The sequence below is a fragment of the Schistocerca americana genome, chromosome 2, assembly GCF_021461395.2.
Source record: "Schistocerca americana isolate TAMUIC-IGC-003095 chromosome 2, iqSchAmer2.1, whole genome shotgun sequence".
Lineage (NCBI taxonomy): Eukaryota > Metazoa > Arthropoda > Insecta > Orthoptera > Acrididae > Schistocerca > Schistocerca americana.
In genome coordinates, this window is record NC_060120.1 from 787,823,676 (window position 1) to 788,112,033 (window position 288,358).

Sequence of the window (288,358 nt, forward strand, 5' to 3'; positions counted from 1 at the left end):
GTGTAAAAAATAGGGACAAGCATATTCCAGTAAACATGGACATGCGAACAAAACTTTTGCGTGATAACTGATAATGGATAATTATGAGTCGCCATTGATTTCAGTATGTAATATTGCCGTAGCTAGTACAAATCTATTTGGAGTGTAAAGTTTTCAGTGAAGTTCCCATATGACTGGGCTCAAATTTCACCCATGGACTACCTTTTATTATTTATTTATTGACTTTTGATTTCATAATCGTACAACCAACCATAGTTTAAGCGTAACGGTGATCGATCACTGTTACCCCTGTTACAAAGACAAATTTTACACTTTCCTCAAACTAGAAGAGCAGGTTACCGATAATGTTATCCAATGGAAGGAATTTAATGTGACCGTGACTGTGTACGGAAGAATAGAAGTGTCGGGCTGTTTTTCGCTATCCAAAAGATTATGATCAATAGGTGGCCGTAGCTAAACTAGGGGGAATCGAATCAAGGTTCTTGTGGTCATCAAGAACATTATTTATGTAATGGGAAACGGTCGCCAGACTAATTATACAAAGTGACGCCAAGTGTTTATACTAATCCTTAAGAAGGTTAACTGTTATGTGTGGCTTTACTTGGAACTCAATTCTGTTTTGTGAATAGGACGCGAAACAGTAGCATAATCTATCAAGCACTGGAATTTTTCCCCAAGTAACACAGGTAGAATCTTAAAATGTTCTGAGAACAAATTGTGTCTCACTAACATATACTTTCTGTATTCAATGTTAGAAAGCTAATGTGCTTTACACAGTGTCACTACGTAATGGAGGGCATAACTAATTCGGCCATGACAAGCTTTTAAATATTAATTAAAGAAAAAACTGACATACAACTGATTTTTAAATGGTTATGTTAACTGGTCAGATTACTACCTGGTTTCTTTGGTAGTATTACTGCTTTGCATTAAGTAGAGCGTATATCAAACATTGTGTCCTTGAATCTGTTACAACCTGAACAGTTGGAGCCAGTTAAGCTTCAAAGGACACAAAAGCTATACAAATAATTTCTGCGGTTTTAAGCACTTTTGCTGTAATATTGTTTGTAGTACTGGCTCGACATTTAGTATGGAGACTCAGAAACTATTCCAACAGCTGACTGAGCTCATAACTCAGTACTTCTGGTAAGACACAAGAGGAAATCCTTCTAAACACGAATACGTGAATATGAACACTTTAACAATCCTGTGAGGCAGGTATTTATTCGGCGTGCCCTTCAGATTTATTGGCCAGTAACTACTCTGAATGATCACTGTTTTATGCAGTGACTTTCAATAACAAATTTAGATTTTGACAAGAAAGATTTCTGTGTAAAGCAAAATAGTGCTTTTCGTTGCAACTACACTTTGGTAAAACTAACTATCCTCCTATGAAACCAACGTGGAATATCTCAGAAACAAGACTAACTGAATACTAAAAAATCTACTATTACACAAAAGTTAAACACTGTTGTAGTAGAAAATTATTTTAGAAGCCAATAGATTAAGATATTTAGAAATACTATCTGTGTAAAATGATTAACGGTTAATATAAGGTTCTCAACACAAACTTTATGAAACACGTATGTACAAAGCAAATAACTGGTCCATGTAAGATTACAGGAATCAGTTTGTGACTCTAGATGAAGGTGGCGTCTGTGGGGATAGTCTGTGGCTAAAATAAAGGTGGCAAACCTCCTCATGATTCTTGATGTGTAAAAGGTTCTGAAAACTATCTCCTTGGGGGCGGATTTTTGTAATTCAGAGCCAACCAATATATGCCACGAATAAGTAGCAAGTAATGTTCCACCTTCGAGACATTATCGTTCAATATAGCTGCTTTTCTTGCCTCATTCAGCACACTCGATACGAACAGTCTGCTTGCTAGCTACCAACTCTCTGTGCCACAAAGGCTCCTTGCATTTCCACCGTCAAATCCACTTTTGCAATTCCCGCCATGCGGTTTCGTAACAGAGTGACTTCCCTTCAGGTTTTATGTAATTAAAAACCTATTGTCCTACGCATGGATCAGTCCTACAAATACTACGAGTATTTTACATAATAGCATTTAAACATAACATAGGTTTGGAAATTACATGCGCAGATTAGTTACAGTGATATAAATTGACAGGAAATATGAATAAAACTTTACATACACGTCACCCAAAGAACAAGGTGACACACATGTCACATTAAGCATAGATAAAGAATTTACGATATTCGTATGGTGGATACTGTACAATTGTGTTACATGTCTCTGCACAAATTTAATTCCACTAATAGCAAAAGAAGTATAATTTTTATAAACTTGGTATGTAGACGCTACGCTTATCTATATACAAAATCTAAATTAAAGTCAATTACAACGAAAGATATATTATTTTTAACTAAATAAGTTTGTGCAAATACACTTCAGTGAATCAGTTCGATGTCTCTTCTGATGTACTGGGTTTCATCCAGGCGATGCAACTCTTCCGAGCTGTTGGCAAGCTGCCGAGAGCTGTTGGCAAGCAGGATGAACTAATAGCTTCTGAGGTCAATTGAGGAGCTACTTGATTGAGAAGTAGCGGCACCGGTCACGAAAACTGAAAACGGCCGGGAGAGAGGTATGTTGACCGCATGCTTGTAACGTTACGAGCAGGTTGGCGAGTAATTCATCCACCTAGGCCTGGTACTGAAGAGAGATGAATTTCTTGCACTCCCGAACGCTAGCGGGCCCACGGCATAGGGCGCACCGCGGCCAGCCGAGCAGTTGACGGTTTCCGCCTCAGGGGAGCGTAGGTGCAGTGACAATGGGCGCCTCGCTGGAAACGGATAAATCCCATGGTTTGGAATTTGAATGGCTGAAGCTCGCATTGACTTTGTGCAGAATATGAGCTAGGAAATGGTGGAGTGTCAGACACTCTTAAGGATGGCTAAGTTACAGCTCTTTGAGATTCGACAATAATTCACGTCAAATATGAATGCAAATTTTAATACTCTTACAATGCGCATCCAGTGACAACTATATTTACATATCTTTAGAGCTACAGAAGTTATTATCTCACAGCCAATAAACGTTTTCACAATAACCTTCTGAATTATCGAGTTTCAATCGCTTCATGCAATTTCAACAAACTTTATTTCAGACGATCGCATTGCGGTATAGATATCATACCAGAAACAATGTATCAGTATCTATTTCATTTACTGATTTACAATGTCTTACACATGTTTTTCATTATTCAACTGATTGTCAGAACATACCGGGTGGTCAAAAAGTGAGTATAAATTTGAAAATTTAATAAACCACGGAAAAATGTAGATAGAGAGGTAAAAATTGACACACATGCTTGGAATGATATGGGGTTTTATTAGTACGATGTTTATGCAGGATAGCCCTCCACCCCATATTGCCAGATGCGTGAAAGATCTCTTGCGAGCGTCGTTTGTTGATGACCGTGTGCTCAGCAGTCACTTTCGTCATGCTTGGCGTCCCAGGTCCCCAGACACCAGTCAGTGCGATTATTGGCTTTGGGGTTACCTGAAGTCGCAAGTGTATCGTGATCGACATCTCTAGGGATGCTGAAAGATAACATGCGACGCCAATGCCTCACCATAACTCCGGACATGCTTTACATTGCTGTTCACAACATTATTCCTCGACTACAGCTATTGTTGAGGAATGATGGTGGACATATTGAGTATTACCTGTAAAGAACATCATCTTTGCTTTGACTTACTTTATTATGCTAATTATTGCTATTCTGATCAGATGAAGCGCCATCTGTCGGACATTTTTTGAACTTCTGTATTTTTTTTTAGTTCTAATAAAACACGATGTCATTCCAAGCATGTGTGTCAATTTGTACCTCTCTATCTACATTATTCCGTGATTTATTCAGTTTCCAAATTTATACTGACTTTTTGATCACCTTGTAGTATTCCCCACATTTACACTGCAAATGAAAGCAGCATGAGTACCTCATATTTTGTCATACGTGTGTCTTTATTTAATGAATAGTTTACCATTTTTGCCAGTAACTTTTTTTAATGTTTATCGCGAGTGCTATTAAAAACTGTGCTAATTTAAGAGTTGCCAATCGCACGTGTTAGCAAACAATCATTGTAAAAGAATGGCGAAAGAGAATTCTGACAAACAAACCTAAACAATTTTTTAAACTATATTTAATGACAATTTGTTGTCATTTAACGTGAACGCACTTCCTCAAGAATGCTGGTTTGTTTAAGAACCAACTATTCAAAAAAATGGCTCTGAGCACTATGGGACTTAACTTATGTGGTCATCAGTCCCCTAGAACTTAGAACTACTTAAACCTAACTAACCTAAGGACATCACACACATCCACGTCCGAGGCAGGATTCGAACCTGCGACCGTAGCGGTCACGCGGTTCCAGACTGAAGCGCCTAGAACCGCACGGCCACACCAGCCGGCAACCAACTATTACTTATGTTTATTGTAAGTGGTTCTGAATGTAGCCGAATGTTTTTAAAATTTCTTTTATTTAAATATTATTATAATAGTTTAGTGCGGGAAAGTGGTGAAGTGAGTTAACTCACATCTGTTGAGCTTGAGAATGTATTTTTTAGCGTGCAAGGTGGGGGGGGGGGGGGGGGGGGGCGCTTAGCCAATGAGTGTTGGACAGTGGCAGAATACTGCTGGAGTCAAGTGGAGATTGGGACACACGAAGTGAAAAGCTTAAGGGAGCGATTCTGCACTTTATGTCAAGTTCTTGAAGAAGGCAGATCTGCGTGCAGTAACGTGCATGATTCAGTCGTAGACGTGACCGATTATGAGCGGTGAACGGGCGCTACCATGCTTTCACTTTTGAAGGGATGTTATATTTCGAGAGGTCTGAATGCACTCCTGAGTAGGATCCTGCCTACTGCCGCTTGATTTACGGACAGAGTATAAGTTAATATTCTTTATATAGCTTATGTCATTTAGTGAATCACCATGTTAAACTCTGAACTGTGAATATTGCGTGTATTGTGATCACAAAATGGACTGAGTTTTCGCGAGTCTTTGATGACTATACAGGGTGATTCAAAAATGCATGTAAATATTTCAAGGGTGTATTTGTGAGGTAAATATAAGACAAAAATGTTCTATACAATTTTTTCCATACTTGGCTTATTACAGAGTTATGAACAAAACAGGATAATACATTCAATACAACGTAAGGTAGTTAATTCCCAGAGTTCACAGTTTAATTACAGTGCATTTGGACTAACAACGCAAACTGATAAATAAACGTGACGTAACAAACTGAAACAATTCCTCGCGAACACTGTATTAATTTAGGTCCTGTTGATTGAACTACAGCAATGCACAATAACTAAGGAAAATTGAAGCATTTTACAGACTGTACTGTACTGTACTGTATTTGCACAAATCTTAATGCAATGCATGTTCAAAATGCTGTCCCTGAACTTGCAGACAGACCCGTGCTCGTCGCATCAATGATCTCTGCACATTACACAGTCCGTTCAACTCTCCACGAATAATTTCACAACCACCTTCAATTCTTTGTTGTAGCACTTCTCTGTTCGGTACTGCAGAAGAATACACCAATGTCTTTAGTCGGCCCCATAAATAAAAGTCTAAAGGGTTCAGGTCAGGTGATCTGGCTGGCCAAGCAATTGGTCCTCCGCGACCTATCCATCGATGTGGATACGCAGAATTGAGGTACGCCCTTACGTTGCGGCTGTAATGGGCGGGAGCACCATCGTGCATAAACCACATGGTGGCTCGTGTTGCAAGAGGGACATCCTGTAACAATCCAGGCAATTCTCCCTCCAAAAATTCGCAGTACGCGTGCCCATTCAGCCTTGGAGGCAGAACATGAGGTCCGAGTAAGTAATTCCCCACAATACCACACCAAATGTTTATGGAGAATTGATGTTGATATCCACGCACAATTCTCGCGCCAGGATTCTCGACAGCCCACTGGTGCATATTATGCGAATTGATTACACCCGCACGAGTAAACACGGCCTCATCTGTGAATAATATCCGCCGAATGAACATTGGATCATTCAAATGACGCTCTTGTAACCACTGGCAGAATTGCTGACGGCGAGGATAGTCTTCAGGTGTCAATTCGTGCACTTTTTGCAGGTGAAATGGATGCAACTGTTGTCTCCGAAGCAGCCGCCATACAGTAGATTGTGGAAGTCGTACAGCTGCACTAATTTGTCTCGTACTGATAGATGGATCTTGGTCTACCAGGTCCAAAACATGTTCCTCGACGTTCACTGCATGCTCAAGTGGTCGACCTGAATGTGGCCCAGGACGAATGCCATACTCCCGCATACGTCTGTCCACAGATAAAAACGTCTGATGACTTGGTAACCGTCTTCCTGGAAACAGCTCACTGTACCTTCGTCTTGCTGCAAGTGCATTTCCATCTGCTGCACCATACACAAGGTGCATATCAGCATACTCCCTGTTTGAGTACATCATGTGCACGAAACCTTTAGCCTTCCGACGATGAATGAACGACAGGACGTACTTTTCCGTTACCAACAACATCAGCGCCATCTTCCGTACAGTAGGAGTAAACATCACGTGCAAACAAAAACAAACACTATTCATGCAGTTTCGAATCAACTGTTGGGAGATACGTATGTGAATTACGTACCAGAATATGGCATCCTGCTGCTTGCACTGCCGTCGTTTTGATACGGACATGACTTTCTTATTTAACGATAACTCTGGAATTAAACGTTTATGGAAAAACATTTATAGAACATTTTTGTCTTATATTTACCTCACAAATACACCCTTAAAATATTTACATGCATTTTTGAATCACCCTGTATAGTTTGGGGATTTCGCTACCATTCTCGTATCGCTCTCAACATGACTTTACTGTATTTGATAAGTATATTTTCTGTCTGCATTTTAACTGAATATCGTAGGACCACTTCCCGTTTATTTGAGATGTTCTTTCTTGAATAAAAATTATTCAACATAATTCTCTGTGTCTAAATCAATTGCAGACGTTAGAATAGAACACTCGTTTTAAATTAATCATTTATTTTTTGTTTTTCTGTGTAATGTATTAAATCGCAATTCTAGCCACTGCATAGACTGACTGCAGGATAGCAGCTACAAGTTATTATTTGGAGCAAATTAGCCGCGGGGCATAAAAGCAGATGTGCACGGCTCGACCCTGTGACTACATCAAGCTGTTCTTTTTAAGCATAGCCGTGCGTAGCCGAAGCACCTAGAGTACGAGTAACCATAGGTAAAGACCCAACTGGTTTGCACTTATGGATTGCTGATTCGAAGAGCAACTGCACTCAGCATCGCTAACCGTTATGTGAGGTCGCTCGCCCCTTCAATCCCCATACAGTTACACCTATCAGTGGAGGATGCCTCGGCGGTCGGTCAATAGCGTTGGGCCTACCGAGGTCTATTCAGACGGAGAGTTTATCCCGTCGGGACAGCCTAATACAATATGGTTGATGTCTTCTCCTGCTCTCATATATACAGAAAGGTTAACACGAAATAAATACACTACTGGCCATTAAAATTGCTACACCAAGAAGAACTGCAAATGATAATCAGGTATTCATTGGACAAGTATATTATACTAGAACTGACATGTGATTACATTTTCACGCAATTTGGGTGCATAGATCCTGAGAAATCAGTACCCAGAACAACCACATCTGGCCGTAATAACGGCCTTGATAAGCCTGGGCATTGAGTCAAACAGAGCTTGTATGGCGTGTACAGATACAGCTGCCCATGCAGCGTCAACACGATACCACAGTTCATCAAGAATAGTGACTGGCGTATTGTGACGAGCCAGTTTCTGGGCCACCATTGATCAGACGTTTTCAGTTGGTGAGAGATCTGGAGAATGTGCTGGCCAGGGCAGCAGTCGAACATTTTCCGTGCCCAGAAAGGCCCGTACAGAACCTGCAACATGCAGTCGTGCATTATCCTGCTGAAATGTAGGGTTTCGCAGGGATCGAATGAAGGGTAGAGGCACGGCTAGTAACACATCTTAAATGTAACGCCCACTGTTCAAAGTGCCGTCAATACGAACAAGAGGGGACCGAGACGTGTAACCAATGACACCCCATCCCGTCACGCCGGGTGATACGCCATTATGGCGATGACGAATACACGCTTCCAGTGTGCGTTCACCGCGATGTCGCCAAACACGGATGCGACCATCATGATGCTGTAAACAGAACCTGGATTCATCCGAAAAAAATGACTTTTGCTATTCGCGCACCCAGGTTCGTCGTTGAGTACACCATCGCAGGCGCTCCTGTCTGTGATGCAGCGTCAAGGGTAACCGCAGCCATGGTCTCCGAGCTGATAGTCCATGCTGCTGCAAACGTTGACCAACTGTTCGTGCAGATTGTTGTTGTCTTGCAAACGTCCCCATCTCTTGACTCAGGGATCGAGTCGTGGCTGCACGATCTGTTACAGCCATGCGGATAAGATGCCTGTCATGTCGACTGATAGTGATACGAGGCCGTTGGGTTCCAGCACGGCGCTCCGTATTACCCTCCTGAACCCACCGATTCCATATTCTGGTAACAGTCTTTGGACTCGACCAACGCGAGCAGCAGTGTCTCGATACGATAAACCGCAATCGCGATAGGCTACAATCCGACATTTATCAAAGTCGGCAACGTGATGGTACGCATTTCTCCTCCTTACACGAGGCATCACAACAACTTTTCACCAGACAACGCCGGTCAACTGCTGTTTGTGTATGAGAAATCGGTTGGAAACTTTCCTCATGTCAGCACGTTGTAGGTGTCGCCACCGGCGCCAACCTTGTGTGAATGCTCTAAAAAGCTAATCATTTGCATATCACAGCATCTTCTTGCTGTCGGTTAAATTTCGCGTCTGTAACACGTCATCTTCGTGGTGTAGCAATTTTGATGGCCAGTAGTGTAGTAGCTCAGCAACATGCATGTTTAAATGTACCGTACGCCTGTACCATACTCACATTTGTACACTGTACTGCCCTCATCTCTGCAATGACTTAGGAATTCTTTCAAACGCTCACTGGATTATCTTGTAAATTTTTACAAAATGTACACTTTCCTGCTCCCGTTTTTCAACGATATCAGCGGAGGTGCTGTACACTTTATTTCTGAGATGATACCCACACAAAAAAAATCCAGAGGTCAATGTACAGGCATCGCTGGCTCTGTCTGTCTTTGATCATACTGGCGCGATATTTACCAGCAAATTGCCGGTGGCCTATCATTGATGCATCACATTCCTCAACGGAGCACCGTGAATGAAATTTCAGCCCAACTTAGTCAGAAAGGTTACATCTCAAATAAGTTTGTACTAACTACGACAATATTTCGTACTGAAGTTCGTGACGACTGGTAAACGAACATGTGCAGTGGTCTAGTCCGTTTGTGTCACCGTTAGCCGCACTCGGGGCGGGACGGGATACTAAATGTTTAAACATTTTCGTAAAATAAAGTAACACCAGAAAAACCAACTCTATGTTATATGTTTTCTAAAGTTTTTGAAATAAAAGGTTGTGGGTATCCCGTTCTGCTCCAACCACGAGGCAGAATGTGATAAGGTATTTTTTTGTGAAATCATTGCATGGACGTTGTGTAAGTAGGCTGTTTAGGTTCTTATATTGGTAACGCCACCGCCACCTAGCGCTCTGTATGAAAATCACAGTTGGAGGTGAGCCGCCAGCAGTGGTGGATGTGGGGAGAGAGATGGCAGAGTTTTGAGAGTGGATGATCTGGACAGAGACAGTAAATTTGTAATATTGGATATCATGGACTGATACAGATATTATGACTTTTGAACACTATTAAGGTAAATACATTGTTTGTTCTCTATCAAAATCTTTCATTTGCTAACTATGCCTATCAGTAGTTAGTGCCTTCAGTAGTTTGAATCTTTTATTTAGCTGGCAGTATTGGCACTCGCTGTATTGCAGTAATTTGAGTAACGAAGATTTTTGTGAGGTAAGTGATTTGTGAAAGGTATAGGTTATTGTTAGTCAGGGCCATTCTTTTGTAGGGATTATTAAAAGTCAGATTGCGTTGCGCTAAAAATATTGTGTGTCAGTTTAGTGTTGATCAGAATAGGGAAAGAGCGAAATGTCTGAGTACGTTCAGTTCTGCTCAGCTGTTTGAAAATCAAATAATGTAAGAGGTTTATCAGCACATTAATTCATTAATTTTTCTAAGGGGACGTTTCAGTTGGAATTTTGAGGAATATCGACATAAAACTATGTCATACAGTTGTTTAATAAACAATTTAGACTAAATAATATGGAATCATCAAAAAGTCACTAACAGTAAGAAAATATTGTAATGTCATTCTGAAAAATGTACAACTATTTTTAATGTTTAACACTAAGTTACTGTTACTGTTACTCTTACTTCTTTGAATCCCATCGCTCGTGCACCAAATGTATTTCCTGACTTGCAAAAAGATAATGTAAGATGCCTGCTAATAAGTCCTACAACACAGTGCTGCCCAACTACAACAGCTTTGTTTTTTTCTTTTGTCAAATCTGGGTGGTAACCTATTTCTTTCTGCTAGTTGATAGGCTAATGATCCGACAAAGACAAGTTTCGTCCTTAAACCAAAAAGTCTACTCTCCATTGCTACGAACTCGTCATCTTGTTCTGAAGTGAACACATTTTTTAAATTTTCCATCTGTTTTGTTAAATCTGTAGTTGAGACTATTCTTGGCTTTACGAACGTATCTTTCTAACCTTCATTTGCCTACGTTCAACTACTTACATGTTTTTTTTTAGTTTGAAATCTTCTTGCATCAGAAAATAATTGGGCAGAACAGGACACTATCCCATGTGTAACGCCGCTACCCTTTGGACGCAAAAATGAAAAATGTAAATTTCGTCCTCACACTCCAATACAAGCCCAAGATCCGAATTTCATAAAAAGAAAAACAAAATGCCTCTGACCTAACATTGCATGACTAGTAGTAAGCAGACTGAAAGGAAAGTAATATAAAAAGAAATACAAAGGAATCTTGGTAGCAAAGTAACTTAATGTTTTGAAAAAGAATAAAAAAGAAATAGAATCCATTAGTTTCAAGATAAAATAATAGTAGTTTGCAAGGTAGTAGATTTGTAGGTCACGAAGTATAACAAGTGACCTCAAGGAATACTCCTTTTGAGTACTCTTTGAAGACACTGCGAAATTCAGAAGCTGAAGGTGTACATTGTTAATGTGCTTCTGGCGCTTGCGTTGTCCTGTCGTAATTGAACTTGTGCGCTCGTACGATATATTGGTAGGCGATACGAAGTGGTTTGTTACATTTTGAAGATTTGCGATCTGCTAGAAATGATTAAAAACTGAAAGAGGTAAATCAGTAACTTTGAAAATATCTTTGAAGTAATTCAAGCTAGGAAAATAACCGAATATATTGTCTTAATTTGATTATTATCAACGAAAGACCGGACTTAGACCCAATGCGATTTGACAATTATATTTCAACTGATAGGAAGTGATGAATAATGTAAACTGTGAGGAATATATCTAAACTGCGTTAAAGTAAACAGCGTAATCTGGATCTTGCTGTAAACTCTTTGGCTGAATTTACGTAACTAATTCCACCCATCTGACAGAAAGGTTACTTCTTTAAAACAATGATACGATGTGCTTAGACTAGGATAAACCAACATAAAGTGAATTTACGGTGTTTGACATTTCTTTCAACCCATTTAATATTACGTGCTGATGGAACATTAATCTGTGCGACAACATATATTATGAACAGAGCGCAGCATTCATAGATATTCTTTGGCGCTCTAGAAAGTTATCGTACTGATTCAGACTATTCAGCTCACGGGAAATGTAAACTTTCATAGATAAACTCTGGATGTAGATAGACTGTAATCTTGATTAGGCCAATAATCTCAGTTTGTATGCATTTACGTGTAGCTAGGCTCGTACACTTCGAGGAGCAAATATTCATCTGAGTAAGCCGGTGCAATTAACACGCACTCGGCGTAAATACAGTGCAGCAAGACAATTCTTTTTTTGTGGCTTCCCTCGCAAATATTCTACCGCGAGCTAGCCGGAGCCTGAGTATCATTCATTAACGATCAATCAATATATAAGGGGAATTTAGACATGCTGCCCTACCCCATTCCGCCCCAAGACCACATTTCAGGTTGTAATGTAGCAACTGACGTATTTTGTAACTAACTTGCCATTTAACGGCGTGAAATTAATCGTTAACTGCTTACCTATCCTTGAAATTCACCAAAAGGTATAAAAACGCAACTGGAATCGTAAATGACTATCGTTGACCTACAAGTCGCATTCCAAGTCGACATGACTGTCACGTCTACACACCTACTCTTCTATTCGTAATTACATGTCACTGCAATAGGTTGCAGCACTCTCCAGTTTAAAAACGCAGCACAATCCAGTTGTGCCCTCTGTCCCGTTCTGCCCCAAGTTCCTCTACATCCTGTACATAATTTGTCCTTGCCACCTGTGTGTGTGTGTGTGTGTGTGTGTGTGTGTGTGTGTGTGTGTCACTCCACACCATCCATCAATTATCGCATGGGGATAATATAATACACCGCAGTTCTGTTGAAAGATCGCCTTTGTTTCCCTTAAATAAGGCCTATTGTGATTAGCGTCCATCCCTCTAGCATCCAGAATTAAAAATATTGCCTCGTTTCTTTTGATTATGGCCAGCCGCTTTAAAAATAAAACAAAGAAAGCCTTTGATCACATTCCTCTTACCCCCTCCGAGCAACAAACGAGGCGTGAAATCTACTTGGAAGGATTTCTGTATTAAGTTAATGAATGGCCTCAAGGAGCAAAATATAAAGAAAAGTTGAAGCGAAAGATGAACGCAGCTCTTGGCATTCATCTTCAAATGTTCAGAACAGAGTGGAAGAACTTATCAACGAATCTATGCGTAATAATTTCTGGCATGCGTTTGAAAAATAAACAAAACAGTAACATTGTTTACTTCTGATGTTTTTTTATACGATTATACATTAAGAAAGCCGGCCGGTGTGGCCAAGCGGTTAAAGGCGCTACAGTCTGGAACCGCGTGGCCGCTACGGTCGCAGGTTCGAATCCTGCCTCGGGCATGGATGTGTGTGATGTCCTTAGGTTAGTTAGGTTTAAGTAGTTCTAAGTTCTAGGGGACTGATGACCTTAGCAGTTAAGTCCCATAGTGCTCAGAGCCATTTTTACATTAAGAAAACTTATCGTAGAATGTGTACGTAATGGAATGGACGTTTGTGGCTAAAAGATCTCCAATAACACGCATACCAGCACGATGACCTTACAATCGTACACAACAGAAAATGTATAAACCTTGAGGGCAACGGATAAAAACATCAAAGTCCGAATATCTGATAGCAACGGCAAATATGTTATGCAACCGATCACACCATTAATGGCGATGCAACATGAAAGAGTGGACTGCCTAGCCAAGTTAACATGTTGACGATATAATTTATATTACGGTGTGGCAACAGTGACAAATTCGTGGATTTGTTACCACATGTCGATGATTTTATATTCGCCTAATATGACACTGTAAATGCTTTTAAGAAGCTGATGATGGCCAGTCGACCGAAACCAGGTTTATCATACAGATTTTATCAGAAAGGACAGTTTGGTAACACATCTGCTAAGACATTCAGAAGCATATAATTGGCGAAGGAAGGTTAACATTGTAAGAGACAAAAAAAATTGTAATATATTTCACACATTATTGAAACATCACCTGTAAGGAGTGTGCCAAAGTAGAAAAACGGAGAGAGATGAATAGATCGTAAAGAAATGTAAGAATGAGACTTGAGTAAAGAAACTAACGATTCAAAACCAATCGGAAGACTAAGACCATTGTCTTGTCTAAGCAGAAAAATCCTGCAAAATCGATACAACAGGAAATAATCATCAGGATGATTCAATGAATTGGAACTTCATTCAATAAGAGAAAACAGTCGGGCTCAAATAAAAACTCAGATTAAGAACTTAGTTCCCGGCACTGGATGTTTAGAGCACATCACCTAACGGAAGCTAAAAGACGGATGCTGGAGAAAAAGGAAAAGAAAATGTAGGATGCAATTGCGCTTTGATGATGCAAAACCATATAAAAATAAAATTATTGAAACAGCATTAAGAACCATCAAAAGAACTAACAAATGTTGATGTCTGTGGCAAAATGCTACAAAATCAATGGCAGTTCGGTAGGGTACTCTTTAGGCAACCAGAATTAGTTAATTTTACAATCAACGGAGCTACGGTGGATAGCGTTATAAAGTAAGTCAAGTACAGATAAACACAGGTTAGAAAATTTGAAGCTGTGTTCAGTCGGCTGGACAAGTAGTGAGGTTCAAGTAGTGACATTTTAAAAGATTTTCCGTCTCTGAATGAATTTATTGCCTTAGTAGCGATGTATCGTCACATAGTTAACATATTTATAGATCTCAATTGGCCATAGTTTCTAGATTACATGCAATAAAGAGAAAACATTTTTCTCAGTAAGGAATTTTAGGACACTAATTGTTTATTCTTGTATCCACTGCCATGAAATATCGATTAAAGGAATTTACGGTTACGCTGCTCGCTGTGCGTTGTTTGAATAAGATTCTTTCATTCACGAATACTGGCTCAATTCAAACCTAGTGGTGATTTTCAAATGTATTGTGCGTATGACCACACTTATGGTATGAGCTCATCGTGCATAGAGTGAAAAATAAAGAGAATAGGCATGTACCATAGTCGGTCCAACTGATTATAAATCAAATGACAGAACATACTTTAGTCACACCTACCACCAAATGAACAACACAGCACAAATACGGTATCGCGTACGCGTATGATTCCAGAATGTCAATCTTGACTCAGATGGATACAGAATAATCTCATTCAAACAATATACAACCTCAGTGTAACAATGTCTTTTTCAATACAATCAAAAATTATCTCCCAAATATGTGATGATATTCCATATTTTAAATCCGAGCGATACTGCCAACGACAAACCTTAGTGACATTATGTGTTAATCTAGCCCGCTCGGTTGGCCGTGCGGTCTAACGCACGGCTATCCGGGCGGGAAGGAGCGCCTGGGCCCCACCACGAATCCGCCCGGCGGACTTGTGTCGTTGTCTGGTGAGCCGGCCAGTCTGTGGATGGTTTTTAGACGGTTTTTCATCTGCCTCGACGAATGCGGGCTGGTTTCCCTTATTCCGCCTCAGCTACATTATGTCGGGGGGGGGCACCGGGGACCGCACCGCACAATAACCCTGAAAGAGTGGTTCGGTGTGGGGTGGTAGAGGGGTGAAATGGACTGCGGTAGTCGTCGTGGGGTTATGGACTACTGCGGCTGCGACGGGGGCGGAGCCTCTCCCTCGTTTCTAGGCCCCCGGTTAACATACAATACAATACAAATGTTTTAATCTTATGCTCTTATTCCTTCACATCCTACTGTGCCTTATCGGCCGTGAGTGTACTTCAGCAGATTCAAGATGTTCCGTTTAGCAAGTCTTAGAATCTACATAATGAGTGCAAATGCAGAAACAGAAAAGATAAAAACAGCAGCTCTAGGCAAAGCTCAATTTTTCCTCTATAATCACAGTTAAATTACCTTGTTTGGATCTCAAGAGAAAGTACATACCATTATGAACTGATATAGAGCCGCGACCACCTTTCACACAATAAAATAGAACATTCCCTTGTCCTCTGCCCTTCGGGATGGTTTCATACGTTTTATTGAACCAATAACATTAGTTGCTAGATAATGGCCGAGAGCAAGACGAAACAAAACTATTGACGTGCAGGCGCAGGAGAAAACGCAATGCATTTTTTTTGTCGGAAATCATACCAATCTATTGCTGCCGCTAGTGCTAAGGAGTTTATTCCCTCGTGTCTGGGCTTGTGTCCTACAATCCAGTCCTCTCTTCTAGCATTTCCATATATTCCTCGTGATTTATCTTATCAGTTCACTTAATTTTCAAGATACTTCTGTAACACCATCTTTCAAGCACTTCAATTCAAGTCTTTCCAGAATTCCCACAGTCCTCGATTCGCTCCCATAAATTGCTCTGTTTAAGATGTACAAACTACTACTGTGGTTATAAGTAATGACGCTGATAATTGGGAGTTCCATACTCCTAAACATTGCTTTTACGAAACAATTTACGCTATTCATCCGTGTTTAATGTAGATTAGTTCTAACAAATACAAAACATTAACTGTGTTAGATGCAAAATATTAGCTCGTAACAGAAATGTATTCGTAAATACACTAAAGCGCCAGTGATATGTAAACTGGCAGAGTACGGCGCTGCGGTCACAACGCCTATGTAAGACCAGTGTCTGGCGCAGTTGTTGGATCGGTTACTGCTGCTACAATGACAGGTTATCAACATTTAAGTTAATTTGAACGTGATGTTATAGTTGGCCCACGAGCGATGGGACACAGCATCTCCGAGGTAGCGATAAAGTGGCGACTTTCCCGTACGACCATTTCATTTCATGAGTGTATTTTCAATATCATGGATCCGGTAAAACATCAAATCTCCGACATCCCTGCGGCCGGAAAAAGATCCTGCAAGAACAGGACCAACGAAGACTGAAAAGAATCGTTCAACATGACAGAAGTGCCACCTTTCAACAAACTGCTGCAGATTTCAGTCTTGGGCCATCAACATGTGTCAGCGTGCGAACCGTTCAACGAAATGTCATCGACACTAGTTTCCGGAGCCCAAGGTCCACTCATGTAATGTTTATGACTGCATGACAAAGCTTAACGCCTCGCCTGGGCCAGTCAACATCGACATTGGACAAATACTGGAAAAATGTTGCCTGATGGCGAGTCTCGTTTCGTATTGTATCGATCGGATGGACGTGTACGGGTATGGAGACAACCTCATGAATCCATGGACCCTGCATGTCAGCAGGAAACTGTTCAAGCTGGTGTAGGCTCTGTAATGGTGTGGGGCATGTGCAGTTGGAATGATATGGGACCCCTGATAGTCTAGATACGCCTCTGACAGATGACATGCACGTAAGCATTGTGTCTGGTTACCTGCTTCCACTCACCATTGTGCATTCCGAAGGACTTGGGCACTGTCAGCAAGACAATGCGACACCCTACACGTTCAAATTGCTATAGAGTGTCTCCATGAACACTCTACTGAGTTTAAACACTTCCGCTGGCCACCAAACTTCCCAGACATGAACATCTTGAGCATACCTGGGATGCCTTACAACGTGTTGTTCAGAAGAGTTCTCCACGCCTCGTGCGCTTCGGATTTATGGACAGCCGTGAAGAATTCGTGGTGTCTGTTCCCTCCAGCACTACTTCAGCCACTAGTCAAGTTCATGCCAGGTCGTGTTGCGGCACTCGTGCGTGCTCGCAGGGGTCCTACAAGATATTAGGTAGGTGTACAAGTATCTTTGACTCTTCAGTGTAACACAACTTGTGTTAGGCGCCACGTGGCAGTTTATTTGTGAAGAATTGTGAATAAACTAAGTGATTAATGGATAACATTATATATTATCTAGCAAATTTAGTCATCAGACCTCTACAAAAATGAATGGATTTAACGTATGAAATTTAAAACAAATGTTGATAGTTGTTATCAGAAATTAAAAAAAAAATCCTGGTGTTCAGTTTCATATTTTTGTAATATACTTATTGTGAAACTACTGTGCTTGTAAGTAATGATGCTGGTAACTGGGAGTTCGATATTCCTAAATATTGCTTTTACAAAACAGTTCACGCTATTCATCCGTGTTTAATGTAGATCAGTTCTAACAAATACAAAACATTAACTGCGTTACTGAAAGCCACCCACTATCTTGTACGTCTTAGATGTCATACGACGGCGATCTAAATTTCTAATTTGGTCAGGTGTCATTCACGATTTGTGTTGACTATCCTGCCATGGTGTTCCTGGTAGAACATTTTGAGATATTCAGCACATACTCTATAAGGCAAGATCAAGGTCATGTGCACCTACAAGACGAGTGTGATCGGTCGGGATTTCCTATGTTCACCTTGATCCTTCTGCGATGTTAGGATAACTGATAATTTCTCTTGTTTGCTCTTGGACCCTAACACTTGCCTAACGAAATATTAAGTTGGAGGTCACTCATCACACAATTTAAAGAATGAATTCAATAATTTTCAGTCAGATTCATTCTGTAGCCTCGCCGTTGTTACTGTGGTTCATACGCCTGCTCCCTCGCGTTACCGCAACCCAACACACTGCACTGCTTTGCCGTATCACCGGCGTAAGGCGTACTGTTCTAACGGGCTGTTACAAAGCACTACACCGTTTCTTCTTATGTTTTTCTTTGTCTGAACAGTCCACAGCTCGTGGTCTTGCGGTAGCGTTCTCGCTTCCCGCGCGCGGGATCCCGGGTTCGATTCCCGGCGGGGTTAGGGATTTTCTCTGCCTCGTGATGACTGGGTGTTGTGTGTCTTTCATCATCATTTCATCATCATTGACTCGCAAGTCGCCGAAGTGGCGTCAATTAAAAAGGACTTGCAATACGGCGGCCGAACTTCCCCGAATGGGGCCTCCCGGCCAACAATTCTTACGATCATTTCATTCTCTGAACAGTCATGGCATCAACCTGCCCAATTACGCAGTCATTCTTAAAGACGAAAAGGCTGGTCGCCGGAATTCTGAAATAATTTTGTATGCATATTCAGCAATTAAACCAACAAGATTTCCACGTGAACCACTGATTCCAAATTATTATCGATTTTTGTAGTTTTCAGTATACTGAAGGACAGGTCAGAAACATTTTAACATGAAACTTTAAATGTATTTTTCCCCGTTCCTGTTGTTACTTCGTTATTTCATCGTTACATAGTTTGACATTTTTATTAAAACCTTTCCATTCGCTCAGACTTCTTAAATGGAAGAGAAATAAAAGAGAAAGCACACATTTCTATATTTTCGGGAATTGGACATACGTTATAATCTCCTCTATCCATTTCATTGTCCATCTTCTCCTCCTGCCCACTCTGTCTGTCACCTCCTCCCACCCCTTCTCTGCATCTCCTCCTCCCCCCTTTCTGTCCATCTCCTCCTGCCCCCCACCCCAGCTCTAACTCCTCCTACCCACTCATCTGTCCATCTCCTCCTTCCCGTTTTCTACTACCCTTCTGTCAATCTCCTCTCCCCCCCCCCCCCCTCTGACCTTGAGATTCTGTAGTAGTGGTAGTAGTAGTAGTAGTAGTAGTAGTAGTAGTAAGCTAAAGATAAAGAGATAGAGAAAATATAGGAGGACATTGAACGAGTAATTCAGTACGCAAATGGAGATCAAAACCTAATAATCATGGGCGACTGGAACGCAGTTGCAGGGAATTGGCTCTGAGCACTATGGGACTCAACTGCTGAGGTCATTAGTCCCCTAGAACTTAGAACTAGTTAAACCTAACTAACCTAAGGACATCACAAACATCCATGCCCGAGGCAGGATTCGAACCTGCGACCGTAGCGGTCTTGCGGTTCCAGACTACAGCGCCTTTAACCGCACGGCCACTTCGGCCGGCTGCAGGGAATTGCAGGAAAGGAGTAGAATAAAGAAATACTGGAGAACATGGGTTGGTACTAAGTATGAGGGAGGAGAGAGAGTGATTGAGTTCTGTAATAAATTTCAGCTGGTGATAGCGAATACTCTGTTCAAGAATCACAGGATGAGGAAGTATTCTTGGAAAACGCCGGCAGATACGGGAAGATTTCAGTTAGATTAAATTATGGTCAGACAGAGATCCGAAATCAGATACCGGGTTGTAAGGCGTAGCCAGCAGCAGATATAGACTCAGATTACAATGTAGTAGGGATGAAGAATAGATTGAAGTTCAGGGGATCAGTAAGGAAGAATCAACACGCAAAGAAGTGGATACGGAAGAACTAAGGGATGAAGAGACACGCTTGAAGTCTCTAAGGCTATAGGTACAGCAGTAGGGAATAGCTAAGTAGACAGAACAGTTGAGGAGCAATGAACATCTCTAAAAAGGACCATCACAGAAGTTGGAATGAAAAACATAGGTACAAAGAAGGTAACTGCAAAGAAACCATGGGTAACAGAAGAAAGACATCAGTAGATCGATGAAAGAAGGAAGTAAAAAAATGTTCAGGGAAATTCAAGCATACAGAAGTAAGAAGTAGGGAAACTAAGACAAAATGGCTGCATGAAAATGTGAAGAATTCGAAAAAGAAATGATTCTCGAAGAGACTGACACAGCAAATAGGAAAGTCAAAACAACCTTCGGTGAAATTAAAAAAATGGTTCAAATGGCTATGAGCACTATGGGACTTAACTACTGTGGTCATCAATCCCCTAGAACTTAGAACTACTTAAACCTAACTAACCTAAGGACATCACACACATCCATGCCCGAGGCAGGATTCGAACCTGCGACCGTAGCAGTCGCGCGGTGCCGGACTGAGCGCCTTAACCGCGAAACCACCGCGGCCGGCTCGGTGAAATTAAAAGCAAGGGCGGTAACATTAAGAGTGTAATGGATACTCTACTGTTAAATACAGAGGAGGGAGCGGATAGGTGGAAAGAGTACATTGGGGGCCCCTGTGAGGGGGAGCACGTACCTGGTGACATGATAGAAGAAGAAATAAGCGTCGATAGGGGAGAAATAGGGGATCCAGTATTGGAATCGGAATTTAAAATACCTTTAGAAGACTTACAATTAAATAAGGCCAGAGGGAAAGATAACATTTCATTAGGGTAAATGGCAAAGACACGATTACTTACATTGGTGTGTAGAATGTATGAGTCTGGCGATATACCATACGAATTAGGGAAAAACATAATCCACACGATTCGGAAGAGTGCAAGAGCTTACAAGTGCTTGAATTATCGCACAGTCAGATTAACAGCTCTTGCATACAAGTTGCTGACGAGAACAGTGTACCAAATAATGGGAAAGGGAATTGAGAGTCTGTTAAATGACGGTCAGTTTGGCTTTAGGAAAGATAAAGCCACGAGAGAGACAGTTCTGACGTTGTGGTTGATAATGGAAGCAAGACTAAAGAAAAACCAAAACACGTTCATATTATTTGTCGACCTGGAAAAAGCGTTCGACAATATCAAATAGCGGAAGTTGTTTGAAATCCTGAGAAAAATAGGGGTAATATGCAACATGTACAAGAGCCAAGAAGGAAAAATGAGAGTGGAAGAACAAGAACGAAGTGTTCGGATTAAAAAAGGTGTAAGATAGTGATTTAGTCTTTCGCTATTACTTTTCGGTATGTACATCGAAGAAGCAATGAGGGAAATAAAATAAAGGTTTAAGAGTAAAAGTGAGATTCGAGGCGAAAGGATATCAGTGGTAAGACTGGCTGATGATATTGCTGTCATCAATGAAAGTGGAAAAGAATCAAAGGCTGATCTGTTGAATGGAATGAATAGTCTAATGAATACATAATACGGATTGGGAGTAAATCGAAGGGAATGTGTCGGAAGACTATTAGGAAAAAAAAAAAAAAAGTGAGAGAGAAAGAGAGAGAGAGCAATATCACCAACGAATCTTATCACTGATCTCATTCCACCCTGAATTTTAATGCCTTCTAGAACCTACGACAATAGCTTGATCAAAACAGCCAAGTGATTGACAGCTGTGTATTGAAGAGGCCGATGTCGTCGGCTCACGTTTGTCTGTGACTACAAGAGCTTGGCGATTCTGTTCTGTATACATTCACATGCTGATCGTTAAATTTCAGTATTGGGTTTGGCTCGTAGGGCGACAATAATTTTATCACTTTTTCTGCGCACTTCCGCAACCAGTATAACAATCTGTAGCGTAAAGGGAAACAAACACGACGCATAGATAAACAATGTAAATAATGAAGCGTCCTCTTGAGCGCTCTATGGGAGCCGACACTTACGGTGACAGAGTATCAAAAGAGTGAACAGAAGACGCGACCAAGCTACTACTCTTTTGGTTGTTGCTATGGCAGCTGTTGTTATTCCGATTTGGATATAACTCACTCCGTGATGTCTGGCCTGTTAAGCCAGGTATCTGTCATCGAAAAGAAAGGAGAGAAGTTGTCCGAAATATAGCAAGGAATTTGCAAAGCAATTTACAATCGAATCTTCCGCTATGGTATCTGATGTGTCAACCATACGTGTAGCGACCCGTCATCAGAAAGATGGAAAATATGCAATCGAAAATGCAGAAAGAAACGTGAGGGGAAACCTATTGCCGAGTCGTGATCTATGGTATCGGGCGTTTTAACGATGGCTCTTGCATATTGGTTGTTTGGTATGTTCAAAATCCGCACCAATATCCTTTAAAAGAATGTATAAATCCTTGGTCAGATTGTATAAGATTTCGAACAGAGCTCAGATAAGGCACTGCAGAGGTATTATCACAGCGTGTTACGTTTGTACGGGGCACAGCAATGAAGACTTTTTTCTTCCACATATAGTCCATTGAGCCAGCTTCCTCAACATGAAAAACTAAAGCAGCGTATTAAAGTAATTAAACTGTAATGTAATTGCTATATCTGCTCACAGGTATGCTCATGGATGAACGCGCGCTCGTGGGCATCAGATGATGCAGTTTGCGTCCTCCGCTAGCAAAAAGGTGATATACTTTAGTAGTACTGTGTAGCACATAAAGATGTTGTTCAAACTGTGCCGTGACTAAAGCGGAGGCAGAACTCTGCCACGAGAAAGTTCTTATGCTAGAAGTCCGAGTGTATCTTGTTCGCGATTTACTGTCCTGGAGTATTTCTGCACATTGCTGTCCCTTATACTGGCATTAGTCGTGGAGTTCTCTGGTGCTAATTTGCAGTCTGACATGCTGGGTTAAGTCTGCATGTGAAACGTCGCTGTAATGCACTGGTTGTTCTACTGTTGTTATACCAGGTAGTTGCTGGTGTTACTGGATACATGGACCTGCAATAGCATCAACGCTGAGTGCTTGTCTGACAAAATTATAATTGTGCCGTCATCAATGTTTTCAACGTATTTAAGTCCTTCTAGCGTAGTCGAATTCCACAGTTGAATACATTCGTAGGCCTGTACACCATTACAGTTGGACATACCCCTTTCTCTAAGCCTTTTTCACTACATCCGCAACACCATCTTGTGGAAGAGCAATGGAATCCAATGAAAATGTTACAGAGAAATTTCCTTATACGTATTTCTTTTATACCTGTTCTGAAACGCAAGCATGTGTACAACAGTGTGACCGCTGTATTTCTTGTCTGCAAAGAAACTTGTTCCATTTCCTCCCTGATAGTATGTTGAGTGGCAGTCTGCGACTGTTTGCTGATGACGCTATAGCATTCGGGAAAGTATCGTCACTGTGTGACTAGATTGATATAAAATTTCTATTTGGTGTGATGAATTACAAAGGAGACCGCGTATAGAGCACTTGTGTCCGGCCCTGGTAGCTGAGTGATAGCCGGCACGGTAGCTCAGCGTGCTCAGTCAGAGGGTTAGCAGCCCTCCATAATAAAAAAAAAACTGAGTTAATGGCTCAATAATGAACTTCAACGGGCGTCGGGAGACGTCCGCCGCGAACAATTGCAACGAAGTATAACGAACAAAATGAGATTTTTTTAAAAAAAAAAAAAAAAGTGGTCAGCGCGGCAGACTGTCAATCCTAAGGGCCCGGGTTCGATTCCCGGGTGGGTCGGAGATTTTTCTCCGCTCAGGGACCGGGTGTTGTGTTGTTCTAATCATCATCATTTCATCCCCATCGACGCGCAACTCGCCCAAGTGGCTTCAAATCGAAAGGCTTGCACCAGGCGAGCGGTCTACCCGACGGGAGGCCCTCGTCACACGACATTATTATAATAGAGCACTTGTGCAGCCCATTCTTGAGTACAGCTCCGAGTATTTGGGATCCCCAGCAGATCGGATTCTGCTAGATTTCTTACCAGTAGGTTAGATCGACGCGCGAGTGTTACGGAGATGCTTCGTGAACTCAGTTCTACTGTCACCAATATTCATTTTGCGTAAGGATCTAGAAGACAAGATAAGAGAAATTAAGACGTAGAAAGTCGTTTTACCCCGGTCTGTTGCGAGTGGAATAGGAAAGGAAATGAATAGTAACACCATACGGTACTGTGGAGTATGTATCTAGGTGCAGATGTAGACTTGCTGTTGTAACAGTAATGCCAAGTTTAATGTTCGCCCTCAAGGTTACATTCAGCACCGTTCAGCACTGTCTTAGTTTTGTTTTTCCTGAAGTGTGGAGAGTTGGCCAATGTGCACTTCGTGAACAGCTTCACTGAATGCAATGACAGAGAGGTACCTCGACGATATGCTGAGCTGTCCCCGCATCGACTGTAACTGCATTCCAGTATTTTCACATCTGCCTGAGGGTGGTGGCATTATACTACGTTTATTGTGGCACGTTTTTGTGATTCATGTTAACGGCTTCTTCACTACTGTTAACGTACTTTCATAGGAAGAATGGTAACTGGAGCAAAAGAGAAGGAGTTGATCATATTTACATTATTGTTGCGTATCGAGACACCGATCCCTTGTATCAAAATACTCAGAAAATATCCCTGAACGAACAACAAACTCCAAAAATTTGTCGGTTGAGTTCGTGTTCACTCTGTATTTATTATAGTTTTCTTTCTGAAGAGAGGTGATATTTCGATTGCCTAACATAACCTGGACGTAAGACAGAAACATTGCACTTATGGCTAGTGCGTGTTACACAAAACAATGTGACTATAACATCCGAGTTGTAAAGACATTGCTTTCCCCGAAAGTCGATAATATTTTTTTTCTTTTGTGCATTACCTTGTCATAGTACGTATGTATCATTTATTTCAACTATTCTTTATTTGTTAATACGTCACATTGTTTCTTCATTCATTTTATATTTTATATTGTACGAATATGAATGTTCTGGTTCTATACGCTTTGTAAATCTTTGGTGAGGCTCGGAGAGGTATTGTGTCAGAGAGAGAGCGAACGACTATCGATAGAGAATGTGCGAGTTGTTGTGGTATCGTGGTCGGTTCGCGGGTGTAAAACGTTGCTAATTTCGGCGTGAAAGACGGTGATACGCGGAGGAACAATTAATTACATTGCGTCCGCTGTGTTAATAGGACATTGTGCATTATTAAGTGAACAGTAAAACCTGAAAAGTATATCGAGTGTTTGCGGTGACGACTTTACAAACTGTGTGAACTTGTGACAATTAACCATGAACGAGACATCATTGTCGTGTGGAGATACTAACTTTTAGAATTGCGTGAAAGTGGACCAAACCAAAATGTTAAGTGAAAGAACAGTTCTGTGGTTTGATCAAGAAACATTTATTATATCGTCCAAACTGTCTTAAAAACGACGACGTAATTGAACTGATGTTTAACAGACTGTTATAGTGAAAAGCACATGTGACTGTTTTCCTGTGGCAACACGGTGAAAGAAGTGTACGAAGTATTGGCATTAACCGGATATATATCTTAAATGCTAAAGACGTTGCATAATTCCGACCTACCCGCACCGCGTGATTAATAAACTTTTAATAATAAAACGTCGCGCGCGTAACGATAACGCGCATACTGGAACTATTATTATCGCGCCAATGCTGCCAGCTGATTCGACTACAACGGAGACGTGGACCATCACCGTAACTGGAATATTAATGAAACAGGAGGATCCATCATTATCTTCACGCCACGAACCAGGATTCACTTCACACATCGTCCGCGCGGACCACAGCTGACGTCATCGCACTGCCTGCAGCAACAGTTAAGACATTAAAAGAAAATTATTACGCTCTCTCTCATTTCAAAATTAAAGACAATTGCAGTTAAAGTAACTATTTTAAAATACTGTCACCACATTTCAATTTTGTTTAGTTACAATAAATATTCTTTCCATCATTTCGTCTTGTTGCAGTGTTGAAAACCCGCCAAATTAAAGTTCAATTAATAATTTCCTTTCAAAATTCTTCTCAGACATGATTTTATTTTCATGTTTGTTTGTAACTTCTCTTGGAGGTAGTACATATTTTAATTTTGTGTAGTAAAATTAGCTACCATAAAATTACGTATATTACCAACTGATGCTGTCCGCCATTACTGCTTGAAAACTGCACCTATTTTCTCATTGGCTGTCAGCTTCGAAACAAAATTACGTATTTCGTGGGCATCTAGCAGATGCGCGATGTCTATGTAGTCCCCTACAATAATTAGTTTTTACTTTTGCAGGTTTACTGGAATTATATTGACTTTGATTGTTCATTTGGCGCCGTTAAAGTGATTTATCGCATCTATATAATAATTGTACTGAATTACCTTTTTTTTTATTATGTAAACCTTGGCATACCATATTTAGATTAAAATTCACGTCTTATTGGTCTCACATAAGATTCTGCACACTCTGACAAAGAGTATTCCAAAGTTTTTTTTTTTTTTCGTCCATGACTAACAAGGGTAATCTGATTCCTCGTATAGGTCATGTTTTATTATTTAAAAGGTTTTTTTTTTTAAGAAGAGAACCAGTTTCTTTATAGAGTCCAGACGAAGACAAAACTACTAATTTAAATAAAAAATTGTTGTAGCAGGAGACGTGTGAATTTTTTAACTGTCTCAGTATTCGCCGGAAGTTATTTGGGAAACAACGGAAAATCTTAAGACAGCCAGATGTCCAACTGCCTCAGCCACTGCAAGATCTCTCTCGCGTGTAACGGGGGAAATACGCACTGCAGGTATGCTGCAAGCTAAGTAACTACCTCAGATAACGAATAGAGCGAGTCAGTGCGAAGTGCGCCGGCAGATGGGTTATCACCACTCTACATTTCCCCCACGCACGTGCTGACCATTCCGACGGCTGACGGAGCGATAAGCTCGCGCGTCATCAACTAGCGGCTATCACTGCCTCGCGTCTGCGCTGTTCCACTTCCTCCGCCGTAACGGTGTTCCCGGAAACGCTGTTCTAGCAAACCAGTGTCTAATTACGTAGAGTGCTTTTACGGAGGTTAGAGAGCATTTTTATTGAAGCTCTACCGTTTACAACACAGGTTCTGGCCACACTAGTTTTTGTTATTTTCATTTTCGATTTCGTATCAATAATTTTAATCATTCTTAAGATGTAGCTCGGTAACACTGGGCTTGCTGGCATCGGAAGTTCTAGAGAGGACAGTTACTGACATGTGAACAGCTGCACGGGGGCTGTGCTGGCTAGGGAAGACGCTGCAGTTCAGTTGCATGCTCCTCATACCACGATAGTTCTGTCCTCCTGTGTGAATGCGTGCATTGTCGTCCCGAAATATTGCATCATTGTTATGGAACAACATTTGAATCATGGGATGCACCTGATCACCTAAAATGTTCACATAATCGTTTGGCTGTAACACGGCCTTTGAGAGTAATAATGAGACCAGCAAAATACCATGATTTGGTAGACCACACCATGACACTTCCACCTCCATACTTAACCGTTGGAATCAAGGAATCAGGATTGTAGTCTTCTTTTGGCGTTCTCCAGATGTAATCAGCCCGCATCTCGTGGTCGTGCGGTAGCGTTCTCGCTTCCCACGCCCGGGTTCCCGGGTTCGATTCCCGGCGGGGTCAGGGATTTTCTCTACCTCGTGATGGCTGGGTGTTGTGTGCTGTCCTTAGGTTAGTTAGGTTTAAGTAGTTCTAAGTTCTAGGGGACTTATGACCACAGCAGTTGAGTCCCATAGTGCTCAGAGCCAACCAGATGTAATCCCAGCCCCACATTGGAAATAACGAAAATGTTGACTCGTCAGACCATATGACGTGTTTCCACTGATCAGCCTTCCAGGATCTATGCTCCTGACACCATATATCACGCTTATTTGCACTGGCTATTGTCACTAATGGCTTCGGAACCGGCCGATGTGGCGCTTCAATCTGTAACCGCGCGACCGCTACGGTAGTAGGTTCGAATCCTGCCTCGAGCATGGATGTGTGTGACGTCCTTAGGTTAGTAAGGTTTAAGTAGTTCTAAGTTCTGGGGGACTGATGACCTCAGATGTTAAGTCCCATAGTGCTCAGAGCTCTTTGAACCATTTGGTTTCGGTATAGTTGCTCGTCCATCAATATTCGCTTTATGGAGTTCTCGGCAGAGGGTATCAATAGATATGGGGTCTCGAAGATGGATACTGACCTCTGCAATCACTTTAGCAGCTGTAGTTTTGTTTTGACACAATTCGTGTTAGCGTACGACGATCTCTGTCATTTAGTTTTGATTTGCGCCCACTTCTACGTTTACACAATGATGTCTTTCCATGTTGCCGGCCGATGTGGCCGAGAGGTTCTAGGCGCTTCAGTCTGGAACCGCGCAACCGCTACGGTCGCAGGTTCGAATCCTGCCTCGAGCATGGATGTGTGTGATGTCCTTAGGTTAGTTAGGTTTAAGTAGTTCTAAGTTCTAGGGGACTGATGACCTCAGATATTAAGTCCCGTCGTGCTCAGAGCCATTTGAACCTTTCCTAGTTCTGTGTAGGCTGTCATGACTGTTGAAATAGTCACTCTTGAAACAATAAGTTGGCTGTCTTGGTTACTGATACTCCAGCTAATCGGTACCCCTTAAACTACCCTCTTTGGGACTCTGTTATGTCTTTCATTGCACGTCAACCTCGGCCTCTGAATGCAAATATGGAGTGTGCACTACTCGTAAACAACCTGCAGTGATCCCTAGTCCGTACTGAACACACACAGTCCAGCGCTACACGTGCCTTAGCTGCGTTGTTGACCATCAAACACAACTAACCCATTGCTAGCACTGCTCATATTATTTTGCCTATCCTCTGTATTTATGAAACCAGTCATACCTAGTCTTGGTCGCTCATTTTGAGGCACTATATACAACTCTCAAGAGTCACCAAAATACTAGTAGTAAGTTTATTCACTAATGTGCATCAGTGCTCATACAGTTATATTTTTTAGATTTATTGGACATATTCTTTATAATTTTTTAATTCCTTTGAATTACATTTTAGAAACGCCTCGTACTTCAATCAACAACAAAAACAAATTGGCTTTAATAAATGTTTCTTTCTGTTCTGGTTTTCTTCTGTAACAGAACAGCGTCATAAACAGACAGAAACTTTCAAGAACTCCTCCCATCAGAGTGTCGGAATCTTCGGTACAATGAAATATAGAAAAAAAATATCTAAGCGCTTCCAGAATCGAAAATCATAGTAGATGGATTTTTTTTCACAGTCACCTAAATTGTCTACTTTCGTTATATTAATGAATTAGGTACTTCAGAGAGTAAATTACACATTACAAGGCCTGGACAAGTACATTTTATTGAATGCTGCACTATATTTCAAATCGCCGCAGATACATTACACTGTTTCTGAACGAAGTCACAGAGACTCTAAACAATGGTCGGAACGTTCTGAGAACTGTTCAGTCCGTCGACGGTAGAAATCCGCACCGTTGTCACAGAGCCATTCAAGAACCGCTGCGTGAACGTCTTCATGATCATAAAATCTGTGACTGATTCCTTAAGCATTGTCATCCGTTTTCGATGTCACTGGCCTTCCTTTCTGATCAGCCTCACCCACATCTCTGCGGCCTTGTTGGCTCCATTTCTCTGTGGCTCGCTACTACTACAGTACATTTGGTCCATATAGGCTACACTAGAATTTCACAGTGACTGTGTCCAATTTTGACGATTTATCTCCGCGTGCTTCAACCTTGAACTACGTTTCCAGTTGCCGCACCATTTCATTCCCACGCTTTGATGCATCTGTTAATCGTACCGTAACAGAACTTCGTCTTCAGAAAGTACTGAACTTGTACTCTCTCCTGACAATGTGCCAGTCTTATTTGGCAATGGTCTTAGCGACATGTGCAACTTACTTTCGAAGTTTTCACGTAACGCCGTTTGTGATGTTAGTAAACGAACTGTGACGATTAAAGTAATTTCAGATAAACTGAGTGTACGACCAAGACTTTGACGCAGTTATTTAACTGCTAAGACATGGAAACAGAAACTAGCATCTTAAGTATACGCTTGAAACAGTAGAGCCTCATTGGTATAAAATACACAATCTTACGAAAAATGTCTTGGAATCTTACGCCTCGTCTTGGAATCTTACGCCTCGAATACGAGCAAACACAGAGGTGAAAAGCGTAAGATGATAAAATCGAAACAGAGCATTGAAATTTGGGGTTAATTCATGTGACGCCTCGAGTTTTTCGCCCTACTTTACATGTTTCTCGCCTTTAGAGTTTCTTCCACAATGTTTCGCGCTGGTCTGGTATATAAAGACGTTGTAAGTTGCGTTTGTGTGTGTGTGTGTGTGTGTGTGTGTGTGTGTGTGTGTGTGTGTGTGTAACGAAATATCGACTACTCTCATCTGTAGTGATAAAGTAAGGCCCAATGCTTTAATGATGTGTAGAGGAGATATACGTAGTGCTCATGAGAACAAAGTAACGCGATGTGACTCGAATACACAAAAATAATATTCACACACAACACACATGCATGGCCGCACTTCCTTGGAATACTCCTTGAGTTATGTGAGAAATCCTGGGTCCACAATTACAAATCTGGACTGACTTACGGTAAGCTCGTATTTTGTTCATTAATGATAATGTAGAACAATATTGGATGCCTTTCTGAAGTGAAGAAACACGGCATCAACCCGGGCGTCGATATCTACGATCTCTGGACGTCATGAACAAATAGGGAGAGTTGAGTTTTGCAAGATCCCTGTTTACGGAATCTATGTCGATTTTCATAGAGGAGATTTTCGTTCTCAAAAACCGTCACTGTACGTGGGCATCAAACCTTCACACAGCGTATAGTGGCTTGCGATGAACGAATGTACACAGTCTGATCAAAAGTATCTATACTCCTATTAGTGTAGATTAATAATGAATGAGTCCGCCTTTCGCCTTTATAGCGGTTTGAACATTGAACACTTTCAATTAAGTGTCTGAATGTTTGTAGAGGAATAGCAGCGGAAAACAGAGAAAGTAGCAATGTTCGACGCTGGGGTCTGAAGCGAAGTCGACGTTCTAACTGACCTCCAAACTGTTTCATTGGGTTCAGTTCGGGTCTCTGGCCAGGGCAGTCCATTTCAGGAATGTTAGTGTCCACACTTGCTGCCGTATCAGTCACGCTGACACAATCATCTCCTCTGAAGAGTTCCTCTACTGAACTCAGTACACAGTACTGTAAGATGTGTTCGTATCCTTCCGCATTTACCGTTTTCTTAAAGGATAAAGGAACTGTTCCCTAACCATACCACCCATAGCGCAACGCCACCTCCGCCATACTTAACGGTTGGTACTGTTCAACAGTAGCTAGCGTTCTCCAGCAACTTGCCAAACTAAACATTTCCGCCGTATTGCCACAGAATACAGCGTGATTCAGCACATCAAATCACTCGCGTTCAGTCATCCACAATCTAGTGCAATCATTTTTTACACCACTCGGCCATTGTACCCGATTCTTTCAAAGCTCTTACGCACAATCACTAGGCTGCTGGTAGCACTTGGCAACTCAAGAGATTTTTCCGCTAATTCCAAGTGACTTTTTATAATCACACTCCGAAATGCTCGACGATCGCTGCCGTCAACATTTGAGGTCTGCCTGGTTTTGGTTAGGTGTGTTTGTTCCTTCGCTTTCCCACTTCACAACCATATCACCAACAGTCGACTTGGGCAGCTTTAGAAAGGTTGAACATCCATGATGGATTTGTTACTCAGATGACATCGAGCAACTAGTCCGGGTTCGAAGTCACTGAGCTCTTCTGAGCGACCCGTTCTGCTTCTCTATCTTCTGCTCCTCTCTATTCCGCCTCATTTTATACTGGCCGGTCCGCCTCTCGTGACATCTGGTGGTCAATTCTGCATTACATAGGGACGTCCGGATAGTTCTGATCGGGTAGTGTAGACGTCTTAGTCACAATTATGTTGGCATTCTACATTTACATCTACATGGATACTCTGCAAATCACATTCAAGTGCCTGGCAGAGGGCTCATCGAACCATCTTCGCAATTCTCTGTTATTCCAATCACGTATAGCGCGCGGAAAGAATGAACACCTATATCTTTCCGTACGAGCTTCATGAAACTATCGGGGCTGAAGTGGGAAAATTCCATAGCAAATTCCACATTTTTTTCAACCCAAAATGGCCGAGAATAAAAGGTGTTGTCCCTAGCAATAATCTCTCACCTCAATGCAATGGCTTGAGCCCGACACCGAGGTTATTAGTTTCCTACGTTCTAAATAAGATTGCAGCTGAAAGCGGTAGCAAAACAGGCGAAGGAAGCCTTCAGTGCGAAGTGGGCTGTTCTAGGGTGAGCGGAGGGAAGTGAGAGCTCCGGAGCAGGGGGTGAGGAGCAAGGCGCGGCTGATGGAACCATTCCCGGGGCCGCCGCTGGCTGAATATTCATCGGGGCCGGATGCGTCTCCAGGCCAGGTGATGCGGCGTCGATGGAGAGCAGTGGTGCCAATCTCTTCCCTACCTCTTCCCAACCCACACCCAGGGGAAGCAATATAAATCCTCGGGGAGCAGTACGTGATGTATCATAACTAGAAAACCGTATGCTGGGTTACTGCTTAAAAAACGAGGGAGATTCATCCGAACCGATTCAGTCTCACTTCTCAGTGGAGGGCACACTGCAAATAGACTTCCTGAGAGATCAAGAATGATTTTTCTCTCTACGGCGAACCGTGCGCTAATCAGATTAACCTTAGCAGTACCATGCTATTATCCATACCGTCTAAACTCAGGGGGGAGGGGGAGGGGGGTCATGGCGACTGGAGGGAGGCGTACTGTATGCCAAACTCAAAAATTTTAAAAAATACAAATTTCGTTAACTGTTATTAACTTTTATTAATAATACGCTTTCTAAATAGATAGGTAGTGATGTGTAAGTAAATCTTCTAGAACATTCTTAGCAATACCAATGCTTTTTCAATAACCAAGGGACGATACTTCACAACCATCACAAAAAATTAAAAGAAATACAAATTTCTTTAACTGTCTTTGACCTTTATTCACAACATACTTTTTAAGTACATGCTGATGCGTAAGTAGGGTCCTGAACCTGAAAATATGGATATGATATTTCTATTGAAGTCACATCCACTGCTAAGGTTTAAATTTTTGTTATAAAAGTTCAGTGAAACATTTAGAACAGCTATTGAATCTGGGCAAGATACCATTATAAACGATAATTTTTTTTTCAAAATTTTAAAATAAAAGACGCATGACTAGATAACAGTATTTTCGAAAGGTGAGCATGAAGTACCCATCCCTCTCCCCCCTCCCCATCCCCCCCCCCCCCCAATGGTAATGCGGGGGTTAAAACTGATGCTGCACCGGCATTCAAACCTGAGAGCTGATTCATGAGCATGTGTTCCGTCGACTGAGCTATCCAAGCACAACTCACAATCCGCCCCCGCAGGTTCTCTTCTGCATCAACATCTTCATGACTATTCTCCAATTCACAATTAAGTGTTCGCCACAGGCTCTTAAAAGCAGTTTCAGATTATGTTTCAACCTTCTATAGTGATGTCGTATGATAAGTTGAGATTAGGAAAAATTTGCCTCTGACTGTAAAAACAATCTTTTCAATGATCTTCAGTTTCTTTTCATTATTTCATGATCGAGTTTGCGGCAAGAAGCCCCATCCTGAATTGCACCTAGTATATACGCCGTCTGTCCAAAAAGGTCAGGGACAGGTTTCATTCGTGGTGTATAATCGACGTATGCGCGGCAGTTACAGTGGCAGCATGAACTAACAACTGTAAATAACAGATGTGCATTAGATCAGATAGTAGCGAACAGGCAGCGTTAAGTGATGGACGTCCAGTCGTAGTTTTTCAACCTTATTATGTCACAAGTCGGAGTGGAGCAACATTTCTAAATCACGTGCTCAAGGAATTGCCCAGAACGTTCTGAAGAAAAGAAAACTGTGTACAAAGTTTGAGCCACACAGTTTGTCTCCCAAACGAAAACAGCGAAGCGTAGACACATACCGCGACTTGATCGAAATGCAAAACGTGGACGTTTCTTTTCTGGAAAAAATCGTAACGAGAGATGAACCTTCCACTAAACGACGAAGTGCAGTAACTCACTTGAACATAACAACAGAGTCGACATTACAGCCGATGTGACGCGTAAGCTTAACAACATTCCAAAGTACGACTTCCCCGACAGTTTCAGAACGTCGATCGAACGTTCTGTGCGTTAAGTGGAGGGAGAGGTGCGTTCTACTCAAGTGGAGGGAGAGGGGTAGAGAGAAAGGGTTGGGGGCTGGGAGACTATCTAGAACACCTGAAGCACTGAATCCAACATCTAAACTTTTCTCCATCTTTTATTAATCTAGTCTTGATACTTTTTGGATTGACGGAGTATCCATTTAAATGATAAGATCTACGTTTTTCCTAGGAAAAATATACCTCATATATTCGATGGACGTGGGCGTGCTAAAAATGTCTCCGAATTCTTTATTTTATTCTCCTTATTGAGTTATGACATGTCATGTATATTACTCGGTCGACTTTCCAGCTTCGATGACGCAAGTTCCGACCGTCAGTCACTAGAGGGCTCCGAATAGTAGCATGTAACATCGTGGTACCTAACGTACCTACGTCCGTGTGTGAGAAATAGCGTGCTGTAATCGAGTTTCGAATTCGAAGAGTTCGTCCACACACCCTCTTCTTCAGCATAACAATGCCAGACCACATACATGTGCTGTGACATCTGCAATAATACGACGCCTTGGGTTCACTGTCATCGATCATCCTCCATACACTCCCGACTTGGCCCCATCCTATATTCAACTGTTTCCAAAACTAAAAGAACACTCTCCGGAACTTACTTTGATAATAAAGAAGCCGTGCAAGCGAAGGTGAGGTTGTGCTTCTGCCAACGAACATTCTACAGTGACGGGATCAGCAAAAGGGTTCTCTCGTTGGCAGAAATGTGTTCGTCACCAGGGTAACTATGTTGAGAAATAAATATGTAGACATGAAGAATAAAAATGTAGTATGTTATAACGTTTGTTTTATTTAAAAAGCTTTAAGGGTTTTCACATTAAAAATTTGGAGGCATTAGTTTTCAACACGACCTCATACACACTAGGTGCATCTTATGGCGGAGCTGGTATCCCCGATCGTGACACAATAAAAGGAAATTGAATATCGTTCGATCCACTTCCCGGCTATTTCACTGCCGTCCCGCCCTGTCAGTTTTGTCTCGGCCAGTAGCTCTTTTGATCATTACAGAAGTTCTGAAGGTACCAAAGAAGTACTGGCGGATTTAGGAACATACAGGGTGTATCAAAAAGAATCACCCGATTAAAAAAAAAACACAACTATTATGTTATTTGAGATAGGTGCGTGAACAACGTACTGTTGGAAATTGCAAATTCTCGAGTTTTGCGTGGCTCCCGCTAGGTAGCAGCGGTGGCGTCTGGACAACAGAAAGCGTTTTGTGTTCTACATTTTGCGCAGTCACTAATAACTGGTCAGTGTGACTTTCGTACTAGATATGGTATGGATCCACCTGCAGCACAGAGCATTAGACGATGGCATCGACAGTTCCGAGAAACAGGTTATTTGTGTAAAGGCTGTAACCTCCCCACAAAAATTTTAAAAGGTGATATTATATAGAAATAATAAATGAATGGGAGCCAAACGTAACCTCCCTGCAATTAAATTTAATGACAATAAAAGTGAGAATCGCGATCTGACTCAAGTATAAGTTCTTCATAAAAAAATTAAAGTCCATTCAGTGATAAGAAAATCTCAGTGATAATAATGATTCAATTAAACCGAAATATCGGTCTTTGGCCCTGTGCAAAAAATCAAAATTAAAATTCTTACCTCATTACAACACCTAATCAAATTTCTGCTCTTGTTCTTGCGCACCGCTTGGAGGAACTGCATTGCAAATAATAATATTTCCTTTTTTTTTGTAATCTAATTGAAAACTAAAACTTTTGTTTAAGGGAAGTGGAACGAAATAGTTACTTCAATAAAATGAAAATTTTATGTAAAATTGCTTTTGAAATCAAAGTTATTATTGGGGGCACTTGTTGAAAATTAGTTACAATAGTTAAACTTTACATTATCCGATGATTATCTTAATTAACAGTATACCTCGTTCAGCATCTTGACCAGTGTTGTCGCCAGACCACATCACGCAACCCCACTGGGCTGCTACCACTGACCGACCGCTCTGCATGACGACTACTAGCGTACTGCACGCGACGACTACTGACAGAGTACTGCCCTCAACTAGACAGAGCTACAGACTCGCAACGACTGACCGACAGACTGAGAACCACTCGCAACACTCGCGCGGTCAAGCGCATACTCTCTGGTCACAGATGCTACAATGCCTCGCCATCGCTGCTATGTTACATACGTGTTTCATAACCCTCCACTGGGGGGGCAAAAATTTGGCAGCGATGGTGAGTCATTTGGACTTGCCAAGCGTGGCAAAATTTTTCTTTAACTAACAAAATTCTACAACTTACAGAATATTTAAATGTTGTGCACACGCACTAAGTACAAAATATATCAGACAAAGACAAAATGTGAGTACAAAACATAGTAGCAAATCAGAAAAATGTATATACAAATTATTTGACAGATAACAAAGTGCACAGGCACTGAAAAAAAAATTCTTTAGCATATTCAGAACAAATAAACAGACTGGCAAAAAATATTATGTTGACAAGTGACATGAGTGCACATGCACTGCAGTTAAGAACATATCAGTAATTGATGAAATGTATGTACAATTAGTAACAAATGACATAAGTGCATTCGCATTAAAGTATTGAATATACAGAATAGTAGAAATCATATTGAAAAATGAGAAAAGTGTACAGGCACTGAAGTTCAGTAGAAAACATATTAACACCTAACAGAAGTGCTCATGCACTGTAGTTCAGAAAATAAAAAATGTATATACCATATAAAAGACAAAAGTGCACATATACTGTACTTCAGAACAAATCAAAAAAATGTCTTTAGCATTTTGGCAATAAATAAACATAATAGCAAAAAAAAATCATGTCGACCAGTGACATAAGTGTACTCGCACTGGAGTTTAGCGAATTGAAAAAATGTATAGCCATGAACATAAATAATGTTAGCAAAAATGATTTTCGCTATGTGACAAGAATTAGGATAGGAAAGGGAAGGATTGCATCATGGTTGTAGCACTTTAGATTGCACACATCTGTTTTGAAAGTCCATATCTTTCCACAGAAGTACAACACCAAGTGACACAACTTGAAGTTCTTTTCCCCTCAGAATTTATCAGTGTAGCCAAGACACTGAACTGTCGTATTAATGTTTCATGTTTTCATTTTGGCAGTACATTAGGTACACCAAACAGTGGGACCATAATAACGTCTTCATCGCTCACGGTGGTGGACGGCATGTCGTGTCAACACCACGCTCTTACAAGGCACGCCAACGTAGAATTAGTGCAAAACCAAAGATAGTGCTCCATGATCACTAGGATAAACAGGACAATGGACATCGCAGTAATTCAGGGTAGTTAGCTCATAAGGTGAAGGACATTAAGTCACATAATATTGTCAATTACAGTAGTAGTTTGCGGCATTCATAGCCCAGTTATTGAACATTTCTGTACCATGTATGTAGTATTACAGAAAAATGTTCATTAATTGTTTTACATAGAATCAGTAATCTTCTTTTCCTAGTTACAAAGCATTATTAAATAATCGCATTCTTTTTCAGTTACAAAGTATAGCATAATTAATTAATCATTTGTCATTTCAATAGTAATAATCATTAGCTTTTTCCTAATTACAAAGCATTATTAAACAGTCACATTCATTTCCAATTATAAAGCATAATTAATTAATCATTTGTCATTTCAATAGTAAGAATCATTAGCCTTCTAATTACAAAGCATTATGAAACAATCGCATTCATTTCCAGTTATAAAGTATACTTTCAATAGTAATAATCATTATCTTTTTCCTAATCACAAAGCATTATGAAACAATAGCATAGTTAATTAATTATGTGTCATTCCAATCTAGTAAGAATCATTAGCCTTCTTCTAATTACAAAGCATTATTAAACAGTCACATTCATTTCCAATTACAAAGTATGAACATTGAAAACAAGAGCTAATTAATGGCATAATTAATAACAATTCATTAAGTGACACTAATTATTGGCACTCAGTGGCCATCAGGTGTCGAATAGTATAAAGCATTGTTCCTCATTCAGTATTATTCAGATCATTACGAAGTCATTATTAAAAATCAGTTAATTATAGTCATAGCATTAATAATCATGGGGATTACAAGTAGTCTCATTACAATAACAGTGGCAATTACTAGCCAGTTACTAAGCATTATTTTATATATATGTGTATTTTTGTTGTCTCATTAAGAAGTCATTACTCAAGTGACATACTATTCAGAGCTAATCAGTATTATTCAGAATTTTCTCAAACTGGTATCACTATTTGGGACTGTTAATACATTTTTTTTTTGTTAGCAATGCATTGCGTTGGGATCGATAATTAATTGTTGAGGCATAACACTTTTTGCTTTTGACCTATTGCTGCAAATGAGGATAGGTAACGTCATTCGTCATGAGTTAGCTGTAGCAAGGTTATGTAACAAGGCAGTATATGTGATTACATTTATAAATGGTAAACACAAATGGGTAAAAAAAAAAATGCAAGTACTAGAACAGGTATAATAAGTAACAGTTTTAGTAAGTATCATGACAAGCATCTCCTGGAAAAAATACAAAATGGATTATTGACCTGAAAGAAGAAACGCACACTATGCTGAAAAGTAGTGAACTTCGAATTAACAAGTAGTGAAATGTGTATAAAATGTGTTCCATAGCTGTCCTTTCCAAAACTTTCCGTCATCCTACTATGCAATATAACACCTGCTGTCAAAACAAACTGCAACAAATACTTAAATAACTACATAGCATAAATATAAAACTCCAACATTATCCTCATCTGTAAAGAAAAAACTTCATTATCAATCACTTCATTATCCATATTATCATAACTTCACTATTATCATCACCTGTAAATAAAAACTTCATTATTCATAATACCATATCCTTCATCATTATTCATCAGTATTCATTATCATCTGCAAAAAATCACTTCATTACTCATTATACAACTATTCCTTATCTCTAGCATATTTCATCACTAAAACTAAGATGTGTAGTTCAGTCTGACAGCCTGCATCAATCACCTTGTATTCTGAAAGAAAAAATTAGTTAAGACTGCTATTCTACGATGAGTATAGTATATTCTTGTTAATGCTTGTTAATCCTGATCCATTTACTCTTCCTCATAAAGTTATTGCATCTTCTTTCGTTTATTCCGTAGGTGAAATTCCCATTTCTGTTGAATTTATTTCTTACACGCATCATTTCTTTCTGAAATTGATGAACAGAGATTAATGTCTTGCATTTAAATCATATACCCACTAGATAATGACTGGTTTATGGTGACATAATTAACCATACAGCATAACATGACAGAAAACGTAATATGTCAAAGACATTGACAGTGTTCAGATGCAAAAATGTACACAGAATAATACAATGCAGCAGCAAAATGTAAAACAGTCACGATGTTGAGATGTCATAAGGCAAAAAAAAATGTCAAAGTCAACTGGTGTGTGTTATATCTTAACTATTTCACAGTGCATACAAACAAAACTGGAGTACAATCATATACACAAAAAAAGTGGAAAATGTGCACGGTCTGATGTGTAACGACAAGAAAAGCGACCTGCTAACCTTACCTTGCCGGGCACTTGCCAAGAAAAAATGCGATAATCATCAGTAATTAGTCAAGTGAAATAATTGCATTAATAAATGACATCATAGTGTGTTGAATCATAAAGTGTCTTCATTCAATAAACGGTTTAATGTTTGAGATATGGTGGTTGCCTTTCGATTTTCTAGTTCTCAAAGTTTCGACGTGTACAACATTGGGGTGAGGGATGCTGCGAATCCGATATGGACCTGCGTATAGAAGTTCAAATTTACTGCACTTACTTTTTAATTTGCTGGATAAATAGTGTGTACGTACTAATATCTTCTGTCCAATGTGAAAGTCGCGGCGTCTACAAACCTGTTTTTGCCGTCTTCTCCGGCGCTCTGCGGCACGTTTGATGTTGTTCAGCGCAATGTCAATTATTTCGTGGTGTCTTAGTCGACGACATTTAGGGAAGTTTACTAATTCTTTAATTTTGTTTGGTGGTTCAACGTTTTTCAGTATAATAGACGGAGATAGCATAGTGGATTCATTTGGAATGGAATTAATTACGTCTTGGAATGAGAGTATGTGTGTATCCCAATCAATATGTCTTTTGTGGCAGTATATTCGGCACAGTTTACCAATTTCTTTCATTAATCTTTCACAGGGGTTCGAAGAAGCGTGGTACTTGGATATATAAATCGGAGAAATGTTTCTAGCTCGTAACATGCGTGTCCATACGCTACTACGAAATTGAGATCCATTGTCAGAAATTACTTTCATCACATGCCCTACATGAAATAGAAAATGTTTTACAAATGCTTTCGAAACAGTTTTAGCAGTAGCTTTACGTAACGGAGTGAAAGTAACAAATTTTGAAGTGAGCTCAACAGCGACAAAGATGTAGCAAAAACCTCTGTTAGTTCTCGGAATCGGACCAAAAATATCTACAGCGGCCATGTGTCTTAATTTAACAGGTATAATGGGATATAATGGAGGAATATGTGAAGTGGTGTCTGATTTAGCTTTCTGGCAAATTTTACAAGACGCTAAAACTCGTCGTATACGTTTCTCCATGTTAGTAAAATAAGAGTTCTGTCTCAGTATAAGAAAACATTTTCGTGCTCCGTAATGTGCGTAACTTAAATGAGTGTACCAAATTAATTTGTTAACCAGTTCGTCAGGAATGCATAATAACCAATTGTTGCTGTCAGGATGAGAGCGGCGAAACAGAATGTCATTGCGTACAGTGTAGTGGTTCCTAATCGTAACATTTTTCCTATCTTGCCAAAGGTGTTTAATTTCTTTCCACACAATGTCCTTATTTTGCTCTTGCGCTATGTCCTGTAGTGACGATGAAATAAAGTTTTCAAATGCGACTCGCTGAATGTACATGACACTGAAATTTGTTTTGCAGAAGTTGGTTGCTACGTCTTGCTGATTGTTGCCGAGAGAACGCGATAGTGCGTCTGCTATAACATTTTGTGTGCCGGGAATGTGAACAATCGTAAAATTAAATTCTTGCAAATAAAGTTTCCATCTGCTTAATCTGTCGTGAGTAAATTTAGCTGAAAGCAAAAATTGTATTGCTCTGTGGTCTGTGTAGACAGTGGTATGTCTGCCATAAAGAAAGTGCCTAAATCTCGTAAAAGCCCATACAACACATAATGTTTCCAATTCTGTAACGGAATAATTTCGTTCAGCAGGTGACAGAATGCGGCTTGCAAATGCGATGTTTTTAATAACTGTTGAACCATCTTCTTCAATTTCCTGGAAAATATGTACGCCTAAAGCGGTGTTAGAACTGTCGGTGGCAATGGAAAAATTTCTAGTAAGATCGGGGTGCGATAAAACTGGAGCATTCAACAAAGCATGTTTCAGGTTCACAAATTCAGAATGTGCTTGCTTATCCCAAGACCAAATAGTGTTTTTACCTGTTAATTGGCATAATCTGGGTGTGTCTAAAGCAGAGTGATGAATAAATTTACGAAAAAAGTTAATTAAGCCCAAAAAACTGCGTAATTGCTTCTTCGTCGTAGGAACAGTAATGTCACGTAGAGCCTGAAGTTTTTCCGGATCAGGTGCAATGCCTTCTGCTGAAATCACGTGTCCAAGAAATTTTATAGAAGTTTTACCAAAGTGCGATTTACTGAGGTTAACTGTAAGTCCTTGTGCATGGAAAGTTTGTAACAGTTGTTCGAGAATCATATTGTGTTCAGACCAGTTAGTTTTTGCAATAAGAATGTCGTCTACGTACGTCGTGATTCTGTCTTTAATGCAAACGTGTGTCGGATGGCGTCAAAATTAATAACATTTTCGTGAACAAGATTCTGCGTGCCTAAATTATTGCTTACGTTATTGGAATATGCAATCTGTACTGTGTCTGGTCGAATTCTATCGTACGTGCTGTTATTTACGGGAGAATATTGTGGCATAACCACTATATGAACTGCTTTGTTATTTCTTACTGACGTGTTACGCTATGGATGACACCTATTGTCTGTTTCATTCATGATTATTTGTTGTTGCCGATGTTGTTGCTGCTCATAAGATCGACTGTTATTAAATGTACGCCGAGAATTGTGCTCATTATTTTTACGTCTGTCGTGATAGTCATTCCTATACGGTGTATTGCGATACGAGTTGAAATAGAGTGTTGTCTGTACGTTGTTATTTCTTTGCTGCCATGCGTTACCATTTGTTGGAGCTGGGACTATACGTGCACGCGGCGAAACATTAAAGCCTGGTTGACCTTGTAGACTGCATTGTTGGTTAGGTATGCTAAGCGGTTGACTTTCATGCTATTGTGGTGAAAAACATCTATTGTTACAAAAAATGTGGTTCCTGTTACTAATAATTTTACACATACTGATGATTACGATTTTATCTGTAATTAAAATTACGGCGGTAGTTGTCATTACGGGAGTGCTTAATAAAATTGTCACATTCGGTAAAGGTTTGTCATATCCGGTTTTCATTACATATTCTTAATCCTAAATAGAGCAATAGTTAAAGAGCAGTTTTGATAGATATAAAGGATAGTAGAAGAAAAGGCAGCAGTGCAGAAAACTAAAGATGAAATAGCACTACTACAGCTCGGGGCCCTATGCTCGCTACTGCACATATTCATTAAAGCGTAATGAATCCCCTGAGGTCAATTACGCACTGCAAATACATTTCAGCTTTTGCGTTGCAGGCAATGCCGGTAAAATTCCAAAGGCAAATTGTTGTATCCGTGCTAATTCTAGTTTCTTCATTATAGGCAATGCTGATGAAAATACAAAAATAAATTGTCGTATCTGGTTCAAAGCTAGCTTTTGCATTACAGGTAATAGCGGTGAATGTACAAAGATAAATTGTCGTATACAGTGCAAAGCGTGTACCTGTACGCTGTCATTATTAAGTTCTTTACATTTTCTTACAAATGCAAATTGCTCGAAATCTACGTACTCGTCATTGAATTTAAAAACACGTTCGGGTTTGTGTGTGAATCTGTTTGTCTGTGTCATTTCGTACTTCAAGTTACGTAACTTTTCAGATTTTAAGTCGCGTAGCTTTTCAGATTTTAATTCGCGTAGTCTCGGTAAATTGTTCACATTATACACGCTGCGTGACTCTGACAAATGCTCATAACGTGGCGGATTCTGTGACGTATTGGTGACTGAAATAGTTTTTAATTCTGTTACTTGAAAATTTGCGACATTTTGGTTGTTCTGTCGTTCACTTTTATTATTGACTTCCGTATTCGGAGTGTGTGAAACTTCCACTGACTCTAAATTAACTTCGTCGCGAATCTGTACTGCGTTTTTAGGGCATTGTTCAGTGATTGCATTAATTTCGTGTATCTGTGTTTCGTTTGCTGAACATTGTTCGGTGACTGCAATCATCCCGTCTTTATGTGATTCTGTTGTGTCTACACGTGTGCTACTTAATTCTTGTGCAACAGTGCCAACTTCTTCATTACTGTTATTAGCACAAGTCTTAGTATCTACACGTAAATGTACTTTATTGTCCCGACATTGCACGGTAACAGCTGTAATCTGCTCACTAACTTGTTTGTTCTGTTCTTTAAGATCGTCTTGTTTTTCGTTTGTGAGTTCGAAACTTTTATCAATTGTTTCGCTAAGTTGTTTGTAATGGTTGTCGAAACTTTCACTCTGTTGTCCGATCCGTTCAATAAATTTGTCTAGTTTCTTGTTCTGTTCACTAAATAGTTGTTGTAGCAATCTTGCCATAATTTGTTCAAAGCCAAAGTTAGCGTTTATACTCTCTGTGCTGTTTAGTGGTGGATCTGGAACTTTCTCGCTTACTGTAACCATTTGGTTATTCTGAGATTTAGAAAAAGGTTTGCCAGTTAGACATACACTGTCAGTCCCTATTTCGGAATTAAATAAATCCGTCGTACTTTCACTACACTGACCATTTTCATTCGAAAAATTTGTCTGTACATTACTTGGATTTTCTAAATCGGGTGTGTTAAGCTCGGCAGCGCTCATTACTATAGAGCGTTCTGCGTCATCAATTGTCGTCAAATTAACAGACGAGACAATTGAGTTCGTTTGTTCATTATCAGGGTAAAAGTCATCACTAGTGGTTGGAATGCACTGATTGTTAGTGAACGCAGGATTGTCATCATTACACTGCGTGTCACATGTCCTATCGATAAAGTTGTTTAAATCGGTAGTTTCGTTCGTAATACCTCGCGATACACTATTCACAGTCTTTCGCGGCATTTTTACAGTAGTCACAATTATTCAAAAACAAATAAGCACAAATGCAAAGGCAACACACAAATACAATAGAGCAACAAATTGCCGTTGACCTGTAGAAAGAAAGTCACAAGTTAATAAAAGCGTTGCGCCAAATCCTAATTATATCTAAGCAAATAAGAGCAGATATCTGACTGTCGCTCAAAAGACTCTCAACGAAATTCGATCCTGGACTGGGTGTCGCCAAGTGTAACTTCCCCACAAAAATTTTAAAAGGTGATATTATATAGAAATAATAAATGAATGGGAGCCAAACGTAACCTCCCTGCAATTAAATTTAATGACAATAAAAGTGAGAATCGCGATCTGACTCAAGTATAAGTTCTTCATAAAAAAATTAAAGTCCATTCAGTGATAAGAAAATCTCAGTGATAATAATGATTCAATTAAACCGAAATATCGGTCTTTGGCCCTGTGCAAAAAATCAAAATTAAAATTCTTACCTCATTACAACACCTAATCAAATTTCTGCTCTTGTTCTTGCGCACCGCTTGGAGGAACCGCATTGCAAATAATAATATTTCCTTTTTTTTTTGTAATCTAATTGAAAACTAAAACTTTTGTTTAAGGGAAGTGGAACGAAATAGTTACTTCAATAAAATGAAAATTTTATGTAAAATTGCTTTTGAAATCAAAGTTATTATTGGGGGCACTTGTTGAAAATTAGTTACAATAGTTAAACTTTACATTATCCGATGATTATCTTAATTAACAGTATACCTCGTTCAGCATCTTGACCAGTGTTGTCGCCAGACCACATCACGCAACCCCACTGGGCTGCTACCACTGACCGACCGCTCTGCATGACGACTACTAGCGTACTGCACGCGACGACTACTGACAGAGTACTGCCCTCAACTAGACAGAGCTACAGACTCGCAACGACTGACCGACAGACTGAGAACCGCTCGCAACACTCGCGCGGTCAAGCGCATACTCTCTGGTCACAGATGCTACAATGCCTCGCCATCGCTGCTATGTTACATACGTGTTTCAAGGCAAATGGTTCAAATGGCTCTGAGCACTATGGGACTTAACTTCTGAGGTCATCAGTCCCCTAGAACTTAGAACTACTTAAACCTAACTAACCTAAGGACATCACACACATCCATGCCCGAGGCAGGATTCGAACCTGCGACCGTAGCGGTCTCGCGGTTCCAGACTGAAGCGCCTAGAACCGCTCGGCCACATCGGCCGGCGTGTAAAGGCAAATAGTAAGGCCGTCCCCGAGTGCCTGAAAGACGTCGAATGTATTCGCCATAGTTTTACAATGAGTCCGCAGAAATCCGTTCGCCATGCAGCTCGACAACTCACCATGCCCCCAGTGTCCGTCTGGTGTATGTCGCGTCGACTTTTATACATGAAACCATACAAAACCCAGCTACTGCAAGCCCTTTGTGAAGGTGACAAAAACAATGTGTGGGATCTGTAATTTCGTTCTCGGCAAGATGGAGGATTACAGTTTTCTTCCACGCTTAGTGTTTAATGACGAGGCAACATTCCATTTAAATGGAAAGGTCAAACGTCATAATGTGAGAATATGCTGTACAGAACAAACATATGAAGTTTTACAACATGACAGGAACTCTTGAAAATTCAATGTGTTCTGTGCAGTTTCATGGGAGAATGTGTATAGTCCATTTTTCTTTGCCGAGAACACTGTTACAGGATGGACATATCTCGGTATTTCCACAGTTGGAGACTTACTAAAACAACTTCATTTAACAACAGTATGGAGCACCGCCACCCTGGCATCTGGAATTGTGGGAATTTTTAAATCAAAGGATTACTGAGCGATTGATCGGTCACACTGGACCAGATGATTCAGCCTTACATTACTGGCCTCCAAGATCACCAGACTTGACTGTATACGATTATTTCTTGTGGGTGTTTATAAAAGACTCTGTTTATGTGCCTCCATTACCAATAACGATAAATGAACTAAGACATCGCATAACAGCAGCTGTGGAAGCTGTAACTCAAGACATGCCCTCTGCAGTGTGGAAACAATTTGCATACCATATTGACCCCCCCCCCCCCCCCCCCATGAACCATGTACCTTGCCGTTGGTGGGGAGGCTTGCGTGCCTCAGCGATACAGATAGCCGTACCGTAGGTGCAACCACAACGGAGGGGTATCTGTTGAGAGGCCAGACAAACGTGTGGTTCCTGAAGAGGGGCAGCAGCCTTTTCAGTAGTTGCAAGGGCAACAGTCTGGATGATTGACTGATCTGGCCTTGTAACAATAACCAAAACGGCCTTGCTGTGCTGGTACTGCGAACGGCTGAAAGCAAGGGGAAACTACAGCCGTAATTTTTCCCGAGGGCATGCAACTTTACTGTATGATTACATGATGATGGCGTCCTCTTGGGTAAAATATTCCGGAGGTAAAATAGTCCCCCATTCGGATCTCCGGGCGGGGACTACTCAAGAGGACGTTGTTATCAGGAGAAAGAAAACTGGCGTTCTACGGATCGGAGCGTGGAATGTCAGATCCCTTAATCGGGCAGGTAGGTTAGAAAATTTAAAAAGGGAAATGGATAGGTTGAAGTTAGATATAGTGGGAATTAGTGAAGTTCGGTGGCAGGAGGAACAAGACTTCTGGTCAGGTGACTACAGGGTTATAAACACAAAATCAAATAGGGGTAATGCAGGAGTAGGTTTAATAATGAATAGGAAAATAGGAATGCGGGTAAGCTACTACAAACAGCATAGTGAACGCATTATTGTGGCCAAGATAGATACGAAGCCCACACCTACTACAGTAGTACAAGTTTATATGCCAACTAGCTCTGCAGATGACGAAGAAATTGAAGAAATGTATGATGAAATAAAAGAAATTATTCAGATTGTGAAGGGAGACGAAAATTTAATAGTCATGGGTGACTGGAATTCGAGTGTAGGAAAAGGGTGAGAAGGAAACATAGTAGGTGAATATGGATTGGGGGACAGAAATGAAAGAGGAAGCCGCCTGGTAGAATTTTGCACAGAGCACAACATAATCATAACTATAGAGTTACTTTAAATCCGTCTTGATTGCAAATTTTTTTTATTATTCATATGACCGGTTTCGGTTCATGCAGAACCATCTTCAGATCTGTAAAAATAATTATACTAATTTACTATTTCACGAAAGCAAATCTTTTTCATCCTATCTTATCAACATCAAATGTACCAGAACGTACCTGATATTTAAGTTACAGGAGTAACTCGTCCAATTCAGCAACTTTCACATGCTACGTCACATGAAATTGGTTGGCAGAGTGCACGTCGTTTATATTAATTATAACACTATTACCGACAGGTGGCGTCTGGTACATTTGTTACATTCCATTTACACATACTTTATTCAGTAGATCTTTTTTATATTAAAAATATTTAATTAAAATATGTAGATGTCAAAGCTAAAATCTGTACTTGTCAGGATTAAAAAACAGTAAAATTATCATTTTTATGCGATCTAACAGGCATAGGGCGATTTATATATCTATGGTGCTGGTGTGAACTTGTTTTCTTCTACGGTCTGCTTCCGTGGTTCCCGCCACTTTGGTGTTGTGCCGCGGTCCGCTCAGTCGTCTGCTGTCCATCGCCGCGGGCAAGAGGGCCGCACAGGAGGGCCCCGTCAACGACGCCAGGCGTTGCACGCGTCTTCCGGCTTCTCCACCGCGCACCATCTCTCATCCCTCGGCCTGGATCTCCATACGCAACAGTTGTCATCTTAGTAGGTCGTCATAAATGCTAAAATAGGCGTTATGATTGAATTCGCTTTGTTCGTTGAGGATTAAATCCGGATCCTTATTTTTATGGGTGTATATTTCGATCTCTTCTAAAATGTTAAGGAACCGTCCCTTGTGAGCTCTATGCAGGATGTCTAAGTTGTTTTCAATATTCGTGACTGAGTGCTTTGTCGCAGCCATATGCGCCCCAAAAGCTGTTTTGTTTTGAGAGTAGGTGTGCTCCCTGAATCTGGTTTCAAAGTTCCTACCAGTCTGCCCTATATATTGTTTACAGCAGTCATTACATTTGATTTTATATACACCTGAATCCTGAAATTTATTCCTACTATTACATATTCTTTGCCGGAGCTTCAATTTTAACGTGTTATTTGTTCGGAACCCTATTTTAACGTCGGATTTACGAAAGCATCTTTCAATTTTGTCTGCAATTCTTCCATTGTAAGTGAGAGCTACATATTTTTTCTTGTTGTTCCTCTTAACTGCTACTTGCCTTCCTTCTGTTTGTTCCATTTGCCTCTTCTTTATCTTCCTATAAATATTCATCACCTGCTTACACGTATATCCGTTCGCTACGGCCACTTGTTTTAAAATACTTAACTCCTTTTCTACTTCGTGTTGGCTTAGTGGCAATCTTAGTAGCCTGTATACCATCGAAGTAAAATATGCCCATTTGTATCGCGGTGGGTGACAAGAGCGCTCGTTGATAACTAGATCTGTACACGTAGGTTTTCTGAATATGCTAAATTCATGCTTCCCATTTTTCTTTATTAGTGTTAAATCTAAGTAATCTATACGGTTGTTTTCTTCAAATTCCATGGTGAATTTAATTTTCGGGTGTTGAGAGCTCATTTTTTGTGCTAAGTTTTCGATATCGTTTTTATCTCCTTTGTATAATAAAATGGAGTCGTCCACATATCTCCTGTAATATATAATTTTCTCAGCGATATTAGGATTTTCATCAAAGAATTTGTTTTCTAAGTGATTTACAAAAATGTCAGCCAGCGTCCCAGCTAAACTGTTCCCCATTGCCAGCCCGTCTTTCTGTTGATAAATTTTACCATTGAAAGTAAAGTAATTGAACGACAAAACATGTTCCAACATTTCCACTAGTTCAATCACTTCCCCCAGTGCCAATTTACCATGAGTGAGGAGATTGTTCTTAATGATCTCAATCGTTTCTTTTACGGGAATGTTTGTGTACAGATTGGTGACATCCAATGAAGCTAGTGACGCATTCTGAGGTATAAGTACGTCTTTAATTTGCTCGGCAAATTCGTAGCTGTTGCTAATGTTGAAAGTCCGACGATATGTATATGCCGCCTTCAATCTGTTATTTAGCTCTTTATTTAATTTATAACTTGGGCTGCTGGTGTTATTAACGATTGGGCGAATAGATTTTTCAACTTTATGGAGCTTTATTTGTGATCGTAATTCGGGGATTCGCGGATTCATTACTTTCAGTTTAAGCTTTTCTTCCTCTGTGAATAGAAACACACTGTTATCTATTTGTTTCCTTATTTCTGTTTGAAATTTCTTGGTTGGATCTTTCTTGACTTCTACTATTCCGTTTTCCATAAAGAACTTTTCAGTTTTCTCTATATAGTCTGTATCGTGTATTAAAACCATAGTGCCGCCCTTATCTGCCTTTGTGACGATAGCCTTACGTGATTCTAACTTCTTATTCAAGCCCTTAAGAGTTAGTAGTTCGTTTCTGTTCTTGTGAGCAGAGTGCATTTCATCTATAATCGACTTCTTTACTTTAATTGCCGTGTTTGTCTGTTCGTATCTATTCATATTTGCGATATCACATGCAATTTTCACTTCTGCGACAGTCTTTTTTATTGTATTTGAGTTAATTGCGGGATTTAGGTTGTATTGCAGGCCTTTATTTAAAAGATTCTGCTCATCTTTTGTTAATTCAATCTCAGTTAAGTTTACGACCCTCTCACAAAAAGTATGCAACTTTTTATACGCCGTTTCGTTATCAGTATTAAAATCTACACCTAGGTTAAAAAGCTTCTTCTGATGTCTGTTTAGAGTTAATTCTCGCTCCCTGCCAATTCTATTTTCAATCTCTCTGCTTACGTATGTGAACTGTAATGGAGATAAAATGTCACCTAAAATCAAGTGAAGATTAAAAGCTTCTCTATTTAACTTGTCTTTCATTTTATATGCTTCTCGAATTTGAGTTTTAATCCACAATACTTCACTTTTACGTTTTACTATTTGTGCTATGTTTGACATATTCCTGATTTTTACTTTTGCGTAGTTAGGAGTAATCCCTGCGTCTAAGCATATTTTGTTAAATTTTATTTTCAAGTTTTCTTTCATTATCTTTGTCCTAATACGTAAGAACTTCGTAATGTATCCCGAAGCCTGACGTGGCACAAACTTTGCAAAAACAGACATAATGTCTTATGGGATAACAGCAATCAGTGATTTTATAGAGTTACTTTAAATCCGTCTTGATTGCAAATTTTTTTTTATTATTCATATGACCGGTTTCGGTTCATGCAGAACCATCTTCAGATCTGTAAAAATAATTATACTAATTTACTATTTCACGAAAGCAAATCTTTTTCATCCTATCTTATCAACATCAAATGTACCACAACGTACCTGATATTTAAGTTACAGGAGTAACCCGTCCAATTCAGCAACTTTCACATGCTACGTCACATGAAATTGGTTGGCAGAGTGCACGTCGTTTATATTAATTATAACACTATTACCGACAGGTGGCGTCTGGTACATTTGTTACATTCCATTTACACATACTTTATTCAGTAGATCTTTTTTATATTAAAAATATTTAATTAAAATATGTAGATGTCAAAGCTAAAATCTGTACTTGTCAGGATTAAAAAACAGTAAAATTATCATTTTTATGCGATCTAACAGGCATAGGGCGATTGCCACTAAGCCAACACGAAGTAGAAAAGGAGTTAAGTATTTTAAAACAAGTGGCCGTAGCGAACGGATATACGTGTAAGCAGGTGATGAATATTTATAGGAAGATAAAGAAGAGGCAAATGGAACAAACAGAAGGAAGGCAAGTAGCAGTTAAGAGGAACAACAAGAAAAAATATGTAGCTCTCACTTACAATGGAAGAATTGCAGACAAAATTGAAAGATGCTTTCGTAAATCCGACGTTAAAATAGGGTTCCGAACAAATAACACGTTAAAATTGAAGCTCCGGCATAGAATATGTAATAGTAGGAATAAATTTCAGGATTCAGGTGTATATAAAATCAAATGTAATGACTGCTGTAAACAATATATAGGGCAGACTGGTAGGAACTTTGAAACCAGATTCAGGGAGCACACCTACTCTCAAAACAAAACAGCTTTTGGAGCGCATATGGCTGCGACAAAGCACTCAGTCACGAATATTGAAAACAACTTAGACATCCTGCATAGAGCTCACAAGGGACGGTTCCTTAACATTTTAGAAGAGATCGAAATATACACCCATAAAAATAAGGATCCGGATTTAATCCTCAACGAACAAAGCGAATTCAATCATAACGCCTATTTTAGCATTTATGACGACCTACTAAGATGACAACTGTTGCGTATGGAGATCCAGGCCGAGGGATGAGAGATGGTGCGCGGTGGAGAAGCCGGAAGACGCGTGCAACGCCTGGCGTCGTTGACGGGGCCCTCCTGTGCGGCCCTCTTGCCCGCGGCGATGGACAGCAGACGACTGAGCGGACCGCGGCACAACACCAAAGTGGCGGGAACCACGGAAGCAGACCGTAGAAGAAAACAAGTTCACACCAGCACCATAGATATATAAATCGCCCTATGCCTGTTAGATCGCATAAAAATGATAATTTTACTGTTTTTTAATCCTGACAAGTACAGATTTTAGCTTTGACATCTACATATTTTAATTAAATATTTTTAATATAAAAAAGATCTACTGAATAAAGTATGTGTAAATGGAATGTAACAAATGTACCAGACGCCACCTGTCGGTAATAGTGTTATAATTAATATAAACGACGTGCACTCTGCCAACCAATTTCATGTGACGTAGCATGTGAAAGTTGCTGAATTGGACGGGTTACTCCTGTAACTTAAATATCAGGTACGTTGTGGTACATTTGATGTTGATAAGATAGGATGAAAAAGATTTGCTTTCGTGAAATAGTAAATTAGTATAATTATTTTTACAGATCTGAAGATGGTTCTGCATGAACCGAAACCGGTCATATGAATAATAAAAAAAAAATTTGCAATCAAGACGGATTTAAAGTAACTCTATAAAATCACTGATTGCTGTTATCCCATAAGATATTATGTCTGTTTTTGCATAATCATAACTAACACTTGGTTTAAGAATCATGAAAGAAGGTTGTATACATGGAAGAACCCTGGAGATACTAAAAGGTATCAGATAGATTACATAATGGTAAGACAGAGATTTAGGAACCAGGTTTTAAATTGTAAGACATTTCCAGGGGCAGATGTGGACTCTGACCACAATCTATTGGTTATGACCTGTAGATTAAAACTGAAGAAACTGCAAAAAGGTGGGAATTTAAGGAGATGGGACCTGGATAAACTAAAAGAACCAGAGGTTGTACAGAGATTCAGGGAGAGCATAAGGGAGCAATTGACAGGAATGGGGGAAATAAATACAGTAGAAGAAGAATGGGTAGCTCTGAGGGATGAAGTAGTGAAGGCAGCAGAGGATCAAGTAGGTAAAAAGACGAGGGCTAGTAGAAATCCTTGGGTAACAGAAGAAATATTGAATTTAATTGATGAAAGGAGAGAATATAAAAATGCAGTAAGTGAAACAGGCAAAAAGGAATACAAACGTCTCAAAAATGAGATCGACAGGAAGTGCAAAATGGCTAAGCAGGGATGGCTAGAGGACAAATGTAAGGATGTAGAGGCCTATCTCACTAGGGGTAAGATAGATACCGCCTACAGGAAAATTAAAGAGACCTTTGGAGATAAGAGAACGACTTGTATGAATATCAAGAGCTCAGATGGAAACCCAGTTCTAAGCAAAGAAGGGAAAGCAGAAAGGTGGAAGGAGTATATAGAGGGTCTATACAAGGGCGATGTACTTGAGGACAATATTATGGAAATGGAAGAGGATGTAGATGAAGATGAAATGGGAGATATGATACTGCGTGAAGAGTTTGACAGAGCACTGAAAGACCTGAGTCGAAACAAGGCCCCCGGAGTAGACAATATTCCATTGGAACTACTGACGGCCGTGGGAGAACCAGTCCTGACAAAACTCTACCATCTGGTGAGCAAGATGTATGAAACAGGCGAAATACCCTCAGACTTCAAGAAGAATATAATAATTCCAATCCCAAAGAAAGCAGGTGTTGACAGATGTGAAAATTACCGAACTATCAGCTTAATAAGTCACAGCTGCAAAATACTAACACGAATTCTTTACAGACGAATGGAAAAACTAGTAGAAGCCAACCTCGGGGAAGATCAGTTTGGATTCCGTAGAAACACTGGAACACGTGAGGCAATACTGACCTTAGGACTTATCTTAGAAGAAAGATTAAGGAAAGGCAAACCTACGTTTCTAGCATTTGTAGACTTAGAGAAAGCTTTTGACAATGTTGACTGGAATACTCTCTTTCAAATTCTAAAGGTGGCAGGGGTAAAATACAGGGAGCGAAAGGCTATTTACAATTTGTACAGAAACCAGATGGCAGTTATAAGAGTCGAGGGACATGAAAGGGAAGCAGTGGTTGGGAAGGGAGTAAGACAGGGTTGTAGCCTCTCCCCGATGTTGTTCAATCTGTATATTGAGCAAGCAGTAAAGGAAACAAAAGAAAAATTCGGAGTAGGTATTAAAATCCATGGAGAAGAAATAAAAACTTTGAGGTTCGCTGATGACATTGTAATTCTGTCAGAGACAGCAAAGGACTTGGAAGAGCAGTTGAATGGAATGGACAGTGTCTTGAAAGGAGGATATAAGATGAACATCAACAAAAGCAAAACAAGGATAATGGAATGTAGTCTAATTAAGTCGGGTGATGCTGAGGGAATTAGATTAGGAAATGAGGCACTTAAAGTAGTAAAGGAGTTTTGCTATTTGGGGAGCAAAATAACTGATGATGGTCGAAGTAGAGAGGATATAAAATGTAGGCTGGCAATGGCAAGGAAATCGTTTCTGAAGAAGAGAAATTTGTTAACATCCTGTATTGATTTAAGTGTCAGGAAGTCATTTCTGAAAGTATTCGTATGGAGTGTAGCCATGTATGGAAGTGAAACATGGACGATAAATAGTTTGGACAAGAAGAGAATAGAAGCTTTCGAAATGTGGTGCTACAGAAGAATGCTGAAGATTAGATGGGTAGATCACGTAACTAATGAGGAAGTATTGAATAGGATTGGGGAGAAGAGAAGTTTGTGGCACAACTTGACCAGAAGAAGGGATCGGTTGGTAGGACATGTTCTGAGGCATCAAGGGATCACCAATTTAGTATTGGAGGGCAGCGTGGAGGGTAAAAATCGTAGAGGGAGACCAAGAGATGAATACACTAAGCAGATTCAGAAGGATGTAGGTTGCAGTAGGTACTGGGAGATGAAAAAGCTTGCACAGGATAGAGTAGCATGGAGAGCTGCATCAAACCAGTCTCAGGACTGAAGACCACAACAACAACAACAACCATATTGACATATGCCGTGCATCTCAAGGGAGACATATTGAACACCTATGAAAAGGTAAGAGAAAAACTTTTAGAATTTCTCATTCATATAAAAACAAAATTATATATGTTTATTAGTTTCAGAAATATAGTTGTATCAAATCTGATGACTTCTTTAAACACCCTGTATATTATTGAATCTTGCCTAGTCGTCATAGATGGGGGTTCTAGGAAACCTGCTTTCTCGGATCGCTGGACAAACAATTGGTGACAATTGAAAAGAATCCCGCACCTGGCTGTCACAAATTTTTGATTTTTCGTGGTCTATTGTGTTTTGCTGGCGCCTTAATTCTATCTTGTCTTTTCGTTGCACGGTCGTGTTTACTTGCTTTAACAGTATCTCTTATAGTGTTTTTGCTAATCAGTGTTTTCAGGTGGGCGTTGGGGAAATTTTCTTTTCTTATGTGCTTACGTTTATTGCTTGCCTTGTCTGTTTATTGCATTTGTCTCTCCCAGAATGAGCATCTCACCTCTCCAACCCCCTGCTCAGGCACCACACCTACAAGCGACAGATGCAACGCAGCTAGCACAGATGTTTCAGTTTCAGCCACAACAAATTTCCCCGCTGCTAAACACAATCCAGCGGCTCATGGCGAATTAAACAAATACAGTGCAGCAGGAACCTACTGTAGCTCTGTGTGTCATACCACCTTTTTACCAGTTTAATAAGCAACAAGAGGGATGGCTCGAGTAGTTGAAACCGTTTGAAGCCCACATAATTGCTCACAATGTACCAGGTACTGTGAAACTACATTACTTTTGTCCACAGTAGGAAGTGCAGTTCTCGTGATCGTGTGGTAGAGTTCTCGCTTCCCACGCACGGGTTCCCGGGTTCGATTCCCGGCGGGGACAGGGATTTTCTCTGCCTCGTGATGACTGGGTGTTGTGTGATGTCCTTAGGTTAGTTAGGTTTAAGTAGTTCAAAGTTCTAGGGGACTGATGCCCATAGATGTTAAGTCCCATAGTGCTCAGAGCCATTTTGAAGTGCAGTTTTTCGCCTCTTTCAGAAATTGTTTCCTAACGCCACTCCGAGTGACCTTTCTATGATCAGGTTGTAGATTCGCTAACTAACTATTATGACCAACAAGCGAATGGCCGGCCGCTGTGGTCGAGCGGTTCTAGATGCTTCAGTCCAGAACCGCGTGACTGCTACGGGCGCAGGTTCGAATCCTGCCTCGGGCATCGATGTGTGTGATGTCCTTAGGTTAGTTAGGTTTAAGTAGTTCAAATTTCTAGGGGACTGATAACCTCAGATGTTAAGTCCCATAGTGCTCAGAGCCATTTGAACAAGCGAATGTTGTGTCAGTTAGGTACCAATTCTTTCGTTGCAAGAAACGGTCGGGACAAACTTATCGCGAGTGGGTAACTGATTTGCAGGGTATGACGAGTAAATGCAAATTCAAATGTGCTTGTGGTGCTTTATATTCAGATGTTATGTTGCATGATTTGATTTTGTACAATGTAACTGATGTCAGACTTAGAGAACAGGTTTTGAAAGAGTCCGATCCATCATTTCAGCACGTAGTGCAAATACTAGATCAGTACGATACAGGTGTCATGTCGGCCGAGGAACCTGAGCAGCCACCAGTTTGTTGGTTTGAGTCGTTCTTTGGTTATGACTGGCCCAGAAGGCAGCGACAGCATGCGCACGCCATGCCGCATAAACAGTTCTCTGCACCGCGTACACATGTCTCTAAACGGGCGAACGGAATTAAGTTATGCCCTTGGTGCTATTCACAGCACAAACACCAATCCAGATAAGTGCAGTGTTACGCTTTTGGAAGGAAAAGCCACATACATTCCGTATATTTGCAATGAAATAAACATAATAATTCTGTTCACTCACAAAAATCTAGTCACAAGGCCCACTTAATAAATGCAGTGCAAAACCAGCAAGCAAACAGTTTCTTCAGTGCTACACCAGTCCAACAAGCTTTTCGTTAGTTTGCATATTAGTGGTAAATGTATGAAATTTTAGTTGGACATGGGTGCCTCTGTTACACTGCTGTATCATAACACATATGAACTGTTAGGCTCTCCACACCTGTCGGAAACCAGCGCGCTCCCCCCCCCCCCCCCCCGGCTTATAATGGACAAGACATTCCTATTCTCGGAAAATGTACTTTGCCTGCCATGTATCGCTTCGCGCCACATGATATTGTGATTTTTCAGGGTTTTTAGCAGCAGCAGCAGATGGTGGGCATGAGGCGATATCCTTTGTCGATTTGGCCCAGACGAATTGCAGCGCCGGCGTCACAATCAAATTCGCCACTGTCATGTGCAAGGTGATCCTTTCTTCCCCCAGATTCACAGATCCCAAGAACAGCGCGCCGTGGCCGAGCGGTTCTAGGCGCTACAGTCTGGAACCGCGCGACCGCGACGGTCGCAGGTTCGAATCCTGCCTCGGGCATGGATGTGTGTGATGTCCTTAGGTTAGTTAGGTTTAGGTAGTTCTAAGTTCTAGGGGACTGATGACCTCAGATGATAAGTCCTATAGTGCTCAGAGCCATTTGAACCATTTGAACATCGCGGCCACCGCAGCCGCCAGAGAGTGTCATCACGACACTGCAGGATGACCCCATGGAGCCTTCGTCTCCTCCGCCTCCTCTCGTCCTACCGATGGAGCCGGACCCATCGACGCCTCAGCAGCCGACGCCTTCTACCACTGGTTATGGGCCTCAGGTGGTGGACACGAACCCTTCGTCTTCCAGGGGAAGGCCAGATGGCATTAAAAATATAAAACTTTTTGTGATTTTATTACATTATATGGTTTTACTGTCGATGATAAGTTCGCTGAACGGAAAAAATGATGATTTCTCACTCTCGTCGTTTACAATGTGTGCTGCAGTTAATAGCATGGAACAGCATCCAGCACCGTCTGAATTTCACAAAGCCTTAGTGATTGAACAATCTATATGCAGTTAACGGCTCTATGCGATGTTTAGGCTTTGCGCTTTTGTTCTCACAGCCGGTTAAATTAACGTCCATAGAGGTATGGCCATCTCTGAGTTTTAATGACGCTTTGAATGTTGATTACGCAGCTCGTGTTTTATCTTCCGCTGCTGCGAGGTAATCGACCGCCATAAAATGAGCATTTAAAGCGGCACTGTTGCAAATGATGCGATATTAGCTTCAGAATGGGCCCATCCCCGTACTTATGCTCGTCTAAAAACGACTGAATATGCACACATCAAAAAAAGTTTTACATCACCTCGTTTCCTAGGGATCCGGAAACTATACAGAAAATTGGAATAGAGATCAACATAAACATCATTTCCGTCTCTTTTATGCTCAAGAAAACCACATATTGCATATTATACCACCATACAGCGAGACCTTCAGAGGTGGTGGTCCAGATTGCTGTGTACACCGGTACCTCTAATACCCAGTAGCACGTCCTCTTGCATTGATGCATGCCTATATTCATCGTGGCAGACTATTCACAACTTTACCAAGGCGCTGTTGGTCCAGATTGTCCCACTCCTCAACGGCGATTCGGCGTGGATCCCTCAGAGTGGTTGGTGGGTCACATCGTCCATAAACAGCATGGCAGAAAGTAACACGGAGAGCAGCATGAAACCAGCCATCAGACTGAAGACTACGATACAACAACAACAAACTGTTTCCAATGGTATATCGCCAATAGAATAATACAACGGTAATACATACCTTCGCATATTTATGCGCAATTACGATACATTTATCGTTGTGTGTATGTGTGCGCACATGTGTGCGTAAAACTATAGTTTTATAATTCTGGACTCGTAAGTTAGCAGCATTTTCCATTCCAGGATAATGAAATGCACGTCCTCATTATCTACAACAATCAAACGAGTTCATAACTGTGAAACTGTTATCAGGTTCATGCTGAAAAATTGTCTTTTATCCAGTATCATCAACTAATTTACACAATTCAACAGTTGATTTGAGTGTGTTGAGATGACTTCCGCTTCAAAGATCATAGAAATAAATCAGAGGAAATAGATCTCTTTGAAGCCTAGTCCACGCTGGGATTCATTGTTGCGCAGCTGCATCGAGCGTGGATCGGCACTGCTGCGCTTCAGCCCCACAACATGTTCCCATCAGCAGTTTCAGCGACTGAGGTCTACTGACTGTTCTAGAGTTGGTGATTTCTAACCTAAGGCTAAGCCGAAACCGATCATTTTAATAAAATGACCGTCACGATCTAGACCGTTTTTTCACTGGTTTTACATGTTCCCATGTCCCCAGAGTGTAATGGGGATATAAAGTGATACAAGATTTGAATCCCATCGATACGGGATTCTCTGAAATAGCGTTGCGCAGCATTGCAAGTGTGGACTTGTTCGGGGAAGTTTGGCTCGGTCTGGCATGGAGGCCACACACAGTGTTACTATCGTCTAGTTTGGTTGCATTTTACATTTTCCAGCATGTGGACGACTGAAACTATCTTTAAACTAACTGAAAATCTTCAAATGATGTCGGACGTCCGTCGATAAATGCAGAGTACAGAAACCGCGACAAACAAGGACGGGCATTAAAATGTTTGTCTGTAAAGTTTGTCGCTATAATAGCGGAAAATGGAAAAAAGAAGTTCGCACTTTGAAAAGGCAGTTCCGGCGGGAACACAAGAAATTAGAGGAAATTAGGTAGAGTAGAACTTCTCCTAAAAAAAATGTTCGTAGTTCGGATATGGACCTCTCATTTTTCTCCTACCCGCCAATGAAGAGGAATTCCGTGCATTGATGTAGATGAATACAAGATGAGAGAATACGAAATTAATCATTGCTATAACTTCAAATCACATTCATTTTTTAGAAATGCAAAACTATGATTAGGAAAAGTTAGCTTATGTATATATTTTCTATTATTTCATCCTGCCAAGGCACCGGATCTTCAGATGAAACAAACTAATCTCTAAATTCATTTATGATTTCCTCGACTTCGTTTGGAGATTTCGTAGGTACAAATTGTAGCCCTATAAGTCGTGATTCTTTTTCTTCCAATCTCCACGCTCCGCAGATAAAGTACCCATGAGAATCTTATTTGTCAAAAGAGCCAGGTACAATGTAAATTTTTTAATGGTATCATAAAAAATTGTGCGAACAGGTACATGCAAGAACAACGTTCCCATTTTACCGGATGTAGAGCTACACGTGTCAATAAAACCTGAAATATGGCGACCCATATCCCAAAAACGTTTTCAGTAATACTGCGTGCACGACTTAGATGGTTACTCAGTATTCTATCAGCGCGTGATAATGATCGGTTGTTGTCGTCATGGAACTGTTTCATCAGATATTGTGACAGAGGATACGTATCATCCTCTAAAAACGCAGACGGGATGCAGTTCTCTCTCCCTGGCAATGGGGTGAGCTGAGGCAAACGCTATATTCCAGTATTTATTTTTCTCTCTGTGTCATGGAGTCGCAATCTGAATGTATTTTAAAAAAGTGAAAGTTAGAGATAGACGTGCTTAGGCTAGTTCCGAGACATTTCGAGCACAACCGCTGCTTCCAGTGTGGACAAGACACTTTGTTGCGGAGCTGTCTCTGAACGGAAGCGAAGCATTGAATCGGGACAGCCCCGCAATAAGCACGCACAACATTCATCCGGTGTCGACTAGGCTTTACATTAAGTCTCCGGATGCACCCAACAACAATTGCTACTTAAACAATAGGTATCTAAGGAAACGTTAACAAAAGATGAAATTAGTTACACATACCCCCATTTTCAGAATATTTTAGGCATTACATCGTTAACTCACTATCTCTACCTCAACAAATGATAGTATTCTTGAGGAAAGCTGTCACGGATAATAGAATGACTCCAAGTCGGCGAGAATAATCTCAAATTGGTAAACCTTAGACCTTCCCGTGTTGCACCTTTTTTCAATCACCACGTTGCCACCATGTGTGCTGGTAAACTAATCAGTAATTTGCGAGCATGGAACTTTCTTCTACATTTCACCATACATCCCGGATCTGTTGTGTCAGCGGTTCGCGCCACAGGGGCTCTGTCAGACATTAGATACCAGTCCGCATACCCGTTGTTCTCTGCCCCTTTCGGATATTAATTAAGTAGTGACTCATAATTTATCGTTACTGATAAAGATGGGATGGTCACGGATGGTATAGCGAAAGTACTCTCTTGTAACCATTGATTATGTGAGTTTTGACAGTTGCTTTTAAGGAAAGCAGTAAGAAATTGGGTCAAAAAGTTAATTTTTAGCTAATTATATTCCGCACTCGATTTTGAAACTGCGTGCACGAACAGTATTTTTTATACGTGGTTATATCCTCTAATGAAAAGATTCCTATGTTTCACTAAGATTTCCAGCAATGTTCATATCAGCGATAGTTCTAGACTGAGTTAGTGAAGGAGAGATTTCGAGTGAATCTTGAAGACGGGTTGCCAAAGGCCGTCACTCCAATTTAGAGGTAGATAAGTTGCAGAAGTATTGTAACTTAGCCGTGAGGAGAAAGACAAATAAAATGTGGTTTTCTTTTCACAAACTGTCAAAAAATTAAAACCCTCAGCATTAGCTCTGCCCAACTGATCTTGATAACTGACGCCGGTATCAGAAAAGTCTGCATGTGAGATGTTAATTGTCAGCATCTATAACGAGAACCGTTGTTGCTGTGGTCTTCAATCCGAAGATTGGTTTGATGCAGCTCTCAATGCCACTCTATGCTGTGGAGGCCTCTTCACTCCGAATAATTACTGCAACTAACAACCTTCTGAATCTGCTTATTGTATTCCTCTCTTGGTCTCCCTCTACAATGTTTACCCCCACACTTCCCTCACCACTAAATTGGTGTCCTTTGATGTCTCATTATGTGTCTTATCAACGGATCACGTCATCTAGTCAGATTGTGTCACAGATTTCTTTTGTTCCCAATTCTATACAGTACCTCTTCATTATTTAAATGATCTACACATCTAATCTTCAGTATTGAAAGTTTTTGACAATGTTGACTAGAATACTATCTCCGAAATTCTGGAAGTAGCAAGGGTAAAATACAGGAAGCGAAAGGCTATTTAAAAATTTTACTGCACTTATAAGAGTCGAGGAACGTGAAAGGGAAGTAGTGATTGAGAAGGGAGTGAGACAGGGTTGTAGCCTATTGCCAATGCTATTCAGTCGGTGCACTGAGCAAGCAGTAAAGAGACAAAAGAAAAATTTGGAGTAGGGAGAAGAAATACGAAGTTTGAAGTTTGCCAATGACAATGTAATTCTGTCAGAGACAGCAAAGAACTTGGGAGAGCAGTTGAACCAAATGGACAGCGTCTTGAAAGGGGATATACGATGAACATCAACAAAAGCAAAACAAAAATAATGGAAAGTTAGTCGAATTAAACCAGGTAATGCTGAGGGAATTATATTAGGAAACGTGGCACTTAAAGTAGTAGATGAGTTTCGTTATTACGTTATTTGGCAGCAGAATAACTGAAGATGGCCGAAGTAGAGAGAATATAAAAAAATAGACTGGCATTGGCAAGAAAAGTGTTTCTGAAGAAAAGAAATTTGTTAATATCTAATATAGATTTAAATGTTGTTGTATTTGTATGGGGTGTAACCATGTATGGAAGAGAAACATGGATGATAAACAGTTTAGACAAGAAGAGAATATGGAAACTATTAAGCCAATATTTAGATATTTCTCGAATCCAGATATGTTGAGGAAATTCTTCTGTAGACAAACTCAATACCTAAATGACAGCCTAAATTCAGTTACCTGGCCAGGACTACCTAAAAATGTGTTTTTAAGGTATGAAAAACTACCGTCTGTTAGTTTCAGGTTTTAATGAAGGCATGCCAAGAAAGGTTAAAGGTTTAATAGACCTGGGTTTGAACTCTAACCAGAATTATGAGTGTGGTATAATCTTGTAATTCTCATTGACAGAGAATGAAATAGCAAACAAAGATGTCCGCTAGAAGTGCAGTTAGAACAGCCAGGAAATTATAGAGATCTGATAAAAGGAGAAGAGAAGATGTTGATGATAACAGGATGGTAAATATGACATTGGGAAGTATTAATGTAAGCATGCGTGGTTGTTTTATGCATTTATACACTTTAAATTGATTTATCTCAGATTTTTTTGCACCATTACCTTCACCGAGGAGTTAAGCAGTATATTGCTCCTTCCTACGTATATCTCGCGAAGAGACCATGAGGATAAAATCAGAGAGATAAGAGCCCACACAGAGGCATACCGACAATCCTTCTTTCCACGAACAATACAAGACTGGAATAGAAGGGAGAACCGATGGAGGTACTTAAGGTACCCTCCGCCACACACTGTCAGGTGGCTTGCGGAGTATGGATGTAGATGTAGAACTTCGACCTAGTAATTTAGATTTTCTGTATTATGTTGTAACACCATCGTTTAATCTTTACATATAATTTTCAATCATAGAAGCAAGTAGAGCATGTGTTGTAGGAGATACGTAAGTTAATTTTTCTACCTGTGTGTTGTCGGAACACATTACATTTAATTATTCAACTTATAATGAACGGAAATCAATTATTCATGTAAACATCTCTAAATCGCTATAAAGTAAGTAGTAACATTTCATGAGCCTATCTCTGCAGGTCTTTGGAACGTGTACCTATAAAAGTGAGACATTATGAGATGGTGCTAAAGGAATTGAAGCTTTTGAAGGATTGGGTGGAGGACAAGAAAGGCTGTGTCATTAGCACAATGGAGAAGAACGATGGAACTAGGAGATTTAGTTGTACCGGTATCAGCTACGTAATAAAATTTATCGGGAGAGGATTCAGATACTGGGACGTTGAAAATCAAAGATGATCGATTGCTAGTACTTCTCCTGAAGAAAGATTTAATCACTTTGATCGAGGCCAACGGCATGCCGATGACGGGGAAGTGGGCCTTCGGACCCTGCCTACGTCAGCTGCACGGCTTGTGCAACCTGCCGACCGGCGGGCCCTTGGACTCAATTCCTGGCGTGACTCGTAGGTCGGGGACGTCGTTGGTTCGCGCCGTACTGTGCTGCCATCTGTGGGCGAGCTGCCTAGTTGCTCATAGCGCCCCACGTGTCGGCTTTTGCAGCCAGGAAATAAGGCCGTTGCCAACTTGGCTTCTGAGAATTGCGTCACGGCAGCTGTTGGCGGGGAACCCGGCTACTGAGTCAAGCGGCGCTAGCGGAAAGTTACGGCGTCCATTGAACGAGTCGCCAGCGTAGACGTATCGGGTTTCTCTGATAATTGGTCAGTGTGACGTTCACGCACGCGTAAGCTTACTCCTATTCATTCCAAAACGATGGGCTAGATCTAAGTGTATGTCAGTGAAATTACTACTCATTCTTATTAACACATTTTCTTCTAACATTTTCATTCATTCCAAAACAAGAAATGATCTTCGGCGAAATGTGTCAGACTTTTCATATACGACTGCACTGGACTAAATAATAGTCATCTGACAAGATACGTCGTCATCATGATCATCATCACTACAAGATATAGGCCTCCTCCAAATGTTCGTGTTTTACATTCTTGGGCTCACCGCATCTTTGTTGTTCCTAGACCTATTCCATCATCTGCCCGCATTCCGTCAGGTCAACACCTTGGTATTTCCGTGTCTCCAACAAAGCATTTCTTGATCCATATGCTATCCATTTACCTTTCTTCTCGTCCTGCTCACTACATTTGCATTACACTCCTAATTACATCTTTCACTGTTCCGTGATCCACTTTTTTAAATTTTTTATCTCCCGTTGTAAGTCTCATACCGTGCACTGACAGTAACTTCAAGACACCAAAACTTAAAATGCATCATACTACAATTACGCTACTAAAGTACGTGTGTGTGTGTGTGTGTGTGTGTGTGTGTGTGTGTGTGCGTGTGTGAGTTTATGCAGTGCAAAGGTTCACCCGGCAGATATGAAAAAGGATGGATCGAGAAACTCAGAAAAATACAGTGAAGGGTTGCATAAAGAATTCGATTATTACTGGCACTGACTGACTTAATGTGAAAACGACAGATGATTATTGTACGAATCTGCTTTCAATAATTGACAGAAGGATGTGCAAGAATGAACAATTTACGAAAAATGATATTGGTGCAAATGGATTACATTTTCACATAATAGTGCAGCTCTTCAGAATGAAAACCATGAATGAAAAGTCTGAACGAGAATATCGCTGACACAGTGTGACAATAAATCAATGTTCATTGATGCCTACTACCTTACAACATTTCAACGTGAAAAAATATTAATGAAACCCAAAAAACGTAAAATATATTGCTGTTAATTAGCATGACGACAGTTGGTTATCATTTCCAATGTTAACAGAAGATGCTGTAGCCTCCTCCATCTGCGACTGCGTACTCTTCAGCATAATCGGAATTAGTGTTCTTGAAATTTTGAGTACTTTTATTTTGTACAGACTACGACGTCCCATATCTTTAGAATATTAGATTGTAAACGGTTTTTTTAAAGGTTTGATCAATAAAATTCAACGTTTCTGCAATTATTCCATCCTCATTTTTTTTATTAATGGTTGCCTTCATTTCGATTCTTCATTGATGTAAGAGGGGAGCGGTGTTTATTTTTTCTATTCAACATACCATACTAAATAAGCGTAGTTATTATAACTATTATTCTTCTCCATGCCACTCTTTTGGCACTCAGCGTTTGGCGTGTCGTGGAGAGAATTTCTGAGCAAGCGGAAGCTGTTCGTGCTGGGGAAACAGGACGTGGCTTGCGGTTCCTTTTTCTTTCGTTTTATGTGGCTGCGACCTCGGGCGACAAAGCGGTCCACGGTTCCCGGCCGACTCAGTTCACTCGCAAGTAAGTACCATCACAGCGCTTGCTGGAGCACGTGGTTGCGAACTGGCTCCTGAGGGTCGCTGTTTAAAGTCATCAGAAGAAAGGGCATATCATAAATACAACGTGCAGTGGCGGGGCGGAGAGGGGGTGGGGGAGGGAGAGCGATCTCAACGACCCACCATTTCCATTATCATCAAAATGGTTGGTCAAGAGATTGTAGCCCAGAGGATGGAATCCAGTGAAACCCAGAAAGATCTCTTTGGGGAAAGCTCTGGTCCCATCTTGGTTAATCCGAACATTGAGGGGAACCACCTCCACCCCACCCCCCCAAATTCACACAGAGGCAGTCAACATGGACACACAAACCCCTCCCCCCCCCCTTTTCCTTGTCAATCTACTTTTCTCCACTGTAAAGTCCCTCATTACAAAAATTGAGCTAACCGCCCTAATCAGATTATTCTATGTGCCAGTAAATATATTAACTCCCTTCACTCATCCACTGTACTACAAAACATCTCTTCCGAAGACCACGACACATCATGTGCCGCTCTTCTTGCTGCTCACCGCTATATGTTAATTACACACTCAAGCCGTCGAATCATTCACTTCAAGCTCCTCAGAGCCCTTATTCAGCCGTTTTCCATTTATTCTTTGGAATCCCCTTAACTCTTACAGCCAGCTTCACGTTCTGCAGCCTCTGAAAGTCCTTCGCAAGTTTTAGATCGTCTCCTTCTTTCCCACCTTGAAACCAGCGGTTATTTCTGCAATTCTCATTCTGCCTGCATTCTGGATTTCGCCGTGCTACCCATCTCCCACAATTTCCAAACACGAACTCCACAACATAACATCCATCCCAAATTCTCAACTCATTGCGTCACCGCACTCTATTCCCTACCTCCGTACAATTAATTCTTTTCAATAGAGAATCTCTCCCCAGTAAGGGCGCTTCACCACGCTTCATTTACCATCTACGCCGTTTCAGCTGTTTCTTTCAAGTAAATGCAGACACAACGGCCTCATCCACATTAACAGTTTATAATTCTCATAAATCTTATTCAGCGCTGTGCATGCGCTAAAACATTTAAGTGACGAGTCTTCCTAAAGAAACTACAATCATTGTCCTTTCCCTTAATGTCAGAGAGCTGATCAACGATTTTTTGTGCCACTGGGCGACAGCATTAGCAAGGACATCCAAACTGATTTTTACAACTTTGATCACTTATATTTCAAAAAAGGGGCTATGTAGAAAGGTGCGGTTTGCGACGTAATGTTCACTCACATCTGATTTTTTTTCTCCAGTTTAGTTACGAAAATTGCCACCCTCCCCAGCAGATGGCGTAGTGTGGAATGGTGGATAAAGATCAACTTCGACATCCAGGCAAAGCGGAACCCATTTTTTTTTTCACGGGTTTGTGAAGGATGCTGTCTACCCTACCCCGGTGTGGGACCTGCATCACAACAACAATGACACATGTGATTGAGGACATGCTAAACTGGACATAGGGGGAAACAGAATATCGCTCAGATGTCCTGTGTGCTACAGAAGGCGCACACAGTGAACTCTGTTAAACGTGTGTGTGTGTGTGTGTGTGTGTGTGTGTGTGTGTGTGTGTGTGCATTGTGCCGCAACTGTGATCAAAGTTGTGAAGATCATTTTGGGACATCCTGCATGTAAGTGGACGGAAGAGTGAGGATGTGTGTGCATCTTTCACCGTTCCCCAACCTGATACCCATGTGATTTCCCACTTTGAATAAATACAGTGCGGGTAAGAATTCCGTTGCACCCCTAGGGACGAGGTCGGAGCTCAGGAAAGCGTGGAGTAATATCAGACACGTTTTTTAATACATATATGTGGTCTGAAAATGAGGGGTGGAGGATGTGAGGGAGTGAAATCTAATATTGTGGAGGTGAAAGACTCTTGCTAGCCCTAGGGCGTAGTCAGGCTTTCGGCTTCATAGAAGGGAAATCTGTCCCGAATCTTCTAGAATGACATTAACGTGAAAAAAAAATTCATCTCCAAGCTATACGGATCGAAAGAAAAGCGTCAGTTTGTAGTGCTACAACGATGAAAATTAATATTACGACGGTGTCATACCTTATTTTCATGATTTAAAGAAGTATTCATGATATTAAAAATGTAATTATAGTTTTATTATTTTCATTTTTGTGCTCAGTATATCAAAGACTTTCTAGGGCACGGAATAAATTAGCGTTGTTTGTACTACGAAACTATATATGATTGTTAAGGGTTAAGCATGTAATAATTCGATGTAAGACATTTTTTTGAGTCTGAATTTTGTTCTCGTACTGGTCGGTAGAGAAGGAAAAGTTCCTTAATCGATGTGAAGGTATAAAGGCTGTAAAATGGAGATGGTTCAAATGGCTCTGAGCACTATGGGACTTAACTTCCGAGGTCATCAGTCCCCTAGAACTTAGAACTACTTAAACCTAACTAACCGAAGGACATCACACACATCCATGCCCGAGGCAGGATTCGAACCTGCGACCGTAGCAGTCGCGCGGTTCCGGACTGAGCGCCTAGAACCGCTAGACCACCGCGGCCGGCTAAAAATGAGAGAGAGAGAAGGTAAATACAAGTTATTCAAAACAAATATCTCCTAAGTGTAACGTCTTGTCATTTCCTAGAACTAAAAATTGCAAAGTCTAATCTGAGCCTGTCGGTCAGGGATTTTCTCTGCCTCGTGATGGCTGGGTGTTGTGTGCTGTCCTTAGGTTAGTTAGGTTTAAGTAGTTCTAAGTTCTAGGGGACTTATGACCACAGTAGTTGAGTCCCATAGTGCTCAGAGCCATTTGAGCCTGAGCCTGTCCTGAATAACAGCGAAGAATATTTATGTTATCATATATTTTCTTCGTTTGATCACGGTTGTGTTTCTGATGTTTCCTTTTGTTACGCGACGTGTTACGAATATTTTCATTATACGCGGAAAAGTGCACACAGCTTTAATCGAACGTGCGTCTTTCGGAAACGATAACTTTTAATCAGTGCAAGTAAGCGAATACCGTCTAAATCGCAACCGTGATCGCAAAAGTGTTTCCTGGACCAAATAATTCTTATAAAATGTGTATTTTCCAAAGCGAGGAGCATTGCACTATCGCTGACTCGCAACAATCGACAGAGTAAAATCAATGCTTAAATAAAATTGTCACCTTTTAATAATTATTATTATCCCATTAAATAAATAAATAGCAATTCAGTGGCTATACAATCAATAAACAGATGGGGCAATTCAAGTTATGAACGGTGATTGGAAGATCCGGGGAAAAAAGGAGGCGGATAAGTAACAGAAAAACATCGGAAGTCATGTTTTATTCAAAAATGGTTCAAATGGCTTTGAGCACTATGGGACTTAACATCTGAGGTCATCAGTCACCTAGAACGACTTAAACCTAACGAACCTAAGGACATCACACACATCCATGCCCGAGGCAGGATTCGAACCTGCGACTGTAGCGGTCGCGCGGTGCCAGACTGAAACGCCTAGAACCGCTAGGCCACACCGGCCGGCTTAAGTTTTATAAGAAAACTGAAGACAACCAGAGTGGCTCGAGAATGGCAAATATCGAAGACTAATGACAGGAAGAGATAAGGTAGGCTTCAAGAAAACACCTTTCGCAAGCTAAGCAGACGGTAATGCCAGCAAGTGGCAGTATCACTGCGAGTGGTGAAGCAAACACCGAGCGGATAAGTGGCGCTAGTGGACCGTGTTTAGCGACCCAGTTCTGTACAATCAACGCCTTGCTCGAAATAGCCCACAGCTGACTGTGTACCAGCGGGCACAACACGCTCAAAGGAAGCGAGGTTAGGGTTTGATGACTAGTGGGCGGCCGGGAAAGTAGAGACGGAGACCTCAACTAGGGAAAGATAGCCAAGGAAAGCCGGCTTTAGATCTAACATCCCACCGAGTATAAATCATTAGAGGCGGGATTCAAACGTAGGTAGACGAAAACTGCAAGAATTCACCCGTAAATTTTCCACGAGAATAATCCTGGAATTCGCCTCGAGTAGCTGCGGGAATATCACTGCAACCTTGAGCACTATGACTGGACGGGGATTTGAATCCTGTTCCTCCCGAATCCGAGTCCTGTGTCTTAATTACTGCTTTCTTAATTACTATTCTAGCTCTCCGGGCAATTATGTCCTTCGTCTCTGTTCGTCACAGAGGGCAAAGGCTTGTCTGACCAGCGAGAGAGTAGCAGGGTATTAGGATAAAATAAGGTACTTTTTAATTAGATCTAAAAGTGGCCATTATGGACAGAAACCGAAATAAGTTGGGTAACTACAATTCGCGTTCGTCGACTGGAGTTAAAGAAATAAATTACACTGACGGAAAAAAATTCCAACACCAATAAGGAGTTGTGTGAAATAAAGTTGGTAGGTGTGTTTCTACATCTGCAAGATGACCTCTATTCTAATTTAGTGCCAGTTGAATAAGAGCTGCACTAGCAGCGCCACTGTGAGGATCCAAATCGGGTTTACTTTAAGTAAGAGCTGTAACGATCGTTTGCTATAGTTTCGTTTGAGAGTGGATGTAGTGAGTTGATATTAGTCAAGAATGCCTTTAAGAAAAGGAAGACGCCTTTATCAACAGCCATTTGAGTTTGAAATAGGTCATGTAATAGAGCTACGACAAGCCGTATGTTTCTTGTGCGATACTGCAGAAGGATTTGTCACGAATGTAGCCACTGCACATGCTGACAGCGATGGTGACGGCGGCCACGTTGCGCTACCGAGAGGAGAGACTGCACTGAAAGTGTGCTCCGAAACACTTGTGCGTGCAATAACATTGACTACGTCGTCGGGTCTGTGACAGGTCGCCACCTATTCTACACTACTGGCCATTAAAACTGCTACACCAAGAAGAAATGCAGATGACAAACGGGTATTCATTCGACAAATATATGATACTACAACTGACATGTGATTACATTTTCACGCATTTTGGGTGCATAGATGCTGAGAAATCAGTACCCAGAACAACCACCTCTGGCCGTAAGAACGGCCTTGATACGCCTGGGCATTGAGTCAGACAGAGCTTGGATAGCGTGTACAGGTACAGCTACCCATACAGCTTCAACACGATACCACAGTTCATCAACAGTAGTGACTGGCGTATTGTGACGAGCCAGTTGCTCGGCCACCATTGACCAGGCGTTTTCAGCTGGTGAGAGATCTGGAGGCTGTGCTGGCCAGGGCAGCAGTTGTACATTTCCTGTGTCCAGGAAGGCCCGTACAGGACCTGCAACATGCGGTCGTGCATTATCCTGCTGAAATGTAGGGTTTTGCAGGTATCGAATCAAGGGTAGAGCCACGTGTCGTAACACATCTGAAATGTAACGTCCACTGTTCAGAGTGCCGTCAATGTGAACAAGAGGTGACCGAGACGTGTAACCAATGTCAGCCCATACCATCACGCCGGGTGATACGCCAGTATGGCGATGACGAATACACGCTTCCAATGTGCGTTCACCGCGATGTCGCCAATCACGGATGCGACCATCATGATGCTGTAAACAGAACCTGGATTCATCCGAAAAAATGACGTTTTGCCATTCGTGCACCTAGGTACACCATCGCAGACGCTTCTGGGTAACCGCGGCTATGGTCTCCGAGCTGATAGTCCATGCTGCTGCAAAAGACGTCGAACTGCTCGTGCAGATGGTTGTTGTCTTGCGAACTTCCCCAGCTGTTGACTCAGGGATCGAGACGTGACTGCACGATCCGTTACAGCCATGTGGATAATATGCCTGTCATCTCGACTGCTAGTGATACGGGGCCGTTGGGATCCAGCACGGCGTTCCGTGTTACCCTCCTGAACCCACCGATTCTATATTCTGCTAACAATCATTGGATCTCGACCAGCGCGAGCAGCCATGTCGCGATACGATAAACAGCAATCGCCATAGGCTACAATCCGACCTTTATCAAAGTCGGAAACGTGATGGTACGCATTTCTCCTCCTTACACGAAGCATCACAACAACGTTTCACCAGGCAACGAGCCGGCCGTGGTGGCCGTGAGGTTCTGGGCGCTTCAGCCCGGAACCGCGGGACTGCTACGGTCACAGGTTCGAATCCTGCCTCGGGCATGGATGTGTGTGATGTCCTTAGGTTAGTTAGGTTTAAGTAGTTCTAAGTTCTAGGGGACTGATGACCTAAGATGTTAAGTCCCATAGTGCTCAGAGCCATTTGAACCACCAGGCAACGGCGGTCAACTACTGTTTGTGTATGAGATACGGGTTGGAAACTTTCCTCATGCCAGCACGTTGCAGGTGTCGCCACCGGCGCCAACCTTGTGTGAATGCTCTGTAAAGCTAATCATTTGCATATCACAGCACCTCTTTCCTATCGGTTAAATTTCGCGTCTGTAGCACGTCATCTCCGTGGTATAGCAATTTCAATGGCCCGTAGTGTACTTTACTGAGCGGGGCAAGCCCGCGACATCCACTTTCTGTGATGAGGCTTGGACGTCCAACACCTTGTTGCCTAGTCGTGATTTCAGCGTCCTTCAACCTCTTCCCATACACGCTCTCGATAGTGACACACCAACAAATGGTTCAAATGACTAAGCACTATGGGACTTAACATCTGAGGTCATCAGTCCCCTAGAGTTAGAACTACCTCACACACATCCATGCCCGAGGCAGGATTCGAACCTGCGACCATAGCAGCTTTGCGGTTCCGAACTGAAGCGCCTAGAACCGCTCGGTCACAACGGCCGGCAACACACCAACAGCCTACCAGGTTCGCCGTCTTCGAGATGTTTGTTCCTAGGCCGAAACAATCTGCCATTTCTGAAAGTCGCTTATGTCACTGAATTTCCCCTTTTTCGCGGCCCGTAACGTCGCTAGAATTATTACTCATTCGTCTCCTCTCCGCTTACATACTTTCCTTAGCGCGCCATATGCTCTCAACATCCCCATCCAGCATTCATTCTCGCAGTGGGAAGTGGTCATTATGCTTTGGCTCCTTAGTTTATTTTAGTGTTCTGACTTTCTAGTAACTGATCGCCAAACGTATAATCGAACAGTAATCTATCTTTTTGTCTTTTTATGCACAATATTTTACCTTTGTTCTTGACATTTTTGCTGTAAGGAGAACCGTGCACTTACTATGAAAAACTTTGCCTGACACTCGAACCTACACCTATCAGTTAAGATTGGACGATCTTTCTCGTCTCTGCTTATGAAATATGTTATTTGTGTGCAATGTCAAAGTCGAAAAGTGCTTTCCTGTGTTGTGTCACTATTGTAGAGCCCTCTAAATCGACTTCTCGCTCCCACACCACTCTCCTCTCTCCACCTTACTATCTATCAGTCTATCTGTCTATTAGTCTGTCTCGCTCTCTCTGGAACAAAACATCCATACAGTTTCAATATCGATTGTGATTCATGGAGCCCTTCGCTCGTAGAAAGAAATAAAAACGTTGCTGGCATTGTGCCACGCACTTCGCCTGAACGATTTTTCACTCTGGATATCCAGTGGCTCTGGCCATTCACAAAGGTTCAGTCGTACATAGATACAGTAATTTGACCAACTCATTAATTATATTGAATTGCAGGGCCTTCTTTTTTACTTTGAGAGCGCAACAGAAGAGCAACTTAGATTTAGGTAAATGAGACATGATATTTAGAAGGTGCAAAAATAATAGTGTAGCAAAGTATCTCTCTTTTGTATCTCTCTTCGATTTTGATTGTACATTCTTCCTTTCTCTTCCTGAAAACTCGACCAGTGATGGTGTCATTCCTTAACTATTGCAGAATCAGCTGCAGATTTTACGCTATCAGAAGATCCATATGATTTCAAACCATATAAGTATCTACGATTCGTTAGTTTCCAAGATCAGAAGCTGCATCTCGTGTTAACACACTTCTTTCACGAGCTTGTGATGGTAACTATGTGAGCGCCTTGAACAAGTGCTCTTGGCTTTATTTCACAGTCTCTGTTCGATGAACTTATCGATACGCCATTTATCGATGTGTCCATTTTCGGCCAAGTACACAAAATGTTGAGCTGAAAATCGAAAATCAGAATAAACGACTCTCCGATCACCTGGTACTGGCTTAATGAAAGTACATAAAAGAAGGAAGAAAGGAAAGTTAGGCTATATCGTCTCGTCAACGACTTCATTACAAATGGAGCACAAGCTCTGATGGGTCAAGGTTCGTCTTAATCAATTTAGGGAAACCAAGGAAAATATAAATCTGAATGACCGGAGAGGGATTTGATTCCTGCTCCTACCTTATGCGATTTCATTGTGTCCGGTATCTATTGTAAAGGCCTACGCACGCTGTCTAGAGGACGATATTTTCTTCTGTGCGTGAATGTGGTAATCGTAAACAGTAGACGCTCCTGGAGTATGTGGTGTGGCTCTGAGCACTATGGGACTTAAGGAGTACGTGGTGTGAATAGCAAATACTAGCCTCCCGCCCTGGCTTTGCACGGGTGGTACTAAGTATCTGCAGCCGAACGACTTTTCTCTCCTAGCGGTAATAAACAGTAGCCACAAAACTCACTGTCGATCAATCTATGTATTAGTGAAAACCTCATCCAAACCACTACAGTAGTTCCTGAGATTAGACTTGGAATGCGGACAGGAAAAGGCGACTGAGGAATTTAATTCACAATAGTTCAGTCAGTTTAGAAGAAATATTTAAAAATTATACACAAATATTCCTCGTGAATTAGTCTATGTATTAGTGATAACCGTATCAAAATACCTGCAGTAGTTTTTTTCACATACAGACAGAAAAACACGGTGAGGAACTTTATAATAAGTGTAGATTACAATAGGTATCTGTATGATGAGGTACGAGAAATTTCTTTTTTGTCTCACTGGACCAAACGAGTTCAGCGACGTGTGGGGAGGAAGAAATGTGGACACGGAAGTCTGCGGTTCCATCCAGGTAGTGCTGAGGTCTTTAAGAGACCACACTATTACATCAACACCCGTCCTGCAACGCCAAAGGCAAAATGTGCATGATGAAATCCAACCTAGAACTCAGCCACATGTAACAAACTAAATACACATGAGATTGTGAAATTAACATGACGCATCAGAAGTCCACCAGAACCGAGGCGTTATTTTAATCATATTCCCTCTATACAACTGGCTGATACTAGAAATGTGCCGTTGTAGTTTTCTCGATATATTCTTATATAACTGTCTTTCAGACCGGCATTTCCGTCTACATCTACATCTACATGATTACTCTGCAATTAACATTTAAGTGCTTGGCAGAGGGTTCATCGAACCACAATCATACTATCTCCCTACCATTCCACTCCCGAACAGCGCGCGGGAAAAACGAACACCTAAACCTTTCTGTTCGAGCTCTGATTTCTCTTATTTTGTTTTGATGATCATTCCTACTTATGTAGGTTGGGCTCAACAAAATATTTTATCATTCGGAAGAGAAAGTTGGTGACTGAAATTTCGTAAATGGATCTCGCCGCGACGAAAAACGTCTTTGCTTTAATGACTTCCATCCCAACTCGCGTATCATATCTTCCACACTCTCTCCCCTATTACGTGATAATACAAAACGAGCTGCTCTTTTTTGCACCCTTTCGATGTCCTCCGTCAATTCCACCTGGTAAGGATCCCACGCCGCGCAGCAATATTCTAACAGAGAACGAACGAGTGTAGTGTAAGCTGTGTCTTTAGTGGCCTTTTTGCATCTTCTAAGTGTCTTGCCAATGAATGTGCCGAAAGTATAAAAGGTGAAGGTAAGCACTTCCTCCTTAGACTACTACAGAAAATGTAAAGGCTAATGTCTATTTTACAGAAGGAAGTGGTTATATTCACAGGGTTTGAAATTTTAACAGCAATACAAAACTTGCAAGTAATTCAATTCCAACTTTTTTATGCTTCTTTCCTCCCTTTATCCGTATTTCAAACCTCCATTTCTTTACCTCCTTTATTCCGCCGATAAGTCTTTTTTCTTATTCTCGAAAACCGTGAAATCTGGTATCAATTTGTAAAATCACTACTCTCTGAGAAAGTACTGAATGTATCTGAAATATGGGGCTATCGAAGAATATTAAAAACTAAGAACGTAGATGAACTATAAATTGAAGAAGTGCTAAAGAGGTGTGATAAAAGTCTGACCAAAAAACACTTGCCAGGTGGAGGGGCAGGTTGACGTGACATTGCTAAGGCATCCACGAGTAGTAAATAGGGTGCTGAAACGAGCAGTATCGGGTGAATACTGGATGGGACTACCAGATGTATATTAAGCAAAATGGGTTGTAGAGAATTTTGGCTGTAATAGTAACGCTGAGAAAGGTTGGTACCACATAGGGAAAGACTGAAGACAACACCAAACCAGTGGAATTTTGGCTTTGCAAATGATCCCTGGAAGTGTTCATATAATTGGAAAGTAAGGAGTCAGAGAGATTTTCTTTTTGGATGTAGTTGTTCATGGAAGTTTGTCACGGTTAGTACGGAACTGGCAGAATGAAACTGACCCGGAAAATATTTGTAAGACTGACGCGTAGTTGAGGCTTGTTTATGAACAGATCTGCCCATGACAGAAGATGCTGGAAATCATGATTTCGATGCACCATTCGGTTGTCAGATGTCTGTGTCCGTATCTCCCGCAAGAGCTGTCCCGAGAACATAACTGCGTCATTTCGTTTGAGTGAGACGAGAAGACTTGTTTAGTATCCAGGTTAATCAGCACAAAATGATGCTCACGCTAATACAACACGTGTATATTGTCAAGTGTTATGCGAAGCACAGTTCGTGGAAAACGCATGATGAGCTGCTTGGGCAAGAGTTTGCCTGGAAATGTTCTGGGAGAACGTCCAGCAAACACTGCAATCCATATCTAATAGAAAACTAGCACCAAACGCCTTCTGCATCGAATGAAACCGTAACCGTCAGCAAGAGTTGGAACACCAGAAAACAGTAGTTGAGTCTTATTTTCCAGGCCTGTTTTATTGTGCCCATTCTGTGCCCTTGAAATAATTTATAAAAGTAATTGATATTCAAGGCATTATACAGGATGTGTTTCAAGATCTCTCTGACAAACAAGAACGACAGCCTTACACAGATTATTATTTTCTGTTAAGTAACGGACTACTTTTAACCTGTCTTTGATGCAACACGTACCTAAGACAGTATACAGACGTGGATAAAATCTAGATGCAAATTTAATTTTATTAGAGGCATGTTCGAATAAATATCAGTTGTCTACCTTTTGTATCATTAAGTATGTGATATCTTTACAGTCATGGCTGTCCAACTGCAACGAGTAAAGCAGGGTCGAATTTCACGTCATGAAATACAAGTAATTCGGCAAATCAGCTTTGATACCAGTTACAATAACTGTTCACATACTGAAGTGACAAAGGTCAGCCGACAACTGTGGCCGAGCGGTTCTAGGGGCTTCAGTCCGGAACCGCGAGACTGCTACGGTCGCAGGTTCCAATCCTGCCTCGGGCAGGCCTGTTTTATTGTGCCCATTCTGTGCCCTTGAAATAATTTATAAAAGTAACTGATATTCAAGACATTATACAGGATGTGTTTCAAGATCTCCCTGACAAACTGAAGAACGACAGCCTTACACAGAGGATTATTTTCTGTTAAGTAACGGACTGCTTTTAACCTGTCTCTGATGCAACACGTACCTAAGACAGTATACAGACGTGAATAAAATCCAGATGCAAATTTAATTTTATTAGAGGCATGTTCGAATAAATATCAGGTGTCTACCTCAGATGTTAAACCCCATCGTGCTAGCCCCCCCCCCCTCCCCCCTCCCGTACTCTACGGGGATTTATGGGCAGCCCTACAAGATTCATGGTGTCAGTTGCCTCCAGCACTACTTCAGACATTAGTCCATCCATGCCACGTCGTGTTGCGGCACTTCTGCGTGCTCGCGGGGGTCCTACGCGATATAGGCAGGCGTACCAGTTTCTTTGGCTCTTCAATGCAATTTGATATTGTACTTCCTGAAATAAAATCGCGTAACCTCTCAGCGCCTGAATATTCATTTCACTTCCTCCTTCCGTCTTGGTGCTTATCTTTCTTTCCTGCCTCCATTGTTCTGGGAGATTTTCAATATTACTATTAGAAGGCATCGCTCGTGCGAAACTTTTCTCAGATGATACACAGCAAACTATGGATGAAGGGCATCAGGCAGATTCCATATTTCTAGATTTCCAGAGAGCGTTTGACACGCTGCCCCATTGCAGTCTGTTAAAGAAAGGACGAGCATATGAAATAGGCACACAGATAAGTGAGTGGCTCGAAGACTTCTTAAGTTATAGAACCCAGTATGTTGTCCTCGATGGCGAATGTTCATCAGAGACTAGAGTGTTATCAGGAGTGCCCCATACTAATGTGATAGGACCGCTATTATTCTCTGTATACATAAATGATTTGGCGGACAGGGTGGGCGGTAATCTGCTGCTGTTTGCTGATGATGCTGAGGCGTACGGTAAGATGTCGAAGTTAAGTGACTGCAGGAGAATACAAGATGTTTTAGACAAAATTTCTAGTTGGTGTGATGAATGGCATCTAGCCCTAAATGTGGAAAAATGTAAGTTAAAGCGGATGAGTAGGAAGAACAAACCTGTAATGTTAGGATACAGTGTAATTAGTGCCCTGCTTGACATAGTCAAGTCGTTTGAATATCTGGGAGAAACGCTGCAAAGCAATAAGAAATGGAACTAGCACGTGGGGATTGTGATAGAAAAGCCGAATAATCAACTTCGGTTTATTGGGAGACTTGTAGGAAAGTGTGATTCAGCTGTAAAAATGGTTCAAATGGCTCTGAGCACTATGGGGCTTACCTGCTGACGTCATCAGCCCTAGAACTTAGAACTACTTAAACCAAACTAACCTAAGGACATCACACGCATCCATGCTCGAGGTAGGATTCGAACCTGCGACCGTAGCGGTCGCTCGGTTCCAGACTGTAGCCCCTAGAACCGCTCGGCCACTCTGGCCGGCCGATTCAGCTGTAAACGAGGCCACATATAGGCCGATAGTGCGAAGTATTCTGAAGTACTGCTCGTGTGTTTGGGATCCGTATCAGGTCAAGACATCGAAGCAATTCAGGGGCGTGCTGCTACATTTGTTACTGGTGGGTTCGAACAACACGTTAAGTTCTACGGAGATAGTTAGGGGACTCAAACGGGAATCCCTGTAGACGCTAGGACGTTCTTTTCGAGGAACAATATTGAGATAATTTAGAGAGCCGGCATTTGAAGCTGATTGCAGAACGATTCTGCTGCCGCCAACATATACTGCACGTGAGGACGACGAAGATAAGATGCGAGAAACTACGGCTCATATGGAGGCATACGGACAGTCGTTTTTCCCTAGCTCTGTTTTGGAGTGGAACAAGAAAGGGAATTAGTAGTGGTACGGGGTGCGGCGTACGGTAGACTGCGGAGTATCAACGTAGATTAGATGTAGACAGGCCCTTAAGATGCAGGTGAAATTATTGTGCACAACGGAAAGACTAAGGCGAAGAATTTATGACCCTAGACGTTGGTCATGAAGTGGAGAATTACATGGTATTAAATTTGATTCCTGTAGTGTTGACAGATTGCCAATACTACGCACATTATTTAAGGGAGGCGGCCATTAAGCAAGCAGGCGGACTTGATGGTCTGAAACAGGATACTTATTGAATGATATAAAGAAAAGTACGTTGCTTTTGGAATACTCAACTTTAATCTATCCTTGTTGTATACAGCGTTCTTGATGAGACATTTCATACGATAACTATCAAACTATGTAAGGCTAATGGCACCTTGCTAGGTCGTAGCCATGGACTTAGCTGAAGGCTATTCTAACTATCTGCTCGTCTAATGAGCGATGCTTCGTCAGTGTAGTCGCTAGCAATGTCGTCCGTACAACTGGGGCGAGTGCTAGTCCGTATCTCGAGACTGGCCTTGTGGTGGCGCTCGGTCTGCGATCACACAGTGGCGACACGCGGGTCCGAAATGTATTAAATGGACCGCGGCCGATTTAAGCTACCACCTAGCAAGTGTGGTGTCTGGCGATGACACCACAATTCCAATGGAAGGTGTTAACAGTAAAAAGTTTTAAATGAAATTTTTCGATTAAAAACACACCTTAAACGCATCTGCTTGTCAAAGAACTTCAACTGATGTAACAAAATGTGCCCTACGTGAGGTATACCAACTAAACCTGCCGGTTTCAGCATTACTTGAAGATAAATGAGAAAGTGCGCTTTAGACGCAATTGATGTTCTAAAATTACTCACGAGCTTGAATTCCAACGATCATAGTAACTGCTGGCCTGACATTTAGACTGCGGAACGCATGAATCTACTACAGCAATGCTGGATTTGGGACAGATAACTGCAGTGATCTGAGCAAATGTGGACCAAGAGTTCTCAACGATGCCGGTGCTGTTAATAATGCTCACCGTTATTAGTCAGCATGAGACGTACTAAGGAATGACGAGATACGTTTGAAGTTCTCTAACGCTATAGATACAGCAATAGGCAGTACAGTTGAAGAGGAATGGACATCTTTAAAAAGGGCCATCACAGAAGTTGGGAAGGAAAACATAGGTACAAAGAAGGTAGCTGCGAAGAAACCATGGGTAACAGAAGAAATACTTCAGCTGATTGATGAAAGGAGGAAGTACAAACATGTTCCGGGAAAATCAGGAATACAGAAATACAAGTCGCTGAAGAATGAAAGAAATAGGAAGTGCAGGGAAGCTAAGACGAAATGGCTGCAGGAAAAATGTGAAGACATCGAAAAAGATATGATTGTCGGAAGGACAGACTCAGCATACAGGAAAGTCAAAACAACCTTTGGTGACATTAAAAGCAACGGTGGTAACATTAAGAGTGCAACGGGAATTCCACTGTTAAACGCAGAGGAGAGAGCAGATAGGTGGAAAGAATACATTGAAAGCCTCTATGAGGGTGAAGATTTGTCTGATGTGATAGAAGAAGAAACAGGAGTCGATTTAGAAGAGATAGGGGATCCAGTATTAGAATCGGAATTTAAAAGAACTTTGGAGGACTTACGGTCAAATAAGGCAGAAGGGATAGATAACATTCCATCAGAATTTCTAAAATCATTGGGGGAAGTGGCAACAAAACGACTATTCACGTTGGTGTGTAGAATATATGAGTCTGGCGATATACCATCTGACTTTCGGAAAAGCATCATCCACACAATTCCGAAGACGGCAAGAGCTGACAAGTGCGAGAATTATCGCACAATCAGCTTAACAGCTCATGCAGCGAAGCTGCTTACAAGAATAATATACAGAAGAATGGAAAAGAAAATTGAGAATGCGCTAGGTGACGGTCAGTTTGGCTTTAGGGAAAGTAAAGGGACGAGAGAGGCAATTCTGACGTTACGGCTAATAATGGAAGCAAGGCTAAAGAAAAATCAAGACACTTTCATAGGATTTGTCGACCTGGAAAAAGCGTTCGACAATATAAAATGGTGCAAGCTGTTCGAGATTCTGAAAAAAGTAGGGGTAAGCTATAGGGAGAGACGGGACATATACAATATGTACAATAACCAAGATGGAATAATAAGAGTGGACGATCAAGAACGAAGTGCTCGTATTAAGAAGGGTGTAAGACAAGGCTGTAGCCTACTCTTCAATCTGTACATCGAGGAAGTAATGATGGAAATAAAAGAAAGGTTCAGGAGTGGAATTAAAATACAAGGTGAAAGGATATCAATGATACGATTCGCTGATGACATTGCTATCCTGGTGAAAGTGAAGAAGAATTAAATGATCTGCTGAACGGAATGAACAGTCTAATGAGTACACAGTATGGTTTGAGAGTAAATCGGAGAAAGACGAAGGTAATGAGAAGTAGTAGAAATGAGAACAGCGAGAAACTTAACATCAGGATTGATGGTCACGAAGTCAATGAAGTTAAGGAATTCTGCTACCTAGGCAGTAAAATAACCAATGACGGACAGAGCAAGGAGGACATCAAAAGCAGACTCGCTATGGCGAAAAGGGCATTTCTGGCCAAGAGAAATCTACTAATATCAAATACCGGCCTTAATTTGAGGAAGAAATTTCTGAGGATGTACGTCTGGAGTACAGCATTGTATGGTAGTGAAACATGGACTGTGGGAAAACCGGAACAGAAGAGAATCGAAGCATTTGAGATGTGGTGCTATAGACGAATGTTGAAAATTAGGTGGACTGATAAGGTAAGGAATGAGGAGGTTCTACGCAGAATCGGAGAGGAAAGGAATATGTGGAAAACACTGATAAGGAGAAGGGACAGGATGATAGGACATCTGCTAAGACTTGAGGGAATGACTTCCATGGTACTAGAGGGAGCTGTAGAGGGCAAAAACTGTAGAGGAAGGCAGAGATTGGAATACGTCAAGCAAATAATTGAGGACGTAGGTTGCAAGTGCTACTCTGAGATGAAGAGGTTAGCACAGGAAAGGAATTCGTGGCGGGCTGCATCAAACCAGTCAGTAGACTGATGACAAAAAAAAAAAAGAAAAGAGACGTGCAGAATGATGCCGTTGTCCCTGTGTCTCTGAAGTACAGGGCGAGGATGATACTCCAAGACGAACTTTGGACCGCGATCGGCTGCTAAGATATTCACCATATCCGCGCCTCAGTGTCTGTCGACGCATCTCCATACCACAGCTAACTCATCAAGCTAGTAGAATTGTACAGCCTGTTCTTCTTCTTCGCGCCAAACGGGGCATGCCCACCAACTGCTGAAAAGAACATTCAGCTGGCCAATGGTGTCATTCATTCTTGCACGCCGGCCGCTGTGGCCGAGCGGATGTAGGAGCTTCAGTCTGGAACCGCGTTGCTGCTACGGTCGCAGGTTCGAATCCTGCCTCGGGTATGGATGTGTGTGATGTCCTTAGGTTAGTTAGGTTTAAGTAGTTCTAAGCCTAGGGGATTGATAACCTCAGATGTTAAGTCTCATAGTGCTTAGAGCCATTTGAACCTTCTTGCACAAAAATCCTGGAAGAAAGAGCTTCAAGATAAAAACGCCAAAGATTCTCCGATTGCCCCTTCTTTCTCAAAAAAAGCTACTATTTCCGCTACGTCTTTGTCACGACACAACCATTTTTACCAATCACGCTTTCTTCGTGTCCCGCAACTGGCTTCATGTCAGACGTCCTCCGAAAACAAAAGATGTGCGCGTGAGGCTAGACGCTCTTAAGCGGCCCCACACGCGAGCGAAGTATCGCTGCGGTCCGTCCCATGCGACACCGAATACAATCGACAGCTCGCCTCGACATCTCACACACGAGCAATAAGCCAACCAATTTCAGTCAGTGTTATGAACGTCACTGTCTCGAGAACGTCTGTTACGAAATATGTAGTGCTGTGTTTAGCAGCAGTTTTACCTGATTTCCGTATCCCCACGAGTACTTCCAACACATAACGAGAATTATAATTTATTAAATTTGTTGTGTTGTGAAGCGCTTTTCTTGGGAACTGTGGGTTACTTTACACAGCATATTACTTTATTGGCTGGCGCCCAATGGGTTATGTACATCTTGCCAGTGTACCATTCTAATTCGTTGTGCGTTTGTTAATCTCCTATTTTTTTTATTCTTTAGTCTTACAATTTAACTATAAGTATTTACACAATTTAGTCGATATGTCTCTAGAGATGTTAATACCAACACTACTGATTTACCATAACTGGTTTTGTAAATTGTACGAAAGAAATTTAGATTATACTCAGTGACAATGGATTTTTGTATAACTGTATAACAGATTTGCTTGAACATTTAACAGTGAAACGTCCCCTTCGAAAATTAAGATACAGAAACAGCTGAGTAAAACTCAACGTACTCAGACAGTTTTATCCTTACTTATTCTGTTCATCTCTAAATTGACACACAATATTTTAGCGCAACACAAACAGATTTTCAATAATCCCTACAGAAGAATGGCCCTGACTAAAAATAACCTATACCTTTCATGAATCACTTACCTCAAAAAAATCTTCGTTACTCGAACTACCGCAATACAGCGAGCGCCAATACTGCGAGCTACATAAAATATTCTAACTGCTGATTATATATATACAATTAAACAAATTTCCTTTTTCTGACGGACACACGTCCAGATCGTCCGCTCAAAACTCTGGCATCTCTCTCCCCGAATCCATCACTGCTGGCTGCTCACCTCCAACTGCACAACGCTACGCGCTGTTCACATCCAACTGCCCAACACTACAATAGCGAATATTCCAACAATGCCAACCAGCCACAGACTGCACACACCACAGTCAGTGATTTTCATACAGAGCGCTACATGGCGTTACCAATAAAAAAACCTAAACAGCCTACTTACAGCAGGAATATCCTCTTAACATTACAGTACAGGCACGTGCCGTACGCCATCCTGTTTAGAAGTTAAAACCTTTAATTTACGCCTAATTATTTCATAAATAATTCAAAATCATAACAGGGAGCCTGTTGTATCACGACTGTAACTACGAACTACCCATCAATTCTACTTCCATAGCACACGCATCAAAATGCTAATCACTGCAGAATCTGTGGGTGTATTTTGTATTACTTCTTAATATAAATACCAATTCCGGCTTCCACTTCACTTCTCAGAGTAGTTCGTGGTCCCTGCATACCTATCAATTCTGACGTAAGTTTCTTATTGAAAATGTGCAAAACGAATCGAAACAAAACTGCACAACCACGCTTGATAAATAGTGAAACAGGTTGCAACCATATTGCCGCACGTTATACAACCAGCCAGGCAGCGACATCGCGCGTACGAAATCGCATGCGACCATCAGATTGCCTAAGATTTCCATGCGACCAGCGATCAGCGACCGATCGCTCCGAGTTGCCCACACACGTGCAATCTACGAATCGATCGGTCACCAATAAGACGGATTGTTGCGATCCGTCGCTCGTGTGTGGAGCCCTTCATTTTTCTGCAGCCATGTTTCTTAAGAAAAGCATAAGACTGTTATCTGCTGAAAGAACTCTGCAGAATGGGAAAGCACCGCCTTCCCGCTGATGAAGTTCCTTCCTCGGCGTCTGCTGGACCGCAGGCCTGAGGGCGGCTCACCGACTCACAGCAAGAGCTTTCAAAGCATCCAACGTGGCAACCAGTTCATTATGAAACCAAAGACAGCGCCACATAAAGAAATGATTGAAATTCTCATACAACTTCCTCAAGATGCGGGCACTTTATGTATCAACATTACTTTTAGACAAACCAACAAACTACGATAGGAGTTGATTCTTGCAGATAAGATAACAGCAATCAGCCACTTTTTATAATGCTGTTTATTTACATGAATAGCGCCGTTACCTTTGTATTATCCTTCCATGCAGCACAAAGTTTTGGTGTGTGTCAGTGGTTCTTTATGTTATGTGTATCCATACACACTGAAGAGCCAAAGAAACTGGTGCACCAGGCTAACATCGGGTAGCGCCCCCGCGAGCACGCAGAAGTGGTGGAGGGAGTTGACGCCGTGAACCATGCAGGGCTGTCTATAAAGATCTCTCCTGAACAGCACGTTGCAAGGCATCCCAGATATGCTCAATGAGGTCATCTCTGGGGAGTTTGGTGGCCAGCGGAAGTGTGTAAACACAGAAGAGTGTTCCTGGAGTCACTCTGTAGCAATTCTGCACGTGTGGGGTGTCGCACTGTCCTGTTGGAATTGCCCAAGTCCGTCAGAATACGCAAGGGACATGAACGAATACAGGTGTTCAGAAAGAATACTTACGTACAAGTCACCTGTCAAAGTCGTGTCTAGACGTATCAGGGGTATCACATCACTCCAACTGCACATGCCTCACACCATTACAGAGCCTCCATCAAGTTGAACAGTCTCCTGCTGACATCCGGGGTCCATGGATTCTTGAGGTTGTTGGTTGGTTGATTTTGGGGAAAGGGACCAAAGAGCGAGGTCATCGGTCCCATCGGATTACGGAAGGATGGGAAGGAAATAGGCCGTGCCCTGTCAGAGGTTGTCTCCACACCCGTACACGTCCACCCACTCGATACAATTTCAAACGAGACTCATCCAACCAGGCAACATGTTTCCATTCATCAACAGTCCCATGTCGATGTTGACGGGTCCAACCGAGGCGTAAAGCTTTTTGTCGTGCAGTCATCAAAGGTGGGCCTTCGGCTCCGAAAGCCCATATTGATGATGTTTCGTTGAATGGTTCACACGCTGACACTTGTTGATGTCCCAGCATTGAAATGTGCAGCAATTTGCGGAAAGGTTGCACTTCTGTCACGTTGAATGATCAGTCGTCCGTGCTTGCAAGATCTTTTTCCGGCCGTGAAGCGATGTCGGAGATTTGATGTTTTACCGGATTCGTGATATTCACAGTACACTCGCGAAATGGTCGCACGGGAAAATCCCCTCTTCATCGCTACCTTGGAGATGCTGTGGCCCATATCTCGTGTGCCGACTATAGCACCATGATCAAACTCACTTAAATCTTCATAACATGTCTTTGTAGCGGCAGTAGACGATCTAACAACTGCGCCAGACGCTTGTTGTCTTATATAGGCCTTGCCAAGCGCAGCGCCGTATTCTGCCCGTTTACATATCTCTGTAATTGAATACGCATGACTGTACCAGTTTCTTTGGCGTTTGAGTGTATATCCAAAAAGTTTTTCATGTAATCTTCGCTACTGCATGAACACAAGCAACTTTAACGTAATGGCGCGGTATATTTTGACGTCTCCGCCACCCCAAGGAATTTTCGCCACGTAGAGGAACAGAAAGTGAAAACTAGTGTAAACTACAATACAACAAAATATGTCTTAACGTGAACAAGCCATCTGATGATCGACCTGTCGCTTCATAACAGGTATCGGTGCCATATATGAGGTCGGCCGTTGTGGCCGAGCGGTTCTAGGCGCTTCAGTCTGGAACCGCGTGACCGCTACGGTCGCAGGTTCGAATCCTGCCTCGGGTATGGATGTGTGTGATGTCCTTAGATTAGTTAGGTTTAAGTAGTTTTTTCTAGGGGCTGATGATCTCAGATGTTAAGTCCCATAGTGCTCAGAGCCATTTGAGTCATTTATGTAAATAAAAAGCACTATAAAAAGTGAATCGTTGCCGTTATCTTCTCTGTAAGAATCAACCTGTATTTTTTACACAGCCACGGACTCCAAACGTCAGTTTGCGACATAATAACAACGAACTATGAATTACTTGCCTCTAATAACCTAGAGATCCACATGATGTTAAGCACTTTCTTTCTTTGTGAATGTTGCCTGTAGCAATATTTACATTTTTTATTAATGCTTGGATTGTTTTCTGCTAAAAATAGTGATACATTAGAAGTCATGAAATATTCCATTTAACTACAGATTTAGTGAAACCTTTGTCCATGAATCGAAGTCCTCAATAGTGGGATTGAAATACCATTTTCGACTACATGTCTGTAGTCTAGAGCGAAACCGTGCTGCCCCTAGCTCCTAGAATTTCGTTCGCAGTATCGGGAGAAAAAATATGGCTTTTAATTTTAAGAAAAATAAGATTTCGCTGTTACAAAAACTAAGATATTTTTCCAGAATGAGATTTTCACTCTGCAGCGGAGTGTGCGCTGATATGAAACTTCCTGGCAGATTAAAACTGTGTGCCCGACCGAGACTCGAACTCGGGACCCGAGTTCGAGTCTCGGTCGGGCACACAGTTTTAATCTGCCAGGAAGTTTCATATAAGATATTTTTATCTTAAGATATCTAGAGAAGACAGATGGCTGGGGGTGAGAGATTTTATGGAAAACAGTGACCAATAAGCGTTTCAAGTAGTAAGAGAACACCGGCCGGTGTGGCCGAGCGGTTCTGGCGCTTCAGTTTGGAACCGCGCGAGCGCTACGGTCGCAGGTTCGGATCCTGCCTCGGGCATGGATGTGTGTGATGTCCTTAGGTTAGTTAGGTTTAATTAGTTCTAAGTTCTAGGGGACTGATGACCATTGATGTTAAGTCCCATAGTGCTCAGAGCCATTTGAACCATTTAGTAAGAACACAAGAAGCCCACGTAACAACAACGTTTGGGAATGTATCTTTCACAATGCTTGGCAGAGAACAGAGAGATAATTTAACTATAATTGTGACACGCAGAAATGTCGGCATAGACCGAGTGGACACGGTATTGAGACACTGTGGAACGTCCCCTTTGGAAAATTATGAAATGTGAAACGTCCCCTTAGAAAAATTATGAATGACAGTGCTGGTAAACCTCTACGTTATTTGATACAAAGACAGTTGAGTAAAACTGAACGTACTCAGACATTTCTCTCTTTACTTATTCTGGTCATCACTAAACTGACACAATATTTTTAGCGCAACGCAATCTGACTTTCAATAATCTCTACTAAAGAATGGCCCTGACTAGCAATAACCTATACCTTTCATGAATTACTTACCTCACAAAAATCTTCGTTACTCGAACTACCGCAACACAGCGATCGCCAATACTGCCAGCTAAATAAAAGATTCAAACTACGGAAGGCACTAACTACTAACAGGCATAGTTAGCAAGTTAAAGATTTTGATAGAGAACAAACAATGTATTTACCTTAATAGCGTTCAAAAGTCATCATCATATGTATCAATTCATGGCATCCATCTTTACAAATTTCCTTTTTCTGGCGGACACACGTCCAGATCGTCCGCTTATAGCAACCTCTCAAAACTCTGGCATCTCTCTCTCCACATCCACCACTGCTGGCGGCTCACCTCCAACTGCCCAATGCTACGCGCTGTTCACATCCAACTGCCCAACACTACAATAGCGAATATTCCAACAATGCCAACCAGCCACAGACTGCACACAGCACAGTCAGTGATTTTCATACAGAGCGCTACGTGGCGTTACCAACATAAAAACCTAAACAGCCTACTTGCAACTGGACTTGTATTCAGAAGACGCTCTTCAAAATTTAGGATTTGCATGATTTCCCTAAATCGCTTAAAATGAATGTCGGGATAGTTCCCCGGAAGAAGCGCAGCTGATTGCCTTCCTCCCCTACTTCCCAGTCCGATCTCGTGCTCCGCCTCTAATGACCTTATCGGCGATTGAAGTTAAACCTTAATCTTATTTCTTCCTTAGAACTGCTGGCGACCTTAATGCTGCCGATGAATGTCTTTATTTTCAGAGGTCCTTTAAGCATGTTAGAATACGTTGGAGCAGGCAAGTGATCTTGATAACGATTATTTTTCAATGGAGCAGGTCTTTGATCGGCTTTTCAGTAGACAGGCTCTCTAGTCCTATTTTCCAGCAACATCAGTGCGTGAATTCTTTGATCTTAGCCGAAGTGCTCAGTGCTGGTACTTTTCGATTACAGGGGCTGCTGCGGCCAATGCAAATGAAAGGCCAGAGCGGTGGATGATTATTAATTAACGCAGGGAGAGCGTTAGGTAACCTGTTGCGCTCACCCCGTAATGAGGAAACAGGTAGAGAGCCTGACGTTTACAGTCTGCGGCCAGCTGACTTCTGTGCGCTTTCTCTGGCAAATTACCCGTGCGCTAACGTACTGTTTCACTGAGCAAACACAGCACTTGCTCTACGGAGTGTAATTGCTTTAACCAGACGGATGCCGAAAGTTAATGTTACACAGAGTTCTGGCCATAGCTCCATAGCTGAAATGGTTTACTGAACATACTATGCGCCGTAAGCGCTCAAGTTGGCCTTAATAAACAATGGATCCACGTGGGGCACTGTTGCACGCTAACGAATAGTCTCTTGCGGTTGAAATCCCCGTCCGGCTTTTCAGACTTCTGCTGTGTCCCTAAATCGCTTAAGCGAATGCCGTGGGGTATGAAAAGAACACGGCCTATTTGCTTCCCCAACCGTCCCCAATCTGAGCTTGTGTTGCATCTCAAGTGATTTCGTTCTTGGTGGAGTATTAAACCCTTGTCTTCCTTCCCCATATAATCTACTGTACTGCACTCGAATTTAAATGTCAGTGGTGACTAACAACTATACGGTATCATTTTTATGAATGGTAATTTATTCTGTGGATGCTCTGCAACACAGGGGTTCATAAATTAGTTATACAAAAGAAACCTTTAAGTTTGGAAAAGTTAAATAACTTACAGAAATGTTTGCTGCAGCACTGAATGCAGTTATCTTCAAGCATTATGTACAGGTGTTCAGTGTGGCTGCCTTTCGTAACGTCCCATCAGTGATTAATTTTCTGACACATGCTATGAAGCGAGCCTTTATGTGTCGTGGCAACTGCTTGTGTTACCCTCCGTTGCAGCTCATCGACGTGTTCCGGAAGCAGAAGAACAAACACTCTGTCTTTAATGCAAACTCATACAGAAAAGTCCATTAGAGTTAAATCAGGTGATCGTGGTGGCGAGATATTGTTCCACTACGTCCAGACCAAGTCGGAGCATTCCTACGGAGATACGCGACAACTTCACGATGATAATGTGGAGGCGCGACACTTTGCTGAAAAATAAATTCTGTGCCCATTTCCTGTTGTAACTGAGGCATCACGTACTGTTCAAATGTGCCCAGGTACGCTTGATTCGCCAAGAAAGAAAAGACCGTAAATATTTTTAAAGCTTACAGCGCAACAAAAATTTAGCTTAGGAAAGTCCCTTACATATTCGATTGTGTGAAGTGGTTTCTGCTCACCCCACATCCGAACATTACGACAATTCACTTTACATCAGGTATGGAGGGTGGTTTCCTCAGTTAACACAATTTTATTAAGAAAATAATCTTCAGTCTATGTTTTGTTAAACATTTCCTTTGTCACTTTCTCTGAAAGCTTGTAACGGTTACGATTTGTAGTGTTTGAATGATGGGCGTTCCCGCGATATCTTCCACACTGTATTACTAGGCATACTCAATTCTAAGCTGACACAACTCCTTGATTTACCCGGACTACGAATGTAAGACCGCCGAACTTCAATTGCTGCGTCAGCGACTGCTGGCCGACCCCGACCCGGCGTCCTTTGTGATGCTGTGATGCACAGCCAGTTTCGGTGAAACGACTGTATCAACTAATAACAGTTTGTCTTTGAGGTGGTGTCTTGTGATATTTAGTCCTGAACTTTAGTCGCAGATTTTCATATATGAAACCACAAACAACACTGCACACCAACACTGTTACACGTCTCCATGATGACTGTTGGAATAACTCATTCGCGCATCCCATCTAGTGGGAACGTCAAGAACTAAGAGAGTTCGCCAGGAACAAAACTTTAAGATATAATTCACTCAGTGCTGTATCGAACACTTCTGTAAGTTGTTTGCTGTTTTCACACTTTCATATTACTTTTGTATAACTAATTTATAAACATCCTGTATTTGTGTAACATTTGTACCGATTTACGGCTTACAAGGTCAACGCAAAACAACTATTATCATCTTCAAAGATGGTAGTAAAAAGACGAACAAAAAAATGGTTCAAATGGCTCTGAGCACTATGGGACTTAACATCTGAGGTCATCAGTCCCCTAGAACTTAGAACTACCTAAACCTATCCAACCTAATGACATCACAGACATCCATGCCCGAGGCAGGATTCGAACCTGCGACCGTAGCGGTCGCGCGCTTCTAGACTGAAGCGCCTAGAAAGATGAACAATCAGGACTTTTGATCTCAATGATGCCTTACCAATATCTCTTATGTTGCTAATAGTTGATACAATCCTATACAGCTGCTAGTATCATTTGGATTTTATACACAAGAAATCTGTTCATGCTGATCACTTGATAATGGCTACAGAGCTTTTGAATATCAAACTGGTTGCTCTCTCACGCAGACGTTCGTGATGTGATACGGAACTGCTGCACTCGGCTGTTGGGTTACTCCAGCTAGATGCAGCTATGTGAGACTAATTTTAAATCTGAAGTAGTAAATATGTATAATACAAAGTTACAGTTTCTCCCTATCTTTTTTGTAACGTTTCCTCCTAATCCAATACAATATATTTTAGTATTTGGGTATGAAATCATGACCCTGTGGATACAACAGCAATTAGTTTCATAATACAAAAAAAATCTTATCGGCTTCTGTAAGAGTGAAACGCTATTGGATTCGTCTCTGGTACTATACTAGCAGCGGGAATAACTTAATATCTGCCGGCCGGGGTGGCCCTGCGGTTCTAGGCGCTACAGTCTGGAACCGGGCGACCGCTAAGGTCGCAGATTCGAATCCTGCCTCGGGCATGGATGTGTGTGAAGTCCTTAGGTTATTTAGGTTTAAGTAGTTCTAAGTTATAGGGGACTGATGACCTAAGAAGTTAAGTCCCATAGTGCTCAGAGCCATTTGAACCATTTGAACTAAATATCTATATCATACAGCGGAGATGCTGAGTTGCAGCTGACTCAGCATCTCCGCTATATGGTGAGAAACAACTTTACTTTCGATAACATTGTTACATTCTATCCTGCATTTTCCATTGTTTGATTAAATATATACATCCGTACTCCGCAAACCACCGTACGGTGTTAAGTGTTAGCTGAGGGTGCATTAAATGCCAGTTTCATCAGTTTCGTTTTCCCTCTTTCTGTTCCATTCGTGGAAGGTACGCGGAGGATTCTTGATATCCTTAGCATGGACACACATTTCTCTAATTTTTGAAGTCTTGATCAATACGCGGTGTGTATGTCGGAGGAAATAATGTTTCTGACGTGTTTTGAAACGTGGACTCTCAGGATTCGTTAATGCTTTCCGCACAACGTCTTTCTTGTATTTCTCCTGTTTCAGTTCGTTGACCATTTTTTCACGCTGATTACACAAATCTGGGATAAATCATGCAGCTATTTTTGAATATTTTCTCTTTCTTTAATCCACCCTGTAAGGGTACCAAACCGAAGAATAATACTGAATGATGTGTCAAATGAAGCTTTCGTAAGCGACGTCCTTCATACTTGGGCCACTCTTCCTCAGAGATTTTCCCAAGAAATCGCAATCTCGCATCCGCCTTCACCCCAACAACATTTATCAGTTGTACGACCGTAAATCACATTAGACAGAAGCCCCGAACTACTTGAAGTTAGCTGAAACTGGTGACCGTGTACTGTTCGCCATGCAGATGTAAGATTGTTATGTGTGACTGCAGCAAGTCCTCGTAAGCGGATAATCAGGACCGTGGTGTATTGTAGTGAAAATAAACGCTTCCATATCCTCATTTCTTCTTGGTCTTTCTCTGTTATTGCCACAGCTTCTCAAACTATTTGAACTCATTGAATTCATTGTTCACCATGTAGGTACCTAAACGCTGGTGGAATTCTTCGACAAGGATATCTCTCGGGATAAGCCATGATCGCTTCATTGGCATCAGCAACATATCAACGTACTCCTTGGGTGTGTATGCATTTCTATTCCATGTCAATATCAGTGGCAGATCGAACCTCCTTTGTTTATGTATTCCGATCTGCCTTGTATATGGCAGAGTAAGGATACATTGCACAATCTAACAGAGCATGACTTCAAGCAGAGCATCGAGGAAGTTCCGTGACACCAGCAAGTTTATATCTCGTCCATAGGTCGTTTAGAAGGTGTATGTGCATTCAGGAAATAGGCACTCGTTTCAGCACTTCGCTGAAATGAACATTCCGCCACTACAACGTCCATCTGAACACAACCAGTTATATATAGCTTGTTGCATCCACTTTTAAGGCTTTGAACGTTTCTAGATACCTAACTAAAAGAGATTACTTTTATTATGTAGTGTTCTGCTTAATGGGCAGGTCCGTGTCTTCGTACGTAGAATTTCTGACGCCGATATTCCCCGTCTCCAACTTCTCCCTTCAGTTTGCTGTATCTCCTTCCATCGTCCATGCCATCCAGATGTATTCTTCTATCGCTCCTGTAGTTCCCTTGATCTTCTCTTCGATGACGTCATGTACGAGTACCTCGTGCCTAAGTAAGTGCCCGAGCAGGTGTCCTTCCTCTGAATGATCATATTATGCATAGTTTCCTTCTCTCTTATTTCTCAGTACTTAACAGTTTCTTACCCGATCTGTCCACTTGATCTTCCCTATTCTTTTCCATCGCCATATTTCAGAACTTTCCTGATTTTTTTCTCCAAACTCCTCGTGGCCCACATGTCTCTTCCGTGGTGCAACACCGAGTGAGGTGGCGCAGTGGTATTCGAAGGGACGACGGTTAAAACCCGCTTCCGACCATCCATGTTTAGGTTCCCCGTGATTTTCCTAAATCGCTTCAGGCAAATGCCGGGATGGTTCCTTTGAAAGGGCACGGCCGATTTCCTTCCCCATCCTTCCCTAATCCGAGCTTGTGCTCCGTCTCTGGTTCAAATGGTTCAAATGGCTCTGAGCACTATGGGACTTAACATCTATGGTCATCAGTCCCCTAGAACTTAGAACTACTTAAACCTAACTAACCTAAGGACAACACACAACACCCAGCCATCACGAGGCAGAGAAAATCCCTGACCCCGCCGGGAATCGAACCCGGGAACCCGGGCGTGGGAAGCGAGAACGCTACCGCACGACCACGAGATGCGGGCGCTCCGTCTCTAATGACCTCTTTGTCGACGGGACGTTAAACGCTAATCTCCCACTCCTCCTCCTCCGTATAGTGCAACGCTACAGATATGGCTCTTCACCAGTTTGTTCCTTAATTCCAAGCTAGACTTGATGGTTAGCACAGTCCCCTTCTTGTTGAATGCGTATGTGACCATGACGATTCTTGCTCGATTTTCGTATGTGCATTATGCATTGTGCATTCCTTTTCAGCAAGCTTCCCAAGAACTTGAACTCATCACAATCTCCAGATCTCTACAGATATGGACAGAAAACTAATTTCAATGTATCTGTACACGGCTGGTTTAAATACATCAGCAACAGGATGTAAAAATTGTATCTCTTTCATGTAAGTCCCTGAAAAATAGCTAACAATATATTCGTAATTTCTCAGAAAGAGTAAATTTTCTTGGGTTTAGCTGTCTAAATAAATATAACTTTTTGAAATTGACAAAGAAGTCAAAGTGTACCCCGCGAGCAACAGCAGACCTCACACACTACTTTGTGGTAAGTCCTGCTTTGCGTTCGCTTCTGACTACACCTCTCCGTTAATGTCAACATACTGAGCTTTGTTCGCTAGCTAAATTTCAATAAAATTGCGTTTTTGCACCAGTTTTGTTTACTAGGCAACAGTATCGTAAGCTTTCTCGACATCAAGAAGTGACATCAACCTGTCAATAAAATTCCACTTAGCCGACGTATTTGTCTTGTGAGAACCAGGAACTATGTTGATATTTAAGATAATTCTCGTTTATTATTCAGTCTCAATTGCAGTTTTTTAATTATTTTACACATTTCGATCACTTAGGATCATTCTCAGATCAAAATACGTAGTTGCGTCAGCAACTGTCCCTACTCAGAACCACATATCAGAGTACTTAGACTAAGCAACCCGTCTTGTCTACTCATGACCACATATCAGAGTACTCCAATCTAATTAAAAACGTGCAACTGAGACTAAACAATAAATGAGAATTATCTAATATAATTTCGTTTGAAAAAAATCGATAACTATAGCGATGTTTCTGTAACTAATATTGCTATGACAAGAACCATGCGTCATTTCGTAAGGGTTTTCCCACAATGCAACGGTGTTAAAACAGAACTGGGTCTCTTCAACGGCGCTGGAAATATTTGAGGTTAGCAGCGCAGTTGATTCTATCAGTATAATCAAAGCGTTGTTCGGGTGAATGTGAAAACCGAAAAATAGCTTATACTGAGCACTCAAGCAGTAAAAAATGATTAAAGTGTGCCGTGTTGCGTCTTTCTGTCAGCTCCAGTTCGTAAAACATGAAAGTGAACTGCGCTTCAGCACGCACTTCAGCACGTGAATGCTGTTTGGCGTTTCATAGGTCACCTCGTCGCTGCCAGTCAGCCGTATATCGTAGGGCCAAAGGAACACTGCAGCAGGAGCAACATTCTGCGAGGCGCAGACATCACGTTTAGCGAGGCCAACAGAGACTTAACGGTCTCTTGCGCGTCGTAAGGCGGTTACGACAGTCGTTACTGTTCTGAAGCCGAACTGCCACAGGTACAGAACAGTCACATTCCTTTGCTCATGAGGAATATTTTGTACTTTAATGGAGGTAACAGCCTGCAGAATTTACAGCTCCTTACCTTTTTCCGGCGGTCCCAACTAGCGGCAACTCGCCGACACTCCTGAAACAATAAACAATATTACTGTATTGCTAATTCTTTTATATGAAAACAGCAGATATTTCTTGCTATAATTTTTACTCGTAATATTTTAATGAGAAAAAGATTTTTCATTAAAATTATTCTGGATATAATTCTATGCCAAACTCTCACTTGCATTATTATTTTAAGTATTTTATACCGTCACATGGTCTAAAAGCTAGAAAGAGTTTAAAGATGTTGACATTGACCACAGGGGACCACTTGTTTAGAAACCTGACTTCTTTTTAATAGCTGATCACCTTAAAAATAACAAAGAAACATCGTATTTCACTGACGTCTATAAAATCGTGTCTAAGTATAAATTTAGTGAGCCTCAGGTATATTTATTATTTCATTTCATTATCTGCTCTTATTCATCGCACTCCAGAATTTGTATTTCATTTTTATCTTGGTGTTCCATAGTTAAGTCACGTCAGCCCCATAGCTGAATGGTCAGCGTGACGGATTGCCGTCCTACGGGCCCGGGTTCGATTCCCGACTGGGTGTTGTGTTGTCTTCATCATTCTTTCAGCCCCATCCGGCGCGCAGGTCGCCCAATGTGGCATCGATTGTAATAAGACCTGCACCAAGGCGGCCGGCCCTGCCCCGTAAGGGGCCTCCCGGCCAGTGACGCCAAACGCTCACTTCCATTTCCATAGTTAAATGACGGGATTTTAATTACTGAGTTACATTATTTTACAGTTATATTTTGCCTGATTTATAATATAATGTCATGCAGAAATTAGAAGACTTTTTTGTTAGAGTTTTCTAGGAGGCTTGACTGATTCATAATATTATTTATTTCACCTGGAAGGATTGGACCTTCAGGTTCTCTCTTAGACAGCCTTACAGACTTAATATTACGATGCAACTGTTATATGAGACGTTCTTAGTAATAATACCAATAATAATAGTTGCCTAATAATGATGGTGACGATTATGGCATGAATTCCATGACATGGTCCATCCCCATACTCTGATAGTCGACTACCGCCCACAACTTTTTAATTTCACAATCTGGCATAGGCCAGTCTGATCAGATAACATTAATATCACATCCAACGTACTACGTGCAGTTTGTCGTCATCTGGGGATATCTGTGACGTCAATATTCTTATCCAAAAAAAAGGCTCTAAGCACTATGGGACTTAACATCTGAGGTCATCAGTCCCCTAGACTTAGAACTACTTAAAACTAACACTGCTACTTGAACCTAACATCACACACATCCATGCCCGAGGCAGGATTCGAACCTGCAAACGTAACAGCAGCGCGCTTCCGGACTAAAGCGCCTAGAACCGCTCCGTCACAGCGGCTGGCTATTCTCATTCTTTTGCCGAAAGTCTAGAGGAAAATGTACGTAGTGAGCGAAGAGGTGAAATTAATGTCACTAGACTGCTACTCATTAGGAGATCTAGCAAAATCTCCAGCAACTGAGAGTCACGTCTTCCGTGTTTTCTCAAAGTATTAAAAAATACTATATGACAGTTTTGTGGCTCTGAGGAGAACATAAACACTTCACTCTGAACAGAGATGATACTTTGTTTCAAAGTTATATACAACACTGTTTCTGTTAGTCATAACATTGTATCCGAGAAGTTAAGTTTTTGTAGAATACATAGTTCAACACACACTTGCATTATTAGCCAAGGCAATGTAATGTCCGGAAAATAGCAGAAGTGTTTTCAAATGTAGATTAAAGATGATTCTCCTAAGCAACTCCTTCTATACCATAGAGGCATTGTTGAACAAAAATACACTGCCTAGAACAAAAAGAATCACCTAAAAGACGTCGTCGGATGTCAGTCTACCTTAGTACACGTACGCAGCATCGGCGGGCATGTAAATGACTGGAGTTGTAGTTCTCAGTTACAAGTAGAAGAGTGCGTATTGCATTAGTGTTGTTCATGTTTACTGTTGCTTCCAGTCGGGACTTCCCATTGATTTCAATATTCAGGTTGTAAAAAAACTACGTGTACAAAATTTTGGAGTATTTGGAAGAGATATAATCCAATCTCTACAGTTTTTACCCTCTGACAGCTCCCTCTAATATCAAGGAAGTTAACACGTGTCCTACCATCCTGTCCCTTTTCCTTGTCAGTGTTTTCGATATATTCCTTTCCTCGCCGATTCTGCGAAGAACCCCCCCTCTCAGGCGCTTCTATTCTCTTCCGTTCCGGTTTTCCCACAGTCCATGTTTCACTAGCGTACAATGCGGCTCATGTACCTCATGCAGCTCATATAGACAGCTGCTGTTTTACTGATCTTAGTTCATTTGTGCTGTTCTATACTTGATCACATCCATGTAAAATACGAGCGAGTAGTTCCTCCTTTGTGTCCACTCTGCGCTTGTAGATCTTGCTCTTAAGACAACCTCACGAACAGTAATCCAATGTAGTAAGATGGGCTAACTTTTGTGGCCGAGTAATGACTCCACGGCGACCGATCCAACATCCAGGACAAGTTTCGGTGAGGTTCTGCATCACTGGGCGTACTGGCCAGTAAGCAAATTTTGTGTTGATCAGCACTTTGAAGTTTGTGCATGTGAACTTCAGCTCGATAATTTAGTATTGATATTAGCAACAGTGTACAGGTCCCCATTAGTAGACTGGGAATTGTTTATAAAAAAGTTTGACTCCCTATTATGCTGTCTGTCAGACAAAAAGAAGAATTTATTAATCTGTGGTGATTTCACTGTAAACTTTCTAAGTAACTTTGATAGGAAAAGTGAACTAGAAGTGTTATTAACAGCATATAACTTAGAATCAGTGATCAATTTCCCTACACGTATAGCTCAGGACAGTAGCACGCTAATAGATAATGTATTTGTACAGAAAGAGGACGTAAAACAAACACGTGCTTTCCCTGTGGTAAATGGATTGTCAGACCATGATGCACAACTTATTAACTTACAAAACCTAACAGGGTGTACAGTTAAGAAACCATTAAGTAAAAGTGTGAGGTCGCTCAATCCAGTATCTATACAGCACTTCAGAGAAAGCTTAAAAATGTTAATTGGGGAGATGTATATAATGAGCCAAATGCTAATGATAAGTGCAGCATATTTCTTGATAAATTTATATGCCTCTGAACATTGTTTCCCAAAGAAAATTACTAAGTGTAACACCACACACTTTTCAAAGAAACCTTGGATTACTACAGGTATTAAATTGTCGTCAGAAAGAAAAAGAACTAGTAATGATCCAGAAGTAGTTTTACACTATAAAAATTGTTGTAACATACTGAGAAAAGTTGTAAGGAAATCAAGAAATATGTATGTTAGAGAAGAAATTAACAACTCTGGCAATAAAATAAAATCAATATGGAATGTTGTTAGAAGGGAGACAGCAAAAGTAACCACTGGGGTAGGTTGTATCACTGTTAAAGAGAACAAGGCCATCCCAACCAACAGTACACAAGTAGCTAGTGTATTTAACAACCATTTCTTAAGTGTGGGAGAAAAAATTGGTCAGAACAGTTCAAAAGAAAAAGCTAGGCAGGATATGGAAGAGTCTGTTTTGAAAAAAATTAGTCAGGTTAAGTTTCACCTAACAACCTCTTGTGAATAAAGTAAAATTACTAAATCTCTGAAAAATAAATGTTCTGTTGGGGTAGATGGCATCTCTAATAAGATATTAAAACAATGAGAAGCAATTACAGCTGATGTTCTGAGTCACATGTGTAATGCATTACCAACTCAAGGTATTTTCCCAGACAGGTTAAAATATGCCATTGTTAGGCCTCTCTATAAAAAGGGGGACATCACAGATGTCAATAATTATTGGCCAGTATCCTTGCTTACAGGATTCTCAAAAATCTTCGAGAAAGTAATGGACTCAAGAGTGGTTAGCCATCTCAACAGTAATGGGATACTTAGTAAATCACAATTCAGATTTCAAAAATGCTGTTCCACTGAGACAGCAATATACAATTTGACTGTCCACGTAATTGAGTCTTTAAGTAGTAAAATGGCACCAATAGGAATTTTATGTGACTTGTCCAAAGCATTTGATTGTATGAACCATGACATTATGTTACAGAAATTACAATTCTATGGAATAAATGGAACAGCATATGAGTGATTTAAGTCATACCTGTAGAACAGGAAGCAAAAATTTTCCTTATATGGGTCAAGTGATTTAAATAAGTTTGCCACATCATCTACCAGGGGTGAAATTACATTAGGTGTTCCACAGGGTTCAATCATGCAGCCCCTTCTGTTCTTGATATATGTGAACGACCTCCCTACCTATCTGAAACAGAAAACTGAACTCACACTGTTTGCTGATGATACAAGCATCATTATTAATTCAGTAAAAGAAAGTCAAATTCAAAATGATACAAAGTCATTAATTGGTTTTTTGCAAATGGGCTTTCTCTAAACTTTGAAAACACAATACATCCAATTTTCTGCTGCAAAAAGTATAATTCCTTCAATAAATATAACACATCAACAGAAGTCAGTAGACAGGATAAAGCATACTAAGTTTTTGGGTGTACATATAGATGAGAATCTTAATTGGAAAATTCATATTTTAGATCTCCTAAAGCGACTAGGTTCAGCAACTTTTGCGATCAGAATAATTGCCAATTGTGAGGATATAGAAATTAGTAAGCTAACATACTTTGCATACTTTCACTCTCTGATGTCATACGAAATAATATTTTGGGGTAACTCAACATTTAGACAAAAAGTATTCACTGCTCAAAAGAAAGTGGTTAGAATAATGTGTCGGGTTCATAGTCATACATCTTGTAGGCATCTTTAATAGACAGGGAATTCTTACAACACCCTCACAATACATCTACTCACTAACGAAATTTGTTCTCAGCAACATGGACCAGTTTAAAAACAACAGTGACGTTCATGATTATAATACCAGAAAAAAGAAAGACTTACACTATCTTTTGCTCAACCTATCTTTGGCACAGAAAGGGGTAAAATATGCTGCTATAAAAATTTTCAACAAATTACCAGATGAAATAAGGTGTCTGACGGACAGTAATAGCTTCAAAAATAAACTGAAATAATATCTCCTTGATAACTCCTTCTATACCATAGATGAATTCTTGAATAGGAATAAATAAATCTATAAATATAGTATATGCATTTTGTGCCATTTAAGGGAATGGGGTAAATAATAGAAATATTAATCTTTAACTCTGTATTGTAATGCATATATATTTAAAAAAATTGTTTCATATGTGCATTTCTTTTGCACTTGACAGGTTCCACATTATAACGGCTACTGTACCATGCGATTGACCAATGGAACACGCAACCAACCAACCAACCAACAAACTAGATGTGCTGGAGCTCAGTCGTGCTAAAAATTCATAAGACGTCTTATTACTAGAGGACTGTCCTTCAAGTACCCTGGTAACACATTTTGAAGCAAATCAAGACACTTTACTGCATTAATACAGTTACTTAAAACAACTGGACCGAGTTGGTCATCAATAATACCACACTAAAATGGTCAATAAAGACCACAGTACGTACCCTAATGTCGCTCTGGTTGTATCTGCATATGAGTGCTGGTGAAGAAGGACATGCGGTTGACGCCCATGATTTTCAAACAGCTGTTTGACGGATACGGTTCAGAAAAAGGCATCTCTTCGTTTGAAGTTCTTTGTTCAGATTTACCAGTACTATCACGCATCAAATCATGTATCGTTCCTCCTGACTTACACTGTATACGGACGGCAAATATTCCACAGAAACGAAAGTAACGTCGGATGTGCCCGAATACACACAAACGATTTATCAGACAGGATCAGCAGCGCTATAAGATTCTTTGTTGCCGATGATATTGAGAACAAGAAAGTGTCGTTATTGGACGATCGTAAAAAAACTGCAGGAGTTGGACAAAAATTCTTGGTGTAATAAATAGGAGCACTCTTTCAATTTAGATGCACGTTAGATATTTTCTGTAGTATCTGATTGCAAGATTAGCGATGAACAACTTGAGCACATCACATTATATGAGGATTCAGAGGCAGTGCTAAAAAGCGACAGAAAATGAGACGATCAAGTCATTATTAGTGAGGCAAATGTTTCAGAGGCAATGCTAAGAAGCGACATGAAATGACGCGATCAAGTAAACTCATTATTACGGAGACAAATGTAATACTTTGTTTAATTGGAGGGGTTCTGAAAAAAGCAATGCAACTGTAAAGAAAATTCCATACAAGATGCTAGCGCTACCAGATCTAGAGTGCTGTTCCAGTGTCTGGTGATCTTATGAAGTAGGTATGAAAACAGACATCGACCGAATTGAGAGACGCCCTGCCAGATTCGTAACAGGTCAGTGTAGCATACACAAATGTGTAACAAAAGTGACTGGGGAACTTAAGAGGTAATCCTTGGAAGAAAGACGATGTCGTAGTTATTAAAACCTTTTAGATATTTTCAGAGAACCTGTATTCAGAAACGACTGTACCCTTATGCTACAACTATAGTATATCTCGAGTAGCGATCTTGACAGTAAGATAGGTGGCACGTACGTACATATACAGACAGTTTTTTCCTTCCGAATATGAAAATGAAGTAGGGAAAACTTACTAATATTGTTATGATATACCCTCCGCCATTCAATGTACAGTGGCTTTCGGGGTATTTGTGTACAAGTAGATGAGGACGCAGTGGTTTATACAGTCTGCTGTTGTCTCTGTGGTGATATAGTGAATATGATGGAAGGAAAAAGCTATACAGCTCATACTCAGCTTGTGCCTCAAGGAAGTCACCATATTAAACGCTATAGTTAGTGGTCTCGTTTGGGTGCAAAGAGGTTGGATTTCCATCGGCCAAGATGACTTCCCTGTCTAAGAAATAACTTTCGGGAATGGTGAAAGGCTCTTTTAACAAAACCAAGGTCTATTTTGTTCTCCATTGTCTCCTGACAATTTTTAAGAGAATACTGGAGCCCTAACTTGTTTAGGATCATTACTACGACCTAGACTTTTCGTGGACGCTGCTGTTGTATACAGAGAACTTGCAACACTAGAAAATTGTAGCGAAATTCATGATTGACACTTGGTGCAGGGAATGGCAGTCGACCATCTATATAAACAAATGTAACGTATTGCTCGTAAATAGGGAGGAAGACCGGTTACCGAATGATTACACGACTACAGAACAATCACTGGAAGCAGTCACGTCTGTAACATGTCTAGGAGCATGCGTTCTGAGTGATGTAAAGTAGAACGGCCACCTAAAACTAGTTGCAGGTGAGGCAGATGCCACGCTGAGATTCGATGGAAGAAGCAGGATTTGAAGTCCACCGACAAAAAACACTTCGTGTTCTGCCTTACGGCAGGTCTTGTCTCGGGGGAAGCCTCGTCAGAGAGGTCCACCGCATGAGCGTCTAGGGAAGTGATTCCAGTGTGTTTTTCCGTTGCCTTCCACTGATGGCGATGAAATGATAATGAGGCCAACACAACACGCAGTCCCTGAGCGGAGAAAATCTCCGACACAGCCGGGAATCGAACCCGGACCCCTTGGCGTGACACACAGCCGCGCTGACCAGTCAGCTATAGGGGCGGACCACCGACAAAGGAAGTAGCTTAAAAAAAAACCTCGTTCGATCAATACTTAAATAGTGCTCATCAGTATGGGATCCCTACCAAATAGCATTGATAGAGAAATTAGTGAATATCCAAAGAACAACAGCGCGTTCCGTTACAGGTTCATTTAACAAGCAAGAAAGCGTCACGGAGATTCTCAGCTAACTCCAGTGAAAGACGCTGCAAAACAAACGTGCTGTATCACGGTGTATTTTACTGTCTAAATTCAGACAGCGTACGTTCCTTAAGAAAATCATGGTGGTAGGGAATTCCCGTTACAAACTTCCAGGATTTCTAGAGGGGAGTGAGTACATTATGAATAGGAACCCATCGCCGAAAACGTTCTTATTCCGTTCTACGGCGGTCTCAGTTGAGATGTGTAGCGTGTCCACGCCTGCTAAGGGAAAGAGAAAGGTCTCAGAGTCGCTTGTCATGGTATGCAATAGGGTAGACAGAATGACGTGTACTACGCCAGATAGTACCTTAACGCCGCTTAACATCTACCCTGCTACGATACTCTTGTAGAGACAGAGGAAGATCTGCTGGCACGAGCTCTGGCAGCTGCTCTAGAAATTAAAGACACCAGGTGGGATGGAGAGTGTGTACCAGAACATGTTTGTAGGTACGATGTCTGTAACAACGTTGGTGGTCGCACATCTAACCGCTGTTGCAATGCAGCAGTACTATTCTGTGCGTACAGTATGCTGCGTTCTTTTTTGTTATGTACTAATGTAAACCAGTAATGTTTAAGTGTTAATACAAACAAATCTTAAGTGATAAAGGGATGGTTCGTTATGTTGCCTTTCGAATTGTTACCTAATAATAGTACTGCGCCACGCCTAATTCAGTTCCTCAAAAAGTAGATGAGTTGATCTGAATTGAAACCATCGTAGAACGAAAACTGTATGTTTCCGGACATGGGTTCCTATTTAAAATATTATGTACTCACTCCATCTGGTAGACTGTAACGAGAATTTCCGAGCACCCTGTATACCTTGCGAGAAGCCCATGTAGCTAAAACTAGGTATCTGGGCTGACACAGAGGCTCAACAACAATCGGTGTCCCCGCGGACCATTTGCGACAGGTGCAGGAAAGGGGGGGGGCGGTTAAGGGGGGAGGAATGACAGTGATACACAGAGTATCCTTCCCCCCCCCCCCCCCCCCCACACACACCGTAAGATCGCTTGCAAGGAATAGATGTAGAGGTAAACTTCGTAACTGTGCCACCCCCCCCCCCCCCCCCCCCAATCACCCACTCCTCCTAATGCTGCACTGATTCTTTGCCCGCCGCTTATGTGGCTTTATTTCCGTAGCTGAACGCTCTTCATGATGCCACACAATCTAAATAGAAAGTCAGGAGCGTCATGTGCACTACAGCGTATACGCTTTGCACTACTGTATACCTCTGAGCGATCAGAGGAAACCATATGAATCCAATAGGCAGCCAGAGGATAGACGGGCTTCGCAACTCCTGCTTTTTATGATGAGCTAGTTCGTCCGGCTTCATTGCCCTGCGTTCCATCTCGTGCGTAAGCGTTAGTCGGTTATCTTTACTGCAGATGACGCGAGAACTTTCGTAAGCTCTTGCACCGGCTTCCCACGTAACTGACAGAGCCGTCCGAGGTGGCCTCAGGAACACGGTCCCAGGCTGTCCGGTTGTTCTGCATCATACGATCAACAGCGGTGAAATACGGCTTCCTTCTTTAGCCTGGTACCAGGTAATTCAAACATTGAAGACAAGATCTTGGGTTGTAGTTACTGTTTTTATATAAAATACGCCGGAGGCGGCAAAAAAAGTCATTACTCCCTCGAAGAAATCAGATATGAGAATAAGCTCCGATTACAAAAAGCGGAAATACATCCCCACAACATTAGACTTTTTTTTGTTAGTGTTTTCAACGCGATGCTTTCTTCGCCGCTTATGTGGAGAATTTCTAATTCCTTACCTTAGCAGTCCACCTGACAAATTTTTTCTGTAAAGCTATACCTCAAACGCTTCCATTCTCTTCTGTTCCGGTATTCCTAATGTCGATGATTCACAACCGTGCAATACTGTGCTCCAAACATACGTACTCAGGAATGTTTCCTCAAATTAAGGCCAGTGATTGATACCGGCAGACTTCTCTTGACCAGGAACGCCCTTTTTCCCTGTGCTGGTCTGCTGTTTATGTCCTCCTTGTTCCATCCTTCATGGATTATTTTGCTTTCAAGGTAGCAGAACTCTCTAACTTCCTCTAATTCGTGATCATCAATTTCGGTGCTAAGTTTCTTACTATTCTCATTGCCGCTACTTCTCATTACTATCGTCTCTCTTCGGTTTACTCTCAATCCATATACTGTACTCACTAGACTGTTCATTCCATTCAACACATCCTGTAATTGTTCTTCGCTTTGACTGAGGATGATATTCTTTGATATCCTTTCCTCCAGAATTTTAATCCTATCCTTGAACTCTTCTTTTATTTTCCTCTTTGCTTCTTCAATGTATAGATTGAACAGTAGGGGGCGATAGACTGCTTTCCTGTCTTACATCTTTTTTAATCCGAACATTTCGTTCTTGGTCTTCCACGCTTATGGTTCCCGATTGATTCTTTTGCATGTTGTATATAACTTAAACTCCTAGAAAATTGCTAAGAAACGAATGGCACGAGAAAACTATGGTTTTGGATTGAGTCGGTCATGCATAAACAACTTCAGAGTCAACTAAATTGTTGAAAACGAAATAAACTTTTCTTTCGTATATTACCGACAGCTAAACTGTGAAAGCATTAAGTATTTATGAAAGGTGCTTAAGAAAAGAAGTTACCCCAATCGACTGTCTCATGGTACTGAAACGTAATACAACGTAAACATGAAGTCCACCGACTCATATTCGAAGGTGGTTCAGGAATATTTTCTGCGTAGTATAAGGGACACACGGCAGCCAGTGACACGTTACATAGTAGTAACATAATTTTGATTTATTCGGCTTGTTACCCTAATTACAGAAGTCGATAGAGAAGAGATAGGGTATACAGTAAAGTGTCTGGCTGCGCATGCGCCAATCATGCCAACACGGAACACACAATGTAATTAATATGCCACGTATGAAATATAACCTATTTCTACTGCCTGCTCTTGGAAAACAGGACTTTCTGTAACTGCAAACTGGTCACAGATGAACATCTCAGTAATAGTCTAACGGGTGACGAGAAGTTACCTTGGTATTTCGTTTTTCAAGACGTGGCCAGAAACTTCCGTGAAAGTACGAAAGCCGTAGAATTAAGAAGATCTGCTTTTCTGCAGTACTGCCAGAAACGTTGCTGTAGCACAATGAGCCGTGCCGGTTCGCATCGATCAATCGATCGCTAGATCGCGGTAGCGGGGCACGATCTTTGGTGTTTGTCCTTGAGTGGCACGAAGGTTGACAGAATTGGAAGGACGACTTACGGGGCGCGAGGGCGGTTTACCTCCACTGTCGGGTGCTTATAGTAAACGGCTTTTGCAGAGCACAGACCTCATCCCGCGATGATGGTGTTTTTGGTTGGCTGTGGTGGTGATGGGACTCTGGAAATTTTCCTGTGCCGAGCGTAGGGAGACTGAGTGCCATTTTGCTACAGATTAATCATTTTAGTGAAAATCTTTCAGTGGCTTCGGCGCCAATTTTTAAAGTCTCAGTGCTGCGCCTAGTTTCTCCTTCAAGGAAGGTCAGCCATGTTTACTTTTTATGGGATTCGCTCCGAAAAAACTAAAGTTTACCTAAATGGAAGCAACTCCGTTTCATTAGAGTTAGTCACAATTGTTTGTGAAATGTGTGGACGTTGCATGGTCTGTGTTACAGAGTTAACGGAGGTACAGTAATCAGAACTGCCTGTTTAAATGGGTCATATTTCGAGTGGCTTACCGTGGACCATGTCGTAGGCTGAACCGTGTTGTTCTTTCTTCTAAATACAGTGAAGTTTAACTAAATCAGAGTGCCTTTCACTGTAATCGTTTTAGTTAAGTACTTTAAAACATTATTATGCGGTTGTTAGTTGACGCCCCTGAGGTTTTCTATGGTAAATTCTGCAAAAATAAGAACGTGCCGTTTCACTGTAGTTGTTATGGGCAGCCTGGTAAAGAAAGTTTAACATCTTAGATTCGGTTTCTTAGCTATTTGAAATAGTGGAGTTGACGTTAGTAAGAGCTGCCCGATTAGTTACTCATGGCTAATGTCTGCTACAAAGTCAGCGAGTTTGAATTTCCTTCGATTTAAAAATAGTGTGTAACGACTGTCCTGCTGCACATTTAGCCCACGTAACAATTAATTTTGGGGGCACGTAAGTCCTGTTGGTTTTCTCATTCCTGTAATCAAAGTCCTTTGTTCGCTGATTGGGTAGAGGTTTGTTTCAGATGGCTCTGAGCACTATGGGACTTAACTTCTGAGGTTATCAGTCCCCTAGAACTTAGAAGTACTTAAACCTAACCAACCTAAGGACATCACACACATCCATGCCCGAGGCAGGATTCGAACCTGCGACAGTAGCGGTCGCGCGGTTCAGGACTGTAGAGCCTAGAACCGCTCGGCCACTCCGGCTGGCAGATGTTTGTTTATTTATTTCTGTCTGCTTTTAAATGGTAATACAATGTAATAAGTGCCGCCCTTTGTAATGCAGTGCACTATTACTAGTTTTCTAAGGTTGGTTCTTAGTCTATTGCAGTTCATGCCTCATCCACCAGCACACCCGTGGGTGGCGAGTTCACACCGCCTAGCCTGTCCGTTGGGTTATCCAGCCTGTCGCGGGGCTAAAATCTATCTGTATAACTTCTCGTGGTTCTGAACTTATATCTCCAACGGACATGACGCACTGCTTGTGTTACTACTGGTGCTAAGAAATCTGCTGCAGTCATTTAAGATATGTTTAAAAGGCAGTTTAAAATTTATGTTGATGTTAAGTTTTTGATTATTATGCAGCTTGGCTGATTTCAGATATCTGTTAATGTTTGACAAATTACTTAGCTTCTCAACTGTTTGAAAGCTCTTTTTCTGACGTCAATTGCTGATCTCATTTTCTCGTTAATATTCCGTGAGTTGTTTAATTTTTCATTTGTTTTTAAAAGCTTTTTTTCTGACGTAATAAGTTGTTGACTTTTATTTAAATAAAAGATCATGCATGTTTTCAACTGTAAACGCTGATTTCTTGGCTCCTGGCGCAGCCCTGGCGCTCAGCTACGTGTTCAGCTGCTTTAGGGTATCTACGCCCATGTCACACTCCATTAAAGTTATATTCCTTACATTGTCACTTGGACGTCATCCCCGAAAGCATACGTGCTATAACGGACGAAAATGGGGAAGGTTTCCACCATATATATTCAAAGATGGATGAAAGACAGCACTGAAAAGTGAATCGATGTGAACTGAATACTGTTAAAGAGAGAATCTCTAGAGACATTGTACGAGCAGCATAGAAAGCAATTACGCCTCCGCTGAGTATTTGTCAGCACACGCATACACATTTGAATGTAATTCCTGAAGTTGAATTAAGGGATAGAACAGATTAAATAGCGTATTAGTAACGATTTTCGTGTTCAGTACCGGAATTAGCTCATTTTATTAACTACACCAAAGTTAAATTTCGTCGTCGGATGTACCCAATGAGGACTAAAATTTTTCATCTCCAGCACGTATAATCAACGTTAACGGTCCCATGCTTCACGTATACCAAGCGTATTGGTTCAATGACTAGTACGCTGGATTCGCTATCCCCGTTCAGCCACTCACTTTCAAGTTTTCCCTGCTTTTCCTACATCGCTAACGCAAAGTACACTACCGATTTCCTTCCCTTGTCTTACCCAAACAGAGTTTGTTCACCATCTTTCATAAACTCTAATGACCTTGACGTCGGCTGGAAATTAAATCCAAATCTTCCTTCCACACATAACATCACAACAAACTCACGAAGAGCTCTAAATAAAGTAGCTTGACATATCCAACTAATTAATTGTTTCCCGAAAAAGGAGTAGATTTGAAAAAAACTCTCTTTTCGTAGTATTAACTGACACACAAAAATTAAACTTTACACGTGATGTGCAATCAGGCTATGGTATATTAGTTTATAAAGTCTGTATAATCACTTAATACAGAGTTCATTTTCCTTCCATTCCAGAGGTTTTTTGAAGTAGTTGCTGCACCAGGCTCAAGCAACAGAGGTCTTCTCCAGAGCTAGGCACGGCGACGTTGGGAGCATCTGTAATCAAGGCCTTGCGACACAGGCATTTTATCTCCATGTTATCACACTGATGTTATGTAAGTACAAGACCCATTCGTAATACTGTTAAGCCTGCAGTGATAATGATTAACATCTTATCTGGCTAAAGATATGCAATTGCTTATTCACTCTTCAGAACTCTCCAGCCCAAAACCGGTCCTCAGCAATGTGATGGTTTTCCATTATTCGTACAATGAAAATAATTTATTGTATATATATATATTTTTAAATTACTGTTTATTACCTGCACTTCGTCGGTAAACACTGCGCTGGCAACTACACTTGCCATCGAGGGCGATTCAGCTGCCCCTACCTATGGTCTTTATGCAGCCTGCAATGCTTTCAAATACCATGCACAAGATTTTTTTCGAATTCTCTCGGTCGCTACGCGCAAGGTAATGGACCTGAAAAAAAAGGACGTTTTGAAGGAAATTTAATGTAGTTAAATTTTGTACTGGGATACGTGTTCGCTAGAGGTCGTCATTTTCCAATTATTCAAGGAAAACGCCCAAAAGTGACGTTCAAACGCGTTTTTCTTAAATAACTCTAAAAACTTGGTCTCCAGCGAAAACGTATCCGAGTACAATATTTAACTACATTAAAATTCCTACACAAAGGTGCTGTTTGTTTTTTATGTAGGACTGACAGTTTGTGCATAGCGAGCGAGGGAATATGAAAACCTCACGTGTGGTTTCTGAAGGCATTACGGGTTGCATAAAACCTATAGACAGGGATAGCTGTGTAGGCCTCATTCTTGAAAACATGGTTCAAGTACCTTGACAAACTATAGACGGCTTGTTAAGCCATTATCTTCCTTTCTTCCTTCCTTAACAAATCATGATTAATTTTGGAAAGAATCGCCCAAAAGGCCGGTACACAGTTTAAATTCTATCCTGTTTCAGTTGGCGACATGCTATGTTTCAACTTACCTAGACTTAAACCGTAATCACCGTTTCGCCTTTCAGAGGATCAGTAATCCATATTTTGGTTATGATTGCAACCGATCTTATAAGTCTTCCCAACACAACAAATGAAATTACGTATGACAGAAAAATATTTTTTATGTAATTCCAACTAGGAAAATATTTTTTTACGTTATACCAAAAACAACAATTAATACCTGAGGAGTTTCTATCACAAAAAGTGAAAAAATTAGTATTGAGAGTAATTAGAATAACGTCAGTTAAAAAAACAAATAGTACTGTATGTTTTATGTAAGCTCTGTTCTAGCTGTACTCGTATAAGCCATGACTTATAAGAATTTTTTCGCTTTTTGTCTCTTGTAGTTTTTGTCTCTTGTCGCCTTTGTATGTGTGAATTCTTTTCAAGGTGTAAAATATATATCTGAAAGGGACTTTAGTTTATTCTTTTCATGAAAACTGCTCACCCGTGTATGACCCAGAGATGTCTTTTTCGTATTCATAACGCTGAGTAGCCATACATTCGTATATGAAATAGGAAAGACTGAAATCAGTACGACATTTACATTGAAAGTTAATTAAACTTTACATGTAGAAAAATGGGATAAAATTTTAAAACATAAATATCAGTGATAGTATGGCAACCCTTTCACTAAAGTGCGAAGAATCATTAGCGTGACAGTATTCGGTCAGAGACTTCTATTCTAGCAACCAAGGAGATAGAGTGTACATAGAGAGGTTGTGACCCATTGTTCAGTGCTCCCTGCGGTACCGAACTGCGCTGTTATCCACCCTACTTTCGGAAGTCATTGTGTAGGAGTGACTAAAAGGAAGAAGTACTGCCACGTGCAACTGGCGTTCGGAAATCGGTCACGTGGCGTCCATTGCTTGCTGTGTAGTGCGATCTTTGTCTTGACCTCCAAATTTACGAAAGCGTTGTCAGACTGAATGGCAGCTAAATATTTGTGACAAACAAGACTAAAAATATGATTGATGCTCGTTTCATTTGCACCAATTCAAGCTGTGCTCTTAGGTTCCATCTTATTCACACACTGAAATCGCAACGTATTCGGAAATAAGCCAAGTATTTGTGACATGCTAGAGTACAAACGTCATTTCTACCACAGTAGTTAGATTCCTGCCTAACCACACCCTTTGAAATCGCGAAATATTCTGAAAAAAAGGTCAAATATTTGTGACAAGAAACAATATAAATGTCATGGCTGGTTGTATCACTAGCAGCAGTGTCATCTTTCGTTTTTTTAATCAGAATTAAGTCACGAAATCGAAGCAGCTCATTCCTGATAGAGCACGCTTTTACATGCAGATAACATCGAACGTTACAGAATATACCTGCGTTACATGAATAAGAAAATCCCAGAATGTGTTACAAATGCGAAGATGGGAAAAAGATACCATGTACCAGGACGCGAACATGCTTCCTTCGACTGACCTAATGCACTTAGAACCGAATGACCACAGTGATCGGTTACAGTTTCGAAAATTATTATCTTTCGTCTTAGAATCTCCTAAATACTTTTACAGTTGTGTTCTTAACTGGCACTTAATTATAACAAATCGCATCGTGTTTGTGACAAATCTTCAATGAGCCTTTGCCCTGAAACAGCGTACCGTCGTAACAAGCAAGTTGTAATACGGAAATAACGAAATACGATGAATCCTCTCAAAATTGACGAGTGTGAGACGTCACGTGACCGATTTTCGATTTCAGACGAACATCAGTCGAAAGCGGTTGTGGCCCCCTCGTTTTGGTCTCTCGTCACTCTGTAGTTGGTTAAAAAGCGAGATGGTACGTGTGCGAACATCTGAGATATGCAGTCGCCTAATTTATTTTTGAAATCACGCCTAAAGTTCGCGCAGCGTACAACTGCACGCACAAAAGTATCTCATTTCAGGTGCGTACTGTTTAAAAATACTATTTGTCAGTGGTTTTGTTCATTTGTGTTATGCACCAGCACAGAAAAATAACTTTCACCTGCTTAACTGCTTAACTTCACGTGAATATGTTAATTTATTGTTTTTTGTTACGTTTCTTAATTTCCTTACGCACTCTCATGTAACATGCCCATTTATTTTGGCGTCCAAAAGCATGGCGTAGTGTTGTTCAATTTCCTTCGCTCCGATCGCGGTGTTGCCTCTCTATGGTATTCTCTCTCTTTGCTCGCAGCCAGTACAACAAGCATGTGCACACTCTCTGGTATGGCTCGCGTCAAATTTGTTATTTGGCATGAGTTCATGGTCTCTACATGTAGCCATCACCGTCAGTGTTCCAGGTATGCCCATCATTATATTAACTGCGAGCCTTTTTTACTGTACTAGTCGCGTTTGGCTGCAATATTTTTCGTCTCCTCACCCTTGCGCCCCTTCCCTCAGCATGCACGTTACTAGTCAGAAGTACGACTAGAGTAGCTAATCAGCAAAGCGTTTTTTGGACAAACTTGTTATAACATTTCCGTTAGGAACAACATTTTCCTATCTGTTAAGTTTTATTAAAAGTTTTTGCACTGGGTAAGGCAACAAAGCAAGCCTCTAAAGGCTTGCATAGGAACACCTGGAGGCTCAGAACGATTTCAGCTGGATAACATAATTACAAAGATTTCTATATCAGTTACTGGACTGTAAGGCGCACACAGCAGCAGATATAGACTCAGATCATCATTTAGTAATGACGAAGAAAGACTGAATTTCAAGAGAAGAACCAATGTTGAAGGAAGTAGGACAATGAAGCACTGAAGAATGATGAAACGCGTTTGCAGTACCCTAAGGAGGTGACTACTGCGATAAGGAATACCTCAGTAGGCAGTTCAGTTTTGAAAGATTGGTTCAAGTGGCTCTGAGCACTATGGGACTTAACATCTGAGGTCATCAGTCCCCTAGAACTTAGAACTAATTAAACGTAACTAACCTAAGGACATCACACATCCATGCCCGAGGCAGGATTCGAACCTGCGACCGTAGCAGTCGCGCGGTTCCAGACTGTAGCGCCTAGAACCGCTCGGCCATCCTGGCCGGCACGCGTTTTGAAAGAGTGGACGTTTCAAAGAAGGTCAATCACAAATGTTGAACAGTCAAAAATTGGTAAGAGGTAGGCAACTGCGAAGAAATCTTGGGTAACAGAACAAATATTTCAGCTGATCGACAAAAGGAAGAAGTACAAAAACATCCAGGAAAAGACAGGAATACAACAATGTAAGCCCAACAGGAATGAAATAAATAGCAAAGGCTGGGCAGCCAAGGAAAAACGGCTGCAGGAAATATGTGAGGAAATCAGAAAAGAAATGATCGTTAGAAGGATTGACTCACCATATAGAAAAGTCAAAACAACCTGTTCATCTGCAAAGGAGACCCCATTCAGGACGCTAGTGCGACTTGTTCTTGAGTACTCCTCAGGTGTTTGGAATCAGCACAAGGTCGGTTTGAAAGAAGACATCGAAGCAGTTCAGAGGCGAGCTGCTAGATTCGTTACCTGTAGGTTCTGTCAGCACGCGAGTGTTACAGATATGTTTCGGGAGCCCAAGTGGGAACCTCTGAGGGGAAGAAGACATTCATTTCGAAGAACACTACAGACAAAGTTTAGAGAACCGGCATTTGAAACTCAATGCTGAACGATCCTACTGCGCCAACATACATTTAGAGTAGGGACCACGAAGGTAAGATTCAAGGAATTAGAGCTCATACGGAGACGTATAGACAGTCGTTTTTCCCTCGCTCTCTCTGCGAGTGGAACAGGAAAGGAAACTACTATTTGGGGTAAAGATGTAGATGTAGATGCAGAGCCTGCGGTGAAACTAAAAACAAGGGTGGTAACATTGAAAGCGCAGTGGGAATTCCACTATTAAACGCAGAGAGTGGGTAGGTGGAAAGAGTACATCGAAGGTCTCTATGAGGAAGGGGGAGGACTTGCCTGATGATGTGATAGCAGAAGAAATGGACGTAGGGGATCCAGTAATAGTCAGAATTTGAAAGGTCTCTGGAAAACGTGAGATCAAATATGGCAGAGGGATGGATAACATTAAATTGGACTTTCCTAAATCATGTGGGAAAGTGGCAACAAACTACTATTCAAGTTGGTGTGAAGAATCTATGAGACTGGTGACGTACCATGAGACTAGTGACGTACCCTGAGACTTCTGGGGAAAATATCATCCATACAATTTCGAAGATAGCAAGGACAGATAACTGCGAGAACTATTGCACATGAAGCTTAACAGCTCATCCAAGCTAGTTACACGGATAATAAACGAGAAGAATAGAGGATCAGTTATACTTCGATCAGTTTGGCTCTAAGAAAGGTAAAGGCACCAGAGAGTTACGCTTGACAATGGAAGAAAATCTGAAGAAAAATCAAGACATGATTATTGGATATGTCGATCTGAAAATAGCTTTCTACAATGAAAAATGTTGCTAGATTTTCGAAATTCTGAGTAAAATGCGAATTACCTATAGGGAGATATACAGCATGTACAAGAGCAAACAATAAGACTGGAAGATCAAACACGAAATGCTCGGATTAAAAAGGGCGTAAGACAAGGATGCAGCCTTTGTCCCCCAGTGTTCCATCTATACATCGAAGACGCAACGAAGGGAAAAAGAAAAACAATTCAAGAAAGGAATTAAAATTCAGGGTGAATGGGTATCAAAGGTAAGATTCGCTGACGACATCGCTATCGTCAGCGAAAGTGAGGAAGAATTAAAACATCTGTTGAATAGAATGACCAGTCTAAAGAATAAAGAATGTGGCTGAGAGCAAACCAGAAAAAGACAGGAATAATGAGAAGAGCAGAAATGAGAATAGCGAGAAACTTATCAAACCGGTGAACGCGTGGTAAACAAAGTTAACTACCTTGGAAGCAAAAAAGAAAAAAAAAAGAAAAAAAATACCATGACGGAAGCAAGAAGGACATCAAAAGCAGACTAGCACAGGCAAAAAGGGCATTCCTGGCCAAAAGTAGTTTACTGGTATCAAACATAGGCCTTAGCTGAGGAATAAATTTTTGAGAATATACATTGGGAGCACAGAATTGTATGGTAGTGAATAATGAACGGTGAGAAAACCGGAACAGAGCAGAATCGCAGCATTTGAGATGTGGTACTACAGACGAATGTTAAAAATTAGGTGGACTGATAAGGAACGAGGAGGCTCTCCGCAGAATCGGTGAAAAAGGAATGTATGGAAAAAATGACAAGAAGAAGGGATAGAATAACAAGACATCTTTTAAGACACAAGGGAATATCCTCCATTGCACTATATGGAGCAGTAGATGGTAAAAGCTGTAGCAGAAGATAGAGATTGGAATAGATCAAATAAATAGTTAAGGACGTAGGGTACAAACGCTACACTGAGATGAAGAGATTACTGCAGGAGAGGAATTTGTGGTGGACAGCTTCAAACCAGTCAGAAGAGTGGTGAAAAAGGAAAAGAAAAGAAGAGAAGAGCTGCCGATTCTGGTGTGTTTTCTAAGCAGCAGCTGCTGTAGCTACAAGTGTTTCGCGAGGGAAAGTACGTTGAGGGAAGCACATGTTGGTGGTAACGGTGCAGTCATCGCCGCGTCAGAACTGCCAAATACAAGAGTATAATTGCATAAAAGTACAGTTCACAGTTAAGAAATCAACTTATGGAATATCTCAATGTTAATAAAGGGACGCGATAGTTCTACAGAAATAAATGACAAATACGATTTGGAAGTAATAAACGGATATCGCATTGTAACCCGATGACCGACGAGAGTTTACCAAGTGCAATTGTAACAGTACTGATCTTAGTCATTTGTGTAGGGGTTTCCATAGGTAACGGACACAACGGAACTGCAGGATGGTACACCTCGGAATCAGATGCAATATTTGGAATCTTCAACTTCAGACTGTGCGATCTGCAACACGAGTCCAAAAGTCAGGCAAAAGTATCAAATGTTCAAATGTGTGTGAAATCTTTTGGGGCTTAACTGCTAAGGTCATCAGTCCCTAAGCTTACACTCTACTTAAACTAAATTACCCTAAGGACAAACACACACACACCCATGCTCGAGGGAGGACTCGAGTCTCCGCCGGGACCAGCCGCACAGTCTATGACTGCAGCGCCTAAGACAACTCGGCTAATCCCGCGCGGAGCATAAGTATCGTAAGTCGTTTGAGCAACGTAACGATGATGATTCTGTGTATCGTGTGATTTGTCATTGATATCCGTCACTTGTACAGGCTGCGATGCAGAATAAAAGTGTTGTCCACAATGTCATGTATCATGTATAACAGTACACCCGCTTATCAACGGAAATTATTGATATATGTCAAATGAAAATAATAACCGCGTATGATACTGTTCCAAGAAAATTACTTTGCAGAGCACTATGTATGGCAAACATAAACCCTTCCTTGATTGAAACAATACAACAGATGTTTAAAGATAAGATCTGCCAAGTGAAAGTTGGTAATATACTTTCACAGAAATTTAGAATAAGCAAAGGCCTTTTAGAGGGCTGTGCCATGTCACCATCATTATCTAAAGCCTATATCGATATTAGCCTTAGAACATGGTCTCGTAAATGTAATAGTATGGGATTAGAAATAAGGGATGGAGTTTACCTACATCATTTGTTGTTTGCTGATGATCAAGTAGTCGTAGCACAAGATGGGGAGGATGCTAACTATATGTGCAATCAACTAGCAGTAGCATACAAAACTTGGGGTTCGAAGATTAATTAGCAAAAAACAGAATACTTGATTAATGATTCAGGTCAGCTATACATTGCAGGAAAGAAAATCAAAAAGATAATCACTTTCTGTTATTTGGGATCCATTTTAGAAATCGAGGGAAAATCAGAGTCAGAAATCAATAAAACAATTAGTAGTGGTCGGAAGGTCATTTGGATGATTACTCAGTCTTATGGAACAGGAATGTAATGAGCAGAAGTAAAAAATTAATTTACAAATCTATATTAGAGAGAGTGGTTTGTATGCAAGCTCTAGCTATGGACTTCTGGAGAAGATCGGCAAGACTCTCCAGGAAAGAGAAGATAAGGAACGCCGAAATAATAAGGAGAATGGGAATAAAAAACAGAAGATATCTGACGTAATGGATAGGAAGAAATTACAGTGGTACGGGCATGTACGACGAATGGAGGAAGCCAGAATACCAAAATTGATACTGGAGTGGGAACTGTAGGGGAGAAGAAGAAGAGGACGACCTATGACCACCTAGTTCCATAATGTACAGCACACAATGAGGAGAATGGGCGCAGAGGAAGAGGACACACAAGATCGAAAGGAAGGAAGAATTAATATTTTGAAAATGTAGTTTAAGAACGTTTATTCTTTGTATAGTAATTACCCAGTAAATTATTATGTTGGAAATAAGCCTCTGTAATGAGGAAAAGCTCAAAATAAAAATAAAAAATAGTAATAACGCGTCACGTACTGTGAAACAGGTGCTACACGGTAAGTGACAAAAACAGTGCAACCCAGCAGAATCGCAGAAAGCATTGAAAGAACCTGTAATTTCGACTTGTCCACGTCTCGCCCGTTGGAGGCCATGTAAATTAGTGTCCATGACGGATGTTGGCTTAAGGAACAATAGAGGGAGCGCGTAGGCTTGCTAGGTACCAGGAACATTATATATAGTATTCAGTAAAGCGACTACATAGATACTGGCAACTTTACATTGTCTTAGAAAGTTTTTCGAGAAATCGTGAAAAACTAGAGGTGGCGTATCTAGATCTATATTCGAACTAGGCTCCTGCAGCTCCAGTGCTCGAGTTCCTGAAGTATTACAAAACGTCCAACGTGACACCATCTTTGATTGCACAAATATTGCTGCATAGCGCACAAAAGTTATGTCACTCCCTGGAAAGAGTGGGATTAGGGTTAGGAGAGAATCTTAGCCATGGTACAAAAAATCACCTCTGGCCTATACTAAGTTGCACCCGTGAAACACTGCGGGTTAAACGCCACATTGGACAGCCGGTGCACGGCACTTTTGCGTCGTCTGAACTATGCAAAATCGCAACTCATGGCATTGCTTGGACACATTTTAGACGGTACAGTTTAAGGTTGAGGATTTCCAGTATCGCATTTGATTCCGAGGTGGACCACCCTTCAACCATCCTGGTTGATCCAAAGGTAGGGGGGGGGGGGGTTACCGAGGCATTGCTGCTCGGCAGTAGGAATAAGACTTTGAAAATTCCCAGTTCTATCGCCGGACGTCTCCGGGGCGAAGCAAACAGAAGAAATGAAGTCAACTTCGAAACTTCAGCAAGAAATAAAGTCCAAATATCATTTAATATAGTCTCTCGTAAGTCAAGACTTTTTTTTTCACCAGATGTTTGGTAAGTCACATGGATTCGAAAATATGAAGTATCTTCCTAGTACTTACGTTCTGGACCATGGTTCGAGACATTACAAGAAATATTGTGCGGTAAGTGAGATTTTAAAAATATGTTGATGACTGAGTGACGAGGTAGAAACTATTTCCCTGAATCTTAATCTAAAGATATCAGATAAACAGCCGACTCTGGGAAGCATTCCATTCACTGTGAGCTGCAGAGAGGATTCGAGACACCTAATGTTCATTTCGAGATACCTAATGTCCGTGATGACGATGGACAACTATTACCACAAACTGAAAGCAGGCAAGTCATTGTAAAAAATTCTGAAAATGCAGTTTTTCATCAACGCAACGAATTTTGTTTGTAGAAATGACGAAATAATTTCATATTAGCAACAGTGGCTGTTATTGGAGCCGTGATGGATCTACATCCATAAAATACAGTGGAGAAAACCAACCTTCACCCCATAAGTGGTTTTTATTTAAAGTGCGATGTATTTTAAGCCCTGAAGGCTCATCTTGAGATTCTAAGCATAGTATTTCGTCATTGTTCATAAAAGTACCAATAATGACGAAATAATACGTTTGATGGTATCATCGAACCAGTCCTAATATGGAAACATCTTCTAGAAAATAAATCTAAAATTTTGAAGAAAGTTAGCCCAGAAAATCCGTAGCGAACCGCCGAGTGGCAGTGAGAACATCGGTCAGTGAAGGTGGCATGCATGGGAAGAGTAGTCGCTAGGACGCTCGCTGGAAGACCAGAATCCATTTCCAGTTTCACCACAAAGTTTTCCGAGACATTTTAGATATATGTCACCACAGTCACTGCAATACGCAGCAGAAGTCATGGAATTCCTATTTCGTGTTCATGCACGTAAGTGACCAGAAACAACCGATCAGCGTCAATAAAGAATCTTTACCCCACGAGTTCCATCCGTGTGTTATCGCAATGGACTCTGCGACTATGATGACGTCCTTGCGCAGCTAGAATTATTTTCTGTATCGCTGAGAACTACATTCTTTGCTTATCATTATCGTTTTATCTGCTGGAGGTTCTGATAACTTACGACGTAGGCGTTGTCCGCTGCCGCGTGTTGCTCCCTGGAGCTCAGCCTCTAATTTGTACAGTTTCTGCTTTATTCGATCGATAAAGTATCCTCACAGTTAAACATTGCATCTCTCATTCTAATGACGGTTCACTTTCATGAGAAACTCTGTCATCAATTACGATATCCAGTATCATCCATTACAATATAACGCCTCAAACAAAGACGAGACGATAAACGTCCTTTCACTAAACATTACTATGCAAATTTGTTGTAAGTTTGCTTTTTAGGTTGGAAACCAAATGTTTCAGAAGGACACTAAATGTTACTGGAGACCTCTGTTTTGAGGAAAAGAACATAGATACTTGCTAGAATAGACTAGAAGAGAGAAGTTTTACGAGAACGCTTTCTGCAAAACAATTTGTAAACAAGAGCTGAGGTAACGAAGGGTTATGAATAAATATAAGATAAAATTAATTTGGAATTAGAAAATTTTGTCCGTGTGATAACAACTGAAGTCTCGTAATGGGAAGGGAGATGCGTGGCGATCATATCAACCGTCTGACTTAATTTCTCTTTGGTTTCCGTAAATCCTATGCCGAAGTAAGTGGTCAGCGATCCGAACCGATACTTTTGTATATTGTTAATATTGATCCGGAGGATCTAAATATGAAATTGAAAAAATGGTAAACAAAGTACCCATGATGAAACCGAAGAAAATGCAAAAGGAGAATAGTGATTTTCTAAACAAAATAATTCTGGAAAGGAAAGTAGAAGAATCGAGATGTTTTAGCAACTAGGTAACAAGATCGTACCAGGCATAAGTTGAAAGAAAGACCACATAAGGAAAACTTACAGCTGGAAACGGATTTCTTCGGCATATAAAATACAATGAAATGGAAAATTTGTAGAGAATTAAGGTAGCTGTTTTTGAAACTGTGTGTGAGCAGTAGAACATTGCACGTGATATATGGATAGCGCAAAAGCAGGAGAAAAAGTGAATGTAAAAGAGAAGTGTATATTCAAGGACTAAATCAAGATATCTATTAAAGATTAAGTGAGGAAATGAGTATATGATCAACGATTAATAGTAGTAGGGCTTCGTTAATGGGGCACCAAATAATTATGTTATAGAAAACAAAGGGTATTTATTCTCTTGCTACTTTCTTCGACAGTTGTGTAGATTATTTTAATTCATTTGCATTCGATTTCGGAGCAACATGGTTTCATTTTGAGAGACTTTAGCACTGTTGTAGACGTGACATGCCACCGTAAGTACTGTATGTCCTGTTAAAATACCCCAGCATTCTATATATTTGTTAAATTTATTACGTATTAGACACAGTTACTCTGTAACGAGCCATCGGGGACAACGAGGGTCTCGCACAAAAATACTCAGAAAATACCCTTGAACAAACTCAGAAATTTTGTCGGTAGAGTTCGGGTTCACTAAGTATTTTGACCCATCAATGTGCGTTTCAGTTGGTACCAAATATTCAGTGTCCTTGAATTAACCACTCCTTCAAGTTTATAAAACTCAAAGGCGACGGTCGAATAAGATGAAAGCGATACTCATATTTAAATGCAGAGACGAGAATGTTGAACATTTCAGTCTCTTACGTAGACTAAGTTGTGTTGCTTACTCCTTGGAAAAAAAATTACGGTTGCTAAGACTCTTGAACTTATTAATTAAAATCATATATTTGTTAGAGATCAAATCTATGTAAATATTTATCAGTAATGCTACCAATACTGATCTGATGCTGGCATGCCACTCCAAGATGATTTTTTGCCTAAGATTACAAAAAAGTTTAGACAACTTCATTAGCGGCACAGTCACGAATTAACGTATTGACACAGAGCAGACAGACGACAGCTGTAAGACAAATTGGAAATTAGGCCAGCAGCAGAATTTGTTTCTACTTCCAAGCGCTCGTTACAATGAGGTGACAAGTCATGGGGCCGGCCGCAGTGGCCGAGCGGTTCTAGGCGCTTCAGTCTGGAACCGAGCGACCGATACGGTCGCAGGTTCCAATCCTGTCTCGGGCATGGATGTGTGTGATATCCTTAGGTTAGTTAGGTTTAAGTAGTTCTAAGTTCTAGGGGACTGATGACCTCAGATGTTAAGTCCCATAGTGCTCAGAGCCATTTGAACCAAAAGTTATGGGATAGCGATATGCACACATACAGATGGCGGTGGCATCTCGCACATGAGATATAAAAAGGCGTTACATTGGCTGACCTATCATTTGTACTCAGGTATTTCATCTGAAAAGATTTCCGAGGTGACCATGGCTGCACGACGGGAATTAACAGACTTTCAAAGCGGAATGGTAGTTGGAGCTAGACACATGGCACATTACAATTCGGAAATCGTTAGGGAACTGGATAGTCCGAGATCCACAGTGTCAAGACTGTGCCGAGAATACAACATTTCAGGCATTACCTCTCACAACGGACAACGCAGTGGCCGAAGGCCTTCACCTAACAACCGATAGCTGCGGCTTTTCCATACAGCTGTCAATGCCAACAGAAGCAACACTGTACTACGAACGTATCCGTTAGGACAGTGAGGTGAAATGTGGCTTTAATGGGCTATGGCAGCAGACGACCGACGTGAGTGCATTTGCTAACAGCACATCGCCTACAGCGCCTCTCCTGGGCTTTTCACTATACCGGTTAGACCCTAGAAGACTGGAAAACCATAGCCTGGGCAGATGAGTCCAGACTTCGAATGGTAAGAGCTGATGGAGTAGGGTTGGAGTGCGGCGCAGACCCCATGAAAAAGTGGACCCAAGTTGTCAACAAGGCACTGTAAGCTGATGGGGGCTCCAAAATGATGTTTACATGTAATGGACTGGGTCTTATGATTCAACTGAACCGATCATTGACAATGATTATGTTCGGCTACTTGGAGACCATTCGCTGCCGTTCATGAACATCATCATGTTCCCAGACATGTCACTGAACTACAATTTTCGCGATTCGTTTGAAGAAAATTCTGGACAATTCGAACCAATGATCTGGCGATCCAAATCACCCGACATGAATCCCATCGAACATTTATAGAATATAATCTAGAAATTTTTTGTGCAGAAAATCCTACAATGGCAGCACTTTCGAAGATACTGACGGCTTTAGAGGCAGCATGGCTCAGTATTTAAGTGGGGGACTTCCAACGACTTGTCGAGTCTATGCCACATGGAGTTCCTGCACTCTGCCTGGAGAAAGGCAATCCGATACGGTACTGGGACGTGTCCCATGACTTTTGTCACCTCAGTGTATGTACGTGCGTCTGATAAGTCCACAAGTTTTCTCAAGATCCACGACCGCGACTTGCTCCTGAAGTACTCACTCCGTCCTACAGCCACATACCTCATTTCTGTATACAACCACTGCCTTTTACTTCCCAAGGGTCTGGAAAACTGCTTAGTGTGTGATAGTACTTTTTAACTACAAATATTCTTGAGACCATAACGTCCTGTCATAAACGCCTTTATAAAGTTCGTCAAAGACAACGCCATTATGACCTCTGAGCGGCTCAACTTACATCCCGAACGCAACAGACATTCTTGTGTCTGTCTGAGCACGTGCATGAGACGACGAACTGGAAGCATAAAACAGGAGCTGTTTTTATCGAAAGCAACAAACGTCGCGCAGGCCATTCACAAAAAATCCATAGTAATAAGTCTCTAAGGGCTTCGGAGGATTAGCTCCATCTCTAGGTGAAAATTTTGATTTTTGGTTATTCAGCATAGTTCTGGAGAACGCAACGTTGCTAGATACTCTAAAACAATTGATTTTTTCTGTAAATAGCATAGAATAATAATAATTTTATTACAGAAGTTTGTTACTTTTGTGCAATACGTCTCCAAATATAATGTGTTTTTATTCCGTTTGTACTGCATTCCACTTTTACAGCTTTCTTTTACTATGAACGGTAACTAAGAGGATAACATGCTGTAACTGTATGGACAAGTGACTGCATATCTTTAATTATAATCAATATAAAATCTTTTATAGATTGACAAAAACGACTTTTTCCCAGAAAGTTTAATATGATGGTGCAGTGTAGCCTACACGACTAAACAGCAACATTAGTCCATAGAATTCTTGTACACTGGAATGTTTGACAAGATAGTCTTTGTTGATGTCCGCTTAAAATGGTGTCTCGTTTTATATACATGTTTTTGGATAAAAACTGTATAACGTTATTTATACTGTAACATTATGCGGCTGCAGGCGAGCTAATCAGCCACCAAGAATTGCTACGAGGTAAGATGAATATGATGTACAAAGAGGGAGAGAGTGGGAGGCACAGCGGATGCTCCACGCCAGCATTGAATGAGACAAGGAGCACAGGGCTGGAAAAGGGGAAAATCACTAAGGTGGGAATGTAGACGGCTGTTACTCGCATGGCCTTTGAGTAGGAGATGCTCCAAGAAATGGCGGAGTGTCAGACAATCTTAAAGATGGTTAAGTTACAGCTCTTTGAGGTTCGACAACAACGCTCATCAAATACTGATGCAAATGTGAATACATTTACGATCTCAGAAAAATGATATGCATCCAGTGACACAACGATATCTGAATATGTTTAAAACTACAGAAGTTAATATCTCACTACTAATAAACATTTTCACAATGAACCTATGAATTAACAATTTTTAATAGCTTCATGCTTCTCAGATGATAACATTGCGCTAGTATATCATCCCTGAAAACTACGTACTTTCATCGATTTTATATTTTGACTTATTACTTCTTTTAGATCTTTTTTATTACGCAGATGTTTGTCAGAACATCGTACTCTCCACATTTACACAACAAATGAACACAGCATCAATACCTCATATTTTGTCATACTTGGTTTTTTATTTAATAAACAGTTTACTATTTTGTCACCAACGTTTTTTAAATGTTGATTGCAAGTGTTATTAAAAAAACGGTGCTAATTTAAAAATGGTCGTCGCATGTGTTGGCGGACACGACAATTGGAAAGAGAACCAAATGACTCTTCTGACAAGCAGGCCTAAATAATTGTTTAAACTATAACGATAATCTTCAGTCATTTAAGGTGAGCACATTTGCACAAGAATACTAGCTTACTTATTTATGGACAAACCTCTCTTTTTTTTGTTTTTGCTTGAGCAGGTCGGCACTTTTCCTATCGGATTTGGCAAGGTTAGTGCGAAGGGGTGGCTGGATGCTCATCCTGCTGCCATCCTGTAACCGCCGGGATGGAATCAGTGTACCCCAGCTATCTACATCTAGTGTAAACCAAAAAAGAGTGCGAACGCGTTTCAAATGTCTGCGTATCGTGTAACTGAGGCGGGACGTGGGGACGAGCTCGGCATTCACCTAGCAGGATGTGGAAAAACGCATAAAAACCTCCTCTAGGCTGGCCGGCACATCGGCCCTCGTCGTTAATCCGCCGGGTGGATTCTACCCGGGGCCGGCGTGCCTACCCGAGTCCAAGAAGCAGCGCATTAGCGCTCTCGGCTATCCTAGCGGGTTGGACAAACCTCTATTTATAATTATTCCAAAGTATCTGAGTGACAGACTGCTTATAACGTTTCTCAGTTTAAATATTGTTGTAATACATTAGTTTATTTCGGGAAGTGGCAACGTATATGATGTCTGTAGACCTCAAGGACGATGTAGTTTTGGTGGACATAGCCTTCAGCCAGTAGAAAAGCAGATAGTAGCGGAACACTATACGGGAGTCAGGTGGAAACTGGGATTCTCGAGTGAAGAACTCAAGGGAGCGATTCTGGACACTTACGTTTGTGCTGGAATAAGAGAGTAGCGTGCTTGATCCGGTCATATAGGTAACAGATTATGGGCGGTGAACGGCCGCTGTGACACTTCCACTTTTGAGGACATTTTTCGGTTAGATCTCGAAGGGACAATGACTCGAGTTCTGGAAGGAGGCAGACTTGCCTGCGGTAAGTAGTGGTGTTCCGTTTGCGGAGGTGGCTCATTCTGAACGGTGAATGGGTGCCACTATACTATAGCTTCTGAACGCCCTTATATTTCGAGACCTTTGAAAATGCTCCAGAGTAGGATTGTATAGCTACGTCCTGACATTTCCCAGGGATACCCTAAATTAAGTCGTATATCCATCTCCCATACATATTTAGAAACTGCGTAACATTGCCGGGTTCGATAACGAGTTGTAACAGACAACTACCTTTCATTTGTGTCTTATCGTCTCACAGATTATGAATGCAGCTTAGAGCCGAAGCACGTAAAATCGCGACGTTTACACAATTAAAAAGATATCAAGACGATTGTTACATTGTCTAGTATGCATTTAAAGCAAGACGAAGAGAATACTCGTTTGTATTGTCATGTAATTATAATTTTTAATCTATATCATGTGGATTTTATGGTACCTATCTAAAGCAAAACGTACGAAAACTATCCTCTAAGGCAAAAGAAAAGTAAGCCAGTATCTAAACTACTATTTTACTACCCATCGTGTAAAGTGTGTTTCAGAAGCAGTGAAGATTGCGGGCCGAATGTAAGCCAAGTGGAAGAAAACTGTATCGCTACGGGTTATCTGCATAAACTGAGTATCCATGTCTTCAACAATCCACGTTCTATAATACAACGAAATTAGAGCCGTAGGAATGGAAAGCCTGTAGAGTTTTGCCGCATATGCTACTTCTAAGAACGTTTTATGGAGCGTCCTGGTACATTATTGATAACACCGCAAGTTTGACGTTGTAGATAAATACTTCAGTGTAGAATGCACTGTATTGAATTTTTGTGGGCTATCGTCATTTCGATTCTGCCTTACAGGTTGTGAGAATCTACCTCAATACAGAATAGACAGACTCGCATAGAAGACAGACTCGCTGTGATACACATGCCGTAATTTAAGCAGCAATGTTTTTCTTTCTTATTCCTTAGAAGTTAGGGTTCAAGATAAGCGTCCGATTACGTTCACCTGTTTCCACTCCTGAAGTAAGTGTGTTGTGTTGTGTGACGTCTTGGCGGAACGGTGTTTGCGAGTCGGTTCGTGTTTGTACATGGCATGTTATAGTATCTGGTTCGGATATTCATGTTTGAAGATGTTTGTGTTCTGTATGACAGGGAGTCATTTGACTTTGTTCGATAAGTGGTTAAGTTGTGATTTCAATAGTGTACCGCTTCGTTAGTCAGTTGCTTTGTTTTCATGTAATGGGTTTTAGCCATTTGCGTGAGGTATTATTAGTGTCGTGTGTTTTTTATGGTCCGGAATGTAATAGCGTTTTTCTTTTTTTGTTACGGATGGAAATGGCGGAAAAGTTTACCAGTCAATCGTTTCTAGCTGCACTGGGGAAAGACATGATGGGCACTACCAAGTTTTTGCAGGGTTTCAGCTTGATTTCCGAGTATGTTCGTTGTCACGTCTGTCCTGAATGCATAAAGTAGACTAGACCATGAAGTGGTCGCAACAATAACGTATGGCGATCTGTACATAAAGGGACCTGGTTCGAGACAATCTAAGTTGACTGTCAGAGAAATTGTTTTAGTGAATTATAATTTTTATCATTGTTCTTCTATTAAGTTTTGAGCGCATGAGATTGTAGTGTTCGATAAAGAACTGTCGTAATGACCAATGTGTGTCATGCCAGTTTTAGTTTAATCTTCAAGCTACGTATCCTTAAACTTTAAGATTAACTATATGACTCTATAGAAGAGACAGACGACAGATGTACCATTAAATTCACTTCTGCCTGTAATTTATTTTATTGTGCTATTGTTCCATTGCAATACAGACTACTTATATGCACTGTAAACAATAACGGTCCTATCACACTTCTTTGAGGTACTCCGGAAATTACGTTAACATTTGTCGATTTTGTCCCATTAAGGATTTGTTGAGTTCTATCTGCAAGGAACTCGTGAATCCAGTCGCAAGTCTGGTCCAGTACTCTTAAGTACCTTTTTTTTCTTTTTTCACTAAATTGCAGTGCGGGATGGTGTCAAACGCCTTCCTGGAGTTAAGGGACACGGCATCAACCTGAGCACCTTTGTCTACAGACCTATGGACCTCATGGAGGTTTCAGAGCGAGCTGAGTTTCGCAAGACCTCTGCTTGTAAAATCCATGTTGAGTTTTATGGTGGAGATATCCTTCGTCGCTCCAGCGAACTATGAAAAAATGCTGCTAGAAGGAGAGCATGTTCTTTCCGATAATCTTTTAAGAATCTTGCCGTTATCTCATCTAGTCCTAATGTCTTTTCTCTACTAAGCGGCTGTAGCTGTTTTTCTATTCCGCCTTCGCCGGCCGGAGTGGCCGAACGGTTCTAGACGCCTCAGTCTGGAACCGCGCGACCGCTACGGTCGCAGGTTCGAATCCTAACTCGGGCATGGGTGTGTGTGATGTCCTTAGGTTAGTCAGGTTTAAGTAGTTCTAAGTTCTAGGGGACTGATGACCTCAGATGTTAAGTCCCATAGTGCTCAGAGCCATTTGAACCATTTTTTTTCTATTCCGCCTTCGATTATCTCAGTATCTGCCTTTTGACTTTCGTACGATGACAAACGGGGAACCGTATTCCGATCTTCCACTGTGAAACAATTTTGGAAGACCGAATCAAGTATTTCGGGCTCTCTGTTATCGTCAGTTTCGTTGCCGGGATGGTCAGTTATTGACTGAATAGATGATTTAGAGCTGCTTACTGATTTAACGTAAGGTCAAAATCTCTTAGGGGTTTTAGTCAGATCGGTTGACAAAATTCTATTTTAAAAGTCATTGCCTTTATTATTGCTCTTCCTACGCTCATTTTCGCTTCGTTCAGCTTTTGTTTGTTTGCTAGGCTTTGACTTCTCTTCAGTCTGTGATGAAGCTCTCTTTGTTTTTCGTAGCAGTTTCCTAACACTGGTCTTTCCCATCCCTTAAGAACTTACTGAGAACATACTTGTCTAAGTAATAATGATCGATGCTTCCGAATTTTTTTCCATTTGTACTAGATATTTTTGTCCTCTGTACTGAATATTTGATGTTGTCCACTCAAATACTCTGTAATTTGTATCCTGCCATTCTTGTTAAGCACAAATATTTTCATGCCGTTCTTAACAATCCTTGTCCTACTGTAGCCATAGTTACTATCGTAGTTACTATCACCGATACCTTCATCTCCGTTAGCTGATTCTTTTTGTTGCTGGGAGGGTTAAGACGATACATTTTCGGGGTGTTCTCTAATTATCTGCTCTAAGTAATTTACGGACAAGACATTCAGAACAACGTCACCCGAATCCCTGTCTCTGGCACCAGTTTTGATAGAATGACTCTCCCAGTCTATGCCTGGAAAGCTGAGAACGGAGTGATATTACAACGGCATTATCAGGAAAATTCCTAACGATACTCTGCGAGTTCTCTCTGAAACGTCTTACCGCTACAGCTCCCGATCGAGTAGGTCTAGGGAAGTATCCTTTTACCATTTTTGGCCGACATTTGATGCTCAACTTCACCTAGACCAATTCACATTCGGAATCCGTAATAACCTCGCTAGATTTTATCGAATTCTTTACTGCAATAAACACGTCACCACCACTGGCGAATAACTATCTTCAAGATAAGTATTCCAATCTGAACGTAGGACTTCGTTGTTATTCAGTTCCGATTTTAATCAACTTCCTGTTCCAAGCACTATCTGAGCGTTATAGCCTTCACTAAGCGCTGTTAATTCTGTGACGTCTCCTTGTATGGTCCTGCACTAACTAACATTAATCTTTTCTCTATCCGGAGGATGGGCATTCTCCGTGGACATTGCTTGTGGCGGGCAGTTCGTCTCTGATCCCAAGTGGTGGGAGGGGGGGGGGGTGGTCCTCTAATCTAAAAAAAATTCTCATGTGCACATTACATGTAGCCCGCCACCATAGCAGCCGCTTCCTTCGTGTAGTGCACATCTTACCTATTAAGGGAAACCCAACGGTTTTCCACCCCATAGCGGAAGTCGAGAAATTCGCATCCAGTGCCGTTATAGAATCTTCCGAGCCTCTGATTTAGACCTTCCACTCTGCCTCAAACCAGAGGATCGCGATCGACCCTGGGTACGATGCTACAAATAGTGAGCTTTGCATGCACTCCAAGTTTTCCTTCACCAAATAGTCCGTCCGGCGAAAGGAATTGAGGACGGCCTCAGAACCCAAGCGACACGCGTCATTCTTGGCGATATGTGCCACTATTTGCAGCCAATTTCACCCAGTATGCTCGATAGCCGCCGGCAGAGCCTCCTCCACGTCTCGGACAAGACCAACAGGCAAACATAATGGCAGCGCCTGATTAACGGAGTAAATATGTGTGTAGAGTTTGCTGTCTGCCCTTCTTTTATGAGCGCATAAAATGAAATCAAATAATTTATGAAGAGACCAAATAAAACCCTCATCTCTCCCATCCAAACCAACAGTAATTTTGCCTGGATCTTTGCCTCGCTATAATTTTATTAAACCACTAGAAACCCTAGAGAGACATGCACTTAACTGTATCTTCCATCCAGACGCCTCCACCAACTCATCCTATGCCAACACATCCATTAGAAAAGCCACCTGTTTTTCTTGAATCGCTTTCGAATCCATTGAGAAAATAGGAAAACCCAATCTCAGCACTTCACATCCTACCCACTTATCTCCAATTCAGGCATCTCACAGAACCGTTACACTCATGTTTCACCTTGCATGAACCTCTGTGACTTGCCCATCCTCTGCCGCCGAACCTTCAACAAGTCCCATACTCTAAATTCGTCACGACATATACCTTTACTACCAATCGCTGTGTACAACGCTCCAGCCCACACACATTCGAAAGGATCCTATCGTTCCTCCCTCGTCGTACCTGAACCCAACTCACTTCACTAATACTGTAATGACTCCTATAGTTCATGGTCTTACCACAGTAAGAAACTATTCATCTTCGTCATGAAAGTAATTGTCATCTTATGTATCTTTAGCTGTCATGTGAAGTACCTGTCTAACTTATATTTAAAATTCGTCTCACAGTATGTATAATTTTGAAACAGATATATCCCCTATTCGTCTTAGACTTAATAACTTTATATAGGGGTCTAGGGACAGCGACTGATTAGTAATCAAAACGTCCTCAGTCCTGGGTACGAACCCCGCTTAAGTTTTGAATAAAAATTATCAGACTTCCAGCATAAGAAGTCACCCTCATCAGCCAATGACCTTGTCAAAGAGGACGGAGGAGCGAACAGGCGTCCAGGTACTCTGTTGCCCTTGTATAGGAAACAGCCTCTAAAGGCAGAAAAATCAGCAATGGTCAACGGCATGAGGATGCCTAAGGCAATGGAAACCACTACATGAAAGACACATACCGTTTATCCACAGGACATTGAAAACTGAGTCATGATGATCCCTCCATTGGCAAAAGACTGCGACTAGTCTCCCATTCGGATCTACGGGACTGCCAAGAGGGACGTGACCATGAGAAAAAGACTGAATAACCAACGAAAGGCTAAAGTCCTATGAGTTGGGGTATGGAATGTAGAAGCTTGAACGTGGTAGGGAAGCTAAAAAAATCTGAAAAGGAAAATGCTGAGGCTCAGTCTAGACATAGTGGGGATAAGTGAAGTGAACGGGGAAGAAGACAAGGATTTCTCCTCAGATAAATACAGGGTAATGGTAAAATGCGAGTAACATTCATTATGAACAGGAAGGTAGAGCAGAAAGTGAGTTACTGTGAACTGTTCAATAATAGGGATGTTCTCATCAAAATCGACAATAAACTAATACCGACAACGGTAGTTCAGGTACACAGTCTGACGTAGCAAGCCAAAGGTGAAAAACCAGAGAAGGTATGTTAGGTTACTGGACAGGTAATTCAGTACGTAAAGGGAGACGAAAATCTAATAGTCATGAGGGATAGGAATGCGGTTAAATGGGAAGAAGAAAAAGTTAGCGGAGAATATGATCTTGATACTAGGAATGAGAGAGAAGAAAAACATGAGTTCTGCAAAAAAAAATTCAACTAGTAATAGCGAATGTTCAAGAATAACTAGAGGAGGTGTATACTTACAAAAGGGCGGGAGATGCGGGAAGACTTCAGTTAGATTATATCATGGTTATACAGAGATTCAGAAATCAGATACTGGATTCCAATGTGTACCCAGTATCAGATACAGACTCAGATCACAATTCAGTAGTGACGAACAGCAGCATTTCAGTTGAAGACGAATGGACATGTCTAATATTGGTAATCACAGAAGTTGGAAAGAAAGACGTAGTTACAAAGAAGGTAACTGCGAATAAACCATGGGTAAGAGAAGAAATACTTCAGTTGGTCGATTAAAGAAGAAAGCACAAAAATGTTCAAGGAAATTCAGGAATACAAATATAAAGATCACTTAGGAATGAAACAAATACGAAGTTCAGGGAAGCTAAAGTGAAATCGTTGCATGAAAAATGTGAAAAAATCGAAAAAGAAATGATTTTCGGAAGGAATGACTCAGCATATATAAAAGTCAGAACAACCTGTGGTGAACTTCAAAGCATGGGTGGTAATATTGAGAGTCCAATAGGGATTCCACCGTTAAATGCAGAGGATGGAAGCGGATAGGTGGAAAGAGTACAGTGAAGGCATCTGTGGGAAGGGGGAGGGGAATACTTGGCAATGACGTGATAGGAAACAAGAGTCGATACAGAAGAGGTAGGGGATCCAGTATTAGAATCAGAATTTTAGAGAGCTTTGGAAGACTTAATGTCGAATGAGGCAGAAGAGATAGATAACATTCCATCAGAATTTCTAAAATCATTTGGAGAAGTGTCAACAAACGACTATTCACGTTGGTGTGTAGAATGTATGAGTCTGGCGACATACCATTTGACGCAATCAGTGTAACAGCTCATGCATCCAAGTCACTGACGAGAATAATATACAGAAGAATGGAAAATAAAACTGAGGACGATCAGTTTGGCTGTAGGAAGGTGAAGGCATCAGAGAGGCAGTTCAGACATTACGGTTGATAAACGAAGCAGGGATGTAACCTTTCACCCGTGCTGTTCAATCTATATATTGAAGAAGCAATGACGGAAATAAAAGAAAGGTTCACGAGTGGAATTAAAATTCAGAGTGAAAGGATGTCAATGACACGATTCGCTGATGACATAGCTATCCTGTGTGAAAGCGATGAAGACTTACAGGATCTGTTGAACGGAATGAAAATTCTAATTAGTGTTGAATACGGACTGAGAATAAACTGAAGGAAGACGGAAGTAATGAGAAGTAGCAGAAATGAGGACAACGAGAAACTTAACATCAAAACTGGGGATCACGGAGTAGGCGAAGTTCAATTCTGGACATAAAAAGCACTGGGATAAATGGAATTTCTGGCCAAAAGAAGTCTGCTACTATCAAACATGGGTCTTAATTTGAGGAAGAAATTTCTGAGAATGTGCATCTGTAGCAAAGCATTGTATGGTACTGAAACGTTGACTGTGGGAAAACCGGAAAAGAAAAGAACCGAGTCATTTGAGGTGTGTTGCTACAGAAGAATATTGAAAACTAAGTGGAGTGATAAGGTAAGGAATGAGGTGGTTCTTCGAGAACCGGCGAGGAAAAATATATGGAAAACACTGACAAGAAGAAGAGACAGGATGATAGGACATCTATTAAGACGTCACGAAGTTACTTTCATGGTACTAGAGGGAGCTGTAGAGAGTAAAAACTATGGTGGAGTTTGGAATACCTTCAGTAAATAATTGAGGACGTAGATTGCAGATAGATCGCAAAAGACAAAACGATTTTGTAGCTACATTTCTGAAAGTAGACAATTAAGGGGCCTTAAATCGCCAATGTTATCTCGGGATTTATCTAGTGTCAGTTTGAATAGTTATTTACAGCAATTAGACCATAAAGAACTATAGGAGGCTCAAATTACGGAATTGGGTCGGTGGCAGGTAGAACGAGGGAGAAACGACAGAATACGTTGGAGTGCGACTGGGATGGAGTTTGTAGACGACGCTTTATACTTCGCAAACCATCTTCTCTGCTCCATTCCTGTTCTGTAACGGCCATTTCGCAAAGTGTATGAAGGAGAGAATAGCCTATCTCTTCTTTGAACATAGAATCTCAGAGTTTTATTAAGACTTATCCATGACGCAAAACAACAGTCTTTTAACAGGAAAGGTATTGTGCAAGTATCTTCTATGAATTCGCCAGTTTATTAATTAATCGTCAGAATATGCATGGACGAAGAACAGGGCTATACTAATGGGCGGAAATATACACAGTAAGCCTAATGGCTTGTAGTGGAAAATAGAAAACATAAATTCCTGGAGGTTTGTTGTGAAACCTATTCATAAATTATTGAACCAGAGTCATTTCTGAGACAGATCACTAAAAAAATGTTTCAGGATTGTCCTTAAAACCTGTAAGATGAGACAGTAGAACACAAATATTGCAGTTAGGTGCGGTCGCAAAAAAATTTGACGATGCAAGGGACCACAGTTTCAGAGAACTGCGGCTCAATGCTTACTATATCGTGCAGCGTCCTTTCAGGTCAGTTGCTTCATCATTATATGGAATGATATTCCACTAAATTTTTAGTAAAATGTCAGCACCAGTTGCGGTTTTCTTATTATGTAAAGACCCAAGACAGGTTTCGTCCCACAAGGCCATTACCTGTAGTATACGTCGGGCGTCCTGGAAGAAGGCAAAACGACGTGTACTAGTAGATAACAAGCTTGTTGGCCGAAACCGGTTTTGGTTTTTAAAAAGAAAATTGCAACTGATGCCGTCATTTTATTCAAAAGCAATACTACAGTTGCGACACTTTAATCAGCAGCCTCCAAATTTTTCTGCCAAATATTAACGTAACAAATGAAGTGTTGCAGTGTCTCCCGTCCAACATTAATGAAGAAATAAACCTCAACAGAGGCTTGATGATATAAGACTGCTGGCTGTAGAAGAGAATGCGTGGAATCTTCTCAGGTGTAATTGACGATATGGCAAATAAAACAGCAAGAGCCGTTGTGTTTCATATGCGTACACATATTTCCGTATTATCGTAGTCTTCTCAAGGCATTACAACCCTGAGTGGGTCTTAGCCTCTTCAACAAGTTTTCTCCATTCGGTCCTCTCCAATGTAGCTCTCTGCCATCCTGTAGCCCTGAGGGATGTTATTCTCATCGTCTATCCGCCACGTTCGTGGCGTTCCTCACTGCCTCTTTCAGTTGACCTCCATTCAAAAATCTTTTTAGTTGTTCGTCAGATATCCATCCTAAGGACATGTCCAACCCGCACTGTTCATCCACGTTTCATTGTTCTTACAATGTCAGTTCCATGTATGAAGCGATCCAACTCTCAGTTCGTTCAAGATCTTCAGAAACCATTGTTATCCTAAACTTCCCAAAATATGTTGCACAAAACCCTGCTTTCAAACGCCCTGAGCTGCTGCTCGTCGTTAGTGTCCACGTTTCACATCATCAAGTTATCGTACTGTGTACAAAATTTCGGAACAAATATGAGATGTTTATACTAAACCATCTGGATATTAAACTAAGCTATTAAAATATTAGTACTACTACATGTAAAAAATGATCTCACGATGTCAACTATGTTAGGCATGCCCGTATAGTAGCGTGTTTAACGACATGTACTCAACAATTGTTGATACGGCTGTTAAACAATTCTGGCGCATGCCCAGTTAGGATTATCGATCAGTTCTATAATCTTACGACGATGAACACGCTGGTACTTTACCCGGTTTCAAAAATGTTTACAAATGATACGGTGCAGTGCCACTCCTCCCTACGCACCCCTCCTTCTTGACCCTTCACCAGTAACGCTCAGCTCCCCTTAGTCAAAGAAAACTTATACTGGGTTCGGTTGGACCGAACACAAGCGGCTCAAAAATTTAGTCGTTCCTTTTACGGTGCGGGTCTACCGTATGAGTGAACTGGAAATCCACTAGGGTGTAGAAAATAATAGTAACGATACTTTGAAAAGAAGTCAAGATTATTACAAAAAATTGAATATTTTTTTTATATTAAATTTTTCGTGAAATTTCGTCTTTTCCAGTAGCATATAGAAGTATTAGGAGCAACACTTGCATCATTTACTTTTCATTTACTTTACCCTCTCTCACTCCTACTACAGAACCCATATTCTCTCGTGATTCTGTGCTTTATTCCCTATCTTATTCAGGTTTCCGGTCGTCCGTACTGAATTACACGTTCAGTGCCCCGATGTTTCCTCCATCTCTTCATCTTTTTCTTGTAACTTCGCCGTATATGCCTGAACTGTTGTGATATATATGCGTAAAAAACTTCTCTTTGGGTTTATGGGCATTCAGATCACACAGTAGCTGATGTTGTTGTCTTCAGTCCAAAGACTGATTTGATGCAGCTGTTGGTGCTAGTCTGTCCTGTGCAGTTCTCTTCGTCTCTGTGTAACTACTGCAAACTACGTGTACTTAAAGTTATTTGTCATAGTAAAGAGTGCTTTTCCACCCCCCCCCCCCCCCATATACACACCACTCTGTTATCAAATTAACTGTTCTGTAATGTCCTGTCAACCTATCCCTTTTTTACATGATGTCATTTCGACATCTTGTTGACAGGGAACGGCAACATCTTTAAATTTCATAAAGCGTTTGTTATCGAATCTTAACAGTTGTAGTATTTACATTTGGCTACTAGTTTCAAACCTTAAGGGTTAATTTTCTAGCGTGGCCTACTGCTTAAAAAGAATAGCTTGATGTAGTCACAGGGTCGGGCCGCGCACATCTACTTTTATGCCCCAGACTGAAACGCCTAGAGCCGCTTGGCCACTGCGGCTGGCGCAGCGTCTGTTAGGTGCTCACAGTTACGCATGCCTCCATAGTTCTGGTATTGCTTTTGATTAACGTTTATGTCCGTTCTGCTGGACGACATCACATAGTACGAACTAAATCGGAGTTTTGGTTGATACTCTATCAAACATAGCAACGTTTTGTACGGATCAGAGTGTCTGACATCTGGAGGTTTGGTTGTTAGTCAACTAGCTGTTATTGTGATGCGTCTTTTTTTTTTTTTTTTTTTACAATTAATCCTGGCAAATTGTTAGTAAACCAACTTTTGACATATAGTAGGATGAAAGAGATTTTCATAGTTATGTTTCGAGCTTACTGATTTATAGTGAACCATCTTTTGCCTCTGGTTGCCTCGGTCCAGAGACCCAAGCTAGCTTCCGATCTTTATTGAAAGTGTGCTTGCGTTTTCCATTACACAAGGCGTCTAAAGCGACGATGGGATTTAAGAACCTCGAAATCGATTTTATGTGAGTTACCAAATTTGCAAAAACTACATCTGTGTGGGTAAATGGATGTAATAAATAGAAACTATAGCTATATTATCCATCTACGGATATTAAGATAATTCATTTTCCTTCTTTGAGGTTGGGGGCAAATGAGTGAATGGAAAGGAGATAGGTACACCACATAAGTAACTAGTGCCCCGCATTACCCACAGTCTGCTCTGACCGAGTACTTCGCCATGCACTCGTCAGCAGCCGGAGGAGGAAATGGGTCCAAACCCTCGTGAAAAGGTATCTGCTCTCACGTATGGTTTTACGGCGGTTGTTTGGTTATTAGCAAAGCTACATAACAAGCTTATAAAATTTTTGATACCATTTTCGGAGAGAAGCGATCTTGTAAGCTATATAAAATTAGTGAAAAACAGTATAGACCGCAATGACTATTTTATTCAAAATGACCGGTTTCGGCCTAGTCTTATGTCATCTTCAGAATAACACTGTGAAGGGTAGAAATCGTACCACTTACATGAAGAAGTCAATGACTTAAAATAAAGCAATTTATACTTATTAAAGTCGAAGAGTCGTTACCCACCAACTGAAGTTGACAACGTCCAGAACGGTCAGTAGAACTCAGTCGCTGATAGTGATGCTGTTGGCGAGGCGGCATTGCGTTATATAGAACTGGTGGGGGCGCGCTTGTGTTGTATGGCGTCAACGTCAGGCAATGAGAAACGATTTACATAAATTACGTAATATTTAGAAATACTGTTTATCTAAAAGTGAGTAATTATAAAAAGTAGTGTCTATAGGACAGAACAGACTGTTAAAAATAATGAGTTACTGTAACGAGACAATTTAAAAATTATTACTCTTATTTCTTGTAATACCATCTGACGCAAATGATTTAGTTAACCAGTATAATATATCCATAGCGTCGGCTATTTAATCAATAGGAAGTGTGTATAGAATAAATGTAGAATAATTATCATCTATGACAATTATACAGTGATTACACTGTGTTCTGAATAATACGAAATTTAGTAGAACATTGGCGCACTCTTCTGGCCTGAACTTGCAGTCTACGAACGCCGTTGCCAAGGAGACTTTGTAGTAAGATGGCCATCTTTCAAATATATGTATCATTGACGACACGTGTTACCATAACGACTGAGGTCAATTGTTGTTGTCAAAGATAATCAGGATGGTGTCTTCTGAAGTGGCTCCAGGACAATTCTTTTTTCTGTAAGTTGCCGTCAAAAGGCTAGTCATACTCGTAATGCAGACCTGTTTTACAAAAGAACAATATTACCTGGAAGACAATAAACGGTTATTTGTCGTGAAATTTCGTCAACGTATAAAATCTGATTATAAAATTGCGTCTGATTATACAGGGTGGTCCATTGATAGTGACCGGGCCAAATATCTCACGAAATAAGCGTCAAACGCAAAAAACTACAAAGAACGAAACTCGTCTAGCTTGAAGGGGGAAACCAGATGGCGATATGGTTGGCCTGCTAGATGGCGCTGCCATAGGTCAAACGGATATCAACTGCGTTTTTTAAAATAGGGACCCCCATTTTTTATTACAAATTGTCTAGTACGTAAAGAAATATGAATGTTTTAGTTGGACCACTTTTTTCGCTTTGGGATAGATGGCGCTGTAATAGTCACAAACGTATAAGTAAGTGGTATCACGTATCATTCCACCAGTGCGGACGGTATTTTCTTGGTGATACATTACCCGTGTTAAAATGGACCGTTTACCAATTGCGGAAAAGGTCGATATCGTGTTGATGTATGGCTATTCTGATCAAAATTCCCGACGGGCGTGTGCTATGTATGCTGCTCGGTGTCCTGGACGACATCATCCAAGTGTCCGGACCGTTCGCCGGATAGTTACGTTATTTAAGGAAGTCTTCAGCCACATGTGAAACTTTAACCACGACCTGCAACAAATGAAGATACCGAAGCAGGTGTTTTAGCTGCTGTCGCGGCTAATCCGCACATCATTAACAGACAAAATGCGCGAGAATCGGGAGTCTCAAAAACGTCGGTGTTGAAAATGATACATCAACATCGATTGTACCCGTACCATATTTCTATGTACCAGGAATTGCATGGCGACGACTTTGAACGTCGTGTACAGTTCTGCCACTGGGCACAACAGAAATTACGGGACGATGACAGATTTTGTGCACGCGTTCTATTTAGCGACGAAGCGTCATTCACCAACAGCGGTAACGAAAACCGGCATAATATGCACAATTGGGCAACGGAAAATCCACGATGGCTGCGACAAGTGGAACATCAGCGGCCTTGGCGGGTTAATGTATGGTGCGGCATTATGGGAGGAAGGATAATTGGCCCCCATTTTATCGATGGCAATGTAAATGGCACAATGTATGCTGATTTCCTACGTAATGTTCTACCGATGTTACTACAAGATGTTTCACTGCATGACAGTTGGCGATGTACTTGCAACATGATGAATGTCCGGCACATAGCTCGCGTGCGGTTGAAGCGGTACTGAATAGCACATTTCATGTCAGGTGGATTGGTCGTCGAAGCACCATACCATGGCCGGCATGTTCACCGGATCTGACGTCTCCAGATTCCTTTCTGTGGGGAAAGTTGAAGGATATTTGCTATCGTGATCCACCGACAACGCCTGACAACATGCGTCAGCGCATTGTCAATGCATGCGCGAACATTACGGAAGCCGAACTACTCGCTGTTGAGAGGAATGTCGTCACACGTATTGCCAAATGCATTGAGGTTGACGGACATCATTTTCAGCTTTTATTGCATTAATGTGGTATTTACAGGTAATCACGCTGCAACAGCATGCGTTCTCAGAAATGATAAGTTCACAAAGGTACATGTATCACATTGGAACAACCGAAATAAAATGTTCAAACGTACCTGCGTTCTGTATTTTAATTTAAAAAACCTACCTGTTACCAACTGTTCGTCTAAAATTGTGAGCCATATGTCTGTGACTGTTACAGCGCCATCCATCACAAAGCGAAAAAAGTGGTCCAGCTAAAACATTCAAATTTCTTTACGTACTGCACGAATATGTAATAAAAAATGGGGGTTCCTATTTTTACAAAAAACGAAGTTGATATCCGTTTGACCTGTGGCAGCGCCATCTAGCGGGCCAACCATAGCGCCCTCTGGTTTCCCCCTTCAAGCTAGAAAAGTTTCGTTCTTTGTAGTTTTTTCGTTTGACGCTTATTTCGTGAGATATTTGGCCCTGTCACGATCAATGGACCACCCTGTATAGTAAAACTGGAATGCTGGTCGTATTCTTTTATACAAAACTATATTTTCACACACAAACTATGTACTAGGAAGCCCATAAACCGTTCTCTGTTGAGAAATTAGGTTAGCGTATAATATCTTCTGATAAAAGAGCGTGTAGTCGGTTAACAAAGCTGGAAAAATTTTAGAGTAGTCACTCATGTCAACATTCCATTAATGAATCCTCAATGACGTAATTACATGTATTTATCTGTTACTAAATTTGAGTTTACAAAATGAAAATACCACTGGAATCAAGGTAAAACAGAAAATCAGCAATATATTTAAATTACGCCTTCAAATAATTCGAGGAAAACTTTTTCCCGGAAATACGTCTGTTTATTCAACAGGGTTGACGAATTATTTTTGAAATGCATAAAGATTTCTAATTCTTCCACAGTGCTCAGGCGTAAACCTTTTGCACTCCTCATAAGTTCACACCGTGTAAACACAGCTACTTCGCTGCAGACCGTGCGTAGATGCCGTTGCCCTCGGAATAGCAAGGCCTCGTGTGGGATTCTCAGGTTGGCAAACAGTGCTGGTATGGCGGCTGCTGAGTTGAACGCGGCAGGAAGGGGGCAGAAGAGGAAGCGCGGGGCGCGCTACCTCTTCCCTTTCCTGAGTGGCTCTTAGCCACAGTTTTCGTCACTTGTCCGCCCAAGTTCACTTCCAGCGCTGCAGCTCGCCGCAGTGTTTAAAAACGTTGCGCTATTTGCACTATGTCCGGAGCACCGGCAGTCCACCATTTTGGTTTCACTCTCGCCTGACAGATGACCCGTCAATTTATACAACTGTCCTTACACCACAACCTTATTAAACTACCCATAAATAGCGTCTCAAGCTGAAAGTTCCTGGCACATTAAAACTGTGTGCCGGGCCGAGACTCGAACTCGGGACCTTTGCCTTTCGCAGGCAAGTGCTTGCCCGCGAAAGGCAAAGGTCCCGAGTTCGATTCTCGGCCTGGCACACAGTTTTAATGTGCCAGGAAATTTCACATCAGCGCACACTCCGCAGCACAGTGAAAATTTCATTCTGGAAACATCCCTAGGCTGTGGCTAAGCCATGTCTTCGCAATATCCTTTCTTCCAAGAGTGCTAGTTCTGCAAGGTATGCAGGAGAGCTTCTGCGAAGTTTGGAAGGTAGGAGACGAGGTACTGGCGGAATTAAAGCTGTGAGGACGGGGCGTTAGTCGTGCTTGGGTAGCTCTGTTGGTAGAGCACTTCCCCGCGAAAGGCAATTGTCCCGAGTTCGAGTCTCGGCCCGGCATACAGTTTTAATCTGCCAGTAAGTTTCATATCAGCACACTCGACTGCAGAGCGAAAACTTCATTCAGCGTCTCAAGCTCTTTACCTTTCACTGTAATTGTGTGGATTTTAAAAATCTTGCACAAAAGAAAATTTCTGTCTTTACGATATTATTTTTATGACAGTTGAATAGAAACAGTCGCATCAGTTATATGGCTCACCAATATGCGTCCAAGCCGTTACACGGTCAGAATGGAGGTAAGTCGTTTTCTGATTCTCTATTTTTTCCGATTTACATTACTTTTATGATATCTTACAGGAGTCGGCTACACGGATAAAGCTCCATAGAGCAATGTAACTGACCGAAACAGTAAAAACAGTAGGATAATAATGGGACGTTACTGAAGGGAACCTAAGATTAGTGTCAGAGGAGGAATGATATGACACCCTGATACAGTCGTAACGAAGAGCACAAAAAGTATTATTTATTTATTTGATTCAGTAAAGCAGGGAAAACGGGTGCGTTTTACTTGCGGAAATAAACTTTCTTTTTCATTTTCACGTACCGTACCCATTTCATCCCGACCTGTATGTATAGGCAGCTAACAATCATGACTTTTTACCGGTCGCTGGCACACGGTGTGACAGACTTCCCGTTTTCAAATTCTCAGGCTTTCCGTTACAGGTCCTAGGAAGGTTATGGGCGTGGGCACTTGACATCATTCTGGGAGAATTATTTCAGTTTCGTTGACGTATTTCTGATACACTTAATTAACGTCATTCTAGCTGGCATATTTCCCATAAGCCGAACATCAGAATTGTGGAGCATGTAGTGGTAAAAGAATTCTGCATCCTTGCATGCAGAGTAACCCATGACCGACGAACCAAGAAGTGTAACAGTATCGTATACAGGCCGGAGAACTACGTTTGTGAGAATGTATGTCTGGAGCATGGCATAGTATAGAAGTTAATCATCTACTGTGGAAAAATTGGGAAAGTAGAGAAGCGAGAAGTTTGGAGTACTATTGTATTCAAGAAAAACGCAAACATCTGTTTTGCAATGAATTTTATGACATTAGTAGTGAACACCATAGAATATATTCGACTGCAAAATTAGTTATTTACATTCGATAGGAAGGAAGCTATACATTTCTGAATACTGTGAAGTAAAGAGCGTGGCAATGGTTTTTATGCATCTTGTATTTAAGGAATTACTTACTGACTTAATTTTCATGGACAGCCTTTTAGTTTGTTCCGATATTAGATTTCCGACCACCTCTTCACGGGACAACCAACGTCTCTTCTTTCAGTAGCATGATTTTCGAAAGGGAGTGTGTTATCGCCCATCCTTAGTACGTGGCTTTCCAGTTTACTCCGTTTCGTGGTATTTTGTCAGTCAAAGGCAGTATTTTTAATCGCTAATTTGTTAATTCGTTTTTCTGTCTCTTAGGGAGTAACCTCTTGTGGTTCAAAAATCTCATTTCAGATGACCGTATTTTACGTCTGTAATTTATATCACTCATCCATATCTCAATCCACACAGCAAGTCAGTACAGCCATAGACTTATAGAAATTAATCTGCGTCTGCTCTCGTGTTTTACCTTTCACTGGGCTTGGATTTGTTCCGGATATATCTTATATCTGTGAAATTTCTCTTTCATCTCGGCCTCATTAATAAATAGTTCACAACCTAGGTAATTAAGACTGGAGGCTACTTCCATAGTTTGCTTTTCTATTACTGTATTTCCATGCCATAACTTTTGTTCCGTTCCTAGGTATTTGCAGATTTTAATTTATGCTAATAAAATTTAACGAATAGAATGATATTTGAAGTTTGTCTTCATGTTCTAGAATAAGGAATAGCGTCCTGTTTATATTTGTGTTACTTTACTCTGGGTTGAATATTTCCTTTCCATTTTCTGACTACTTCATCCGTGTATACGTCAAACAGTGTTGGACTGTTGCAACAACCTTGCCGCACACCTTGATTGATTAAAATATTTTCTCATAATTTATACCTCAGACCACGCTTTATATGTTTGTATTGCGTGAATCAGATGTATAGGATATCCATTCTATTGCATTGTGCTCCACAGCTGTTCCCCATCAAAAGCATTTTCATAGTAAACAGAGGCGACGTAATTCGTTAGGTTGAACTCTCTTCTTTTCTCCGACATCTGTTTGAGACTAAATACATTCTGTAATTAATCTACCTTTTCTTGATCTATCCTACATTATCTATCCTACAGAACAGCATATGCTACCGTCTTGAACCTGTTATGTACCATTTTCGCATATATTTTATATCCTCATTATTTATTACATGAATTTGTGTCTCCGCTGAAGCAGCTCTGACTGCCATGAGTACTCGTATTTTGCAAATGAATAGTAATTTACAGTTAAATGGCGGAAATTTCCATCAAAAATCTCTACATGACTGTATCCTCCATGAAGGAAAAATCATATTCAAAGAAGTACAGCACTATCTCTGTAGCAGTGTACTATTTTCCAAGAGACAAGCGGCGTTGAATAAGTAATGCAACACATTTATTTTCTCGGCCATTTTCGGTTGAGAAAATACGGAATTTGCTGTGGAACATCATGGAATATTCCCGCTTCAGCTCGTAAAGCTGGGTGCGCTATACGTAGTCTTCAAAATGGCGTCTGTAACGGAGATGCGTTCCATACAGAGAACTGTCACTGCGTTTCTTTTGGCGGAGAACCAAAGCATTGTAGATATTCGTAGACTGTTGCATAATGTCTACGGAGACCTGGCATTAAACAGACGTACGGTGAGTCGCTGGACGAGGCCTCTGCCGTCATCGCAACAAGGTCGGTCAAACTTGTCCCATGTCCCGCGTGACGGACGGCCGCGACTACTGCCGGCAATGTGTTCACCGCCACAAAAATGGGGTCGAACTGCTCCTTCTGCGTGACAACGCAAGGGCTCACACAACACTGCGTACCCGAGAGGAGCTCACAAAACTTCAACGGATCTCGTACCTTCCGACTTCCATCCGTTTGGCCCAATGAAGGATCCATTCCGTAGGGCGCAGTACGTGAATGATGGGAAGGTTATTGATGAAGTAAGACGTTGACTCGAAAGTCGAATTATAGAGTAGCACCATGCGAGCGTACAGGCCCTGCCAGTAAGGTGGCGTAAGGTCGTCGCACAGAAAAAATTGGTTCAAATGGCTCTAAGCACTATGGGACTTAACATCTGAGGTCATCAGTCCCATAGACTTAGAACTGCGTAAACCTAACTAACCTAAGGACATCACACACATCAATGCCCAAGGCAGGATTCGAACCTACGACCGTAGCAGCCGCGTGATTCCGGACTGATGCGCCTAGAACCGCTCAGCCACAGCGGCCGGCGATTATGTTGAAAAATAGTGTTTGTAGCCAAAAGAGTGGGGAATAATACGCTGTGCTGGAATGCCGAATAAAAGCAACCTGCTTCCAAAAAAAACGGGTTACATTACTTATTAAACGCCTCTCGTACTGTTCATTTGTTTCACACAATCATGTTTTCGGTTTTATATCCATTATCAAGTGAATGATGAACTGAAAAGTAGTAAAGCATACATACACAGTGCAGGGCATGGAAGCAAGAAGTCATTCTGAATTTGTAAACATTGCTTACATGTTACAACATACCTGACCTGTCCATAGGGCATCTTATCGCCGAAAAAACGTAATTCTGCTTTTATAACCAAGTTGTTGTGTTACAAGATACGAGTGAATATCCGGGATACATACATGGTTGACATTGTACACAGTGAATAACCATTACTAGACAGTTTGGCGTAAACAGCAGTGTATTGGTTGTTAAATAAACCACACTGTGAGTTAATCTTTATTCGTATCCTGTGATATGACAGTTGGTTTATAAGACCAGAAATATGGCTTTTCCGAGGATAACATGTCACTTGGACAAGTCTTATAGCAAGTAAGTAATGTTTTCAGGAACCTACGTAAAACTTCCTGTTCCTATGCGCTGCAATGTATATGTGTGCTTCATTAATTTTCAGTTCAACATGCACTTGAGAATGTCCATGAACCCGAAATAATGGTAGTATGAGGTAGATACGTAATAATTTACAGTCAAATGGCGGAAATTCCTTAAAATTAATTAATTAATTGAAACTTTTTTGAATAGGTTAAGCATTTCCTGTTAGTACTGGTCCCACACTCTTAAACAATATTCTAATATGGGAAGTACAAGTGTTTTGTAAGTAGTTTCACTTGTAAGATGATGATATTTTGTCACTATCCTACCAATAAATCGAAGACTACCACTTGCTCTACCTACGATTGAGCCCTTGTAGTTCAGTCATCGTATCCATAAAATACAGCAGACTCTTCCGTTTGGCTGCCTCCAAATTGTTAACAATCTTCTAGAATCGGTCTACTTGTTCTATTTGTCTTAATATATTTGAAGACTCCAATTTTTGGCAATGCCCAGGCCCTTCCTTTGCTCAGGTCCTCTCAGCAACAGGTTTTTCTCTATAGAGAGAAAATTCACCTCTTGCCGCTGGCGTATAATCCGGGCTACCTGTTGCCAACGTTGAGTACAGGGAACTCGTTAAGCCGATGCATAAAGCCTGCTAGAACAGCAGCAAGCCCTCACGCACAGCTTATCTGCTACTTCCGGGCGATGCATCCATAGCAGGAGTTCCCACTGACGGCTCCTTCTGAATTCCAGAGGCACTATTTACCTCGGCCCCGATGTATTAAATCGACGTATTACAGTCTGTGGCATACAGCACATTCTGACAGTAGGTGTGCTGTCCTTTGTAAGCAAGAATAGAATTTTTTTTGTTTCTTCTTTTATTTAAAAGGATGAAAATTAGTTTTTACTAAATATGACAACATATGCCACAGTACGAGGGCGTGATGAAAAATAATGGCTCCGAATTTTTTATGTAAAAAGTCTCTAAGCTTTTTAAATGAAACAGACGTAATTAACATTCTACATCTTTCTCTGTATGTCTATCTTCTCAAAGATGGTTGTAGGAGTCGGCTGTTCAGTACAGAATGTCAAATCAAACAACTTTCAGCCGTCTAATTTCCAGAATGTTATTATTGGCTACCAGTTTCGGCGATTTACTACTCCTTCTACATGCCACCTGACCGATGTGCAGTAAGATTCCAACCTCTGTTCTTGTCAAAATAGGGGCCAGCATTCAGAGATGGTTATCTGTAGAGTTCTGCTTGATACAGCGATCACTTCAGCCATCATCTGCCAACAAATTCTTCATATCTACATATTTGCAGACCCCTGCCGCTAGAGGGCTGAGAATTGTAGCGTGTAACATGGCGTTATGTAATGTGACTATGTCGGCGCTCCAAGAGTTCGTCGTCCTCTCCTTCAGCACGACAATACTAGACAGGACAGGAGCGACATCTGTAGCAACCAGATGCCTTGCGTTCACCGTCAGCGATCATCCTCCATACAGTTCCGAATTGGGGCCATCTGATTTTCATCTGTCTCCAGTACTTAGAGAACACCTTCGAGGACTTCGCTTTGATAGTGATAAAGCGATGCAAGTGGAGGTGAGGTTATGGCTCCGTCAACAGAGTCCATCATTCTACAGTGACGGTGTCAACAAATTCGTCTCTCGCTCCGAGAAATGTGGTAGTCGTCATGATGACTGCGTTGAGAAATAATACGTACACACGAAGAACAAAGATGTAAAACGTTAAGAAATTTTGTTTTATTTAAAGATGTAAAACGTTAATAAAGTTTGTTTTATTTAAAAAGCTTAAAGAGCTTACAAGCAAAAAATTCTGGGTATTTCGTTCCAGCACGCCCTCGTTTTACGGGACTTCTTACGCTGCACCCATGTGAGCTCAAGATAACTATAGATTACATTTGCAAACGGGTAATTGTGAATAAAAAATGTGTAAGTGCCACGTGGTTAGGTAAAATGGTGAAAAAGAATTATTACATCAACCACGGCGTCCTCCAAAAGATAATTATGTCGCATTCCTCAAAAAAAAAAAAAAAAAAAAAAAAATGAAAATACGAGATTCATATTTAGTACTAAAATAATTTAATGAGGTCTTGACAGTGAAACAGTCATAAAAAATTGACCTAAAGTTAACCTAGAAAAGATTCACTCACAAAACTAAAGCCAGCAGTTATTGCCGAGTGGTTCTAGGCGCTTCAGTCTTTAAACGCGCGTCCGCTACAGTCGCAGGTTCGAATCTTGCCTCGGGCATGAATGTCTGTGATGTCCTAAGGTTATTTAGGTTTAAGTAGTTCAAAGTTCTAGGGGATTGATGACCTCAGCTGTTAAGTCACATAGTGCTCAGAGCCATTTTAACCATAAAACTAAAATACGTCCTTCATAATAAAAACCTTAGTGTTGGACAGTTCATGTCACTGACAATACTTATTTTGTTTCGCAGTCTAAACTTCCATACATACCTTTCACTTTGCTTTCACAACTTACTCATTTTTGTGGTACTCACTTGTATTTCTTGTTGACTAAATTTGGTACTAACAAAATCATAGAACACTGCCTTTTTATTAACAGAAGTGCCAAATATAAAAAGCATCTTCTTGATCCTGATTAGACCCTTGAGTATTTTAACCCTTACCTTTGTCCTTTTTACAGAAACGGTTGCACGATACGACGGCAGCACCAATCCCTTCCCAACAACACTAATTACAACGCTACCTTTGGATTAGTGTGAGCAATGCACGGCCCAAAACTTTATTAACATGGCTCTCCTGAAATCAACAAGGGGCGGTTGTGCACCGTCTGTTTTAATCCCATATCTTTAACAAGTAAATACTCAAACACTCATCAACTACATCAAATTTTTCAATAGCAAAAAGAACTAGTTAGCGAATGTGTATATTATCAGCCAGAACATTATGACCACCGACCTACTATTGATGTAAGCCCGTCCAGGAGATCGCAGCGTCACCTGGCGAAGGATGACACACGCACTGTGCTTGTATCAGTGAGCGTGCTGACCGTGTGTACAATGGGGAAGGCGTGCGATTTATCTCAGTTTGACTGAGAGCAGATTGTGATGGCCTGCAGGCAAGAGCATTTCGGAAACTGCACGTCTTGTCAGGTGTTCAAGGAGAGCTATGGTGAGTGTCTTCAACACGTGGTAAACCAAGGTGAAAGCGCATCCGGACGTCGTGGGATTGGACGTCCTCCCTTCATTACAGATGTCGGACGTCGTAGGCTGGGCAGACTGGTAAAACAGGACAAACGGCGAACTAAGGTGGAACTAACATCAGATTTAAATGCTGGACAGTGTGTCTGGACACACAGTGCACCCAACAGTCCTAACGATGGGCCTCCGCAGCCGACGACCCATGCGTGTGCCAATGTTAAGACCACATCATCTGAGCTGCGACTGTAATGGCCACGTGACCATCGGCACTGGATGTTGGCACAGTGGGACAGCACTGCATGGTCTGATGAATCCCGATACTTTCTTCATCACGCCAGTGGGAGGGCGCGAATGCGTCGTCTTTCAGGGGAACAGTTCCTTGACACCCGTGTTGCACGACAGAGACAAGCTGGCTGCGGCTCCAGTATGTTCTGGGGATCATTCACGTGAACATCCATCGGTCCAGTGAAGCTCGTTCGAGGTATTATGACGGCTGAGGAGTATCGAACATTGGCTGCAGACCATGTACACACCTTCATGACGATTATGTTTTCCTCCTACTGCAGTGGCATTTTTCAACAGGATTATGCGCCATGTCACAATATCAGGAGCGTGACGGAGTGGCTCGACAAACATAGTGGCGAGTTCCAGCTGATATGCTGGCCCCTTAACTCACCAGATGTGAACCCGATCGGATATGGCATTAGAAACTTCCTGGCAGATTAAAACTGTGTGCCTGACCGAGACTCGAACTCGGGGCCTTTGCCTTTCGCGGGCAAGTGCTCTACCAAGTGAGCTACCCAAGCACGACTCACTCCCCGTCCTCACAGCTTTACTTCCGCCAGTACCTCGTCTCCTACCTTCCAACTTTACAGAAGCTCGCCGATCGGATATGGCATTAGAAACTTCCTGGCAGATTAAAACTGTGTGCCGGACCGAGACTCGAACTCGGGACAATTGCCTTTCGCGGGCAAGTGCTCTACCAACTGAGCCATCCAAGCACGACTCACGCCCCGTCCTCACAGCTTTACTTCCGCCAGTACCTCGTCTCCTACCTTCCAACTTTACAGAAGCTCGCAGGAGAGCTTCTGTAAAGTTTGGAAGGTAGGAGACGAGGTACTGGCGGAAGTAAAGCTGTGAGGACGGGGAGTGAGTCGTGCTTGGGTAGCTCACTTGGTAGAGCACTTGCCCGCGAAAGGCAAAGGCCCCGAGTTCGAGTCTCGGTCCGGCACACAGTTTTAATCTGCCAGGAAGTTTCGTATCAGCGCACACTCCGCTGCAGAGTGAAAATTTCATTCATATGGCATTTAATTGAATGTGGTGCCAGAGCTCATCGCCCACCCTCTCACGAATTAACGGGAATTAGGTGACCTGTGTGCGCATTTGCGATCTACCAAGGCCTCATTGCTTCCATGCCACAACGCGTCCCCGCTGTTATCCGTGCCAAAGGTGAACACACAGGCTGTTAGATAAGTGTTCATAATGTTCTGGCTGATCAGTGCATATGTAACTCAAATATGCAATAACTGTATAGAAATTCTTAGGATAGTAAAGTGGGTTAAACCAAATAATATAAAGATGAATCCAAACATGTGTTAATGAAATATGCAAACAAAACGCAAATGTCGGCCTTACATAGGTTTGCAAAAAAGTGGATAAATGAGTTAAAAAATTTACATTCTTAAACGGCTAACTGCGTTCATGTTTCCTGGTGCAAGATCCGAGTTGCAGCGTGTCTATTTCATGACATCTAGGACGAACAAAATTTTGATTTTTGGTATTTCATTTATTCACTGACCAAATTTATAACGCTGTCATATTCTACTGATTAAGAGGTAAAATCCGATGTTAAAGGTTTAACACAGCAAGGAAAATATTACTGTGTATGTCTTGAAGCAGCGTCACGCACAGCGCGCAAGCTACTGAGACTTCATTTATCCAGTATTTGAGAATGAGAACGCTTAGCGACTTCAACAAACTTTACAGATTATTTGAAACATTTTCTAAACTTTTTCTCCCTTACTGGCTTAACGTCAAATAGTTAACATGTTAATTAATTTGTTGGTTGTTTGGTTGATTTGGGGGAGGGAACCAAACAGGGAGGTCATCGGTCCCAAGGGACTAGGGAAGGAAGTCGGCCGTGCCCTTTCAAAGGAACCGTCCCGACATCTGCCTGAAGCTATTTAGGGAAATCACGAAAAACCTAGATCAGGGTGGCCGGACGCCGGTATGAACAGTAGTCCACCCGAATGCGAGTCAAGTGTGCCAGCCATTGCGCCATCTCGCTCAGTAACTCATTTGCTATCACACGTTTTCAGCTATCAGCATGGTAGTTTGATTCTTTAAGAACTCAGGGGTTTACTGGCAATTAACCAAGCGATATAACATGTAGTCACGTAGTGCGAACATAGCATTTAAAACACAGCATTTAAATACAGAAGCGTATGCGAATGGAGTTCATACAACAACATAGCTCTCAAAAATCAGCAGCAAATTTTTAAAGCTCGACAGCACGGAAATCTCATAAACAATCACTACGATACTGAAGCTCATCAATCTCAGTCACTGTTGCGACAAAAGAACTAGCAAGTTCGTCCCATTGTGATGAATATTATAAATACAAAGAAAATTGTAGTTTACACCTGCCTTCGCAGGTGCCTCAAACAGCTTAAACAACGTCAAAATTCGTGTGGCCGCACAAAAAGAATTACCATAAACCACACAGGTTCTGATGGATACAGTCTAGAGCTTACTCTCACGAAATTATTCTAAGTAACGTGAAATTTCTAAATGTTCAACCTGTGACGACAAGCAATTTTCTGAGTGCAACGAATGGTACCTTAGTTCACATGGCTCTCTGAGCACCCAATACAACTCACCAACCTACCACTCTGAACGACCGCACATGAAAGACCACATGCGTGCTTCTGCCCATACCTCTAAGCTACTACTCACGCTACTGGATTCATGTTGCGCATTTACTAATGACCACCACGCTGTGACAAAAGACAATTGAAAATGTACCCTATACACTAGTAGACAGAGAAAAATCACAGTTGTGAACTCTCATTAAAATATTTATACATTTTTCAAATGTATATTTTTATGAATAGATTACATTCAGCAACTGCTCCAATGTGTTTAAATAAATCTTTAAACTACGAATACCTCTTAAATCATAAATCTGTGGTTGCACATATAAAGAAATATTGAGTAATGGTTTGAAACAGTCATGTTAATGTCTGTGGAAAATTCGTAGTAAATTGTTAATGCATATGCCTGATTATAAAACTAACATATTGTGGTTATTAGCGATGTCGTCAACTTCCAATGACTAATCGTATGTACACATGACGTGAATGTGAGACCTGAGTTTCTCCTGGCTATACAACTTTCAAATAACTTCCGGGAATTCAGCCAGGTAACACTTTCAGCGACTGCCGATATTTCGGCGGGAGAACACCCCGCCATTTTCAAGGCAAACTGCAGCGTACAGCCGATGTACACGCAAATTTAAAACCTCGGTTCTCGGACTGATGCAGGAAAGATAACGCACATACTGAACAACCAAAGTCAGAGCTATCGATAGTGAGACTACGAACTCGCAGGTGAGGTAGCAGTGACTCTGTCCCTCTGTTTTTGACAAGGGAGAGAGCAGGATTCCAAACAGAGTTTAAACAAGAACCTCCATCCCTGTTAAGGAGGTTGCTCGCTAATTGAATCTCAACTGCCTCCTTAATAACACTGTCCCAATAGCCGCACGGGCATGCCAATATCTCGGTGTTACTATATAACATGGTGTGACCAGTATCCAAACAATGTTCGGCAATAGCAGATCTACTTGGCTGCTGTAATCGTGTGTGCCGTTTATGCTCAGTACGTCGGTCCTCAACGGTCCTGATAGTTTGACCAATATATGCGATACCGCAGCTACAAGGAATGCGATATACAGCCGCCTTACGCAGACCAAGATCATTCTTAACAGAACTCAAAAGCACTCGAATTTTAGATGGAGGTCGGAAAACACATTTCACATCGTATTTCCGTAAAATGCGACCAATCTTGTTGGAAGTGTTTCCTACGTAAGGCAAAAAGGCACTAGACTTAGGGTTCAACTCAGAATTATCATCAGTCACCCGACGTACAGTTGGTCGATAGCCAACGCACGTTCTATCTGTCTATCACTATAACCATTTGACGAAACGTAACTTCAAGATGGGACAGCTCAGCTGGCAAAGTCTCAGCGTCGGAAACGACGTGTGCCCTGTGTACGAAGTACCCCTTCACGCTGAGCCAGATGGTGACAACCTGTAAGTACAAGTCGGTGTGAGTACTTTTCCTGTGAAGTGCATGTCCCAATGAGCCATCATCCTTCCTCCTAACCAACACGCCAAGAAAGAGAAGGCAACCATCCACTTCCACCTCCATCGTAAAACAAATGTTCGGGTGGATCGACTTCAGATGTTCTAGAAAGGCATTCAAATTCTCCCTACCATGAGGCCAAACAACAAACGTATCGTCAACATATCTAAAGAAACAGGCGGGTTTCAAAGGCGCCGTCTCCAATACACGTTCCTCGAAGTCTTCCATAAACAAATTTGCATCGCAGGAGACAATGGACTACGCATCGCATCTCCATCTGTCTGCTCGTAATACTGGTCATTGAATAAAAAGTAAGTGGATCTCAACACATGCCGAAAGAGATTAGTTAATTCAGCACCAAACCTAGCCTCAATTAACCGCAACGAATCAGACAGAGGAACACGAGAGAAGAGAAAGACCACATCGAAACTCGCTAAAATATCAGAGTCATTCAACCGCAGTCCCTTCAAACGACTTAAAAAACTCAACTGAGTTCCTGATATGATGTTCACACCGACCTGTTGTGGACTCAACAGAGAAGCAAGATGCTTAGCTACACGATATGTCGGAGCGCAGTCGGCAGTCGCTCAAAGTGTTGCCTGGCGGAATTCCCGGAAGTTATTTGAAAAACAAAATTACATGAATGGTTCACTCGTTATTAATTTTATAAAGTATTACAATTGAAACATCTGTAACTTTTAAGTATTGGGTTTAGAACGAGGATTAAAGTTTCAGTGAGCTCTTCTCATCACGACGATTTCTCTAGAGTGTTTCCACATTCGCAGTGTGTTCGGTAAGAGAGCAACCGTCGCGTCACGCATTGGACATTTCCGCCACTCACCGGTCGTGTCCTGCATACTTGTGACCCACTCTCGGCTCCTCCGCAAAGCTAGCCAGCCACTCGTAACGTCACAGCAGCCGCAACTCGCAGTATGAACATAATACACTCATGTTCAGTAAAAGCAGAACACCTTGAACGACTAGAAATGGGACGCAAATATTCTCAGGACATGTACATTAGTACGTTCTGAAGAAATAATTAGCATTTTATGTCAGCCCGCGGGTTCAAGTTCAACATCGACATCGCGGCGCAACACCGCCTGCCGATGCAATGTGCCTGCGACTCTCGCCGCTATAAACCGAAGGTAATGGATCAGTATAACTTGAGCAAACGTGCAGGATGCCTCGCAGACGTATGCGTGACTGAGTTTGAAAGAGGACGCGTTACTGCTATAAGAGAATGTGATGCATCCATCTGGGAAATTGCTGCTCGTGTGTGTTTCGGCAGTGCAACGGTTCAGTGCAGAACGGTTCACGGAAGGCCGTAGAACACGACGAGATGAGTCAGGTCGCACCACCCAGACCACTGCCCGACAAGATCGACACCTCATTCGAATGGCATTACAGGACAGATCTGCGTCCTCCTTAGCTCTGGTGCAACGGTGGAACAGTGCAACACATCATACACTATCAGGGGTGACAGTCCGTCGCCGTTTATTACAGCATTAGCTTGCGTTACTTGCGCGTCATCCACATCCGCCTTCCTCTGACGAACGTGTAGAAACATGCTAGAGGGCTATAGTGTGTGGAACGACGTCACTGGGGACAGGAATGGCATCTGATAGTGTTTTCAGTCGAATCCAGTTTCAGTTTGATTTCAAACAAACGGCATTTTGGTTTGCCGCTGACAGGGTGAGCGGCATCACAGTGATTGAATTCGTACAAGACATTCAGCACCAACTCAAGGCCTTATGGTGTGGGAGCTATTGGGTACAACTACAAATCACAGATGGTGCGTATCCAGGGCACTGTGACCAGTGTGACATCCTGCGACCTGTAGCCATACCATTCCCGCACAACACCACAGACGCCATTTTTCAGCAAGACAATGCACGACCACATGTTGCTGCACGAACACGTGCCTTCTTGGTGTTACAGGATGTCAGCCTTTTGCTCTGGCGCGCCAGATCACCAGACTTGTAGCCAATCGAAAACGTGTGGGATATGGTAACCGACGGGGGCAGCCCTGTTACCCAATGCCACCAGAGGTGAACTGTGGAACCAGTGAATGCAGCATTGATGGCTATCATACAGGACGCCATTCGCACCTTATACGCGTTGATGCCACCATGCATGGAACAAATTATTGCAAAGTACGGTATTGTACAATAAAAACGTATTGTATGAAGTCACAAGTAAATACGTATAAGCTTCCGAATTGCATAATTACCAGTAGATGACCTAAGTTTTCTTAAAAAAAGAAGAGAGAGAGTGAAAGAGAGAGAGTGAAAGAGAGAGAAGGAGGGGGGAGGGGGACAAAATGAAATAAATCACAAAATAAGAACAGTAAAATGGTTCAAATGGCTCTGAGCACTATGCGACTTAACTTCTGAGGTCATCAGTCGCCTATAACTTAGAACTAATTAAACCTAACTAACCTAAGGACATCACACACATCCATGCCCGAGGCAGGATTCGAACCTGCGACCGTAGCGGTCGCCCGGTTCCAGACTGTAGCGCCTAGAACCGCACGGCCACTACGGCCGGCGAATAAGAACAGCTTTTACTTTGCTGCAGCGAGGACAATAATTGTGTAACTTCTACATTTACAGCAGATAACATTTACAAAGGATATTCGAAATTTTGCACCGTTAACTCATATGTAACTATTGCATCGCTCAATCATCCCTTCATGCCCAACCCCAGCCACTGCACATGAATGAGGCACATCATCTGGTGACATTACACATTCAACATTTCTCATCTATTTTTGGAGTGTTTCCTGACATTTGTCACCCTGTGTGTCTTATAGTAAATTACTTGTCTCAGCACCATCAAGCATAGACAAATATCTACATACAATAAAATCGGCAAGAACTAATGTACATCTTCATCAACATATTACTAGCGACTTATTGGACAGATTCCATATTTTCAGTTATTTAGCTAAAATTATTTTTGTAATACCAGTACATCAGTGTTATTCAGTTTAGCAAAAGTTGTCTCACGAAGAAAGTCTAAGTTTGTGATATCCATCGCCGGCCGAAGTGGCAGTGCGGTTCTAGGCGCTGCAGTCCGGAACCGCGAGACAGCTACGGTCGCAGGTTCGAATCCTGCCTCGGGCATGGATGTGTGTGATGTCCTTAGGTTGGTTAGGTTTAACTAGTTCTAAGTTCTAGGGGACTAATGACCTCAGAAGTTGAGTCCCATAGTGCTCAGAGCCATTTGAACCATTTTTTGTGATATCCATCAGCAGCAGCTATCCTGGAAAGAAATAACTATGACTAATCTTTCAGTTAAGAATGCAGAGTGTAAATGTTCAACAGTCTTGTTGTATAATGGTGCCCTGCAGAGACCAATATATCATCAAACATGCCTGTGTTATTGGCATTTTTGAAAAATTGTTATGAGGCATATGAATTTCTTTCTGAAGCACTTGAACCATAAATTCAAACTAGTCTTTTATGTCCCTTTCTGTGATAGATCATGAATCGTGCTCACTTTGCACTTTAAACAGAATACCTTGTAGCAGTTAGCTTTGTGGCTATGATTATAACAAATTTGCAAAATTTTGAAAAGGATATATTACTAAATCCCATATAGCGGAGATGCTGAGGCACAGGTACGCACAACAAAAGACTGTCAAACAAGTAAGCTTTCAGCCAAAAAGGCCTTCATCAGAATTAGACAACATGCGCACACACACACACACACACACACACACACACACACACACACACACACACAGGCCCTCATGCAAATACAGGTATGTGAGTTGCATTTGTGTGTGTGTGTGTGTGTGTGTGTGTGTGTGTGTGTGTGTGTGTGTGTGTGTTTGTTTTATCAAGTTCCGATTAAGGCCTTTTCGGCCAAAATCCAACTTGTGCCGTAGTCTTTTTGATGTGCCTATGTGCACAGAAGCTCCGTTATATTATGAGTAGAAATGTATCCTTTTCATAATCTTGCATTATTCAATTCTGGATTTTCCCTGTTTGATTATAACAAATTTGAGCCGCAGACACATTTTACCGGTAAATGGTGTTGCGCCGTGATATCGATGTTGATCTTGAACCTAAGGGCCGACATGGTTCAAGTGCTAATCATTTCTGCAGAACATGCTAATGTACATGTCCTGTGGATATGAACGTCCTATCTTTAGTCTTTCAAAGTGTTTGTTTTTTTCTGAACATTAGTGTATTTTCAGGTTGTTCCGTGTCTACATTTTCTCTTAATGAACATATTAGTTAGATGATTGTTTCCTTCTCGAATTCTTCGTATATATGAATAACAGTTAATGTATTCTTCATATTAACAGAATCAAGGATGACTTGGTGATCTGCTGGCAACTTTTTAATTTGAGCAGCAGTAACAGGGTGGTTGCACACTTCTTAGTTAGAGGCTGCAGGGTATATGTAATCTGTAAAAGATGTAAGGGGCCCAAAGTTATACTACTGCTTTGTAAGATACCTGTCTGTAAAGTGCTCTCCAGAAAATTAACGATACATGTTCGTCGCCAAATTTTCTGTCAGTTACCATATTGTCCATTTGGAACATATGTTGTTATCTTTGTTTCTTGAACATCTCACTTCCTTGACTAGCATCTTGAATAGTATTAATGGTATTATAAATTTTGTATCGTGCGACCAATCCTAACATCTAATAAGCCTAAAGCAACAAACGTAGTAGCCAACCGTCTTGCCGCAGTTGTAACACCGGTTCCCGTTATAACACCGAAGTTAAGTGCTGTTGGTTGAACCTCCGGTCTGCCGAGCGCTGTTAAGGAGCTACTTGACTGAGAATAGTGACTTCAGTCTCAAACTGATAATCGGCCGGGAGAGCGGTGTGCTGACCTTAAGGCACTCCAAATGGTTCAAATGGCTCTGAGCACTATGGGACGCAACTGCTGTGGTCATCAGTCCCCTAGAACTTAGAACTAATTAAACCTAAGGACATCACACACATCCATGCCCGAGGCAGGATTCGAACCTGCGACCATAGCAGCAGCGCAACTCCGGACTGGAGCGCCTAGAACCGCACGACCACCACGGCCGGCTAAGGCACTCCATCTCTACATCTAGTGCACCTATGGGCTGAGGATGATATTGATGGGCCTTTCGAGATTTCAACAAACGTAATAACTAGTTTAATAATCATAACTACTAGCTTTTCGCTCACACCTTCATATACATGTCACACATACTTCCCACACACACACAGATATACATTTTACACACATTTCGTAGATATGTATTTAGTTTAAAAGTCGAGGAGTTTTGGAAGCAACATTTATTTCAGCTTACAAACAATACTCCAGAAAAAAGTGGGTTTGTTGTTGCATTCATGAAAAATTCTTTGGAGGTTCTCTCTTGCTACAGAACTAGATCTTTGATCCACCTTCTTGTCTTCATGTCTCATGAACTACATTTCCAAAAACTTGGCAGTGTTGTTTGACAAGGAGAGATAAGAGCCAGTCATGTGGTGTATTTGATCTTGAACCGTGGACTTTTTGCAAGCCGAATTTGTTCTGCCATTCCGGTTTCCTTTTTAAATATCACCCCCCCCCCCCCCCTCCCCAGTTAGGTGCAGTAAGGACTTCTTAAGCCCGCATTATGTTTGTGCACCAAATATGATTAAAATTGCTCCAGGCACTCCTGAGAGAGTTTTGCTTTTGAGTCTCCCCTTTTCACTGTCAGCCATAGAGATCTCAGCCATAGAGATGTCAAGTAGATACAGTACCTTTTTCCCCAGGTACCATGTAGCATTTGATATGAGTGCCAATTGTGGTAGATATTACTTTAACACAGCAGAGATTTGTCAATATGGCACTATATAAGGTGTCAGGCAAATCCAACACCTTCCATGAAAACCCTGACATGATAAGCAAATCCAGTAGTATGTCACATAGCTCCGAATAAATCGTGACATTAAATTAACCAAAGTAATACGAGTAACGAGTGAGCAAATGGAATACCACAGACTAACACAAGAATGCCTAAATGCATGTCATACCTTCCCATCGTGAGACAGACGCAGTTCCGAGGGGAGAAACGAGAACAGAAGCCGAGAGCAGAACCGTGTTAAGCTAGAAGGCCCTACGATAAGGGACGGACACTCACGTCGCCAGCTAACCGCCAGGACTACCCCCCAGCCCATGTTAAAAGCTAGAGCTCTCCAGAAGAACAGTATAGATCTTACGATAACACTAAAAGGGCCACACCAGCCGCAAGTTTTAGCGTGAGACCTTTTCGCGTCTCTGTTACGTTGCAAACGTTAAAAACATTGCCCCACCACGAACAGTAACCGCCAGGACCACCCCCAGCCCATGTTAAAAGATAGAGCCCTCCAGAAGAACTGTATAGATTTTACAATAACACTAAAAGGCGCATACCAGCTGCAAGTTTTAGCGTGAGACTTTTTCGCGTCTCTGTTACGTTACAAACGTTAAAAACATTACCCCTCCATGAAAAGTATAACATTTCTCATTGGATAGACAGAATTTTTGTAGGCGGAGCTTAAGGTTAACACTGAGACCCTGATTGGTCAGATGAAAACACGGCCAGATAGTTTTTTTAAACCAACTTCGGTAAATGGTAGTAAGGAGAAGTTAGGAGTGAGTTACTTCCGAGACGGCGAGCTGTATGGTGCTGCGCCGGCCGCCGCCCCCTGACGAACACCGCAAGGTAATGAACGCACGCGATGCCGCATTTTTGAACGCATAAGGCTTCACTCAGAACTGCAGAAGTCTCATCTGTTACATCCCCTTTTTACGTAATACTAGTGTCGATCGTCAATTAAAGCTCATGGTGTTCACATTTGCCACTTGAAGTAAAAATCTGAAGCGCGAAGATTTTTCTGTTATATACACTTCTGGAAATGGAAAAAAGAACACATTGACACCGGTGTGTCAGACCCACCATACTTGCTCCGGACACTGCGAGAGGGCTGTACAAGCAATGATCACACACACGGCACAGCGGACACACCAGGAACCGCGGTGTTGGCCGTCGAATGGCGCTAGCTGCGCAGCATTTGTGCACCGCCACCGTCAGTGTCAGCCAGTTTGCCGTGGCATACGGAGCTCCATCGCAGTCTTTAACACTGGTAGCATGCCGCGACAGCGTGGACGTGAACCGTATGTGCAGTTGACGGACTTTGAGCGAGGGCGTATAGTGGGCATGCGGGAGGCCGGGTGGACGTACCGCCGAATTGCTCAACACGTGGGGCGTGAGGTCTCCACAGTACATCGATGTTGTCGCCAGTGGTCGGCGGAAGGTGCACGTGCCCGTCGACCTGCGACCGGACCGCAGCGACGCACGGATGCACGCCAAGACCGTAGGATCCTACGCAGTGCCGTAGGGGACCGCACCGCCACTTCCCAGCAAATTAGGGACACTGTTGCTCCTGGGGTATCGGCGAGGACCATTCGCAACCGTCTCCATGAAGCTGGGCTACGGTCCCGCACATCGTTAGGCCGTCTTCCGCTCACGCCCCAACATCGTGCAGCCCGCCTCCAGTGGTGTCGCGACAGGCGTGAATGGAGGGACGAATGGAGACGTGTCGTCTTCAGCGATGAGAGTCGCTTCTGCCTTGGTGCCAATGATGGTCGTATGCGTGTTTGGCGCCGTGCAGGTGAGCGCCACAATCAGGACTGCACACGACCGAGGCACACAGGGCCAACACCCGGCATCATGGTGTGGGGAGCGATCTCCTACACTGGCCGTACACCACTGGTGATCGTCGAGGAGACACTGAATAGTGCACGGTACATCCAAACCGTCATCGAACCCATCGTTCTACCATTCCTAGACCGGCAAGGGAACTTGCTGTTCCAACAGTACAATGCACGTCCGCATGTATCCCGTGCCACCCAACGTGCTCTAGAAGGTGTAAGTCAACTACCCTGGCCAGCAAGATCTCCGGATCTGTCCCCCATTGAGCATGTTTGGGACTGGATGAAGCGTCGTCTCACGCGGTCTGCACGTCCAGCACGAACGCTGGTCCAACTGAGGCGCCCTGTGGAAATGGCATGGCAAGCCGTTCCACAGGACTACATCCAGCATCTCTACGATCGTCTCCATGAGAGAATAGCAGCCTGCATTGCTGCGAAAGGTGGATATACACTGTACTAGTGCCGACATTGTGCATGCTCTGTTGCCTGTGTCTATGTGCCTGTGGTTCTGTCAGTGTGATCATGTGATGTATCTGACCCCAGGAATGTGTCAATAAAGTTTCCCCTTCCTGGGACAATGAATTCACGGTGTTCTTATTTCAATTTCCAGGAGTGTAATTATTGAGAAGCCACATCAGCCACTGTAATTTACGACAAGTTAGATAAGTAATTAAAGATAATTGAGAGTCACTGTACACCATTTTGGTAGTTTTCTCTTTTGTGAAACTTAATTTAAACCCAGATTATAGATGTGATATGGCATAGGTCATCCTTCGATCCATTGTAGGACTTGGAAATACATTCAGGGAATATTCGTTCACATTTTTGTTGAACTCAGTTGGTTTTTATCATCCTGTATTAAAACATTTCCTTTTATCAATAGTGAAATTTATAAACAATGTTTTGTGAGTAGAATAAAATTTCCAATGGTAAACTTAACTGCTTTTTCGACGTTATTTTACCAGCTAACTAAAAATAGGAAAGCCTTGAACCCCTTCCACTAAATTTAGTTAGTATTAAGATTATTTTACAGGGAGTGCAGTGGAGCTGACGCTGAAATCATTAAGTATTTGGTTATATCATCGCTAGTCTCACTTAACTCTTCTGAACTCTAGATGTCATGTGTGGTCTGGCGTCTCCTTACCAGCAACAGGTCCCAGGTTCAAACTAATCAATTCCCTAAAAAAACACGCTCAGAGCGTCGTTGCGCGAAAGTGGTAGGGAGACACGACATAGAACAACAGACACCACGCAGAATGTTAGAACTATCGTTGCATGACCTCTACCCCCCTCTCCCGCCGCTATTCCTACGGATTATCTATCATGGCGACTGTCACCTACGAGCCTAGCGAACCATAAAACTATGCCTTCGATGTTAATAGATGTTAATATCTATCGTCACCCCCTCCCCACTAGGATTGAAGGGGTGATAGGCGCTCATTACACCCACACTACTTTTGCACATATTTTGTACAAATAACAGAACTAAAGAGTCTTGCTCCTGAGTTCTTCTACAACACGCCCTTTCCACTCCCACCCCCACACCTACACCTATGTCAGATAGGTGGTCTCACCTCTGCGTTTGACAGTGGAGTTCCCATTGCACTCTTAATCTTGCCGCCCTTGCTTTTACTTTCACCAGATGTTTTTGATTTTCTACATGTTGTGTCATTTCTTCGAATGATCATTTCTTTTGCAGTTTCTTCACACCTTTCCTGCAGCCATTTTTCCTTGGCTCCCCTGTATTTCCCATTTATATCATTCCTAAATATCTTATATCGCTGTATTTCTACCTTTTACTGAACATTTCATGTATTTCCTTGTTTCATCTGTCAGCTATTATTTTTCTTCTGTTAGTCAAGGTACCTATATTTGTCTGTCCAGCGTCTGTGATTGCCTTTTTCAGACACGTCTATTATTCTTCTACTAAACTGTTATGGGTTCGCCACCCTGGTGGAGCAAATGTAATCTCGATGTATTGCTCACTTGCTAGAACGACAATTCACAGGCGCTGCCTGAGACATAAAATATCTTTACCCCTGTCAAAAGAGAGCTGCAATAGAGTCGCAGGTCAGAGCAGTCTCTGCCGCAGTTGCAGTCGCTCGTTGCTACAGTTGCTGTCGCTCGTACAGCGCAATTTACAGTTAGCAGTTGTTAAAGTCACAGTGCAGAACAAATTGTAGAATTTTATTATATGGAACTGAATAATAATAGTGATCAGCCACAGAGCTAAATGATACCATGGAATGAGATGATGATGAACGAATGAGTAATTGTTAATATCATGAAAAATCGACAGTGTACTTAAGTCAACCATCTATTTTAAGGTAAATTTTATTATTTTTATTGGCCTGCGTGTAGTTAAGTCACTTGTCTGAGATGTTAATATGAATTTGTTGCAATCTTTCCTTTTGTGATTCGTCAGATCCAGTTGACCCAGATTTGTAATATATTCAATTTACCCGTGTAATGGATTGCAGATCTTTATCAATAACGTAAAAAATTTTCAGAATATAATTGTTTTTACCAGTCAAGTATAAAAGTATAATTTCCCCTTAAGTCGTCGCCAGTCCCGATTCAGTCACTTTTCTAAATTAAAATAGTCCAGAATTTTTGTCACATCATAGTCATGTGTTCTTTAGTAATCAGACGACCAGCTGTGCAGCTGTGTCACTAAGTAAAGTCAATTTTCTCGTAATTCAGTTCTCAGACAAATGTTAGCCAGTATTAGTAGATAGGCCAGCATTGCACTAAGCAGTGCTGTGTCTAAAAAAAATATTTTTGTTATGAAACGTGTCCATTTTAAGTCGGATCTCACGCCAAGTTGTCATGTAGATAAAAAAACAGCACATTATAGAAGGTTTGTCAGAACTACACTGTGCTGTTTATCTACCTGAAGGTGTGAGGTCCGACTTAAAATGAACACGTTTCATAACAAAAAGATTTTTTAAGACTTCAAGATGACAGCAAAGTCTATCGAAACCCGCTGTTTTTGTGTAAATAAATATTTATGTGATTTTGACTTTTCAATGTTTTTAGCGAGGTAATGAGAAAATCCAATAAATGTAGATGTAAGTGTAGCCTTCCAGAGCACCAGGATCTGTCTGCCCTCTTTTTTACCTGTGTTGCCTCTGGACGTCATTATTGAACAAAAAATAACATAATTACGACCAATGTTTTAAAAAAACGAGTTCTTGACCGGTGTTATTACCAGAATAACAAGTCTAGACAGATCAAACATAATGCAGGTTCACAGCCAAAATAGCGATAGCAGATCTGCCGGCTTACACTGCATACGCCACTCGCTGCAGTGTCGTTAGTAGTCCTGGAGATGTTCAGACTGACTCAAGTAAAAAACCTACTGGAAAGTATAGTCGCATGTTGCGCTACCTGTGGTTTATGTGCCCATTTACACATTTTGCAAGAAAGCACACGCTAAAGCGAACGAGAAATATAACTTGTGATTTGACGCGCCACAAATTATGTGCAAGTGCTGTAGGCTCAGCAGTCATGGTCTCGAGTGCTAACAAGAAATCAGCATCTCTTGCTTTCACTAAAGTCACTACATTATACACTGAAGTAAAAAAAAAAGTCATGGGATACATCCTAAAATTGTGTCAGCAAATGGACGTGGTATGGACTCAACAAGTCATTGGAAGTCCCCTACACAAATATTAAGCCATACTGTCTCTATAGCCGTCCACAGTTGTGAAAGTGACCCCGAACTGACCTCTCGATTACGTCCCATAAATGTTCTATGGGATTCATGTCGGACGATCTGGGTGGTCAAATCATTCATTCAAATTGTTGAGAATATTCTTCAAAGCAATCGCGAACAGCTGTGGCCCATTGACATGGCACATTGTCATCCACAAATAAGAAATCCATGAGTGGCTGCAAAAGGTCTCCAAGTGGCCAGACATCCAGAAGACCCAGCCCGTTCTACGTAAATACAGCCCATACCATTGTGGAGCCACGACCAGCTTCCACAGTGCCTCGTTGATAACTTGTGTCTATGGCATCGGGCGTCAGCGCCACACACTAACCATACCATCCGCTCTTACCAACTGAAAGCAGGACTTATCCGACCAGACCATGTTTTTCCAGTTGTTCAGCGTCCAACCGATACGGCCAATAGCCGAGAACAGGTGCTGCATGCGATATGTGCTATTAGCAAAGGCATTCGCGTTGGTCATCTGATGCCATAGCCCATTAACGCCAAATTTCGCCACAGTGTCCTAAACGATACGTTCGTCGTACTTCCCACAATGATTTCTGAGGTTATTTCACACACTGACAACTCCACGCAAACGCCGCTGCTCTTGGTCATTAAGTGAAGACCGTGGGACACTGCGTTGTCCATGGTGAAAGGTAATGCCTGAAATATGGTGTTTTCGGCGCGCTCTTGACATTGTAGATCGTGGTATATTGAATTCCTAACGATATCCGAAATGTAACGTCTCATAAGTCTAGGTCCAACTACTACTCCATATTCAGAGTCTGTTAATTCTCGTCGTACATCTTGCTACTAACCATCATACGAACCGTAGTCACACTCTTATAGATATATTTGCAACGAAAGCCCTAAACACATTAATTCGTACCTCTCAAATATCTGCACCTGGCATGCCCACCTAAGACGTAATTTTCATGACGTACTCGCTGTAATGTCCCAGAAAGCAACTGAAACCGACTACATATCGAGACTTCAAACGTATCAATTTATCTGAACTTGCAAATAAGATACAAGATATAGTTTGGGAGACACCTTCTAGAACATAAACGAAAAACTTCGTGGATTTACTAACAAACACAGCTATAAGATAAATATGCTCCACTGAAGACGGGCTAAGTAAGAACGAAACATACATCTTGGGTAACTGAACTAAAACAGCTCGCAAACCTCAGAGTGGCTGCACATCGGGCTTAAAAACTACGCCCCACGCGTGAAAATCACATTTCTTACAAGCTAAAGGGGAAGAGAGTCAGTCACGCTATGAGAAATGCAAGATTCAGGCATACCCATGCGTTAACCTACAACGGAAATAGATCAGCTGTCTCGTGGAGAAATTTGCGTGGTCTTGGTACAGGCAAAGTAAAAGCTGCAGCTGATCCCATAGTTCCAACCGATGAACTGAACCGGTACGTCGCATTACCTACAACGACAACAGGACCACAAACGAAACAGAGACTGAATGATTACTTCTGAGGGTTACGAAAAATTCTCTCTAAAGCTTGTTACTTGCAAATAACGTCAAAAAAGCCATCGTGCGTATCAGATCAGCATCTACTGGACACAATAGCATCAGAGGCGAAATGATGAAGATTCTTTTTTAACCACTACTGCCCACTGACAACCATTTCTTAACCACAAGTGTTTTCCCTGATGCCAGGAAACGAGGACTAATTAAGCTATTACGTAAAAAGTACGTTGCCGCAGCATATATGTTTAACAGCCTATTTTCATTCTTCCTGCACTGTGCAAGACCTTACAATACATAGTCCACGGCTACCTAAAAGCTACCTAGTTACACACACCCTAACAGACGAATACCAGTCAGGTTTGCGTGAAAATCACAGCACAACATCTGCCTTAAGAAAGGTAACAGATGAACTGAAGCCTTCCATGGATGCACAGGAGGCAGCTATCACGTGCTTCTTAGACTTCAGCAAAGCGTTTAACATTGTAGACTATGACATTTTACTTGTCAAATTTAGCAGTCTAAATTTCTCGCAAAGTGCAATGTATTGGTTTCGCTCATTTCTGACCCTTCGGCAGCAATGCATAATGCCTGGCACAACAACATCCCCTGCTTCAGAAGACAGCTAATGGCATATCTACTAAAGCAACAGTAAGTATTACCGTCGTCATGTACGCTATCGTCACAATGGAGACAGGTAGCATCAGGTGGCCCCTAGGGTTCGGTGTTAGGTTCTAAAGACTTTTCATTGTGTGCCAATGATGTCTCATCAGTTTTGTCCTACTGCAAACACTACACGTACGCTGATGACCTACAGCTGCACCTAAGTGCAAAACCAATAAGCCTCAAGACAGGTATTGAGAATTTCAATAGCGACCTGTGTGTACTATTAAAATAGGAGCAGGATTACGGTTAAGCTCAAGCTGTACCGGACCGTCGTTCTAGATTCATTAGCACGAATTACGGGGAATTCCTGCCATCTTAAACCCTAAGTGGGACAAATATCAACTTCTCTCCTCCAACAAAGAGTTTAGGAGTAATGAAGAATAATATCTAAATCACATTCAGGCGTAACTGCAATGTACAAGAAGGCATCAACGTCTCTCCATGCCGTACAAAAATATAAAAAGCTCTTCCTTCTTGATCGGAGAAAGAAACTTGTACGAGCACTAATACTTCCAATTATTGATTACACATATGTTATCGCGCAAGGACTTTCTCAGGAAAGATCATGGCTTCTGGAACTGGTTATGAATGCCTTTTTTCGTCATATCTGTGATGTTCGACTCTTTGATCACATTTCACCATCACATGCACAGTTATTCTGGCTGCGTGCGGACAAGCGCAGAGATTTCCATACTCTCTGTCTTATCTACGTCTTATCAATGAGCAATGTCCCTCAGATCTCTCCTCGACCTTAACGCCATTCTCTGAACAACATGGCAGAAACATCCTCTCACGTCAGAGCAAAATCCTTTCTGTCTCACTCCATGGTTCAGCCACTTTCTCGAAGTCCTTCTCCGTACCAGCAACACAATCCTGGAATAACCTCCTGCATTACGTTAGAGAACTGAATAACATCCCCAGTTTCAGAAGACAGTCAATGACATATCTACTAAAGCAACAATATGGATTACCATCGTCATGTACGCAATCGTTACCCCGTACATCCCTATTTCCAAACTGATCTTCCTCGTTTCCCTATATTCTTAGCTGATTCAATATTTTTATATTTCCTTTCCCAGAACTAGCTGTACCAGAAAACATCTGTTTTGTACACCTTTAATTTTCTTTATCTCTGTCACTATTATTATTATTATTTCTTTCTTGTCTCAGACGTTATGTCTGGTTAAAAATGGAAGGTGAAGCGGACCTTGATCAAGGGTGACTTCCTTTTAACTGTACGGTATATGTTACATTGCATTTAGGAACTTTCGGGTAATTGAACAAGTGTCAATAATTACAGATTTCTGTAGTTGTATGTATAAGTTTGGATGTAGCTGTATTGCATTGATGTACTGGTGGATATTGTGCGGTATGACTCCTGTAGTTGATAGTATAATTGGTATAATGTCAACTTTATCCTGATGCCACATGTCCTTGACTTCCTCAGCCAGTTGGATGTATTTTTCAATTTTTTCTCCTGTTTTCTTTTGTATATTTGTTGTATTGGGCATGGATATTTCGATTAGTTGTGTTAATTTCTTCTTTTTACTGGTGAGTATGATGTCAGGTTTGTTATGTGGTGTTGTTTTATCTGTTATAATGGTTCTGTTCCAGTATAATTTGTATTCATCGTTCTCCAGTACATTTTGTGGTGCATACTTGTATGTGGGAACATGTTGTTTTGTAAGTTTATGTTGTAAGGCAAGCTGTTGATGTATTATTTTTGCTACATTGTCATGTCTTCTGGAGTATTCTGTATTTGCTAGTATTGTACATCCACTTGTGATATGATCTACTGTTTCTATTTGTTGTTTGCAAAGTCTGCATTTATCTGTTGTGGTATTGGGATCTTTAATAATATGCTTGCTGTAATATCTGGTGTTTATTGTTTGATCCTGTATTGCAATCATGAATCCTTCCGTCTCACTGTATATATTGCCTTTTCTTAGCTATGTGTTGGATGCGTCTTGATCGATGTGTGGCTGTGATAGATGATACGGGTGCTTGCCATGTAGTGTTTTCTTTTTCGAATTTACTTTCTTCGTATCTGTTGATGTTATCTGATCTAAAGGGTTGTAGAAGTGGTTATGAAATTGCAGTGGTGTAGCCGATGTATTTATATGAGTGATTGCTTTGTGTATTTTGCTCGTTTCTGCTCGTTCTATAAAGAATTTTCTTAAATTGTCTACCTGTCCTTAATGTAGGTTTTTTATGTCGATAAATCCCCTTCCTCCTTCCTTTCTACTTAATGTGAATCTTTCAGTTGCTGAATGTATGTGATGTATTCTATATTTGTGGCATTGTGATCGTGTAAGTGTATTGAGTGCTTCTAGGTCCGTGTTACTCCATTTCACTACTCCAAATGAGTAGGTCAATATTGGTATAGCGTAAGTATTTATAGCTTTTGTCTTGTTTCTTGCTGTCAATTCTGTTTTCAGTATTTTTGTTAGTCTTTGTCTATATTTATCTTTTAGTTCTTCTTTAATATTTGTATTATCTATTCCTATTTTTTGTCTGTATCCTAGATATTTATAGGCATCTGTTTTTTCCATCGCTTCTATGCAGTCGCTATGGTTATCCAATACGTAATCTTCTTGTTTAGTGTGTTTTCCCTTGACTATGCTATTTTTCTTACGTTTGTCTGTTCCAAAAGCCATATTTATATCATTGCTGAATACTTCTGTTATCTTTAGTAATTGGTTGAGTTGTTGATTTGTTGCTGCCAGTAGTTTTAGATCATCCATGTATAGCAGATGTGTGATTTTGTATGGGTATGTTCCAGTAATATTGTATCCATAATTTGTATTATTTAGCATGTTGGATAGTGGGTTCAGAGCAAGGCAGAACCAGAAAGGACTTAATGAGTCTCCTTGGTATATTCCACGCTTAATCTGTATTGGCTGTGATGTGATATTATTTGAATTTGTTTGGATATTAAGTGTGGTTTTCCAATTTTTCATTACTATGTTTAGGAACTGTATCAATTTAGGATCTACTTTGTATATTTCCAATATTTGTAGTAACCATGAGTGGGGTACACTATCAAAAGCTTTTTGGTAATCAATGTATGCATAGTGTAGCGACCTTTGTTTAGTTTTAGCTTGATATGTCACCTCTGCATCTATTATCAGTTGCTCTTTACATCCCCGTGCTCCTTTGCAACAGACTTTTTGTTCTTCATTTATAATTTTGTTCTGTGTTGTATGTGTCATTAATTTCTGTGTAATGACTGAAGTTAATATTTTGTATATTGTTGGTAGGCATGTTATGGGGCGATATTTAGCTGGGTTTGCTGTGTCTGCTTGATCTTTAGGTTTCAGATAAGTTATTCCATGTATAAGTGTATCAGGGAATGTGTATGGTTCTGCAATGTAACTGTTAAATAATTTAGTTAGATGTGAATGTGTTGAGGTGAATTTCCTTAGCCAGAAATTTGCTATTTTATCTTTTCCAGGGGCTTTCCAATTGTGAGTAGAATTAATTGCTTGGGTGGCTTCATGTTGCAAAATTATCACTTCAGGCATTTGTGGTATCATCTTGTACGTATCTGTTTCTGCTTGTATCCACCGTGCATGCCTGTTATGTTGTACCAGGTTTGACCATATGTTGCTCCAGAAGTGTTCCATGTCTGTTATGTTTGGTGGATTGTCTATTTTAATGTGTGTGTTATCTATTGTCTGGTAAAATTTCTTTTGGTTTGTGTTGAATGTTTGGTTTTGTTTCCTTCTATTTTCACTTTTTTTGTATCTTCTAAGTCGCTTGGTCAATGCTTGTAATTTCTGCTTCTTTTCATCTAATTGCTCTGTCACTTCTTGTTGTGAGATTTTACCTAACCTTTTTCGTTTTTTTTTTTCTGACATTTCATTTCTTGTAAATTGTGTTAGCTGCCCGATGTCTTTTCTCAGTTTTTCTATTCTGATCTGTAGCCTGTGTTGCCATGCTGGTTTTGTGGGTTTCTTCTGTGTGTTGGTTGGTTCTGATCTCTGCCTAGTGTGTATATTTAGTGTAGTGAGTGCTCCTATATAAACCTGTAGTTGTAACTCTTCCATAGTTGTGTTTTCATTTATTTTGTTCTGTATGATTGTGTTGATAGTTTTTATTGTTGTTTAGACTTGTGGATTATTTGGCGGTCTATGCAAGAATGGTTTAATGTCTGTATTTGTGTCTTTGTATTCTATATATGTCAGCTGAAATTTTTCTTCTATATCTAACGTGTGTCACTTCGTGTTCTATTTCTGCTTGTTCTGGTGGCTGTCTTAAGATTTCGTTTTCCTCTGATTGTTTAATTGATGCGTGTTGTTCTTTGTTTATTTGCTCTGGGATGTTTGAGTCCATTACTGTATTTTCTTCTTCTTCTGATTGCACATTATTTTGTTCCAGTATTTGTTGTACTTGTTGTTTGATGTTTTCTAATTCTGACTGTGGTATCCTGTTATTTTTTATTATTACACGGATCTGATCAGCTAGTCGTTGTTCTGTTAAAAATTTTAATTCTGGGTATCTGGTAATAAATGTTGTGTATACTTGTGATCTGTATCCAGTTGTGTTGGTTCCTAGGTTTGTTGCTTGGTAATAACAGAACATGAGGTTTCGATTAACTTCATCTGACCATCTCATCCTCTGTCTTTGTTTTCCTTCTAGGGTGGTTGCAGGAAGCATATCCTGCAAAACACCTCTATTTGGATTTGAATCATTTTCCAGTTGGCTAGCAGTGTCGTTACCATTGTGGGCGGGCACAGGGTTCAAGCGTCGTCCCCGACCATGACGGCGCTTGTCCGAGGCTTCTTTAGTTCTGTCCTGAACCAACTAATCACACTAAAAGGGGGGTTAGCCCTATTAGTGGTTTGTTCTTTTCGTCGCCTTTTACGACTGGCAGAACATACCGGAGGCCTATTCTTTTCCCGGGCCTTCACGGGATAATTATTATTATTATTATTATTATTGTTATTATTATTATTATTATTACTCTTATCATTGTGAGTGGCAGCAGCTGCATAGCACAAGTACCGTTGGTATTAATTTCATTAACTCATAGGCAGTATTATTTACTCACTACCACTTCATACACTCAAATCACTAATACTATTTTTCGTATTAAAAGTCATTTCTCAGCTAACTATGACGTAAAAAGGTACTGTATGTGTGAAACACTGGTCCAATCAATGTAAGAGATGTCCTGATGGCCCTTATTAGATAAGGTTAAATAAATAAATATTTCGTTGAATGCTGTATCACGTTTGTTCTTGTTGTAACGGTCGTCCCTGATTTCAAAAAGACGTAGTTTCTGTTCATATTGCAAATTAAAATACTCAGGTGTTCTTTGCACAAAATTTCCATACTCTACCTTCTTCTCGGAATCACTATTCCTGCGCGCCAAGGCAACCCGGAAGCACGCAGCTACAGACGTCTTTACCACTTGAACGCACACGTGCGAGTGAACGGAACCGAACATAAATGCTTCACCTCACGGTGTTTTATTATAGTGTGTTTCTGTACATGTTATGGTTCATGAATTAACATGCCAAGTCATTTATTAGAGTTTGTTGCCATGTTGCTTTGTGTGAACTCAAATGTCATTACCGTGGTCACTTCTCAGTTGTATGACTCGTAAGTGTTTAGAAATATTTTCCATTGAAATACGTGGTTGGCTTGTAACGTTTTAGACAGTAATTTATATTTGAAAATTGGTGATTTTGCGTACCACGTGGTGGATAGTGACCATCGTGCCCCCCCTGTGTGTTACCAGACAGGGGCTAATGAGGGCAAAATGTATGCAGCTTTTACGTGTGCTCTTTCATAATGCGTAAGAATTAAGTTATTTCAGTCAACTTTGAGGTGTTTTAGCTGTGCGGAATAGAAGAATTCGTCGCGAGTATATTTGTATAATGCGACTGAGCGTCTGGAGGTTCGATTTATAGAATTAACTGCATGTTATATCTAATGTAGGGTGTTATTCATGCTATTTCTCAATACATGTATAAAGGTGCACCTCGTGAGTTCTTCTGTAGGTGTGATGTTCTTTGTTGCCCAATGCTTCGTACTGAGGTTAAGTATAAATGAGGTGTGATGAACATGTATGCGCTTAACTGAAAGTAATTCGCGTATAACATTGTTGCATTTGATTAATCTGTCAGTATTTGGCCTTTCTTGTATATTGTTAACTGTACTGAAGAATAATCTTGGAAAGGATGAAAGAATCAGCCAAGCAGTTGCGTAGAACCTTTGACAGGCTTCGATAATTCAAAATTATCTTTTTCAGAAGGAGACCGTGATACTTGTTACAAATTGAGCACAAAAGGTACGTTGAAGTGAAACTGTTTGGTTCTTATCAAGTAAAAGTTCACTTCAAAAACAATAAATGACAAATCATAGTCTCCATAAAAAAAATCAGTATGAACTTATCGGATATAACTTGCCAAGTTGGCAAGTACCTTTTCTACAGAATATGTAACTGATGTCACAATCTGCTTCTGAAGAAGATAATATTATAATTATCGATACCTAGGCCAAGGATTCTAATACACTTGTGTTACGTCAATGGTTGGCCGATTCTTTCATCTTTTCCAAGATTATTGTTTCACAGTTGCTGTTTACAGCTATGTTCAAGATTTTGAACTGAAGAAGATTTGTTTAGCACTTGTTCGCATGATGTTTATGCCCGACGCTAAGAATATGTTTGTTAAAACGGAACTTCTGTCTCAATATCAGTATATTATTTCTGGCAAAGAATTAGTAAGAGAATATTTGAATTAAGAGATGCAAAGTCTTAGGAAACACGTGGTCAGAACCAATGCAGAATGCACATTACAGTACCGTTTTTCTTTATGTTTCGTATTCCAGCGTGAAGCAGACTATGAACACGATTACGGGTAGGTGCGATTTGTCCACTACATCCTCAGGACTGCTTGGTTGTTTAAAGTGTGGTTGGATAAAGAACAATAGACCAGATGATTTGGATCGTCTTTTGAGAAATCAGTAACATTATCCAAGTGCACTTTCCTTTAAATAATAATCCATTACCTCCATTGTGCTTTGTTATTCATTTTCAGATGGTTTGAATGGCTCTAAGCACTACGGGACTCTTAACATCTGAGGTCATCGGTCTCCTAGACTTAGAACTACTTAAACCTAACTAACCTAAGGATACCACACACATCCATACCCGAGGCAGGATTCGAACTTGCGACCGCAGCAGCAGCGCGGTTCCGGACTGCAGCGCCTAGAACCGCTCGGCCACAGTGGCAGGCCATTGTCAGTTGAACGTGCCTTTATATTCTGTAGTAGTCAAATATGCTTTTGTATTCAGTATCAATCAGATGAGCTTCTATATTTCATAATAATCAGGACAGTCTCCAAAAACATGAAATAGCACACGTCTCCAACCAGGCCAACTGGCTAGGGGGGGGAACTGAGCAACTGGTTAATTTTCTTGTTTCATCGAAAATACAATTTAATAATGCGTTTCTTTGTTTTGATATATGCGGTTCCCCATTAGCCACTTTTCTTTCAAATCAACTGTACAAATTTGATAGTTCTTGGTGCTTAGCTATCAACTGATCGGTAGGACAGGAGAGTCACTAAATAATCGGCACTTTCATTCAGCTTGCAAAATTAACGACTATATTATTTGGCACCTAGGCTGGCTCCAAATAAATGCCTCCATCTTATCCTTGCCGTCCTCAATAGTTTCTTTTCGAATGTCCTTCATTGTCCGTGACAAATTCTGTGACAAACAAGTACAACGTTGTTTCCATCATGGAGTCGGTTAGTGCTGACAATTTAAAGTCTGCACCAAACTCTCTGTCTCGTCATTTGCTTAAGGATGAAACAGTGCTGCAACACGTGAATGAAACTGTTCTTGCTGAAGTTATAGAAGTGATAGTACGTAAACTGTCAACCTCACCCATCACAGAAGTTGTTGGTTTCGAGCACTGCAGTTTTATAAATTTCTCATTAGTATTTATCTGACAGTGAAAGAAAGCATAATCCAGCTTTCTTCACTATAGATTGCCATACGTTGCCTCAAGGACACAATTAATGTATATCGACTCTTGGGAATAGTCATTTTGTAAAGAACTTGCTGGCTTTTATATAATCATTCGTTGGTAATCGGTTTATCAATTACACATTTCCTTAGACAATGAAAGACGCTATCCGTGATATCAGATTTATAACATATTAAACATCGTAAACACACTGTTTTGATTATTAAAAGTATCCGTCTTTATAACTAATTAAAATTGTGTATTTATTTTTACATGTGTTTCTCCTTTTGTTGATTTAAAACATCGTCAGTACCTGGAATGAAACATATTTACAATATTGTTTTGTTTTCTAGAACTATAAACAGTATTAACAGAATCTTCAGTCGGTTCTTGGTAGAACAACGTTATAATAAATGAAAAGCACCAGTTTGCTTTTGTTCTACAATGTTACTTTTATTGTTAACCGGTTTTCGGCTGACTAGGCCATCTTCAGACATTTACTGAGTATTATCACCAAAGAAGGTAAATGTTAGCAAACAACATTCGAAGAGAAGTAACACATCTAGACTGAAGTAGAAACATACAGTAAGTAACATCTTTGCAATGAAAAAGTAAAAACTGAACAGTACATAAATAACAATGGAGTAGACAGGAAAACCTTTAGCACAAAGTAGGAAAAGCATGGCTACATAACAGTTTCTATTAATAAACAAAACTAATAAAATAAAATAAAATTAGTACTCGACAAGGCTGCATCAGGAGGTATGAGACATGGAGAGTGATACACAACCAATTAAAGAGACAGTTATCAATGTAACTACAGAATACATCAGGAACTTTTCCTCATGATGCAGCCTTGTCTAGCACTAATTTTATTTTATTTTATTAGTTTTGTTTATTAATAGAAACTGTTATGTAGGCATGCTATGCCTATGTTGAGCTAAAGGTTTTCCTGTCTACTACACTGATATTTATGTGCTGTTCAGTTTTTACTTTTTCATTGCAAAAATGTTACTTACTGTATGTTTCTACTTCAGTCTAGATGTGTTACTTCTCTTCCAATGTTGTTTGCTAACATTTACCTTCTCTGGTGATAATACTCAGTAAATGTCTGAAGATGGCGTAGTTAGCCGGAAACGGGTTAACAATAAAAGTAATATTGTAGAAAAAAAGCAAACTGGTGCTTTTCATTTACTATAAACAGTGCTTTCTACAGCTATTAAAAGTTAATTACAAGGATTAATGAAGTGTGATTTCAATATCTTGTGTGGTGCTTCGAGCAGATGCGGAGACGGACTTTAACCACTTGCGGACGCTAAGGCCTCACAAAGGAAGCATTTAACTTACTTTTTTCCGGTAGGTTCATTGCATTTCAAAATAAATCATTATTTTCTGTTGGCACATTATGGCAGCTTCAACCGAGTTGCTCCCTGACACCTCAGTTCAGCGTTTCTGACGTTCTACATCATTATTCTTCAGGTCTACATATTTTCAGCCGTGTGCTGCTAGAGGGATCCGAATTGTAACGTGTAACACGACGGTGTGTTACGTTACTATCTCGGTGCACGAGAGTCAGTGTGCCGTAATCGCTTTTTGAATTCGAAGAGTTCGTCCGTACATGGAGTACCGTCTCCTTCAGCAAGGCAATGCCAGACCACAGACAATCGCTGCGACATCTGCAACAATTCGCCGCCTTGTGTTCACTATCATCGGTCATCCTCAATATAGTTCCAACTTGGTCCCATACGATTTTCTTGTGTTTCCAAAACTTAAAGAACACCTTTGAGGACTTCACTTTGACAGAAAGCAGTGCAAGCAGACGTGAGGTTGTGGCTCCGTCAACAATGTTAAACATTCTGCAGTGACGGTCTCTCGTTGGGAGAAATTTTCGTTGCCAGGGCGGCTATGTTGATAAATAAATACGTACATTCGAGCAACAAAGATGTAGAACGTTAGTATCGTTTGTTTTATTTAAAAACGTTTAATTCACATAAAAGATTCGGAGACACTACTTTTCAGCACACTCTCGTAGATTCTTATATTCAGGTTGGTTCATTGATCGTGACCGGGCCAAATATCTCACGAAATAAGCGTCAAACGAGAAAAACTACAAAGAACGAAACTTGTCTAGCTTCAAGGAGGAAACCAGATGGCGCTATGGTTCGCGTGCTAGATGGCGCTGCCATAGGTCAAACGGATATCAACTGCGTTTTTTTAAAATAGGAACTCCCATTTTTTATTACATATTCGTGTAGTACGTAAAGAAATATGAATGTTTTAGTTGGACCACTTTTTTCGCTTTGTGATAGATGGCGCTGTAATAATCACAAACACATGGCTCACAATGTTAGACGAACAGTTAGTAACAGGTAGGATTTTTAAATTAAAATACAGAATGTAGGTACGTTTGAACATTTTATTTTGGTTATTCCAATGTGATACATGTACTTTTGTGAACTTATCATTTCTGAGAATGCATGCTGTTACAGCGTGATTACCTGTAAATAACACATTAATGCTATAAATGCTTAAAATGATGTCCGTCAACCTCAATGCATTTGGCAATACGTGTAACGACATTCCTCTCAACAGCGGGTAGTTCGCCTTGCGTAATATTCGCACATACATTGACAATGCGCTGACGCATGTTGTCAGGCGCTGTCGGTGGATCACGACAGCAAATATCCTTCAACTTTCCTCACAGAAAGAAATGCGGGGACGTCAGATCCGGTGAACGTGCGGGCCATGGTATGGTGCTTCGACGACCCATCCACCTGACATGAAATGTGCTATTCAATACCGCTTCAACCGCACGCGAGCTATGTCCCGGACATCCATCATGTTCGAAGTACATCGCCTTTCTGCCATGCAGTGAAATATCTTGTAGTAACATCGGTAGAACATTACGTAGGAAATCAGCACACATTGCACCATTTACATTGCAATCGATAAAATTGGGGCCAATTATCACACCTCCCACTATGCCGCACCATACATTAACCCGCCAAGGTCGCTGATGTTCCACTTGTCGCAGCCATCGTCGATTTTCCGTTGCCCAATAGTGCATATTATGCCGGTTTACGTTACCGCTCTTGGTAAATAACGCTTCGTCGCTAAATAGAACGCGTGCAAAAAATTTGTCATCGTCCCGTAATTTCTCTTGTGCCCAGTGGCAGAACTGTACACGACGTTCAAAGTCGTCGCCATGCAATTCCTGGCGCATAGAAATATGGTACGGGTGCAGTCGATGTTGATGTAGCATTCTCAACACCGACGTTTTTGAGATTCCCGATTCTCGCGCAATTTGTCTGCTGCTAATAGGCGAATTAGCCGCGACAGCAGTTAAAACACCTACTTGGGCATCATCATTTGTTGCAGGTCGTGGTTGACGTTTCACATGTGGCTGAACACTTCCTGTTTCCTTAAATAACGTAACTATCCGACGAACGGTCCGGGCATTTGGATGATGTCGTCCAGGATACCGAGCAGCATACATAGCACACACCCGTTGGGCATTTTGATCACAATAGCCATACGTCAACACAATATCGACCTTTTTCGCAATTGGTAAACGGTCCATTTTAACACGGGTAATGTATCACCAAGAAAATACCGTGCGCGCTGGCAGAATGTTACGTGATACCAGGTACTTATACGTTTGTGACTATTACAGCGCCATCTATAACAAAGCGAAAAAAGTGGTCCAACTGAAACATTCATATTTCTTTACGTACTGCACGACGATGTAATAAAAAATGGTGGTTCCTATTTTTAAAAAACGCATTTGGTATCCGTTCGACCTATGGCAGCGCCGTCTAGCGGGCCAACCATACGCCATCTGCTTTCCCCCTTCAAGCTAGAAGAGTTTCGTTCTTTGTAGTCTTTCGTTTGATGCTTATTTCGTGAGATATTTGGCCCGGTCACTATGAATGGACCATCCTGTATGTATATGTCTACACATCTTATAAAATGGAATCCATTATTTAAACACAGTAGAATACATAATTAGGACACAAGTATTATTTGATATAAGCATTCACATGTCACGGATAATTTTTTCTTGTATTAATGATGTCATTAACACCACCTTGTGGCAAAGATGTTTGCTGTATAGCATGAGCCATTTTGTGAATTAATATTAAGAAGGAATATTTACAGTTAATTAAATACTGTGTAACCATTAAGGTATGTAACTCAACTCATTCCGTCACGTATAGGAAATTGTTCTCCCTCTTGTCGCACATTACATTTTGTATATTCTGCCATTCAACAAAAACCGTTATTCACCTTTCCTTTTGCTACATCTTATGCCACAGATCTTATGTCTGTGATGGCGAAACGCATTATAAGGAGTGGAAAATAAAAGGAATACGGCAACCAATAAAAGAGCAATTTATTAGGAAAAGTAAGTTCCTCTATTCTTGTGAGTATAAAAAATTAACTCACCATTGACTGTATACGACATCTCAGTTCTGCACTAAAAATACAATTTCTCCGAATGAATGGCTTATGATGTCTTCACATCTGACATGTGAGTAAATATCGTCGTAAAAACGAAGACTTGTCGGGTTACGATCTGACTTTGGCTATTCAGTTATATTGACACTATCTTTATTTGCATGAAAAATTTTTTACAAAAAAATTACAGAAGCAGTTCCATACATTTCTAAATGAGCAAACAAGGTGAAGAATGTGCATTTCTTTTAGAGTGGAACAATCTATTTAAGTGGCAATCGAAGAACCAAATAAAATTGCCGAGTCGATTCAAAAGTCGATTCTATAGCTTACGTGTCTTTTGTCCGTAGTTCTTCCTCCCAACTAGGAGACGGCCATGTTTTCACGACCAGAGGGCAGACGTTCGTGTAGCATGGGAAAAGCTGACAGCTTACTGGATGGACACAGGCCTCGCATACTGCAGCTGTGGCAAGCGTTCGGTTTCCTTCCTTCGTACTGGGGTCGATGTCATCGAGAGATTTCTAAACGCATCATACCCTCCATATGGATCACATGCTTCGTCTCTGTATTTGTTTACGCTACGTCTGAAGATTTTCCTTGTCAATCAAAGCCTTTTTTGCTCACTAGGATGCTGTCGTACTTTTATCTCTACACGAGCAACTGTACTTCCGTAATACTGCTGTGGAAGATTCTCTGCACAGGGTACATCCACCTAGAGGGCGCCTGTACCATCATGAAGTCAGTCAGAGACACGCTGAAGAGTAGGGCGAGACCCCGCTGCTGGAAACTTGATTTCCGAGTTTTCGCGCTGATCATTTCTCTACCTGCGAGATGGGCTTCAGATGCCTACATTCATTGGTCGGTCCAACTGTCGTCGTGTGATGCACTTATCATTGTGGGTATTGTATTTGATCTGTCCACATTAGCCTGGTTCCTCCAGTTTATATCGCTCGTCAACTGGGTGGAACAGTGCCTCGATACACTGAAGCGACATATGACGAAACATACAAATATATCAACATCTTCGCTACAGTCGCTGTTCCTGAAAGGTAAGAACATAAGTCAACTGGCACAAAATTTTTCACGTCATAAGGATAGTAACTCATGCCACACGTATCATAACGCCTGTGGGTTTTATTAATTCCCAAGCGTGGCTTACCACATGAAATATCGAATAACGTTACACTGTAACAGTCACTGCTGAACAACGAGGTGAAGTCCTCGTGTATACTATGTCAAATATTGGTGAAGACAGTCTCCAAACCATCTAGTGTAAATATTACGATTTGCTAGATGCAATGTCTATGAGCTTACGTTATCTGACTGAAATGAGAATGGTAATCAGTATTAAACTTAATAATGTGATGAATTCGCATTGCAAAATTTTCTTTCCTGTTACACACCAAGCGAGATGCTACTGGGGCAGAAGGAGACGCAATTGGAAATAATTAATAACAGGGGATTACCGTAGTCCAGTGCTTGCCTTACAACCAAGAGGAACCTTCCAAAACTGGGAAATCGTTACATTTTTAATTTATTTCTGGAACAATGTTGTCCATTGTCGCAGATAACGTGTGTGTGAGTATATATGTGTGTGTGTGTGTGTGTGTGTGTGTGTGAGAAAATGATTCAAGAATGCTAGCAGGGTGTTTCCGCTAGAAAGAGTAGATATGCAATTTTCAGCATCTCACTTAGACAATGCACTGACATCATTAAGATCCGATATGTTGGACGTAGAGGAATTGTGGGAAAAGGTTGAGTAGATTGTAATCGATCTCTGGAGAAGTATGTAACGAGTAAGTGGATTAAGGACAGAAAAGACCCACCGTGATTTAGCAGTGAAATTTGGAAAATGCTGAGGAGGCAAAAATTGTTACACTTTCGGTTCAAAAGAGAAGTGCAAATGAAGACAAGCAAAGGTTAGTAGAGATTCCTGCATCTGTGAAAAGATCTATGAGCGAAGCATACAACTACTAATACCTTAGTAAAAGTTCTGGCTGAGAATCCGAGAAAATTCTGGACCTACGTACAATCGCTAAGGGAGTCTAAGGCTTCCATACAGTCACTCGTTGATCATTCTGTTGTGGCATTAGAAGACACCAAAACGAAAGCCGAATTTTTAAATTTCGCATTTAAGAAATCGTTCACGCTGGTGAATCATACAAACGAAGCGTCCTTTGACCATCGAACAGACTCCCGTGCGGACGACGTAGTAATAAGCATCCCTGGCATAAAGAAACAACTGGATAAGAAATAAGTCGCCAGGTCCGGATGGAATACCAATCCGTTTTGATAAAGAGTTATCAACGGCTGTAGTCCCTCACTTAGCGTGCATTTATCTCGTATGTCTCGACCAGAGCAAAGTTCCTAGTGACTGGAAAAAAGCGCTGGTGGCTCCTGTGCATAAGAAGTGAAAGAGAACGGACGCTCAAAGCTACAGACCAATATCCTTAACATCGGTTTGCTTCAGAATTCTTGAACACATTCTTAGTTACAGTATCATAAATATCCTTGAGATCGAAAATGCTGATGTCCACGAATCAGTACTGTTTTAGAAAGCAGCACTCTAGCGAAACTTTTCTCACATCGTATACTGCGAACTATGGATGAAAGGCATTAGATAGATTCCATATTCCTAGTTTTCCGAAAAGAATTTGACACAGTGCTGCACTGCAGACTGCTAAGGTAGGTACGAGCATACGGAGTAGATTCCCAGAAATATGAGTGGCTCAAAGACTTCTTAAGTAATAGAAGCCAAGAACCCAGTACGTTGTTCATCAAAGACAAGGGTATCGTCAGGATTGCCCCACGGAAACGTGATAGGGCCGCTATTGTCTTCCACATACACAGATGCTCTGGCCGACAGGGTGGGCAGGAATCTGTGGTAGTTTGCTGATGATGCTCCGGTGTACGAGAAGTGTCGTCGTTGAGTGACTGTAGGAGGATACAAGATGACTTAGACAAAATTTTTAGCTGGCGTGACCACTAGTATCTCTATCCAAATGTAGAAAAGTATAAGTTAATGCCGATGAACAAATCCTTGATGTTCGAATACAGCATTAGAAGTGTCCTACTTGACACAGGCCATGTCGCTTAAATATCTGGGGTAATGTTGCAAAGCGGTATGAAATGGAATGAGTATGTGCGTATTGTGGTACGGAAGGCGAATAGTCGACTTCGGTTTATTGGAAGAATTTTGTGAAAATGTTGTTCTATTAATGGAACCGCATGTAGGACACTAGTGCGATCCATTGTTGAGTACTGCTCAAGTATTTGAGATCCGCACCAAATCTGATTAAGCGAAGACATCTAATCAATTCAGAGGCGGGCTGCTACATTTCTAACTAGTAGATTCGAGCAAACATGCAAGTATTATGGAGATCCTTCGGGAACTCAAATGGGAATCCCCAGAGGAGAAATGACGTTCTTTCCGAAGAACACTACTGAGAAAATTTAGAGAACCGGCATTTGAAGTTGACTGTAGAACGATTCTACTGCTTCAACATACATTCCGCGTAAGGAATACGAAGATAAGATACGAGAAGGGAGGGCTCATACGGAGGGAAACGGCCTGTCATTTTTCCCTTGCTCTGTTTGCGAGTGGAACAGGAGAGGAAATAACTAGTAGTGGTAGATGGTACCCCCGGCCACGCACCATATGGTGCTTCAGGAATATGTATGCAGATGTAATCCCTGCAGTTCATAGTCACAGTGGTGCAGCCCTTGTGGGCACGTAGAAATGCAAGGTCGGGATCAGTTTTTAGGTGGTGGAGTGTGGTTTTTACTGCAGACGAAAGGTTGGTTTCCATGTAGAGGATTCGGGGAGTGGTGGTGAAGCAAGATTCGAGGTTAGCAAATTCTGGGAAGTTAATGGGGTCATTTGGTGGCAAAGGAGGTGGATCGTGGTTGGGTGGAAGAGTGAGCTGAGTCAGGCAGGGTTTTGGACTCAGTCTAATTGGTGGGGTTGGAGACTGGGAGAAGAAGAGAACGTTTTTAAAAAGTCCAGTAACTCAGTTTGGAAGTGGGGTAAAAGTTAAGACCTTTGGAAAGGACATGTATTTCTATGGGACTGAAGGTTTTGGAGGGCAGGTTCATGACTGCGTCCTGGGTCTGTTTAGGTTCTGGATTCTCTATAATGGTGGGAGGGTTTCTGAGGTGTGATAAATATACATCTGTGAGGCAGGGTTTTCCAGCTTTGAGGGCAAGTGGGAGAGGTTTGATTGAGGTTCTTGTGGAGGGGGTGGATAGTGGTAGTCAAAGGTGATAGTAGGATGTGAATGAGTTGGAGAATTTTTTGAGGAGGCGTTGTGCGTGCTGCTCAACTGCAGGTATTACCTGCCAGACGGAATCTGCCAGCTGTCAGATACCTCTACATACAAACCCTGTCACAGAGAGACCTTTCCAGAGATCCAGGATCTCAGATCCCTTCCCAAATCCACAGGTCCATTCCAGAATGTCTCCCCTCATCTACCTCTCTTTTTGAGTCGAACTTACTAACTCAATGTGCTTCCTAGTACCATTAGGCTATAAACGTGTATACAAATATTTCCCTACTACTCTTGTTCAGTACAGTGTAAGCGAAATCAGAACTTAAGTAGCTTCGCAATCTCTTCACTCACGAGTAGTGAAACTAGAGACGACTAGTGGTGTTTAGTGTCTAGCGGCACTCTAAAACCTTGTTACGACAGCAACATATTGTGGTGTGGGGTCCACGAGATACTGAAGCATTCTGATCAATGACTGCTGAGCCATCCCCCATAACTTATGAAGATTTGTCAGCTGGATTCAATGCACACATATCTAACTCAATGGTCATTAGGATTAAGATCATCCATATCTACATTTACATATATACTCTGTAAGCTATTGTGGAAGGTACGGCTGGACAGTGCATCGAACTGCCATTGCTGATTTTCTGTCCAACATCATTCTCGTATCTAGCGAGGAAAAAATGGATGTCTATACGCCTCTGTAAGTGACCTAAACTCTAATATCACATTCTTATGATGTATACACGAGATATGAGCTATTGGGAAGATTTTTCCCTGAATTTACCGAATATGGTTTTGCGAGAACTACATTGTCTTTCCTCCGAGGCTTCCGATTTAAGTTCCCATAGCATTTCTTTCACACCCCCGTATGGCCTATACTGCACTGCTATGATCCTAGCAGCACTCTGAATTTGTTGGGTGTCTGCTGTTATGCCTTCTCGACAAGGACCCTGAATACATTACTCTAGAACCGTAATGCGCTTTCATTTACAAATCCATTTTTTTCCAGAACCCCAGACAAATATAAGTCTCCGATTTTCTTTCCCTCTTACTCATTTTACGAGATCATCCCATTTCATATCGCTTCTAAGTATTACCCTAGATAATTATATGAGATGACACGTTCATGATGTTCAACCACTAATCTTTAAATCAGATACAGCCTGGTGCCTTAGCTCTGTTATAGTCATTATTATAAGCATTACCTTTAACTACCCACATATACAGAGAGCTCTCATTCATTACACCAAGTGAAAGTTTTATGCAGATCCTTCTGAATTTCTGTAGACAACAGCATTATCAGTAAACAATCCAATAGTGTTGTTGATTCTATCTGATAAACTATTTAACATGTTGAAAATGTTACAGATATCGTTAACACTTCCCTAGGGCACACCTAATATTACTTCAATTTCTTTGGACCATATGCCATTCAGTATAACATATTTGTTTCTATTAGTCAAATACATTGACGGGAAAAAAATCGCAACACAAAACATAATTTATGTAGAATAATGAAATTTTCTGAATACGTTTATCTGGGTAACATATTTAATGATTGTGATTAACATTGCAAGATCACAGGTTAATGTAAGCGCGAAATATGCCATTACAACTATGAAATGCTGGTACGTTAGTAACCAGTGTAACCGCCAGAACGTGGCATGAAAGCATGCAAATGTATAAGCTTTGCGTTGCACGGGTGCCGGATGTCAGCTTGTGGAAAGTAGTTCCACGTCTGTTAGACGTGTTCGGCCAAAACAGTGACTGTTAATACTGACTATGGATGACGCTGTAGTTGTGGTCCAATGATGTCCCATATGTGCTCGACTGGAGACAGATAAGGTGATCTAACAGGCCAAGACAACATGTCGACACTTTGTAGAGCACGTTGGGTTACGACACAGGAATGTGGGCGAGCATTATCCTCTTGGAAAACACCCCCTAGAATGCTGTTTATGAATGGCAGCAAAACAGGGCGAATCACCAGACTAACGAACAAATTTGCAGTCAAGGTGCATGGGATAACCGCGAGAGTGCTCCTACTGTCTTACGAAAACGCATCCCAGACCATAACTCCAGGTGTAGCTCCAGTGAGTCACAGGTGGTCAGGTTGCTTGCAGCCTTCTAACCATCACATGGCCATCACTGATGTCGAGGTTTCATCACGAAGCACAACATACCTCCACCCTGCCCTCCAAGGAGCTCTCACTTGACACTACTGAAGTCGCAAATGGCCATGGTTTGGGGTCAGTAGAACGCAAGCTACATGGCGTCTGACTCGGATCTGTCCTTGAAGTAAGTGATTTTTAACAGGTCACTGTGGCGCCAACTCCTGCTCAAATTGCTGCTGCAGATCCAGTACGATGAAGTAGAGCCATACGAAGACCATAATGGTCTTCCCTCTCGGCAGTGCCACATGACCGTCCGAAGCCTGCTCTTCTAGCGACTGTACATTCTCGTGACAACGGCTGCCAGCAGTCATGTACGCATGTACGGGGGCTACATTGCTGCCAAGAATTTCTGCAGAATCGCAGAAGGAATATCTAGCTTCTCGTGGCCCTGTTGTACGACCTCGTTCAAGTGTTTAAAGTAAACCCGCTTCTCATGGTGGAGCTACTAACGCCACTCTTGTGCGACTGGCACGAAATTTGAATGGATATCATCTTTAGGATGTAGAAACACGGCTCCCAGCTTTCGTTTATGTCGAACAACTCCTCTTTGGTTTCCCTCCACAGTTTATTTTTCCATGTATACCGAAAAACGCTGGAGATCTTAGAGGATTCCAGGAGAAAAAGGAACTATGGATGGATATCTGTGCCCGAGACCATCATCCAGCCGAACAAAAGAGCATCACATTCATAAGAAACAAAGCCTCTCTACGCAGCAGCCAGCTCCATTTTCTCCACTGGCGATCGTGGCAGTCAGTCTCATCACTAAACAACAAACAATTTTACGGGACTTTTTCGGTTCGTCACCATAAAAAGTGACATTTGCTGTCGAAAGTGTGGCCTAGGGTCAGGCGCCAGCACCTATAAATTTAATACTCTGTAGCGTCGTTGGATGACGTTACCAGACACGGGTTCCTATCCTCTATTTCTTCCTCTCGACTCCCTCTACAGCCCCTAGACGTTTGTCGGTGTCGTCTTGTAACACATTCTACATATGCAGGGTGGTCAGAAACTGTCTGAAAAGCTTGTGAGACTGTTGCAAGGTGTTGAGCTGAGTAATAACTGTTAAGAAAAAAATTCGATAGATTGCGCCGTTTACGAGCTGATCAGCACTGCAGTTAACCAATCAGGCCGTTGTGTGCGCCCGCCAGAGACGGTGTCCCGAACGTGTTCTTCGTTTGGAATCCTAAAACCGAGCAAGAGAGTGTCATATAAATTGGACATGTTTCAGTAGTAAGGATCGAACCGGAGCCAACGGCTGAGCAGCCCCGTGTGTTATCATCTACAGTACGAGAACGAACACTAATTGCACCTGGCAGGACGCTTGAATTGGCGCGCGCAACGGCTTGATTGGCTAACTTCAACGCTAATTACCTTCTAAATGACGCAGCGTATCGAATGTTTTTCTGAACAATTATTACTCAGCACTACCTACCCTGTATCACCCTTACAGCCTTTTCAGTTGGTTTCTGACAACCTTTTATATGACTTGCTAGATCTTAAGTGAAATTGCATTGATTGACCGTTCCGTCGGTTATTGGTAGAATATATTATTCATTATTAATGAAACACACGCAACACTGGTGCAATAATCTGCGATTACACGAAACGGTTTTCAACTGTTACCCATCATCAGGTTCAAAGATTGCAGTGAAATTTCGTTGGATCAAAGGTTTTAAACTAGTGCATGTACATAGTATCACCATTTCCAGAGACGAAAATGTTAATGTTAGAATCATGACTAAAACGAGTGTGAATATTTCAGCGTAAATGCGATGTAAGCTTATTTAACTAAGATAAAATATGTGACATTAACTAATGAACTACAGAGAAATTACAACAGTTGTACACAGAAGACCAAAACTGAACAATAATCTTTCGTGACGTATTCTAAAAATGTGGCTCAACAAAATAATCTTGTGTTTAATAGATACTAAATTACAAACAGATAATATACACTGAAGAACCAAAGAAACTGGTACATTCGCCTAACATCGTGTAGGGCCTACACGAGCCCGCACAAGTGCAGCAACACGATGTGGCAGTCTGAAGTGGTAGTCGAGGGAACTGACAATCCTGCAGGGCTGTCCATAAATCAGTAACAGTACGTTGCAGGGCATCTCAGACATGCTCAATAATGTTCATACCTGGGGAGTTTGGTGGCCAGCAGGATTGTTTAAACTCAGAAGAGTGTTCCTGGAGCCACTCTGTAGCAATTCTGGACGTGTGGGGTGTCGCATTGTCCTGCTGGAATTGCCCAAGTCCGTCGGAATGCACAATGGGCATGAATGGATGTAGGTGATCAGACAGGACACTTACGTATGTGCCACCTGTCAGAGTCGTATCTAGACGTGTCAGGGGTCCCATATCACTCCAACTGCACACGCCCCACTCCATTACAGAGCCTCCCCAGCTTGAACTGTCCCCTGCTGACATGTAGGGACCATGCATTCATGGAGTTGTCTCCATAATCTTACACGTCCATCCGCTCTACACAATTTCAAACGAGACTCGTCTGGCCAGGCAGCATGTTTCCAGTCATCGACAGTCCAGTGTCGGTGTTGACGGAGCCAGGTGAGGCGTAAATCTTTTTATCGTGTAGTCATCAGGGGTACACGAGTGGGCCTTCGACTCCGAAAGCCCATATCGATGATGTTTCGTTGCATGGTTCGCACGATTACACTTGTTGATGGACCAGCATTAAATCTGCAGCAATTTGCGGAAGGGTTACACTTCTGTCACGTTTAGCCACTCTCTTCTGTCGTCGGTGGTCCAGTTCTTGCAGGATGTTTTTCCTTCCGCAGCGATGTCGGAGATTTGATGTTCTATCGGCTTCTTGATATTCACGGCAAACTCGTGAAACGGTCATATGGGAAAATTACCACTTCATCGCTACCTGCGCCCCATCGCTTGTGCGGCGACTATAACACCACATTCAAATTCACTTAAATCTTTATAACTTGCCATTGTAGCAGCAGTAATCGACCTAACAACTGCGCCAGACACTTGTTGTCTTATATACGTGTTTCCGACCGCAGTGCCATATTCTGCCTGTTTATATATCTCTGTATTTGAATACGCGTGCCTATACCAGTTTCTTTGGCGCTTCAGTGTATAAAAGTGATATATTAAGAACGTGAGTGAAGCATCTGTTTTTTTTTTTTTTTTTTAACTGAAATAAAGGAAATGGAGCATGTGAGCGAGAGGGGTGCTTTACAATATGGCCTGGATGGGAGTATGAGTCGTATCTGCGGTTAGAAGTGTTGATTAAGGGTCATTCACTACTAATCTTGGGTCGATGTCCGTGTCTGTATTAATTTCCATTATTTCAAGATAGTTCATCTTTCTTGATTTGTAGATGTGACGTAATACTTCATGTTTCACAATGTAACTATGGCCTTCTTTAAGCAGATGCTCTGCAAAAGTAGTCTCCTCCTCCTGTGGTGTGCCTTCAAGCGGATATGTATTGACCTGTCAGACTGACCTGCATCGAATTTGCCACAGTTACAAGTAATTTTATACATTCCACTCCTTTTCAAAGCTGGAGTGCAATCTTTACCATTGGGCAAAAATTGTCCAATAATATTGTGCACATAAAATGTTGTTTTTACATTCATAGGTTTATGCTTCTTGGCTACATCCAGTGACATTTTTCCTAAGTATGTAATTGTACACTATTAATCGCATTCTTCAGATAGTGGGTCAGGGACAGGGTACAGAAGAGAGGATACCAGTTGTTTCTGCTTTCTGTGTATTATGGAGTCCACTAAGGTAGTGGGATAGCCATTGTTTGGTTGTGTTTACTTGATGTCATTTAATTTCCCCCCCCCCCCCCCCCCCCCCCGCCCCAAAAAAAAAAAAAAAAAAAACTTCGTGTAATCGCAGCTGCTTCACTCACGTGCGTAATATTACTATTATATCCTATCGGTTTGTAACGGAGGGTCTATTACAGACAAGATTATTTTGCTCAGCCACAACTTTGAAATATGTCACGAAAGTTTTTTTTTTTTTCACTTACGTTCTTCTCTGTACAACCGTTGTAATTTGTCTATAGTTCATTAGCTAATGTGTCACATATTTTATCTTAGTTAAATAAGCCTACATTGCATTTACACTGAAATAATCTCACTAGTTTTATTCTTAATTCTAACATAAATATTTTTTTATCTCTGGGAATGGATATACTCTGTACATGCTTAAGTTTAAAACCTTTGAGCCGACAAAATTATACTGCATCACATACTTAATCTTTGTACCTGATGATTGCGTAACAGCTGAACACCGCTTCTTGTAACAAATAATAAATATTATATTACACCAGTGTTGTGTGTGTTCATTCATGATCTTAAGTGAAATGCTCATACATGTGGCGTCAAAGCTTTAGATCTCGATACATTTTATTTTTACTCTCCGTTAGCTGCTCTTCAAAAAGTTCAAGGCGGCCGAAGTGGCCGTGCGGTTAAAGGCGCTGCAGTCTGGAACCGCAAGACCGCTACGGTCGCAGGTTCGAATCCTGCCTCGGGCATGGATGTTTGTGATGTCCTTAGGTTAGTTAGGTTTAACTAGTTCTAAGTTCTAGGGGACTAATGACCTCAGCAGTTGAGTCCCATAGTGCTCAGAACCATTTGAACCATTTTTTAAAAAGTTAAAAATTTTTAGCCTGTGCAACAAGAACAAGATCATCGACAGTAGAGCAAATTCTTCATGTTTCTTAAGCTGGTTTGTCATTTGTGCACATATTAATAAAACTGGTGGCAGTAGACTGCCCTGAGGCAGACAATTACGTTGACTTCTCCATCTACTGGTTCCAGTGCACTTCCCTGAGGCAGAATTTACATTGGCTTCTTCTCCTACTGTCTTCTTTGTTGAAAGTACATAGAATCTGCTATTTTCATGAACTCAGTGAATAATTTGAAGTAAGTGTTAGCCTTTAAATTGCTGCACAGCTTGTCCCGTAAGATTCTGCAAATCTCGTGTGACATGCAGGGGACAAATTCAGCAGACCAACTTGTGTGATTATTTTCGCAGTGGTTTCCTTGAGCCTTGCAAGCTGTCACTTGCTTTAATCATAAATATAAGTCTGAGTGATACCAAATGTCATTATCTTTACGTTAAGAAAAGTATTATCTTCTCAGTGACCTTCAAATTGTGAAATTAGTTAATTTACCCGTGACACTTTTGATGCCTATACTTGCAGCTACTTTCAGAACACAAATTAATAACAAATTAATTAACTTAATAACATTGAAATTTAAATTGCTGGTATATCCATGTACCAACACAATAAAATAAAAACAGTGAATAGCTGAGGGAGTATGAATGAGAATAGTGCTGTATGTAAGTTTTAAAAAAAATGACAAGTTTTATTAATTCCTTTATAACTGCAAAGAGCAGATAAATCTTGAACAAAATAAGACAAACACAAATCAGAAGATAAATGATGTTTTATTGGCAAAGCAAGCATTAGGGTGGATGCTATACAGATTCTCCCCTGAACTAACCCATTTTACAGCGCAACTTAATTTTTTTACATGAATCCACTGTGAGGCCAATTCTGTTCAAATGGAATCAAATACGAGCAAGTATACTTCAAACTATGGCTCACCTGAGTACAGGGAGTTGTGAATGTCGTTTAAAAAATCTGCACCGGTGCAGCAGTATTTTAACCTTTCACCTTGATTCGGGCAGCAACAGAAAACAGTGCGCTGTGGGCGAGGACCAGCGCGCTGCAGCAGCTTTGATGTTCTGACGCATCCACGAAAATTTGCAAACTACGCGGTCTAGCGTTCTGATTGTCAGTACCCGGAGAACTTCCCTATCGGGGCCCTAAAATCCCGGCAGATTTCAGTGGGAGGTGCACCTGTTCACTGGTCTGGCCAAACCAATTTGACACACAGGCACGACAGTGCGTGCTGGAATTACCAAACGTCAGACGGCCGACTCAGGTCTACTAAGTTCACCCACGTGACACACGATATGTCCGAGATAATATGCAGTTGCATTATCAGTACAGTTGGAAGCTGCCACTGTCTCTTAGCCTATCACAAGATACAGACCACAAGGGTCACCCTCTATGGAACGACCTGAAGTTCTCCACCAGGGGAGGGCTAGAAGACGAAGACAGCAAAGAATCACAGCCACTTTCTACCAAGCCAGTACGGGAGCCGAATTAGCAAAAACTAAATTACCCCCACGTTGTACAAACCAACTGAACTATACTCTACTCATTGAATCTCCCCTCTTGATTGTTCTGTTGGCCTGGTAGCTAATCCAGGCACAGCACCGGGGTTCCAACACTGGGGGATCAAGACTCCGTTTTGCACACCATGATAGGACCCTGTCAGAGACTCTAAATCTCTCTTGTCCGAAAAAATGATATTTCAGACAAGGAAGGTGTCACTCGCATGGTAAGCATGGCCATGTTTTTGGCAGAGAAAAATCTACGTGGATGGTACCACTGACCCTCACTTACAGAGAGATCTAATCTATGCAGGTCGACCATTACCAATTTCTGAAAGAAGGTTTTTAAGCTTCCCAGACAGTCGCGCCCATGAAATGTATATGTTTTTGCCACTCACCAAAAGAACCTAGCAACTTTCTGGCATCAGGCTAAACACGTGCACCAGCTGCTCTGTCTGTATCGTCACAGCTTCTGACGTAAGAATTCAAGGAGTTTTATGACCTTCCCACAGTTTGCACGAAAGTTTGTTTTACAGCAGTCTCCCTAGAATGGCTTCCTCCATGCACTTTCCACCAACTGGCCAGTTTTGCGATGGACTACCGCCCGGTGCAGGTAAAATGTTTTGTGAACTGGCGCCCTCCTGTCTGACTCTAAGCAGAAAGAGGAGAGTGTTGGCACAGAAGACCCTCTGCAGGTACGATCCACTGAGTGTTGCTTCCTAGAATCACTCACACAGCCTGGTCGCTGCACTCTGAATTTGTGGCCCCCCAATCCATCTCTCTGTCCATGTTCTCCGTCGCCTCCAATGCGTCCCCTTGGGTACTTGTTCTCTACATGTTATAAGTACATTCTGCCCAAAAATTCATCATGTAAAAAAAAAAGTCATAAACCACGCATACCAAACGTAGTACTGGAGAACACCGAGATCATGACCTAAAATATGAATATTACTCTGACTGATTACGTTGCTAAAGTGAGAGTGGAATGCCAGACTTAGAACCTTTCCAGGTCTGAAGCCTGTTTGTTGACTTTTCGAAAGTGCAATAAGTTTATATTTCCTCCATATTTTTTCGATAACACACGTACAGACACACATATTAAGCAGTTTGGTGCCAAATCAAAATGCTTACCTGTTCAATATATATGTCATTCACCTCCAAAACTTTTCCATTCTTATGTTTCTTCAATCGTGAAGCTCTCGTAGAGAAAATGGGATACAAAATATATCTGGTTTATTTTGAGGTGTTTCTGTTATCTCTGAATTTTCAACTTTTCTTTGGCCTTTCCATAAAGAAGGAATTGATGAACTATATTGATAAGCCAAAGAATTATGATCACTACCCACCATGACGTTGAATTCCACCTGGTGGCATTGTCGGCACGGGGGCAGTAACAAAAGTATGTAACAAGAGCAGACACAGAAGGGGGATTACCGTAGAGAAGATATGACTGCAAAAGGGGAAATACATTGAGATAAGGAATTTCGACGAAAGATTATTATTACACAGAGCTGTGAACGAAGCTGATCGAATGTTGACATGCTAGGGTCGTGAGGTACACTCATGCTCGTAAATTAAGGATAATGGTGATACACGGTGAAACAACTCTCTGGTGGGTGGTTTACGGGCTTAAATCCTCTCGGGGTATGACTATGCGGTGCATTTGACCTGCGGTAGTCGCACGATGGCGCTGGCAGCAGTCCACATACGGAGAGGTGTGTTGGTGCATGTCAGAGTACGGTGCAGCGAGTAAGTGCGCAGATGTTTTCAAACGTGCTAATGGTGACTGTGTGTTGAAAATGGCTCAAACAACACATATTGATTATGTTATGAGGGGTAGAATACTAAGGCGACTGGAGGCACGGGCCGTCCGTGTGCCACAAAGTGTCATCTCAAGATTATGGTAACGATTCCAGCAGACAGGAATGGTGTCCAGGCGCTATAGTATGGGACGTCGTCAGTGTACAGCACCACAAGAAGACCGATGACGCACTATCAGTGACCGCAGACGGCCACGGAGCGCTGCAGGTAGCCTTGCTCGGGACCTTACCGCAGACTCTGGAACAGTTGTCTCCAGACACACAGTTTACAGACGACTGAACAGACATGGTTTATTCACCCGGAGACCTGCAAGGTGCATTCAACTGACCCCTCGTCATAGTAGAGCCCGTAAAGCATGGAGTCAAGAACACAGTACATGGTCATTGGAACAGTAGTCCCAGGTTATGTTCTCGGACGAGTCCAGGTATAGTCTGAACAGTGATTCTCGCCCGGTTTTCATCTGGCGTGAACCAGGAACCAGATACCAACTCCTTAATGTCCTTGAAACGGACCTTTATGGAGGTCGTGGTCTGATGGTGTGGTGTGGGATTATGATTGGTGCACGTAACCTCTGCATGTCTTTGACAGAGGAACTGTAAGGGTCAGATGTATCGGGTCATTTTGCACCAGTATGTCCGGATTTTCAGGGGTGCAGTGGGTCCCACCTTCCTCCTGATGGATGATAACGCATCGCCCCACCGAGACGCCATCGTGGAAACAGAAGACATCAAGCGAATCTAGTGGCCTGCTTGTTCTGCAGACCTAAACCCCATCGAGCATGTCTGAGATGCTCTCGGTCGACGTATCGCTGCATGTCTTCAAACCCCTAGGACGCTTCAGGAGCTCTGACAGGCACTGGTGCAAGAATGGGATGCTAGACCCCAGCAGGTGCTCGACCACCTGACCCAGAGTATGCCAACCTATTGTGCTCCCTGTGTACGTGTGCATAGTGATCATATCCCGTATTGATGTCAGGGTACATGCACATGAAACAGTGGCGTTTTGTAGCACATGTGTTTCGGGACGGTTTTCTCAACTAATCACCAATACCGTGGACTTACAGATATGTGTCGTGTGTGTTCCCTATGTGCCTATGGTATTAGCACCAGTTTTGTCTAGTGCCACGTTGTGTGGCACCACATTCTGCAATTATCCTTAATTTATGAGCATGAATGTAGAAGGACAGTCAAAGTACCACTAGGTGCTAAATGGTTGGATATGCATGGCTTTTCACAGAACGTGGGATTACGAGGCTTGTCTGCTCTCTAAAGTAGGATAGATCGTGATATGTGGCATCTCTGGCGAAAGATCCCAATGCAAGTGCATGCACAAGTGCTTCAGAGCACACCGTTCTTCATACTCTGTTGAACATGGAGCTCCCTAGCAGCCTACCCCTACGCGTTCACATGCTGACCCAACGACCTCGTCATTTACGATTGCAGTGGCCACGGGAACGTCGGGATTAAGACGTCGATCATTAGAAACGTGTCGGCTCTTCGGGTCAGTCACATTTTTGTTTATAGCTTTATATTTCAGCTTCATGATGATGTGCCCATCATTTCGCTAATGGTCATAGTTATTGTGATATTTACATGGAAGTAAGACATCGCGCGAAATTCGGAAAAGTGTGCAATGAAAAATAGAGGTCGCTATGATTTTGAGTTTCATGCACATTACATAATATGTTGTTGCGTATAAAATTTAGTTAACATACTGAATTTTTCTTTAGACTTGGGCAGAGGGATCTACTTGTCACCAAATTGATTTGATGTAGCACACTCATTTGCGATCGCGCCGCGCCGGCAATAAAGCCACAGTGATATATCCACAACATTCCTCATATTTCATAAATGGTTTCAGATATCGAAATGAGATTCTGGCAAATGATAGCACCGAAAGAAGAGACAATTTTACCACATCGTTATTGTGTAAAACTTCATTATCTACCGTGTTATTCCAAGAACTACAGAGTCCTTCGGTAAAAAAATGTAATTTTTAAGGGCCATCGATAGCTGGTGAAAGGAGAAATGCTGTGGTTTTTGGAACAACATATGTGAAGACATAAGGTTTCCTGTATGGAGGATGTGCTTTTTTATAAGCTACTGATTTTACTTTTCCTCAGTTACTCACTTAACAAACTTAATAAACCACTGTTTCAGAATTCTCTCGCAAATTGTGTCTACACAATATGTTACTGAGGCGAGACGTTGTAAATTTCGTTTTGTTTCGGCAAAAGAAGCAAATTTTGACATGGCAGCCAGAGAAATGTGTAGATTTTACTCAAAATTCGCTACTCATGACGCTGTTAACAAGCCAGGCGAAAACAAATCACTGCATTTTCAGCGAAATTCTTTTTAAATACTAACGAAGGCAGAGGTGACAGCAGATCTTTTTGAATGGTCACCATACAAGTGTGGGCGTGGAGAAGCCCCACTTAATATTTACAAAGAATGTGAGTGTAGACTTCAGTTTAGAACAGCACTTCCCCTCCAGCGCTCAACATTTCCCCTACAGCGCTCTAAGCGAAACCCCACCACTACCATTCTCCCCACGCTTCCCCAGCCGACTGCGCATCTAGCAGCCACAGCATTTTTCGCGCTATAGGCTAGGTCGATGGTCATCTGCACAAATCCCGTTATCGAGTTGAACGGTGGCTCGAAACATGCAACACACCATGGACGCAGGCTGGTGGGAGCAATATTAAGCTATGGAAGACATTCTCCTGTACTTGAATGGGACCTCTTGTAGTAATTGAAGGCTTCCCTTCATGCTTGATGTGTCCCCTGAGGGCGAAATCATTTTTCAGCAGTATCATTGTGTCTGGGTGTCAGAACTGTGCTACAGTGGTTTGAGGAGTATTATATTGAACTCACGTTGATCTCTCAGCGACCAAATTCACCTAATGTAGATCCTATGGAACCTATGTGGGTCGCTATCAGGAGCCTTCACTGCATACGCAAATCAGCGGACCGCTATTATGTGAATTACATGACATCTAATGCCACATACCTCCACAAACCTACCAACAAACTGTCGCAAGCCTGATACACAGAATCAGAGATGTATTTTGTTCCAAAGACGAACAACCTAGCTATTAAGCAAGTGGTCATAATGTTTTGGCTAATCTGTGTATTTTATTTACTATAATTTCACTCTTAATTGTAACTGGTTCCCTTTCCTCGCTTAATTTATTAATCAGGTTCAATGCAAGTTTCCTTCTATGTATCATAACCATTTTCTCGATGCAAACTATTTCTTTTACCTCGTTTTACCCATATTTTTTGTAGTGTTGGCAGAAAAGCCAACACTGTTTTTCTAGAGGAGGCCGAAATGCACGCGTTTAATTACACGCTGACTGGCGTGAGGTCTGGAACAGGACAATATCTTGAGAATTGCAAATAAAGTACGTAGTTGATATAATACTTAACTTTAATCCACAATTGTAGAACATCTCTCGTTACGGTACATGCTTCATAATATTGATTATCAATTGAATACGGCGCCTTGCTAGGTCGTAGCAAATGTAGCTGAAGGCTATGCTAACTATCGTCTCGGCAAATGAGAGCGTATTTGTCAGTGAACCATTGCTGTGAACGTCGGCTGTACAACTGGGGCGAGTGCCAGTACGTCTCTCTAGACCTGCCGTGTGGTGGCGCTCGGTCTGCTATCACTGACAGTGGCGACACGCGGGTCCGACGTATACTAATGGACCGCGGCCGATTTAAAGGCTACCACCTAGCAAGTGTGGTGTCTGGCGGTGACACCACATTTTTCCTTAGGTTTTCTCCACGTTCTTTGGTATCAATGCTGAGAAAGTTATCATATAGACTACAATAGTTTTCCGTTCCAGGCAAGCACGTTTGGCTACGTCGCCTCCGTATGTGTTTGCGATTTGCAGTGCTCAGAATATCCACAAATGGGGTGAGGGGAGGCGGTGTACCTCCCAGTCAGGCACATACGCTGAATGAACACAGCAACACTGGGCACATATTAGACCACCAAGTTCCATTGTGACCTCCCTCCGCCCTCTTATTTATCACAGCCCCATATAATTTTCTCTGTTTCTTTACAGGTCGTGCTGTTGGGTGCACAAATGCAGTTTGTTCTTTCAGAGGTTCCCAAGTATTGGGGGACCTCTGGTTCGTCCGTTCCCAGTACATCGCACTGCTACGCGCCGCTCGGCTGCTGCAGGACCACTTCGGACTCGTCATCGCCTGCGACGTGGCGTCCATCATCTTCCTCGTGCTCTACAAGGTCGATGCTTTCCTTCGTGTGGCTATGGGCAACCAGCAGGAGCTGTTGACATCAGTGTCGGGTCAGGTGTTTGTGATCCACTCTCTGCTGCGGATCGTGGTGGCTGTGGAATCCTGTAGAGCAGCAGTGGGCCGTGCTGAGGAGATCCGCTCTCTGCTGACCGAGTGGTCAGAAGAAGTGCCTCCTCTGCGATTCTCGGCCGCTGGCTTCTTCTCTGTTGACAGGTCTCTGATCGTCTCCATGATAAGTGTCATTATCACTTATGGTACAGTTATGTACCAGCTCCGTTCTGCGTAATGTAGCTTCCACCGCGCTAGAATTGCAAGTGTTCATCTAAGCTACATTGTTGTCAGTTCCAGCTTTTAGAGACGCGCTGTTGAGAACTTTCTATCACATCCGACTCCTGCTACTGTCAGGTTACAGCGTCCGGAATCACAGCTCTGTTTCACACGTTATTTGTTTATGAATGCGTATGTTAGAAACAGTTTATCACGTAGAAAGTATCTGCACTTACTGTGTTATTCATAAGCTTTGTTCACGCAAAAACTGCAGTTAACTGCTTCAATTCATAGTATTCAGACAGGTGTCTTCATGTTAATACAAGACGCCACTCTAAAAGCAGTTCGTCGTCATAATGCATCACTTACTTCGTTGAATCCTTAGAGACGATTAATGTGCAACATCACCGAGTTTCACTAAAATATGTTAAATGCACAAGCAAAAGAAATAATGTTACTGTCTCTTTTTAATGGGAACTGAAACACTTTTGACTTTATCCAAGCTCAAAAAAACAGAAAGCTCGATCCAATGAGATTATATAGCAATCATTATTCGAAAATAAATGTTTTTTCAGAATCTGCAGATTTCACTAGTTTTCATTACAGAATAATTGCGTATTCAAGAAACGTAATTGATCCCTTACTATACACAGTATGTTTTAAGACACTTTCACAGTTAAGATGCTTAAACTGCGCGGTGGTGCTATCAATTGTTTGTTTCTTCCTTTATCATTATAGGGGAATTTCAACAGAAATTATTCTTTCTATTAGATTCGGCAAACGTTCCTTCATGTTTTACGTGAGCTCCGCCACAACTTTAATGAAGAGTTTTCGCACCAGAAAGAAATTAATAAGTGAACATAAGAATTATTGGTGAGTTTTGCGACTGAGCTAAAACAGACTTCGATGACTAGCCAGCATCGTATGGACAATCAGTTTCAGCAAACTTTGCTTAAAATACGCTGATGGAAAAAATCACAATACCAAGAAAGAGTTGCGCGACAGAAGAAAGTTGGTAGGCGTGTTTCTAGTTCTGAAAGACGAAGTCTGGTCAAATTTCGTGCCATTCGCGTAAGGGTGGCGCTAGTACGCCACTACGAGGATGCAAATCAAGTTTTCTGTAAATAAACGCTGTAAAGGTCGTGAACTTTACTTATATTTGAGATTGTAGGTAGTGAGCTGATTTTAGTCAAGAATGCCTTTAAGACACCAATATCAACTCCTCACTGAGTATGAAGAAGGTCGTATAAAATAGTTATGAGAAGCTGATTATTAATCAAAGACCCTACCTCTAGACCACGGTTATACAATTTAATCAAAGCAGACAAATACTTCCTAACACCCACTATGCACCACACTGTTTTCTCATTGTGGATACACGTTGCTAGCCTTTAAAATTGCGATACCATGAAGACGGCGAATAACAAACGTCAGATTGGCATCAAGTGTACTACTTGCTTGAAGACGCAAATGATTTACATTTTAATGTGACTGCTGGAGGTATATAAAAACGAAAACACTTGTACATTTAGTATATAAGGAAAGAATAAAAGGAGCGTTTCTTACTAAAAAGTCGCAGTCGAATGTTGATTACTAGTGAGAAGATCGTGTTACGCATCGTGTAAGCAGGAGAAAGCTCTTCCGGCTTAAGGTGGAATTCGGAAGTGGTGATATTGCTGTTCATGTAGGTCGGAATCCAACGACTCCCATGCAAATACGGAATCGGCTGATTCTAGACGGGAGGGAGGGGAGGGGGGACCTGTGTCAAGCAGGATGTCAGAAATCCCGCGTGACGAACGTTAGAGATGCAAACAAATTTTTTCTCAGTTCTGCAACATCTTACAGGCACGTCTGTCTTGTCAAGAAATAGGACTGTATGTACGAAGACAAATATCCACACGTACCGTGCGATAGCGTCTGGAACACTGTTGCAGCCGCTCTTGCATCGACCACACTGGACAATGGAATGGTTCAAATGGCTCTGAGCACTATGGGACTTAACATCTATGGTCATCAGTCCCCTAGAACTTAGAACTACTTAAACCTAACCAACCTAAGGACATCACACAACACCCAGTCATCACGAGGCAGAGTAAATCCCTGACCCCGCCGAGAAGACAATGGAATGTCATCAGGTCGTCTTTTGATACGAATCTCGATTCTGCGTACAGCTTCACGATACATGTATCCGTGTTTGTATGCCCCGAGGAGAACGAATTTTGCCAGATTGCATTCGTCATCCACATGTAAAGGTCCAGCACCTGACTAATGGTACCTCTGGCTCGCAAAGCCTGTACTTTGGAAGCACCCGATACATCCATGACGTTCTAAAGTCGAATACTGCTATCTTTGAGGCAACATTACGTTATCTTTCAACAAGATAACACAAGACCGCACGTTTCCCGTGCTGTCCTGAGCCACCTTGACAGCACGTTCTCCAGGTCTGAGCAACTGTAAATCACAGGTCGCGTTTTACCGCCACTTGCCAGACAGTACGAGTGTTGAGTGGAATGTTGGATCCGTGTCTGTCATCCAAGCTCAGTTCAATTCGATGCCCAGCCAGGTTAGTGATGTTGTAGAGGACAGATACGGTACCCCTGCGTACTGAATTTCGGATTATGCTTAGCCCGAAATCATCTACACATTTAATAACGTACTCTGCCCACTATACTGTATACGCATAATAACAGCTGTGCATCTGGAGTGACATATCGTAGTTCAAATGGCTCTGAACACTATGGGACTTAACATCTGAGGTCATCAGTCCCCTATAACTTAGAACTACTTAAACCTAACTAACCTAAGCACATCACACACATCTATGCCCGAGGCAGGATTCGAACCTGCGACCGTAGCAGTCACGCGGTTCCGGACTGAAGCGCCTAGAACCGCACGGCCACCACGGCCGGCGTGACATATCGTGGCTGCCTCATCTTGTGGAGGTATACAAGACTGCGAACGGATTTCAAAACCAGATACTTCGGAGATGCATCTTTTCTTGGGTGTGTCAATAGTAATCACGGATCCTGAAGATCGGAGCTGTAATTACGAGATATGTGATTGCAGTGTAATCAGTAGAAACAATAAGGGTGAGCCCATGGTTCTTGTTAGCAGTCAGTCTGATCCGAACCGGACAAGCATTGTCTGAGCAAGGTGGACAGGGTTTTCGCCAGTGGCGCGCTGGTAGCTGACCCACATTTATCGACAGCCAACAGCCAGCACCCAGGGCAGCCGGTCACTCTAAAACTGCGGTGCAGCCAGACTGCCTGGCCGTAGGCCAGCTGTTGTTCCGATCTCGCGCTGCCAGAGCTCGAGCGACGGAAACTGCGACTCCTGAGTCCAGACCATGTCAAACACAATTAACAGGCATGCGCACTCTTTTGTCTGAGAATACCAAGCACTGTAGGACGAGTCAGTGAGCGGGACAAAAACAACAGTCACACAGGAATCTCCACTGCCAGGTAAACAAATGGGCTGCCCGTAAGGGTAATTTGTTCTTTCGATCACAATTCAGGGTCAAAAACAGCTCATTTACCCTAGTTCCCAAGGTAAAAAAACAAACTACTTTCACCTTTAGGCAACTGTCTTATGACATAAACAGCTAAGTGTCCTAAGACACATGGAAACTATATCATCTCACAGGATTTGCAAATAACTTCGTATTCGAAAAGCTGTGGGTTCGACCACAGAATGTGTAATTTACTTACATGCCGTGAAATTTCACAGAGTAAATATCTACACAAAAAAGGCTCTGAGCACTATGGTACTTAACTTCCGAGGTCATCACTCCCCTAGAACTTAGAACTACTTAAACCTAACTAACCTAAGGGCATCACATACATCCATGCCCGAGGCAGGATTCGAACCTGCGACCGTAGTGGTCGCGCGGTTCCAGACTGTAGCGCCTAGAACCACTCGGCCACTACGGCCGGCTATATCTACACATACACACACATACACACACACACACACACACACACACACACACACACACACACACACACACAAGTGCAATCCCTTGCACATTCAACCAATTGTCTAAAACTTTGTACTCAGAACATTTTTGGTGTTCGACTCCGGGAGATCTAATTCTCTTAAATTTCAGCCAGAATTTCACAGTATCGCAGGTGAACATTGAGACGTTTTATAAGTTTTATTTACTTTGCTGAACTTTTACTTTGTTCACCCACATACGGCGTCTTTGGCACTCATCCAGTATAGGAGACAAAACTTTTCCCAATTCTACGATACAACTTCGAAATCTGCTTCGATCATGAGAGCCCCTTCCCTTGAGGCAATATGTGTGACTCAGTATGCAGAATCGTAGGTTTTAATATTTCTTAAAGGATGACACCATTTTCTGCAAACTGCCCCTTTATATTATATGAAGCAAAATGTGCAGTGATGGTTTAATACTAATAGCAGTGTTCCATTACACCACCATGTTAATGAAACACGGATGTTATGCTAGAGCTTTATAGGATCATCATCCAGCAAACAACTGTTCAAAGTTATGTGTGTGTGAATTCCTAAGGGACCAAACTCTTAAACTGACTTAAAGTACCTTATGCTAAGACCAACACACACACACATACACGCACACACCATGCCCGTGGGATGACTCTAACCTCCGGCCAGAGGCGCCGAGCAATCAGTGACATGGCATCTCAAACCAGGCAGCTACTCAGCACGGCCCCAAAGTTAAACGAAATCATACACTGCAGCTCAGCAGTTTGTATATTACTACCGCTTTAATTGAAATATTGCCCAGAGTTACATGCGTTATCGAAAGTTGTCTTTCACAGCACTATCGACTAAACGTATTACCGAATGAGTTACAGATATTGTGATGAAATATGCTTTCAAAAGTGATAGCGACAGGTTCGCTCCAGTGCTGAAATGCTAGCGAAAAGGAAAAATGTTTATGTAACTCCCTATAGTTGGCACACAATATAACGTAATGACCCCAGGAACATTATCTAACATGATCGTTTCGGTAGCCCAGTGTTATGGTTTGAGAAAGCATTATGTTGCGTGGACGTGCTGACCATCAAATCTTTGAATACGGTGCACTCACCCGTCATCGTTATTGTGTCACTGTACTCCTCCTCCACGTGCGTCTTTCTGCGCGTGCATTCGGCCCTGACTTCACTTTCATGGATGACAATGCGCTACCGCATCTAACAGCACAGGTGGAGGAGCTCTTTGAAAGGGAACAAATTGGGCGAATAGACTGGTCTGCCCATCCCCCGAATTAAATCCCATCGGGCAAGTGTGGGATCAGCCGATGGAGAACTCAAATGAACGGTCTTCCTCAAGGAAGTGTACTGTCAGCTATTTTATTTGGTGTGCACACTAAGGATCAACCACAGCCTCAAGGATGCAAAAGATGCTGATGACCTTGCTCTTGCTGCCCACAGCAAGCGGTTTGAAGATGTAGAGATAATGCCTACACACGGTGTACAACAGCTTGGTACTTACTATGAAAAGAATCAACTCGCACCCAATCCTAAGAAAACGCAGGTGTGTTCATTCCATCTGAAACATAAATAAGCTGACAGGAAACTTGAAATATTCTGGAATGGAGTTGCACTAGAATATTGTTCCCACCCCAGGTATTTGGGTGTCACTCTCGAGCGTACATTGACCTACAAGGAACATTGTCCTACAAGGAACATTGTCTACATCTACATCTACATGCATACTCCGCAAGCCACCTGACGGTGTGTGGCGGAGGGTACCTTGAGTACCTCTATCGGTTCTCCCTTCTATTCCAGTCTCGTATTGTTCGTGTAAAGAAAGATTGCCGGTATGCCTCTGTGTGGGCTCTAATCTCTCTGATTTTATACTCCTGGTCTCTTCGCGAGATGTACGTAGGAGGAAGCAATATACTGCTTGACTCCTCGGTGAAGGTATGTTATCGAAACTTCAACAAAAGCCCGTACCGAGCTACTGAGCGTCTCTCCTGCAGACTCTTCCACTGGAGTTTATCTATCATCTCCGTAACGCTTTCGCGATTACTAAATGATCCTGTAACGAAGCGCGCTACTCTCCGTTGGATCTTCTCTATCTCTCCTATCAACCCTATCTGGTACGGATCCCACACTGGTGAGCGGTATTCAAGCAGTGGGCGAACAAGTGTGCTGTAACCTACTTCCTTTGTTTTCAGATTGCATTTCCTTAGGATTCTTCCAACGAATCTCAGTCTGGCATCTGCTTTACCGACGATCAACTTTATACGATCATTCCATTTTAACTCACTCCTAATGCGTACTCCCAGATAATTTATGGAATTAACTGCTTCCAGTCGCTGGCCTGTTATATTGTAGCTAAATGATAAGGGATCTTTATTTCTATGTATTCGCAGCATATTACACTTGTCTACATTGAGATTCAATTGCCATTCCCTGCAGCATGCGTCAATTCGCTGCAAATCCTCCTGCATTTCAGTACAATTTTCCATTGTTACAACCTCTCCATATACTACAGCATCATCCGCAAAAAGCCTCAGTGAACTTCCGATGTTATCCACAAGGTCATTTATGTACATTGTGAATAGCAACGGTCCTACGACACTCCCTGCGGCACACCTGAAATCACTCTTACTTCGGAAGACTTCTCTCCACTGAAGATGACATGCTGCGTTCTGTTATCTAGGAACTCTTCAATCCAATCACACAATTGGTCTGATAGTCCATATGCTCTTACTTTGTTCATTAAACGACTGTGGGGAACTGTATCGAACGCCTTGCGGAAGTCAAGAAACACGGCATCTACCTGGGAACCCGTGTCTGTGGCCCTCTGAGTCTCGTGGACGAATAGCGCGAGCTGGGTTTCACACGATCGTCTTTTTCGAAACCCATGCTGATTCTTGCAGAGTAGATTTCTAGTCTCCAGAAAAGTCATTATACTCGAACATAATACGTGTTCCAAAATTCTACAACTAATCAACGTTAGAGATATAGGTCTATAATTTTGCACACCTGTTCGACGTCCCTTCTTGGAAACGGGGATGACCTGTGCCCTTTTCCAATCCTTTGGAACGCTACGCTCTTCTAGAGACCTACGGTACATCGCTGCAAGAAGGGGGGGAGGGGGGCAAGTTCCTTCACGTACTCTGTGTAAAATCGAACTGGTATCCCATCAGGTCCAGCGGCCTTTCCTCTTTTGAGCGATTTTAATTGTTTCTCTATCCCTCTGTCGTCTATTTAGATATCTACCATTTTGTCATCCGTCCGACAATCTAGAGAAGCTGAATCAGAAAGTATCCTCCAGAAACTGCCTTCTTCGGAAACTGGCGGGATCGAACTGAGGTACACATCCACAAACGTTAAGAACAACGGCTCTTGCCCTATGCTGTTCTGCAGGAGAGTACGCTAGCCCAGTGTGGTACAATTCAGTACATGCAAAGCTGGTTGATGTAGCCTTAAATGACAGCTGTAGGATCGTTACAGGCTACCTAAGGCCAATCCCCATGGACAAAGTTCAGTGTCTCGCTGGGATTGCTCCATGTGACATCAGAAGAGAGGTCGCCGCTAACATCGAGATGCATAAATCAAATACAGTGACCTCACATCCACTCTTTGGATATCAACCTGCCAAGCCAAGACTAAAGTCCAGGAAGAGTTTCCTAACAACTTCACAGCACTTAGAAGGATCAGCTGCGGCTACCCGACTCACCAAGTGGAAAGAAAGATGCCAACACCTGTCAAACTGGATGACACCACAAGAATCCCTGCCGTCTGGACACATGGAGAAGTGGGTCATCTGGAAGTCCTTGAACAGACTACGAACCGAAGTCGTAAGATCGTGGGACAATCTCCTTAAATGGGACTTCCAACTGCCAAATGCCAACACAACACTGTGCGAATGCGGTGAATTGCAGACAACCCGGCATTTCTTCAAATGTAACTCATGCCCAAACAGCTGTAGCATGAAGGACTTAACGTCTGCAGCACCCAGTGCTATCAAAGTTGCCCAGTTCTGGGTGAATACTGTATAGTTTTCTTTGTATGTGTTGTATGTGTGTTCATTTTAGTGTGCCTCTGACACGAATAAAGAAAGCTTGTGGGATGCGCTAGGGAGCACATCCACATGTACCATCCAGCATTTGTCATTCGCGCTGGTAGAGAAATGGAACTCCCTACCAATTCCTTACAAGCCTTGTGGCCAGCAGACTTAGACCCACATCTTACTAATTAGAGAAGAGATTGATCTTAGGAAGATTCTATCACGTTTCAGTAAAAGGAAAGTTAACCAGTGGGCAATATTAAATTACTACAAGTATCTGATCCTCTACTTGCTCTATATATGTATGGGTGTCTGGGAACCATAACTGAGAGGAATCAGAATGCTTTACATTAAATAAAGTTTATTCGTTTTTATAGGAAGGACAACTTTTAAGTGTACCACCAAGCGTTGCACTTTAAAAGACAAGAAAATATCTTCACTATACACACACCGTACAAGTTAAAACCATGTCAAATGGAATATAAAGAAATAAATAAGCTTTTTGAACTGGAAGCAATATTGTTTATCCAGCGTGATATGCGTACAAATTCTTCACTATGTTTGAAATACTGTATTTAATACACACTATGTTCAATATGTAGTACTGAAATCACAATATCATAAACGACCGTGGTTTGTTCATACAATATCCCCAGTTGATCGCACATGTTTGGGACCATTCACATACAAATATTTATATTATTATCATTGCAAGGAAAAGGATAACAAATGCAGCAATCACAAGTGTTTCCATACCATCATAAAGTCGTACACCATCTATTGGTGCTTCAGTCAGTTGAATCCCTCAAAAAACTTGTCTGTGGCAAAAATCACTAAATACAACATGAAGCTGTATGAATTATTCATTCTTTAAAGCTTTCCAAGCGCTACTAGAACCTTAAAAAGCAGAAAAAGCTGTTGTAGAAGAATGCGATCTTTCTGCATAATTTACGACAAACGCAATCCATTTGCGAGTAGGGAAACTGGAATTTCTCATTAATAAAGATGTGATACTGTCAGTGACCACTGAATTCTATTCATTTTCTTATTCCCCTATACAATCCATACGCGTACAACGACAAAAAATTGGATGCTTATATTAAAAAGATTCTAAGCTGTTTGCTGCTCCTAGGTAGTGGAAAAGTTTGTCCAGAAAATCGAGCTCACAAAATCGACATCTGTCTTGTTAATTTTAAATGACGCCTTCTGACGATAGAAGTGCATTTGGCCAAAATAAATTGTCACAGATATTTCAGTGTCCGAGTTAGTGTTCACACTTGCAACAGGCTTACTCTACTATTTAAACATTCAAAGTAATGAAATATTGCCCATGAATAACAAATTAAGGAGATTTCATTTCATAAAACTCTCAGTCTGGTGGTTTGCTAATTTAAAAATGAGAATTGGTGGAAGGACTGTGTCTGATCGAGAAATTTTACACCTGCAGAAATACGCTCATAGACGTTGCAATTAAAAAAAAATGAACGGTGGAATCTTGTAATTACGGTAGGTGGTTCCCTGAATCCTCTGCCAGGAACTTAAGTGTGAGCTGGAGAGTAGTAATTTAGCTGTAGATGTAAATAGAAAAGCTAAGTTATTTGAGGACACATTGCATGATCAAAAGTGGTACTCAATCGTGAACCGAATAAGTGGCGAGAGAAGTAGTTGTACCTCATGATTTTTCTAAAGCATATTGGACCAATAATTTTGCAGCTACGGTCGCAGGTTCGAATCCTGCCTCGGGCATGGATGTGTGTGATGTCCTTAGGTTAGTTAAGTTTAAGTAGTTCTAAGTCTAGGGGACTGATGACCTTAGATGTTGAGTCCCATAGTGCTCAGAGCCATCTGAGCCATTTTACAGCTCTTGATTTGGGAGGGGTGGAAGGGGGTATCCTTGTCCGACAGAGCAAGTTGGCCAGTGGTAGGACACTGGATCTGTATTGGAGTAAACGGTGGTTCAAATACCGCCCTCTGGCCACTCAGATTTAGGTTTCCAGTAATATTTCACCAAATCACTGAAAGCAAATGGCGGTATGGTTCTGGTTTCCTTCCTCATCAGTTCCCAATCTGATCTTGACTCTTTTTCTAATGAACAAGAAGTTGACGGGACTGCTTCTTTCACGAAATCATTAACCACAGTGTCAAACATTTGAAAAAGTAAGTGAAAGTAACTCGCCGGTTTCCTGTAAGTTCACAAAAATATAACGAGATGCGTGTAAGTATTTCTAGTATCTCGGTTAGCCACGTATCTTACATCTTTGGTGGTTGTGAGAGACATCGCGTCTACTCGGATAACTTAGCGTGCTATACGGTTGCTCCAGTAGTCACGTAACTGAGTCATATACAGATGGAATCCATTCGCCTGATTAACGCCCGTATCCGTGACCTGACGCCTATGTATTGCCTCTGTGTAGCTGCACATCCATTAGGTGAGCGTTGCTCTGCAGCGTCTACTCAGAAGCACAACATGGAAACACATGCCTCTGCCGGGCTATAAACTCCTGCTAATTCTCCAGGATGCAGGCCAAGGACGGTGCAGCGACATTAGACGCACTAAAACAATATTCAAAATTTTTTCGTTTATTACTGAAAATACAAATCGTTGCTACTTCTTCTGCATCATCTGGTGGCGACGTAATCCGCAGAAAAATCCACTGAATCCAGTAGCAGACTCACAACTGCCGAGGACGCTGCATCAGGTCGGAGTGGAAGTCGATTACACCCTGATGCTCTACTTGGCGATGCCACGATGTATGTGATTTGATTCACACGCCGTTTCTGGGAGTACTCAATACCTCCAGATCACTTTCCACGTTGTCCCCTCAGGTGGACCGTGACATCGGATGCTGTGTAGCCACGCTGAATGCTGAACGTGGCTCGCTGATACCCGTCACCTGTGAGACGCTGGAGTTGGGCAGCTTCCGCCGTAGTCCATTATGGTGATGGTAGGCCCTCAGTCCATCCAGCAGCGCCGGCTGCTGTGTTGACATCAGTACGGGATGCTAGACTTCCAGAAGTCGTGACTTCGGTCCGTTGATCGTCTCGACTTACTGATCGAGTCCCAATAGCTAGTGTGGAGTATCTACGTCGCCGAGGGGCGGCTCTGTTCTACGATGTCATTCGTAATGATCGAATTGATTCCACTCTTCCCGCTACATTTGCTTAACGAATTTGTTACAGGGTCTTTACCGCTATCGTTAGTCATTGTTGCGCTCTACCTGGTGTTTCTTGTGTAACGTTGCGGAAATAACAAAGGTGGTTCGGTCTACACTGTTCTAACCCTTTTCTGTTGAGATGCTCGAAGTTTCTCTTAAGGGGACTAGTACGTGACTTCTCTGCAGTTTTATGAACAAGATGTCTTCTTCGAAGAAATCGTATAGAAGAAATCCCTAAAATTAGAGTAATTTAATAGCCTCTGGACACATGATGACACCTCCGTGTCATAGAATTTTCGTTCACTTGCTTGTTTTTTATGACCTTTTAGTCTCTATTGTCTTAATAACACAAGATTATTAGAGATGTAATTACATGGTAGGAAACAAAACCCAAACGACAGTTTTAACGACTGCATATGGGAACGGATGCCAAAACTTTGAAAACTGGTGTGCTGGGTCTCTTTTATGTTATGTTTCACTGATGGTGCACCGTCAAAGTTTTAAGGTTAGGGAATTAATGGGAATGTCTGGTGGACTAAATATGCAAAGAACTGTAACTACCATTGTCCGCAGGAGGCTCTTCAAAGCAGAGAAATGAGTGTTGGAAGCCACCAAACAAACAAGAATAAGAAGAGTAAGTCTGAGAAAGAAAAGGGAGGACAACACCAGGAAAAAGGTGATACATACCTAGGGTACATCAGAGTTATGCAGGGTAGATAATTTCGCTTTAACTTTAACCTGAAATTCCTGAACGTTCACTTTTTTTATATTCTGATACACATTAGTAAAAAAGTATTAAAATAGAGACAAATTTTATATACTGTCTTAAAAAAATACTTAACTAAAAGCAGACAATTCTTCTGATTTGAATTTGAAACTTAAAGACTTTTTAAAGAAAAGCTATGGCATTAACTGAATTTTACGTCGATGCTTGGCAGAACACGACAATTATAATAAAAATGAGAACACTTCCTAATATTTTGCAGAACATTAGGAAGTGCTTTTCTTTTTAATCTGGAAAACTGTGAGTAAATTACTGAAACTTTTTATAATCATTATTAAGAATTTCTTGAACCATAATTTATGACAGCAACTTGTTTTTAATTGTCTACTTTAAACGTAATAGTGTGAAAAACTTCCAGAAAAAAGAAGCTTCTAGAGGGTCCGACAAAATGACGTCCTGTATTTCAAAAGTTTGTTACAAACAAAGAAGGAAAGATAGAGAGAAAATACTTTGATTTGCGATCAACACACACTATGCCAAAGTACATTAATTTATTTTAAAAATTATGTTCGGTAAATGACACATTGATGAAGTCTTTGCCGGTAGATGTCCACAGTTCTTTATTTCACCGCTTCGGCTGATCGCCCCCTAAAGTTCTTGCTGATTTGTGGGGTAATGTTTGTACACTTTAGCCTTTCAGTGTCCCCGCAGAAAAAATCACAAGTGATAGATCGGGTGACCTAGGAGGGCCAGGTGACGTCTCATCGCGAAGAGGAAGGACGTCCACGAAACAGCTCTCTGAAAATTTCTAGACAACGCCGGAAAGTATGAGCTGTGGCACCGTGTTGTTGGAACCAGACTTCTCCCTCCTCATGATCCTCAACGAACTGGTTTAGCTCGGGCCAGAGGAATGTCTCTATCAAGTGAGAGTAGCGATTTGAATTAACCGTTGTAGTTACGTAATTTTCTTAAAAAAAAAAAAATGCGGACCTCACACACCAAATTCAGCAACGGCGCGCCAACAGTCACACGATGGCTGTGAAGGATCGTTGGTGATGTTACTGATGGTTTTCTGATGCCTAATAGCGGAAATAGTGTTTATTTACAGTGCTTGACAACTTGAAGTGACCCTCATTAGAAGAAACATCCCAGGGGGGGGGGGGGGGGGGGGGGGGGGATGTTCTGAAGAATTTACTCACACAGAGGCTCTGCGGGTTTCAAAACTTCTCTCACTTTATTACTGGGTAACCATCAGGACTTGTCTTACATTCCTATCAGACAGTCCCAGGGCAGCTTCATGTGTAAGGCGCTGAACGTCCTGGAGATTGCAGGACGAAAGCTCTCACACGCGTCCCATTTTCCGGCGTTGTTACAGTCCGACGTCGGTCAGTAGATATTTTTCTTTTTTTTTTTTTCAGAGCAGAACCTGATGTTCTGAAATTTGATACCCAAACTCGAATAGTTTTTCTTTCAGGAACAGAATTATGTCGGCTAAGTTCGAACCGGATGCAAAATGTTCGCTGAGTAGTAATGACAGAACCACCAGTATGAATATACTCCTCTACAAGAAACTAACGTCGCTCACTCTGCCAAGTATTGCGGCTTCTGAAAATGGCACGACATCGCTGTCGATCGGTACCTCCTCTACATCAATACCCCCGCCACAATACACACAGTGGCCCCTCCAAATACGGGAGGTCTTTTTGCCGAACCCTGTACTTTGTTCTTGTTTTGAGATATGTGTACCTACGCTGTACACAATTAACATGCTTTATTTCACTTGCAACACAAATTACAATTCAGAAAAACGTGGGAGACGGAAAGCTGCGGTTCATATACCAAATTGTTCCCAAAAGACCTGTTAAGCATTACATTGGCTCGCAACCCTTATTCTTTGAGTACGCTATTTAGAAAACTAACAAATTTTTCAAGATTCCCCCTTGTGTTCACGAACCAGACTCCTTAAGAGTGTCGAGGTGGCTGTTTCCCTGACCCCCTAACGGTGATTAAATCCTTGCACTTTCCGTCTGGGGCTGGCGACACTTCCGCATGATTAACGCCGGCTGACTGTGATGCATCTGTTATCCGTGCCGCAGCAGAAGGCTCTACAGGAAAGCCGGAACATGTACTCTAGCCTGACAATCCGCCACTCAAGTTGCGCAATGACCTTAAGGTGGGGTCACATTTATGACAAACTTTTTAAAGTCTCTCTTAGATTCAAGTAAAAATCTTGGAAAATGGAAACTACAGAAACATAAACCAAAGCTGTGATTAGGTAAACAACAAAATGCTATACATTGGAGGTATAAGGACTACGAAATATAAAGAAAACTCAGTCTTAACCATGCAGCTTTTAAATAAAAGGAGAGAGTTTCACGCAAACTATAATAAAGGCAGGTTACAATATCCATAAAACGAAGGAATTCAGAAGAGTCTTAGTGACGAGATGAGAAGATACAATAGAATTTTGTGAAGAGGTACAGCGGAAAACAACAAGCTATTCAGTTATCTACCTCCTTTCTGTAATGTACAGGGTGTTCACTATATTTATACCGAACCGCAAAGAAAACACATTGGAGTTGAATTAAGTAAATCAACAACCGGGTTTTTAGGAAAGCATAAGGAAAAATCGACCATTTTCAAGTCCTGCGACTAATGATGGGCAGGAGTAGTGAGTGTAAATCATCCCACAGCATGGAAATCAAAGATGTTCAGGAAGGTGCTGTCTCACTTTCAACTAAATCTGTGCAAACAGCGCTTGAGAATGAATGTATTGATTCAACTTGTATTGGTATTCTGAGGAGTATATAGACCTATGCACATGTGCGATTCGACTCCATCGAGATAATGATAAATTCGGAATTGTAAGAAGAGTCAGACAAGGAGGTTCAAAAACCATTCTCAGCAGCAACAATCAGTTTCCACTACATAAAGGACGAATACGTATGAATGCAACATAACTAAAGCGTCTCCGTTTTTCTAGTGGTACTGAATTGTTTACCCCAAGTGAAATTAAATCTGTGAGATAAATTGATACAGTTTGAAAGGAGGTATGACAATCAATTATAAAAAGATTAAAATAATGTGTAATGAATATACCGAAGAAAACTGTGCACGTTAACAATTACACCACGCGACCAGCTGATGAGTCTTTCAGTTTAGATGAGCTGAGCACTACTGTATGGGCATGGAATATATTGAAGATAGCAAATGTGGCCTGCAGCACTTTTGGTAAAATAGGTTATGTTTTCAAAGCTATAATTCCGATGTGTCTGAAATTCGAAGTGTACAATGAGAGCGTATTACCAGTTTTTAATCACAGTCAGAGGTGTACTACTAATGCTAAATCTATTCAAAAAAAAATCAGAGTAACACAGGTCCCAATGGTGAGATGCGTGATGAAAATTTCTAGGACAGACAAGAAAACCAACACGTAGTTCAAGGAACAAACTGGAGCAAAAAAGGTAATTCTGATTATAATGAAGGTTGAAGTGAGGCGGGCTGGACATGTAGCAAGGTAATAAGACCACCAAGAATGTTATCTCCTGGATTTCAAGAGATAATAATAAACTGAATAGATGGCTAGTTCATGAAATTAGAAAATATGCTGTAACAACATGGCTACTTACTACAGGACACTATAATACGTGGAAAACTCTGCAGGACGCTATGTCCAGTGATGCTGATGGACAACTGAAACCAGGCGAAGTATATCAAATCAGCTGTATCATGGTTGCTGACTGTACACAATAATGTAATCGTGAATTTATCTGCTCACAGTTTCAGAGAGCTTACACCGTATTCAGAATTTTAGGGCTTCTTGTACATGTGCGTAATGGATTTTCTGCATGATTCCAGCTTAGTCCGTCGCCTCCACTCCTCTCAGTGTCTTCAGGTGACGCTGGCTATCCCAAACACAAATAAAAAGGAATATCACAATAGTTCAAACCAAGTTTAAGATTACGAATGAACTCCACAACCAAACTGCATTCTTTGTACGTGCGAGACAGTACAGTGACAGCGCAGTACTGTTAGTGGCTGTTTGACAAACCAATAGCCAAGCGTGAGATAAAATGAGAGCAAAACGTGGGAAAAGGCTGTACGTGGAATAATCATAAATGCAGACAGCAGAGAACAAATATTTTTAAATAACTGATAATTACAAATGCCAATTTAATTGCTTTTCTGAACGTTATGCAGACCAGTGATTACGCTTTAGTTATTAAAGTGATTTGCGTCTGTAAACGAAAATAAAATAATCGATCAGCTACAGTTTCACAACGATATACTCATACTTGTTACATAGTCATTTGTATTGGTACAATTTAATGTGACAGCGAGATGCTGTTGCATCTATATGATACCGCAAACGTTCTTGTTCTTGTTTTAAAAAATATACTTTTTTGCAAGCAACGTTCAAAATATTTAATATGCAAACTGTCTTTCAAATGTCCTCGATATTGTTTAATAACCTATGATAAGGTCAGCGACTTACACTGAGGTGACAAAAGTCATGAGAAACCACGTAATGTCGTGTCGGATCTCCTTTCACCCGATGCAGTGCACCAGCTCGACGTCGCATAGACTCAACAAGTCGTTGGAAGTCCCCTTCGGAAATATTGAGCCACGCTGCCTCTATAGCCGTCCATAATTGCAAAAGTGTTGTAGGTGCAGAATTTTGTGCTCGAAGTGACCTGTCGATTTTGTCTCATAAATGTTCGATGAGATTGATGTCAGGCGATTTGTGCGGCCAGATCATACGCTCAAATTGTCCAGAATGTTCTTCAGACAAATCGCGAACAATTATGATGTGGTGACATGGTGCATTGTTGTCCATAAAAGTGCCCAGTTGCTTGGGAACACGAAGTCCATGAATAGCTGTTTATGGCCTTCAGGTAGCCCAACATTACCATTTCCAGTCAATTATCGGTTCCGTTGGAGGAGAGGATCCGATCTGTTCCATATAAACACAGCCCACACCTTTATGGAACCACCACCAGTTCGTACAGTACCTTGTTTCTAACATTCTGCGTGGTGTCTGTTTGTTCTAAGTCGTGTCTCCCTACCACTTTCGCGCAACGACGCTCTGAGCGTGTTTTTTAGAAAATTGACTAGTTTGAACCTGGGACCTGTTGCTGGTAAGGAGACACCAGACCACACATGACATGCAAAGTTCAGAAGAGTTCAGTGAGACCAGCGATGATATAACCAAATACTTAATGATTTCAGCGTCAGCTCCACTGCACTCCCTGTAAAAGAATCTTAATACTAACTAAATTTAGTGGAAGGGGTTCAAGGCTTTCCTATTTTTAATTAGCTGGTAAAATAACGTCGAAAAAGCAGTTAAGTTTACCATTGGAAATTTTGCTCTAGTCACAAAACATTGTTTATAAATTGCACTATGGATAAAAGGGAATATTTTAATACAGGATGATAAAAACCAACTGCGTTCAACAAAAATGTGAACGAATATTCCCTGAGTGGGTTTCCAAGTTCTACAATGGATCGAAGGATGACCTATGGCATATCACATTTATAATCTAGGTTTAAATTAGGTTTCACAAAAGAGAAAACTATCAAAATGGTCTACAGTGACCATCAATTATCTTTAATTACTTATCTAACTTGTCGTAAATTACAATGGCTGATGTGGCTTCTCAGTAATTATATAACAGAAAAATCATCGCGTAGCAAATGTGAATACCATGAGCTCCAATTGACGATCGATACTAGTATTACGTAAAAAGGGGATGTAACAGATGAAACTTCTGCAGTTCTGAGTGAAGCCTTATGTGCTCAAAAATGTGGCATCGCATGCGTTCATTACCTTGTCGGTGTTCGTCAGGGGGCGGCGGGCAGCACAGCTCCACACACCTCGCCGTCTCAGAAGCAACTCTCTCCTAACTTCTCCTTACTACAATTTACCGAAGTTGGTTTAAAAAAAACTATGTGGCTGTGTTTTTATCTGACCAGTCAGGGTCTCAGTGTTAATCTTAAGCTCTGCCTACAAAAATTCTGTCTATCCAACGAGAAACATTATTCGTTTTGGGGCAATGTTCTTAACGTCTGCAACGTAACAGAGACGCGAAAAAGTCTCACGCTAAAACTTGCAGCTGGTGTGGCCCTTTTATTGTTATCGTAAGATCTATACTGTTCTTCTGGAGTGCTCTATCTTTTAACATGGGCTGGGGGGTGGTCCTGGTGGTTGGCTGGCGACGTGGGTGTCCGTCCCTTATCGTAGGTCCTTCTAGCTTAACACGGTTCTGCTCTCGCCTTCTGTTCTCGTTTCTTCCCTCGGAACTGCGTCTGTTTCACGGTGGGAAGGTATGACATGCATTTAGGCGTTCTTGTGTTAATCTGTGGTATTCCATTTGCTCACTCGTTGATCGTATTTCTTTGGTTAATTTAATGTCTGGATTTATTCGGAGCTATGTGAATACTGCCGGATTTGCTTATCATGTCAGGGTTTTCATGGAAGGTGTTGGATTTGCCTGACACCTTACATGTTGACAATCTGAGTCCATGGCTTCGTGAGGTCTGCGCCACACTCGAACCCTACCATTAGCTCTTACCAAGTAAAATCGAGACTTATTTCACGTGGACACCGTCTTCCAGTCATACAAGGATCAACCGATATGGTCACGAGCCCAGAAGAGGCGCTGCAGGCGATGTCGTGCTGTTAACAAAGGCTCTAGTGTCGGTCGTCTGCTGCCATAGCCCATTAACGCCAAATTTCGCCGCACTGTCCTAATGTATATATTCGTCGTACGTCCACATTGAATTCTGCCGTCATTTCATGGAGTGTTCCTTGTCCGTGGTGAGAGGTGTAATGCCTGAAGTTTGCTATTCTCGGCACACTCTTGACAATGTGTATATCGGAATACTGAATTCCCTTACGATATGAATGACCCATGCGTCTGGCTCCAACTGCCGTTCCGAATTCAAAGTCTGTTAATTCCCATCGTGCGCCGGCCGCGGTGACCGTGCGGTTCTAGGCGCTTCAGTCTGGAACTGCACGACCGCTACGGTCGCAGGTTCGAATCCTGCCTCGGGCATGGATGTGTGTGATGTACTTAGGTTAGTTAGGTTTAAGTAGTTCTAAGTTCTAGGGGACTGATGACCTCAGATGTTCAGTCCCATAGTGCTCAGAGTCATTTCAACCATTTGAATTCCCATGGTGCTGTCATTATCACGCCGGAAACCTTTTCACATGAATCACCCGAGTAATAATGACAGCTCCGCTAATGCACTGCCCTCTTATACCTTGTGTATGAAATACTACTGCCACTTGTATATGTGCATAACGCCATCCTGACTTGGTCACTTCAGTGTGTGTCTCGTTAGCAAAACGGTTTCGAATTTTTAACGAGGAGTCATGAGTGAGTACAAGGTTGGACACTAGAGCACTGTGTGGGAAGGCTGCCAACGCCGCTTTGAAGGAATCAAGTAGTCAATGAGCATTAGCCTGAAGAGATCTGAGGCCTTCCGGAACCATTTAATAAGGACGTCTGCCCCCCCCCCCCACCTCCTCCTCCTCCACTCGGCTCCCCCCCCCCCCCTTTCCCCCGGCTCCACTCCATGGCCTCAACGAATTCGCGATCAGTGTATTATTATCTTTTTGCAATATCATTTTGTTGACTATTACCTGTGGTGTAAGATCTCTAATTTATTTCATTTCCTAGCAGTCTTTCGAATATTCTAGTAAATTTCCTATTTCTGTATATCACCTGTCAATAGCTTCGTGTACGTACACCCTCAAACTTAATAGTTTAATTTCCTTGCTTACTAGAGTAAACGTTTGCTTCTTCTTACATTGTCAAATTACGTGAGTATTCCTTATGCAATGTCGTAGGGAAGTGGTAATTATTTTCTTAAGAGTTCAACGACACGATTTTCCTCGCCCTGTTGTTTAGTATTTCATCACTTAGTACTTTACTGCAACGTTTGTTGATTTACCTCCCCCTGCAGCATTAGCGCACAGAAGCTTCTCTTTTGTTGGTTTTTGTTTTTTATGCTTTTTGTTTTTATTTTTAGAAACTTCTTCTGTTATGACCGTGTATTTGTCACCACTACTTCTCGAAATCACCCCTTCACCAATTCCTTAAGCTATCTCATCAGTTTCTAGTGTAATTGAATAATTATATACTTTTAAAATAACTTATTCTATTCTGTGTTGTGGGATACTAGAAAGTACGTAATAAATGTAAAATCGTTTTACAAGAGTAACCTCGGCATCATTTGAATCTGTATGACGACTCTCGTGTCTGCTACGTCTCCTAATTTTTACACGTTACCTACTAAACGCTGGCTTTATGTTCGTCGCGTTCCGACGCGTCCTACAAGGTGTTTCTCTGATGCCAAAATAAAAGTTTTACAGCAGTATTCTCACTTATCCTGGTTCCGTCGGTTTCTGACTGACTTGGCTCTTTAATCCACAGACTTCTCTTTCTTTCAATGCCTACTGTTTCAATCTAGTCAAAATCTTTCTAGTACTGGTGAGCGTCGAAAGACCTTGATTAGATACGCCCATATATTAACTTCCACGCATATGAAAAAATCAAGTTTGGTTAACGATTCATTTACGGCTTTTAACAAACAAGGAATAAATTTTGGAGTGGACTTCAGTGCGCTACTTTACGGATAGATGTTCACTCTCTTCACTGAAAACATAAAACAACTAGCAGTGGGGCTACTGTGAAGAAAGTTACTTAATAATATTGGGTCAGGCAGTAAGAACATTTAAGCAGTAATTTAAACAGAGACAAGAGGAACTTTCCCTAAAGCTGAGATAAGACAATTAATAGTCTTTGGATATACATGAAGGTGTAACAACTTCCACAAAAACAAAGTCGACAGCATCATTGTTGGAAAACAGCAAGTAGAAAACAAAGCAATACGATCAAATGATAGCACGTTCTGCAGAAAATGGACTGAAATTACGGAGAAATGAAGGGAATTGCTAATAAAAAGACGAAAAATATATGCTCTGTCGTTAGTAAATTATGATAAATGCAGTTCTACTTACGTGGGCCTATAACTGTTTGCAGGCATTCTATCTTTAAACAGCGTTGCAAAATTTTGTTAACGTTTGATATCAACATGTCTTATAGGAACACGATTTGTTGAAATGGCTCTGAGCACTATGGGACGTAACATCTGAGGTCATCAGTCCCCTAGAACTTAGAACTACTTAAACCTAACTAACCGAAGGACATCACACACATCCATGCCCGAGGCAGGATTCGAACCTGCGACCGTAGCGGTCACGCGGTTCCAGACTGAAGCGCCTTTAACCGCGTGGCCACACTGGCCGGCAACACGATTTGTCAGTTACTTCTACTGAACATTTAAACTGAATAAAACTTACAGATGGTAGTTCGTTCATCGAGGGGAATTCGTAGCTACCTTCACAGTTATTTTTTTCTTGTTTTCCTTTAGCATCAGATCACTTCCACATTTCTAACTCATTTTACGAACATGTGGGAGAGTACTCAAGTTACATACGTACATATTATATATTGTTGCAAAGGCTTTTCCTTTCTGTTGATTTAAGAGATGGTATGACTCATCGAGTCCGCAGCTCGTGGTCGTGCGGTAGCGTTCTCGCTTCCCACGGCCGGGTTCCCGGATTCGATTCCCGGCGGGGTCAGGGATTTTCTCTGCCTCGTGATAACTGGGTGTTGTGTGCTGCCCTTAGGTTAGTTAGGTTTAAGTAGTTCTAAGTTCTAGGGGACTGATGACCATAGATGTTAAGTCCCATAGTGCTCAGAGCCATTATGACTCATCGAACGTAATATGTTCAGGTTAATGTCTCTTTTGTTATTGTTGTGTCTAGACAAGACAGCCTAGACACAATGAGAGGAAGCCGAAAGGCACGCGCTAAGCCAAAGCAGGGTGCGTGAGGTCTGAAACAGGATACGTTATGAATGCTATAAAGAAAAGTACGTACCTTCTGGAATACTTAACTTTAATCCATCCTTGGTACATCTGGAGATTGTAGCGATACAAGTGAAACTCTTTAGATACATGCAATGTTACTAATGGCGCCTTGCTAGGTCGTAGCCATTGACTTAGCTGAAGGCTATTCTAACTATTGGCTCGGCTAATGAGCGAGGCTTCATCAGTGTAGTCGCTAGCAAAGTCGTCCGTACAACTGGGGCGAGTGCTAGTCCGTATCTCGAGACCTGCCTTGTGGTGGCGCTAGGTCTGCGATCCCTGACAGTGGCGACACGCGGGTCCGACATGTACTAATGGACCGCGGCCGATTTAAAGCTACCACCTAGCAAGTGTGGTGTCTGGTGGTGACACCACAGTTATCAGGCAGATGTCGTAGAAGAAGAATATGATAGGGGAATCACCGGGCCACAAAAGCGTCAAGCATCATTACAACCACGCATATGACAGATTTTATTTACCGCTGAATCTTTTTTCTCTAACACAAATTTTAACTCCAGTTGGGAAGTTTGACATCTAGAATGTTTGCCTGCTGAGAGGAAAACACCTGAATGTTTCTTGAGAAAGAAATACCTGCAAATTAAATGCGAAATTGTAAAATGGCGGTATACGACGGCGAGGGAGGAATTAAGCCCGTTTTATAAACGTCTCTAGTCTTACGGGGGTAGAATTTTTGTTTGGCTGAAAGACGGTGTTTCGCATGGAGTTCATGTCCAAACACTGTACAAGAAATAAACTAGACATGAAGTCCTTAATAATCGGAATTAAGTAGGAATCATAAAATATAAATAAAAACACAACGTAAGTTTTCACTAAATTATAAGTTTTATTTTATTAACGAAGTGTTTCAGAGGCTTTGCTCCATTATCAAGTGCACGCCACTGACGATGAGAATGTCCTCAGGAAGATACTGTAAATAAAAAATCTTAAGCTTTAGTGGTTGGTTATGTAGCTCTTTTGTTTATATTTCAAACAGACAAGTCGCAGAAATATTCTACCAAATATGTTTCTATGTTAACTAGGAAAAGCAGTTCACTTGCTTTTTTCCAGCTATCAAATTGTCCTGGTTTCATAATTATCGTAATATTAATATTATTTTCACGTATGGATAACGTACCTATTTAAAACTTTTCTAAGGTATTTGTTATTTATTTCACGTACTTTTTCATGATCACCAATACAGTAATAATACAATGTATAATACAATTTGTAGTTACATTTAACTTAGCTGATGATGTTTGTGATTTTGGAAAACTGGATAAGGACAATGATAAGGAACACATTTATCTTACTTATTTCCAAATATTCGCTTTGCTTATATTTCCAATAATTTATGAACTAATATTTTTGCAAACAGTACTCTAGTATCCACTCACTCTAAAAATAGATGCTTCGCACGGATAGTTTCGCCCGAATGTTATCAGAGTCGTTCTTGAAATCAGTAACAGCTAAGTACGTTTTTGTGTTAAGCGATACGCTTTTTTCAAATTCTGAAAGCTATCAATACATTATGCAAGTTCTGACGACTCGTTCAACACAATGGCAACGGACGAGTAGTTTACTGCAGGGGTGTTCTTGCGGTTACCCGACGAAAGAAACAGGAAGGCAGAAACGAGAGAGTTTATGCGCAGCCACATTAAAAACAGTATACATAGCGTACTGAGCAGTGGAAATGACAACTTCATGCGTGTGTTGCTTTGAAGGCAACTACCATTAACTGAAAATGTAAGTACATAAATTATCAGTGCAATCCTATTTTTTAAGCATATCCCAAATTCGACATTTTCGCATGGAGTGCTTGAATACATGCACTAATAGGTTACAGCAAATTATTTCTTTGGTAAAGAGGACTGTAAACTTCCTTGTTAGTCGTATCCAACACATTAATAAAAGATGAGTGGCGAGTGTAGGTGGTTTTATTTGTAAGTTACAGGCATGTAACGTCAACTACTGTATGTTTGGCCCTACTGCGCATACACAAGAACTGCCATATCCTATGTTCACTGTAGTTCTACTGAATTTCGATATGGTTTGTTTTGGAGCTCATTACGTACTTCGATTGAACTTCCACTAGCACTTCTGAAGATGAAATTGCGTAATTTCGAAATCGATAGTGCTAACTAATTACCGTCAACCAAACAGCTGAATGGATCATCGAATTAACAGCATATCAATTCAGCTGAAGGTCCATGAAGACTAATCACTCCAACATGGTAACGATTAATGTGACCTAAAGAAACTGGACACAGCTGCTGTGAGCACACTCTCAGTGCTAGGCTCGCAGCATGTGCCACTTGTGCTGTATGGATAAACCGACGCTGATGGCTGAGCTTATGCTGTTAAACTATTCTGACAGTTTAATTTAACAATTGTAAATATAGTGCACGCATGGTTGTAGTACCCTTCTGTTTCCATCGTATTAAGACAAAGTCTCTGTTTTCTGAAGTATTTCCATACACCAGTCACGTCATTCATCGGTGCTTCTCGAGTGACAAAGGTGGACTGATGTTGCTACAAGGGGATGGTTACTGCGACATATCGAAACACACAATGATATTTTTATATGAGAATAAGAGAATGAAAGAAATGCACTGTCAAAATTTTAGCTGCTAAGATACTCTGCAAGTATTTTTTGTAGCTGTTGAGTTTACTCGCTTTGGTCGTACGAAGAACCGCTTATGACAGAGTTTTGTACAGCCTATCCTTCCTAGCGCGTCTCATCGTGACAAGAGAGCACAGCGCTGCGTAATGCTAGTATCCGGAGCGACACAAGCGAATTTCAAGCATCTAAACCACATAAATAATGTCACATACCATTAATGTGCCGTATCAAAAGTTAAATTACTGCATATTGCATGGGGGCTTAATTAAATAGAAAATGAATAAATGCTATAATTTTTGTAGCTGTGTGACCGGTTACGAAGTCTTGTAGCCGGTTGGCCCTGACTAGTATTAGCACGCAATCTGACTGCATAAAATAAAAATAAAGAATGACAAGGAATTTCCATTTACACAATTGATCAATTAAGTCCCCTGCAACTATTAAAGCTACGAAACAACAAAGCACAAATGTAACTGTTCTGTGTGTGTGGTAATGTGACTCAAGGTACATGAATCTGGCTCTGTTCTTTCTCAATACGACAAAATATTTTAAACACCATTTACAATGAGCTAATTGAAAAACCAGAAATACTATAATTGCGCATAGAAAGAATTACAACTCTAATAAATGACACGAACCAGATGCTTTGTTGACTGTACCTGTGAGCAAGAGGGATTGTCATTAAAGAAAACTGTAATACCTTTTTACCTCATTATATATTGACGAAAATATTCCATTACACCAGCATCATAAATCAAAAGCCCATCTCCTTTCTCAAATATATTCTGATTATTGCAACTTCTTCCATCTATACATTACACCAACCGAACAGCGTCTACTTTCTCGCCCAACAGAACAACAACTGCCCTCGACATCCTCTGAACTACAACTGCCCAGTGGAAGCGGCGGAATAATAATCTTTGGCGCAATCTCTGGCGCTGTGACTCAGTGTAGCCACCTTTCAATATGCAATTCTTACAAAGGTCGCTATCAGGATAAAAATAAATAAAGGCAGTGTGTGATGTTACGTTACAGATGACTTCCATGAACAGTGACTTATTTATTGAACTGAAATATTTCTTACACAAATCATTTTACGACAGTTCTTGCAGCATAGTTTATACAATAATTTTTGAATAATGTATATTTTAGTAACAATGAAACAGTTCCGTGTTTATTCTCTCTAGTCGTGACAAAAACGGAGTGTCATTCGAATGACGAAAACATACATTTTCCTTTCAGCAGGCACACCTAACGGAAGAAAAATTAATGCTTTCAGGCACGTCAACCTAATTACTAATTTTACTCAGACGGAACTGCTGTGAAATAAAAACTGGTCCTGCTTGTTGCTCTGCTTGTTGTGCTTCATACCGAGCATACCGATGTAAACTCACAATGCACAAACGACTGAAATTTAAGGATACTGTTCTCCTGATAAACCTCAAATGACACGATGCTGTCGGAAATTTCCTTAAAAATACTTTCCACAGGCGAAAAACTTCTTTAGCGAGACTCACATTAGTTTTTCCTGGTGGAATCTGAATTATATCAACAGTTTTCCCGTCGTCCTCCTGAAAGACAGAGGGGTATTGTTATGCGCAGGGCAAGAGACCAATAAGAGCAATGAATTAATTTCTGCAGCTGGAAACTGATTCCAATGAAATGTTAGAAATTATTCTTTCCTAATTATTCAGATTTTGATACATCGATTATAAGATTGTAGCATTAAAAAGACCTTTTATCTTATTTCTGATCCTCATTTGCCTTGAGGTCTCTGAAGACAGATATAAACCTACGAAAACAGTAACCCAGTCACTGCCATTGTTATGGTATATGAGTGTGCAACAGCATTAATCGATTGCACGCAGACTCTGTCTTTTTTCACCTCGAAATGAAGTGCAGTTTGCATCTTCACCTCAGTTATGAATTTATGGCGCCTCCTGTAGAATTTTACTTGAAGTAAACTTCGTCGTTTAGCGACTTCCTGTACAGTATGACGTCTTGAATCTGCTTAACCAGGTCGAAGAAAACTTTAAATCAGTAATGTTCATCTCAACTACGATTCGGTGGGACCAGTCTCATAGATCTTTATCAGCGCATTGCCTCTCACGAGCCACTCTACATGTTTCGCATCTAAAGAAAACTCCTCTAAAGAACAGTTGTTCATATTATTTATTCAAGTTTCGGGGTTTATGTATAGATGGATGGGTGGGGGGGGGGGGGGGTTGGTAATAGAACTTTGTGGCCATCCTTTATAGTAAATCTTTCGGGGAGTTTTTCTTTCGTACTTTTGTGAGTTTAATTTGGGCGCATATTTATTACTTCGTGTAAGTCTTTCTTCCATTTATACAGTTCACAGTCAGTCACGGCACAAAACTGGTTCTACACACTGCTTAACATTAAGACTTAGACACAATGAATATTAATTCAGTTTTATCTGCACTGTTAACGCTTACACTACCACAAAAACAACTGGTGATTACTATGCATATAAAATTGAGTTGCAAATTTGCGTGGACAGTGACTATGGACAACTATTTCGGACAAACTTATCAACGAAAACCGAAAATCGTTTTAAAAATTGTTTACCAACGCGCTGCCAATCAAGCATGTGTGCCTGCCATGTTGAATTGCGCAGTCCGCTACAGTTTCGGTAGGGTTATACACTACTGGCCATTAAAATTGCTACACCAAGAAGAAATGCAGATGATAAATGGGTATTCATTGGACAAATATATTATACTAGAAATGACATGTGATTACATTTTCAAGCAATTTGGGTGCATAGATCCTGAGAAATCAGTACCCAGAACAACCACCTCTGGCCGTAATAACGGCCTTGATACGCTTGGGCATTTAGTCAAAAAAACCTTGGATGGCGGGTACAGGTACAGCTGCCCATTCAGCTTCAACACGATACCACAGTTCATCAAGAGTAGTGACTGGCGTATTGTGACGAGCCAGTTGCTCGGCCCCCGTTGACCAGACGTTTTCAATTTGTGAGAGATCTGGAGAATGTGCTGGCCAGGGCAGCAGTCGAACATTTTCTGTATCCAGAAAGGCCCGTAGAGGACCTGCAACACGCGGTCGTGCATTATCCTGCTGAAATGTAGGGTTTCGCAGGGATCGAATGAAGGATAGAGCTACGGGTCGTAACACATCTGAAATGTAACGTCCACAGTTCAAAGTGCCGTCAATACGAAAGAGAGTTGACCGAGACGTGTAACCAATGGCACCCTATACCATCACGAGGGGTGATTCGCCAGTATGGTGATGACGAATACACGCTTCCAATGTGCGTTCACGGCGATGTCGCCAAACATGGATGCGACAATCATGATGCTGTAAACAGAACCAGAATTCATCCGAAAAAATGACGTTTTGCCATTCGTGCACCCGGGTTCGTCGTTGAGTACACCAACGCAGGCGCTCCTGTCTGTGATGCAGCGTCAAGGGTAACCGCAGCCATGGTCTCCGAGCTGATAGTCCATGCTGCTGCAAACGTCGTCGAACTGTTCGTGCAGATGTTTGTTGTCTTGCAAACGTCCCCATCTGTTGACTCAGGGATCGAACGTGGCTGCACGATCCGTTACAGCCATGCAGATAAGATGCCTGTCATCTCGACTGCTAGTGATACGAGGCCGTTGGTATCCAGCACAGCGTTCCGTATTACCCTCCTGAACCCACCGATTCCATATTCTGCTAACAGTCATTGGATCTCGACCAACGCGAGCAGCAATGTCGTGATACGATAAACCGCAATCGCAATAGGCTACAATCCGACCTTTATCAAAGTCGGAAACGCGATGGTACGCATTTCTCCTCCTTATACGAGACATCACAATAACGCTTCACCAGGCAACGCCGGTGAACTGCTGTTTGTGTATGAGAAATCGGTTGGAAACTTTCCCTATGTCGTACGTTGTAGGTGTCGCTACCGGCGCCAACCGTGTGTGAATGCTCTGAAAAGCTAATCATTTGCATATCACAGCATCTTCTTGCAGTCGGTTAAATTTCGCGTCTGTAGCACGTCATCTTCGTGGTGTAGCAATTTTGATGGCCAGTAGTGTACAATCCTCCAGCTACCTTATGAGATAAGAATCTTGCAATTTACAGCTTTTTGTAAAAAAAACCTTGCTGTGCGTCTTAGCAGCTAAGATTTTGAAAGGGTCTTTCTTCCGATGTAATCTTCTTGTATAAAAAAAAATTCTGGGCATATTTCGACATGCCCGAGGCTGAATTCGAACCTGCGACTGTAGCGGTCGCGCGGTTCCAGACTGTAGCGCCTAGGACCTCTCGGCCACTCCGGCCGGATCGACATGTGGGACTGGATCATTCCCTTGTTAGGGGTGCACACCAAAACTGAGCGAGGTGGAGCAGTAGTTAGTACACTGGAGTCGCATTCGGAAGGACGATGGTTCAAACCCACGTCCGGCTATCCTGATTTAGGATTTCCATGATTTCGCTAAATCGCTTCAGGCAAATGCTGGTAAGGTTCCTTTGAAAGGGCACGGCCTATTTCCTTCACCCTCTTCCCTGGTCTGAACTTTCGCTCCGTCACTAATCAAATCGTTGCCGACGGGACACTCAACACTCGTCTCCTCCTCCTCCTCCAGTCTGCACACCCAAGTTGGCTGCCGGACGTTTCCGGCTCGTATCTGGGTATCGCAAGGTGGTGACCGGTGGTCAGTGTGTGGCTGCGTAGCGCGGCCAGCTGGCGTGCGCCACAGCGCGTGCCGCACAGGCGTTGCGTAGTGTCCGGACTTCTATTCCCGGCGCTGGCCCGCTTGGCACGTGCCGCAGCCCGGCTGCAGTCACGCGACCTCGCAGCACCGCCACACGCGCACTTACCATAGCCGGCCGCCTGGGTGAGCGCTGCGGCATCCGTCCACCCTGCTCGAGAATCATTTGACGCCGGACTGACTCGCCGCCATTTTAATCACATCAGGATGGCAAAAGAGTGATTTCCACGTAACTACACTACTGGCCATTAAAAGTGCTACACCACGAAGTGACGTGCTACAGACGCGAAATTTATCCGACAGGAAGAAGATGCTGTGATATGCAAATGATTAGCTTTTCAGAGCATTCACACACGGTTGGCGCCGGTAGCGACACCTACAACGTACGACATAGGGAAAGTTTCCAACCGATTTCTCATACACAAACAGCAGTTCACCGGCGTTGCCTGGTGAAGCGTTATTGTGATGTCTCGTATAAGGAGGAGAAATGCCTACCATCACGTTTCCGACTTTGATAAAGGTCGGATTGTAGCCTATCGCAATTGCGGTTTATCGTATCGCGACATTGCTGCTCGCGTTGGCCGAAATCCAATGACTGTTAGCAGAATATGGAATCGGTGGGTTCAGGAGGGTAATAAGGAACGCTGTGCTGGATCCCAACGGCCTCGTATCACTAGCAGTCGAGATGACAGGCATCTTATCCGCATGACTGTAACGGATCGTGCAGCCACGTCTCGATCCCTGAGTCAACAGATGGGGACGTTTGCAGGACAACAACCATCTGCACGAACAGTTCGACGACGTTTGCAGCAGCATGGACTATCAGCTCGGAGACCATGGCTGCGGTTACCCTTGACGCTGCGCCTGCGTTGGTGTACTCAACGACGAACGTGGGTGCACGAATGGCAAAACGTTATTCTTTCGGATGAATCTAGGTTCTGTTTACAGCATCATGATGGTCGCATCCGTGTTTGGTGACATCGCCGTGAACGCACATTGGACGCCTGTATTTGCCATCGCCATATTGGCGTATCACCCCTCGTGATGGTATAGGGTGCCATTGGTTACACGTCTCGGTCAACTCTCTTTCGTATTGACGGCACTTTGAACTGTGGACGTTACATTTCAGATGTGTTACGACCCGTAGCTCTATCCTTCATTCGATCCCTGCGAAACCCTACATTTCAACAGGATAATGCACGACCGCATGTTGCAGGTCCTGTACGGACCTTTCTGGATACAGAAAATGTTCGACTGCTGCCCTGGCCAGCACATTCTCCAGATCTCTCACAAACTGAAAACGTCTGGTCAATGGTGGCCGAGCAACTGGCTCGTCACAATACGCCAGTCACTACTCTTGATGAACTGTGGCATCGTGTTGAAGTTGCATGGGCAGCTGTACCTGTACGCGCCATCCAAGCTCTGTTTGACTCAATGCCCAGGCGTATCAAGGTCGTTTTTACGGCCAGAGGTGGTTGTTCTGGGTACTGATTTCTCAGGATCTATGCACCCAAAATGCGTGAAAATGTAATCACATGTCAGTTCTAGTATAATATATTTGTCCAATGAATACCCGTTTTTCATCTGCATTTCTTCTTGGTGTAGCAATTTTAATGGCCAGTAATGTATCGGAGTTCCACGTGAATATTACGCAGTATAACGAAAAACCAGTCCAAAGTTTTAAATTTTACTTTATTTTTTACGGGTTGAAGAAAAATTCGCGCACTCTGAATTCCCAGCGCGGTTCCCCACATACTGGCATTACAAAAATGTGTCTCGCCAAATTTCGTCCAGCGCATTTTTCGGACAGTAATTGGACGTTAAAGATTGGCAATCTGGCAACACTGTAATCATGACCATTATTGCTACTGTGTTACTACCTGCAGCGGGGCTTCTACAAAATATTTGCAGTTATGTATTACGAACACAAAAATGGAAGTACAACCGTTTTCATTGATCAGCTTTTAAGAATGCCTTTTGCACGCCCTATGCTCTAATTGTTCCGCGCCACTGCATCTACTAGATTCCAAACCTGTTTTCTATTTACCCCCGCCCCCTCCCCGAATGGGCCCACTAAAATTATTTGCGAAGGACGTTGCTAGCCCTACTGGTGACGTAAGGCCATTATGAAATGTAATGAAGCCGAACGTGGCAAGAATAATAGTTCGTATTAATCGACGGAATCATTGTGGGAGGGTACACACAAAATAAGTTTGGAATCTAGTAGATGCAGCGGTGCGAAACAATTCGTGTCCACGAGGTGCCAAAGGCTTCTTTAAAAGCTGGCCAGTGGAAACGATTGTATTTCCATTTCTGTGTTCGTAAAACGTAACTGCAAATGTTTTGTAAATGGCCCACAGTAATCGCTGTATAACGATTAAGACGCCAGATTTCGTACCACTCAGATTACTTTTAGCCTATAAAGACAAATAAGCTTCGACCAAGAATCGAACCGTCGAGCTCCTGCACGATAACCCAAAACGCTATCGACTGCACCAACTGCACAGTGCCGTCCCAGACGCAGACCGCGGTAGTTTACGTGTATATACCACTCGACGACTAGTTTCGGGCCGAGACCCATTTTCAAATCATCGTAACATAGCCAGAAATGGTATTTCCGAAGATGTGAAAACCATGTGAAGAATGTGCAATGAATATGTTCGTTGCACATTTTTACATGATTTTTATTTTACATCTTCATAAATACCATTTCTATGTTACGATGATTTGAAAATGGCTCTCGCGCCCGAAATTAGTCATTGAGTGAATAAAAAAAAGTAAAATTTGCAACTTTGCACTGGAGTTTCGTTACACTGATTAATAGAAGTTGCTGACGCACAGCTACTCCAGCATGGTGGGATTTCGTAAATTTCTTACTCTCCTGGATCCTGGCTCTCCAGACTGTTTCTGTACGAGTGTGCAAAATGAAATAAAAATGGTCCCAGCGAATGATTTTTCAGAAAAAATATATCTTCATCGACTTACAGGAGAGAAAGCAAGCTGATTAACGTGAAAATTAACAGATGAGCAGTCTTCCACTTACCCGTAAAAAGGGCACAAAATAAGCTGAAATTTTCCATTTGTCGTACACCAGCACACTCAGATGCAATAGCAAGGGATGACACAAGATATCCATACAACATAAAAAGACGTATTTCTTTGCTATGGTAATTCGCTTCTACTGCTGAATCGGAAGTACAACTGTCCTCAGACGTGTAGCAGCAGCCAGTGGTTTTAAGGAATGCTCAGTAAGACAAATTCTCAAAAAAGTATAAAAACAAAAAAAAAGAAAAACACATAAGGCAGGAAAAAAGTTTATTTCATTGAAATATTATTGCCGATTACAGAAAACTTAGCGCCCGCTTTTCCTAAACAGTACAAGCAGCATTTCGTACTTGAGATTTAAACTTCATAAAATTGTAAAAAATGAAAAAAAGCGACATGCATCTGGTGTGTACAAATTACAAAGGATAACGTCTGATCACTTTTATATAGGCCAAACTGATCAAAACTTTATAACAAGACTTTCTTTGGCCATGGTCTGCGAAGCACAAAATGTACAGCGGTGACAGTGGCACTACTATGAAAATTTTATACTTGGCACCTAAAGGGATGAAGTTAGACACACTCGAAGAATGGCTAATATATAGATGGAAGATTAAGGAACCGGACAAACTGATGAAAGAATAGTTCGTATTTAAATACAATATTTCTTTCCTCTTTTCAAAAATAATTCAAAGATTCATGATTCAGTAAAGCAGTTACCTTATGACATATCAGTAATTTATAAAACACTCTGAGACCTTTACAAATACACTATCTACTTACTGAGTTGCAACATTGTGATCGCAGATAGACAGAGCGTATGGCCACATAACTGAAAGTGACTGTCAAATTTTTATGTCCAAAGAATTGAAGACACCTATCGAATTTTGAATGTATCAAGACAATCCTATTACAGTAATGTAACATTTGATGTATTGATTTGATGTAAAAACAAATGTATTATGTACAGAGTAACATTACAAATGCAGGTATGTCACAAAAGTTTTATTGCGCAACTGTAATCTGTGCATACAATATGTTTGAAAATGTTGTATTTCGTGTTTTGTTAATAACAGTACATCTTCTAATATAGGCAATGGTTTGAGAACGGACAAAATGTTCGAAACAAATCAATTATAAAACATTATTTGCATCTCTGACAGAAACTTTAATTAGTAAATTACAAACAGCAAGAAAGTTGAAAGAGATGCAGGACGAATATCAGTTCTGTACGAAAAAGATAATAGGACCAGAAATGGAGTTCTGATTTTGGTAGGAAGATTACAGAAAAATAATCGTATCTTTGCATACTCTGACCGTTAGAATGAACGAGACCTTCGACACCCTAAGAAGAAGAGGAATGAAGAACAGAGAGAAACGATTCGTTCGCATTAAGGACAGTAACACACGGGAGTAATAAAAGTAGACAATCGATTAAGACACGTATTAAGGATTTAAGATGGACTTGCAACACATCACCGCCGTTGTTTGAGTATGCCAAAAGAGTAATGATGCTTGAAGAAGGGGGATTAGATGTACCATAGAAGTAGACAAGACACTCAGCACTGAAATTAGCTAAGGGGTACATGAAGGTAAAGTAAAACTGATGCACAGCTCTAGAAAGTTAAATAGCGAACTTCCAAACCTTAAAACTAAGGAAGATGCAGTAGCGGAAAAAGAGGGAAATTTGTGCTGTCAATACAACAATGTCACACAAGATGGCCAGAACATATGACACAGCAGATGTAGATAATAATGGGCTGAAGCTGGTGGAGAAAGTCATTAAGTGTACTGAAGCAGAGTATTGTGTGAAAATGGAAAGTTGACTACGGCAATGCGTCGCTCCAGGCTCAGTGCAACCCTTTCTAACTGATACCATTTGAACGCTCTTGGTGCCAGGCACTTTATGTGTACCTGCTTGGTACAGGTTAGTGTAACGAGTGTGTGTAGGTGTAGTGTGTATTGTTTAGCTTGAGATGATGGGGGAGGCTGACAGCCGTTGTCTTCCCAAACTACTCCTGTTTTAGAGCATCTAAGGGTCCACTGAGCTTAATGTCCTCATCTGACGGAGGAATTACCAGGAACAGCGGCATATGCCTTCACTCCATGACAAATTTAGGACAGATACAAGTACCAAGTATTTTACGCTAATTGGTATACACTGAGATAACAAAAGTCATGGAATAGTGATATGCATCTATGCAGATGGCGGTATTATCGCGAACAAAATTTATAAACCGTAGTGCATTGGGGGAGCTGGCATTTGTACTCAGGTGAATCATCTGAAAAGGTTTCCGACGTGATTATGACCGCAGTACAGGAACTAACAGATTTAGAATGCAGAATGGTAGTTGTAGCTAGACGCGTGGGGCATTCCATTTCGTCGAGCGTTAGAGAATTTAATGTTCCGATTTCCACAGCGTCAAGAGTGCGCCGAGAACACCAAATTTCAGGCATTACCTCTCACCATGGACAACACAGTGGCCGACGACCTTACTTAACGACTGAGAGCAGAGGCGCTTGCGTAGAGTTGTCAGTGCTAAAAAAAACAGGCAGCACTGCCTGAAATAGCAGCAGAAATCGATGCGGGGCGTACGACAAACGTATACGATAGGACGGTACAGCGTAATTTTGCAATAATGGGCTAGGGCAGCAGACGACGGACAGTTGTGCCTTCGCTAACAGCAGTGCCTCTCCTAGGCTCGTGACCATATCGGTTGGACGCTCTTCTTTTAAGTCAATAGCCTTCTGACTGGTTTGATGCGGCTCGTCACGAATTCCTGTCCTGTGCCAACCTCTTCATTTCCTCAGTTATTTGCTGTATGTATTCCAGTCTCCCGCTGATACCATGGAAGTCATTCCCTGATGTCTTAACAGATGACCTATCATCCTGTCACTTCTTCTTGTCAGTGTTTTCCACATATTTCTTTCTTTCCGATACTGCGCAGTACCTCCTCATTCCTTACCTTACCAGTCCACCTAATCTTCAACATTCGTCTGTAGCGCCACATCTCAAATGCTTCGATTCCCTTCTGTTCCGGTTTCCCACATTCCGTGTGGCCTTTTTAGAGATGTCCCTACCTCTTCAACTGTACTGTCCACTGAGCTGTTCGTTATTGCTGTATCTATAGCCTCAGAGAACTTCAAGCGTATCTGGTCACTCTTTAGTACTTCCGTATCTCTGCGCACTGTCCTTCTTAACTAATCTCCTAAGTTTCAGCCTACTCTTCAAAACTTGTACATTGTGATTTGAGTCAGTATCTGCTCCTGGGTACGATTTACAACCCATTATCTGGTTTCGGAGTCTCTGCCTGACCATGACGTAATCTAACTGAAAACTTCCCTTATTACCCGGCCTTTTTCAAGTATACTTCCTCCTCTTGTGATTCCTGAACAGTGTATTCGTACTACTAGCTGAAATTTATTACAGAACTCAATAAGACTTTCCCCTGTCTCATTTCTTGTCCAAAGCCCATATTCTCCTGTAAACTTTTCTTCTACTCCTCCCCCTACAACTGCATTCCAGTTCCCCATGACTATTACATTTTGATCTCCCTTTACGTACTGTATTACTTTTTCAACATCCTCATATACTTTCTCTATTTCTTCATCTTCAGCTTGCGACGTCGGCATGTTTGCCTGGACTATGGCTGTTGGTGTTGGTTTGCTGTCGATTCTGACAAGAACAACCCTATCACTGAAAAGTTCACTGTAGCACACACTCTGCCCTACCTTCCTATTCATAACGAATCCTACTCCCGTTATACCATTTTCTCCTATACTCATCTTATCAGAAATCCTTGTCTTCCGTCCATTTCATTTCACTGACCTATACTACAGGTGTTTCTAGATTGAGTCTTTGCATTTCATCTACATCTACATCATACACCGCAAGCCACCTAATGGTGTGTGGTGGAGGGTACTTTCGGTACCACTATCTGATCCCTCAAACCCTGGTCCACTCGCGAATAGTGCGTGCGAAGGATGATAGTCGGTAAGCCTCTGTATTGGCTCTAATTTCTCGAAATTTTCTCCTCGTGGTCAATACGCGAGATGTATGTGGGGGGAAGTAATATGTTGTTTGACTCCTCCTGGAAAGTGTTATCCCGTAATTTCAATAGTAAATCTCTCCGTGATGCACAACGTGCCTCTTGTAACGTCGGCCAGTGGAGTTTGTTTAGCATCTCCGCAACGCTCTCTCGCCAGCTACACGATCCCGTGACGAAACGCGCCGCTCTTCGTTGCATCTTCTGTATCTCCTCTATCAGATAGATGAACACTACTTAAGAATCGGCGAACAAGAGCCTTATAAGTCACTTCTTTCGTGGATGAGTTACATTTGCTTAAGATTCTTCCGTTGGATCTGAGTCTGGTGTCTGCTTTTCCCACTATCTGTCTTATATGGTCATTCGATTTAAGGTCGCTCTGGATGATTACGCCTAGATATTTTACGGCAGACGCTGTCTCCAGCTGTTTGGGCAATAGTGCAGCTGCACATTAGTGGATTTTTTTTCCTATGTATGCGCAGTATGTTACATTTATTTACGTTCAGGGTCAACTGCCAGAGTCTGCACCATTCATCAATTCTCTTCAGGTCGTTCTGCAAATTCTTACTATCTTCTGGCGTTGCTACTTTGGCATAAACAACTGCATCATCTGCGAATAGCCTTAAAGAGCATCCGACGCCTTCTACTAGATCATTTATATATTTTTTGTGAACAGCAACGGTTCTATCACACTTCCCAGTAGTACTCCTGATATTGCCTTTACATTTGTCGATTTAGATCCGTTAAGAGCGACGTGTTGAATTATATCTGCAAGAAAGTCTTGATTCCAGTCGCAGGTCTGCTCCGATACTCCGTAAGCTCATATTTTTTTCATTAAACGGCACTGCGGGACGGTGTCACATGCCTTACTGAAATCAAGGAACACGGCATCAACCTGAGCGCCGTTATCCACTGCGATGTGGATCTCATGAAGGAACAGAGCGTGCTGAGTTTAGCAGGATCTCTGTTTGCGGAAACTATGTTGATTTTTATAGAGGAGCTGTTCATTTTCCAAGAACGTCATAATTCTTGAACATAAAACATGTTCCATAATTCTACAACAGATTGACGTCAACGATATAGATCTATAACTGTGTGGATCTGTCTTTCGGCCTTTCTTAAAAACAGGAATGGAATGCGCTCTTTTCCAGTTATTAGGTACCTTTCATTGCTCAAGCGATCTACTATAAATTACTGCTAGAAGGGGAGCAAGTTCTTTCGCATAATCTTTATAGAATCTTACAGGTATCTCATCTGGTCCTGAAGCCTTTACGCTACTGAGCTATTGTAGCTGCTTTTCAATTCCGCGATCGGTTATCTCAATATCTGCCATTTTGACCTCCACACGAGGACTTAAAAGGAGGGACAGTGTTACGATCTTCCGCGGTGAAACAACTTCGTAAGACCGAATTCAGTATTTCGGCCTTCTATCTGTTATCTTCCGTTTCGGTGCCGGTGTGGTAGCTGAGAGAATGAATATATGGTTTTGACCCACTTACTGATTTTACATACGACCAAAATCTCTGTGTTTTTACTCAGCTCGGTTGACGACGTCTTTCTTTCAAAATCATTGAACGCTTCTCTTATTGCTCTCCTTACGCTCATTTTCGCCTCGTTCGGCTTTTGCTTATCAGCTAGATTTTTACTTCTCTTGAATCTGAGATGAAGTGTTCTTTGTTTACGTAGCGCTTTTCTAACACGGCTATTAAACCATGGTGGATCTCTCCCATCGCTTAAAACCTTACTCGGAACATACTTATCTAGGGCATATTGAACGATGCCTTTGAATTTTTTCCATCTGTTCTCCACATCTTCGTCCGCATCACCGAATACTTAATGCTGACTGCTGAGATATTCTGAAATTTGTATCCTGTCACCCTTGATGAGCAAATGTGTCTTCCTACTTTTCTTAATATTCTTTGTAGGACCCGTCATAGATGCTGTCACAGCCTTATGATCACTGATACCTTCCTCTACGGTAACTGATTCGATAAGTTCAGGTCTGTTTGTTACCAGGAGGTCTAAGACGTTACCCTCACGAGTTGGTCCTCTAACTGTCTGCTCAAGGTAATTTTCGGACAAGATATCCAGAACAATGCCACACGCTTCCCTGTCTCTGGCATCAGATTTGATGGCATAACATTCCCAGTCTACACCTGGCAAATTGAAGTCACCCCCTACTACAACAGCATGATCAGGAAAATTACTAATGATATTCTGCAAGCTCTGTTTGAAGCGCTCTACAACTACAGATCCTGACCCAGGTGATCTATAAAATCATCCGATCACTATTTTTGACCGCTCATTAATACTCAGTTTCACCCAGATTAATTCACATTCCGAATCCGTGATAACCACGCTAGATCTTATCAGTTTTTTTACTGCAATAAACACGCCGCCACCATTGGCGATTAACCTATCCTTACGATAAACATTCCAGTCTGACCTTAGGATTTCCTTGTCATTGACGCCTGGCTTCAACCAGCTTTCTGTTCCCAATACTATCTGTGCATTATAACGCTCAATAAACGATACTAATTCTGGGACCTTTCCTTAGATACACCTGCAGTTTACTAAAATCATATTAATCTTTTCTATCTCTGATCTGCCAGGACCCAGATTGTCTGAGGTCGCTGTGGCTGATTCAACAGTCAAATCGCGTTTGCTCCCAAGGGAGATGTCCTATAACATAAAAAAACAAAAACCATATGCACGCCACACGTACTCTGATACCATAGTAGCCGCTTCCTGAGTGTAGTGCACGCCTGACCTATTAAGGGGAACCCTACAATTCTGCACCCGATAGCGGAGGTCGAGAAGTTCGCATCAGATACCGTCGCAGAGCCGTCTGAGCCTCTGGTTTAGACCTTCCACTCTGCTCCAAACCAGAGGACCGCGATCAACCCTGGGTACGATGCTACAAATAGATAGCTTAGCCTGCACCCTGCGTGCGTTGCTAGTTGCCTTCACCAAATCAGCCAGCGGCCGAAAGGAGCCGGGAATGGCCTCAGAACCCAAGCGACAGGCGTCATTCGTGCCGATACCTGCCACCACATGCAGCCGGCTGCACCCATTGCGCTCGATAGCCGTCGGAAGGGCCTCCTCCACATCACGGATGAGACCTCCCGGCAAACATAGCGAATGCACACTGGAATTTCCCGCCTTGCCTGCTATCTCCCTGAGGGGCTCCATCACCCGCATAACATTAGTGCCCCCAATGACTATCATATGCACCCTCTGTACTTGTCCGGACTGGGCAGGAAAATCGACCGCTGGCCCAACAGGAGAGGCGTCTCGTGTTGGCTCAGAGTTATCATCAACAGTGAGAAGCACCTCGTACCCGTTGCTAAGACATAGGGAGCCAGCCGCACGGCCAACTCCCTCCTTCGCTTTCCCTCCAGTGACACGCGAACACACCACTGTCTGCCACCCACTCTGGAGTGAGGACGGACCGCTCAGATGTTGCGCATCGGAAGCCGCAGCGACGTCCGGGCCACCAGGGGATTCCAGTGGCACCAAAGGTATCGCAGCTCTCGTCACTGGCGCCCCGACGCCACCGCAGCCTCGAACATTAGCTAGAAGCTTGTCGACGGTAACCAACGGAACTTCCAGCTGTTTACGGACAGCAGCCGACTCTCCTTATGTTCGCTCACAACAAGCACAGTCCCTGGTCATATCATACTGTGTATAAAATACACTCCTGGAAATGGAAAAAAGAACACATTGACACCGGTGTGTCAGACCCACCATACTTGCTCCGGACACTGCGAGAGGGCTGTACAAGCAATGATCACACGCATGGCACAGCGGACACACCAGGAACCGCGGTGTTGGCCGCCGAATGGCGCTAGCTGCGCAGCATTTGTGCACCGCCACCGTCAGTGTCAGCCAGTTTGCCGTGGCATACGGAGCTCCATCGCAGTCTTTAACACTGGTAGCATGCCGCGACAGCGTGGACGTGAACCGTATGTGCAGTTGACGGACTTTGAGCGAGGGCGTATAGTGGGCATGCGGGAGGCCGGGTGGACGTACCGCCGAATTGCTCAACACGTGGGGCGTGAGGTCTCCACAGTACATCGATGTTGTCGCCAGTGGTCGGCGGAAGGTGCACGTGCCCGTCGACCTGGGACCGGACCGCAGCGACGCACGGATGCACGCCAAGACCGTAGGATCCTACGCAGTGCCGTAGGGGACCGCACCACCACTTCCCAGCAAATTAGGGACACTGTTGCTCCTGGGGTATCGGCGAGGACCATTCGCAACCGTCTCCATGAAGCTGGGCTACGGTCCCGCACACCGTTAGGCCGTCTTCCGCTCACGCCCCAACATCGTGCAGCCCGCCTCCAGTGGTGTCGCGACAGGCGTGAATGGAGGGACGAATGGAGACGTGTCGTCTTCAGCGATGAGAGTCGCTTCTGCCTTGGTGCCAATGATGGTCGTATGCGTGCTTGGTGCCGTGCAGGTGAGCGCCACAATCAGGACTGCATACGACCGAGGCACACAGGGCCAACACCCGGCATCATGGTGTGGGGAGCGATCTCCTACACTGGCCGTACACCACTGGTGATCGTCGAGGGGACACTGAATAGTGCACGGTACATCCAAACCGTCATCGAACCCATAGTTCTACCATTCCTAGACCGGCAAGGGAACTTACTGTTCCAACAGGACAACGCACGTCCGCATGTATCCCGTGCCACCCAACGTGCTCTAGAAGGTGTAAGTCAACTACCCTGGCCAGCAAGATCTCCGGATATGTCCCCCATTGAGCATGTTTGGGACTGGATGAAGCGTCGTCTCACGCGGTCTGCACGTCCAGCACGAACGCTGGTCCAACTGAGGCGCCAGGTGGAAATGGCATGGCAAGCCGTTCCACAGGACTACATCCAGCATCTCTACGATCGTCTCCATGGGAGAATAGCAGACTGCATTGCTGCGAAAGGTGGATATACACTGTACTAGTGCCGACATTGTGCATGCTCTGTTGCCTGTGTCTATGTGCCTGTGGTTCTGTCAGTGTGATCATGTGATGTATCTGACCCCAGGAATGTGTCAATAAAGTTTCCCCTTCCTGGGACAATGAATTCACGGTGTTCTTATTTCAATTTCCAGGAGTGTAGATATATGGTCTGAAATGGCGCTACTGGGTTTGAAAATATACCAAAGGAGAATAAAGTAACACTAAAAGTTGGTGTGCAGATTTCTCACTGAACACTGAGACCGCAAGCTATCAAACAGAAATAAATTTCTCTGCACGGAAAATTTATACTAGGAAGCCGCCCTACATAAGGATATTAACAAGATTTACGCAAAAGCAAAAGCTAGCATTAATTTTCTAACCACTATCCTACACAGAAAAATACACACGTACAGTTCACTTCTTTGCAGAAACACGTGAACGAAAAACAAAACAAAGACTAAATTAATTTACAGTTTATCACACAAATGCTGCCGCTGCTCTGCTACGCGTCCTCTCGGCTCCGTGGCTGCCGCTGCACTGCTTCCCTTTTCAGATTTTGTAGCTTCCCTACCACGTTCAAGCTTCTGACCTTCCACGCCCCGACTGGTTCAAATGGTTCAGATGGCTCTGAGCACCATGGGACTTAACATCTGAGGTCATCAGTCCCCTAGGAATTAGAACTACTTAAACCTAACTAACCTAAGGACATCACACACATCCATGCCCGAGGCAGGATTCGAACCTGCGACCGTAGCGGTCGCGCGCTCCCAGACTGAAGGTCCTAGAACCGCTCGGCCACTGCAGCCGGCCGCCGCGACAGGAAGAACGTTATCCTTTCGTTGGTTAATCACTCTTTTGCTCATAGTCATCCTGCCCCCCCCCCCCCCGGAACTATTCCGCCGGAATCTTTTGCCAATGGAGGGATCATGGTGATACTTTTTCAGTTGCAGGCCACATGTCCTGTAGATACACGTTATGTGTCCTTCTGCATCCTCATGCCGTTGATCATTGCTGATTCTTCCCTCTTTAGGGCAGCTTTCCACCCCAAGGACAAGAGAGGGACCTGAACCTCTGTCCGCTGCTCTGCCCTCTTTGACAAGGCCGGTGGCAGAAAGAGGGTGACTTTTTATGCCGGAAGTCTTCGCCCATCAACGCTGTAGGTGGCGGTGGCGGGTTTCGAAAGTGGGACCAAGAACGTTTCAATTACTAGTCAAAGACGTTACACCTCGACCATAGGCGACTGTAAAACCGTGGCCTGGTCATATGAGTCCCGATTTCAGCTGGTTACAGCTGATGGTAGAGTTCGAGTGCGGCGTTGAATCCGCGAAGCCATGAACCGAAGATTCACAAGGCACTGTACAAACTGGTGTTGGCTCCATAATGGTGTGGGCTGTGGTTACATGGAATGGTGTGGGTCCTCTGGGCCAACTGAACCGATCATTGACTATAAATGGTTATATTCGACTGCTTGGAGACTATTTGCAGCCATTCATGGATTCCATGTCATGTCGAGCTGCTGCATTATGCCGCGCAAAAGGAGGTCCGACACGATATTAGGAGGTGACCCATTACTTTTGTCACCGCAGTGTACATGTCCAGATAAAGACTGGAGCCACCGCTGCATCAACAAATGTATACACTAAATAGGCTTTTGTAAGTATGGGTCCACAGCCGTGAGAATTTCCCGAAGGAGGTTAATTTTTCTCCTAAGTCGTTGTTCTGTTTTGAAATAAACATGTCATTTCATAATTTAACAATTAACTAGTTTGGGCCCTTTGAGCATTATCGTGCCAAGTTATCACAAGGCAACTGGTGGTGGCTCCATAGTGGTGTGGGCTGTGGTTACATGGAACTGACTGGGTTTTTTAATAAACAACTATCCCGTAGGTGAAGTCTATATTTAAATTATTATTATTTTCTTTTTTTTTACGTGTGGGCTTCACATATGGGACAGTTGTCGTTGTGCGAAACAGTTATTACGGACACTATCACATGTTGGTTCCACCACATGACCCTATTATATACGAAATGTTTTATTGCGATGTAGTTCCACCACATGACCCTATTATATACGAAATGTTTTATTGCGATGTAGTTCGATAATACCCAAAGGAGTGAAATTAACTAAATGCTAAATTATGATTTTCATAACGATATACACTAAACTCGGTTAAAATTGCATCACTAAGTCTCACAAGTTGTGACTTCGTGAAATCGGTACAATGTGAAGTCGTGTTGTACTACAAGAACTGTTCGGATAGTAAGGTCCGATCGGACACGAAATGGAACCCACAGTGAAAATCAAAAATGTTTGACTTGAAACGGTTCGCTAAACCTACCAGCTACTTCCCTACATAGTCACTGATCCGACTTAGACATTTGTCATAGCGTTGTACCAACTTCCCAATACCCTCATCATAGAAGCAGATCGCTGTGCTTTCCGCCACCTCACTACGCGGGTCTACAGTTTGGTGCCTGTGCCAGAATGTTGTCATAGACAGCGGTTCATGTGAGCAGAGATGGTTGGTGATCAAACACTTCTCAGCGAAAATGCTGCAGCGGCGACCTCATTGTGCCTGCAGTGTTATGGCCAAAACTTGTCATGAGGAAGGAAATGTATCACAGGTACATTATGTAGGGTTGTGTGGAATCAGGCGAAATCTCGTAGCAAGCACCCATTGTGTCGTATTGTATTGTAAGGAACTGGGGACCTAGTGGCCCACAACCCCTCAACAAGCTTCAGCAGTCCACTCACCCCACCGCTGCCCCAAACCGAACCCAGGGTTATTGTGCGATTCGGCCCCCAGACCATTACAAACTTATTTTACGCGAAACGATCATCATCACATGTCGATACTGTCAAAGGCTGATGACGAACCCTTTGAGACCGAGGCGAGGTACCGGTCTTGCTTTCGTGCTTGCACTTCGATCGACAATTCTTCACTGAAAGAGCTCGGCGCAACACGTTTCTGGTCACATAAGCGGAATTGTGTGTATATCCATTACTTATTGTTGGTTTACTTATAAGCATACTCCAGTGTCGCTGGTAATATGATAGTACCATCACTGCAGCGTTTTTGTTTTGCATCTCGGTATTCCGTTTCTTATGGTTTCATTTATCGCTTGTCTTTTTTATTTATAGTTCAGTGTTGCTATTTGGGTTTACAGATTGTCATTTTGTCATTTGGAGACAGTAAGTGGAGCTCTGGACGCTAGAAAATGGAGTGCCTAATGCGGAAATTGGAACATTTCCCTCGTAGTCTTCTGTTTGAGTTCAATGAAGGGGTAACAGCAGTGGAGGCAGCCTGAAACATTTCGCCGTGTATGGGGTTAATGCCATTGGATATATCACCGTAGAAAAACGGTTATCTCTTTTTAAGGAGTATGGTTTTGATATTAGTGGCTCTCCACTTCCAGAACGACATTCGAGGTTTGATGAAGATCGTTTGAAGGCATTAATCCAATGATCCACGTCAGTCTTCTCGAGAACTGGCCTGTGTGATGAACTGTGATCTTTCCACCATCGTGAGACATTCGCGTACGCTGAGAAAGGTTCAAAAATTGATTGTATGGGTACCGCATTCTCTAAGCCAGTATCACAAAAATGAGCAGGTGGCCATGTGTGTATCTCTGCTTCCTTGTCATCAATTGACTCATTCTAGCCGGCCGAAGCGGCCGTGCGGTTAAAGGCGCTGCAGTCTGGAACCGCAAGACCGCTACGGTCGCAGGTTCGAATCCTGCCTCGGGCATGGATGTGTGTGATGTCCTTAGGTTAGTTAGGTTTAACTAGTTCTAAGTTCTAGGGGACTAATGACCTCAGCAGTTGAGTCCCATAGTGCTCAGAGCCATTTTGACTCGTTCTATGCTAACATAAGGAAAAGAAAGGAATGGTTGAGCCTAAACAAAGCAGCAACTCCCAGTACGAAGATCTGCGCGCCTCCACGAAAGACAATGTTATGCATCTGGTGGAACAACGACGGTGTGGTGCACTACGACTTGCTTCCCCAAATGCAGCCATCACTGCTGACATTCACTGTCACCAACTGAGACATCTTGCAGATGCGGTCCGAGAATAACGACCAGGAAGACTGCGTGAAGTGCTATTTCGCCACGATAACTCCCCCATGGATTCTGATAGACTGACAAAAACACTATGCAGGAGTTGGGTTGGAAGTCATTCCTCACCCAAGTTATTCATCTGATCTTGCGCCCTCATATTTTCACCTAATATAATGTGTAACGCGTATGTAATCACGTGAAATGGAAAAATGCTTAATTTGAATGTGTGTACTAATGTCAGTTGCAGGGGTGAAAGCGTTGCAATGAAAATAAGGTGGTAAGGTCATTGTTCGCACTAATCTATATGCTTCATTTATAAATGATACTGTGTCGTATTAATTTTGACGCAGTGCCAAAGCTGATTCTTCTTCACTACTCCAAATATTCGAATTTAGCATATTCCGCTTCTTGGGGCCACACCCACGTTCTGTATTCGAAACTCCTTAAGTCAACATTCTTTCGACCTCTCGACGCTGCCCAGTTAAGAGCGCCATATAACAGGCGGCCAGCAGTGAAGTGGCCACAATCATTTTAAATACGAGACCTTGACTTGTGTAGTCATGTGGCAGTCTTTTATACGAGTAGCAGTACGTGAGATATACGTTTGTTGACCAGTGCCTCAATTTCACGTACCTGTGCGCCGCGGCCTGTTTCACTGTGCTGCTGAATCTCCTCCATTTTTCATAAAGTTCACCTGTCGCTGTACTCTACACCATGGTTTGTCAAACTTTTCCTTTTACGAAAACTTTGAGAATCCTGGAATTTTCATGAAAAACCTTCTTTGTTTTGAAGGTTAATAAGTTTTTTTTTTACAAAAAATAAGAAATACTTGTTTTATTTAGTTATCACTTCAATTTTAAACAACATCTAATAACACAAAGTAAATAATAAAATTTTAAGAAATAATTAGTATCGTCAAAATGTCGAAAAACACCGTTTTATTAATAGTTTTTCGCAGAACTCTAATTCACTTCTCGCGATACGCCAGAATTCCCCGGAACACAGTTTGAGAGGAGGCGGTTCACTCCAACATTAGCCATCATTAAATTTTTGTAAATATCGCTCATACATCCTCACAACAAGGAGCAACGTTCTGACTACATTGTTCGTAACTTAAAAACCTTCAATCTGAACTGCCATATATTGTGTGGCCGGCCGGGGTGGCCGAGCGGTTCTAGGCGCTACAGTCTGGAACCGCGCGACCGCTACGGTCGCAGGTTCGAATCCTGCCTCGGGCATGCGTGTTTGTGATGTTCTTAGGTTAGTTAGGTTTAAGTAGTTCTAAGTTCTAGGGGACTGATGACCTCAGAAGTTAAGTCCCATAGTGCTCAGAGCCATTTGAGCCATATATTGTATGTCTCTCAGACTTTATAGTCACGAATGTACAGTTGGTCAACTGTACTAGTGTTCTCGCGGGGTGGGCTATTATTGCACCGGTTTGAATTACTAAGCATTACAGTTCATAAACCAGTCGTTGCAGTTTCGTTAATCATGTCAATTACCGGACTACACACATCCTTCCGCATCGTGACCAGTTGTTAGTACTCAGAACTCTTTTTTCGCGCAAAAAATTATTCTTTGCTTATGAAATATCCTTCACAACATTATGTTTTACGGAGCACCCGAACTCATACGTTTCAACTGTTACATACAATAAAATGACCCATTTTCCGTTTCACATGACTGCGCAAACGCCGTGTCTTCACAGTTCGCAAGTCCGCGTCCGTGCAATCTCGCAATCCTTACGCAACTGTAGCTACTCTTCAAATAACAGAGGCACCTACGTTCCCTCTTTGCAGGTATAATACTGTCGATGTAACAGCGACACTGCAGTAGGCTTACACAGTGCTCTACACATCCTCCGAATATGGATTTAGTCAGTTCACGCCATCTGGATGTTGGGTTTTTCATAAATGTCCGAGCGAACTTTAATTCGGCTGGGTCATTGGCTGTCGGCAGGAGTTTTTCCCAAGAGGGACAAGACACTAAAATTGATATATTTTTTATGTAACTGAGTTGGTAAATTAGGATATGTGTTTTGCTACAAGAATTAAATTTTATAGATGGCAAAGAAAAGTTAATATATCTAAGAAAACTGACAGTCACCCCTGAGGCATTGACTGCTCCAAGGAGCCGGGAAGTTTATTACACTTTCTTTTTAAAAAAAGAGAGAATATAAGAAAGATGACATTAATTAACAGATGTTTCATCATTTGGTTCAAATGGCTCTGAGCACTATGGGACTCAACTGCTGAGGTCATAAGTCCCCTATAACTTAGAACTACTTAAACCTAACTAACCTAAGGACAACACACACATCCATGCCCAAGGCAGGATTCGAACCTGCGACCGTAGCGGTCGCGCGGTTCCAGACTGTAGCGCCAGAACCGCTCGGCCACCAGCGGCCGGCTTTTCATCATTTAGGGTGAAGATTATTATCTCTGTTAGAAAGTAGTGAGAAAGGATAAAACAAGGCACTCCATTGTGGAGCGCACATTTCCTTGCTTTATGAGATATTCTCCCGTCCACGTTTTTGAACTCTCTCCTCAACAGAGAAAGAAAAGAAGGCTGGAGAAGTGATGCTCATTTGTGCGATACCTACTTCCATTATCGCTGTCTTCGAGATACTGTTGTCAAACTGACAACAAGGCGTAGCCCGACGGAGTAATTAAATTTCCCAGACTGTACATGTTTAACTCATAAAATGAAATTTTGTGAATCCCCTACGTCGTACAAGCTGTTCTGTGTGAGTTATTGCCGTGCTTGTATTATATAAACACGCCCCTATGGGAAGTGGCTGATGGGACTACTTGATTCGACAGAAATCAAATTACATGAACCAGTATTAACTGATTTCAATGTAGTAACAATAAAGCCATCCACTGTTTTATTAGTTTTATTTACATGCAACAGGTTTCGGTGTTACAGTACGCCTTCTTCAGGTTCCTCTATTATTATTTATTTACTTATCGGACGGATATACGCATACGGTTCACAGTCATATTTACACAATGTAGTACAAAAGGAATATGCAAGAGCTCTGGGCTCAATTGACCTGGTAGCGTACTGTCAAGAGAATCTACCCGTCCCAATGTTTCTGGAGAGGCAATGATGGTACCTCTCCAGCCTTCAGTGAATCATCTGTTGGGTCATTGCCCTACAACGTGGTCAGTGGTCTGCTCAGAAGTTCACAGTCACCCAATGGGGCGACGGAGACTCCCCATTTGTACATGGATGACTTAGCTCTTCCGTTTCCACATCAGATTCTGTTCAGCTGACACCAGGTTCTCCTAGGCAGTTGCAAGGCCGATACAGCTCCTCTACGACTCTGGGCTATCACATTTATAACAACGATCGTATCCACACTTTTTTTTAGATCGACCAGAAACTGTCGTTATGCGAAAAACTTCTGTGCAGCGGTCCCGAAGTGGTCTATTGTAACACCGAAACCGGTTGCATGTAAATAAAATCAATAAATGCAGCTGATGGCTTTATCGTTACTAGAAATAAATACAACAGCTGTTGCCCAATATCTGTCAGGCAATGAATGTACGGTAACTAATTTCTGGCAACCTCTAACCTGAACTAGCAGACAACACATTTTAATGCATCGACACTTACGAGATCAGAAGTGTGTTGAAATGTTATGTCCAATTAATTTTAATATCGCCATTGACATATTATTCCCATTAAATGCACTGTTGTGTGCTGTCTAATACCAATTACCAGCATTCGATTTCAATCAACGAATCTACTCAGTGACCTCGCCGAGATTGTCCTTAAGAGTGCGAATATATTATTGTTATACTCAAATGTAATAGTATGTAGTAAACAGAGGTTATTTTGTCGAAATTATTTTTAAGTCCTGTAACAGGCCTTGAAAGAAAATAACAGAGATATGGAGTACTTTTTGTAGTCAACTCAGAGGGTGCATTGATAGCTAACCCAGGATCCCTCCGGGCTCTCGCCATCCTGGATAAATTCCTACATAAAGTATAAGAAACAACTGATTATGATCTTGAAACAGAATAATTACTAGGGAACTGTAATAATCATTTTACAACAACCTTTAAACAAAGGATTTTTGAGTAAACCTAGAAAAATTATAACTTTCGTGCAAAATCGATAGTGTCACACATACTATGTCCTATGAGCTAGATAAAAGCGTGTGTATTAATGCCCCAGACCAGTCAAATGAAAACGAGGCAAATGGAAAAAAAAGAAAGTAAACTGTTGATTATTTCAAAAGTAATCGCCATAACTGTTAATACATTTCTCCCGCTGTGAGACAAGGCGGTCTATGCCTTCATGGAATAATGTTTGCTGTTGCCTACGGAACCATGATTGCACCCAGGGTGCAACTCTTCGTGCGAAGCAAATGGACGGTCACGAATATCTTTCTTCAAAGCTGCAAAAAGCATGAAATCGCATGAAGAGGGATCGGGACTGTATGGAAGATGTGTAAAGGCTTCAGTGAGAAACTTCTGCAGCGTATTCTAAACAACCTTGGCTAAATGTAGACAGGCCCACATGTTGCCATGGTTGTTTAAAGTACGCTTACACATCCTCCTTACAGTCCCGATCTCTCCCCATGAGATTTACATATCTTTGGAGCCCTGAAGAAAGGCATTCGTAACTGTCGATTTGCTTCAGGCGAAGAGGTGCCCACGCGGCAGTAATCGTGAAATCGTATTGAACCACAGACATGTTTCCATGAAGGCATTGGCTATATTTCTCATAGTTGGAGAAGTATATTAACAGTTTAGGCGTTTACTTTTGACATAATAAACAGTTCTATTACTTGTTTGTCCGCCCCCGGTAGCTGAGTGGTCAGCGCGACAGAATATCAATCCTAAGGGCCCGGGTTCGATCCCCGGCTGGTTCGGGATTTTCTCTGCTCAGGGACTGAGTGTTGTGTTGTCCTAATCATCATCACTTCATCCCCATCGACGCGCAAGTCACCAAGTGGCGTCAAATCGAAAGACTTGCACCCGGCGAACGGTCTACCCTAAGGGAGGCCCTAGCCACACGATTTACTTGTTTTCCATCTGACTGTCCATTAGATGTCTTAACTTCAGAGTGACAGGCAATTTTCCATAAAGGATGTTCTGCATTTGAAACAAGCACATTTACTGTATAACACTATCGCGTTCTGGGATCGGTCTAATGATCTGCAATGCCTGTACCCAACAATAGCGGCTACGGGAAATCGGCATAAAAAAGATTTGAGGGTTCTGTTTTAGCACTGATTTGCTTACGTTCATATCTGCTAGAGTTCAGGTCGACGCAACAACACGGCTGTGCCAAAGAAAAAGCCATAATTTCCCTTTAACATAAATGACGCAGCAACTTTAGAAGCCATAGCATTTTTCACTGTATCGTTTACGTTATGCTAAAAGTGCCTAAACCTCTCGCCTCTTTGCAGACACCAGTGGCCTAGTCATAAAAATATCATGTGGCGCGGAATAACGGGAAGTTTTGAAGTAACGTAATTTACACGAATATGCGCAGAAAAAAATATTTTTTACTGACGAAAGAGCATGTATATAGTATGCCATTCGTGTTTTCACTACAAACTGTCACAAACTGTCTCTTTACTTGTTACAGATGACATCGGAAAGATGAACTCTCTTTTAGCCTTCACACTGTATGAGAGGCGATCAATAAATAATGCAACACTTTTTTTTGTTTTTTTTTGTTTTTTTGAGAGCAGGTTGGTTTTTATTCGGGATTCCAATACATCACATTATTCTCCACTCTTTTGGCAACAGCCTTACGCCACCCTACTGGGAGGACCTGTATGCCCGCACGGCACCACTCTACAGGTCAACGTCGGAGCCAGCGTCTCGCTGCATCCATAAGTTCCACATCATCCACGTACTGCGCCCGCACATCATTCATTGGGCCAAACAGATGGAAGTCAGAAGGTAAGAGGTACGGGTTTTAGAGTGGATGAAGAAGAACAATCCAACGAAGTTTTGTGAGCTCCTCTCGGGTTGCCAGACTCGTGCGAGGTCTGCGTTGTAATGGAGAAGGACAGGTTCTTCGGCTTTTTTGCGGCAACGAACACGCACGTTCCAACATCGAAGGAGACACAGCTGTGTGCGGCCGGACGGCACGCAGGAGATCGCACAGGTTTGCGCGACAGTGTTGCGATGACAGACGTTTCGCTCAACGACTCACCGTGCTTTTGTTCACAGCCAGGTCTCGGTAGACATTTTGCAAGCGCCTATGAATATCCGCGATGCTCTGGTTTTCCCCAATGGGAACTCAATGACAGCTCTCTGCTTGAAACGCATCGTCGTTATAGGCGCCATTTTGAAGGCAATGTATAATGCTACCACATACCAGAATATCACGAAACTGTAGGGACTGAAGCTGGAATATTTCACGATGTCCCACGATAAATTCTTAATTTTCCCAAACAGAATTGGCAGAGAACAAATGTGTTGCACTACTTATTGAACGCCCCATAATAGCCAGTTATAGAAAGCCCGAATACAAACGTATCAAAAATGAGATCGTCAGGAAGTGCAAAATGGCTAAGCAGGGATGGCTAGAGGACAAATGTAAGGATGTAGAGGCTTATCTCACTAACGGTAAGATAGATACTGCCTACAGAAAAATTAAAGAGACCTTTGGAGAAAAGAGAACCACTTGTGTGAATATCAAGAGCTCAGATGGAAACCCAGTTCTAAGCAAAGAAGGGAAAGCAGAAAGGTGGAAGGAGTATATAGAGGGTCTATACAAGAGCGACGTACTTGAGGACAATATTATGGAAATGGAAGAGAAAGTAGATGAAGAGGAAATGGGAGATATGATACTGCGCGAAGAGTTTGATAGAGCACTGAAATACCTATGTCGAAACAAGGCCCCACGAGTAGACAACATTCCATTAGAACTACTGACAGCCTTGGGAGAGTCAGTCCTGACAAAACTCTACCATCTGGTGAGCAAAATGTATGAGACAGGCGAGATACCCGCAGACTTCAAGAAGAATATAATAATTCCAGTCCCAAAGAAAGCAGGTGTTGACAGGCGTGAAAATTACCGAACTATCAGCTTAATAAGTCACGGCTGCAAAATACTAACGTGAATTCTTTACAGACGAATGGAAAAACTGGTAGAAGCCGACCTCGGGGAAGATCAGTTTGGATTCCGTAGAAATGTTGGAACACGTGAGGCAATACTGACCTTACGACTTATCTTATTGATTCACTAACTATCTTATTGATTCACTAACGTGAATTCTTTACAGACGAATGGAAAAACTGGTAGAAGCCGACCTCGGGGAAGATCAGTTTGGATTCCGTAGAAATGTTGGAACACGTGAGGCAATACTGACCTTACGACTTATCTTAGAAGCTAGATTAAGAAAAGGCAAACCTACATTTCTAGCATTTGTAGACTTAGAGAAAGCTTTTGACAATGTTGACTGGAATACTCTCTTTCAAATTCTGAAGGTGGCAGGGATAAAACACAGGGAGCGAAAGGCTATTTACAATTTGTACAGAAACCAGATGGCAGTTATAAGAGTCGAGGGACATGAAAGAGAAGCAGTGGTTGGGAAGGGAGTGAGACAGGGTTGTAGCCTCTCCCCGATGTTATGCAATCGGTATATTGAGCAAGCAGTAAAGGAAACAAAAGAAAAATTCGGAGTAGGTATTAAAATCCATGGAGAAGAAATAAAAACTTTAAGGTTCGCCGATGACATTGTAATTCTGTCAGAGACAGCAAAGGACTCGGAAGAGCAGTTGAACGGAATGTAGAGTGTCTTGAAAGAAGGATATAAGATGAACATCAACAAATGCATAATGAGGGTAATGGAATGTAGTCAAATTAAGTCGGGTGATGCTGAGGGAATTAGATTAGGAAATGAGACACTTAAAGTAGTAAAGGAGTTTTGCTATTTGGGGAGCAAAATAACTGATGATGGTCGAAGTAGAGAGGATATAAAATGTAGACTGGCAATGGCAAGGAAATTGTTTCTGAAGAAGAGAAATTTGTTAACATTGAGTATTGATTTAAGTGTCAGGAAGTCGTTTCTGAAAGTATTTGTATGGAGTGTAGCCATGTATGGAAGTGAAACATGGACGATAACTAGTTTGGACAAGAAGAGAATAGAAGCTTTCGAAATGTGGTGCTACAGAAGAAATGGTTCAAATGGCTCTGAGCACTATGGGACTCAACTGCTGAGGTCATTAGTCCCCTAGAACTTAGAACTAGTTAAACCTAACTAACCTAAGGACACCACAAACATCCATGCCCGAGGCAGGATTCGAACCTGCGACCGTAGCGGTCTTGCGGTTCCAGACTGCAGCGCCTTTAACCGCACGACCACTTCGGCCGGCTGGTGCTACAGAAGAATGCTGAAGATTAGATGGGTAGATCACATAACTAATGAGGAGATATTGAATAGAATTGGGGAGAAGTGAAGTTTGTGGCACAACTTGACTAGAAGAAGGGATCGGTTGGTAGGACATGTTCTGAGGCATCAAGGGATCACCAATTTAGTATTAGAGGGCAGCGTGGAGGGTAAAAATCGAAGAGGGAGACTAAGAGATGAATACACTAAGCAAATTCAGAAGGATGTAGGCTGAAGTAGGTACTGGGAGATGAAGCAGCTTGCTAAGGATAGAGTAGCATGGAGAGCTGCATCAAACCAGTCTCAGGACTGAAGACCACCACAACAATGCGTGGTCTAGCGTATCTCAGGGAATGGCAGTAATTTCGTCTTGAATCTTCTGTTTCAGTTCTTGGATATCGGGCAAAACGTGTACGGTGCATATTGCTTAAGATTTTCCCCACAAGAATGAATCGCGCACACTAATATCAGGGCATCTCGTATGCCATGGGGCTTAACCGTTCCGTGAAATGGAGTACCTTCCACACAATTAGCGGAAGGCTTCCATCGACTGTCGGTCAACACGTGATGTGGCTCCATTCGCTCTCAGATCAGATAAGTTCCAAGCATGTCAACATACGGAGCAGATGCTACTATTGTTGCAATGCGTTCAAAAAAGTAAGGGCGAATGACACCCTGGCATGATACAGGACATCATACTACCATCTTGGTAGTACTCACAACGATTTTCCTGCTCCCAATAAGGGAAATTCTGTTTGTTAACGTGTTTGTTAAGGTGGAAGTGAACTTCGTCTGACATCGATATGTTGTTAAGGAAATTGGCGTCCTCGTTAATTTTAACGAATACCCGTCCGCTGAACTCCGTACGCAACAAAGGAACTCGTGCATTTAATTGCTGCCAATCTGTAATTTATAGGGAAAGAATTTTAATTCGTACAGTTATCTTCGTACACTTCGTCGCCCAATCTCAGGCGCAGATGCATGTTGTAGAAGGGAGCGGCGAGGGTTCCCCTCGATCGAAATGCAGTGTACTCTGGGGTACATATCGTTGGAACAACATCTGGAGGCTTCTTTTTCGGGGCTGAAACAGTTTCTTCAAAATTAAGTGCCCATGATGTTATCGCACGATGAGCAGATGTGACTTGAGCATGGCATCCTAGCTTGCAATACTGTCGAAGCAATCTTCTCGCAGATCACAGTATCACCCTGCCTAAACTACTTTCACAGCGACAGCACCTTCCGCAGTATTCCATTACTGCACGATTACTGAATGGTAACGCTTTCACAACTACGCTTCGGTTCCTAACAGCGTTGACAATATTAACGTTCTAAATTTCCCATTTCTCTGCGCCATCCTGTATGATAAGAGCAACTTATCAACCGCTTAACGCGTCGGTAGTTATGACAGAAAAAAGGTACTACGTTGCACAGTACACGAAGAAACATATCTGTAGCTTGATGCAACCCTCTCTGGTACTATAGCAGAAGCTCTTTCTGACTGCAAATCTCTCATTGTAACAACTGTTTGCGTCAATAATCGACTTCTCCGGTGACAACTATCTATCCGTTCTCCTAGATATCTTCATAGCAGTCTGCAATAGAATCACCAGAAGTTACCAGTCAAAGAGGTCAAAAATATATTAACTGAATTTTCTGTCATTGCTTGGCAGAACATGATAATAATATTAAAAAGGAGAAACAGTTCATAATGATCTGCAAAATTATATTTATTTGGTCACGAACCGGCTTTCGGCTTCTCAGGCCATCTTCAGGTGAGAACTGAATGTCGCAAACACAGATAAACATGATGTGCGTCTTGCATAGATATTATCTTTACAGAAGACACAAAAATGATAGAGCGTTTACATAGGAAAACAGAAAATTTTTGTAACATAGAAATAACATCAACTAAAAAAACGAGGTAAACAAAGGTTTTATTTGAAAGTACAACTAGATTCAGTTTGAATCTAGTATTTGTAACGAAAACTTTATTCAACAGAGGGAAAAATCACTCATTTTCCATTTTTTCCTTTGTTAAATTAAATTTTCGTTACACATACTAAATCCAAACTATAAATTCATCTTATTTCTCATCAGTTGTTAAATTTATCACCACATAAAAACATTGTTCACCCACTTTTTAGTTAACGTAATTATTTATATGCGATAAAAATGCAGTGTTTTGATATGTAAATATTCTATTATTTTTGTATATTCTGTATAAATAATATCTGCGTAAGTCGCACATCATGTTTATAAGTGTTTGCGACGTTCACTTGTCATCTGAAGATGACCAGAGAATCCGAAAGCCGGTTCCTGACCAAATGAATATAATTTTGCAGAACATTAGGAACTGTTTCTCCTTTTTACTATAATTATCATGTTCTGCCAAGCACCGACAGAGAATTCAGTTAATATATTTTTGATCTCTTTGAGTGGTAACTTCTGGTGATTCTATTGGAGATTGCTATGAAGATATCTAGGAGAACGGATAGATAGTTGTTACCGAAGAAGTCGATTATTGATGCAAACAGTTATTAAGAGGTGTTTTTCCTTTCTAACATGACCAAAAATATTTTCAGCTAAGCACAGATCACTAGGATAGTAATCACATTCTATACAGACTAGGTTTCCGTGTTTCGTAATTCGTCTGGCAATAGCTACGTTTTTGCATCTACTGTGAGGAGGAGATTAGTGTTTAACGTTGCGTCGGCGATGAGCTCATTAGAGATGGAGCACCAGTTCGGATTAGGAAAGAATGAGGAAGGAAATTGGACGTGCCCTTTCACAGGAATCGTTCCGACATTTGCCTGAAGGGATTTAGGAAAATCACGGAAATCCTAAGTCTGATGTCTTACAGGTTTCAGTGTCACGGAGCTACAAACGCTGTGTGCAGCTGAGGGTCGTAAAGGCAAACGATCCAGCGAGTTACGACATTTCTGATAAGCCTGCTACACCTTTACTGCCTAGCCACAAGTACGTGTTTTGCAACAGCACCGCCAGCAGAGGACAGAAATGGTGTAAGGTGCTTTCCAACATACGGCGGATTCCCTCGCTTTTTATAGTGATGCCAGATCTACAAATCTACAACGTCCTCAGAGAAGAGTTTTATAGTTTGGGTGGGGGGGGGGGGGGGTGAGGGGGGAAGCGAGTGTCGGCAGCGTCTGTGGTTGTCATGGACATTGCTCTGTTGCACCTCACACTGCAAAGCGTCGTTTTCGACCATGAAACCTGTGTAAATGAATGCTCAAAAGACCCCCCTGTGGCCTTTCGAGTCATTTTTGGGCAGTGATGGGTCTGAAATGTTTCCCTCGGCGACGCATAAAAAAGTCACCTTATTCAAGCACTGAGTGACGTGGTTCTGACCCCCATCACAGATGCGTCCAGGGAAAGGGTGAGATGTGGGTGAGGGAGGGTGGTGATGACCTCCACATCGTATGAAACGACCATGGTGGCGTTGGGCAGAATTGTGATTAAATTTGGTACCAAAGTAACATCAGCAACCCATGGCACACTTCGCATGAACTTCTGAGCTCTTGCCTTTTTTTTCTCATGTGTCGACGCCTTGCTCTTTTAAGCGTACCCAAGCCTGAGGTTGACGTCGCAGGGCGTCAAGCCTTTTCTATCACCACAGAGGAAGGTTGTAGGCAACGTCGAGCCAAATAGCAAACTTCTGTGTCGCAAATAAGTAGAAAATAACGGGTTTCAAAAACCTGACCCTTTAATTTTTTAGCGCAGGATAGGAAGGAAACAAAAATAAACTTTTATAAAACTATGACTGTGACGTCTATGCTGCAGGGGAATGAATCATGGGTTCTCACAAAGGGGGATCAGCACAAAATACAGTCGACTGGAATGAGATTTTTACGGACAGTCAAAGGTTGCACATGCCAGATTGGATTAGGAATGAACAAATTAGAAAGAACTGAATCTTGAAGGGACATACGACGTAGTAAATAAATATGGAAACAGGTGTAAGGAGCATGTAAGTAGAATGCCAGGAGAAACACTAATGACACAACTGTTGAGACACATGCTGAGAGGAAGAAGAAACACTGGTAGGCTCAAAATGAGACTTGGTCTGCAACAAACTTCGAAGATGGATGAGACAGTTAACCTGGCCCCTGGAAGTGAAGATGTTGATGGTGATAACTGATGACGGTGACAGATATAGCTGTCCAAAGATCGTGGCTTTTATTGGAAATGACACAATTTAGGTTTGCCCCAAACGATTGATTACTGCTAATTTCCTGTTTTAGCCAACTCACAATATCAAGAGATCCGTTTCGTTTCGGAAATGCTTCATAGTACAGCTTCTCTCTTCTGGATCTTTTGGAGGCTTATACGTTTGTTGCTAATACTTTACTATTATCTGTTGTGAGCAATTTATGGGTTTGAAGTCCGCCTCAGTAGCTGATGCAAGTAGTACAAAAATTTTTTAAAAAGAAGTGATCAGTGCATCTGATTGTCAAGCAGAGGAACCGGTTTCGATTCCTGGCCGGGAGCGAGATTTTATCCGCTCGGTACTGGGTATGTGAAGTCATCATCGTTTCATCGTCATCACTTCATCATCGTCGACGCTCAAGTTGCCCAAGTGGCGTCAAATAAAAAGACTTTCAGTAGGCGGCCAAACAATACCACATAGGATTTCCCGGCCAATAATGACGCATGATCGTTTCATTTCTTGGTTGGGTATATATATATATTTTGGAGTTCAGCTACGTTCAACAGGTTATAGAGAGAGTCACATTATCTTGATAAAGAGATTTAAGTAGTAGAACAGAAAAAGATCAGAGAATTGGCAGTTGAGGAGAAGTTTCAGTCTCAGCTGAGTGAGATATGAAACCTAGGCTGGAGGGCGAACGTTCCGGGAAGCAGAGACCGCAGTCGCGGCGTTTTGCGGGGTTGTTCCGCCTTCGCTATCGGCTCGGCTCTATCTCACTTCCGACCGCGGTCACAGCGACGGCCCATGTCGCTGGCCTCGCTTCGCTCGTCTACTGAACAGCCACAGCCCTTACCGGGTCACTCAGTCAGAAAACAGAGAAATACAACTAATGAGCCTCCTGCATCCTGAGTAGCTACTCCAGAGATGTTAGGATACTTTCTCGTCAGGTGATGCAGATAACCAAATCATTCCTCGAAATGATTATAATGCCTTTCCCACTAAAAGAGTGCAACCTTGATCTGTTATCTTAGAAAATGCCACAATTACGTGGACAGATGTTCTCAAATTTAGGACTATGATTCCCTAATAACTTAACGCTGAATTTCCAAATGGTTGTTCGTTCAACTTTGCCAAAAAGACCCACACGATGACAGTAAGCGATATTGTATCGCGACATCTTTGTACTTTTATGTATCTGTCACAGTAATTACGACTGAAATTATAATATTAGCTTTTTTTTTTTTCAAAATATGATACGCAGAGTGTTTCATTAAGCAAAAGTAAATAAGTTTTGAATCGAAAAGGGAAGTTAGTGCTTTTCACTCACGGCCCATTCACGTAACACACCGTACAGTCACATTAATATGACTACCCCGTATGTTCGACCCCTGCCTGCAGAAACCACTCACAGACGTCAGGTGGCAGCACTAGCAGTGGAGGATATATGGAGCGCCTCTGGGGGACACGGAAAACAGTGCTGTCGTTGTGGTGATGCGGAAACGGCGCGATTTGCCTGGTGATCATTAGCACGATTAGCTTTCGGGACGAGGGTGGAAGCGGCTAAGTTTGTAAACTGTTTTAATCCCATCGTGGTTAAAGTATATCGTCCATGCAAAATTGCGCTATCCTAAACCGGCGCCGAGCAACTGTGGTGCACAATGGGCCATGGATAACAGCAGTAAACGACGGCTGCGGATACATGCAACTGTTGTGCAACTGACTGTCCAGATGAGCCAAAGGCCTACAGACAGCGTCTCCTCAACGGTCGTTTAGCGAGTTTTGCTGCCTATGTGCCTCCGCAGCAGGCACCTGGGTCATGCACCCATGCTGACGGCTGTTCATCGGAGACGAAGGCTGGAAATTGCTTTTTATAATCAATCCGTAGGCGTGTTCGGCGTGAAACGTCTGAAAGCGATAACACAGCAATAAACGTGAGAAGGGTCCATGTCGGAAGATAGAGCGTTATTGTCTGGGGAATGTTTCCGCGGACTTCTCTGGGTGACATCTTTCTGGAAGCCACAATCGATCAGCACAAGTGTGAACTATTCTTAGGGATCGTTTCCACGTCTACATGCAGTTTGCTTTTCTTCGGCAAGAGGGCATCTGCCAGTGGGAGAATGCAACGTGTCACACAGCTCGCAACGTACGTGAGTGATTCCAACAGTACCAGGACGAGTCTACCGTACTCCCCTGGCCATCAAAATTCCCGGATTTAAAACTCCACGGACTTACAACCAATGGAGAAGCTATGCGACCACATCGATCCGATTCCTTATGCCACGGATCCTCAACCAAGAAACCTAGGGCAGCTGGTCACGTCACTGGAATCGCCATTATTTCTATTCTTCTTCTTTAGTATAGAAGGGGTTGCTAAGAAGAGATTAATCTACATTTGCAAATACGAGGGTTATTCGGAAAGTAAGGAACGATCGGTCGCGAAATGGAAAATACAGCGAAAATCTGATGAAGTTTTGCGCAGATGCATTGGGCACTGTGTCTAGTACACCCGTCGATCGCATCATGTCGATCTTTTCAGTTCTGAGCTCACAGTGAGAAAGTGAAGATGGCTAGAAATTAGCGTCTCCCGCCAAGTATGAGGACCTGAGGAAAGATTTCGCCTGAAGCTATGCACTCCACATAATATAACTGGCATGCAATTCGTTCTACCTGACAATTCTCGGCCGCACTCTGCAGGGGCAATGAAGATGCTCCTGCAGCGTTTTCGATGGGAAGTGTTTGATCACCCACAATACAGCCCGTAATTGGCTACCCCTGAGGTTCATCTTTGCTCAAATGAACCGCTTGCTACGAACACAATATTTTGACACAGACAATGAGTTCCAGTCCAGAGCAGGAAATCGTCGCAAAGTGCTGGCGGCTGTCTTCTATAACGAGGGAATTGTAAAGTTGGTACAACACTACGACAGAGGTCTAAGTCCGAGCGGCGACTGTATAGAGAACTAGTTGGAAGGTGTAGCTAACCGTTGCAAACTAAACAGTTTTGATTTTCACTGCGGTTTCCATTTCGCGACTTGTCGTTCCTTACTTTCCGAATAGCCCTCGTACTTCTGCTATCCGCCAGACAATTTTTTTCCACGTTTAATTTGTCAAAGAGACTTATAGCTGCATATTCCACCCATTTGTGTGCCGCAATTAGATTCATTAAAGAATAATGCAGATCTTTTTCTTTCTAGTGTTGTGCTTGTGAATATCTCTATTGCTCTCATACTCAGATGTGTCGTCAGTAACAAATTTCTGACGTGCATAAATGTTGTGTGAGGCTGTGGTTAATAATCCCAGGTCCTTAGAGAGATGCACGCAACATGTACGTGTGCGAACACCACAAGTAATTGTAGTCACTTTGTTTTGTGCAATGAATATTGCTTTTGCCTAAGTTCAAAGTTACCTCAGAATACTATCCCATAACACCAATGAACCAAAATATGAAAAATGCGTTAACTTATTGACTTCCCAAAGTTGGTAATTATTCTTGTGGCAAAGGTAGCCGGACCTAAGCGTTTTAGGTCTACTATATTGTTTACACAGTTAATTATTAATCAATACACACAAGTAACAACTTCTCCTTTATACTATTTCTTCTTAGTATACCAGATTACCGAGTGGTGGAATTTTTTTGACACTACTAAACTGGATGAATACTCATTTGTGCAAAACCAGTCAGTAACTTTCGCAAAAACTTCATTACTATTTTGTCTGTTTACGTTTCTTTGCTTGGTTTCATAACAATACTTGCATCATCTGCAAACAGGACTGCTTCTGCCTCTTGATTCAAAGAAAAATGATAAATTATCACCGTCAAGCAAGAACACTAGTGGGCCATTTTCGAAGCCTGTGTGACCCACATTGTAATGTCTCCCCATGCAGATTATGTGACGTCCCTCTTTATATTACTCTAACGGTCTAGGGAAACTTTCTGCAATCTGTTTCTTAAATAAGAACTAAACCAGGCATGTGCAGAACTATTAACTCCATAAAAAGATAACTTCTTTAATAGACATCTCTAATTGTGTCAAGTCACAGAAGTTACCGAATGGTGATTTTTATTATTTAAATATTTCATTATGCGTTCATTTAGTGTATATCTGACTCGGAAGAATGGCCTTTTGAAAACCAAACTGTGATTGTGGCAAAGTATCCCATTATTACAGAAGTGAGTGACACTCTGCAGTACATTACCTTCTTAATAATTTTATTATTTTTAGATACAGAAAAAATAATCTTCACATGTGACGCGTTTCTCCTGTTCTAGGCATCATCAAACAATCTCAGGAAATTACATACTGGTGTAAGTATAAATTGCTGTTAAAGACAATATAAATGAATAAATTAAAAATAACAGAAGAAAGACAAACATCGATTGAACTATGGAGCACAGGGCCATATTTGTGTTTCAGGGGGTGGTGAGGGGTAAAAATTTCAACTTATAAAGTATTGCACTATAACTGAGCTTACCGATGAAAGTTCTTCCCAATCGTGACCAAGGCGTCGAACGTAATTAAAAGTCCCACAGAACCGGGAGGTAATAGCCAGATAGCTACAGTCAATGCTTCATTACATCACCGATAAAATTCTTAATACTCGTAACCGAGGAGTCAAAAGTGATTAAGAGTCCCAAACAACTAGGAGGAAACAGCCAGATGGACACTGTGAATGCTCTATTACATCACTTAGAAGCAACACGAAAATAGGTAAACACAGTAGGAAAAGGAAAGCTACTGACGTGTGAAAGGCGTGCCTAACTTACACAAATAGGCAAGTTCAGTGAGCAGAAAAAACTCGCCAGTGCAAAATATATCCTTATACGGCTAGGCTAATACACCTTTGGCAAAAGAATGGGCATTAATAAGAATAATGAAACAGCTAAAAAATTTTTAGTAAAAATATGAAGCAACGACGCCAGAACCAACGCAAAACAGGTAAACTAACTGTAACGGTCATTACTTATTCATGAAGAAACAGTCCCAAGAACACAAATACGGTCTGTTTACAACACTTTGAGCACGCGCAGTCATGGCCGCAACTACACTGCCAACCAACTGTCAAGACCCCGTGGAGCCTTAGTCAGAAAGGGTTCACAAGGTGGCGCGCTAAAACTCAACTAGCTGATTTCTAAGGCTTAACAAATATTCAGTAAGTAATATAGATGGCAACCATCATTTAAAGATACGCATCGTGATACTAAAAAATGTTTGATGTTTCGAACAGACTTTTTCGTTTGTTACAGAGATTTGAAAAAGATTTACTTGGAAATTTCAAACTCTGCCACTAAATTCCGTTTCTGGCCTTTGGTGGCCACGTCAAGGATTTTAAGGTTTTCTACATCTGACGGATGATGGCCAGAAGTTTTGAGGTGCTGGGCAAAGGGGGAAAATTTTTTCACCTTATCTTGTTTGTCAGTAGATACTCGTTAAACCTAACAGCGATAGATCTCCCAGTTTGGCCGATATTCTCAGAGGAACGTTCGGTACACCGAATCTGGTAGACAACTGACTTAGAGAATTCATTCTCGTTATAGGGGAGCGTGTATTGCATGGGAGAGCCCTTCGAAAAAATAGCACGAACATCAGTATGCCAAAATAGCTTAGCCAAGTTTAATGGAAAAGTCTCAAGAACTGGAATAGATACACGTGTGCTTTAGCACAATGCAGATGTAAGCGAAGAATTAATAACAGAGACTGCAGCGGTTTTTCGTTCATTATATAAACGGTCCACCAGTGAAGGGCTATAACCATTTTTTATGTCTTACAAAGCGCATATTGTCTAATTCTTTACTGATATCGCCGTCAGAGAAAGGGGTTTTGCGTATATTACTTACTGAGTATTTATTGAAGCCTTAGAAATTAGCTAGCTAATTTTTAGTGCACCACCTTATGAGCGTTTTCTCACTAAGGATCCACGGGACACTGACACCCGCTTGGCAGTCAAGTTGCCGGCATGTCAGCACGTGCTCAGAATGTTGTAAACAGACCATATTTGTGTTCCTTGGGCGGTTTCCTCATGGGTAAGTTATCGTTACTGCCAGTTTCCCCGTTTTGCTTTGCTTATGGCTTCGTTGGTTCACATTTTTCCTAAACATTTTTCGTTATTTCTTTTTTCTTATTAGTACCCGTTCATTTGACAAAGGTGTATTAATCTAGCCATTATATGGGTGTATTTGGCGTTCGTGAATTTTTCTGCTCACAGAACTCGCCTGTTTGCGTATGTTAGGTACCTCTTGCACGCCTTGGTAGCTTTCTTTTTCCTGATGTCATTACCTTTTTTCGTGATGCTTTTGCATGATGTAATGAAACATTGACAGTGGCTGGCTGTTACCTCTCAGTTCTATGGGACTTTTAATTACGTACGATGCCTCGGTCACGATTAGCAAGAGTTTTTATCAGTAAGCTCAGTTATAGTGCAATATTTTATGAGTTGAAATTTATACCCCTCACCACCCCCGGAAACACAAATATGGCCCTGTACTCCATCGTTCAATCGATGTTTGTCTTTCTTCTGTTATTTTTAATTCATTCATTTATTATTGTGTTTAACAGCAATTTTTACTTATACCGGTTTGTAATTTCCCCAGAGTATCTGATGATGCCTAAAAGGCGAAACACGCCACACGTGAAGTTTAAATAAAACTATCTCCTGCAACTGTGACTGTTTTGTCTGCATCTAAAGACCTATTAAGGTTGCTGTACAAGTGGCACCGCGGTAGTTATGGAGTGGAGCGATTTGAAAAATTTTTTGGTGTAAGGAGTGTCACTGGGAGGTAGTTACTAACTTGTATAGAGTCAGCCTTCTTATTCAAGTGACCTAACAATGTTATATTTCACCATGCCTGTGAAAAACACCTGAATTAATGATGCGTCACGTGACTAAGAAAAAACAACTTTTCAGTGTCTGGTTGGAGGTACTATTTACCCCATATGAAACTGTACTTTTTAATGTTATGATGATCTCCCTTATTTCAGACAAAGCTGTGAGATTAATTTTTATTTCACTGTCGTCTGTGTGGATTCCTCTGTGTACCGTTTTTTTTTCTCTTTTGAACTGTTTCCATCAATTTTTCCAACTATTGTTAAAAACTGCTGATATGAACTGTCTTTTATAATGCTCCTATTCTCTTCAACAAAAAAATTTCATCTTCTATGACTCCTTCCCATGTCTCCTGCTTGATAATATTCAATATTGACTTGATTTTCTTGTCAGATATTTCAATTTCAGTCAATATGTTCATATTCCGGGATTTTTTTACGACTTCTCTTAACATTTTACACTACTGTTTATAATATGAAAGTATTTCTGGGCACTTACTTGTTTTGCTTATTTTGTACATGTTCTTTTTTTCTTTGTGAAGCAAAGAACCTGTAGTGATCCAAAGTTTCTTTGAAGACTTATAATTGTTAAATTTCATTACCTATTTAGGAACACTACTTTCAGAAAGGGGTAGAAACGTATTGAGAAATACGTCAATTCAGAATCAGGATCATTGTAAACTTCACTCCACCCAATATTTTTAAGCTTTCTTTAAAATCTTCAGCGTTTGTATCATTAACAAGCCTCACTGTTTTCTTAGAGTGTTTCTGAGTTGTACATGGCGTTAAGTTGTATAACCTGGCTAACTGTGCATCGTTACCCAACAGTCCATTTACCACAGGAGAGACATGAGTTTCTTTAGCTTCCTCTTTTGTACAAATACGTCAACTAGAAGCGTATTACTGCCTTAAACAAATCGGGTAGTGTAGTTTATGACTGACATTAAATTATAAGTGGCTAACTGGACCTCTAGATCACGTTTTCTGTCAGATTATTTCAAGAAATTTACACTGAAATCACAACAAGTTAATAAACCCTTTTTTTCTGTTTGACATATAGCACAATAAACCGTCAAATTTTTTCATGAAAATTTTCCAGTTATCCAGTGGAGAACTATGCACTGTAACAATCCCATGTATTGCACTTCCCAATATTAAGTCACAAGCACATGCTTCTATATCATAAAGCATACAGAACTTGTTTATTTCTACATTTTTTATTTATATACCTTTTTATGAATGTTATAACTCTTCCTTTATCAATATTGGATCTACATCTGTACCCAGCCAATTTATAGTCACTCAATTTAAGAACTGTGAGTTAACTCATGGCAGGGTAACACTTTGAAACTTATTCGCTCGATTTAATCTTTGGTGTCATAAGTGCAGCATGTGGATAGATGGAGAGCATTTATTGAGTTTTCTTGCACACTATGATTTGATTAGAGTACTTTTTGTTCAACTGATGTATAAGTAAACGTTATGCACTAACATTTGTTGATTCCACTTCGTTCTGGAATTCTCAAATGCTGTTCACTGATGATGGCCGTCACACAGAGGTCTGTGCGGGTTTCAGATCCCTATAACCAAATACAAAGTTGGCTAGATCGTAAATCCGCCGATTACGAGAAGCAGATGCCAGTGACGCCTCATAACGTGGTCAAAGACGTCTGAACAGATCAGAAATTATCGGTGGCAGCGCAACCTGAAGTCGTACAAGGCCACTGCCTCTTACAAACGTAACCAGTTCAAACTTACTTACATACCAGACGTGTACATTTCTTTGATAAGAGCAGATTAATACATGTGATAAACTTGTAGCCGCAAGTCAAGGCCATCAGAAACAACAGAAAATTTGCGATCTTTAGCCGCTATAGAGATATAGTGACTCTCGATCACTATTAGTTTCGTGTTGTGTGGATCATTTATACGATTAACGGCGATTAATGATAATGAAAATGGCTACATACAGGTCATTTACAAGTTTTTTTCTTTTTTATACAAATGTAAATTTGCATATTACATAAATACAAATTCTTCTACGGAAAAGGCTAAGAGAAAATTTTTCTTTTGTTTTCAAATTTAACTTTTTCATCTATCAGACTTTTAAATCATTGGATAGGTGATTAAAATATTGGATGGTAGCGTCGTGCACCCCCTTTTTGGGCTAAACTCAACATTAATGTAGAACAATGAATATCTTTTTTCTTCTGTGTACATCGCTGCCCTTTGCAACTAACTTCATGAGTGAATACATATACAGTGTACAGCAGTAAAAATGCTTAACTCATAAAGACAGATGTTTACAAGATGACTGTGAGTGAGCACCACGTGTGTTTCTTACATCGCGTTGCTGAGCAACGATAACTTACTTTCTTTAAGATGAGTTACACCAGAACGTTATTCCACACTATGATAGTCAATGGAAATATGTTAAATATTTTAATTTTATGATTTTTCTGTCCCCAGGATATGCAATGATTCAAAGTGCAGGTGTGGCTGAGCTGACATGTTTTAGTAGTTCAAGAATGTTTTTATCAATTCGCATTGATGTAAACACCAGAAAATTTTGAAGCTTCCATCGTAATTATAATTTCTCACTATGGGCTGGCTACATTTATCATTGCTGCAGTGCATGTAGGTGCGTAGAACAGGATACGTTGCTTCTTTCTGAGACTGAGAGTAAGAACGTTTGCAGAAAACGACTCTATAATTCTTTTAAGAACATCAATACTATTTCTTTTGTTCCTGTACATCTGTTTGGATTGATTACAATATCATTGTAATCTGAAACAAGAACTTATTCTAATTGTTGGATACAGTTACTAAGAGTCGTGAGGTGCAGTTTCCTGGTATTTCGGTAGATATATTCAGCCCAGACAAATGCTAAACATCACGTCTTTAGTGCGAAGCCCATTGTCAACGGAAAGCATCTGTTTGTTTCTTGTTACAAAAAAAACTATTTTTAAGGAGAAATGTTACGAGCCCATTCGATAGAGCGGTACCGAATCACTCTATTGTGATATTCGTCTTAGCCATATGTATTAACAGCAGTAGTGAAACTCGAAGAATAACCAGTACTCCTGGAGCAAGTGAGCAGCGCTGCTATATGGCAGAAGGAGTCAGTGCCCACGTAATATGTATCGATAAAACGAATATCGCACTAGATTAATTTGGGGCCACTCTATCGTACAGGCGTGAAGAAACCCGCCTTAAAAGTCATTTTGTTTGTAATGGGAAACAAATGGATGCTTTCACTGACATTCGCCATCACATGAAAGATGTGATGAGTAGTATTTGCTTCGGCCGGATTCAACTACAAATTGAAAAAAAAAAGCCCAGAGAAAATGTGCCTGTCGGCACTTGGAGGGTCGGGGTGTGGGGTGTGGAGGGGGGGGGAGGGGGACAGCCGTTGTACAAGAAACAGCAGTGTACCTAAGATTGAACCTTGCGGAACCCCATAAATGATTTCTTCACAGTCTGAAGAATCTCCTCTGGCATCATTGGCTGAATCATTATTTACAACTTTTTGTGTTCTTTTTGGTTAGATATGACACCCATTGGTTGACCATGAATTCCATTAAACTTGTGTTTATCTACATAATATTGTAGTTCCCTTAAGTAGCACACAGAAAATATCAGCTAGTGCAGTTTTGTTATTTATGGCTGTAAAAACTGAAGAGCGAACATGAAAATGGCATTCTCAGTTAAGCAACTTTTGTGAATATCAGCTTTGATTAGGGATAGTATTGTTGCTCAAGCAGGATACTGTTCTACTGGACATTACATTCTCAACGACGCCTACATAACTTCTACGTCTGTACCCATAACAGTTCCCCGTAAATACAGTACTTAATGTGGTGCCTGTACCATATCCTTCCTCTTTCACCCCCTTTCCATCTCATCACATTCGTGGGTGACGGCAGGAAAGACCGACTGTCATAATGCGAGATATGAAGGATGTGCAAAATTTTTGGGGTTAAAATAATAAAGATGTCAGAAGATACAAAACTGACTACAAGCTAAAAGGTCAGAGTGAGCATTCAATTTTGTTCGGAGTAGGTATTAAAATTCATGGAGAAGAAGTAAAAACTTTGAGGTTCGCCGATGACATTGTAATTCTGTCAGAGACAGCAAAGGACTTGGAAGAGCAGTTGAACGGAATGGACAGTGTCTTGAAAGGAGGATATAAGATGAACATCAACAAAAGCAAAACGAGGATAATGAAATGTAGTCAAATTAAATCGGGCGATGCTGAGGGGATTAGATTAGGAAATGAGACACTACAAGTAGTAAAGGAGTTTTGCTATTTAGGGAGTAAAATAACTGATGATGGTCGAAGTAGAGAGGATATAAAATGTAGACTGGCAATGGCAAGGAAATCGTTTCTGAAGAAGAGAAATTTGTTAACATCGAGTATAGATTTAAGTGTCAGGAAGTCGTTTCTGAAAGTATTCGTATGGAGTGTAGCCATGTATGGAAGTGAAACATGGACGATAACCAGTTTGGACAAGAAGAGAATAGAAGCTTTAGAAATGTGGTGCTACAGAAGAATGCTGAAGATAAGGTGGGTAGATCACGTAACTAATGAGGAGGTATTGAATAGGATTGGGGAGAAGAGAAGTTTGTGGCACAACTTGACTAGAAGAAGGGATCGGTTGGTAGGACATGTTTTGAGGCATCAAGGGATCACAAATTTAGCATTGTGGGGCAGCGTGGAGGGTAAAAATCGTAGAGGGAGACCAAGAGATCAATACACTAAGCAGATTCAGAAGGATGTAGGTTGCAATAGGTACTGGGAGATGAAGAAGCTTGCACAGGATGGAGTAGCATGGAGAGCTGCATCAAACCAGTCTCAGGACTGAAGACCACAACAACAACAACATTAACATAATCAACTCACAGCTTAGAACAGCAACTTAAACTCATAGAAACTGTTCAAAGTGTCGGATTGCAAGTCTCAGGATATTCGTTTCAACTGCACGTAAAATTTTGCAGCATCTCCAACATTTCCGCGTTGCCGGTTCCACAATAAGATAGGCAACTAGGAGTCTACCAATTGGCTTCCTCTTCATGTTATCTCGTTGCCTGGCGTCTACAGAAATCAATGCGAGATCGATTGGCAGACACAACGCAGTGTTCTGCAACTCTTCTTGAAGCTCACCACGTACGTCTACATGGGGCAGAAAGAGAACTTGGTTGTCGCTGAACACAGCTTATAAGAAAGTCACGTGTTTGATTCTGAACGTAAGAGAGTGCTGTGTATGATGAAATATACCCAGCTTCCACAGAGATGTTACTGAGAACAGTTAGTCAGCGAAGGCATTTTAGATCTGACAATATCTATTTTGTGCCTCGAATTAATTTGGAGAAGTTTACATTCAGATACTTAACTTAAGCATCTTCGTTTCGAGGATGATTTCTCCTGTTGATCTGGTGTTAGTAATGTACGAGGGCAGTTCAATAGGTAATGCAACACATTTTTCTTCTGAAACAGGGGTTGTTTTATTCAGCATTGAAATACACCAGGTTATTCCCGAATCTTTTAGCTACACAACACTATTTTTCAACGTAATCTCCATTCAATGCTACGGCCTTACGCCACCTTGAAATGAGGGCCTGTATGCCTGCACGGTACCATTCCACTGGTCGATGTCGGAGCCAACGTCGTACTGCATCAATAACTTCTTCATCATCCGCGTAGTGCCTCCCACGGATTGCGTCCTTCATTGGGCCAAACATATGGAAATCCGACGGTGCGAGATCGGGGCTGTAGGGTGCATGAGGAAGAACAGTCCACTGAAGTTTTGTGAGCTCCTCTCGGGTGCGAAGACTTGTGTGAGGTCTTGCGTTGTCATGAAGAAGGAGATGTTCGTTCAGATTTTTGTGCCTACGAACACGCTGAAGTCGTTTCTTCAATTTCTGAAGAGTAGCACAATACACTTCAGAGTTGATCGTTTGACCATGGGGAAGGACATCGAACAGAATAACCCCTTCAGCGTCCCAGAAGACTGTAACCATGACTTTACCAGCCACTCCATTGATTGCTGTTTTGTTTCAGGTTCGAAGTGATGAACCCATGTTTCATCGCCTGTAACAATCTTTGACAAGAAATTGTCACCCTCAGCCACATGACGAGCAAGCAATTCCGCACAGATGGTTCTCCTTTGCTCTTTATGGTGTTCGGTTAGACAACGAGGGACCCAGCGGGAACAAACCTTTGAATATCCCAACTGGTGAACAATTGTGACAGCACTACCAACAGAGATGTCTAGTTGAGCACTGAGTTGTTTGATGGTGATCCGTCGATCATCTCGAACGAGTGTGTTCGCACGCTCCGCCATTGCAGGAGTCACAGCTGTGCACGGCCGGCCCGCACGCGGGAGATCAGACAGTCTTGCTTGACCTTGCGGCGATGATGACACACGCTTTGCCCAACGACTCACCGTGCTTTTGTCCACTGCCAGATCACCGTAGACATTCTGCAAACGCCTATGAATATCTGAGATGCCCTGGTTTTCCGCCAAAAGAAACTCGATCATTGCCTGTTGTTTGCAACGCACATCCGTTACAGACGCCATTTTAACAGCTCCGTACAGCGCTGCCACCTGTCGGAAGTCTATGAAACTATACGAGACGAAGCGGGAATGTTTGAAAATATTCCACAAGAAATTTCCGGTTTTTTCAACCAAAATTGGCCGAGAAAAAAAATGTGTTGCATTACTTATTGAACTGCCCTCGTACGATTTTTATCAGATTGTTGTAAAAATCGCAATCTTCATTTTTGGCTGTTTATTCAACCCAACAAAAAGCTCTTCGTATACTTCGGCATAGACAGTGCATTTAATTTTCATCATAATAACAGTAAAATCAAATTTTCTTCTTTATAATCTAAATAACCAAGAACTGTCCACAGCCGATAAAAATTAGCCCGACTTACAAGTTCGCTAACACAATTCCTCCCCTGAAACTCCGTTACATACATACCGACACGACCAGTCTTCTACACCTAAGGATACACATATATTAAAGGAGGCTCCCAATAAGTTACGTTGGTATAAAAATACACTGATGTGCCAGAAGTCCTAATATCGTGTCGGACGTCCTTTTGATCGGCTTAGTGTAGAAACTCGCCTTGGCACGGACTCAACAAGTCGTTGAAAGTCCCCTGCAGAAATATTGAACCGTACTTTCTCTATAGCCGTCCATAATTACGAAATTATTGCCATTGCAGGACTTTGTGAACAAACTAACCGCTTGATTACGTCCCATAACTGTTCGATTGGATTCGTGCCGGGCGATATGGGTGGCAAAATCATTCGCTCGAAATGTCCAGAATGTTCTTCAAACCAATCGCGAGCAACATACCCCGGTGATATGGCGCATTGTCAACCATAAAATGTCCAATTTTGTTTTGGAACACGAGGTCTATGATGGGTGCAAATGGTCTCCAAGTAATGGATCATAACCAGAGGACAGTATGTTCTATGTAAACACAGCTCACACCATTATGGAGCCACCACCAGCTTGCCGAGTGTCTTCTTGACAATTTGGGTCCATGAATTCGTGGGGTTTGCGCCACACTCGAAACCTACCATCACCTCTTACCAACTTAAATCGGGCATCACCTAACCAGGCCACGGTTTTCCAGTTGTCTAGGGTCCAACCAATATGGACACGAGCCCAGGTCGCGGTGTTAGCAAAGGCACTCGCGTCGGTCGTCTGTTGCCATAGCCCATTAACGCCAAATTTCGCTGCCCTGCCCTATCTGATACGTTCGACGTACGTCCCACATTGATTTCTGCGGTTACTTAACGCAGTGTTGCTTGTCTCAACGCAAACGCCACCGCTCTCGATCGTTAACTGGAGGCCGTCGGCCATTGCGTTGTCCGTGGTGAGGGGTAAACGCCTGAAATTTGGTATTCTCAGCACACTATTGACAATGTGAATCTCGGAATATTGAATTCCATAACGATTTCGAAATGTAATGTCCCATGCGTCTAGTTCCTACTACTATTCCGCGTTCAAAGTCCGTTAATTTCCGTCCTGCGGCCTCAATCTCATCGGAAACCTTTTCACATGACTCACCGGAGTACAAATTACAGCTCCGCCAATGCACTGCCCTTTTATATCTTGTGCACGCGATACTATCGCCATCTGAATATGTGCATGTCTGTCCCATGACTTTTGTCACCTCATGTATGGGTTATTACTGTTTTCATTCAAAATCGTTTTAAATCAAGTGGAAAGTACGTGAATGACACTGCTTCTCGGCGCTACATTTACACGTTCTGAACACATAAAAAAATACTCACATAAACTTTAAATAAAAAATGAGCCTCCATCCATATAACCCCGACAGTCAAACAGAAATAATTGGCTCCCCTGGCAAAGCCGAAAAACGCTAATGTTCCCAAAAAGAACAGTATCGTAATCTTCTATAGATACAAACTAAGCGCGTCTAGGGACTTGTACCTGGCCACCAAATGCTGCGAACACATCCAGCCTACATAGATTCCTGTACGGCACAGAAGATGGAGTCTAACTGATCACTCCATCACTCGAATGTGGGCTGACCCACTACCATCCACCTGTCGGGAGGTGAGGGAGCAGACCAGCGCTCTGCAGCTTCTATGTAAATACAACCTAGACACCGTTTCGACACTTCGCCCGTAGACGATGGGAGTGAACTCCTTGAAACATCGCACCATTTTTGCAAACTCACTAGGATGGAAACCCAAGAGTTTTATGTTAGTTCCCTTTCAGCTTCTTTTAGTTATTCGTAGATTAACGATCTCATATAAACGCATAGGAAAAATTCGATAGAAATATTTGGCCATTGTGTCGACCATGGGACAGGACCTACACCTCCAATACCACGTTGAGAGTATCAGTTGTTTAGATAGTCATAGACAGTAAAGTAGAAATGGAATGATACACCGTCGTGTTGAAACTAAATTCTCTCGTGCCAGGATGTACGGTCTCCATTAAGTGTGATAGAGCATATCTAATGGACACTGATTACCACACGGTGATCAAGAGGGCTCGCGCAAAATGTCTCATGTGCTGTTTGTACAACTGCATACACATGTTGTTAGAGTGTCTTTGCTGGTAACACGAGACGAACGTGGCATATGGATTTTCATCACTCCAGACATGGCTGTTGTAGAAGTTTAAAACACAATAACGGCTCACGAAGTACTCATCCGTCAACAATATAAAATGTACGAGGTTTATCAGTGCAGTATTGACGTGGATATAACACTGAGAGGACTGATCTCACGATTCAGAATTATTTGGCTCCATTGCTTGCATTCATTGTTAGTGGCAGGAAAACAGCGGAGTAATTGCTGTTCCACTATTGGTCCCTACTCTGTATTCTACGAAGTGTATATTACACGGATACTAGGGCCTTAGCTAACTCTCTGTGGTTTGAGCAACCCAGTTTCGTCAAATTATGATGAGACCTGAAACTTCCTGAGAGATTAAAGTTGTATACCGGGCCGGGGCTCGAAGCCAAAGCCTTTACCTTATCGGCCTACTGCTCTACCCACTACTACTGCCCAAACACGACTCACGGCCCGGCCTCACAACTTCACTTCCGCTAGCACTTCCCTTCCACTCTCCAAACTTCATACAAGTTCTCTTGCATACATTGTGGGGCTGGCACTCCAACTCCTGTCAACTTTGTCAGGTACTTGCGGAAGTAAAGCTGAAAGAGAGTCGTGCCAAGTGGGTCGTACCTGGAGACGAGCACTTGCCCGCGAAAAGAGAAGGTTTTGGATTCTAGTCGTGGTCCGTCACACAGTTTTAATCTGCCACAAAGACTCAAGTCAGTACACACTCAGTTGAAGAGTGAAACTTCGCGCTGCTACGTCATACCTGCTGTGAAACTTTTCTCCGTACATTCGTTCGTATTTCCGGACAATACATTCTGTTCTGTCATACATTAAATGCATGGATATATGTTCATTCCTGTAAAGAAAAACGATCAATCTTCGACAGCATTTTATGGATAATATTTGAGAGCGTGCTGCAGAATTTAATACATTGTTGTAAAGCAATAATGTGAACACCATTGACTCATCATACACACACTTTTGTCACATACATCGATGCGTTAAGTTGCCGTTTATTATCAAAGAGAGGCTATACAAACTTATGTGTGATACGCCCTGTCCAATGAAGAGCCGGCATCGCATTAAATATTCATTTATGATCATTTTATTTTTTATGAGGTTCCGTGGAACTGTCCGAGCCAAAGCTACTTGATTATGGAAAGAGTCAGTACAAAACTAAATAATTAATAAATCACGATAAATATAGTGAGCGAGTATACGAATTAATAACACACAACAAAGTTCTCAACTACTGTAACTCCTTTGCAGAACAGAAGGAGTGTGCCACAAGGAAATCATTCAACGTGGAACTGAACGCGTGGGGATCATCACTTATTTTCTTCAGTCCCGCTGGAAGCCTACTGAAAATGAAACCTGCTGCACAGTGTTCACATTTCGTACAATGTTTAAGGAAGAGTTATCCAAGTACATACGATGATATTTCTGTCGTCAGTGAATTAATAGCAGTTTCTTCTGAAAGAATCAGTATTGTCAACAATAAATCCCGTTATGGAGTATATGCACAAGAAAGGCAGACTTTTGAATCCCGAAAAATCTGAAGAACGATCTACGAGCAAGTTCGCGAATTGAAACCGTAGGTCAGCCTCATAGACCTTTTCTGGCCTATGAATATTCTTTGTGGGTGCACAGACTAGCCCAAAAATGGCAGATAACAAAGTGACACAGAGTTTCCAGAATGAAATTTTCACTCTGCAGCGGAGTGTGCGCTGATATGAAACTTCCTGGCAGATTAAAACTGTGTGCCCGACCGAGACTCGAACTCGGGACCTTTGCCTTTCGCGGGAAAGTGCTCTACCATCTGAGCTACCGAAGCACGACTCACGCCCGGTACTCACAGCCTTACTTCTACCAGTACCTTCGTCTCCTACCTTCCAAACTTTACAGAAGCTCTCCTGCGAAACTTGCAGAACTAGCACTCCTGAAAGAAAGGATATGCGGAGACATGGCTTAGCCACAGAAGGAGAGCTTCTGTAAAGTTTGGAAGGTAGGAGACGAAGGTACCGGTAGAAGTAAGGCTGTGAGTACCGGGCGTGAGTCGTGCTTCGGTAGCTCAGATGGTAGAGCACTTGCCCGCGAAAGACAAAGGTCCCGAGTTCGAGTGTCGGTCGGGCACACAGTTTTAATCTGCCAGGAAGTTTCTGACACAGAGTTCCCTGCCTAAAAAAATTCTGTGTAGGATGCTCTACCATGTATGCCTGGAGCATGCTCTTACAGAGTTGAGGAGCCAAAGAAACTGTTGCACTGACTAATAACATGTAGCCCCCCCCCCCCCCCCACGAGAACGCAGAAGTGAGCAGCGTGGCCTGCAGGGCTGTCCATAAATCCGAAAGAGTACGAGGGAGTGGAGATCTCTTCTGAACACTACGTTGCAAGACATCACAGATATCTCAATAATGTTCGTGCCTGAGGAGTCTGATGGTCAGCGGAAGTGTTTAAACTCGCAAGAGTGCTCCTGGAGCCACTCTGTAGCAATTCTGGAAGTGTTGGGTGTCACATTGTCCTGTTAGTATCGCCCAAGTCCGTCGGAATGCACAATGGACATGAACGGATGCAGGTGATCAGACACGATACTTATGTACGTGTCACCTGACAGAGTCGTATCTAGACATATCAGGGGTGTCATATCACTCCAACTGCACGCGCCCCACACCATTACAGAGCCTCCGCCACCTTGAACAGTCTCCTGCTGACATGCAGGGTTCATGGATTCATGAGCTTGTCTCCATACCCGTACGCATCCATCCACTCGATACAATTTGAAACGAGACTCGTCCGACCAGGCAACATGTTTACAGTCATCAGTGTCTAATGTCAGTATTAACGGGCTCAGGCGAGGCATAAGCTTTGTGTCGTGCAGTCACCAAGGTTGCACGACTGGGCTTTCGGCTCCGAAAGCCCATATTGATGATGTTTCGTTGAATGGTTAGCAGGTTGACACTTGTTGATGGCCCAGCACTGCAATGTGCAGCAGTTTGCGGAAGGGCTGCACTTCTGTCACGTTGGACGATTCTCGTCAGTCGTCGTTGGTCACGTTCTTGCAGGATCTTTTTCCAGCCGCAGCTCGGAGATCTGATGTTTTACCGGATTCCTGATATTCACGGTACACAAGTGAAATGGTCGTATGGGAAAATCCCCACTTCATCGCTACCTCGGAGATGCTGTGTCCCATCACTCGTGTGCCGGATATAACACCACATTCAAACTCACTTAAATCTTGATAACCTGCCATTGAAGCAACAGTAGCCGATCTAACAACTGCGCTAGACGCGTAGTGTCTTCTAAAAGCGTTGCCGACCGCAGCGCGATATTCTGCCTGTTTACGTATCCCTGTATTTGAATACAATGCCTATATCAGTTTCTTTGGGGCTTCAGTGTAAGATGAGTAGCGTCTTTTTGCAACAGGTTCCCGATGAAGTTTATTGACGGATTCTGTGAGACACCGTGGATGGCTTAACATACCCTCGACGTACTCGGCGTCTCTTCTCTTGAGGTTTTCCTGTCTCCTTCGTTAGTTCCATTGCATGTTTCCACACTGATGAATAATTGCTCGAGGAATAGTCGAATACGATCTTCCCGCAGACCATGCCTGAATGATCTCGGACAACGTTATGGGAGCAGCGCAGACGTTCCAGTCCCCTACAGTTTTACTGCGGACCTGGGTTTGTAGAAAAAAAATTAGGTGCCTATTCCATAACAAAGTGCTTTATTTCATGCTGCTCAGCCAAAAAAATAGGACAAGAGGACAAAGGCGCTGAACGCTACAAGAAGTCCATTGTTCTGGCAGAACAGAGGGCTACGCAAGGTAGATGACATGAAAGCCTAAGTTTTCCATTACGCTCGGTACTGTTGAAGATGATTTAGATGTCCTTTCACAACATTCGAAATCTGTTTGATTTGATGTCAGCACATATAGTTCTGCTAGATCGCGTGGTGGTTTCACCACCTGCTGATTTTGGATAGCTATTTTTTTTATATTCTTGGTGATGTTTGTGGTATGGGCATTTCGCCGTGGTCTAAGACACGTTCCTGTGGCTAACCTTTCGTCTCCTAATACAAGAGACATCATCTGGGGCTATAAAGACGCAGTTAGTATTTACAAATTTGAACAAGCTCAGCACGCCCAACTATTTACAAGTACCCACGTAGGTATCCAGTTACGTCAACAAAGATGTAAATTCCGGCGTGTGCTGTATAACTAATATATTATTAAATACGCGTAGATCCAGTATTTTATCCATCTCCAGCAACTGTAGTCCTACGTAATGAAATAATGATCAGCCCGTCGCATATGAGACATTTAATTTCCTTACCGGTTTTGGGCACTTAGTGGCCTTCTTCGGAAGGTTATGCCTATCGCATTATTTGCGAGTGTCAATAATAAAGTGCATACAGTGTCAATAATAAAGTGCATACAGCATACCTTGGCATTTTGTTGTATGCACTTTATTATTGCCACTCACAAATGATGCGATAGGCATAACCTTCTGAAGAAGGGCAGTAAGTGCCCAAAACGTGTAAAGAAATTAAATTTCTTATATGAACCTGGTTGCTTATTATCCCATTATTCGCACAGATGTGTAGTTAAGCTGGATAGGTTGCTTAAAAGGTCATACAACAGGTGAATAATGACCTTATTGTTTATTTGACACTACAATAGTGAAGCCATAGTCACAGATCATAAAATTTTTGTTTAAAAAGGTGAAAAATAAAAAGAAGAAAGAAAGAAGTTACATTACCAGTTTCAACGATCTACGTCGTCGTTTTCAAATGTAAACCATCAGCTGGAGAATATGTAATGGGAATTATGACCAAACATCAGATAACAATTACGAGAAATAATGAGATTGTCAGATGTATGGTCATAATTCCCATTATATATTCTGTAACTGATGTTTTACATTTGAAAACGACGGCGTAGTTCGTTGAAACCGGTAATGTAACACCATTTAAAAAAACATTATGTGCTGTGACCATGGCTTCTCTACTGTAGTATCAAATAAACATTTAAGTTATAATATGGTCACAGTCCCTACGACAATTATATCGGAATATAGAATGACCTCATTGATCAGAAATCTAAGTGCAAAGGACAAGAGCGTTACCAGTTCAACAAGTAACATGATATATACCATATAGTAATCGGCGAATCGCCCGACGATGTTGGTAGGAATGGGTGCGTCAAGGCCGAACGCAGAGTCACCAAGTGTGGTCGACCTAGAGAGACGACAGAATGTGAGGACGAAAGGGGGCTGAGCTGACGGTGTCCCTTGCACCCACTACCATTGACCTCTGTTCACCAAAAGGTCTGTTTGCAGTGGTGTCGGGTCATTCGACCTTGACTGGAGAACGACTGTCTTCAGTGATGAGTCCCGCTTGGAAATGAGCCCCAACGATCTCCGAAGACCAGGCTGGAGGCGCACCGGACAGCGGTGCGATACAAACCTGACCCACATCTCGACAACATACAGTGATGGTCTGGGTTGCCATTTCTTTTCATAGCTGGAAGTCTTTGGCTGTCGTCCGCAGCACCCTTATAGCACAACGGTAAGTCGACGACATTCAACGATCCGTTTTTGTTACCCTTCATGGCAAGCAATCCTGCTCTTACATTTCTGCAAGATAATGACCGCCCGCACTCGGCGAGACTTTCTATTGCTTGTCTTCGCGCTTGCCAAACCTCCCTTGGCCAGAAAGATCGTCTGATCTATCCCCCATTGAGGACGTTTACAGTATTGTAGACACAGTCCAACGACCAACTCGGGATTTTGACAACCTAACGCTGCAGCTGGACAGAATTTGGAGGACATCCAACAACTCTATGAATCAATACCAAGCCGAATAACAGCTTGCGTAAGGGCAAAGGTGGACGAATGTGTTATTGAGCTGGTCAATTCGTTAAGCTCTTTACCTTGAAAAAATCACTCAATATTTCTTAAATAGTAATAATTTGTTTCTCTGTACATTTACATCACATCTATCGATTTCCGTCCCATTCGGATAATTCCTTCGTGGTGCATCCCTTGTTTATCCCTTAGTATGAATATTAAACTGCGTTCTTCTGATTTACGAGGAAGATTTGTATATACACTACTGGCCATTAAAACTGCTACACCAAGGAGAAATGCAGATGATAAACGGGTATTCATTGGACAAATATATTATGCTAGAACTGACATGTGATTACATTTTCACGCAGTTTGGGTGCATAGATCCTGAGAAATCAGTACCCAGAACAATCACCTCTGGCTGTAATAACGGCCTTGATACGCCTGGGCATTGAGTCAAACAGAGCTTGTATGGCGTGTACAGGTACAGCTGCCGATGCAGCTTCAACACGATACCACAGTTCATCAAGAGTAGTGACTGGCGTATTGTGACGAGCCAGTTGCTCGGCCACCATTGACCAGAAGTTTTCAATTGGTGAGAGATCTGGAGACTGTGCTGGCCAGGGCAGCAGTCGTGCATTTTCTGTGTCCAGAAAGGCCCGTACAGGACCTGCAACATGCAGTCGTGCATTATCCTGCTGAAATGTAGGGTATCGCAGGTATCGAATGAAGGGTAGAGCCACGGGTCGTAACACATCTGAAATGTAAGACGTGGCTGCACGATCCGTTACAGCCATGCGGATAAGATGCCTGTCATCTCGACTGCTAGTGATACGAGGTCGTTGGGATCCAGCACGCCGCTCCGTATTACCCTCCTGAACCAACCGATTCCATATTCTGTTAACAGTCATTGGATCTCGACCAACGCGAACAGTAATGTCGTGATACGATAAACCGCAATCGCGATAGGCTACAATCCGACCTTTATCAAAGTCGTAAACGTGATGGTACGCATTTCTCCTCCTTACACGAGGCATCACAACAACGTTTCACCAGGCAGCGCCGGTCAACTGCTGTTTGTGTACGAGAGAACGCTTGGAAACTTTCCTCATGTCAGCATGTTGTAGGTGTCGCCACGGACGCTAACCTTGTGTGAATGCTCTGAAAAGCTAATGATTTGCATATCGCAGCATATTCTTCCTGTCGGTTAAATTTTGCGTCTGTAGCACGTCATCTTCGTGGTGTAGCAATTTTAATGGCCAGTAGTGTATAACGTATTACTACTATGTTAGGAAAGCGTCTGGCCGAGGATACTGAGTGCTGCCCGTGTTTTTGATGGTATGGGTCCTTTAAAAAGGTGGTTCGCTAAGTTTCCACTTCGCCTTCGTGAATGTCTGTTGGGGGTACTCACTGGGGTCGCGAAGGCTGCTGGCGCAGACGGTCGAGGCTGCTGGAGCTGAAGGTGTGCCGGTGCTTGTCCAGAGGGCTGTGCGTGGGTGTGACGGGCTGGCTGTGCGAGCCACCCGGGCCGCTCCCGTTGCCATGGCTACTGCCGCCGCTGAGCACCCTTCGCAGCCTCAGGCGCAGCGGCACCACGCGCTTCTTGCCGTTCTCGGGGGGCGCCATCGCGGCACTGCCCGCCGCCTCGACGCGCCGCGCCGCACCACGCCGGATACGCACGCGGCAGCCTCGCCGCTTCCGCCGGGACGTTGCGTCTCTACCGTGATACAGTTACGCGCTCCCTCTGCACACACGTCAGCCGGTTTGCTTCGCAGCTGCAACGCATTACCCGCCTAAGTAGCCGAGGTCGCGTTTGCCTCCCGGCTTAATTCGGTAGCCGCTCTCGGAATGAGCCAAAATTGAGTACACCAATGAAAACAGGGCACTTGGATTACGAAGTACAGTCCAGAGATTTTAATCATCTGCCTGATTGACCGATGACAACCAGTAGTAGCTGACGCAGAATACTGCATCTAATAAGCATTTGATACCTCCCCCCTGCGTCCTGTTGCTCAGTGCATAGTAAGTCGAACGCCCAGTCACTTTAGATTCAAAGGGGAGGACGGAAAGGACTGAGATATGTACACTGTCGAAAGAAAAATGTAACTGACAAGTGATGTGGTAGGTAAACCATCATTGTACACTGAAGTGCCAAAGAAACTGGTATAGGCATGCGTATTCAATTATAGAGATATGTGAGCAGGCAGAATACGGCGCTGCGGTCAGCAAAGCCTATATGAGACAGCAAGTGTCTGGTACAGTTGTTAGATCGGTTACTGGTGCCACAATGGCAGGTTATCAAGATTTAAGTGAGTTTGAACGTGGGGTTATAGTCGGCGCACGAGCGATGGACCACAGCATCTCCGAGGTAGTGATGAAGTGGGGATTTTCCCGTACGACCGTTTAAAGAGTGTACCGTGAATATCAGAAATCCGGTAAAACATGTAATCTCCTTCATCGCTGCGGACGGAAAAAGATTCTGCAAGAACGAGGCCAACGACGATTGAAGAGAATTCTTCAACTGACAGAAGTGCAGCCCTTCCGCAAATTGCTGCAGATGTCAGTGCCTGGCCATCAAGAAGTGTCAGCGTGCGAACCATTCAACGAAACGTCATCGATATGGGCTTTCGGAGTCGAAGGCCCACTCGTGTACCATTGATGACTGCACGACACAAAGCTGTACGCCTCGCCTGGCCCCGCCAACACCGACATTAGACTGTTGATGACTGGAAACATGTTGCCTGGTCGGACAGTTCCGTTTAAAATTGTATCGAGCGGATGGACGTGTACAGGTATGGAGACAACCTCGTGAATCCATGGACCCTGCATATCAGCAAGGGACTGTTGAAGCTGGTGGAGGCTCTGTAATGGTGTGGGACGTTTGCAGTTGGAGTGATATGGGACTCCTGATACGTCCACATACGACTCTGACAATTGACACGTACGTAAGCATCCTGTCTGATCATCTGCATCCATTCTTGTCCATTGTGCATTCCGTCGGACTTGGCCTATTGCAGCAGAACAATTGCCCACACATCCAGAATTGCTACAGAGATGCTCCAGGAACACTATTCTGAGTATAACCACTTCCGCTAGCCACCAACTCGGCAGACATGAATATTATTGAGGATATCTGGGATGCTTTGCAACGTGCTGTTCACGAAAGATCTCCAACCTCTCGTAGTCTTACGGGTTTATGGACAGCCCTGCAGGATTCATGGTGTCAGTTCCTTCCAGCACTACTTCAGACATTAGTCGCGTCCATGCCCGTCGTGTTGCAGTACTTCTGCGTGGTCGCGGGTGCCCTACACGATATTAGGCAGGAGTACCAGTTTCTTCGGCTTTTCAGTGCAGGAGTATATGATGACAAATCCAGACCCAGTGAAACACAAATTTTGCAGTAAAGGGCAAACAGTCGCAACAACACACAGTGTAGACTGTCTCATGTACCTTGCACCTGTAGTTGTAATTCGGAAATGGCTCTGGAGAACAAATATATTTCCGCTTCATCATGTCCCAGCCACTTTCGAACATTGTAAGAGCTCTGGTGATCTTGCTGACCAGGGCATTTGTTGTACACCACGAAGAACACGTTGCGTCGCAACAGCCGTATGGTCGTACATTGTCCAGCTGAATGAGCGCATCTGTAGTATCGTAACTTACAGATACTGCCGAATCCTCGATGCGGATTACTGTGGGCGCCGCGAGTGCCGCTTCGAACATCATGACCGGTAGGATGACCTGACCAATGAAGAACATCCAGGCGGTCGACCGATGAAGATCGTCAGGATGGTGTTATAAGCGATGAACGTCGCCCACGTAGGCACCTTCTTCTGGTTCGGGATTCCGCGTTGCTAGTTGGTGCCGAATGTTGTTAGCTAGCTCTACCAGCAAACATTCAGTGTACACAGACGCTCGCTTGTTCAGGCCTCTGCTTATAGGTAGCCATGGTGCCACAAACTGTCAACAGTGTAAAACTTCTTCAGCAACAAGTTGAGAAAGATACCTTTATTGAAATTGCGCTTGTGTCAGCCGATCTTTTGCTTGCCTGTCGAGATTCCTACGGCGACAGATCCCTTTAGCCATCTTCCGCCCATTTTATCACTAGGAATGAGGACATAACATCTGGCTGCTCGGAACGTAACAGTTGCCGATTCGCATCTTAACATCACCTCAGTGTCGAATAAATGGCAGTAATCTGTGTAGTGGTGCGGGCATTTACTACTTTACCCTGCAGAAACATCAGATGTTATTCTACTTCATCATTATTTTCAGGAAAAGAGCAACCAGCCACTTTTTATGTATTTTTACTTAAGCTAGTATGCGTTTCGGACTCTCACCCATCTTCATTCAGTGTAACTCGTATTTGAAACTTCAGTCAGTAATTTGTTACAACACCGACAGCAAACTGAATGTTGAGCTGCCCTGTGCAAAATAACAATTTTGTTTAGCTACTTACACATCGCGAGTTGTATATTTACTACACACTGCCGTTTAGGTGTACTTAATTTCTACTCTACTTCCTGTTATTCCTATTTCCGCGTTTGTACATGAGGCACAAACAGTTTTTTACTTCTGTCTTACGCTGAACAGTCCAATATCCTCTATTTTGCTGACTGACATCTTTGTTTACATCCGAAAATTATATCTATGGTATCTTTTGCTTACAGATTCTGCTATGGTCAAAGTTATATTTTGCTTACAGGTTGTTGAGTTCTCTGTATGTTTATTAAATAAGTGCATAAGTGACTTTAATAAGATTTTGAGGAATATTATAAAAATAAGAAAAAATTGGTACAGCACATTTTATGCAAGAGCTGGAATGACATTTATAAACAATAAAGACAGAACAGCAATATGCGTTATGTAGTGCTACTATATACTCGGAATTGGCTCACATTCGATTATGTTTTTTCACTGCTGTACTAAGTGTGTGGTGATATGTGCAAATTATGGAAATTCCCTAGAAAAATTGTGTTGCGTAACCAAACTTTGTCATTTAGGATGTCATTTGGGGAATGAACATTTTTCACTAGATTTCGGTTTCTTCACATAAGCTCATTCTTTTTCCTTTGTTTGCCAGGTGGAATATTTGTAAGTTGTGAGCTATGTTTGTCATTTGATGTTCACCTTCAGCCACACGTAGGACAAAGGTGAATTTGCTTACAGTTTTTTAAATGAAGGACATCTACGTGCTCCCAGAGTAATATGTTGAAATTTCTTCCTGTTTGGTTAATGTACACCTTTCAAAATGAAATGCAGTTAAATTTTTATATTCCAAATCAACTCCATGGCTTGCTGTTATGGATGACTTTGTCCTTTATTTTGTTATTTGTGTAAAAACTGCTTCTGAAATTCTTCCTCGGAAAAGATTTGCTACTTTATATGACAGTTTCCCTACAAATGCCAAGCTCACATATTTTTCTGTTGGCTGTGATGTACTGTTATCTAGTATTGACTTGTCTTTGTGATTGGCTATGTGGGAACTTATTTTACTATGCAACTCTTCAGGCTTTCCCGGCGATCTAATGACATCTTGGGTTGTCGGGTGTTCTGCCGGATATCAGCGTCGTACTTGCACGATATTTCGGTCACGTAGCTCGTAACCTTCATCAGGTGCGACCTGAGACTGCTCCTCGAGTGGACCTGGTCCAGTATTTATGCCTATGGCCTTCCCCCTCCACCAACGGCTGCAGGCGCTTCCTCTGTGGTCCGCGCCCATTCCCTGCGACCTGCTGGAGCGTTGCTGCTCCGTTTTCCGTCCGCTGCGGTTCTAGGTGTTCCCTCTGCGGTTCGCGCCCACCAAACCCGCTCCTGGGGGTTTCATCTACGGTCTGGGGTACCAAGCGTTCCCCCTGCTGTCCGCGCCCGCAGAACACCCGACAACCCAAGATGTCACTTATTTTACTATTTAGCTGATCATTTAGTTTTGGGCTGTAGCGATTATTATAAGCAATTGCATAAGTTTGGTCATCTGTTTCTAAAGGGGATTTGTGCATTGTGTTGAGCATTGCTCTGCGTGAAGCCATTTTGTGCTTATTCAGGTGACATGAGGTTTTAATGGCTGTGGCATCTGTGTATCTTGGTTTCCTGTATAGGGCCTACTTGAAATTTATGGCCGCTGCTCGAGTTACATATGGAGAGGTCCAGGAAACTTAAACCTTTCACTGTCTGGTATTCAATAGTGACGATGATATTCTCATACTTTTATTCATTTCTTTTGCAAGGTACTCAATTTCTTCTATTGTACCATCAAATAAAATCAGTATATCAACATATCTTTTGTACTATATTACTTTGTCAAATATCTGAGGGTTTTCCGTAAAAATTTTTTGTTCTAAGTTGTTGCTGAAAATATCAGCTAGCAAGCTGGCAAGGCAGCTGCCCATAGGTAGGCCATTTTCTGCTGGTACATTTTGTTATTAAAATAAATAGGTACATGACAATACTATGTTAGTAAATCAGTGAACCCACATATTTCGGGTAAAGTCAAGTTTTTGTACTTAGGCAGGATACTTTTAACCATTTCTATTCTTTCATTGACAGATATGTTTGTGTAGTGGTTCGTGATGTCATATGATGTGAACTTAGCTGTCTCAGGAACCTGACTGTCCTTTATAAATTAACTAGTTCGTAACTATTCTGTACTGAGTATATTTCTTCAAGTTTGAATGTGTTGCTGAAGTTATCTATCAGTTTCTTGCTGATTTTTTAAGTTGGGTTGCTCTGAGAATTGGCAATCGGACATATAGGGCAATTATGTTTGTGGACATCAGGTTGTGCTCGTACCCGTGGAGTACTTAATAGGGAGTCACTTTCCTTCACCAGGTCCCACTTCTATATTACAGGATAAACTTAGGAATATGTCGTAAATATACAACTCGCAAAGCGAGTAGCTAAGCAAAAGTGTTATTTTGCTGTCGATGTTGTAATGATGCACTGACTGAAGTTTCAAACAGATATGACGCTAACCGAATATGGGTGAAAGTCAAAAACGTGTATTAAGCACTCCGTCTTCAGGCCACAAGTCGCCCATCGGGACCATCCGGCCGCCGTGTCATCCTCAGCTGAGGATGTGGATAGGATGTGCGTGTTGTCAGCACGCCGCTCTCCCTATCGTTACGATGGTTGTCTTTGACCGGTGCCGCTATTATTCGGTCGAGTAGCTCCTCAATTGGCATCACGAGGCTGAGTGCAGCCCGAAAAATGCCAACAGCTCATGGCGGCCCGCATGGTATTCCATCCAAGCGCCGGCCAAGCCGACAGCGCTTAACTTCGGTGATCCGAGGGGAACCGGTGTATCCACAGCGGCCGAAAAACGTGTATTTGCTTAAATAAAAATATGTGGAAACGTGGTTGGTTGCTGTATTTCATAAAGTAGTATCATCTACAGCCACAGATTTCAACAACCAGTAAACAGAATGAATTATTAACACCAGTTGTGACCATAAGTTGTAACTAATAGGTCCACACACAGTGAAACCTGGAATGGGACCTGTGCATCACGGGCAAATACACTCTGGAATAAGCCACTGCCGGCCGGTGTGGCCGAGCGGTTCTAGGCGCTTCAGTCTGGAACCGCGCCACCGCTACGGTCGCAGGTTCGAATCCTGCCTCGGGCATGGATGTGTGTGATGTCCTTAGGTTAGTTAGGTTTAAGTAGTTCTAAGTTCTAGGGGACTGATGACCTCACACGTCAAGTCCCATAGTGCTCAGAACCGTTTGAACCAATAAGTCGCTCACCAGGTGCCTGCGATACCTGTGTACGTCCATCACTCACACACAAACAGAACCGAAAACATCACTGAAGACAATGGAGTGCAATGTAATTAGTAAACCACAGTGTACTTAGTAAACCGCTCTCCCAGAACCTGGTACCAGTCAAAGGCTGACGATCTTGCGGCTTCCTGGGACAATAAAAATTTTCTTTTCAATATTTCGTGTAATTTTGACCGAATTTCAACATTTAAAACTCTGTCATAATTTACTCATTACCAGCAATAATCCTATGTTGAAAGTTCAACAGAATAAGACAAGTATTAATATCAGAACCTGTGTTTATCTTGAGACAGCGTAACTGACAGCGTATAAATATTTGAACTTCATTCATCTAGTGTTTGAGACTGCGAGCTTTTAACGACTTCCAGTAGACTTTACCCACAGTTTCAAATATTTACGAAACTTTTTCTCGCTGACGCTTCCCCCGCCACTAACATATAAAATGATAAAAGGAAAGAAGTTTATCGCTTACTACAATTTCGCTATTCATGCAGTAAACGTTATGCATCCGACAGGACGTTTTAATTTATTACTTTTTTAGTGCCGTCTATATTTTGAACACAGTTTGCAGACAGTATTCACATTTACAATTACATTCTTATCCAGTGTTTCACAACGAAAGCCCTTAGCTACTACTAACAAACTTAAAGCATAATTTCGAATCTTTCCTTTTTCTCGCTTACATGCTTAAAGCCAAATGTCTAACATATTAAGTCATTTGGAAAGTAATCAGACATCTGAGCCTGGTTACCACATGAGAGTTTCAATCTCTTAAAAGTCAGAGATTTACGGAATCTGCTGTAAAAGTTGCTGGCCACTCACCTAGTGATGAAACGAACATAACAGATATTAACTTCAAACTGAAATCACGTTTGCTTGACAAGTCCTGTTCCATAGAAGAGTTTCTAAATGTGAGATAATATCTCACGTGTGTACGAGGGCTATTCGGAAAGTAATGTCCGAAATGGAAATGGCAGTGAAAGTTCGATGAAGCTTTGCATAATGCCTTCGGCAGTGTCGCTAGTATGCTTGTCGATAGCGTCACGTCGCTCTTTTCAGTTATGAGCACACGGTGAGTACGTAAAGCTGCCTAGATAAATAGTGTCTCACTCCAGTAATCGGTGCCCGCTGCAGGATTTCGGCTGTTTTCATGCATCCCCATGTATCGTAAATGTCATGCATTTCCTTCTTCATGACAGTTCTCGGCGGCACACTGTAGCGGCAATAAAGACGCCCCTACAGCTTTTTCGATGGGAAGTGTTTGATCACAAACCATACAGCCCGGACGTGGCTCCCTCTGACGTTCGTGTCTGCTCACGTGAAACGCTGCCTAAGAAGGCACCATTATGGCACAGACAACGAGCTGCAGACCAGCATCGAAAATTGGCGGAAAGCACAGGAGGCTGCCTTCTACACTGAAGAGCCAAAGAAACTGGTACACCTACCCCTGCGAGCACGCATAAGTGCCGCAACACGACGGGCTTGGACTAGACTAACATCTGAAGTAGTGCTGGAGGGAACTGACACTGTGAATCCTGCAAGGCTACCCGTAAATCCGTAAGAGCACAAGGAAATGGAGATCTCTTTTGAACAGCACGTTACAAGGCGTACCAGACATGCTCAATAATGTTCATCTCTGGGGAGTTTGGTGGCCAGTAGAAGTTTTTAAACTCAAAAGAGTGTTTCTGGAGCCACTCTGTAGTATTCCTTGACGTATAGGGTGTCGCATTGTCCTGCTGGAATTGTCCAAGTCCGTCAGAATGCACAATGAACATTAATGCATGCAGATGATCAGACATGATGCTTACATGCGTGCCACCTGTCAGAGTCGTATCTAGACGTATCAGGAGTCCCATAACACTCCAACTGCATACGCCCACACCATTACAGACCTTTACCACCTTGAACAGTCCCTGCTGATGTACAGGCTCCATTGATTAATGAGATTGTCTCCATACTCGTACACGTCTATTCGCTCAATACAATTTGAAACGAGATTCGTCCGACCAGGCAACATGTTTCCAGTCATCCCAGTCATCAACAGTCCAATGTCAGTGCTGACGGGCCCAAGCGAGACGTAAAGCTTTGTGTGGTACAGTCATCAAGCGTACATGAGTGGACCTTCGGCTCCGAAAGCGCATGTCGATGATGTTTCGTTGAATGGTTCGCACGCTGACACTTGTTGATGGCCCAGCATTGAAATCTGTACTAACTTGCGAAAGCATTGTACCTCTGTCACGATGAATGATTCTCTTCACTCGTCATTGCTCCCGTTCTTGTAGGATATTTTCCGGGCGCAGCGATGTCGGACTTTTGATGTTTCGCTGTATTCCTGATATTCACGGTACATAAGAGAAATGCTCGTACGAAAATCCCAACTTCATCACTACCTCGGAGATGCTGTGTCCCATCGCTCGAACGCCAAGTTTAACACCACGTTCAGACTCAATTAAATCTTGATAACCTGCCATCGTAGCAGCAGTAACCGATCTAACAACTGACCCTGACACTTGTCTTTTATAGGCTTTGCCGACCGCAGCCCCGTATTCGTCTGTTTACATATCTCTGTATTTGAATACGCATGCCTATACCAGTTTCTTTGGCGCTTCAGTGTATAACGAAGCTATTGGTAAGCTGTTACAAACTACGACAAATGTCTACGTCGGAATGGTGATTATGTAGAGAAGTAGCTGGGAGCTGCATCAAACTGTTACAAATAAAATACACACATCAAAAAAAGTTTT

At 41.9% G+C, this 288,358-nt stretch overlaps 1 protein-coding gene across 5 annotated transcripts; it reads left to right on the top strand.

The window, feature by feature from the left end:
• Positions 1 to 64,042: 64,042 nt before the first annotated feature.
• Positions 64,043 to 198,807, top strand: LOC124595182. Of its 5 annotated transcripts, none has more exons than XM_047133797.1 (4): positions 64,043 to 64,140; positions 95,551 to 95,729; positions 109,568 to 109,707; positions 197,763 to 198,807. In XM_047133797.1, exons 3-4 carry the CDS (start codon positions 109,701 to 109,703, stop codon positions 198,239 to 198,241), a joined length of 486 nt encoding a protein of 161 aa, XP_046989753.1. In that variant the 5' UTR covers positions 64,043 to 64,140; positions 95,551 to 95,729; positions 109,568 to 109,700; the 3' UTR covers positions 198,242 to 198,807. The 5 variants fall into 5 exon arrangements, with proteins under 5 accessions (XP_046989753.1, XP_046989751.1, XP_046989752.1 ...); XM_047133796.1 differs by having other exon boundaries at positions 64,069 to 64,163; XM_047133795.1 differs by lacking the exon at positions 95,551 to 95,729 and having other exon boundaries at positions 64,052 to 64,163.
• Positions 198,808 to 288,358: the final 89,551 nt, after the last annotated feature.